This window comes from Oenanthe melanoleuca, chromosome 11, assembly GCF_029582105.1.
Source record: "Oenanthe melanoleuca isolate GR-GAL-2019-014 chromosome 11, OMel1.0, whole genome shotgun sequence".
NCBI lineage: Eukaryota > Metazoa > Chordata > Aves > Passeriformes > Muscicapidae > Oenanthe > Oenanthe melanoleuca.
The window spans coordinates 16,863,153-17,151,510 of record NC_079345.1 but is presented as its reverse complement, the minus strand read 5'-3'; the positions used below and the strand labels follow the sequence as shown (position 1 = coordinate 17,151,510).

At 40.3% G+C, this 288,358-nt stretch overlaps 1 protein-coding gene across 1 annotated transcript; it reads left to right on the top strand.

Moving 5' to 3' along the window:
* The first annotated feature begins 104,095 nt into the window (after window positions 1-104,095).
* On the top strand, window positions 104,096-253,885 carry CDH8 (cadherin 8). Its single transcript, XM_056500593.1, has 12 exons — window positions 104,096-104,627; window positions 118,761-119,202; window positions 158,117-158,411; window positions 175,898-176,017; window positions 188,622-188,789; window positions 192,702-192,889; window positions 195,517-195,770; window positions 201,866-202,002; window positions 219,720-219,841; window positions 226,241-226,358; window positions 248,860-249,111; window positions 251,836-253,885. Exons 2-12 carry the CDS (start codon window positions 118,951-118,953, stop codon window positions 252,327-252,329), a joined length of 2,400 nt encoding a protein of 799 aa, XP_056356568.1. The 5' UTR covers window positions 104,096-104,627; window positions 118,761-118,950; the 3' UTR covers window positions 252,330-253,885.
* Window positions 253,886-288,358: the final 34,473 nt, after the last annotated feature.

Here is a 288,358-nt window from a genome sequence, read left to right as displayed (position 1 = left end):
TTTCTAATTTTCTAATTTCACTAATTTTCCATGCTGGGGTATGGCCTCACTCTTAAGTACATTCTTTATAAATTCCAGCACCTGAGGGGCTGCAGGAAAGATGGAGAGAGACAATTGGCAAGGGCTGGAGGGACAGGAGCCAGGGAATGGCTCCAGTGGCAGAGGGCAGGGCTGGGTGGGATATTGGGAATTAGGAATTGTTCCCTGGCAGGGTGGGCAGGGCTGGCACAGGGTGCCCATACAGCTGTGGCTGCCCCTGGATCCCTGGCAGTGCCCAAGGCCAGGCACATCCATCCCAGGGGTGGGATTGAATGAGTTTAGGGTCCCTTCCCAGCCCAAACCATTCCATGATTCTACAATGTAGAAAGGCTTGGAAACACAAGAACCCTTTTCCAAGCCCTGGGAATAAGTGTTCTACTGCAATTGGGAAGTGTGGAGAAAAAAAAAAGGCACTCAAGTACTCTGTGCCATTTTTTCATATCACCTGTCTTGGCTGCAGCCTGTATTCCTAAACCTTTCAAGACAGCAAAATTTAAAGCAAGTCCTGTCTTTCTGAAATGATATAGACATCCCCCAAATAATTGTTTTTATGGATCCCCTGCACTCTTTTGTCAGCCTTTAAGGCTCTGCATTGTTGTGGATGCTGTGAGGACATATTTTCTTGTGCATTCAGTAGCCAGTGTGAAGTCTTGCAGAATTTCCTTGGTGAGCTCTGCCATCTGCTGTGGATCAAAGGTCAGCAAATCTCTGAATAGTAAATACCATACAGCAAAATTTCATAGGAAGAAGCTTCAAATTAAATTAGTTTGAAGATTTAATTTAAATACATTAATGAAATAAGCAAAAATACGTCTGTCACAGTAGTTCTGAATGCCAACTCTGCTGCCTACAAAGAGTTCTTTATTATCCAGCTTGAAAGAAAATGTTATCTCTTAGTTATTCCATTGTTGAAAAGTTAAAAGTTCACACAGTTAGAATGCTCAGGTCAGATTTGTATCATCTTCCTTCCACATTCATGAGTTCAGCAGTAATTCGATAAACAGCTTAATTTTTTGCTCATAAGATGGGATTTAATTACAAAGCCTATTTTGGGCTTTTTTTTTTTTTTTTTTTTTTTTTTTTTATTTTATTTTATTTTATTTTTTTTTTTAACTGTAGTGTGGCAGCACACAAATGTGATGTTTTGTGATTGAACATGTGCAAAATAAAGTGTGCCTAGTATGAAGGAGTAGGATACTAATCACAAGAAATGAGGAAAAAAAATACATAATTCTTTTATACATTGTTTCAATGAAAAATTGTGCTGTATTGCAAGAAGACAGAAAGGTAGGATGCAGACTTGTTTAATGCAGTTTGCACATGTATACTCTTTTTACCTTTCTAAACAGGAAATTAAAATTTTCAGGAATGTGATTTCTCTGTTTTGAAATGTATTCTCTCTAAAGGAAAGCAGACTGTCAGTGCATGCAGCTGTATATTAGTTTTTAGGTTTTGGTTGAGAAGTCAGACTAAGAGCATAAAAGGTATAACTTGATATTATGATAAAGAAAAGTGAATTCTGCATCCTGTGCAGAACAGACCAGGAGTGTCTGTCAGTTCTGTGCCTCCTGTGCTGAAATCTCATAACTAAGCAAAGATTTCAGTTGGAGAGACATTTTCAAAGTGTGTTCAAATTTAGCAGGCTTTACTTCAACTGATGTTATTGAGCATCCTGATATAACTAGGAAAATTGGAGACACTTGGTTCCAACTCTTGCCATGGTCAGCTGGAAGATGGAAAAACATTTCTTGGTCTGATTGACAAAACAGATGCAGTTTGATTGGAGATGTCTGTAAATTTAGTCTTACAAAACTGGTTTTCCTGATGTAGGAGAAGATTGAGGTAAGATAAATTTGTTTCCTTGTAGAGTTTGCCTGGGTTCCTAGTGAATTCCTGATGAACACAACATGTGCAGGTTAAATCCACCCATGGCAAGAGTGTGTCAGACCCAGGGGTTGAATTTAAGAAATGGAGTACCAATTAAGCAAGTTACTATGTTTAATCTCTATTATGTAAGTGTGGTTTGGTGGTTTGCCATTCTAAAATCTTTGTTTTGTGTATTAAAGGATCCTTTTTCCTCCTCTGTCAAAATATTATTGTAAGGATTATAGGGCATTGACTATTCTGACCATAAGAACTTCCTTCTGTATTTTCCTGCTTCAGAAATCAGTAAAATAACAGTACTCTGACAATTGTCAGAGACAGCTTTCCTTTCAAAATTATGATGAGTCCTATTATAATCATCAAGGCTACCCTGTATTTTCTGCCCCCTGAATACCCTTTCTAACTTTTTACTTTGGGCTGGGAAGATGTCAGAGAAATGAGTCAATGAATCTGAAAGACCATGTCCTGGGTTACAATGTAAAGATGTGCCCAAAAGTCTGTATTTTATCACCATGTGCTGAAACCAGGTGGGGCAGTGATTCTTATCTCTGTGGAGATGTCCTCTGCTAATGGGCCAACTGTTAAAGGCCAGTTTTTATCTAGGTAGGAAAGGCTTGGCTCCTCCCCTGGGTGGAGCATCTCCCAATGGATGATGTAATTTTATCAGTCATGCAGTGGGATTCAATGGCCCATTAACAGGAGATATCTCCTGGAGGAAGGTTGGATTGTGGGAAAGATAAAGAACATTGCCCCATCTGGTTTTTAACAGCTGGCCCATTAGCAGAGGATATCTCCCACAGAGATAAGAATCACTGCCCCACCTGGTTTCAGCAGATGGTGATAGAATACATCTCTTTGGCCACATCTTTACATTGTAACCCAGGACAGACCACCAGAGTAGATGGAATAATATTGTATTTATTTATTGTATTTACTTGTATTTGCCTTTCACCCACCTTTCCATAATTTAATGCAGAAAAACAAACCCCCACCCTCCCCAGTGAGGATCTGAATTTAGTGTCACCTGCTGGGGTGTGGGGGTGGGACCAGATGATGCACTGCTGTCCCTTCCAGCCTGACCCATTCTGGGATTCTCTGATTCCTCTGTGTTCCCATTGATTCAATTCTTTGTTCTGCTTTTGAGTTCTGCTGCTGTGATTCTCGTCCTACTCAAGCTATTGAATTTATTTAAGAAAGTTGTGAACAGAGTTTTTCTCATTGGACAAATTTGGGTCAATAGTTGCTGTGGTGCAGGAAACACTCAATTAGAGAATGCTGCAAAATGTTCATTTCTATTTAAAAATAGTTTCAAAGATGCTGTACTTCTTTTCACATTAAAATAAGGATTTTCCTTAATTTAAGTGAATATATTTGTCCTCTCATATTTGATCTCTTCAATAACTACACTTGGATTTTTCTGTTCCACCTTTTTGAACTCTTTCTTTTTTACTAAATGAGCTCTTTTAGTTCATTTTTCCACATAGTCTTGCTGTCTTTGGGAATTTATGTCCAGGCAGCAAGAAACTTCCAGATGTCAATCTCTTTTTTACCCTTTCCTCTGTCCTTCTTCTTTAAGAAAGTGCATCACTCAACTGTATTAGTGATTTCTGTTGGTTTTTTAATTTTTTAAATTTATCAGAGTAAATCTGTCTTTATCTACACGATTCTTCTCATTGAGGTAGTAGTTCCATTTACAAAATAAATGTAATTTGAAAGCAAACCGCCCCCCCCCAGTTTTAAAATAAATTGTTTCAAAATTTTATCTCAATGGATTTTCAGGAAAAGCAGTTTAGGGAGTTTCTGTTTCTCCTTTCAGAATTTATCTCTGTTTCATCTCTCCAACGTTGTATAGTCCACTTCTGACTAAGCAGGTAAAGGCAGAGGATATTTTTGCAATTCCTAAAACAATTGGCCTGGTGCTGAAACTTAAATTTAAAATGTTGTTTGTTTCAATATTTGATCTCAGATTTTCATGAATACTTGTTAAAAAAACCCAAACAAGCAAAGTAAATATTTTCACAGCTACAGATCATTGGATATTCACTGCAAAATGTGCAGCAATTATTTATGGAAGCAAAAGTTTTCATTATTTATGTTCATTTGTTGTGTGAACTAAAGAGTTCACAGAAGAACACAGAGCTGGAAAAGCTATTTCCACAGTCTGTTTCAGGAAAATACAATTTTAGTGCTCTTAATTTGTGTCATTTAGCTTGGACACTGCATTCTGATACCTGGAGGGGAAGGAAATGTAAGAGCCACGTTCAAAATGAATGTTGGGATATTTTCACAGAGATTCACCACTGCTGGCTTTTGTGATTCTTCTTAAATTACTGTACATGCATTTCAAGCACAGATTGTTTTCTCTGATCCTGGAAATCTTTGCTTATAATTAAAATCAGTTCAACAATGGATGTAAAACTAATGTTGCACCAACAATGCAATGTTGTCTCCTAGATTCTTTTACTGCTTCATTTGTATACATTTCATTTTCCCACTAAAATGATTTTGTTCAGTGCTTCCTATACCCTTTTAAACTGAAATTATCAGCTATTATTCTCAACTAGAAAATAATTAATAAAAAAAAAGTAAAAATGGGGAGATCAGAGGAAAATAAGTGAAGCAGAGCAGCTAGAGATGTCAGTAGAAGCAATGCAGGAATAGCTGGAATGATTAACTCTTCTCTGAGCAGCAGCAGAAGCACTGAGAAGATTAAGAGCCACTTCTAGAAAAGGGATGAGTTTGGATTCAGGGGAGAGAATGTGGGATAACTCCCACCTCTCTCTTGGATTTGAATCAGTAGAAATTACATTAAATTCTTTGCAGAGTGGCTGTGCTTGCTTTACCCACACTGCAGAGGTGAGTGCAAAAAGTAATATCTAACTTTTTGAGCAGAATTAGGAGCAGGCAGAAACAACAGAGCTCCTGAAAAATACCAGATGCCATGAACATGAGTTATTTGTCATTCAACTATTTCTAGATTTTGTCTAATATGTGTATGTATACACACATATATTTAATTGTTTTTTTTTCAGAAATTAATACAAGATTTAAGCAAAATCCTTGCTTTTTTTCCTCAGTGCTACCTGTAAGAATGTTTAGCCTTCAAAAACATTTGCAATATCACAGCAATTATGGGAAAATTAAAGTTCAGTGGTCAACATGGTGGAAGAGGATGATTTGATTTTGATACCTGAAGATGTGCAAAATAAACATAGAACTTAGGAACAAGAATCCAAACTAATAAAAGTTTGAAAAGACATGAGGAAAAGAATGGAAATTAATGTTAAAGGAAAGAATTAGTAGCTGGGTTTTTACTGTCTCTTTCTGTCTTCTTTCCATTCTTTTAATACCATTAATTTAACTCATTTTAGTATATGTATATTTTTATAGAATTTTAAGTCAAGGTCAACGAGCAGATCTGCATGGAGAAGTGTCTCTGAATGCTGACTTGGATTTTAAGGCTTTGCTAAGCTTGAGAAAGGACTATAAAAGTTTTTGAAGTTTCCATTAGGATAGGATAATTCAGTTCCCCCAGCAGTGCTTTCTGAGCCTTGATTACAAGGAAGCCAAGTTGAATTTGGTGGCAAAATAAAGAAACACTTCTTGAATAAAACACTTCATGGTTTCTGCAGCTCTTCAGGGCTCTCCTCCTGTTTCCCTTGTCTATCTTTTTAGAGTTGGTTTTGGAGCAGGGTTAAACCATTGGAATTCCAGGCTCCAACCCCAGACATTTCACATTTCTGTTATCACAGGAGGCTGTGTATCATCGTGAGAGAAATTACTGTTTCATGGACAATTGCACGGGTGAGAACAACTCAGGCACTGCAGGCTGGGAACTGAGGAGCAAAGAAAGTCTCAGGAGCTGTGGTGCCCAGAGCAGGACAGCAGGTTACACAAACAGCAGCTCTGCAGCCCTGGATTGCTCCTTAAAGAAAACTTGACGTTCCTTTTGGCTTTGAAGGACTTGCAGTGACTGGAAAGAGGTAATGAAGGACAGGAGGTGAAGAATGATTCACACAACAGCTCCAGCTGAGTGCAAAGGACAAAGCAGAGGGAAAGAGGAGACAGATCAAAGCTTAACAAGTGAAGCACTTCTTAATTAAATTAAAAAAAAACCCAAAACATTGGGCATCTGAACTGTTTGTAAAAGTGCCAGGACAAAAGTGGCTGTTACAGCCACAAAATGGATTGTATTTTAACATTTTTGTTTGTCTTCAGAATATTACACAGGAGCATCATAAGTTAAGGGAATGGAGATTGTGTAGTGCTGCTGACATCTGCTCCAAACCAGCAATGAATCTCCCTGTGAGAGAGATGAATGAAAGAAAAGGAGAGGGAATATGAGACAGGGCATTAGCATCAGGATCAGGTCACTCACATTGATTTTTACTTACAATTTACTTTGTTATGAAGGGAAGTTCAAAAATTTCTTCCACATGAGAAATTATTTCATTCACTGTGACATCACTAAAACAAACCATTGATTTTATTATGACAAATATTAAAATAATCTCTAGGAGTGTATTTAGTGTGAAGATATTCCAACCAATATTACCTAAAGTGCTTTACTTTAGCAGATTCAAGAGCTGCTTCCTAGAAGAAAAGATATGCTGATATTCCTTTAGTTTTCATTATGAGAATTATTAACATTCTTAAAAAATCACTTATATTCCAGTGCTTGGTATTTACACAATGCTCTCCTATATATATATGTTTAAAAAGCATTTACTAATAGATATTTAAACTCGAGGCCTATACAGCTGCAGGGATTCCCTTAAATTAGAGATTCCAAAATATTTGCTGCAATTTGACAGCTTTATGTCCTTGGCTGGTAGCTGCTTGGGCTGGAACTGCAGTGAGTTAATCAGTCTCCCTCTCTGGTGCACATTTGCTTTAATTCCAGTGCCAGCCCTGGTTAGATGATGCACAGATTATACAGATGTGCAGGACCCAGCCAGGTGCTACAGAGCAAACCCTGCACTTTGCAGTCCTGGAAACTCATGAAAGTGGGAGGAAATGCATCCCTGTTTTCAGCCAGGATTCCCAGCTCCTCCAGCTTCTCTGCTACACAGCAGAGGGATTAAAAAATATGAACAGTGGTGATTTTTCTGACCAGAAAGATCCTCTCAGCATTTTGCCTCTCCCTGCTGGCAGAGATTGCCTGCTGGGTTTGTCTCAGCCCAGTCTGCTGGGAGCCACAGAGACAAACATCACCTCTTGCCTTGAAAGCATTCCAGCAATTCCTCACAGCCCCGTGCATTTATTTCTGCAGGAAAATCCCCTGTCCCAGAAGCACCATGAGTGCTGTGGTTTGCAGAGATAGCCACATGAAATACTGAGTTTTCAGAGAACAAATGAATCAGCAGCTGCTTCTAGCAAAGGATTGTTATATTTTTGCTATTTTTGTTATACTTATTTTGTTATGTTTTTAGCTATTTTGCTATTTTTGTTATATTTTGCCACACTTCTGCCTTAGGGTTTCTATTTACATATATATTAATACAAATATATATATATATACAAACTATATAACTATATATTCATATACACACGCATATAAAATATCTTTTAATAAACATATTCAAACATAAAATATGTATAAATATGTATGCACTTATATTTATATGCATATTATCTAGTGAGGTTAAACCCGCTGTAGAAAATACAAAATAACTGCTCTTTTTTTTTTTTTTTTTTTTAAATGTCTTCAGGCCTGCATGTTCCATCTATGAAAGTCTGAGTTCCCTATTTGTGAACATAAAACATGAAATATTGGAAATATTGGCTGTCCTGAATCACATGAAGTCTTGTTTGAAGTTAAAATTCATTCTCATAGGTGAGCCTGAGGAGGGTTTGCTTGAGTTTGGTAAAACTGTGGGAAGGGTGAGTGCTGGTGGAGCATTGCAGTAACTACAGCTGGGGGGAAAATCACTGTACAGCTGGAGGGGATGGTTAGCCTGGTGTGTACCTCAGGGAGAGTTATTCATGCAGGAACAACGAGAATTTCAACCCACTCATGTCTTACTCCTGGTAGGGAGATTATGAATATTCGAGCTCAACGTTCATAGCCACAATAAAATTAATAGAACAGTAATTACAGCAACCACAGAAGGAATTCAAAGGGATGGTGCATTTCCAACACCCCCAAAGACTCTGCACTCTAAGCCACAGCTTCTTTTTCTTTAGGAATGTGAGGAATTGGATTGCAGCTGGCTTGGCAGAGCTTTAGATGTTTCTACCAGCCATAAACATACCCACCACTGCTATCCTACAGAAATGAGCCCTTCCTTCTGCTCCTTCTGCCATTAAAGGAGCACTTAAACACAATTTTCTGTCACAATCACACTGCTCAGTCAAGCTCGTGCTGGCAAAATGTCAGTATTTGCAATAATTCTCATTTTGCTAATTAATCTTAACCTGGTGAGGAAATTAAGACAGATTCAAGTTAAATTATGTGACATTTTTATTTGCAGTCTTGTTATGCCACTTCAGTATTTTTCTGCAGTTTAATATGACACTCAGACTGGTTTCTTTTCCCAAAAACCTCAGAATCCAATTTCATCAATGTTACAAGAAGTTTTACTCATGAAAAGAAATACTCAGCAGCAAGACATCTACCTGTTCCTAAAAAATTCTATGCAAAAGCATCAGATATTTTACAAACCTTTGGGCTTTGGATGTATTTATAACCCTGGATTAAATTTTTTTTGCTTTATTTTTTCCCTATTACTTTGTTACCTGATTAACAAGACATTATGTTATGTTTTTTCTGGTGTGATTGAATAGGTCAGTCTATTTTTCCACCAAATCTTATTTAGAATGGATTTAGCTGTGATAAAACTAAAGCATTCTCTCACCCTGTTTAAAACTTGATTTTTGAGGGAAGGTAGAAACAAAAAAATTGAATTTTGGCTGATTCCAATTTAGCTGATCTTAATTTCAGGAAGGTTTCACACAGGAAAAAAGTGACTGATGGCTGTTTATGCTGTCACTTTATACTCAGGGCTGCATAATGATGAGTCTAACTGTGAATATTCATGCTCAGGTATAACAGGTACTGGGTATAATATTGCACTGTTCAGTAGAACTCATGATACAAGAAAAACATGATACTTAAGGAATTATGGTTTTCATAAGACTATCATCTGTTTTCCTTTTACTGTCATAGAATTAGAACAAAAAGCTCTAAATTGCAATAGCAGCTTTTAACTAGCTTTTTAATATGAGAAGTTGAAGAAAATATTTAATAAGAAGAAAAAGTAGAATTAATTTTCACTTCTGCTCTTATCTCTTCTGTACTTTCAGCACTTTACACTTTTACTTTTACACATGTTCATTGAGAAAGAAGCAAGCAGAGGGGAGACCTGGGGAAACAAAGAAAGAAATGATGTTTGGAGCATATTATGCTACAGAAGAGAAAACAGACAGAGGTTTAATGTCTGACAATTGAACATTTTGTTACTCATAGTCTGTTGAACAATTATCTCCACTACTCTCAGCTCTGCAATACTCTTAGATCTTATTTATTCAGAGGAGTAACTTTAACAACAGGTTTCCTTCTTCATTTCTTCTCTGGGGAGTATCTCTGCTTTGGAACAATTTCTGAAGGCATTAGACAAAGATTATTTGAGCAGGACAAGTACAGAGGTTGCTGGTTTCCTTGCAGTCAGGAGCTGCTGTAGGTTGTTAAATACCTGGTGTAAACCAAAGTGTTTATGACCAAGATGTTCCTTGATATGTTTATAGAAATTGTGTCAGCTGTACTGCAGCTGCCCTGGCACTAATAAATTGGCCTGGAGTGGAGATGTATCTGTAACAGCATCTTCAATGAAAAGGACCAAAGAGTTTTTTCACTTGCTAGTAGAGCAGGTGAAGCCTGGGGAGGGTGAACTATTTAATCCCCAAGAAATGGAGTTTTAGGGTCTCCTCACATTTTTGTAAAAGTGTCACACCAAGGTTCTTAGGAGTTTTCTGCTCACCTGCCAATTTACAGGTGTAAGAAATTCCAGTTGTGTCCTTTGAATTTCCCTTTCCTCTTGGCAACATGTCCTCACCCTCTGCTAATTTTGCTGTCACAGGCCTTTGGGTGAATCATTTCTGCTCATTCCAGTGCCAGAGTGAGACATGGGCTCCATCCCCTGGTGGTTGGGACAAACTCCCTTAGAACTGGGACCAAGGTGGAAGGGTTTGGCTCCCAATCTGCTTTTTTCTTGACACAAAACAAAATTGTTAGATGGGTGGTTTATGCAAACATGACTTCTGTTAGAGTAAATATTCTTTACAGGTGATAAGGTAGAAAAAAAATTATTGCAGAATTTTATCTAAAAGTTTTTGGCCCAAAACAAAGCACACCCTTACGAGCCCGTGTTTTTTAGACATGAAACAAATGTGCTGATGGAAAAAAACCCAAGATTTATTGGCCTAACTTGGTCCAACTAATTTCATTTTTGTTCCCTTTGTTCAGCTATCAAACTAAAGAGCAGTCTTCATTCAGCTCTGGAAACTACTGTGTTTTGACAAAGTCCAAAATTTCCTTTTATTCTTCAGATTGACTACAGTTTCTTCTTTTTGCAACAGCTGGAAGTAATTATGTTTCATCATTTAGCTGGATAAATGGTTATTGTTCAAGCAGTCTCTAAAGGAAGTAAAGTTTTAATGGAACAAACCTAAAAAACCCAACAATATATGAATATATATTAGGTTTAACTTGTTCCCAGTGTTTGCATAGTCAGGGAAGGAAGCAGGTAAAATTGAGGGTATCTCATTTCCATGATACAATGCAGTTTGATGCTTCCTTTCCTTTGAGCTTGGAGAAGGCTCATCCTTAATTGCTTCAAATTAAAGTCAGTGTTTGAGGATTTAGGAACATACCAAGAAAGGGAACACAAAGTTCATCCCATTCCAACACAAACCATGGGCAGAGACACCATCCAATGTCCCAGGGATCCAGGGGCAGCCTGCCCACCCTCCCAGGGAACAATTCCTGCCCAATATTTCACCTAAATTTAGTTTGAGGCCATCACTCCTTGTCCTGGCACTCCAGTTCCTAAGAAATTGTCTCTCTCTGGTTTCCCTGTAGCCCCCTCAGAACCTGGAAGATGCTGTGAGCTTTCTACAGAAAAAGCTTCTCCTTCTCTTCTCTTCTCTTCTCTTCTCTTCTCTTCTCTTCTCTTCTCTTCTCTTCTCTTCTCTTCTCTTCTCTTCTCTTCTCTTCTCTTCTCTTCTCTTCTCTTCTCTTCTCTTCTCTTCTCTTCTCTTCTCTTCTCTTCTCTTCTCTTCTCTTCTCTTCTCTTCTCTTCTCTTCTCTTCTCTTCTCTTCTCTTCTCTTCTCTTCTCTTCTCTTCTCTTCTCTTCTCTTCTCTTCCTCTTTCCTGTCCCAACTCTCTCACCAACTCCAGCAGAAGGCCATTATATAAAGCAGTATAAAAAAGTGAGTCATTTACCTTTTTCTCCTAATGAGATGAATCATGAGGAAAAAGCCAGGTTAATGTTCCAAGGAGCTTAATTAGAATCAGGTGAGAGCTTGAAAAGGCAGCTAAGGTGCTTTCAGGCAGTGCTTATAGGAAAAGCCTTAATTAAGAAGACTGATGGCCTTTTACTTAAGTCTCTTCAAGAGTGTAGAGAGTCTTGCTTAACTCCTCTAGATCCAGCAGCAAACCAGATTTGAAATTCCAGCGTTTTTCTTAGCAAGTAAAACAAAGCTGGATCTTTGTGGGCTGTGCAGCAGTCTCCTTTCTCTGGGGTGCAACAGGAGTGCAATGTCATGAGGGGCACAGGGGAAAGTAAATTAAATAGGAATTAAATAAAAAGTTTACTGGTAATTGAAAGATTCATAAAATTGCAAATATTGCAGTACAACTGCAGTGCAAACAATTGAATGGTAGATTGCAAAAGCGTTTTATGGCTGAGACTGCTGTGCTTTTTTTTATTTGCTCACAATACACAAATCTCACACTGAATTCATTTAGTCATCTTAAAATCCACACAAGCTTTACGTTTATCACTTTAGTCAAGGGGTTTTTGCCTTCTTTTTTTTTTTTTCACCCTGCAAGAACAATAAGGTATATGAGGTATTTTAGCTGCAGGGTGCATATTTGGAGAAAGTGCTTCCTGCAGAGTTCCTCTGCCTTTCTTGTAAATTAACTGCAGAAACCCCGGTCATGTTACAGTATGACATTTAGTTTTCTAATCTGTTTAATGCCATGCTTTGCACATGATGTGTTCTGATGTGCTTTTATGTTTTTGATACTAAAAAACCACATTAGAGTTGCAGTAGGGATTCTTTCCACAGACAGTATAAATTGTAACAAATTGCATATTTCAGAAGAAATATAACAAAAGGCCTAACCTTTTATCATGTTCATTATTCTAGAAATACAGCCCATTTCTTATCTCTCTGCTTCTTGCTATAATTTATGAGCACCAGGTTGGACACATATCAATGCTGCATCTATATCAGTTACATTCATGCATATTTCAGTGACTTGAGACTGAAAAAAAGCCAAACTTAGCATTTGGCTGGGCTCAAGTAGTCACTTGAGATATTTTGTACTCAATAATTACATGTATTTGTGTACCTGTGAGTTAATACACAAACACACACACACTGCAACTCTTCTTTTCCAGGGTGGGAAAACTGCCTTGTATTTCAGCTATACTGAGATACAAGTTAATCATCATCTTTTTCCAGTTATTCTTACAAAAGAGTTTGTGAAAGAAAAAGAATGACTTGTACTCATTCAAACCTTCACCCTGCTCTTACTCCTGTTTGATGGAAGCTGCACCAGCTTTGTGTAACCAGTGTTTCAGAACTAGTGTTAAAGATTATTTTCCCAAAGGTAATAGGCATTTTTCCTGCAAAGATTGTTATCTTCTTTCCCTTTACTTAGCAGAATTTCAGAATATAAATATATGTAATAAGAGTCTGGGGTTAAGAGGGGAGCAAGATGGGAGAACTGAAAGATTTGAAATAATTCAAAACAAAATCTAAAAGCTTTTTTTTTAATGTGACCTTCACCTTCTCTCTTCCCTCTGTCCCTTCCCTCCCACTTTTGGTTTCAATCTATTTCTGGTATCACAGTGTTGGAAATTCTCATCTCTACAACTTTAGTGAGTCTTGTAAGTAGATGAAAAAAAAAAAAAAAAATCCAGATGAATGTGCAGGAGGATCCAATCCCAGCAATTTGTAGGGAAAATGGGTTACAACAGTACTGTCATCATCAAATGAATTATTCACTGAAGAGTCTCAGCTGGCAGTTCTGCTTTTGTGCTCCTATCCAGAATAAAAGATTCCAGATAGTGACCCCAGTTCCCAAAATCTCCATGCACAGCAAGCCACCACCATCTGACACCTACTAATTACTGCACAACACCTGCACCTAATTGTGTGTCCACCAGTAGATGATGAAGAGCTGAACCTGAATTCCAAGGTTTGTTTGTCTGCTTGAGGCTCTGCAAATTGAAGTGTTCTGCCTGGGGTGGATGGGGTTTGTCAAAAAGCTGCAGGAAGCTGCAGATGTGGGCTGTTCATTTTTATATCCTGTGTGGAAGGAGACTCCTACTGATCAGTGTTAGAAAAACTCTGATTTCTAAGGAAAAAATGTGTTTTTTTCCCTTAGCTTGCCATTTCTTAATACTTTGTCTACTGCACAATCTTCCCATCCCTGCCAGCTGCTTTTCATGTGCCTGGAGTATCCAAGGTAAATTCTCTGTTGTTTTTGCAATCTACCTGCTCAAGATAAAAATAGTATCTCCTTAATATATAACTTCCACAACTGCAATTTGAGTCAGTGTGGGACAATTCCAAGAGAGAAGCTTAAATTAGAAGCAGTGAACTAAATTGAGAGGTGTTAGCCAGCAGAAATCCTGGTTTAAGGAAGAGTAAAGCCCTGGGTGTGTACCTGAGATGCACCTTCACAACATTTCCTCTTCATTTCTCTACATTCATTTATCCAATGGTGTTTCAAAGAAATTTAAAAAAAAAAAAAATAGTAGAACTTGGAGAACATTGTTTAGGGAAAGAAAATATCCATTCTGATGCTTTTTTTTCCTGTTAAGATAAAAAATTGTGGAAGCAGAATAGACAATAGAAATAGAGTAAACAAAATCTGAACTGTTGGGGGAAAGCACTGAGTGTGCAAGCTAACCCAAAATTCCTGATAGGGAAAACAATTTAAATCCAGCAGTTCCAGTAGACCCATTCCAATAAGCAGAACTGTAACATTAAAAGCAAAAAGCATATTGAGGCAATGTTTAACTTAATTATTATTTATTAAGTATGACTGATTATGTAAGAAAATGTGAAATAAAGCAAATATTATATAAAACACTTTGCAGATATATTTTTTCTATATGTAAAGAATTTTCCATAACTTTTCAGCTCCTAAATCACTACTCAGCAAAACTCTTTCTCCAACAGTCCCCCCTAAATCAAGATAAATATTAGTCAGCTCTCACTTAACATAAAACCCTCTTGTGTTTGTGGCTTTTGAAATTTGTCATGGCTGTGTCTTGCCTTGGCACTGCCCTTTTCCAAGGGGTTGGCCAGAGTGCTGTTTGTGCCAGAGGCACAGCCTTACCCAGGCTGATTCTGGATAGCTGAAAGGTCACAGGCACAAAGAAACAGCAGGTGCAATTGCTGCTGTGGTAGAAGGGTGCAGCAAATACAACAGGGCTCACTATTGTCTCTTGAGCTGGTGTACACAGAGTCCTGATCTTGGGAGCAGAATGGAAAGCAATAATTAAGGCCTTTAATTTATCCCTGAAATGGTAAAAGAAATCTGACAGAGTAAACATCAGTTGTGAGAAAAAGAGCAGGAGTCCTGTGTTTATGGAAAAGATGGAGGTTTACAGGGAATTATTCTTTCACTGCTGGGCACAAGTCCTGTTGACACCTCCAAGGGATATTATTATTTCCTCCCTTTTTGTCTCAGACTTGTGGGAGAAATAAACACACTTTCTTTGGGTGACTGATTCTGGTAATTAGCAGAGAACCTGAGCCTGCTAATAAAGCATTAGCAGAATGTGATATTTTTTCCAGCAGTTTCATTTTTAATTCTCTATGAAGAGACATAACTGGCTGTACTAATTTAATTCAGATAGCTTTTTTATTTTCTTTTCCTGACCTGCCATGTCACATAGGGTGTAAAAATGTGCCCAAAGAAAATGTAATACTGGGTTGCAGAACAAGGTTTTTCTTCAAACATAAAATTTCAAAACCTCAGAAGTGGAAAAAATTATGCTTGTACCATTAGTGTAATTTTTTTTTTCCAAATACATCATCACCATCTTGTTAGAATAAAAATAACATCCTCTCCTTTATCAGCAGAGTTCAGAGAATATTTCAGTTTAGGAGAAGCTTTTGAAATTTTGCCATTGTTTCTTCTTCCATGTAATACAAAGCCATTGGATTGTTTTTGCAAAAACAAAACTGCTGAAGTGTCAGTGTTCTGCTTAAAGCTTGATTTTGGATTTGAGATTTGTCACATTTGAAAATGAGGACAGTGGGACACAGTTTCTAAACCTTGGGTTGTGAGTAATTGCTCATCTGTGGAATACTGAGGAATTGAATCCAGGTTTTTCCATCCATGCCAGTGGGATATTCCCACCTTTGGCACAGAAATTCCCCTGGGATGTTCATTCAGCATTCTGTTGACTCGATTCACCTTACTAAAGGGTAAATCAGATTCCTAATTTCTTTACACATTCAGCACAATGACATTGAGAAAGTCAATTATCTCTGTTACCTGTTTCCTTAACAAGGGTTTGCTCGTCTCCTTGATCAGGACAGGCTGCAGCTTTGCCCTGAGCCTGGGGGTTTTTGGTTAATTTGGGCTGATCTCCAGCTCAGAGTGGCACAGACCAGCACAGGGGGCACTCCCTGCTCTGGGCAGTGTCTCAGGAGGGTCAGGATGGGATTTGTGTCACCTTCCCACTCCTGGGAAGGCTTTTCCAACTTTACTGATTCTGGGATTTTGTGATATTAATTTTGTCAGTGCCTGAGTCATCATAAAGTCTTCCTCAGAAAATAGAACATTCTCATGAGTGCTGTAAGGAACCAAACCAAAATCCAAGGAAAGATAGGAAAGATAAACTTCTAAAACAAAAATTCGCTGCTTTCCTTGCTGTTCATTCCAAGTGTGCACTGTTTCCTTAATATATAAAAATATGAGGAAAGCAATTTAAAAGTTTTAGGAGTGTTGTTTTTTTTGTTTTTTTTTCCCCAGCTGCATGGCTAGAAAAGTGCTATAACAATTTATGATTTTTCTTTCCTTTACCTCAGTGTAAGTGAGCAGAAGGAGCCAAATGAAAGATTAAACTTTGAAGATTAAGTTTTTGTTGTTTAAAATTTAAAGAGCAAACAAAAAATGAACTGCTCCTTGACAAATCCTGTTAAATTAAATGGTAGTTTGGATCTTCTTAATGTTGTTTTTTTCTTCTAATTGGCTTACAAAAAAAAAAAAAAGGACCACCAACACAAAAACACCTTTGTATTGTAAACTTCAGAAAAATAAAAACTGTTACCTCTATTTATCTACAGCAACTTGGTTGAAATGACAGAATAATTAGAATTAATTAGTTAAGACTGATGTAGCAAACAATATATAATCCCTAATTGTGAGATAAAAGTGGCTACTTGTGATATTTAATGTATTCCAGGCACCTAAAGTGGAGCTATAATGGTTCTTTTTAATGTTGCTGTGTTTTCACTATGCTGGATATGCCACTTTATGGCTTCCTTGTAGCTTTTAGACAATAAAATTCTCAGTGTTAATGCAGCCAGCAGCCCTTGCAGACTAGTTAAGCTCCATATGCAATTGTTGGTCTGAATGTGGCCTGAGAGAAGGTGCCTGTTGAGACCTGCCCCAGCTGCAGTGCCAGACAAGGGAGAATTCACAATTTACAGATTTTGCATTCCTACCCCTTCCAAACTTGGTACAGTGGCTTTCCTAGGTGAAAAATAACAGAATGCTACAAGTGAAAGCATTGCTTAGAAATTAGGTCACTAAAAATGAGGTTGGTGCTTTCCCTGAACTCCTGCCCTGTGGGATGGATTTGACTGCCAGCAATGTATTTGGTAATTGCTGCTGTTGTGATCCAAGAAGCTTCTCAGAGCTTGACACCAATATTGAACATCCAAATTAAATTCCCTCTTGATGATGCAAGGGTACCTCAGAACAGATTTCTGCATTGCCTCATGAAAATTTTCTGTTCCAAAGGTCTGCAGCAAGTTTTCTCCTCCTGCCATTAATCTCTCTTCAATCCAGCTAGTAATAACATTTTACCAACTATCAAACTGCTTTCCAAGTTAGTTTCTGTTATTATTAGAACATGGTGATTTATAAATTTTGTCTGTTAGTATAGAGTAAGTCAATTTTTATTCACTTAAAAAATAACAAGTCGAACGTCAAGATACATTTTGGACATCAATAAGTTAACTTACATCCAGGGTTTTATTTCAGCTGAAGGAGATAATCTTTTCCTTTAATATTTAATTGTGTTAGCTATGTGAAAACTCACTAGATCTCTCTGGACATTGCTTAATAAATCACACAAGTCTGAGAGTAGTGAACTACAAACATGACCCAGCTGAGGTTGCTTGGAGTCACAGCACCTACTTCTTCCCCATTGTATTAATGTGTGTTTATCACTGTGCTTAAGGCCACGAGGTGAAGGTGAAACATACCTAGAGAAGGGTCCAGACTGAATTTTCTGCCAGATAGATGAGCTTTGCAACAGCCAGAACTCTGCCTTGTCTATTCCACATCTGCCTGCAGGGCGTGGAGAGGGTCAGCTGCAGCTCACAGCAGTCAAGGTCGATGTCACTCTGTGCCTGGAGAGAAAATACCTGCAGCTGGTGCCATCCCGACTTTGTAGGAACATCCTGAACTCGAGTTGCAATGTTGTACCCCTCAGGTACAAATGAGATGTGCTGGCAGAGTTTATAAGAAATATCTCAGACATTTCTGGGAGCTGTCAGTCTCTAGACATCAGGATGACATGGGCATGTGGCAATGGCTCACATGTGCTTACACAAATCCAAGCTTTCACCCTGGCATGGCTGGATTGGCTTAAAACCATTCACCAGTGTGGTTTTATATTTTAGGAAGAAAATCTTTATTTGGGAAGGAATTTAATTTAGGAGGTTGATGAGGCCCTGTGTCTTGGTTTGAAGGACAGGTGTCTGCCAAGAAAGGCAGGAACCTCTTTTTGAAATAGAGAATGTAAACCCCCTCCCTGCAAATTATTACAATTTTGAAACTATTATAATTTTGAAATTAAGAGGCTCTCAGGCAAAGATATGAGAATTAGCAATAACAGTTCTTTACTAGGAAAATTAAAATAGAAATACAGTATTACAAAGAACAATCCTAACCCTGACAGTCAGAATTCAAGCTGACACCCCATCAGTCAGTCAGGGTGTTGGCACAGTCCCATTCAATGGTGGCTGCATCCTCCTGCAGGGGCAGATGTGGTTCAGCTGCAGCAGTGCTCCTGGAGAAGGTGCAGTTTCCTCTGAAGGTCCAGGGATGATGTGGAAAGGTCTGGCTTTCCTCTGGAATCCAGTGCAAAGAAGGTTCCTTGGTGTCCAAAATCTCAGTTTTTATCTGGGTAGGAAAGGCTTGGCTGCTCCCCTGGCTGGAGCATCTCCCAGTGGGATGATGTAGTTTTATCAGTCATGCACTGGGACTGAATGGGCCAGCAGCAGATGATATCTTCCTGGAGGGAGGATGGGCTGTGGAAAGATAAAGATGATTGCCCAGCTGGTTTAAAGATGGCCCATTAGCAGAGGATATCTGCCATGTTTAGGGTCACTGCCCCACCTGGTTCCAGCAGATGGTGACAGACCTGCCTTGCAGCCTAAGACACCCTGGCACAGAGCAGCTGTGGCTGCCCCCAGCTCCGAGCAGTGAGCACAGCCCCTGCAGCAGTTTTACAGCTTTTCCTCACACAGCCTCCCTTTTCCAGAGCTGCAGTCAAAGATTAGGAGCAGAGACAGGCAGTGAAAATTCTCCTGGGGGAGAAGGTGCTGCAGGATGCCCACACCTCCTTCAAAGCCCTGACAGCAATGGCTGTGGACACTAATGAGGATTCTGTTGTAATTAGTGTAATCTGATCAGAAAATCTTTTATGTAATTGAGACTATTGGCTTCAGGTGTAGTAATTTTCAGGCTTTTATGAGAAAGGCTGTCACCTTGTCTGGCAAAAAGTAGTTTTAGTTTTGCATTTTTCAGAGATAAAAAAATTCTTTCCTTAGAAGTTATTTTAACCTTTTAATTTCAAACTACTGCTTTTGAAGTAAAGAATACTAGGACTCAAAATTAGTGTCTATTGCTCAATAATAAATGCAATTACTTAAGATTTTTTAATTGCTATATAAAATGTGATTTTTCTAGAAAAATGAAGCTTGCTGATATAAAAGGCTTTCACCCCCCCAAAAAAAAAACATCTGATGGGCTGCTGTACCCATCAAACAGAAGGAGTTTCTCCAACATGGCTTAGAGGGGGAGAAAGCACATTTTTTAAATTCTGTTCTTTCCTTATTTATATACCTGTTTCTTATCTTTATATCAGGTTTTCCATTCAGATCAGAGTAGTAGAACAGTATTTAACTACATCTTACTTGCTGTGTTACTATTCTTGACTTTTACCATACCAAGTAAATTTATTACTCATGTAAATTATTTAAATGTGCCAATGGACTTTGCCATCATGAACCAGTTCTTTCATTTGAGAACTGAAATTTTTGTTTTCTGAGCATTATGATATTTAAAATTTTCTTCCATCACTGGTTTAGTTCCACTTCTGAACCTTCATGTGTTTTAACCATGCTGTTCCTGTTCTGTTCTGGCTATAAACTGGCAGAGGACACAGAGAGAGGCTGCCAGTGGCAGAGGGCAGGGCTGGGTGGGATATTGGGAATTAGGAATTGTTCCCTGGCAGGGTGGGCAGGGCTGGCACAGGGTGCCCATACAGCTGTGGCTGCCCCTGGATCCCTGGCAGTGCCCAAGGCCAGGCTGGACACTGGGGCTGGAGCAGCTGGGACAGTGGGAGGGGTCCCTGCCAGGGCTGGGGTGGGGCTGGGTGGGTTTTAAGGTCCCTTCCCAGCCCAAACCATTTTTGGATTCCATTATGAACTTTGAATGATACTTAATCCTGTACCTTTTGCCTCCTAAACACACTTTTTTTCCATAAAATAATCCTTCCTTCCTCTCCTTCCCTTTATATTTTCCCAGTTTCACACCACCTAACAAAACCAGGAAATTTGGTTAATTCAAGGAGATTTTCACACTCCCCCACTGTTATTGCCAGGTACCCAGGTTTCCCAGAGACTGAACTCTTGGCCGGAACATTTCAGGAATTCTCCCTTTCCAGGTCCTGGTGGTGTTTGTAGAGCTGTGGAGTTGTTTAGGTTGGAAAAGTCCTTTCAGATGATTGAGCAGAACCATTAACTCAGCACTCTCCAAGGTCCCCAGTGCCACATCTACATGTCTTTAAATCCCTCCAGGAATGGTGGCTCCACCACATCCCTGTGCCAGGGCTGGACAGTGATGGTTGTAACCTCCCAACACATTATTGGAAAGCTTGGAGATTACTTGAGCTGGAATCCCAATCCTCCTGTGTCTTGAGGATTCATTTAAGAGAGCTCTGAAACAAGACTTAGGAATGTCTTCAGATAACTTGGAGTAGTAATGAGAAAAATAATTATCTTATCCATCAAAATTACGTGGGAAAAGTTTTGTTGCTTTCCATTATTTTCACTGTCATTCCAAATGCCAAATTTTCTGTGAAATTTGGAAATTACTTTCTTGAACAAGTCACAGAGATCTCTAACATCACAAGTCAAATAAATAGGAAAATCAATTCTCTTAACTGAGGCAAATGCTATGAACAAGTAATTGTAATAGCATTTTTTCTTGCAGCCTCACATCACCATATTGTACACTGACATAAAAATAGATTACAGTATCTCTGAAATTAAAAATGGATCTGTATATCTATATTTCCCAAGACATTCTCATATTGTACAGCATTTGATCAATTCTCACTCTCTTCTGTAACTATTGATGGAACAACAAATTATTCAGAAATAACTGATCCATGTTGGAATCTGTTCCCAGACTTCTTATTGTATCCATATATTATTTTCTAATTTATGATTGTGATTTCTTATTTATTGTTTCAAAGCACAGGCATATTTATATCTCAAACTCATCAAGAACTTCTGCAGACACAATTATTCTCTAAAACCCTGCATTGAATGTAACTCAACACTTTTACTTAAATGCAACTGAATGGTTTGGTATAGAACTTGTAGAGCAAGGCTCTGTTGGAAAACTTTCTGTGTCATCTGTAAAAATATGCCCTGGTGGAGGTTTGTGTTTATCAAAAAGTTTGTTTTCCTCTTTTTGAGTAAATAAAAATTCTCTTTCTCATTACAACCGATTTTTTTGCAGGCTTAATAAACTTTACCATAGAATGTCAGTAATTGCTGGATGGACCTAAAGCAGCAAGTTTAAACTTTTGCTATCTGGTCTGGAGAGCAAACTAGAGAAGATATTGGCCATTATTCCAATCACTGAGTTGTGTTCAGAACTGCAGATGTTTTTTGACAAATCTGCACTACCATGAGTTTCTGCAGTACAGAAAATATTTGCAGCTTTGAGTTCTTCAGGCTGTGCTGCATCAATTCTTCCTCTAAATTTCTGGTTACTACCCCCAAGCAGTTTCCAGGCTAATGAATTTACATGCATTAAATCCTAGTGTTCATCTTTATGCCTGATTTTTGACAGTCCTGCAACAGTTTAAATCCAGAATTTTTATGAAAGTAATAATGACCAGTTGAACAGAAAATCTATCTTAGGAAAAGTTATAGTTTATTATGTCAGTTTATGAGGCCAAGTGGCAAGGCCATAATGAAATTGGTCCAAAAGAAATAAAATAGAAAAAGAAAAGAAATAGGTGATGAAAGAAGCACAAAGCACAGCAGAAAAATTACCAAAAGCATGAAACAAAGTCTATTTGATAAGAAAATATCACTACAAGTGGTACATTATCAGTCAGAGATTGGGATAGAATTTACTTAGACATTCAGGACCTCCTGCCTTGAAAATGTCAATCAGAGTAACTAATTCTGTGCTTTACAGGAAGTTTCCTGAAGAACTGACAAGGGTGTCTCTGAACAGTACAGCAGAAAGAATGGGAGCAGATGAAAAACTGGAATACAGATGGCTCTTTTTAGCAAGAGCAGAAAAATCAGAGTAATCCATATTAAGATAGCATAATACGTGTGCTACAGAGGGCTGGAAAGCACTGGGGAAATTTAATTCAACTCCTTTTTGCTTCAGGAGAGAAATAATAGTGATTCATTATATTAATTCCAATGACATATTAGGTTTAGGAAGTGGGACTCAGTATCTGCCAGTTCAGCTCTGGGATGGTGGATCCCACCAAGGTGGTGCCAGGCATTTCTTCTGAGCCAGAGGCTTCAGGGGCTCTTGGAGCACAGGAACAAACAATATTTAACCACAGGAATACAGTCAAACACAACTTGCATGGGAATTGCAAGTATTACAGACAGACATGCTGAAACCATTAAGTGATCAAGAAGCAAAGCATGTTAAATTACCATGGCTTATTACCAGGTATTTACAGGCAGATACATTCATTCATACACATTTGAAACAGGACAAGACATTTAAATTACACAACAATTTCAGAAATAGCAGCCAATTGTTTACACAAGCACTTTGGAAGACAAGGTTGAGCTTTTTAATTACCTTCAGAGACATTTTCTATTATGCTTATTAAACTTTCAATCTATACCTTGCTAACTCATCATATTAATTGACTTAATTAATTGAGTAAATTATATTTATTTAGAGTCCACAAAAATGTTACAGTTATGATTATTTTTTATCCATGATGTTTTAAAAGAGGGCACTGAAGATTACTTACTAGAAGCTTACTTTTGCCACACTGTCATGCTCAGACCCATAAAAGGTTTTCTAGCAAAAAAAATAATTGTTGATCTTGAGCCACCATTCACAGTTGAGGCTTGTCTTGGGTAGAATCCATCTCTTTGTTCTTTTAAATATTTCTCATCAATTGTTTATGATCCTCTGGTTTTAGTTCTGTACCAGACAGAACTTTTCTGTCACTGGGAGGAAAGTTAAACCTTTCCAAGACTTTTCACTGTGATCTGCATCAACAAAGAGATTCTGTGGCTTGAACTGTACTCAGATTGTTTTCCTAACTCAGCAGTAGAGCTCTGCCTAATTTTGCCTACCTTGTCTTAGAGTTTTTGGAAATGTAGCAATGAGTGAAGCATCATAAATATTAAAAAGTGTTTTTCATAAACATTTATCCATTTCCAAGTGGGGTTTAACTCAAACCAGATTGTTAATGTCATTAATGTTTTCCTTGGATTTATACCAAAGAAAATCCATTAATTTGATTATTGACCAAAACAGGCTTTTGCTGTAATTACAGCAGGGTCATGGTAAAAAAAAAAATGCTTTGGGCATCACAAAAGTGATTTGGGTTAAATTTCTAAAACTATTAAGTAATTTATTAAATCCCAAGATAAAAGAATGCAGTATGACTCAGCTGCTTATACAGCTCAATTTGAATTGTGAACTGTGGCTATTCTCAGTGAAGAAATTTGAGTCAGCTGGGATGGAAGTTATGTCTACAAAAGATTCCTCACATGATAAACAAAATCCTTCAGTAAAGACCTGGAATATGTCTGCAGACAGAACTCTAAAGGGTGTCCTCTGCTAAAAACACTTTTCCCATCAGTATTTAGTCCTATCTACCCCATGAGCAGCTTGAGCTGATATATTCCAATTAAGTCATTAGTCTATAGGGGTAGAAGTTATGTTTGACCAGCCAAATCTGGATATTCTGCACTGAAATCAATTTGACCCAGCCTTGTAAAGTGCCTCATATTTTGTATTATTTTCTGCTGTCTTAGTTACATGGTGAGAGAGAAGAGCAAAAGGACAGATAAACATGCCAATAAAAGGAGACAAGTAAGCTGTTATCCATCCTTTGACTGTTTACTCTGAATAAAATGGGAATTAGTATTCCAGGCTTGTGGCTCTACCTCTTGGCTCTTAGACTTTTAAATGCAGTTGCTAATAATCTCCATGCATTCCTGCTGCTGACAGATATGCCACAATACTTTAATCAGCACGGGCTACAAGGCTAATAAAGGTTACTAATAAAATAAAATTCTGTAGGGGCTCCCTCTTTACAGGCAATATCAAGCCCTGTGAACTTTTAATGCCTCTTCTCTCCATTTAGATAGTCATGGCTCGAAGCCTGTATTAAAAATAGCAAGGAATGCTTATTCTGAAGTGTTTGAAAATATTGCAAATTACACTGTAGGATTGGCTTACTCCAAACTAATCTTATCCCTTACTGACCTTTGCAGAAACACTTCTCTTTCATTTGGCAGCTTCATTTCCCTCCTTTCTTTCTGTCTTATTCCCCTGTCCTTTTACCTGTGGTTTATTTAGTCATCAGGAATTGGGGAGATGGGGCTGCTGATTTTAACTCTGTGGCTGATAGGTTTGCTGTGCTCACCCAGAAGCAAATACCTATTTCTCATTCCATTTCCATTGCAGCTTCATTTTCATCTCAATATTGTATTCCACAGCAGCTGCACAATACATTTCTTCTGAGGAAAGCAATGAATGTATTTACTCTTTTCTTTGCCTCTGAATGGGCTACTGTGGATTTTTCCATCCTTTAAATTCCTGTTCATTTTATTAAAAAAGAGAAAAATTATAAATTCATCAGGAAGCTAAAAATAAATGCAACAGAAATGAACATTTGGAAGAAAGGTCTTGTTTTTAGCATTATTTATTAAAAAAATGGGTAGAATACAATACAAAAAGTGCAAAAATTAATAAGCCCTGTGGAAAGCTAAACTCTTCTTACAATAAAAAATGGATATATCTTGTACTTTTTAAGATCACCAAGCTTCTATCAGGTTTAATTCTACCCTGATAGTTGATATAATTTTCCAGACTTCATAGTGGAAATTGGATCTTTTTACAGTCGAGAAGGAAAAATTGAAGCTGGAGTGTTCTTGACAGAATGAGTGCATTTAACTATGAATCCCCTATTTAATTTCAAACCACATGAAGTAAAACACCCAGACACTGATCTGCAGCGTGGAGTTGTTTCAGTTCACGTTGGATTTGTGTTTCCAGGCTCCATCCTGCTCCAGGATGGGCTTCCCAGGCTGCCACACATCCGTGGCAAAAGCAGAGTGGCACTGACACAGCCACTGCCTGAGAGTTTATAATCACAGTGGAGGCATTATCATTGTGCTCTGAGCCTGAGACACCCCAGCTGTGCCAGAGCATGGCCAGCACACACAGCTTTGCCCAGTGCCCTTCAAAAGGAACCTCACTCCTGTGGCACATCATTCCTTGGTGCTCCAGGCAGCTCCAGGGGTGAGCTCTCCATCCTGGCTGCACTGACCCCAGGGTGTTTTGTGCTTGCACAGTGTGGTTCAGGGAGCTGAGGCTCACTTGATCTCTTATCCATGTCCACAGCTTGCCTGGGTCACCCTCCATCCTCCAGTGTTGCTGTCAGACTAGGAATGGGGAATGATACAGCGACACACGGCTGCCTTGGGGGCAGAAAAAGGGATTTATTACAGAGCATCCACACTTTTATAGACTAGATCGTGGAACAAGGATGGAAAAGGCTCACTGAAGATCCAAGAAGATCCAGGAAAGGCAACACCTCTTGAAAACATGCTTTTACCAAAACATCATATAGCTCACACACTGTTCTGTGATCAGCACCAGGTGCCTATGTCTGTTACTGATTCCTTCTCTTCTGTTTTCTTTCAGCAGCTTGGGAAAATGCAAGCTGCATCTTTCCCTGGATCACCAGTATGCAGACTCAAGGATAACATTCAAGATGGGAATGGAATGCTCCTGAGTGACTCCTCAGGAGTCAGAGTGGGGGATCTATAAAGGGATGACTGATCTGTTCCTGCCCATCAGCTGGGGATGGATGGTGAGAGCCACCCCAGGAGCACAGAACCAGGCATGGGCACTGCTGCTTCCTTTCCTGGAGCCCTGCTCCTGGGCTCAGGTAAGGATCTAGACCTTGCTAGGAGATTTCACCCAGGCTCAGGGGCAGGGAGGGCTCTGTACCCACTGAAATGTCTGACAAAGCCTCTTCTCTCTCTGATGAGCTCTCTCTTCCCACACAAAACACAGCACAGGGCAGTGCTGCTCTACTGAAGCCTTCTTCAGATTTTCTATCAGATCCTGAGCTTTACCCTTGGAATTTCAGCCAGGGTTTTCTCTGGGGGGTCAGGGAGCCCAGAGCACCCTGCACTGCCCATCCTGCAGGGATGAGCATCCTGCCCTGGTAGCCAGAGAGGCCTGTGCCTTTGCCATGCTGACAAGGATCAAACAGAATATCAGCACTATAACCTAAAAGAGTATACTCAAAACAACCCAAAAAACCCACAAAAAACCCACCTAAACAAAAACAGCAGTAAACAATACAAATCAGGTCTTAATTTGTTGTAAATTTGGGATCTACTTCTCGCTATAACTGCATCCAGCCTAATTTTCACTGCTTCAGCCACTGAGCTTTCCTACAGGCCAGAGGTAATGGATAATCACATCTAAGCAATACATCTCAAAATTCTAAAGCCAAAACAAGACTAACAAGCCACAAACAAAATACCTACGTTAAGTATGTCATCAAGATGCTTTAAAGGAGTTTAAATCTATGTTCTATTCAAAGATTTTTGAGAGAAAAACAAGACCAAATTTCTTGATTACAGTATTTGTTCAGACTTTGTGTAAGTTAAGACCTAATTCTCTTCCTTTCTTGTAAGATTAAGAAAAAAAAATGGATTAAATGATTTTTTGTGAGGAGGACCAGAAAAGTGACTATTTTCTGTATGTCCTATTTTCAAGGCTAAAGAAGGAATAAAATGATGTTTAAGTTTTTGTGAAACTTGTTAGCAAAGGTATGAGTTTTTTGGCAGAATAGCACAATTGAAAAAAAAAGTTTTTTCCATAGCCATGTATTACAGATGCTTAAAGATGTTTCTAGAAGGACTATTTGCAAAAACAAGGTCATATCCTTTTTGTCCCCTTTCTGGCTGTTTTAAAAATGCTTCATTTTTTTTTCTAATAGCTTTTATACTCTGCTCATAAAAGAAAGTCACACACAATCAGTTAGCTGTACAGAGAAAGCCTTATGTTTTGTAATAATATGCCCAATTTGCTGTACTATTTTTGTAATCCTGCCAGTGTTTAAGACTTCACTATTCATCACAAAGTCAAACCCAATTTTTTCACTGCTTGATTTCTTCACTAGTGCTACAATTAGCACGTCCTCAGTCCTGTTCTTCCTTTTTATCAACAGCTGGCAAGCCTACAGTGCTTGTGGTACTCCAGTGCTGCAAACATCTACAGCAAAGGATTTTAGGCACATCCAGGCAAAAATTCTGGATGCAGAAATAGAGCAATTCTTCCTTACTGCAGCACTGTCCTTTTGTTCTTACTTGCCTTCAACACAAGTCATTCCACTGAGGAATCTTGTTTGGAATTCCTGTGTTCCCATCTGCTGGTGCAAATCTGGTGAGCAGTGCAAGAATTCTCCTTGGGCATCTTTTGAAGGGACCTGTGAGGTTTGCAGAGTAAAAAAATTAAAAAAAAAAAGAAAAAAAAAAAAAAACAAAAACAAAACTAGATTATATCATTCCTGGAATGCAGTATTTGTTGAATAACAAAGATATAATTTTTTCCTTGCTTGTATTATAAAAAGAAGCATTTTCACCATTTAGTTACCAATGATTTTCTATTGTGGGTCCAATGGCACCATTCTCAAAAAGCTTTATGATTAAAATTTGGTCACAGCTAAACCACAACTGCACCTTCTCTCTAAAGAACAAGGTTGAAGTGTGGACTGACTTATATATCCTACTTTTCCATTTAGGACAAATTCAGTCCCAGAGCCCCATGTGAATTCAGATTTGGGACCTCTCTGCCACTGAATACCCTGTGGCATGGGGGTTGTTTCTAAAATAGTCTTGTATCTCCTTGTTTATGGTCTCCAGGTTCTAGTGAACTACAACTAAACAACAAGAACAAAGCAGTTACAGTTCTAGGACTGCCAAGTCTTTGTCATTTTTTAGCTGTCAGGAAGTTCATGGGCAGTTTCTGTGCAGCAGCTGTGTGGTTGCTCAAACACATATTTCTAAAAGTTAATATAGTTTCATAGTCATAGATTATCCTGCTCATGTAAGTTATTCATCAACAAAAGTGTGAAAGTTCTTGACTGTTATGTTAAAAAAAATTAGTATTTTATTTCTCGTCTTTTTTTCTCTCAGTGTTCATTGCTTGACAATTATTTTGATGTAACATAACAGTATATCTTTTATTACAACCCTTTTATTTTTTTCTATACTTTTGCTACTGCTTTCAGATTTTCTTTCCCTTTTTCATGCACAGCAGTAGCCACACCTTTTTTATACCTACAATATCAAGTGGTGTGACACAAGACCACATCTGCAAAATCAAATGGTTGGTGCTAAGAGCTTACCCACTTTAGGGGAATTTCAAGGCTTATTTCAGACCATGGACTGAATACTCATTAGTGGTAGGGCAGGGGTACATCTGCAAGGAGCCCAGAGTGTCTCCTTGGCTGCTCCTGTGGTGGGTGGCAGAGGCAGAGCCAGGGATGGGCTTTGGCAGTGGCCAAAATTGTGATTGAAAGCAAAGCAGTTGCACACAGCACACGGGGTCACACTTGGGCAGGTTTGGGATGCAGTGAAGTTGGAGCTTTGTGTGCCTCTATAAAGTTAACCCTTTGCAGGGCTCTGGGGTAGCAGAGCACCACCCAAGAGTGTTGGAAGAGAAGGAACAGGCTTTTTCTTTTCCCCTACACGTTTTTTTCTTCCATTACCTGAGCAGGTGCTGCCCTCAGCCTGGCAGGGAGGGTGATGAGGATGTGCCAGGCTGTGGTACCCGGGCAGGGGCTCCAAGCTCTGTCTCCTGCAGATAAACCCAAAAGAGGCAGAAGAAAAGGCAGCAGCAGCAGCAATGATGTCAGCCTGTCAGAGCCCAGCCTTCACACAAAACAACAAGATCCAAGATGGTCAAAGCTGAGTGACCCAAAAAACTCTGCCTGAAATTGTTGTGCAGTGCCTGACAGTTATGGACAAGGCCTGCTTTAATGGAATAAAGCCACTGCAGAGGGGAGAAGGAAATGAAGAGAAAATTACCATGTGAAGAATTTATATCTGGTTCTGACACTTTCTTCTTCCATGTAATTATTAGGATGTTTTTTAAAAGTCCATTAAAATTCCATTCAGATTAAGATGAACTATAAGAACAGGAATAAGGGTAAGGCATTGAAAGATCCTGTGTTGACAATCAGTTTTATGCAGAAACCTTAATCAAGGTTAATGCCATTTCAGTGCCTCATCTTGGGTCCTCATGTCATGTCTTAGGCATTTTTACCCTTGTTTATGTTTTTTTTTTTCCCCAAGTAATCTATTTATTCGTGATATGTGCTGCAGACTAATTATTCAGGTTTATCAAGTTTAAACTTACTCATGTTTAAATAACTTCTCTGATGAAACTTCATAAAATATTTGATAAATATAAAGTACCCAAGATCTAAACATATTTTTGCATAGTTTTATTTCAAAGCAGCAACTCTTTATGTGGGCCTTCATACCAAGTTCTCAGTAATTTAAGTATTTTATTGTTTTCTTCTTGCTCTAGAAAAGTCTATGGGAAGTTAATTCCATTTCTAGGAATCACAACAATTGTTCTCTTTTTTTTTTTGTTATTTTTTTTAAATCTCTGCAAGATCCCATTATGCTGTGCATGTGTACATTACCTTGTATTAATTCTGGCTCAATAAATGGGGTTTATTACAGCATGGTTTCCACCATAAGCCCCCTGATTCAGCTGCATAATACATCCTACTTAGATGATCTATTTGCCTGTACCATTTATTATTAAATGTTATTATTAAAGCTCCTGACATTATTTAGCCTCATATCTTTCATGCTTTTAGCTAGCCATTGATACTCCCTCAAATTCAGACATAACCCAAATATTTGTGGTTTAATCTTGGGGAGGAGAAAGGAGAGGGGGAATGGGAGAGTTCTCAAAGTTTTGAGTTGTTGAAGATCAGAGTGTGAAATCTGCAAAGTTCTTCCTTTTCTGGCAAAAATTCAAATCCTGCCTTCAAAATGCTGATCTGACAAACTTTGTTAGATGAGTCACCTTAATTAGGCAGTGACCTCACTGGCTCTGTCACATTGCTGTGCAATTTAAGGAAAGATTAAAAGATTTGGTCATTAGGAGGGGGGATAAAAATTCCTGTACTTAATTGAAAATGCAGGGAACACCAGAATGACAGAAAGGTGGAGCTTTTGTATCCAGAGCAGACTTTGAGAAAATGGATATGTTTTCCACAATATTTTCTAGGAGTGGAGTTGTGGATTTCATATATTCATATTCACAATGTCACTTGTATTTTGGGAACAGCACCACCAAGTGGGTGGAAAGACAGAGTTAGGTCACTTTAAACTCCATTTTCAGAGCCAGAGAAAATAAAATAAAATAAAATAAAATAAAATAAAATAAAATAAAATAAAATAAAATAAAATAAAATAAAATAAAATAAAATAAAATAAAATAAAATAATCAGCTGTCTCTGGTTTAATATGGGCAAAAATTTATTCTCAGCCAGAAGGAAAACCAATGAATCTTCTGTAGCAATGCATCCATCTCTAAATTGCACATTTATCAGGTGCTGTGCTGGATGGGAAGGTCTGAGGATGGGCCAGGTTTTATCAGCCAGAGCAGTGAGTTACAGGTGGGTTGTCAGGGAGCTGCAGGAAAACTTCCCCTTGGGCAAAAGGGGATTTTCCAAGGTGGTGTGCTGTGGGTGAAAGGCACCTTCATCTCCCTCCAGTAATTCCTTTTTTGACTGGCTATGGATATTGCTCAGCCTCCTTGGAGCTGTTTTGTGGAATGTGTTCTAGGCAAAGATGTTGGGAATGAGATTTTTTGGGGGCCTCAAGCCAGTGTGGGAGTGATGTGTGAGGCAAAAATATACAGATGGTCATAATCTCCTATATCCATCTGATTTATTCTTTTTTTAATCACAGTACATTCTGATTATAGCTCTGACTTTGCTCTGCCTTTGCTACTGTTTTCCACTGCATATCAAAAAAACTTTTGTCTGTTCTAAAAAATATTAAGCAATGGTCTAAGCTGCTCATCTGCTAAAAGCTACCCATATTTATCCACCTCTGTTGTTTACTGTCATTAATAGCAATTGCATTTCACAATCTGACCTTGAAATGACAGTTTATGTGCATAAATTCTCTCTCCCTCTAACACAAACACATAGTATTCATGAACACAAACACTACATCAAAAATCTCTTATTTAATACTAGAAAGATGCAAGTGTGAAGAAAGAATGCCTAACAGTATTTGAAGCATTAATATAAAAATATTTTTCATTAAATATATATTTTTTGGTTTTATTTTTTTTTCACAATAATATCTGCATCCTTTCACTTCTCCCCAGCATAAAAAAAAAAAAAATAAAAAAAAATAAAAAGCAACTGCACAGTTAGAACAGAGGCATTGTGTGGTTGTGGTGCTGTTCCAGAAAAGAATAATAGCATTAACACCAGGAATTCTGTTTTCTAATAAAAGTGAATATGCAGTTGGCTCACTGTAAAGAATTATTTGATGTACCTATAGGAAGTATCTGGAGACCATTTGATGCAAAACTGTTGTGCCTCCCACTTGGTAGTTAATTTTAGGAATGTGTTCTCTGTGTTCAGCTGAGAACCTTTCTGTTTGCCTCTCCCCTGTGAGCACAGAGACACAGCACTGAGGATGGAAAAGGATGCTTTGTCCATCCTACAGGTAGCAGAGATTTTGGGATGAGTGAGTGCTGCCCAGGGACATTAAAACATTAAAACACCCAGGAATCCTTCAAGGGAAAAGGCACCATAGATTAACTTCTGTTGGAATTCTGTCCCACACCTAAGTGTTCATTTTCTGAGGAGGATTGATAGTGCTTCTCATTGCAGCAATCACATTAGATCCAGCCTCACACTGGGGCACTGATGGAAAGGAAATGCAGCTTAGGAGTGCTTAGAACCTCTTTTGGCAGCTCTCTCTAGGGAGACATGTATTTTCCTTACCATAATGAGGACCATAAAGAAGAGAAATGGTGTGGCCTGGTATAGATAGGGAGTCACATTAGAGTAACTTTTCACCAGAATTACAGTAGTTAGAGACTACTATATTACAGCAGTGCTTGGTAACTCTTCTACCCTTTGGAGCCAACTGTCAACATTTCTGTTATAAACCCCATTTTTCAGGAGTTTATAACTCCTCTGGAAATTCCACTCATGGTGAAGCTTACTTTAGTAAGACTAAGTAAGGGAGTGATCCTTTGAAAATGAAAGAGAAGGAAAATGAAAAGAAATCTGAAATCCATGCATTTCCCATTTTGTTCCTTTTACCTTAGTACAGCTGCTTTGGATTTAGTATAAGGGACCTACAAATAGAGTTTTCAAAAGCAGTTCAGTGCTGATAGAGAAGTTATTGCTGTAGAGCCAGAATCCAGCTCAGCTCCAATGAACAGCTTCCAAAGAGCCTCTAAATGTGTGCAGAATGGATTGGCTCCTCTGGGACACTCTGGTAACAAGAGAAAAAGAAAAAAATATAAACCAACAAAATATAACCAAAGCAAAATGAGATGATGGATTCTCCCCTGTAGCTTCTCAGGGGAGCTGCCCCTGGATTCCTGGCAGTGCCCAAGGCCAGGCTGGACACTGGGGCTGGAGCAGCTGGGACAGTGGGAGGGGTCCCTGCCATGGCTGGGGTGGAATAAGGAGATTTTCAGCTCCCTTCACACCCAAACCAGTCTGAGATTCAGTGATTTTTAAGTCTGAAGAGAGTCTCACCCTGGCATTAGAGGGCAATGAAGATGCTGCTTTTCCAACAGGATGTTAAACTAATGAATTCCTTTAGGCACTGGAGTTTTTGTTGAACTCCTCCAAGGTCCCTGACAGCAGCCTCAGTGCCACAGCCAAATTTCCCAAATTGTTAGTACTTAGAGAGAGTGAGCAGTGCAAAAGTAAAGCTGTGAGTTTTCATCCAAATTTCCAAGCAAATTTATGGCTGTTCTTCATGACCTTTTTGAACAAATCTCTAAAGTCATCCTTGTATTCAAACTGTATTAGAATGCCCCTTCAATGCCATTAATGTTTTGCAAGATCTCATTTCTATGTGCAGTGTATCTTCTGGTGTAATTTGCAGAATCTCAGGATGGTTTGGGTTGGAAAGGACCTTAAAGATCATCAAGTTCCAACCCTCTGCCATGGGCAGTGAAAATGATCCATTAGTGATGGTAACTCCATGATCTTAGAGGTTTTTTCCAGCCTTAATGATCCTATGGTTCTGTGATTCCAGTAGTGCAGTATGACATGCTTAAGTAATCAGCAGGATAATTACAGGAGAAATATAGAAATAAAGAAATGGCTGCATATTTAATTCCTGTGCAAAATTAAAACGATGGGAAAGGTATAACAAGTGATAGGACAAGAGGAAATGGTCTCAGGCTGGCCAGGAGGTTTAGTTTGGATATCTGGAAAAATGTCTTCCCCAAAAGGGTGTCAAGGACTGGCACAGGCTGCCCAGGGAAGTGTTGGAGTCTGGAAGGATCCAGGGATGTGTAGGTGTGGCACTTGGGGACATGGGGCAGTGATGGGGGCACAGCTGGACTGACAACCTCAGAGGGCTTCTCCAACAGAAAGGATGCTGTGATTCTGTAATAATTCTGGAATATAATTATTATGTAATAATAAATAAATAAAAATAAAAATAAAAATAAAAATAAAAATAAAAATATAAAAATATAAAAATATATAAATATAGATAGATAGATAAATAGATAAATAAATAAATAAATATATAAATATATAAATATATAAATATATAAATATAAATAAATATAATTATTCTGTAATAATCTTCCATCTTCTGGAACAGATGATGTTCCTGCAGCCTGGTTTCCCACAAGCTCTGCCCCATGTGAGATATTTGCTTGTGTGTAAAACCCATGCCTACAACACCTTCCTTTTGCAGCCACTTCTCTGCCATTCCTGCAGCTGAACTTCCCTCACTCCACTGGATCAAGCAGAAAAATTTTTCTGCATTTTATATTTAATTAAATTACAGGGAAAATTAATGCAAGGCAAAAAAGAACATGCACCAACAAGAGGAACAATAATTCTCATTGTGCAGTTTTACTCATATTTTATATTGTTGCCTGGCATTCATTGATTGCTCCTTGAGTCAAGAAACAGATGAATCCTCATCTCACATTTTTCCTCTCCTTATTTTTTATGATTCTCTGTTCTTTCCAGGACAGTAAGTAGGAATAATTAATTGCTCAGTTTCTTTGCTGGATATTCAAATAATTACTCACTGTATATGTGGCAGAACAAATACCTCATCATCAATATATTTTTTAAACTTTTCTTTTAGGGGTGTGTGTGCTCATTGTCAAGATAGACATGAAAGGTCAAAGAGTTTTTTATTTTCATTTTATTTTATTATTTTATTTTATTTTATTTTATTTTATTTTATTTTATTTTATTTTATTTTATTTTATTTTATTTTATTTTATTTTATTTTATTTTATTTTATTTTTTACCCCCATCTTGCCTTACCCACAAAAAAATTAAGACTGTGAAACACAGAGGCAGATTATATTCTTGGAGAGTTAGGGAGCTGATGATATTTTACAATTTTCAAAATCAAGTTTTCTTGCTTCCATGGTGTTATGACAACACAAGATAATTGTTACTTGTTATTCAAGGGCCAGAATGTACTTACATAAACTAAAACTCTTATTTTCTGAAACAGCCACTTAAGAATTTTGATTATTGCTGATATCCTACCAACTGAACCAGAATAAAAATCAAAACTGCCATTAGTACAGTAATTTCAGCCTCTTTTTTTGATAAGCATTATTAATGCTCCAGTTCTGATGAATAAAAACAGCAGTACAGGTGGATAAAAGCTTTTGATACAACCCTTCTCACAAAGGGAGATGTTTTTGAACACACTTTTAATCAAATCAGAATCAACAATAATTTTTTAATGACTTTGTGGTTTGAGTGATATATCAAAGTATGTAAAACAATACTAAACTCTGACATGAGTAATAACAGGCACTTAAGGGAGGATAATTTACATTCTTTTGGGGAATGTGTAAATCCAGGTGGAAAAATCTACAGAAAAATTAACCAAACAGGTTGTTCTGGCATGTCAGATAATCTGTATGAATGAAGTGCCTGCTTTCAAAGATAATTGCATCTATAAAGAAAAAAAAAAATCCTTTTTTTAATTCATAATAGAATTATACTCCTTGTTGAATGCTAAGAGCAGACTTATGTCTGTGAGGATATGTTTCAATACATACCACAATTCTAGGCTGAAAGTTTATATTTCTGTGTTGGGAGCCTGAGAAAATAGCAAACAAAAGGATTGAAATAAGTTTTATTTTCCTATTTCTGCTGCTCCTGAATGGGGTAACGTTATCAGCACAGATAATAACACCTTTAAGTGAGTAGGAATTTATTGGGTTCCCAAAATCACATGGGAAGATTGACAGCATCTCAAACAGCAGCAGGCAGGGAGGATGTGGCTGCAGTATTGACAGAAGTGATTTTTCAAGTAATGAAGAATACTCTGTGATGAAGCTCCCTGGAGCACACCCAGCCTGCCCTGGGCACTTACTGGATATTGTCACCCTTCTGTGGCACACAAGAGATTCCCTTTTTCCAGAAGCAGGATCAATAGGATTAGGGGATTTGTGCTCAGAGCTTGCCTGTGGCTCCTTGCTAAGCAGGTCGTGTGCTTTAGAGCTGCTTTGACTGCACTGTGCCTTGGTATTAATCACCTAAATAATATTCCTCCAGCCTGCTTGGGCAGGGCTCTTAGTAGTCTAAAAAATATTGTATTTAAAAAAGAGTCAGAAGTCAGACTCTGAAACTCCTGTTTAGAATTTTAAACAGCCTGCTCCTCAGCATTTCTGAGTCCCCTTCAACTTTCCTACAAGCTGGAGATGCTCACAATTTTTTATTTTCTTCTTAGAAATGAACTGACTGTCAGAGCTGTGCTGTCCCTGTGTGTCAGTCAGGGTGGGTTTGCAGACCCAGCTGAGCAGAGCCCTCCAGCTCAGGGATGGCTCCTGGCAGCTCCCCCAGCACCCATCCCACCCAAAATCCTTGGGCATGCTTTGCTAGACATGATTTGCACGGACTGCTAAAGCCTGGCTTGTGTGCTCCAGTTTAATGGGCTTCCACTCAAGTGTGGAGCTCGGAGTTCTCATCCCTGCTCGTTGTGGTTGCTGGAACAGCCACAGCAAAAGGGGTGATGGTGGAGGGAGCTGGGGGGTCAGTTCCTCTGCAGAGCCCTACAGGAGGCACACGAAATGCCCTTTGAATGATGGCACATAACACTGCACTGCCCCATTCACCAGCAAGCCAAGAATGCTGCTGCTTATCCTCCCCACTTTAATCTGATTTATAACTCACGTGTGCCCTCTTTTTGTAGAGAGAGGCTGTAGGGACACACAGCTCCATCATCCTGCCCATGGAGGGGCTTGTGGAAGAGCAGGGGGGCAGCTAACCCTGGATCTGCACATCTGCACACACTGGGACACCCCATCCCTAGAGAAAGGGAAAGAGGGGGAAAATAATTTTGCTACTTGTGAGGTGAATTTTTCCAAGGTTTCCTGCTGAGGAGTTAAAAAAAAAAAAAAAAAAAAAAAAAAGAAAAAGCAGCAGCTTACCTGTAGCTCTGCAATTGAGTAGTTCATTACAGAGCTAATTAGATGAAGTGCTTGATCAGTGATGGGTAAAATATGTCAGAACTTATCTGAGCACTGGTTTAAGAATAGGCTTATCCTTCTCCTCCAATGGAACAGAAATAGACTCCAAAGCAGAACGAGCTGTTTCTCAGGAGAATTTGGCTTAAGAAGTTCACTATTAAGGAAAGAAATTTAACTCAAGTTTATTGTTTTGGAGCTGCATTAGTGGACATGAATTAAGCCTCGTCATGCTGTCCATGGAAAGGAAAAAGCACATAAAGGAGCCCAGGAGGACAAGGACTGCATAGGACAGTTTTGTTGAAACTCAGTGTGTGCAGATTTGAATATTTGGGACTTGAGCAGAGACAGGTAATAGTGGCTGAAATTGCAATAGGAATGGACATTGGTGCTAGCTCAGTGAAAATAAATGTACTGGAAAAACTGGGCATGAGAAAAATCCTGGTTATATATACATCCTCAGCTATTTTATAGAGGACAAAAGGACAGAGGAGCCATTGAGAGGAGTGAGTTATCTGTCTGCTAAAGGATTAAACTTTCCCTGATGTTCCTTGTCTAGCAAACTGCAATGACTTTTGCAATGATAGTGTTCAACTGCAAAAATGGTCAGCTGAAGAGAGGAAAAAACATTTTCCCTAGAATTATCATGGAGATATTTAATGGGAATCTTTAAGGTTATTTTTTAAAGGACACAATCAACCACTTTGGAAATGAGAGACCATTTTGGAACAAAAATTAAAGAATTTTATATTCACAATCAAGTAGAGATATTCATCCAGGGAATTACACAGAACAGATTAAAGACTGCAAATACTTTTCTAACTAATTCTCTGTTAATTGCCCAAGTTGAATGGATGACTTCAGTTGTTCTACAACACCAGCAGTGATGACCAAATTAAAATTTACCACCATGAGAAAAGTAGTATTGATTGGAAGGTGTAAACAGGCAGTAACACTGATTATAATCAGGTATTTTAAAAGTTATTATTATCTTTGATTGCAAAAAATAAAAAAAAATTGGTATAAAAATTGAAGGAAAAGCAGAATTGGTGGAATGTGTGTGTGGCTTCATCATACCTGATTCAAAATCTGTTCCTAGGTCCAGATGTGAATAAATGGAGATATAAAGTTTCATTGTATAAATTAGGAGGAAAAATAAGGAGAATATTCATATTTTGTATGTAAGAGTACAGCTAAGAAAGTTTAAGCTTAGATGCAGCAAAGAAAGTTTGAGTTTGGATTCAAAAGGTCATGGCCACATTTATCAGCTATTATAACAAGAAAATAATAATCATAATCATAATCAGAAAATAACTCTTCTTTTTGAAATGCAGTATGCATCTAAAATAGAAAAATGTTTGAAGGGTGTGAATCAAAAACAGGGATTTTTATTCTTTAAACTTGAAATACTATTCTCTGAGTTATGGTTGTTGCATTGCAGTATAAGTAACAAAACTAATTCAGAAAAGAAAAATAGATCTCATCTGAGTATAGATTTTTGCCTATCATTAATCTTTATTTAGTTTATTAATATATTTTTACAGAAATAAACATCATTACACTTCTGAGAAATACTATTTATGTTATGGTAGAAAGGGAGGTAAAAGACAGAAGATAAGCTAAAGTAAAAAATGAAAAATTCTTCTTGAAATGAAGGCAAAATGTAGTAGCACCAACCTTTACTCTTAGCTATTTTCTGAGCTGAAGTCACTAATCATTACACACAGGTAACAAAAGGGAGAGAGGTGGCTCAAACACCTTTTTGAAGCCAATATTTTCCAGGTGTGTTCAGTGCCCCTCTCTTGGCAAATCCAAACACAAAGAGCAGGAGGGAAGGTTTCTATTGTTCCCAGATTAACTTCCTCTGTCTTTCTATGGACAGCCCATTCCTGTGAAGTTTGCTTTTTTTTTTTTTTTTTTTTAAACTGGAATTAGTGTCCTGACAGATGTGTAAGAGAGCAAAAAAGAAATTTAATCTGAGACACTTCTGTCCCCTGTGTTGGGGAACAGAAATACAGCCCTGGATGGGTTTTTCCCCATTGTTGGACCATTTATTGAAAAACTTGATACATAAACAGAGAGATAAACAAAAAAAAAACCCTCTTGTGATTAATCTTAGTGTAATAATCTGCTGATTTTCCAGGTCTTTTCTATTTAACATTTGAGCAGGGACACTCCAAACTGCTTTTTTGTCACTTCTTTACATTTTGGTATTTATTTTCCATAGCTGTCACCATTTTTCCCACTAATTCCACTGCTTTCTTCCATTTGTTAATGCTTGTGCCCATGGAAATGACTGTAAAATATTAGATAAAAGGTGGTTTTCTCCTAAAAAAATAAAATTATATTTTTTCTTAAAAGAATAGTCTGTCAATTTAATTTACTTATCTTAATGACTCCAGAAAGTTCTAAAATCTCAGGCACCATTTCACATTCTAAAAAAAAAAAAAGTGCTCCTAAGAGATCATCCTGAAGGAACATGAGGAATGGAAAACAACCAACTTAAACATTAATTCAGTTCCTTCAAAATCCAGCCTTGAAATTCCAGATATTTTTCTCCATCCCTTCATTAGCAAACACAGCAGTTGAGTAGGCAGCTTTTGCCTATGGACATTTTACAGCTTTAAATGTTCATGTTACTAAAAGCTCCTTAAATAAATTAATATATTAATTAATTATTACTAGGATATTCAAGCTAGATTTCAGTACCCAAGTAATTTAAGAACTTTTTGATCCATTTAAAATGTTTTAAAATCTAGGACTTGTCAGCTTTTTCCCCAGTCATTTTACTGAAGCTCCTTATCTAAATCTTATTATTAATACTTCTGCAGAGTTGTTTTCTGTCATCCCAAATACATTTTCTCTCCACAGTCATCACTTTTTTCAGTATTCCTGGGACAGATCTTAAGCACTGAAGATGTACCACTGTGAAAGTTTTGTCGACATTTTTAGAGAAAATTATGCTCAGCATCAAACAGGAAAAAAAAAAATCTCTAATTACCAGGAAAGTTTTTGCTTATGAATCACAATTCCATGCTTTTAAGGACTTCTGGTTCTAGGTGAGGATGGGAGCCTTAGAACTTTTAAAATCATAATTATACTAGAATAACTCAGAGAAATTCTGAGAGTAGCTAAGTTTGATAAGACACTTTTATATTGGATTTGAAGTGCTTTTTGTGAAGATTAGTCCCAAAAATATGCAAACAAACAAGCAATACCTCCTACCTTTTAAATTTATTTTGTAATTATTTTTGGAGCAACAACAAATAAGAGGTTTTTTTTTTTTTTCTCCCTCACAAAAAAAAATCATTGCATTAATCATGGTGTAGAAATTCCTACAAGGTGTGACACCTGTGAGGAAGATGGGAAATGCAGCAGCAGCTGTGCACAAACCCCCAAAGCCTGTAAAAATTATACTGTGTTATAAAATACATAAATCTATGAGCACACAAACTCCATTTTTCTCAGAAAAAAAAAAAGGATTTCTGTGATGCTGCATTTGCCATACACCTGAGTTTCAGAGTAGCAGTGGGAGAGAAGAAATAAATCACCACAACAACCTTTTGCTGAGACAATTAGCAGGCTGGGCATGACTCATTGAATGGTGTGAGATAATTAACTTTTATTAGAAGCAGGGGATTTCATACAAAATAAGAATAACATTGCAGCTAAATGGATGGACTCAGGGTGTTTCTATGACTTGCCAAAAGTTCTAGGGTATGCAGTGATTTTTAAATACTATTTTTTTTAATGTGTATAAGGAAAAAGAGTCATAAAATAATAGAATAGTCTGGGTTGGAAGGAAATTTTTTGATCATATCCCTGTTGTGGCCAGGGACAATTTTCCCTGGATCAGGCTGCCCAGAGCTCCATCCAACCTGGCCCTGAAACTTTCCAGGAATCCATGGTACTCCTTCCTTTTATACACATCCAAATGAATATATATGTATATGTATATATATATATGTATATATATATAAATATATATGTATATATATATACACATATATATACACTTATATATATATATATACATGTATACAAATATATATATACACAGATATATATAGGTGTGTGTATTTCTATAAATATGTATGTATATATATATATATATATAAAAATACACATATATATACATATATATATGCACACAGAAAAGCATTAACAGATACACATGGAATTAAAAATCAGGCTCATGGTCTCACTGATGCCCAGGCAGAAATCCCCTGAGTTTTTTGGAGCTATAGGATTTCACTCCAGCAATGTAATTCTTCCAAATTGTGTTTGATTTTCACTCCTGGGCTTTGCCTCGTTGCTGAACGCTTTAAAACTGCAACAGCAGAGATGAAACACCAAAAATCACCTTTTGCCCCAGCATCAGAGAGTCAGGGATTTTGTTCAGATGTGTCAGAAATAACAACTCAAACTCCATCCCCTCCCAGAAGAAGTGTGGAAGAGCACACAAAATGTCTTGGAGCCTTCCCACATTTTCCAAGCTGGGCTGGCCCTGGTAAAATACACAGAATTTTAGTGGAGCTTAAAAGGGTTTTAGTTTGGAGCAGCCATTAATGTTACCTACTTGTTCAAAAGATGTTTTTTAGTCTTACCATCAAGTGCTGTACCCAACTGTTTTTCTATTTCTACCAGGGAAAATGTGATTATCTTAGTAGTTATGGCATAAAACCTTTAAAATTTATGTACTTTTAAAACTTTTATAATCATCTAAAAGGACATTTTCTTCAAGCCAAAGCAGAGTCAAATCTTACCATATAAATATTCTAGGATAGACCTTTATGTTCCAGGGATTTTGGGTTTTTTTTCATAGTTAATTTAATATTAAAATAAAAAAAATTTAAATAATGCTCTTTGGGATATGTCCACCTCAATCCCACCCACACACCCAGCAGAAGCTCCAAACAAATTAGATTCATATTTTAAAAAAATACTTTAAAAGCCCTACTGGAATCAAACACAGTTATAGAATAATTTATGGGAAAGGGAGTAGTTACCAGGCTTTTATGCATTTGAGTAGCTAATTATTAGTTATCTGTAAAATAGGGAAACACCTTTTAAATTTGAAATTGTTTAACTTTATGAAGTTATGTTCTTGAATAACATCAAAAGTAGATCTTGTCCATTTTTTCTTGTCAGTATTTAATATCTGCATGTGGTCAGAGCTACAGGTAAGACTTTGCTGTAGGGAATTAATGCAGTTCCACTAACAGACATTTATCTATACCATATGGTAGACAAATAGTAAAATGCTGCTATTTCTTTCCCAAGGGTAGCCATTTTAAAGATTTATTCTCCACCACCTACTTCTTTTATTGTGTTCATGCTACAAAAAACTTACTTCTTCTTCCTCCAACTGTGTTCAACCCAATCAGTGTCAGTACACCCACACCATAAGATCTCAAAAACTGTGCAGGATGGACAGAATATCTATTATAGAAAACCTTAAATATTCAAACATTAATATCAAGCCTTAATTATTTAGAGGGAGAAGTTAGAAAAAGTACCTCTTTACTTCCATCTAAATATTCCCCCCTGAAGAAGGCAAAGGATTCTGAAAGCTTTATAAATAATAACAAGGGAAATGGAACACAGAGAGGCTGTGCATGGTTCCCACACAGTAATTGCTACAGCTAATTAATCAAATCACATTAGTAGGACAGTTGCTTATTTGCTCCTAGAGCTGCAGTGAGTGCTCCCCTGGCTCCAGAAGTGCATTTGGCTGGCACTCAGCATTGCTGTGTCACAGTCCATCCTCGTTTGATGCTTGCTGGTGACCTGGGGAAGCTGCTCTGGATTCCCTGTGAGCCAGAGGGACACATCTTTAGCCCAGAAAGCTAAAGCCAGAGAGACCCCTGACAAGCACAGGCAACACAGCCTCACAGACAGTTCATTTATTACTAATTAAAGAGGATTTAGGTGGTGAGAAACAGAGGCAAACCCAAAAATTCCTCCTGTCCGCCCCCTTTTTCAGGCTCAGTTTCAGTCCTTCGCTCCCAGCTGCTCTCAGAGGGGCTGTGGTCACTCCAGGGGAGCTGCTGCTCCCTCCTGTGCCTCCCCAGCTGCAGCACAGCCCCTCCTGAGTGCTGCAGTGCCCCAGGACAAACTGCTCTGGCGTGGGCTCTCCAGATCCTCAGGGCACATCCCTTCCCTGGGAGCAGGGTGCTGTCCTCCAGTGACTCTTCCCACAGGCAGCAGGTGCCAGGAGAACCCCCAGCCCAGGCTGCAGGAATCCAGCACTGGGAGCATCCCCTCCTCACCTCACTCCCACCTCAGTGCCTGTTGGAGCCAGTGAGTCAGGGGTCTCTGAATTCTTCAGAGAAAAATCAGAGTGCAGGGATTGAATTAGAGCCTGTGGATGAAGTATATTAAACCACTCACACATAAGGTAGAGCTGTAAGTTTAAGTTTTAGGATAAGTGAGTCAGTAAGTTTAGTAAGTAAAAAGTTTAGATATCAAAGTAGAATTGTGAGTTCTAGTGAAGGTTAAAAAACATATTAATGTTTTCAGTGGGGGCTCCAGGACCATGGTTGTAGACAGTGCTCAGACATAATAGAGCTCTAGTAAGAATATTGCTGACATTTTTCAGATAGAACAAGACAGATTGTATGCACAGTCTATACATAACCTGGTGTGCTATGAAACCAAAATTCTAATGGGTGAAGGAGTGGTGGTGTGAGTTTGTGTCTTAGCTTGTTGGGAAGATTCTGTATGAGAGTTTGTACTGGGGAGAGTTGGTGCTTTTTGCCATTGCTTTTCCTGCTTTCCCTGCCATTGTTTTCTTTTTGCTTTTGCTCACCATCAACTTCAACACCCAAGAAGAAGAGAGGAGCTGCTGCAGCACCATCAGCTTCCCAGGACCTCAGGGAGCAACTTCTGCTTCCCTCTGGGACTCTAAACCAAAACTTAGCCTGGACTTTGATGTCTGTGACTGTGCCTTTTGAGACTGATGTGCTTCTGCAATAAACAACCTTTTAGCAGCTGTCAGCTGCTTTGCTCATTTTAGAAGATAACCCGAGGAAGTTGGTGCCCAGAGCACCGGGGGTGTAACCTCACAAGTGCCCCTTTCCTTGTGCTTATTTCCTTGCTTTACAAGTGCTTTTCCACTTTTCTTAGATGTATTTTCCCAGACACATCACTGCCTTTGTTTACTGTCCCAGCTGGGATACCTTCATGCTGTCATCAGATGGATGTCATGGACTGTGGGTTAAATATTTCAGAGAATCTTAAAATTCTTCTGGTACATCAGATCAAATCATCTGGAGCTTAGAGGTTTTTGAGGGCTATAACTTGTGGTTTAAAAAGGAAAAAAAAATACCTTTCATTCTTTTGCTATTGTCTGTCTTGGTGCTGGTCTTTCCTACTGTAGATCTGATTAACAGGAATAAGTAGAGTTTATTTTATAAAGTGGTGCTTCATGATTTTATCAATTCACATCTTTTCAATTTCAAAAGGGCTTGAAAGCAACATTGTATTGTAGTGTTTTATTAAATTGTAGTCCCTTAGCAATGCTTTTACATGAATGCTGATTTCACCTAACAGCTAAAAGCAGGACTTGGAGCCAGGAATCAGCAGTGAGTAGATTCAGGTGTGGGAAAGCTCTGTTAGACAATTCCTCAGCTGAGGGGGGGCCTGGGCTGCCAGTTAACATCACAGTTGAAGCATTTGCTTATCTGCTTTTAGAAGAGAATATATTTTGTTGGGACCAAAATGGTATTTTTATTTATTTTTTTATTTTTTTTTTTTTTTTATTTTTACCATTGGTTGTTTAATGTAATGTTTGCCTTGTTATTCTCCTCCACCTCTCAAAATTTCTCAGCAGTGTCCTTAATTGCCTCCTGACTTTGCTGGTGTGGCCATTCACACACTCCCATAGACAGCATGGCTCATGGAGCTTAATGAGACTAAGTTCATTAAATTAATCCTAGCAATTAACAAACTTGCTGCTTACTTCTCAGTTGTCTGATTTGTGACACTCTTGGCAATTGGTTTCCACTTGAAGCAGAATTGCATCCAAAAAACCCATAAAAGTGAAAAATAAATTCACCTTCATTAGAATCATAATATTGAATTTAAAGCCTTTTGCTGATGCCTATTAGAAATGTAGGGTTTTCTTCCCAAGGAAAAGAAACCAGTAAGGAGAGTTCACTGCAGGGGCTTTTCTTCCTCTACACCTCTGCCTGGAATAGGTTTTGGATATACTGAATTCCCTGAGTCCTTCTGATCCACTGGAATACACCTTTGGGCTCTATGGGAAGACCAAGTGGAGAGGGTGGGAGGCAATCCATGACTCCAAATAATCCCATACATAACATTAACAACATTAAGCTGGAAAAACACCTTGTTATAGATGAGTGATGTGATAGTTTGCCCTCACAATTAAGGGATGAATATTATGCATATTTTAAGAGAAGTTTTGTGTATTGTTTTGGGCTGCAATACAGGATGTACCAGAAATGTGAATTCTGTCACCATCTGTTGAAGCTGGGTGGGGCAGTGACCCTGATCTCCTGGCACATATTATCTGCTAATGGGCCATCTATAAAGCAGCTGGGCAATCATCTTTATCTTTTCCACAGCCCATCCTCCCTCCAGGAAGATATCATCTGCTGCTGGCCCATTCAGTCCCAGTGCATGACTGATAAAATTCCATCATCCCATTGGGAGATGCTCCAGCCAGGGCAGCAGCCAAGCCTTTCCTACCCAGATAAAAACTGAGATTTTGGACACCAAGGAACCTTCTTTCCACTGGATTCCAGAGACAAACCAGACCTTTCCACATCATTCCTGGACCTTCAGAGGAAACTGCACCTTCTCCAGGAGCACTGCTCCAGCTGAACCACATCTGCCCCTGCAGGAGGATGCAGCCACCATTGAATGGGACTGTGCCAACACCCTGACTGACTGACGGGTGTCAGCTTGGATTCTGACTCTGGCAGGGTTTGGGATTGTTCTTTGTAATACTGTATTTCTATTTTAATTTTCCTAGTAAAGAACTGTTATTCCTAATTCTCATATCTTTGCCCTAGAGCCTCTTAATTTCAAAACTATAATAATTTGGAGGGAGAGGGTTTACATTCTCCATTTCAAAGAGAAGCTCCTGCCTTTATTGGCAGACACCTGTCCTTCCAACCAGGACAGATTTGTATAGTTATGTTATTATAATATCTCCTCCCATAATCCCCTTTTGGTTTTTGGGGAGGGCTGGCTTGTTACTAGGAGGTGTGGCATAATGACTCCTGACCTCCAATCAAGATATAAGAAAGTAATATCCACCAAGCAGATAAAGAATTGACTGGCAAGACTTTGGGAGGGCCCAGGGCTATAAAAGAGCATCCATTCTGTAGGTGAGCACATGCTAGTTTAGTCCTGTGCTCCCAGAGCTGTTTTTTCTCCTTATCCAGTCTCTTGTTGTATTTTTGTTAAGGTTTAATAAACCTTTGAAATTCTAAAATGGGCGTTGTTTCTCACAGCCTGAAAAAATCACATTTTATCTCTCTTCTCACACCATGTAACACTGCAGTGGTGGGGCTGGCTGTTGCCAAAGCCAAGTTCTTGCTGCTAAACTGCATCTCCTGACCCTGAAGTATCCAAATGTCTGTTCTGTAAGCTGTGGGCTCCACCTGCAATCACCTGGGGTGCCCTGGCCAGCTGCTTCTGAAAACCTGGGACTGTCCAGCAGTGATAAATTCATGGAATGGGAAAGCAGTGGGGACCAGGAGTGCACTGCTGAAGGAGTTGAGGGTGCAGGGACAGGATGCCTTGTCCAGGGCACCAGGCAGGATGAGCAGTTGTGATGATTGCACTTTGTATGGACGTGTGGCACTTAGAAAAAAAACAAACAACAAAGCACCAAACCAACCCACTGTGTTGTTAAATGAAATTCAGCTTAAAATAACTTCTCCAAAAGTTGAAGTTGTTAAGTGTGTTTTTGTCCCATGTCCTGCTCTCAAAATAAAATATTGCTTTAACTGCAGAATAAGCAAGGCTTAGGAGATTTGTCTGATGATACAATGGCAGAGAAATTAGGGTGATATCTGCTCTTGCAGATGTGAATTTAGTTTTAGTTTTCCTGCTGGGTGAATGATTAACCATTTTGACAGTCCTAGCATTATTACAATTAGTATTTGTCCATGGAAGAGATTCATGGTGCTTTTAGGCAGGTGGTCTAAATCACCTGATCTAAGATCTTTAGAAGTGGCCATATCTGCCTGGAGATTCAGCTTTATGGGTTTGCAAATCAGCAGTCTGCATGTGAAGGGAGAGACTGGTTTTCTTTTTTGAGCCTGATTTAATTCAGCTTTCCCAAGAGGATTCTGCTAATGATGATCTAATTCAAACCAGGATGCCTGGCTCTAAGGCAGGCTGTTTTTCTGTTTAAAAACCAACAGGGGGGAATGCTCTAAGGCAGAGAGAGGTTGAAAGCAGAATAGATCAAACTAAAAGGAGAAAACTTCTAGAGGGAAACCTTTCTTCCTGAGATCACTGAAAAATGATATTTAATCACAGGATCATTTGGGTTGAAGAGACCTCCCAGCCCATGGAGTCCCAGTCCCTGCCCCACGCCCAGCCTGTCCCAGCCCAGAGCTCTGAGTGCCACCTCCAGGTGCCACCTGCAGGGATGGGTACTGCAACCCTCCCTGGGCAGCCCCTGCCCAGCCCTGAGCCCCTTTCCAAAAGAAAAAGAAAAAAAAAAAAAATCTGAAACATGTAACCAACTGTCTCTTTTTTTTTTTTTTTCTTTTTTTTTTTTTTTTTCCAATAAAGTTTGTAAAGCCCCACAGCCTGACTTGTTCGTGCTGCCTGCTCTGTGATAACTCAAAATGTTGCATTATGAGATCTGCTCCCATCTGTTTTTTATGGCTTTTGATTTCACTAGTTGAGAGGCAACACACCTTTCCAATTTCCTTGATTAGCTGCAGTTAGAAGGTTCTGAATGTGTCTATTTGTAATCGTCTATGATTGACTTCAGGCAAAATGTTTATTTTTAGTGTGTGAGTAACTCAGATCAAAATTATTCTTCCATTGTTTGCACTTATCCAGGTGCTTTCTTTCATTTAAAATAATGAAGTGGTTAAAAAAAGAGCTCACACCCTTTGTGTGTGAGCATTTGCTGCTTTTCTGATTTCCTACTTTAGAAAAATCCAGAAGCAATCCTCACATTTAAAGGCTTTGAAACCCGTGTTGAAATTTTGCAGCTAAGATTTATCTCAGTGGTTTTGTGCATGTTCCCAGGCATTAAACTTTGCAAATTTGCTATTTCTAAAATTCACAAAGTTGTTTTAAATTTTTCTTTTTATATTTATACATGCTGAAGAAAAGCAGTAAGTACAGTGGTAGATGTAAAGGGAATTGAGAAAGCAGCAGTCATGAAAGCATTTCAGACCCAGCTTCAGTTATTTCAGTAGTAGAAATTTAATAAAAGTTTGTGTAAGTTTCCTAGGCAACTTTGCAATGAAGAGTTGTAATTTAAATGGTCTGGATTTGCTTGGTATAAACTCTGTCTATGAATCAAAACTCAGAACTTTATATGCAAAGTAAAGAAATCACTGAGGGGCAATAGAAAACTTAAGTCCTTGATGTTACTCGGTGAAAAGTGGCATCAGTTTTGAGTGGTATTGGGAAGCAAATAAAAAAATGTTTGGGGAGAAAATAAAATTACAAATAAAGGAAATTGTAGTGTCCTTGGAAAACCGTGGAGTACCTGCTCCAGGTGGATAAATGCCTTTTGGAAGGGGTGGCTGGATGGGAGTGGGAAGTGCAGTCCCTGTGATCTCATCCCTGGGCTCTCCTGCAGAACCTGGTTTGCAGTCCAAGGAGTGAAATCAGCTCTGCACAATGGGAATGAATGCTGACAACAGCACATCCAGGGAAAAGTATCACCTTTAAATGCTTTTAATTAAAGTGCAGGAATTAATTTGCCAGTAGAGGGGCCTGTGGAATTTTGCTGTGGTCACTGTGCAAGAAATAACTGCTGGGGGAGTCTCCTATTTAGGAAAGCAGAGCAGTGTTGTATCTGCTCTGAAAAATGAAGTGTCTGTGCTTCCTTTTACCCTATTTTTGTGGATAATATGTTTTGATAGAACTTATATCTTAATAACTGATGAATAAACCGTGATAACTGTTAAATAGAAAAGTGAAATTAGCATCAGCCTTTAAATCTGGATGATCTGGTTTAAGACTAAGTCATTAAAATCATAGTTGGTAAAAGTCCTGTATTCTGTAATGAATTCTGTAATCAATAACAATAAGGGATTTTGTCGTTATTTTCCTGAGTAACACATGTTTAAATCCAATTTAAATATTATTATTTAAGATCTATTTATTGCTATTCATGTTCTTTATCCTTGCAAAAGTCCCTACTTCGTGCAAGTTCACAAACAAGAATCCAGCCCTCAGTTAAGTGGCAGAATTAGTAGTCAGGGAAATAAAACTTGTGGCTCCAGAATCCTTTCCTGTAATAATTTACTCATAATTCTGAACAATTTATTAAAAACTAAACAACAACAAAAAACCCCAAACCACACTACCTCTTTTATTGTAATTCATTTTCCTGCTAAGAAGCAAAACTGTATGAATTGTATTTTCAGGATGAAATGATTACTTACTGAAATAATTGGGCATATTACTCTCAATTTAAAATAAGTATGTGCTCAATAAGCCTGAAATGCAACAGGCTCTTGTTCTAGAGAATATGGAACAGAGCCAGGAATTTCCTGAAGGCTGTGCTGGAATATGATTGGGTGATGATGATCAGTATTGATCTAAAAGCCCAAAACCTCTTTATATATTTTTTTCATTGGCATGAAGATGATTTTGATATTGAGGAGATGGAAGAATTGAAGCTGTACATGGTGTTTTCTCAGTAAATTAGCAGATAGCTTTGAGTTCTCTATTAGCAGAGTTGTACAGATCCTGAAAGCTCTTTCAGATGTGAAGAAGAAAATTCAGCCAAGTCTCTTTTCTGTTACTGTTTGTCCCTCAAGGGCTTTGGCTTCATGTGAAATGAGAGCTGCAGGTGATGCTCAGAGCTGCAGGTGATGCTCAGAGCTGCAGGTGATGCTCAGACCTGCATGCTCACCCAAGATAATTGTCCCTGCCATGCTTGATACTTGTCTGCCAGCATCAAATGCAAAAAATATTTGGTGTAGATGAAGCAGTTCACTTCAGACTAAACTGAGATTTTGTGTTTGCTTGGTATAGGTCAGGAGCAGAGACACAGCTGGGGTGGTGAGAAGCAGCTGATCCAAGTTCCTGGAGCACTTTTCAGAGCAGTCTTATCTGGCACTTTCTGAACTGCATGTTCCACAGGTCTTGGCATTTTCAAATCATTGTTTGATGGCCTAACAAAAAGAAATAGTGAAAAATGGGTTGGTTTTTTTTTTGGGTTTTTTGTGGTAAACTTCTGATAGCAGCTTGTGTGCTGCAGTGGTGAAAGAGGTGATGAGAGACAGAGAACCAAAAGGAAACCTTTGCTGACCCATTCATTTTGTGTAGAATTCAAAGCCCCACAGAATGATTTGAGTTTGGGGGACCTTTTAACCCATCCAGCCCCACCCCAGCCCTGGCAGGGACCCCTCCCAGTGTCCCAGCTGCTCCAGCCCCAGTGTCCAGCCTGGCCTTGGGCACTGCCAGGGATCCAGGGGCAGCCACAGCTGTATGGGCACCCTGTGCCAGCCCTGCCCACCCTGCCAGGGAACAATTCCTAATTCCAATATCCCACCCAGCCCTGCCCTCTGCCACTGGCAGCCATTCCCTGGCTCCTGTCCCTCCAGCCCTTGTCCCCAGTCCCTCTCCAGCTCTCCTGGAGCCCCTTCAGGCACTGGAAACAACTCTGAGGTCTTCTCTTGTCCACACTGTCTTCTCCAGTTGTAAATTTGGAGTAATGCATGAAGTTCTCATAAACTTTCTTAGTGGTTGAGAAGCAGGAATTTTTTTCTTATCTCTCATATGTTTAACCACTTTCCAAGATACTCCCTTATACAATGTGTGTTTTTTCAGTGCCATAATTCCTAAATCCTGATATTTTCTTGCACAGTGGCCAAGTCACAGGATCTACTGGGAGTTCAGCTTCTCTCAGGTTAGTACTACAAAGCAGAGTCTGTTTTATACTTTAAAACAACAGAACCTGGAAATTGATTCTTTCTGTTGTTTGAAATTTTCCTTGCTCCTTTAAAGAAAAGAAATATTTGTCACAATACTGTAATGTCTTGGTAGCCTTTGTATTTTCTCTTGTCTCTTGAAATCTCACATGCTCAGCTCTTCCTAGGAAAATGTAATAATACTACAATGTTCCCCAGCTGTCAAACCCAGACATTTTTTTATGATTCAGATTGTGTGCTTGTGTGGATATTGAAAATGTGATCTATTCATTCAGCACTATTTTTTTTATGCTGATCCTGTCTTGAAACATATGTTAAGTCTTGTTGGTTTAATCCTGCATTCCCCTTTCCCTATGGATTTAGGTAAAACATGAAAGACAAAGTGGTGATGAGGAGAAGTGACAAAAAGCCTGAATTTCTCCTGATTTCTATATTTGTGCCTTTTTTCTGTGGCAAATTTCAGGCTAAGGCATGTTGTACCAGCATTTCATCCCTCTGAGTGTTAAAAGGAAGATCACCATTATGTGCTGTCATAAAACCTTTTCTTAAAGGCAAATCTTTCAACATATGTGAGAGAGGGGAAGAGGATAAAACAGTACAAAAAACTCTCCAAGTTGTAAATGAACCTACCTGCCAAAACAAAGCTGATGACAAAATTGAAGCATTAAAAAAGACAAGGAGCACTGAAAACAACATATAGTTCCTCAGAAGCTGGAGATATTTTTAGTTTGTGGTGGTGGGCTAGAGACAGCCTTTGGTTTCTGATATGATTGATCTGAAAAGTTTCCAATCAGTGGAAAATATTCTACTGAGTTTTGTGCATAATAAACAGCTGCTTACAGAAAGTGGACAACATGAGCATGTGCTTTTCTTTCCTGCTTGTGGATATTTTCAAGCTTTGTTGGGATTTTTAGGTTTTATGATCACTTGGGAGTGATTGAGTTCATGGTTTGATTTCCACCCTCTGCCAGCAGACTAGTTTGTACAGGTTTTGAATCTCCAAACAACTTTCTGCAGCTACTCCATGGGGCTCAGAGTAATTTACCTCGTGGCTCAGCCTTGACATGAAAATGCTCATGTGATTTGCTGACCTTTCTCTCATGCCTCAATGCCAGACCCTTTTTTCCCCTTATCTTGCTTCATGTCTCTGTGGAGTGAATATTTTTTGGCAAGGTGTATAAGGCTCTGCAGTGCTAAAACACACCAAGATTGCAGTGTGGTGTCTTTTCCCAATAATGATTTCTCTTTGCATCTATTTGTATTTTCATATGAAAAAGGCATATAGAGAAAGTATCTTTTGTTTCTTGCATTAAAGGCTGAACAAAGTAAACAAGTGGAAAAGAAACTGAGATATAGCCAGGTATTATGTTACTCCTTTCTCTTGTTAACTGAATTGATGTTTGCTCTGAGAGAAGATGTTTCCCTGCAGAGTCCATTGCCTTTCTTCAAGTTTGAATTGTTTGAGGAAAACGAGTGGGGTTTTTTTTTTCTGCTTTTTCTTCTTACACAAAGGCAACAACCAATTCAGTTAATCAATGTGTGCTGTCCTTTGAGAAGGGATTGGAGATGAAATTCTTAGATGCATTTTTGATGTAAAGACTTGCACAATTCTTTGGTTTTTAAAATTTTAATAGTAAAATAAGTGTAGGTGAGGTTAAGCAGACTTCAGGAGTGCATGGTGAGGCCAGAGGTGTTCCATGTAGAGGTCAGTTTTTGGAGATGCTCTTTCCAAAATCAGCATTTACATACTTGAAACCTTTGATCATGGGCATTTAGTAGTGATCCCATTATTTTAGAATGATGTTCACAAGGTGCTTATATATAAACTCCAGTTTGAGGGGTTACCTGGCAATGTGATATAAACATAGAACACCTCAGTTTTGTGCTCTGAAACACAGAAGATATTTTAAGTGATTTTTGCATAATGATAGCTGTTGACTTACAGGAACAATAGAACTACAGTCAGCTGTAGAATTAAATACAAATTCCTGCATCTTGTAATGCTGTGACTTGTATACTGAGGAGTTTTTGCTCATTTGTTTGAATGGTCTCTCGCTGGTCTGTAACCAATTTCTTCATCTCTTAATGCAGAATGGAAGCAGTAACAGCAATGTTCATGTGATACTTGGGGATAAATTGAAAGAGTAGTGCCAGCAGGAGCTACTCTCTAATCCACTGGTACTCTTTCAGGCCCAGAATGTGACAATTTCTTTGTCCTAGATTGCATTTCCAGCAGGAGAGAATGAATACTCCAGCTCTGGCAGTTTCCTCTCTCTGAAGAATGCGTGTCCTACCCTGTTTGTGTCTGAGAGGGGATGTGATTTATGCAACCAGCAGCTGGTTCCAGCACCACAGAACGACTCTTTTAGGGTGAGTTAGATTATTTACGTGTTGTGGTAGCATTGCTTATATCTCTGCCTGGTGACTTCTGCTTCGATTTATGTCACTGCAGAAAGCATCTGGTTGTTCTTTCTGTTCCCTGACAGTTCAGGTTTGGCTTTCACACTCTGCTTGCACTGTTTTCACATTTCTGCCTTCTCTGGCTGACTGTTGTTATAAATCAACGTTTGGTCAATTTGTCTCCCACTCTGTCTCAAGGCTCTCCTAGATGCATGTTGACAATCTGAAATAGTTTCTTCAGGCTGACCCAAATGGCTGCTGCCTGCATGTAAAACAAATTATCTTCTGCCTCCCCAGCATGAGAAAGGATTGAATGGACAAATTAAACCCAGGCTATATGTATCAAATAAGAGTTACAGGAATTTCCTGCATTCCTTGCAGTGCTTTAGTACCTCCCTGCACTTCACTGAACCCCAAAGTCCCTGGTGGTTGTCACAGAGGAAAGTGTCACCACAATCTTCACTTAGAAGTTTTGTGTCAGGAAACAGAGTCAGCTCACTGCAGAAGAATGGATAAGGTGCAAATGTCAGGATGACCATTTCTTGGAGAATAACAGGTTGTGCAACTCCAGTACTACATGGGAATTTGAGACCTCCCCTGTGGAGCCAGGCTGGGAGAGCTGGGGCTGCTCAGCTGGAGAGGAGAAGGTTGTGTGGAGACCCCACAGCTCCTTCCAGGTCTGCAGGGAACCAGAGAGGGACAATTCATCACCAACTGGAGGGACAGGAGCCAGGGAATGGCTCCAGTGGCAGAGGGCAGGGCTGGGTGGGATATTGGGAATTAGGAATTGTTCCCTGGCAGGGTGGGCAGGGCTGGCACAGGGTGCCCATACAGCTGTGGCTGCCCCTGGATCCCTGGCAGTGCCCAAGGCCAGGCTGGACACTGGGGCTGGAGCAGCTGGGACACTGGGAGGGGTGGAAGTTGATGGGCTCTAAGCAAAGCACTGTGTATTTACTCTCAAGCAAAACCAATGCTTTCACCTGGAATGTTGAGCCTCTTTTAGTTGCTCTGGCTGTACAAACTCTGTAAGCTGCTTTTAAGTCTGCATAGGGAAAAGATAGGAAAAATTCACCACAGTTTTGATGAAATCAAATTAAAAATCCATGGAAGTAAAGCACTGTTCTGCCTGATCCAGTAAGAAACAAGTTTGGGAAATAAAAAACATTAGGAGATGCAGAAGCCTCTGGTGCGTTATTTTATTTAATTTTAAATGTAACTTGTCTATTTTGTGATGATATTATCACTTGCCTCTTGAATACAGTAATTCTCAGAGGAATAATCTTCCCTCCTACGCTGCTGATGTAGGAATGTGCTGTATTTGATGATCAACAAGAGCATATTCCATAAAGGGCTTTAAGCCAGTAGTGCTGGGAGGAAAGAGCTTGTATCAGGAGCAAATCAATACTTTCTTTTTATATTTGTGGAACATACACATTTGTGCTAGATAAATACATCACTGCCTGGCTCTGTTTAGTTTGCTTACCTGCACAAATTCCAGAGGCCACATCTGCATTTTTGTCCTTATCATCTCACAAGTCTATTCACAACAGACAGCTACAATACTAGGGTAGAGGTTTTTAACATTCACTTTTGTATGTTGGAAGAAGGCATGGCCTGGAAAAGAATTGAGAACTAATTGTAAACCTTTGTTAAATTAGCTGTTGCAGTTAGAATTAGCAAGGAGAGTTAAATATCCCTCACAGGAAGAATTTAGCTTTTTCAGTGGGATACCTCATGGATGTCTGCTTTAAGCCAGAACCAGGCAGGAGCACTATGAGACTAATTTGCAGCATAGGAACTCAATTAAAATGAGAAAAAATACAACAGTATGAAATTGGAATGGTATGATGAACAAGTGCAAATTGTATCTCCAGTTTCATGCATTTTGATAATTACAGTTTCTTGACAAAGTCTCTGTACTTCCAGCAGTGCATCAGGCAATTTACAGCAGGAGAGAAGGTCAAGTTCACTGAAAGTCCAAGCGTGCTCTCACATCATTCCAGCAGAAATAAATCAAGTTCCCAAGAAGTTTGGGGCTGCCCAAACACATACTGAAGTTTGCAAAGGAGAATGTGCACTAGATGGGAATATTTTGGGAGCTGGGCACCGTGGTATGGGATTGGCAAGCAGCAGATCCCTGAGCAGGAGCTGGAGGGGCAGGAAGGTGAGCAGGAGTGCTGGGCAGGGAGGTGTGCAGGGCATGGCTCAATCCCTGGGCTGCAGGGAGGAGAGGAGAGGCTTTGGTCACCCTCACAGGGGCTCTGGGCTGGCTCTTTGCTCTGTCCATCTCAGCAGTGCCAACATTTTCATAAAGCACACCTAGGATCGGGGACTCCTCTTTGGAGTGGCTGTCTAAGCAACAGGACACTTCCAAACTCTTAATTAAAATAGTAACCACCACTCCAAAGAGCCATCAGTGGGGAGAGGGGCTGCATTACTGCCACTGCAGAAGGGCACAGAAGGAGGGTGCTGTGGCCTCCTGTGAGTGCAGATTTTTTTCAGCTGCCTGAGTTCTATGTCCCACTTTAAATATTAATGATCTCCATGCAAATGCTTGATGTGGTTGTAACTCCTAGAATGTAAATGGTAGCCTAAAGGAGTAGATTTTATAAAGCACTGGGAAATTGCTCTGCATTATGTTCAGAGGAGCATTATGTAATGGAAGCAGTACTTTAAAAATTGTGCTTTCCTCTCAAGATGGAGAAATGTTGGGAAATCTTTATTGTCTAAAGTGTTTAGTGCCTGAGAATTCCATAGAAGATCCATTCTGGCTCTTGTAATAAATATTGTCCTAGTCTGCCAGAGGAATGTGGCAACTTCAGCTGTAGAAAATGAAGAGCATTGTCTGAGTGCTGTAAGTGGATTGGATTTAAAATGGTTAGATTGTGGCTTTGTCAGGGAGAGAAAAAGGACAGCTTCTCACTGAGATAGCTGTCGAACTGAATAGTCCTCTGGAGATAAGGCATCAATAACTTTCTCCTAATCTTAGCTGAGCTTAATCAAACACCTCACTTATCAGACTTAGCTGCTCTCAGGTAAAAGCCTCCTTATCTGGCATTCACAGGGTTTTATAGGAAGTTAGTTAACATCAAAAAGCGCAGATTTTGAGCATGACAAAGTCACCCCTACTCCCCAGAATACAAGCAATCACACTGCTCCCAAGCAGGAAAAGCAGCTCAATCTGAAATCTTAAAAGGTTCCAGTCACAATTGGGAAATTTTTCTTTATTAATAATGATAATGGCTGGGAGTTTTGTTCTTTGGAGCTGTTGTGCTCCTGAACAGAATAGCACCAGGCTATATGAGCAGAGGCAGGAGCCTTCTTGCTTGGGAAAAATAAAAAATCTACAGACAGGGGAAAAGACATCAATTTACATTGTTGAAGGATTATTTTTATAATAATTTAGCACACCAGTTGGTGATATTAGAGGGCCTCCATTGTCAATTTAGGTTCTATATAGCAAACCAACTGTTCATTTTGTTTGTTTGATGTGTTTCTATCTCTGAGTTTTCACTTATGCACATGCCAGCCCATGAAGCACAGGAGGGCTGCCATTGTTCTGATTCTGCTAATTTTGGTTAGAAGTGTCCTTTTTTGTGAGTAAATACCCTGAGAAGATCCAGAGACAGGATGTTGTTTGCTAAATGGCAAAAGAGATATGAGAGGAAAGATGAAATCCAGAAAGGGAATTGACTTGGCACTGATGTAAAGTAATAGGGGTGATATGAAAGTCTAAGGGAAATGTTTCATTTCAAAAGATAAAAAGCATTATGGAGATTTCAAAGACCTAGGCTGCTACTGAACTGTGTCTGGTGAAAGAAGAGTGTGAAATATTAAGCATTTGAAATGTTTTGTTCATATGGGAATTCATTTGAAATTGTTGTTGATTTTATTATGCAGTTCATGTTAATGGATATTTGACTGTAAGGTTGATTATTAATGAAGGACAAATGAAATCTATGCTTAATGTTATGCCATAGTATGTCACCTTGAAACTTTAATTGTAAAAATTCAGTAGGGCCAGACTTGATCAGTATTTCAATTGAGAGCCACGAGACAGATGAAGTAGTGCTGTGACAGGGCCCTGAACAGCTTCATTGCAATTCCTGCCACCTTTAGAGACAGGGCAGGATGGCTGCAGCCTTTCATGAGGGTATGTTCTTTTTAGATGGAGAAAAAGTAACCAGACTGACCTAAACCCACTTTGGAGGGCTTTGGCTGGCCACCAATCAACAAAACTTGTGTAACACTTTCTATAGTAAGCAAGTCTTTTGCAGTCTTGCTGGCTGCAATATTTATTTCTAACTATTCTGACAATGCTGAATGGTAGTTTTGTTTCATTCCATGATCTACAAATACAAATTCTTCAGAATTCTAAGGCTCCTTCAGAAAATATTTTGCAGTGGTACAGGAATGCCCATTGGAGGGGGCCAGAACTTTGTGAATGCCCATGGGGCTGTTGAGGGTGGAGCTCTTTGATAATTTGGGGTTCCTTTTCTAATAGAAAATATTGGATTGTCAGAAGCATTTCACTGAATGTAAAATGTTGTCTCTAGGATGGGGTTATTTTAAGAACTATTCCTTGTTCCCTTGCCACAATCCCAAAGCACTGGGATTGTCCCTTTTCTCCCACAGGCATTCCTGCAGAATTCCTGCTCCTCCAGGGGTTGGAGGTGATGGGGACTGAGGGAGCAGGGATGCTGTGGGGCTCTGTGACACAGCACTGTGTCTGAGCCTGGCTCCAGGGACATCAGCCCAGGTTTGCAGCTGGAATGTCACAGTGCCACGCTGTGGTGGCTTGCAAGATCCATCACAGGCAGGAACTCCTCTGAGGACCCCCAAAAACCTCACCTAAAACCACAGGGCAGGGTCTGTGTCGTGCTGATTGCTGGTGAGGCAGCTCTGATGAGTTTGGGGAGTTTTCCACTATGCCTGTTTGCCTCCTGCTTTTCTTCTGCATTTCACAAAAAACAAAACTTGTCTTTGGGAGGTTTCTATTTCCTTGTGAGTAACTTGCTCTGAAGTCAGCAGAGGGGAATATCAGGAGAAACAACACAAATTCAGTAGTCTTCAGTTTGCTCTTGTTTTCATTTTTTGCTAAAGAAAAATAAATTTCAGTATCCAGTTGCTTTAGTCAGACTTCAGATGTAACCTGTATATTTAATAGAATCTAATATTAATTAAACAATTCTTCAGGTTGATTGTATCTGTCATTAGGGCATCAGATGGATTCTCCTAGGTGATCCCTGTGGAACTGTTCATCCTCACAAATCCCTTTCTGATCTCATCTGTCTCTCCACTCAATGTGCTTATGAAATTTAAACCCTGCACAAAATCAAAGAAATGAGCAGGGAGGGAAGGACAAACCACTCCCTTGAGTCTTCTGCTTTCCTTGTCTATGGCCCAGGCCAGGGAGGATCAGCCTGTGCCCTGAAACAGCACAGGGGTCACCCTGGAAAATGCAGGAAAAGTCACACTAAAGCAATTATCAATCTATTTAAACTCCTGTATCTCCAGTCTGATTTCTTCAGCTGCAAGCAGAGAGCAGTGGGAAGCATTTGCATTGTTATGTTGTTTGTGCAACAGGTCCTTGGATGCTGGGCACACAAATTTCAGATCTTTTGGATTATGGCAGTTTGCAGAGTTCTGAAATACAGAAAGTCAAAGAAACATAGTCAGGAGCATACAGTGGCTAAAACAGAGCTATAAAGAGAATTAAGAGTTCACTCTTCCACTTCTACTTGTGAGATTTCTTTAATGTGTCAAGCCTCAATATTTTCCTAGGAGTTGAGGAGAGCAATTTAAATTCATGGAAATTTTAGATAAGATTTTTAATGAACAAATTGATGTTCCTTTGTGACATGGGATACTCCTGCAACCTTTAAAATAGAGATATATGGCCTTACAGGTTAGGCAACCTGCTTATAATTAAGATTATAGAAGCCTTCTCAAGTTATAATTACAGTGCAGTGTTTCAGCCACTGTTGTTTTTTTGCATTCCCTGCTACCAGCAGCACTTGGTTGGGTTGCAGCTGTGAGGGCTCATTTCTCACTCTTCTTTTATTTTTTTCTCCCTCCTTTGGTATATCTTTAATTCTGGAGAGTTTGTTAAATCTGAGTGCAGCAGGTATAATTTTCTCATTAAATCAAAGGACAAGGTCATTATATGTTAAAAGGAGGAAATAACTAGTTCACACATGTTATCTTCACAAAAATATGAGCTGAGCAATTCTGTACTGACCTTTCAGTATCATTCAAAATTAAATTCCATATGCACTCTGCTACTGTCTTCTGTTCTAGAATGGCTGGAATGGTTTTAAAAAAAATATAAATGGCTACTGTTTCTTTATAACTATTCCATTGGAGTCACTTGGCCCTGATTTTTATTTGTTTGTCCATGTTTAACATTTTAATGTAACACACACATGGTCTCACTTAGTGATCATGGCAACATCAGGTAGTTTCTGGCTGCAATAAAAACCACTGTGATCTTTTTGCATGCACTACTGTCTCCAGAAATACAGGCTTGATATGCTTAAGAGTAACAGTGGAAGGACTTGCATCATTAAATACTGCAGAAAAGTCATTAATATAGATTTGTAGTCATAAAATGAATTGGTCTGTCTCGGTGGCAGGAAGCAATTTCTGCAGGGTGTAATTCCAAACACAAAAGAACATTGCTACAAAGGTGCTGTGAAGACACAGAGCAGTAACAGATAAGCCCCCAGAGCACACATTTACTAGAGGAATATTAGAGTGATTTGAGAATGAAGAAATGGAGTAGCAACACTCAGGGCTGCAGTGCTCACTTCTGTGAATATGCTTAATTGTTTTATTGCAGTGCTTTAAATGTGGTGCCTGACAAATAGGACTCTGTGAGATACCTCCTTATCCTGAGGCCTTAGGATGGAGATGTTCCTGTTTGCTAGCAGGAGTGTCCTGTGTGAGCCAAAAATTTATGAAAAGGCTTGGAAACTGTGCTGAGGGAGGCAGGTACTTTGTGAGGAAAGCTTTGTCTGGCTCTGCTTTCAGATCCCAGCAGAGCTGAACTGTAATAGTTCCTGTGGTCCTGGAAAACAGCAGAACACTGATAAATATTTGGGGTTTGGGTAGGGATAATGATGACTATAAACTTTCTGTGCCTAAAAAATGAAGCCAGAGTGTGTTGGATAAGTGGGAAATATTTTATTGAAGCCTCTTGACCAAGACTTGCTCTGGGGGTGATGAAATTAGAGATGGGTAAGAAAGTGTTTCATAGGTTGGCTTTGGAAACTCCAAACAAAAGGTTTGTACAGGAGGAGAACAAACTTTGCCAAGGTTGAGGGCAAAATATTAAAGAGCAGCAGGAGTGCCATGTTCAGATGGCTCTGCTCTGTTCCAGATTAATGTCCTGACCTTTGTATTTTATTAGTCTGGGATATCTCCATATCTTTCTTGGTTTGCCCAGAGACCTTTTCCAGCACTGTGCTGTGGCTGGTCTATTCTCAGCCTTTTGCCTATTGTGGCTAAAAATAGTTGAGTTGAGCTAGTCAGGAATTTGACTGCTTCAAACACAGGCAGAGAGGGTGACTTGCCAAATTGGAGGGAGCACAATGAAATGGCTTCAGTTTGAAGTTGAGTTCATCCCTTTGCTTTAAGATAAGAAATTCCTGAACTGAGAAGGCAGATACAACTTCCACTTTAAGAAAGGACACAAGGGAAGGTCAAAACAATTTAGAAAAGATTTGTCTCTTCAAACAAGGCAAGTAGTTATATTGTTTTAAAAAAGGAAATGAAATCTTCATTGTGGAGGACTTATTCATGTAAAACAGATTAAAATATGCATTCATAATATGTAAATATAGAGTCAATTAATATGAAGCTTTTTTACAGTGTAAGTGATTGCAACCTGCCGGTGTCCTCTGGGACGACTTTGAAACTGAAATGCTTCTTCTCTATAGTCCCAGTTAACAAAAATCAATAAACAGTAAACATAAAGCAGTCTGTTGCCAAGTGAGCAGTGTCTGAATAGGACAGTTTAAATTTCAGCAGATGAGCAGAATCCACCAGGAGCAGATAGGCTCAGGAGCCCAGTATGCATTCCAGGACTGACTCCAGTAGGCAACAGAAAGTAAATTTCAGAAAGAGGATTAAAATCTGTGGGTTTGGGTTGACTCCTGTCTGGTTCAGCACAGATTTCATCACTTACACCCCTGTGAAGTCAAGATGAAGAGGGCATAAAAACACTGAAGCAATTATTTCCCCACTTCCAATATGATCTTTTCTTTGATCCTTGAAAGATTCTGTCAAAGCAGGACAGCTGGAGTCTGTCAGGAGGTTGGTGAAGGAGGTCGTGGTGTGTCTATTTAGCAAAGGTGACATCTCTCCCCTGCAAAAGGTGGTTCTCTCACAGCCTGGGGAAGAGGTGACAAGGGAAGAGGCCAAACTCATTGCAGCTCTCACTGATGCCACAGCCTGGTGCTGTCAGGAGTGCCCAGTCATAGTTGTTGTTAGGACACTACTGGGAACCAAGCAAGCAGCCCTTTCTCGGGCTGCACAAGGACAAGAAATTATAATTATATAATATAATAATATTATAATTATAAATATATAATATAATAGTGATTATGCACCTGCAGAGCTGTGTGTGTGTCTCATGATATTTTGCATAAAGCATGTTTTCAGAGAGGTGTTGCCTTCTTGGACCAATGAGCCTTTTCTATTCTGTTTTTCATGTACTACCCCACATATGTGTAGTGTTTCTTTGGATAAAACTCTCTCTCTGCTTCTCCATTACAAAGAACTATGTTGCATTACCCTTTCCACCACTCCTATAGCCAAAATGCAACACATAGTCAAGAGATAACATTATTTATACTTCAAATTATACAAGGGGATGTTGGAACATTTTCCCCTTGAAGGGATGGAGTAGTTACTTGATAATTAAGTGATGCCAGGTGACACAGTGTTTTAAGTGGAGCTCTGGCAGCCTCAGGGCAGTGCCATTCCTGGGGATCCTGGGCAGTGCCAGCATCTCTGGGGAGCAGAATCTTTCCCCAAAATCCAACACAACCCTGCCCTGGCCCAGCTCCAGCTGTTGCCTCTGGTCCTGTTTCCAGTGACAGCACCCAAGGGAGCAGCACAAAGCTGTGTCTCCTCTATGAAGTCTCCTTATGAGAAGGTATTTGGCCATTTTTACCTGTGATTTTCTTGTGTACAATTCTGTTCATTTCTCTGGTTTTCACTTGGCACGTGGTCCTTGGGGTATTCATCACTGCATCTTTAATTGCATTAATCCAAGTTGCAAATAGCTGCATGTTTCTGGTGGTGCAGAGTTTGGCTCAACTAAGTAAAAAACTCTTAATTTTAAGTAGATTGTGGAGGGTTTTGCATATTTGGTGTGTTTAGCTTTTGAAAGCAGTTTCTGCTGAAAGTCTGTCTACTTAAAATTCAAGTACTCTGCAACTAAGGAACTCCAAAAAGAGGTAATGAACCATAAATTATTGCTGTTAGATATTTAATACTCAATCAGTGTGTGCTCTCTCATGCATATCCCACTGGCATTGCATTTATTCTGACAGTGTGGTACTGGTTCAATTACTTTGCTCATTTACAATAAAAGATTAATGAAAAGAGGTATATTTTAGTTCACAGAGATTAATTGCATCCCTTACTTTCCCTAGTCTAGAAATATTCAGCCCATAATCCTGATAGCTTTTTCGTCAACAAGTACATGGAAAATTAATAGACTTCCTTCTGCTGGAATCCTCAGTAGGCTTGCAGATACAAACATCCAGGGAAAAGCTGACTGAAAGTTGGCTTTCTGGTATGGAGGAATTAATTTACCTCCTCTCCCTCATTCTTTCTCCTTTCTTTGCTCTTCAATCCATTCTGATGACACTTTGAATTAGCCAGAAGAAAAACAGGTTTGTGCAGTGAGTGTTGCAGCCAGCATGTTCTTTGTCTTATGTCATCCCACCAAAACTCTGGTGTCTTCCACTTCTGATGTGTGGCCAGAGACCATTGTGAGGGTGGATGGACCTTCCAAGAGTTTACTAAGGTGTTAATGCCTTATAAAATTTAACAGCCTTTATATTTGCAGAATACCTGCCAAGGCTGCTAGTAAAACTTATTTTTAACCTTGCTATGAGTGTAGTTGGTACTTGTTTTAAAAAAAAGGTGTGCTGTTGACATGAAGGAAGAGAAAAATATTTTACTTGATTTTAGAGGACTTCTGTTAACATTAAGAAGTGAATCTAAGAAAAGGCAATAAAACAATATCACAAGAAAACACACCACTGGCTATCATTTATAACAATACAAGTTGAGGTTTACATGCAAACCTTAAGGTAGATCTTCAGCACTAAAATTATAGCATGGCAGATTTTAGAAGGGATTGCTTTGAGTTCACCTTAGATAAATATCCAGAAGTTCAGAGCTTGTCACAGATTTCTAAACATGCTTACCTTACAAAGTTAAAAGGGAAATCTGATTGAAGGAATCAGTCTATGGCAGTTGTGGATCTGCCCATTACTGGAAACTATTATTGGGGGAAGAAGGGATAAAATATTAAAATATTTTAAACCTTAGACATTGGTAAAAAAATAGATGTACACTTTGAATATGTATCTAGCACATGCACACGTTTGTCTCTCCATGGTCATATAGAAAAGGCTCTTGGAAATACTTTTGAAAATGCTTTCTGGAAATCCTTCTCTAAAGCTACAGTAAAATATGTAACAGCCAGCTAAAAGTCTACATCCAGCTCAACCTCAAAATGCAGTTTTATGCATGATGATCCTTTTTAATCTGTGCTATTTTCCCTCTTATTAAAGCTCAGCATTAATTGAGAGTGAGCCCTGCAGAGAGCAGAATGGGAGCTGAGCTGGTTTTTGGTGGGCTGGCACAAATTATGGGGCAGTTTGGGCTGAGGTGAATGAAGAACCACAACTTCAGGGAGCCCAAGTCCTCTGTGGTCACTGCACAGCCAGATTTGCCTCTTCCAAGGGCTGATCATGGGTAAAATATTCAGCTTTGGATTGTTCATGCCTTACTAATGAGCACTTCAGAGGTCTGTGGAATCCATCTGGAGCAATGCCTGTGCCTCCCTCCTGTCTCACTAGCACTGGTCAGGATAAGGAATTCTGAGTCCTGAGCTTGAACAGGAGGGTTAAATCACACACCTGTGCAAGTTCTGAAGAACTGAGCAGAGACAATACACTGTGCTCTCATTTTAGGATGCTGTTGTTCATTTTCCTCCTCTTGCTAGGCATGGGGGTCTTTCTGGAAAGGCTTCACTGGGGGATAAATGTTCTTTGGCTGCTCTTCAGGATAGGCTGGATTTATTTCTTCGTTTGCTTTAATGAGAGCTGAATAGTTTGCTGGTAGCTACATCTGATTTAGAAAACTGCAGCAAAACACTGCTACTGCAAATAATTCTTCCTGTGTGAAAACTGTGTTTTAAATCTGAATAATTTAGCTTATTTCATGTCTCTCTATGCCTACTTTTTCTTTGAATGCTGGATGATTCTATATTTAATTTCTGATCTTTCTACTAGCAGATTTTTTAATTTAATAATACAATAATATGCTTTAGAGCTGCCTGTAATTACTTGGAAGATATGAGTTCTCTTTGTGTAAGTTATATGTCTGTAATTAAAAGAAGATCTGGCACATATATCTCCAGTTAATAATACTCATGATAATAGAAAACTTGTGTCAATTTTAATAGGAAACAACTTTTTAATTTGCTTTTATTGAATCCTCTGTAAATTGACACAAAACTATTTCCCTCCCATTGCACAGTATGTGTTAAGGAGAAAATTTGATAAAAAAAAAGACAGTTTCAAGTTCTGTATAGTCCTGTTTTAAGCACCTTTGCAGAATGTCCCAGCCATTAGGTTTCTCTGCAGGAAGATAATGCAGCATCCGAAATCAGGAGCTGGCTGAGTGTTTTTTGCTCAAGTCAAAACTTGTAATGCTGAAGAATCACTTGTTGCTTAACCTTGTAGACACCAGAGCTGCACACACCACTCAAATTTTGACCTTCAACCTTTTGCACAGAGGTGGAATTTTAGATGTTTGTTATCAGTGTGTCACTCCACAGCCTGAGCAATGAGCCAGGGTGAGGCCAGAGCTGGGGGATTTAAATCCCTGTGGCAGGGACCAGACCTGACAGAGTTCTGAGTCCAGTGTGACAGCACAAACTGCAAGGGGCAAAGGAGATTGTAGAGGCTTTTCTTACAGCATCCCTCATTTTCCTGACAAATATCATAAAATCATAGAATGGCCTGGCTTGGAAAGGACTGTATAAATCAACTTCCACCCCTCCCAGTGTCCCAGCTGCTCCAGCCCCAGTGTCCAGCCTGGCCTTGGGCACTGCCAGGGATCCAGGGGCAGCCACAGCTGTATGGGCACCCTGTGCCAGCCCTGCCCACCCTGCCAGGGAACAATTCCTAATTCCCAATATCCCACCCAGCCCTGCCCTCTGCCACTGGAGCCATTCCCTGGCTCCTGTCCCTCCAGCCCTTGCCAATTGTCTCTCTCCATCTTTCCTGCAGCTCCTTCAGGCCCTGCAAGGCCCCCTGAGCTCAGCCAAAGCTTCTCCTCTCCAGGTGAGCAATGCCAGCTGTGCCAGCCTTTCCTGCCAGCAGAGCTGCTCCATCCTCTGTCACCCTGTGCCTCCTCTGGGCTCTCTGCAGCAGCTCCAGCTCCTGGCTGGGCTGGCCCAGGGCTGGGGCAGCTCTGCAGGTGCTCAGGGTCTCACCTGAGGGCACAGGGGCAGAATCCCCCTGCCCTCTGCCCACGCTGGCCCAGCCCAGGGCAGGGGGTTTGGGGTCCCAGCTCTGCCCCACAGATCCCCAGAGCCTCTCCCAGGGCTGCTCCAGCTGCTCAGCCCAGCAGGGAGGGATCCCAGGGAATGGAGGGATCCAGGGAATGGAGGGATCCCAGGGAATGGAGGGATCCCAGGGAATGGAGGGATCCCAGGGAATGGAGGGATCCCAGGGGATGGATGGATCCCAGGGGATGGAGAGATCCCAGGGGAATGGAGGGATCTCAGGGGAATGGAGGGATCCCAGGGCATGGAGGGATCCAGGGGATGGAGGGATCCCAGGGGAATGGAGGGATCCCAGGGAATGGATGGATCCCAGGGGATGGAGAGATCCCAGGGGAATGGATGGATCCCAGGGGATGGAGGGATCCCAGGGGAATTGATGGATCCCAGGGCAGGGAGGGATCCCAGGGGATGGATGGATCCCAGGGAATGGAGGGATCCAGGGGAATGGAGGGATCCCAGGGAATGGAGGGATCCCAGGGGATGGATGGATCTCAGGGAATTGATGGATCCCAGGGCAGGGAGGGATCCCAGGGAATTGATGGATCCCAGGGGATGGATGGATCTCAGGGAATTGATGGATCCCAGGGCATGGAGGGATCTCTGCCCTGACCCAGGTGCAGCCCCAGCCTTGTTAAACCTCAGGAGGTTCCCAGGGGCCACTTCTGGAGCTTGTCCAGGTCCCTCAGGAGTGTCCCTGTCCCTCAGCTCTGTGTCCCTGCCAACCTGCTGAGGGTGCCCTTGATCCCCTCATCCTTTCCTGCCTTCGAGCCTGCAGGACCATGTGAGGAGAATATTCTGATGAGAATCCTGTCTGTGGCTTGTGCAGTGCCAGCTTGTGCAGTGTGTCCCAGTGGAACTCCAGTTCCTTGGGCTGTAGCTGCCCTTTGCTGGGAAGGGAAATGACAGCCCCTTGGGTGAGTCTCACACTGCACTTCTGCTCTGCTGCCTCAGTCTGCTAACCAGCTGGTTGTTAACATTCTGTGTCAATATTTAAATCTCTCTGCCTCTGTTTCATACCAGAGAAGGACCTGGTGGTCTCTAATTTGAAAATGTAATTATTCTTCAAACAGTGCTCTGGCAGAGACACCCCTAAAAAAAAAAATCACAATTTTAGTCTTACAACCTTGTACAGTTGCACCCCAAGTCCTGAATCAATTAATTCAGTTAGTATTAAAAGATAAGAGCAAAGGATATATGAGGAGGCAAGACATATTTTTAACTGGATTTGGTGATCTTGTCTCACTTTTTCTCTACTCTGTCTTCTGCCTTCTGTCAGACACCACATCTTAAATTGTAATATTTTAAATCTCCTTGAAACTCTTGCCAAAAATCTGCTGCAAAACTGTGTATTTTTCTTCATCTGAAATCTTAACTAAGTCTTTATCTAAAATTTTGGACATATAATTTTCCACAGTCCTCATTGAATAAATCAAAGCATCTGTTTCTTCAGCATTTGATTTTCTTTCTGTTGCAGTCAGGGATGGACCAACCAAGGGAGAATAGAAGAGCATTGATCCCTTTTCTTCCAGTTGGCTGAGTAAGATCTCTGGTGATGTTTGTTTCTAGGACATAATTCAAAAGTTCAGGAAAATCAAAAGTCTTCCCATTTGCTTCAGAAAGCTTATAGAGGATAATTACACACTTATGTTTTGTGCATGTATATAAATATTAAAGACAGGAAAATATCTGTATAGAACCAAACTGCTTAATTAAAAATTGGCTTATGCAGATATTGATTCTTTAGCTCAGCAAAAGCAAAAACAAGGCAAAGAGTGAAATGATGACATGTCTTGGGGGGGAAATATTCTAACAGAGCACTTATATCAAACAAGTAAAAAGTAATATGGAATAAGAAACAGGGACTGATATGCTGAGTTTTCTAATGAACTAAAATTCTGACTCAGATTCTACATAATCTTAATTATTTTTAGAGGGGGAGGAAGATGAGCTTAGTACTAAAAGTGTAATCATATGTAGTCCTGCTCTACTTTTAAGAAAGCAAGATAAGATAAATTTTAGTCATTTTACTTATATTCTGTTGAAACTTAGTGTCTTACCTTTATTAGTGCAATATTTTGTCACAGCAACTCTCTGAATGACTTTGTGAGGCAGAATAAGCAGAAATCAATCACTGAATTAATAGTTTTATATAAGAGTGGTTCTTGGTGTCTTCTCAGAACTGCTCTCCTTTAACAATGTCTTTTTTCCCCTGTAGTGAATAGGGAAGGAGTTGCTTGAATGCATCTGCATCAAATATATTTTAACATTTTCCTAAATCTGTCAGATCCTCATCCTGCTCCCTCCATACCCTGGTGCTGCCCAGCAATAAATGAGCTGGGGAAGGCTACAGAAGGGCTTTAGGATGGAGGCTGTTGGATCCTCAGGAAACTGTCTGATTCTGCATTTGCATTATAAATCATAGAGGGGTGAGGAAAAGGTCTAGAAGCTTAGGAGGTAATGTAGGCCAAGCTTAGGTGTCTTGTTCCAAAATCAGGCTGCAGTGCTTCCATGATCAGCCTTTCCATAGATGAGATCCTGGAGTGCTCAAAATCGGCCTTATTTGGGTTTTATTCAATTTCTGAACTCTTTACTGTTGTTCTTTATCCTCCAAAAGTAACAGCTAAGGATGGTAAAATTGGTTACCCTTGGGGAAATTCACAGATGTTTCATGAAATGGATTCTCTTTTACACATGAACAATGCATCTGAATCTCCATGTCTTCAGAGAGTTTCTTGTGTTCAGCTTCAACTCCTTGTGAGGAAAAGATGGAGTTTCATTGCCTGAATCTTCTGTATAAAAATGTTACTGGAAAAGCAGCATATGCTGATCCTGGCTATTCCACTACATGTTTTGTATTGCTTTTTATAACCAAAACTGTTGGAAACCATGATTTTAAAAAGCCTACATGAGACAAAACCCCCAAAATATCCCCAAAACAAACAAAAAAACTTTTGGTAGTGTTTATTAACTGAAGAGTAGGCACTGTTACCAAAATACCAAGAAAGTTGTTATTAGTCACTGTCTTTACAAAAATATAATCAAGTGAGAAAGATGAACAGGGACCAATATCTTTTGCCTTTTATCACAAATTATTTACTATTTAATTCTATTTGGTTATGTGAAAAAAAAGCTTAACACCTTTTCTTAGCTGAACATTCTGGAAAGAATGTCAAACCAAACAATACTGTTTGGATAACTTGTTCTACATAGCAGCAATTCTTTGTGCATAAATTTAATTATATCTAAAGAGCTGTCATTAACTAGGTGATGATTTCAAGGAAAAGTACATAACCATCCTCACAAGGGGGAATTCTATCTGTTGGTTTTTCTTGCAGCAGTAAGAAGCACCAAAATATATTAAATTAAACTCCAAAAGCAGTTCTTTGTGGTGTGCTTTGCCCAGCTATTGTTCCTAAGCTCTGGCATGTCTGAGAGCCCAAACATTGACTCAACTGCTCACTCTGGGAGCATTTTCCTCATGGATGTGATCAGCAGTTCAGCTGGACTCCCTAGTTTGTTCAAATTAAGAAAAGGACAAAGCAGTGTATATTTTAAAAAAGTGTCTTGTGTGTATCCCATTGCAGCTAATGGTGCTGCTACAAAGCTGACTTGAATGGAGCTTAGTTTGAAAGCAGTGACTAAAACCAATTTACTGTAAACCCAGGACATTTGGTAAAAGTGCTGGTTCTGCTGGGTGAAAAGCAAAGTCCTTGGAGCTCCTTTTTTTTGTTTGGTCTTTGTCAGAATATAATTTTACTCAGTATCTGTTAAATGGCTATTAAATAAGCTGTTAAATAGCCACCAGGTTTTGCACTTAGCTGCTCAGGTGTTCTACTCAGTCTCTGTCCCCACTGACTCTCTTCTTGATCTTCTCACACCCAAATGTGGAAGACTTTAGAAGGTTTATTGTGTCTTCCTCTGAAGGAGCTCTGCACTGTAATTTATAATCATTAGGATTACACTTAAAAGGTAAAACCCCCTAAAGTTCCTGAAGTGACACTCACATTAATTTGTGGCTCTGAGAAGGACTTAAAGACTCAAGAAGATAGTCCTGCATTGAAGGACAAGGATAAAAGCAGCCAGGAGGTGTAGAGGCTTTTTCTTCTAAGAAATAAAGAAAAAAAGGTCTGGGGAGTTAAGCAAGAGAGTGGAGGGGTCTGGAGAGGGGAGAGTCAGGTCATTGCAAATGGGGATGTGCAGAGTGGTCATGGAGACCTGGAGAGAGGCAAAACAATTCTGTGAGAGCTAATGACACTATTGACAGTTTCCAAATGTATTTCAGCATAAGGCTTGATGTGAATACAGCTGAAATGACCAGCTGGTGCATTTATAATCCCTGAACCTTTTGGGTTTATCCCCTTCCAAACTCTAGTGATTTCCCTGCTCTGAATTGTTTTTTTCTTTGCAATCTCTCTCTCACTCTAGGGTTCTCTATTCAAAGCTAAAAATGAAAGAGTGGAAAAAAATGAAACTGAACCATTTCACAAGAAATTTATTGCAGATAGCAATTTAGTAGACTCATTATCCCAGTGTGAGGAAAATACAGTAGAATCCTAAGAAAACCAACACAATAGAAATGCAGTGAATATACCCAGGGACTGAATAGACAATTTCATAATTTCTCAGTTCAGGTTAATAAAGATCGTAATTCATTTTGCTCTAACAGAATGTATTAAGTAAATGTTAAGTGCTAATTAGTATCCTGCTATTGAAAAAGCAAGAACTATATCACAAGAGATAAGTTAAAAACTGGTAGAAATCGTTTAGTTTCTGGGTAATTGGGAATGGTGTAATGAAGGTCTTGGCAGAAGCCTCAGCATCAAAAAGGTTAAAAATGCTTGCAAGAATTTTCCAAGCAAGACTAGTTACAAAAATAAAATATATCCAGTGCTGAGAGAAAGATGGAGAAAGAATGGTTTTAAGTTTTCAATATATATTTTAAGACTGCAGCAAACAAACATGAGAAGCAGTTTCAGCACTGCCAGTGCTATTAACAGAGCTTTCTTGACTGCAGCAGTTTAATGTATGCTGTTTCCTGATGGGTCCCTCCCTACAGCCCCACTAAACACTTGTTTTGAAATGCAAGGACACTCTTGTAAGTGAGGCCAACAGAGCTGGTCAAAACCAGTGAAAGGAGAGTCATTGTGTTGGATGTGTTCTGAGGCTGTGAAAATCAATACCACTTCAGCCAGGGCATTTAGATATATGCTCATCTCTGTGGTATATCTCAGCTCTTGGCTCAATGGGAGGTATTCCTGCCATGGATGTGCAGGTCATGCAGGAAACTCTGGTGTCCTGAAGGGAATTGTGTTTGTCAGGCAGCTTTGACAGCCTAACCTGTGCTCTCCCAAATCTGTGCTCTCCTCCCATTGCAGAAACTGTAATTGTAATTTAGCAGGTGAAGTGATCAGGAGTGCATCAATTTATTCTTAAAGGACACATTTCATAGAATCACAGAATGGTTTGGGTTGAAAGAGATTTTAAAATAAGCTCATTCCCAGCCATGGCAGGGACCCCTCCCACTGTCCCATCTCTCTGATCCCTATTTCAAGTTCTCCATTCTATAGCAATTATGAGCTGATGTGTGTTTTTAAATTTACCTTTTACTTTGGGAACTTCTATTCAGCAAAGTAAAATATCTTCATTTCTAACTCCCCAGCTCCTCTGCCACTGTTCCATGTTCATGTGATCACTGCCCTAAACCCCTTCCTGTCACATTTTCTGATATATAGCCCAAAAACAAGAGACTGCTCCTTTTCCTTCATGGATTTCACTTTAGTGCTCAGCAGGCTACATCCATGCAAATTGCTGAAACTCTGGGTTTGAGTGTCCTTTTTCATCTGTGGATGGTCTGGAGGGTGTTGAAGAGATAACTTAGTGACACTGAAACAAACTGTAGGAGAGCAGTCTGACATCTCATAAAACTGACAAAGTAGGCAAAAAGTGGATGCTCTTCCTCAGCTCATTATAAAAAAAAAAGAGAAAAAGATGACCTTAAACCTTCCTCTGTCTAGAAGAAAAATGTGTTCTTATAATTAGTTATGTTAACTACTTGCCAGAGTCACTTTGTACCATCCAAAGACCTTGTAAACCTTTCCTAAGCTGAGCTATTGAAATGCACTTTTAGATAGACTTCCTGTAATGGATTTGTATTTGCAGTGCTGATGCATTCAAGAGAAGTTATTGAGTCCTTCTGTGCCTCTTTCCCCATTCATTCCAACGATGCCATAGAAAGGGTTTTCCAGGGCTAATGCTGTATGTTCTGTGAATATATTTTTATAAACTCATTAAAATTACTTTTTATGTGAGTGCTCCTCTTTGGGGATGAGATTTTTTTAAAAGTCTTCTGCTTGAGAAGAGCAGGGAGAAAAATAAAGAGCATTTAACAGTGCACCAGATTTGGCTCTTTTCTGTACAATAAAGCACTACAGAAATGGGGAGAACTTGTACCAAACCAGGTGCTTCAGCATGTGAGATGAGGTTCTGCATGTGACACAAATGTGGGGAAACTTACTGTTGTTGCTGTGCTGCTGCAGAATTAGGGATCTAATTTTAATTGAGTTTCCATGTAATGATGACTTCAACAGTAATTTACTAACTTTAATTAAAATACTTTCCAGCTAATCTTTGGACATTATCCCTTTAATTATAAAAGGCATCTGTTATATTAATAGCCTTGGAGAGTGCCTTATTTGCTTTAAAATGTAGGTGCATGTACAATTAAACTTTTGCCATGTTTCACTGTGTTCTGGGCAGTATCAGTGACCATTATGCATTACAAGGTTTACAGAGCTGTGATAATGAAGCAAATTTGTGCTGAAAACCTGTACTTCAAGGGAGTATTAAAGCTCATTAATTTCATTAGCTGAATGTATCTTTTTCAACATAATTTTAAAGAAATCTTGCAACCCATGTGAGACTACTTTGGCACAGCAGAATGGACCAATTTGTTTAATAGCTGTGACTTCATGGCAAATAAACATTTTCACATGATTAGTCTAATAGTGTGCTAAGACAGGATTTTCTTTCAAAGTTTGGTATTTTCTCTTTTGCATATTTCTTAACTGCATTCAGCAGTGACATGTTATATTCCACATCATTAGGAACCAGTAGAATCTCAAGAAATGATATTGCTTGGTACAGAACAAATGGAGCTCAGAGTTGCACAGAGCAAAACTGTAATCTAGGAGGGGAGGACAAATCAAATTGATGTCTGAGTAGCCTGGAGTTGGCTGCTCTCAGCTCAGCTCCTGTGCTACTCCTGCAGCTCTTTCAAGCTTCAGTTGCTGTGTTTGCCATGGATAGTCTTGGTTTGAAAGACAGATGTCTGCTAAGGAAGACAGGAGCCTCCCTTGAAATGTCAGATGTGAACCTCTCTCTGAATTATTATAATTTTGAAATTAAGGGGCTCTCAGGCAAAGATATGAGAATTAGGAATAACAGCTCTTTACTAGTATGTGTAAATAGGAAAAATACCAAACAAACAAACGAACAAACTACAACTTAATAGAAAAAATTAAAATAAAATGAAGTAGTACAAAAAAAACACTGCCAGAGTCAGAATCCAAGCTGACACCTGTCAGTCAGTCAGGGTGTTGGCACAGTCCCATTCAATGGTGGCTGCATCCTCCTGCAGGGGCAGATGTGGTTCAGCTGGAGCAGTGCTCCTGGAGAAGGTGCAGTTTCCTCTGAAGCTCCAGGGATGATGTGGGAAGGTCTGGCTTTCCTCTGGAATCCAGTGGAAAAGGCTGCTCTGATGTTCCCAATCTCAGATTATATCCAGGTAGGAATGCTTGGCTCCTCCCCACTGCCCCACCTGCTTTTAACAGAATACATAGAATAGATAAACACACATACATACATATAGAATACATACTTTTGGTTACATTGCAAGCCAAGACACTCATGAATTGGAAAACTCCAGTCTTGTGGAACTGCTGTTCTAGTTGAATGTCTTTCTTCTGAGTTCTCGTGTTTCCTGAAATAAGAGAAGACCACAGCTCTTCACAAGTTTGGTTTTGTTTGTGTTTGCTTGTTTGTTTGTATTTTTTTTTTTTCTTTTTTTTTTTCTAGTAGCTGAGAAGGATACCCAGCATGGAGAAAGGAAAGCAGAGCTGCCTCTTTTGCAGAGAGAGTTGGTTGAAGAGAGCTTGAAGGTGCACAGTTGTAGGTCAGGGGACATTGAGGGTGTCAGAGGAGTTTGTGATCAGGGAAGGGAATTTCAGGAGTGGACTGAGCAAGGATGGCCTTGAGCTGTCTGCCTCAGCTCAGTGTGAGGTGATGCATGGAGGGAATAGGATCCTCCCCTGCACTGCTGGGGTGGGCAGGGTCACTCACACCTCTTTGGGTCAGCCCTAAGTGCCTTCCTGAGCATTATTTTGGGTGGCCACCTACTAGGCACCCACTCAAAAGACAAATTTCCCTTTTTCTAATGAACCCATTTCCACACTGGTTCAATGTAAATCCCAGAATGTTAGGTTAGAAGGGACTTCAAGGATCATCTGGTCCAACCTTTCCTGGCAGAAGCAAAGGTTGATTTGTGTTTCTGAAGGTGTCTTCTGTGCTATGGGATGGCTCTGGGGGGTACCAGAGCTGACCCCTCTTGCAGCCTGTCTCCAGGTTTAGGTGGGTGTCTGTTAGGCTTTGGTTTATCTTCTCAAGAGTTTTGTGTCAACAATGGAATATGGTTCTCTAAAGGATGAGGTTGTGGCACCTGCTCTGGAAGGAGCAGCCCAGGCTCCAACACTGGGCTCAGCACCCCACTGAAGGAGCTGTTATTGTCAGGAAGCTGATAAAAGATATCAGAATTTAACCTGAGTCAGTCTCCCAGGGGTTGTACAGCCTCAGCCACTTAAGCAGTTCTGTTGCTCTGCTGTTATTCTAAGAAATACGTGTTTTACTAAAATAGCATTCTATTGGTGATATTAAGTGCTGCAATTAAGGAATTAAAGTGTCTAAATATCCTTTCTTTGACAATGCATTATTACATAAATATTTCCCCCACTTTTTCTCTTTAATGCAAGTGAGATCTAAGTGTCTTGTACTCTAAATTTAAAAAATCTCCTTAATCCAGCTGTGTAGCTGAAAGTACTTATTAGAAATTGTTGCCTTCATATCTTCCACATCTTAATTGCTTATTTACATTAAGAGGCAAAAACAAAGAAACCCCACCTGTTAAAGTCATGATGGATTAGTCTGAAAGAGATGAATCTTGCAGTGATAACATAGTCCAAATAAGCAGTGCATTGCTGTGAGCTGAAGAACTCTATCCACTCAGTTACTAAAAATGTACTCCCCACAAATATACACAACTCTTTACTTTTAGAGAAGTCCCATATTTCTTTCTGTATTTAAGGAAGTAATTTAAATAATGACTTGATCATTATAATGATCCTAATTCATCCTAAGATTGGTTTAGCTAATATTAACTCCAACCCTCCTTCTATATTTATTGTTCATCTGGAGTAAGACCCTTCTGTACTGTCTGAATTCTGGTTTAGTTTCTGACAGATCATTCTCCCTGCTGGCTCTGGATTGCCAGAGATGTCCCTTTCTTTTTTGCATAGTCACAATTCTTTCTCAATAGACAGAAGATACAATAAAGAATTCAGGAGAGCCCAAAAATTTCAACTGTTTCTAAAACAAAGTAAAAGTTTGGTTTGCAGTTATGAAAATTAATTTTAAACATGATCCCATATTTAATCCTATTGAGTAATGGCAGTACATTTTCTTATAAAAATTATAGAACTGTTATTATTTTATCTCAAGAGGACAGCTGAAGGAGTTAAGACAGGGAAATTGCAGCCCATATTCTTTCTCTGAGTGATGATTATTTCCAAGCTGTCTGCTTCATTCATTCCACTCACAGCAGAGCACCAGTTACAGAAAGGACAAACATCTTGGCACTGAGGAAAGCCTTCATCCAGAGCTACACTGGCAACTCCTGGTGCTCACCCAGAACACTACTCTGAATTTTTGCTTATTTCTTAATCAGTATCGTGTGACCCCAAGGGTTTTGTGTAAATCTTGTATCCTGGCTGAGAAGGGTTTGCATTCCAATACCTTTTCCTGAACTGCATTGTTTACCAGTTTTTGTTGGATTGCAGGTGTGATTGGGTTTTCCCCCCTTCTTTTCCAGATTTGACTGCTGTAAACTACAACACAGCATTTCCTGATTTACACAGCCAGGAGTCTTTCCTCAACCAGAAAGCAATTGTTGTTAATTAGTATCACACTGCCTTAAAGAAGAGTTGTTGAGTCTTTTAATTTTGCATAGTTGATTTTATTTTAATGTCCCCACAGACTGCTTTCTCCATGAAGTTTAATGATGTTAATGATAGCAAAGTCATTTGCAATTACTGTGATACAACTTTGGTTAAGACAAGCTAAAAGGAGAATTGAGCTAGAAACTGGTGATCCTCTCCTTATTCAGTAGTTGCTTTTATTAACTAATTTAGTTGCAGGGTATTAATGAATGACTTGGAGTAGTTAGTTTGGGTGTTTACCTAAAATTAAGCAATCACCAGAACTTTCTGACACAGATAATATTTCATGGTGGTAAAACTGTAGGCCAGGCTCTCTGCTTCACTTAACTTGATTTGACCTCTCTGGAGTCTATTAGTTCTGCTGCTTCAAAGTGACTTCAGATCCCATTATCTCCCATGGAAATATTCATCCACATCCTCATCTGTTTTGAATAGAAACCCACTTGGCAGAAGAGAGATCATGTGCCACCCTCTCCCTCATGTTTTCTTAATTCTGAAGATTGTAACACTGCTTCTATTGCAGTATTCCAAAATTTTTGTTATGAATAGTCTACACTTTGAGGGGAGGCAAAAAGGTGAAAATACAAGGCAGCATATGTTATATTTGCATTTTTTAATGTTCAAACACTTTCTGGCAAAAAATGAAATATCAGGATTTCAGCACACTGGGGATATTTGTAGAAGTTATGCTGTCTACACTTACTGTGATAGAAAAACAGAGAGAAACATCTTTCTGGAGTTGTTGAAGACAAAAAATAGAAGAGTTTTTTTTTCAATCTAACTGCAAGGTCTTGCTAATGTCCCTACCCAGATTATACCATTTCTTCAACAATGCTGATATTAAACTTGGAGTTGTGTGGTACCTCACTAACTTCTAATTGCTCTGTCTCTAATGGAGTGTTACTTATCAGGTCTTGCTCTTGATCTTTTCAAATTTATCTGTTTAAACCATCTCAAATGCAGTTCTTTTCATCACTGAAATAGAAGAGGACAGATTTATCCTATTAAAGCTTAACTCTTGCACACAACCTCCAGTAGGTGACACGGCTGATTAAACATCATGCATTATCTAGTGGGAATGACTGCTCACTCTCTCTGAATGTCTTGTTCTCTCTGTCACCACCTCCAACTTGCTGATACTCAGCATTGTGAGGCTGCATTTTTTTTTCAATTTTTTTTCTTGCTTTTTTATTTTATTTTATTTTATTTTTTTTTTTTTTTTTGTTGAAGCCATGGTCGAACCTGAGGTAACAGATGAAACATTGTTATTTGTATAAAAGGGCTCTTGCCCTTAAGAATTAAGAAATTCTGACTGTTTCTGATATATGACTCTGTTCTGTGGTAGTCATCTTGCCTTTAGGAATTCCAGAGGTTCTGGTTTTATACAAATCAATCATGTAGTAGACATTTTTACATCAGACTTAGTTGAATAGTCATTAGCTGCTTCAGAAATCATAGGATCATGGAATCGTAGGAGGATTTGGGTTGGAAGGATCCTTGGAATCATCAAGTTTCATTCTCCTGCCATAGGCAGGGACACCTTCCACTTTCCCAGGCTGCTCCCAGCCCATCCAACTTGTCCTGGAACACTTCCAGGGATGGAGCAACCACAGAGCCTTTCCTGTGAATTTGGTGTGATCTGGCCTGGAGCAAGGGCTTTATAAAAAGGCCTGTTCATTCAACAGCTGTCTGAATAAAGTATGGAATTTATATTTACTTTTTTTTTTTAGCCTGCATATATCTTCATTTGAAAATCTTTCTGCTTCTTGCAGCCTTGGCAAGGTTAAAGGCACTGCTTTGTGTCTCTTTAAAAACAAAAATGGGACATTTGCTTTTGATTTCCAGTGTTACAGAGTTTTGAACAAGCTAATTCAGAAATATTTTATACCACATATTTTTTAATTACTCTGGGTTTTGATAAACAATCCTGCAGTGGCTTTTAATAAAAAAAAAAAAAGATAGCAAAGCTGTTCTTTTGTCACTGGGGGCCACTTTGACAATCCACATCCATCAGATGGAATCAGCTGGACAGCACAGAGTTATGTGCTGTGTTCTGCTGCAGGTATATGTGAGATGGAGCACTAAAGCACAAAAAACAAATGCTGGATACTCAAGGAACAGGTCATGGCAAGTGAGAAGGGGACACTGGACACTTAAATTAGGTGGGCTTTTAGGAGAAATAAACCCAGAAGCTGAAGGCCCTTGATTAAAAACCAGCAGTGTGAAGAGATTTCCAGATTATCCCAAGACAAATATCTCTTGAATATCCTGTGACAATCCTTTATTAGCTACCTGATCCAATCACTTTTTCCTTCCAAATGTCCAGCAAGGCATCTAAAACCATTTCCACTCAACTATTCTGAGTTGTATAAATATTTGATGACATGAACTCCTGTGGGCACTGCAACAATTATACAAATTGTAATGCTAATCCGTGGTATCAATAATGCCTTTGGAGAAAATAGCATTATATACTTCAGTCCCAGAGAATAATAACAATATTAAGGCAGCACTGACACTTGGCAGAGCTGCCTCCCCAGCCTGTGTTCACTTGGCAATTGGAATTGCAAAGGAGCAGGGAAAGCAGACATTTCTGGCTGCAGTTCTGCTTCCAGAGTGGCAGGAAGAATTTGGCATTTAATGATATGCAAAGTGCTGTTCCTGTTTTATTGTAGTATACTATACATGCCTTGGAGCATGACTTGGAGTAATTTAACAACTGGAATAATAGGCTTTTGGGAAGAAACTAATTTCATAGGAAGGCAGATCACAGGCACTAGGCTTGTTCATAAAAATGTTGCCTTGTCATGCTTTGTGAGGTTGCACCTCGAGCTAGCAAGAGGATGTGGGGGGCAGCATCCCTCAGCTCAGACTGGATGATCCACTTGAGGAAACACCATCATCACTAAATGTAAACATTTACACCAAAGATCAAAAGGTTGCATTTTTTTTCTTAGTTTTTTCTCTGGCTGCCCCATCCCTGGAGTGTCTGAGGCCAGGCTGGATGGGCTCTGGGTAACCTGGGACAGTGGGAGCTGTCCCTGCACATGGTAGGGGTGGAATGGGGTGGCTTTAAGGAGGCTCCTTCCAACCCAAACCCATCTGTGAGATCCCAGATGGGTGAGGCTGGAGGGGCCCCAGGGGCTGCTCTGGTGCCCCCTCCCTGCTCCAGCAGGGCCATCCCAGAGCACAGGGCACAGCACAGTGTCCATGAGGCTCTGGAATATCCCCAGCAGAGACTGCACAGCCTCTCTGCACACTCTGCCCAGGGCACAGGCTGTGCCCCTCCCTGCAGGATGGATCTGTCAGGTGAATCCCACCCACAGCTGTGGGTGTCTGGCTGGCAGAGCAGGTCACTAACCATTGCCTCCTGCTTATGGGGGTGCAACAAGGTCATTTTTAAGGTCCCTTCCAACCCAGGGTGTTCTATGGTTCTATGGGGGCTTCACTCAGCCATCAGCTTCCAGCTCTGGGATCTGGGTATTCTGAGCTTTGGATTACAGAGTGAGGCAAAAAAGGCATGAAGATGCTCAGCCTTTCTCTCATCCCGTGGCACTGTCCTGCCCAAAGGATGGAGACTCTCCTGAGCCTTCTTTTGTTGCCAATGCCTTTATACAAACCTTTGCTCATTGTCTTTACTTGCAGTGGGCAAATATTCCAGTTTGGCTTTGGCCCTTTCAGTTCTCTCCCTCCATAGCCTCTCAACATTCTTTTAATCCCTCCAATGTACTTGCCTTTCCTCCAAAGATTATAGACTGCCCCCTTATTTTTTTTTATTTTTTATTTTTTTTCTCCCTGAGTTCCAGCCTGTGTTATCTATCTAAGGAATTTCCAGGCCTGCAATTACAGACAGTCTTTTTCCTTGAAAAAAAAATATTATGGAGCTCTAAATGACTATATAAAATACCTTTCTGTGAGATGCTTATGTATCCTTACTTAATGGATAGAAAATCATATAAAATAGTGGGGGGCATAATTTAGAAAAAAATCAATATAACCAGCCTTCAATCATTTGACTTTTTAATGTCTTGATATGAATATCTTGCTTTAAAAATCCCCCCAAATTTCCTAAATCAAGTAAGAAATCAAGACTGAAAGTGGTATATTCTTGCCATTTCTGTGTTACTATGAAGACTTCAGGATTTCTGACCATGTAGTAGAAAAGATGCAGTAGGAGATGGGTGTTATCTTCTATCCTGAATTTTGTTACAGTTGCCATATTTGGTGAATATTAATTCAGTTTTATGTGACACCTCTCCTGAAACATTAGAATTCAATGATATTCAGAGTAGAACATGCCAATGCTCATTTGAGGCCTGTTTATCATATTCCTGTCAGCTGAATAAAAAAGATCACTCAGGAAATGTTTTAGGTGAAATCACAGACTAGTTTTCTATGTGTTCATTTCTGTCACCTGCTTCCCAGGGGGTCCCTGCCCTGCTTTCCCCTACTGTGAGTCCCACCCTGCACATCCAAACATCCAATATCCTGTAAGCCCCAAGGGACCAAGCATGGATCTGTGTGCTCCTTGCCTGCAGCTGGTGTTTGCACATCTGGATTATGGACAAATAATCTGGCCAAAGCAATTATGAGGATGGTGCTCACCTTCCCCCTCCTCTTTCTCATTTTTCAGTCCTCTGCTGTCCTGGGGGTTGAGCTGCTGGACCAATGGTCCCAGGAGGAATCCACTGAGCTGCTGAAATCACAGCAGGGCACGTCCCAAAATCTCCTTGAACCATGGGAGTGAGGTGCAAATCCTGGGCTCCTCCCCATTTGTGAGAAACGACCCTCACATTTAGAATTTCAAAGGTTTATTAAACCTTAAATACAACAAAAGTTTGAATAAGGAGAAAGAGCAGTGCTGGGAGCACAGGAGTAAACTAGCATGTGCTCTCCTACAGAATGGATGCTCTGACTTTCATACCCCTGGGCCCTCCCAGAGTCATGTTGATTAACCCCTTCTCTGCCATGCATTGCTGGAGACTGCTTCTTTACACCTTGGCTGGGGGCCAGGTGCAGTACCAAGCCAGCCCTCCCCAAATGCCCTGACTACCCCAGCTATGTCAGGGCCAGGGGAAGAGGACTGGGGGGATAAATTACAGTGACATATACACCCACAAAACTTAAAATGCACACACTGTTCATCCTTTAATTGTGAGAGCCAGCCATCACAGTACTCATCTATAACAATGGGGAAGGCTCTGGGATCCTCAGGAGTGGTGGTGTCCTATCAATGAGGAAGTTAAGTGTTTGTCAGGACAAAGCCTGGATAAATCATAGAATCATGGAATCTCAGAATGGTGTGGGTTGGAAGGGACCTTAAAAATCATTCACTCCACCCCAGCCCTGGCAGGGACCCCTCCCAGTGTCCCAGCTGCTCCAGCCCCAGTGTCCAGCCTGGCCTTGGGCACTGCCAGGGATCCAGGGGCAGCCACAGCTGTATGGGCACCCTGTGCCAGCCCTGCCCACCCTGCCAGGGAACAATTCCTAATTCCCAATATCCCACCCAGCCCTGCCCTCTGCCACTGGAGCCATTCCCTGGCTCCTGTCCCTCCAGCCCTTGCCAAGTGTCTCTCTCCATCTTTCCTGTCACTTCAGGTAAATTCTAGGGTCAGTTGTTTGTTGTGTATGTGCTGCCTTCACTGCTAGAATCTCCAACAGATTTCAAGAGTTTTCAGTCAGATCTGCTTTCTGAGGTTTTCAGTGAAAATCCCCTAAAATCCTGTGTTTGCTGCCAAACTTGTATTGTGATGGTTCCTCGTGCCATGACACTGCATCTCTGAAAGCACACCTAATCAACAAGCTGCCTTGCATGGAAAAGTGCATTATTTTAAAGGCCAGGTGGGATCTCAAGGTCTGTAGAACCCTCTGATCTCCTCTCCCTTTTGACAAAGTTCAGGTGTGGTCTCTGCACTGATTCCTTTGACTTTTCTGCTCTTTTTTAACTCTTTCTTTGCTTGCTTCCCACTGAAAATAATCTAGCATGTCCTCTGCTCCTGTTATTAACCACTGCTGGTCCCTTCAAATTGTCATAAAACCACAGAATATCCTGAGTTGGAAGGGACCCACAAGGATCATTGAGTACAACTCCTGGCCCTGCACAGGACATCTCATTATTCTTTCTTTCTCACTTAATCCCCAGGATTTCTCCTTTTCCCCCCCATTTCCCCCTTCCTGCTAGAGATTCATCCTGTCTTGTGGTTATTGGGATTTTAATTCACTCTGTATTTGCCAATTTTAACTTTTGGATGCTTTTTTTTTTCCCTCTCCCTGCTCTCCTGCCATAGTGACACAAGAAGAGGGAAGAGTGAGCTGCACCCCTGGGGGTTTGCAGAGTTTTGGTGTTTCCTGTGTGTAGCTGGTGGGACAGCTGTGTTATCTCCACTTTTGGTAATATTCCATTCAGCTTCAAACCAAATTATGACAGGCCATCACTTCACACTCATGGAAAAATAAAGAATGAAGGAGATGGCAACAATGCCTGGGTAGAGGATGTGCTGCCAAACCCTTCTGAGAAGGTTCTGTGACCACCTGCCCTCAGCTCCTGTGAAGCACAGGGGTCCCACACTGTGCACCAGCCCCAGAGTTTTAGGAGGTCTATGGTTTCCCCATAATTATCCAAGGTCATGGCATGGAATCCTGCATAGAGCAACTACTTGGCTTTTCCCTTCCTGTTGCTACATCCTGGGAAGTGATGCTCAACTCCTCATTGATCTGTGTGGGAGCTCAGCTGCACTAGCTCCAAAATGCTTCTGAAAGTCCTACTGGCTCTCCCCACACTTTGATTTATCCAGCCTATTCTGGCAATTTCTAAAGGGCAATTTCAATCCCTAATGGAAGCCATTGGTATTTTCAAATGAGGCACCTTTTAAAATGTGGAAATAGCTTGGAGAATAATTCTGGTAAAGTAAACGTTGAGTGTTAGCTTTTTGTTGTTGCTGTGCAGAAAAATACAGTTTTGCTTGGGGTCGATAAGAGATTGAAAAGTGTGGGTAATAATAAAAGCTGAAGTGGGAGTTACTTTAATAATGGGATGTCATGTGTAAGCCTATAAAATAAACAGTAATTATCACATTTGAGAAACGACTCTGTTAGAATTCACATTGCTCTTGACAGCTTCATCTGTACATCAAGCCTTTCTGAAATATGCACTTCCTTGTTCCTAATGAACAAACAAATGAAACAGGAATTCTTACCCTGATAGAAGGTGTTGATTTCAACAAAACCTAAACAAAAAAAAAAACTAGATAAAAGAGAGCCAGAGCAGCAGGCTGCAGGATTAGTTCCTGCTAACACATTTTTGCATTTACAGAGCAAGATAAAGAACAGAGCTGTAGTTTTATTATTTATGGTTTTCCTCCATCTTTTATATGGCACATGTTGAAGGAAGTGGGCTTTGTGTATTGCAGCAGAAAATGAGAAGTTTAAGGAGCAGCAATGGATTCAGAATAAACTCTGTAGGTTTTGCAAAGACACAGTAACATCTCATGGTTGTGAATCATAAACTTGGGTGGGGTACACAGGTAAAAGAATTATAAAATAATTCTCTCTGCTGAATTGCCAAAGCTGGCCTTCTTCTAAGTGCAGTACAAGTTCCCATGTGAAGTTGTTTTGAGAGTTCATTAACACAACAGTCTATTTTGAGGGTGAAAATCAAATGCACCTGCAATAACAAGGGGTTTGTCCCACCAGAACCAGTAGAAAAAATATATGTAAACTAATTAAAAATACAGGAGTTTGACAGATATGCAAAATAGCGTGTGCACACCAATAAACTAGGTGGAAATGTATTGTCAGCCAATCAAATATCACTCAGTGCCTCCTGATAAGCCTATAAAATATCACCTATACTGTAAAGATTTGGCTTTCTGCATGTAGAAAATGGAGTATTGGCTGATTTTTTCCAATACTTGGGTATAACAGATTTGGAGGAAATAGTGGGAATTTTGTTATGTTTTTATTCTTTTATTCTCTACATCCTCACATACTCAACATTTAATGTAAATGCCAGCAATACTTGTCCTTTGAAGAACACCTTTGGGTTTTTTTTTTTTTTTTGTAATTTAATAAAATGTTAAATTACAGATTTTTTCCCAAATATAAATATATCCAAGAAAATAATCTACAGCTGTTTGCTGTGTCTCTTTTATAACTTTTATTAAATAAGTTTTACTTATTGTTCACCATTTCCAGTGGAATTTAGATGGGTTTTGCATTATTGAGAGAGGTTGAAAGTGTAACACTAATTCCAATAATGCAAAAAGCTCTTTGTCTTATCAAAATGAGCTTCATCAATACCTGAGAGTGTATTTAATTTGGCAGTCAATAGCATATACTGGTTCTAAGAAAATTAACTTTAATAGATACTAAAAGATGTTTCAAAGTGCACAACATATAATAATAGACATTATAGACATTTGAATTTAGACACCTGAGGCTTAGAGAGTGTCAGTTGAGGTGTGTCAAGAAATAGGAAGAGTTAAACCAAGGGAAGTATGGAGCAGCAAAGAAGTTGATGGAATCTCATTACACAGTGCCTTGGAAAGAGTTTGGTCATGTTATTAATTTTCTTCTTTTATGTGGAGCAAGTCTGTGGACTTGAGGTGCTGTGTGAGAAGAGCAAGTAGGGCACACACCACATGGGTGGATTCACAACATCAGGTGGTTTTTCTTAATTTTTTTTTATTTGTTGAGGAAAGATATCTTCATTAAAAGTGAATTCAGTGCAATGACTTGACTCACAGGGATGTTAATGGCAAAGCCATAGATCTGGACATCAGCAGGGCTACAGGTTCCTCTACAGTTTGTCTGAATTCAGCCTCGTGTCCGTGGGCATGCCCTGGTGACAGGGAAAACGAGGAGATGTGCTGTCCAACAGGACAAAAAGGGGCTCAGTGTTCACAGAGCAGCAAAGGGCAGGGGCAGCCCTGGCTGGGCCCTGGGCAGGGCAGTCCCTGGGCACACCCCAAGTGCACCCATGGCAGGGCTGATTCCATGTCCTGCCTGCCCACAGTGCCTGGGGAAGTGGCAGCAGCACACCTGGGTCCCCAAACCTGTTTGTCACCCTGCTCAGCACAAACAGATGTTAAATGAGTCACAGTGACAGCCTGGCAATGCAGGCTGGGCTGGCACTGATGTCACCTCAGGGCAGGGGTCTCAGAGCCTCCAGCCAGCCCAGGGAACAGCACTACTGCAAAGACTCCACAGTTCCCTGGCAATTGCACTGCAGAGCAAAGCCCTGCTGCAGCAGAGATCCTTTTTGGATAAGGAGTGTTGAGCTGAACGTCTGATCTGGAGCTGCAGCACGAGAGGTTTGCACTGGAGCAGCAGGACACAGGTGACAGCAGGGCACAGGTACCAGCAGGACACAGGTGACAGCAGGGCACAGGTACCACCAGCAGGGCACAGGTAGCAGGGCACAGGGACCAGCAGGGCACAGGGACCACCAGCAGGGCACAGGTGCCACCAGCAGGGCACAGGTGCCACCAGCAGGGCACAGGTGACAGCAGAGCTCAGGTGCCAGCAGCAGGGCACAAGTGACACCAGCAGGGCACAGGTACCAGCAGGGCACAGGTGCCAGCAGGGCACAGGGACCAGCAGGGCACAGGGACCAGCAGGGCAGAGGTGCCAGCAGGGCAGAGGTGCCACCAGCAGGGCAGAGGTGCCAGCAGGGCAGAGGTGCCAGCAGGGCACAGGGACCAGCAGGGCACAGGTGCCACCAGCAAGGCACAGGTGACAGCAGGGCACAGGTGCCAGCAGCAGGACACAGCCACCAGCAGGGCACAGGGACCACTAGCAGGACAGAGGTACCAGCAGGGCACAGGTGCCAGCAGGGCACAGGGACCAGCAGGGCACATATACCAGCAGCAGGGCACAGGTGCCACCATCAAGGCACAGGTGCCACCAGCAGGGCAGAGGTGCCAGCAGCAGGGCAGAGGTGCCAGCAGGGCCAGGCTGCAGCTGCACAGCTGCAATCAGAGTGCAGCTCCTCTGCCATCCATCTCCCCCATGGCTGCGGGCCCCAGTTCCAGAGGGAGGTGCAGCCAGACGTTCCCACTCCTGGAACACGGCACTGTGTGCTGAGTGCAGATGGCACAAGGGGCTGTAAACCCCTGAGGCGTCTCCCTGGGCAGGGTTGAGCAATAGGCCCATGGAGGGAAGAGCCATATCAGAAATCTGAGGAATCAGGGGAGTTTGTCTTCAGCTGTGCTGGGCCATTCAGCGAGCAGTCAGGGAATGTGCAGCTGGAGCTGCACATTTTGGTTTGGGTTTGGGTTTCCTTCTGGTCCTGACACAGCTCCCAGGCACTGGAACATGGTCTGCACCTCCCTGGCTGTGTTTCTCCCAGTGAACTCTTTTAACATATTTGATGGTGCCTTCACACAGCATTATTTTTGTTATGGAGGTTTCCTTTGCATCCTTTGTGATGATGATGCAAAAGAAAAACACCTTAAAGCCAGGGCAGGTTGCACACAGGGAATACATGGCTGTAGGAGATTCATGTGCTGTGGAACAATCACACAGGGCTAAAGCACTCTCCTGAATATACTGAGCTCATGGATTGATATATTTTTTGTGGTTTGTGTCAACCCCCATCCCTACTCCAAGCTTTTTAATGTTCCAAAGAGCCAAATATGAAGGCAGAAAGAAGAAGAAAATCAAGGGGATAAATTAGCTGTGTTTTTTGGATGATGACATGAGGAAACAGAATGAATGCTAGGCCACTATTCCTAGTATATACCAGGAATCTTGTGTCCAAGTTCAACTCTCTTAGCTTAAAAAAAATCATAAATTCAGAAATCTCATCTGACTGTGGGCTGGGAGGAACTGTAATTTGAGTTCAGTTTGTGCTGGTTCATTGTTGCACATAGCTATTTGCATTTTAGCCATGGAATGAAATCTCTTCAAAAACAGTTGTGATTAATCAGTGGCAGAAGCAGGACAGCACTAAACCCTAAGGATTGAGAATATCTTGGCTATTCCACACTGAGTCAGGCAGTCAAGCCTGGGCTCTGGTTGTGCATTTTTTTCACAGTGAAAGACCTAGATCCAGTCTAGAGCCACCTGGATCACAAAATTGGGAAACTGATGTTTTCTACAGCAAATATCAAGGGTACATCTACAGTTGGGGTGGAGGAGTGGTTGAGAGCAGCCTGGTGGAGAAGAGAAAGGGCTGGATGGGATATTGGGAATTAGGAATTGTTCCCTGGCAGGGTGGGCAGGGCTGGGTGGGATATTGGGAATTAGGAATTGTTCCCTGGCAGGGTGGGCAGGGCTGGCACAGGGTGCCCATACAGCTGTGGCTGCCCCTGGATCCCTGGCAGTGCCCAAGGCCAGGCTGGACACTGGGGCTGGAGCAGCTGGGACACTGGGAGGGGTCCCTGCCAGGGCTGGGGTGGGGTGGGATGAGCTTTGAGGTCTCTTCCAAACCATTCTGAGATTCTTTGATTCTAATTCCAGTGAAAGACATTTCTTTTCCAAATTTCTTCTTTTCAGCTGCCCACAGACAATGAAAGCAACTGTCTCTGGTGTTTGCATTTCTTTTCAGTCAATGTAATACCTATTCTCTGCTTCCCCCTTTTTAAGAGCAAGGATCATCCCATATGCAGAGATGCTACAGCTCTGCAGTAAATCTTACCTGAATTCACAAACCCATGGGAGTTAGTTTGCATTTGAAGGAGAGGTGCTAGTTTTTCCTGTTAAAAATTAACATTCAGAGATGTAAGTCTTATTTACCAGTGTCCTGCTGTGTTGAGAATAACATTAATATATGACATAGCTTCAACTAAGCTAAGATTTCTATCTGGTAATTATTTTTTTTCCACCTGAGTTTTTCTGTCCCTCACAGAGAAAATGCTTTGTATTATACAATGGAGTTTAAAAAGCCACAAACTGATCTGGATTTGTGGTGCATAATTTCTAGTCATTTTTATGTATATTAATGTTAAATCATGTTCTTGATTTCCATAAATGACCCACATAACATGCCAAATTTCTTCCATGCTTTAAACAGCCCTGGGTTTTGATGAACAAAAATTGATAGGTATGAGATGAACAAAAGAATACTGATGACACATAATATAAGCCTTGATCTAAAGTTGTGAACTTGTCAGATGATCTGCCAAAAATGGATTATTTTCTAAAAGTTTGAAATATGGCTGAGAAGCCTGCTGACCATTATTCAAAGCCTTTAATTTATTACATTGATGCTGTTAGACAAGTGATAATCATAGGCTTTAATTTCCTGCAGAATTGGGTATAGGTGTGGAATGTTTTATAGAACTTAATATGCAAAAAGCCCCTCAGATCAGAGAATGGAGTTTCTATCTGTTTCACTACAGGTTGTATAATCTGACACATATTGGTATTAATACACTGCATAAAACTGGAATTTTCCTAGACCTCTGGTATTTCTTTGCATTCTCAATGTTCACACTTTCAAAAAATGTCTCTGTGCAAGTTCATATCCATCTTCAGAATTTTACAAACTGCAGCATTTTGCTTTATTAAATTTACTGTGCATTCAAAATATTCTTGTTCTTGACTTGAGCTGGATTGTTGAGATCTGTGGTGGGTTGCACCAATCATAAACTTGTTGATTCTCTTGTATTTTTCTACAGTTATTAGTAACCCACAGCACTGTTCCCAACGTGACAGTCACCCAGCACAGATAATTGTTTTTTGCTACGGGTTTTTAGATTCTGTTTGTGTAGTTTTGTCTCCTTTTGCAAGAGATAAAAAGACATTTGTTCCCCAGGGCGTGGCTCCCCTGGCCCTGCCGAGTGCCTGAGCAGCTGAATGGAGCTGATAATCCTTGGCATTTACCAACAGGTTAATTTTACTCAGCTACATATGGGGTTCCAAGAACAATAAGTTTCCAAAGATTTTTATTTTTATTGAAGGCTTATGTGAAAAATATTTCATGCAAAATGTTTTAAGCTTAGCACCTTACTTCAGATTTCCCTCTGCAGATTTACAGAAAACTTTCCTTTTCCTTCCTGTGTGGTTTTCTTTTTTACATTTTTTTTTTTTTTAATTAAATGTTCTTCACAACATGGAGAGCATGCTAAAAATATTTAAGGAAAGGTTTCAATTCAGCCTGGAGAAGAGGTTGTTTCTTAATTGTGGTCCCTGAAGAAACTACAAGAAAGATGGGGAGGGACCACTGACAAGGGATGGAGTGATAGGACAAAGGGAATGCCTTCCCACTGCCAGAGGGCAGGGTTAGGTTGGATATTGGGGAGGAATTCCTCCCTGTGAGGGTGGGGAGGGGTCTCAAGATTGCAATAATTTCATGGTCTTTAATTTATATTACTCAAGAATCTAACACAGTATCCTAGCAAGCGAAGCACTTTTTTATTTAATGTGTTTTTTGGTGGACTAAGAGTATAAAAGGATCTGACTTCACACTGTAGAATAGAACAGGCTATGTCTGTTTGTGAGTAAAAGCTAATGTTTTGCATTTTAACAGGGAAGGAAATGAACAGTGGCACTAAAACCACATCTGCCAGAGCAGAGCCTAGTGGCAAAAGTTACCTCTTGTTACAGGGATGACAGTATCCAGCTGTCACACAGTTAGGGGCATTTGCTAAAATCTTTTTGAAGTAGGAACACCTGTGACCGTCAAAAGTGATAAATATTAGATAATAAAATGCATTCCTGGTAGGGGCACAGTGTAACCAGCACAGTCAGGGACAGAGCAACCACATTCCCTCCACTTCCCTTCAAAACACTTACTTGCCTCTGTTTTTCCTGTTTATGTAGTGCTGGATCTTTGAGGGCTTCCTACTTTGCTTTTCTGCAACTATTTTCTATCACATGGTTTAATAGCTATTACTATTACATGGTTTCCCATGTGCTTTCCTGGGGTGTTTTGGGGAGCTTTTTGGGGGGAGTTTTGCATGTGGGGTATTGTTGTTTGGCTGTTACTGTTTTTAGAGTGATGTTCTGCAGGAACAAAGTTCAAATATCCGGAGTCTCAGACTTGGGTAACCACTGGGAGCTGAGGATACGTTTTTCTGTGCAGATGCACATTTGCTTGGGGCCTGATGGGTGTTGCCCCATTAAAATAATGAAATTGGATGCACCCATTGCCATGAGCTACATTTAAGCACAAACACTTGGAATGCCATTCTGTGGGCTTTGCTCTCCTCACTTTCAGTGAATCTGAAGCAGAGTTTTAGGCTATTGTGGAAACAGAGCCTACAGCATGCCTGAGTTCTTTATTCATTTGAAAATGAATCTAAAGCAAAAAAAAATCCCAAAACAGCTGCACAAATCCCTTTGTTTTGCAGTGGACCATAAAAGCTTGCCCACTTGCAATCCCTCCTCCTGGAGACTTAACTGGAGCCATTCCTAGCTCAGATATGCTTTGCTCCCTCCTTACAGCTGCTGGTAACTTCCTGTGTTCTCCAAAACAACAAAGAGGGCAGTAAAACACCATCCTCTTGCCAAGGAGGAGAATGTTGTCGTCTGTAACTGCACTGCTTTCAAATCTGTATGTTCAATCCCAAGAGAGTATTTAAGGTATCCTCTGAGTAGCTGTGTTTAAATGGAAATGGATGCAATTCTGCATTTCTGAAAAAAAAAAAAAAAAAAAAAAAAGTGATTACACTTTTAGTTTTTGAATAAAAATGGAATTACTGAAGTCCTTGCAGTATCAAAATCCACTGTTTCTGTTTGATGCATCAATAGTGACCTCTGGGGTTGCTGTTCTGCTTCTCAAGGGGATTTTGTCTCTGCTCTTTTGGCTGGCCTCCAGGTTTGGACGACTATTTCAAGGTTGCAGTTTGTTTATTTTTTTATCCAGAGGCGGGGGAGATCAATCCTAATCCATAGAGGGACTGAATCTCAAATGCCAGGTGCCAGAGGCTTGACCCTCACACCTGCCCTGCCACCCTCTGCTGTGCCCTGGCAACTGGATTCATCTCTCACTTTGCTTTCAGAGAGAGGATTTGCTTCCAGTGGGCTCAGCTGAATTCTGCCTTTCCAGGTAAAATGGATAGTAGCATTCACGAGTTTCTCTTCATTCTCAAAGGTAATGTTTGAGCCTCACCCCTTGTTTTCCTTTTATTCTTAGACTGCTTTCCACTAGTCAGTTCTGCTTTAGCATGCTGTGAGCCTTTGTTTTCTATGTTAGCTCTGAATTATAGGAAAACCAGGCTACTGGTTCAGGCAGCAGCTCCTTTTTTAGGAACTTACCTTTGGTCTTTGGTGGACTTGAGGCAGTGCTGAAGAACAGAGGGCACCAGTGTTCTGGGTGTTGTCAGCACCAGTAAAGAGAAACACAGGCAAACTGATTCATTTCTTTCTACCTCAGATTAATCCTGAAAACATCTTCCTGTGGTCACCAAGTGGAGATCTCCCTCCACCTCCCTGGTGCTCTGTGACCTTTAGCAGTCCCAAAAGGAGGCTCAGTGCTGGTGACAGCTGGGAGATGTCAGCAGAACCTGAGTGAAAATATCCAGCACAGCACTTCTCCAGGATGACTGAAATCCTATTTCGGGAGACGATAACATCATAACCTTTTAATTTTCCTTTCTATTTTTTTTCTGGGTGACAGACTGACAAGCCTAGAGGATGTCTATTCCTAGAGCAGGTTTGGTGTGGGCAGCAGCCCCCACTGCTCCCCTGCCCTGCCCTGGTGACTGGTGCTCAGTGCCAGAGCAGAAGTGGCTCTGCAGAGCAAACTGCACCTCCCAGACATTGCATTGATCACTCACCAGCAGAGCTGCTCCAAGCTTGCACTTCCAAACCACCATCTGATTTCCTGCCCCAGCCAATCTTTCCCCTTCTGCTTCCAGTCTTTCATGCTCTTAACCAGTGCTCACTTCAGGTGGTGTAATTAAAATCCAGGAGCAGAATGTGGGTCTTCTCTCACGCAGAATTATTTTAAGTATAACTAGTATAGTCAAAGAAATAAGAAAATGTCATTAACAAGTTGCTCTTTATTTAATGTTTCTTTAATATAGACAGCAGGTTGTAACACAGGTTAAGAAAAAGATGTGCCATAAATTAACCTTTGCAGTTTATTTTTCTCTTTGATGAGTAGCTCCCCTTCTCTAATCCTTATTTTCAGTGCACCATCTCCATTTGTTGTATGTGAAAGATAACGCTTCCTGATAATGAAGATATTAGTCAGACAATTACCAGAATTGCTGCTTCTGAGTGTTTTATTGCAGAAGAAGTGTGGGGGGGAGGGCTTGCAGCAAGAGGCTGTGCACAAGGAGAGTGATTCTGCTGTCCCTGCTCTTGCTGGTGGGGATTCTCATCCACTGCCTCTGAGGATGAGCAGCAATAAAGAATATCCAGAACCAAGATAGGATAATATCTAATAATTTCCTGAATGGACAAAGAAAGTTTTAGGATGAATTTAGAAGGGTATTACTATCTCAGCTTTAATGATACGATACTTTATATTAATTTAAAATTCCTCAGCTTCAAAATATTCTTGTGGCCTCCACTCTCAGCCCACACAAAGCTGCTAAGACAAGGCACCCTTCCAGGCTAGAAAGAGCCATCAGTCAGCAGCACACAATAGATATCAAAGACATCCCACTTCTAAAGGTATCATTAGTACCAGTGCAGAACAAAGTGCACTGCAGCTTTTCATACCTCATCTGAAAGAAAACCACAGTCAATCCCACCTTGCCTGGCTGAGGAGGAAGGGATGCATGCACTCCAAGGTTTCTCAAGCCTGAGCACAAATTATGTCTGTTTAGGCAGTGTTACTTGGCATTCTGTTTGCTTATGGATCACTCCAGCTATTCCTTTAGGAGATAAAGCATTATGCTGTCAGTCTTCAAAAATGTGTGTTGTTAACATGAGCTTTACTTTACATTAACCATTTAAATTATATATGAGACAGCTCGGGGTAGGGGTGTGCAGTGAGCTGTGTGTGGAGACTGGAAGTCTGTGTCAAGCCCCTACACCTGGCCAAGCATGTCTGGGCTCAACTAAAGGAAATGATAAACCCTGTGTTAGTCCCAGTGACAGCAGCCACCGACTTTCCAGAAGGAAGGTTTGCAAACCTCCCTCAGGTTTGGGAGGACAGAGCCTGGGAATGGTGCTGGGAGCCACCAGGCACCCTGAAGTGAAAAGGAAAGGCAGAATTGCCCTGGGAAAGCCTCCTCAGCTGGGTGGTTCCAGTCTCTGCTGGCAGCAGCCTCACATTTCCCTGTCAGCCCAAACACAAGGATGAGGCAGGACCCCTCCAGACCGTGCTCAGGTAGATCCCTGAAGCACACCCAGGTGAATCTTGGTGGGGCACAGCTGGAAGTGGTTCCCACGGGATTTTCCACACTCCCTTCCCCTTGCTGGGCTGCTCCTGTGCCTGGCAGACTGCTTCACTCCACATTGCAGTGGTGAGCCAGTTGGACCCAGGGTGTGTTTCATTCCTCATTTGTTCTGCAGATTAAGCTTTTTATTTGTGAGCATAGTGTCACTCTTCACTATTCTGTACCTTGCCAGGCAGAAACAGGTGCCTTATTTGTGGGAACTTTAAAGCACAGTAGAACATAACACTAGTGGAAGCTCTCATGTTATTTCTACAGCCTCTTGAGCCTTAGTTAAGTGAAGTGATAGGATATGACACTGCTTTTTGTTGTTTTTGGGAACTTTTCCAAATAAACAGTCTCCTGGAAATAAGGTATGACATTATTAGGCAGGTACTGAAGTGAAAGCTCAGTGCTTGTTTGCTTTGTAGCATTGTTTTACTTGTGCAGTGAAAAGAAAAGAATATTGTGGCAATGTGAGTGGCAGCTAGGCATAATGGAATATGTGTTTATCCCTGTTTATGTTTGCAGCATCAGGACTGTTAATTAGAGGACTCTGTCTCCTGTGCAGCCCTAGCTGCCATATGTAAATAAATGTTACCTAGTTTGAGGTGAGTTATCCCAGGTGTAAACAAGCAAACCAGACTTAGTTCAAACTTTTTGATAATTCACAAGATTATTCTTTCACTAAGATTTTATTCATATGGTTCTTTAATATTCTGCACAGAATTTGGGCTGCATAATGGCAGTACTCCTGCCAGCAACCCTATGCATCTGTCTATCAAAAAATAACATTTCTGTAATTACAGGATGGGTGATGATGGATACAGGGGAGGGAAATGCTGAGGGACAGCAGGAAGACAATCACAGCAACAAAACACACAATCTACAGAAGTCAGAAGAATATTACAAAGATAAACAGAAACTTGTGGGGATTAGATCAGAGTAAGTATTACTGTGGTAAACAGAAAGAATGCTTTAACTGCAAAAAGCACAGGAACTGAACAGAGAGGGCCTCCCAGTTTTGTGTGCTTGCAAATGAAGAGAATTTCCACTAAAGCATCATTAAACTGTAGCCTCTGCTAAATCTGAAATGCTGATGAGTGAGATTTGATTTGCCACTGTTTGCCATTTGATTTTAATCAGTGTTTCTGCGAGTGCATGCAGAACCTGGGTTTTCAGGGGAAAGCTGAGACAGGCAGAGACTCTCTGGCTGTGGGGTTTGTGAGCACAGCCAAGGCAGAAAGGGTGACTGGAGCACAAACAAATGCTGCTTTGGAGTGCCATAACCAGAGGGGAACATTAAAAGTTTTGGAGGTTTTCTATTTTTTTACAGAAAAATAAACTTTCTTGTAGGAGTACCTCTATTAGGAGGCTGAATTTGGCTTGATTCAAAAGCTTTAACTCTTCTGCTGTTTGTAGAATAATTAGAAAAATCCAGAGAGATGAGGTGGGCTGAATTAATCTTGAGAAAAGAATCTGTGACATCTCCAGAGGGATGATGGGGGGATTGAACTCCTAATCCTCTGCTGTCAAATCGACCCTTTCTGTTTGCAGGGTGTGGATTTCCTGAGGATTTCCCAAGTGCTGCTTTCACCCCTGTGTCCTGTCAGGGGTGGGTTAGATGCTCAATGGAACATGGACAAAGTTTATTTGTGCTGGATTAACTCAAGTTCATCAGCACAGACAGAGTCAAGCTAGACTTAAAATGAAGAGAGTAATTGAAGAAGAATGCTTAGCAAAGACACAGCTCAGCAGCCCATCCTAGCAGGGAGCTGAGGCTTGTGGAAGTACAGACTGTTCTCTCCTGAGAGCTGACCTTGAGTTGAAGAGGTAACATGGCTCCTTTCTCAATTTATTTTTTTTTTTAAATAAAAAAAAAGCCCTTCTTTTTTTTTTTTTTCTTCTCTCTTAAAGGCATTTTACTAATGTAATAGATAAAAAAGAAATATGTTAAATAAAAACATTTATTAGAGGACATAACTTTAAATATTTAATGATATAATTAAGTCTTATTAATGTAATGGTCTTTATTCTTCAGTTTAAAAATTCACAAGGTTAATTTCCCTTTCATCTTTATTATGCAATGTTTGCCACAATTATTTGTTATATATTCTTATAAATATTTGATGAATATTAGAGATTTTAATTTAAATAAAAATATAGGTCATGTTTTACCATGGTGTTACTCTGGTGTTAAGCTGGAATTAGTGAAATTAGCAGAGCAGTGACTCAGGCCCTGCCATTCCTCCAAGTTATTCCAGAATTGGATTCTTTGACTTGAGTCAAAAGAAAAACACAACTTTTTTTGTGTTTTTGGAAAACACAACTTTCACTACTCTCTCTCCACTTTTAAGGGCTTGCAAAGGAGCTGAGGGTCACCAAGCTGTGGATCAGTCACATCATTTCCAAGTTTTCTCCTCTGGGGGACATCATTTGCATCATCTCAGTCTCAGATATTTATTCACTTGATTTTACTGCATTTGACAACAAAAACCACCTATCAGCATTGGTAAATGAATTTAGAATATATTTCAGGAGGTGTTTACTTGATTCATTAAATTCCTGGCATTAAAACCAGTTACCAGAGTAACATGATCTTCCCTCTCTATGCTCTGCCTGGTCAGCTCCTTATGAAGAAAGAAAGTCCTTCACATGGAATCCTGTGCATTTAAATCAGTATTTCTTACAAATGTATCAGAAACATTTTTGGGGGAAATGGATGCTTTATTTTACCACTGCATTATGATTTTTTTTTTTTTTAAGATCAGTCTGCCAAACTACAATGTCAGCAGCTGCTGAAAAAAATCACTTTATGGGCAATATGTTGACTTACCTTCTTAATTAAATAAAGAAATAAAGCAGAACTCTCTGGAGAAAAGTACTCTGAAATAAGCATATACTCCTAATCTGTCACTGCAGAGTGGAAAAACAAATACCATTTGAGCTAGCAGCCAAATTTCAGCTCGTGCTGCCATTAGATGGGGTTATGAGGAGTGCAGAAGTGCCTTTGGTGGATTTCTTTAGGTGGCCCATGCTGAAACCTGGGCTTGTGGTACTTTCCCTCCTGTTGGCACCCACAGCTCCCTTTGGATTGCTTGCCTGCTGTAATTGTCACCTCACACAGACCTAAGATCTGCCACTCCTCCCCCAGACAAGGCACTTCATGAAGAGCTGGGCTGAACTTCAGGGGTTTATTATCTGCAGGACAGAGGTGGCAGAATGCCATTTTTAAGGTGTCCACTTTGCCCCAAGGAGCTGCCCTTGCCCCTGGCTGGCTCTTCCCTTCCCTGCTGCTCTCAGCTGTATCTGCTGCTGGGAGAGCTGCTCACTGTCCCTGCAGGGCTGAGCACACCTGGGGCAGTTCACTCAAACCTGGTGGAAATGAAGGCGCTTTATTGGCCCAGATCACTGCCAAGACCTGTCCAACCTTTGTTGCATTTTAGCTCTAAATTATGAGAGCATCTCTTCCAGCAGTGTTTCTGGAATAACTCTTGTTGTGTTACTGGCAGCACAGTGCCTGGGTGCAGTTAAAAAGGGCATTAAGTGTTAGAAAACCATGTCTTGGCAAAGGGTGGTGCTTTGCTCTGTCCTTTTGCCTCCCATGGATGCTGAACTGCTCCAGAACTGTGTGTTCTCTGCAGCATGCACACAGAACAGCCAAGGTACAAACATCAAACCTTCAGCCAAGCCAAGAAACAATCCTGTGGGCTTCTCTCAGCACCTCACTTGGAAACCACAGCTCTGCCACCACAGCCCAGCTCAGAGGCAGTGATGATGGCTCTTTCCACTTATAGGAAGTCCTACTGATCTCACAACTCATAAAAGATTCAATTCTCTCACCTTGTGTAGCATATCCCTGTTATAGACAACCATTTCATCCCTCCTGGGATCCACCCATTCCTCTTACCTCAGCTTTCAGAAGTCCATTAAAAACCTGGTTTGAGTATGCTTAGGCTTGCTATTATCTTGGAATCTTATGGTAAATCCTGCCTGAAAGTGAATACTTGGCTTTGAGGTCAGGCCACAGTGAAATGAGGAATGGAGAAAAATTCTTCAATGGTTCTCCCCAAAATGAACTCATTTGTGCAGTGGAGAAAGTTATAAGGGGAACTAAAGTGTTAAGGCTGCTTTTTAAATGCAAGGGTGCCCTTAGAAATAAGATTAAATAAATTAAACTCCTTTAAAGTTATTTTTTTAAACTCATAAATAAGTTAAACCCTCCCTTGCAGATACACCTCCCCATAGTTTTTCATTCTTTGTCCTTGGAGCTGCAGCTGGTCATTTCACCTCTCCACACTTTTATCCCCCAGCATCTTCTCACTTCTCTTCCCCTTGCTGTTCTTTGGTGTCAGGCAGCTGCTGCACAGAGCCTGCTCTCACTGACAGACACCAGGATTTGTCCAGGCAGGTGATGTCAGAATTTTGAGGGAGAACATCAGCAGTACAGGACAGATGAGAACACACAGAACTCGTTACATGTGTGCCCCAGCCATTATTTTATTTACATTCATTTTTCATACTGCCTGTTTTCTACACTGTAGACAAAGAGCACTTTTAAAGCTTGTTGTTAATCTTGCTCTAGAGTCATGTTTTGTTGATGAATATGGTACTTTCCTTTTGCAGAGAGAAAACTGTTGTTTTGGTTCTGATAACACCAAAAACTGTTTGTACTTTGACATTTGCACAATGCCCAAAATAATAATTGGGCTTTATTTAACTTATATCTCTCAGAATAAAGATCTGACAGCAGCAGGGGTGATTTGATTTTGCATGGAGGAGATAATTCATTAATAGCCACAATTAATGCAGTGAACATTGAATTTCTCTTTCCTCTCGAAAAAAAGCAGTGTTACATATTACTTTGGGATTTAGGAGAGTAGCTGTTAGGAAAAAAAAAAAAGGAGAAAAAAATTATTTTAACCTGCTTAATTACTGCACACTAGAGGGCACTTGAGGTAGAGCAAACAATATTTGCACAGCTCCTGTGACTGATCCAGCTCCTGACGCTCACAAGGCAGAGTGAAAACCCACAGAGAAAGATAACTTCCCAAATTGCATCCTGTACAACTTGTATCCTCCTGTACATTAATGTCCCCAAAAAACCCCAAAAAACCACTTTGAATGCCTTGCTGGCTGTAATTTTCTTTTGTCTTTCTCCTAGTGTTTGATGTACAAAAGGAATAATTATTTTTCTAATAGCCAACCTGACAGCAACTAGTCAAAATTGCAAACAGTGCCTGAGGAATAATAAAACCTGGCAATGCATTGTTGTTTTTATGCACTCCCTAATATCATTGGTGCAAAAAGTACACAAATTAGTAGTTGGGGGTTTATATTTTATAACCTCTGGAGAGTGGAAGTGGCTCAGGGCTGGTTGTGCTTTATAGTGCTAAATGAAGTGTTTGGGGATGGCAAAGGATGTGCTAAGGGCCCACAAGCCCAGGGCTGCTGCTGGGTTAAACTTTTGGTTCTGTCTGACAGAACAGACTTGTCCTTGGGCTGGAGGAGGAATTTGAATGGTTATGGGAATATGTTGGTCCAGTCAAAGCAAAAGTAACTTCAAAATCAATGCATCTGTTTCTCCTCCCATCTCGAGTAACAAGGGGATGGAGTTGCTTTAGGTGCTGCTCTCAGAAGGCCCAGACTCAAAAGCAAGGATTTTTGGGTGGTTGGGAATCACTTCTGTCACTTATGGCTGCTCTTTCTTCAGTGGGGCTTTCCAAGCTTTCTGTTGGATATTGAATTTTAACCATGTGTGATCTCTGAAGGAATCTGGCATTCCTTTGCAAATCCCTCACTCAAGTCTCTCAGGGTTTCTAGCCTTGCCTGTTAAAATGTAAACATGAATTTTTTTCAGAGGGAAAAAAAAAAATTGAAACTAAACCTACCCCAACCCTGTACCTTTATCTCACAGGCTGCTTGTATCATTGCCCTTGTTTTAATCTATAGGATCACTTGTAAGCATTATATAATGGACTTTTTTTTTCAAGTTACAGATGTCTTCAGTGACTTCCCAAACACAGGAGATCATTATTTTTCCTGATAACCAACTTGTGATAACTGTATGCAAGCAGGTTTTAAAGGTTGCAAGACAGTGATAAGAACCTATGTTCTAAAGGTAATTATGTCTGTGTGCTGGCACAGGGAGCTGATAAAAGAGCATATTTTATTCAGAAATGTCCTGGACTTAGGATAAACCTTCTTGTTTCTTCTTATTTTATGGAATGTCAATTCTAGCATACAAGACAAATTAAATTAAATTAAGGAGTAATCCCTCATAAAATTTGAACAAAATGTGCCAATGATGGGTATTGCCTAAGAAAACAGATTTAATATGTTTAAAGCTTTAATGCAACAATGGCAGGTGATGCCACTAGTCCATAAACTTGCTTTAATAACTTTCAAATCAGTTATTAATTTCTTATTACTTTGAAGTGGCATTTTAGTGGCAATCCCTGTAAGCAAAAGTAGCTTGCAGTAAAGTCATTTATCTTGATCAAGCAATTCACTCTGGACTCATTAATTGCATGCAATTTTGGATCAGGCCCCCATTTTAGGTATTAAAACCAGAAATCTGATGCTTTGAGGGAAATACCTCGCTGGTGGGTGATCTGATGGAATAAAATGTGAATATGAGGACTTAGCACAGTAGTTCATTTTCCCCTCTCAAGCCCTGGCTTTGGCATTGTTATTTAAATGATCCCAAACACTGACTCCAGCAGGAACCCTGGCAAGGCTGTGCTGCCCCTGAAGAGCTCATTTCAAGCCACTGCTACTGAATATTTTTAAGCAATAAGGTCTAAGCTCTCTGTCTTCAGTAAATAATTGATTGCACTGCTGAGGAGCAAAGAATTAAATGATCATCAACAACTGTTTTCACAAAAACATGAAAGTGGGAAAAGATGGTGGAATTCCATTATATTTTAGGTGACAGATACTTCCTGTCTGTGTATGCATGGGAAGTCACATTGGGGTTTTAATCCTTCTTACTCATAAAAGCAAAGCAATATAGAAGAAAATCTCCTGGTTGTCTTCAAAGCTGAGGTTAATTTTTCCCCAATTCTCCACCACAATCAGTCAAAAAAACCCAAACAGAAACAACTCCAAAAACCCAAAACCCACCTAAAAGAAAAAACAAATGCACCAATCCTCCAAAAACACCAACCAAACAAAAAAGTAACCAAAAAGTACCACACACAAAAAAGTGAAAAATTACCCCAAAATAACAATACCACCATTCCATAAGCCAATACATTTTGTAATTATTCTGCTTTGTTTTTTTTTTCCCTGATCCCAAGATTTAATATGAAAAATTGCATTCCAGATTGATCCAGGATGGGATTCAATCCTATGCATTTTGCAGATGACTTCCTTCTTCAGTACTGTCATTAAATTAAAAATCTTGTCCCATTGCAACTGAAGTAAGAGCTGCTTTTTGCTTAAAAAATGAAATGGCCATTTAGAAGATAGAGGAATAATCTTCCTTATAATATTTATTTAAGAGGAAACAATTTTTAGCCAGCATATTCATCAGTGTTATGCAGTAGTGTGTATATATATATAGCTCAGTATGATAAATATCATTAAATCATTTCATCTGGATAGGATGCAGAAAGTTGCAAATGTTCCTTTGCTATTCCAAGCTTATTTTGACATTAATTTTAATCTATACACTTCTTCCTGTCAAGATTTACTCCATCATCTGAAAGGCTTTCCAGCAGGGGAATCCATGGATGGCATAATCCATTTTAACAAGACACTTACCATCCTCTCCTACAACCTGAAGATGAAAGAGCACAGACTTTTGCCCTGGTAATTTCCAATTGCAAGGAAGGTCACGTAGAACAAATGGCACAAGTCAAAGGTTGAAATCAAAACAAAAAACTAAACTTTTAAGCTGCACTTGGAGGTACAACCTCTACCATTAGCTTTCTTCCCACACACGACTGTGCTGCCTATTTAAAGCAAGGACATGAGGGTTCTTATTAAGAAGAACTTTTATTCTTGGTTGCTTCCATCAGGTGTTTTTAATAGAAATTAAAGCCAGGTGTGCAACCACTCTTACTGAAACATTAAAAGAGTTTGAAAACTGGCATTAATTCCCAAGAGTAAAGCCAGGCTGAGCATCCTCATGCTTGCCTTGTGACAAGATCTGTATTTTCACTGTATGGTTCAGTTGGTGGAATGATGGGGGAGAAAAATACTCTTTGCCTCAGCAGACCCCCAGGTAAAAGGAAACCACATTTCTGATCTTATCTATTGCACTGCCAAGTGTTTTGTATTTCCCTCAAGGCTCTGCCTGCTTCAAGTATTGTGTGTTTTTATATCCATCCTCCTCCAAGGAATCCTCCCAGGCTCACAGCACAGAAAGTAAGCGCTTGGGCTGGGGGAAACAAAGCCATAGTTAGATGTTTCTTCATTGACCTTGAAAAATGGCACATTCTGGGTGCATTTTGCTACATTCCCGTGAGGCTGAGACTTTTCAGAAGGATGATTTGTGCAAGCAGAAATGCACTGTTATCTGCAATAGCTTGCATTTAGTTGAGATAAAGTCGAGCAGAGCTACTCATGGAGGGTCTCATGCACTGTGTTACACGTGTGTGTATTCACTCAAAGGAACAGCATGGAAAATAAGATTAATAATCATGAAACTAAATTATATACTATATAGAAGAATATTGGGGTCCACTTCCTGCAATCCTAGGTAGATCTTCAACAGAGTAGTCATCTTATCTTTTGCTTAAGGTGGAGAGGTTTTCAGGCACTCTGAAGGAGGTTCAGATGACCAGCCCTTTAAAAATAAAGTTGAGCAAGGAACCTGCTTCATTCATATAGAACCACACAGCATGTTCATTTCAACAACATCCTCCTGGTCCAGGAGTGTTGGAGAAGGATGGAATTGAGTGAATTAAACGTCCCCAACAGCACTAGCTCAGTGTGGAACCAGCTCTCCATTTTAGAGTACCTGACCACGTCTACATCTGTGCTCTTACCCCTTCCCTTTCAGCAAGCAGCAAACTTGGGGAGGGTTCAGAGATGATTAAAATAATACATTTAATCTGCTAACAGATTAACGTGCCCCATGAAAAGGAGAAAAGCCCGGTGGATGAGGGAGGTGGGCAGGGGATGGATGGCAGTGGCCTGTCCCTGCCGTGCTGTGTGTCTGCCTCGGATGGGACGAGCCCCCTCCAGCTCTGGGAAGCCAAGGGCAGGTGACAATGGCCAGCGCTGCGCTCCCGGAGCCGGGTCCAGAGCTCCGGCAGCGGCGGCTGTGCGGGAGCCCGGGATGTGCAGGATCCCGGGATTGTGCGGGATCCTGGCTGTGCGGGATCCCAGGATTGTGCGGGATCCTGGGGCTGTGCAGGAACCTGGGGTAGTGCGGGATCCCAGGATTGTGCAGGATCCCGGGGCCGTGTAGGATCCTGGGGTTGTGCGGGATCCCGGGGCTGTGCAGGATCCCGGGGCCGTATAGGATCCTGGGGTTGTGCCGGATCCCCGGGCTGTGCGGGATCCCGGGATTGTGCAGGATCCCTGGGCCGTGCGGGATCCCTGCGCTGTGCAGGATCCCCGGGATGTGCGGGATTCCAGGATTGTGCGGGATCCCGGGATGTGCGGGATCCTGGGGCTGTGCGGGATCCCCGGGTCGTGCGGGATCATGGGGTTGTGCGGGATCTCGGGGCTGTTCGGGATCCAAGGATTGTGCAGGATCCTGGAGCTGTGCGGGATCCCGGGATTGTGCAGGATCCCCGGGGCAGTGCGGGATCCCGGGGCTGTGCGGGATCCTGGGGCTGTGCAGCATCCCGGGATTGTGTGGGATCTCCAGGTTGTGCAGGATCCTGGGGACGGGCAGGATCCTCGGGCCGTGCGGGATCCTGGGGCTGTGCGGGATCCCTGGGATGTGAAGGACCCCCGGGCCGTGCGGGATCCCGTCTCTGTCGGTCACAAAGAGGGTTCGGGGCCGGGGCGGGGGTCAGACTTACTGCGAGGCGCTGCCTCCATCCCGCTGCCGCTGCCCCGGGGCCGCCGAGAGCCGAGAGCCGCCCGCAGCTCCCGGCGCGTTGGCAAAAGCGTTTCTAAAGGATGCCCTCCGTGTCCCCGGGGCGCTGTCGCTGGCACACCAGCGGCTGCCCGCGGCCCCTCGGGGTGCTGCCGCATCCCTCTCCCGGCGGGCATCACCCCAAAGGATGGGGATGGGGACGGGGGGGCTCCTCCTCGCCGACGCTCCGGGCACGTCCCAGCCCCGGCGGGCTCGGCCCCCCCGCCCTCCATCCCTCCCTCCATCCCTCCATCCCTCCCTCCATCCATCCCTCCCTCCAGGCTCCCGGGCGGCCGCAGGCGATGCCCCGGCCCGGGCTCCCGGCAGCACGGCGGGGAGCGAGCGGCGCCGCCGCCCCTGGAAAAGTTGTGTGCCTGCCGGGGGGAAGGCGGGCAGGGGAGGGAGGGGGAAAACCACCACCCCAAAGTGCTCACACGAATTTCCCAGCGCTAGACCTGCCTCCGAGATCAGCCCAATAAGAGCTGTCAGGGGAGGCTCCCGGCTCACTTTTCCACATCGCTTCACAGTTCCGTTTGGCAGGCAGGCAGGCACGGTGGCGCGCTCAGCCCCGGAATTAGCGGATTTATTTGGAATATCCCTGCTTTCCTGGAGACGTGCGGCTGCCGCTGGCTTGTGCGAAGGGAGAATTGAATAACTGCGCTCCAGCATGCAGGCACAGAGAGCCGGGAAGCCCAGCAAGCAGCGGCTCCGCCAGCATCCGCAGCCTCGGGAAGCATGAGGAGAAAATCTGGAGCGCCCTGCCCGTTCCCAGGGACCGGCTGATGGTTTTTTACCTCACCCTTCCAATCCGTGCGTGAAGTGGCTGTGGGCAAGCGGCTCCCTGCTCCTTGAAAGAGTGAGTATTCATTTTACACAGACAATTTGTGCTGGCTGGCAGAGGGCTCTCGCTCTGTGGGTTTCTGGCTGACTTGGGCTCCGTGTGCGTGCGAGGTGCGCTGGGCGAGCGCCTTCCTCGTCCGTAGGTGCGGTATTAGACTGAACTGGGGTGCCTCATTAAGTCCGATGTTTTCAAATTGCCTACAGTGAAAATGCCATGGGCTGCTTGCTAGTTTTTATTATTATTATTATTATTATTATTATTATTATTATTATTATTATTCTCTCGGGAGAAGAAGTGGTGGTAATTGTATTTGTCTTCCCGCTTGTTGGTGGGTTTTTTGGGGAGGTTTATTTTTTCCTTCCGTTCTACAACCCTCCTTTAAAGAATCAGGAGGACTTTGGATCACAGATGGTTGCTTCTAAGGCTGGCAAACCCGTTTTTTCTCTTTATTTTCTTATTTAGTACAATAAGTCTCTGGGCTATTTCACTGTGTTGAATAGATGCAGGGCTGCATTCATGCATTGAAATAGATTGCAGTTTTCGTGCCGAGAATAAAAATCACCCACCAGCCAGATATGTAAATGAGGGAGGAGGAGGCTGGAAGAACCTGGGGGGGGGGGGGGTTGAAGTCCCCCCCGATTTATTATCACCTTCCCTCCCCCCAAAGCTTTGCACCCCCTAAGTAAATAAATAGGAATGGCTTCATAGCTTCCTTTCCTACTTTGAGAGGGGACAGCATCCCAGAAACACTGCTCTTGAAAGCTGCGATGGGAATGAATCTGTAGCCATAACTAGCCAGGAGTCATCCCTGTCCCACAAGTTGTTTTCCTTCCCATCCTTTGGCTGACTAAACAGAGGATGCACCCAGCTGAAACTTGGGAGAGGCAGAAAGCCCCTCAGCCCCAGCCGCTCAGACTGGCCCCCTGAAGCTGCTGTGCCACGGAACGCTTCATCTTCTCTTTGAGGAAGGCAGGGAGGAGCACATCCTCCTCTCTGCTGGGCAGCAGCATCCCAGCCGGAGCCCCGAGCCGCCAGACAGCATCCCCGCTCGGCAGGGCTCGGCTGGCAGCGCCGCAAGGCTCCAGCCTGTGGCGGCTTCTGGCTGGCTGATAGAAAAGAGATTAATTCCAGCCCTTCTTTAGGCTGCCTACCGCCATGAAGGTGACACTGCTTAGCACAGGCAGGAATTCCTTTGGCTGCGGTGCCGTTCGGCCGTGTCTCGGATCCGAGCTGGCATCTCCCGGCGCGACGCTAACCCGCCCTGCCAACAGGTACCGAGCCCTCGCTCTGCTCCCGCACACAGCACAAACACGCTCTGTTCCGTGCCAGCCAGCCTGTCTCTCGTCTCACACAACTTTTATAAAGGCTGGCACCTCTGACCGGCCAGCCTGGGGCTCGCCCGCCGTGGCTCTCGCCGACAGGTGTTTTTTGGGAGGTGCCGATGGCAGGGGCTCGAATAGCGACAACTGTTTATTGTCTCAAATATAACGTGTTAGCGCTTAATGGGAGGGAAGTTAACAGCTGCTCACTTCAGTTTCAATTAAAGAATGGAGCTGATAACTACCAAAGCTATAGATAAAAAATCCTCTGAACTTCACTCATCCCCTTTTGGAAATTCTTCGAGAGTTTCTTTGCAACAAGGATAAGGAGAAATATACAGTTCTCTTGCATGAGTGATATTCCCCCCTCTATGTTCAATACTAGACTGCTGCGAACAAGTGGAGACTTCACAATAGGCTTCTCACTATATATAAGTAAATAATAAATAAATTCGAAAGAGTGGGAGATTACTCTCATGTACATTTTACCCGTGAATCTTCTGGAAGAAGTTAGTATTTGGCATTCCTGGTAAATTAGCAAATTTCACACCCATAAAATCTGATAACACCAGAACCCAAAAGCTGTCTGTGGTGTTACCTCCCAACCTAATACTGTGGATGGTTGTGGCAGAAGAACCCTGGGAAGGGAAGTGATTATTATATTATATTTTCATCCTTTAAGCCTTATCATTCCACCTCCTGCTTTCAGAATGAACACAGCTTTCTGGTAGCTTCCTCCTAAGCTATTTATTAACTCCCTTCTTTTTCCAAACTTGCATCCTGGCTGTGGAGGACTTTGATTTCCATGCTGAGTTGTAAACTGAGGGCTTTCAGTGTCCTTGGAGATTCAAGCATTTCATGTCAGTTGGCTCTTAAATTATCCAGGTGAACAATTTGTTAACTGGGCAGGCTGCTAGCCAAGAAACTAACTTTGGACATTTTCTTCAATATTAAAAAATCAATAACTCTCCGTGAGCCTGCTTAACAAATGCACCTGGTTTTAATAAGAAGTATGGCTGTAAATGACAGCTACTCCTTTTATGCCTCTTTAAAAAATAAAACAGGAGTTTTACTCTCTGTGAAGTGAGGTAGAATCCTCCTTGGATGGAGCTTCTCAGTAGTTTTTAAAATGTTATTTAGTAATTCCCATCAGCTCCTGCTACTGAGGTCCAAAAAAGAGTTGTAAAGGAGGAAGTAGTCCCACAATCAGATTTAAATTCCCTTCTTTTGTGAAATGTATCTTTTAAATTTTTATCATTTGTGATCTTCAGGATTTTTCCAGTAACATTGCACCTTTACCAAATCAATTTAATCGATCCCTGAGCACTTTATTTGCACCACTGTTAGCATATGATGCATTGTCTTCTCTTAAAAAAATATCCTTCTCCCTTCTTCAGGATGTAGAACCATTTCAAGTGAGAACTCACAGTCAGCCATGGACATAAATTTAGCTCTCTTAGCCCCTGAAGCTCTTCTTGAATTTTGTTTCTATTTCCTCTCATATAGTTGCAGATTTCATCTTTTTAAATCTTTGCTTAGGAAGACCATTCCCACAGATTTTAGCTGGGAATTTTTCAGACATTTATTGAAAATAGGGGCCTGGAACCCACCCACTTGACTCTTGGTATGTACAGATCATTTGATTTCCAAAACCTGAGGGATATTAAAGAGAAAGGAACACTGATCTCTGAGATCATGGACAAGAAGGGATGTGAACCTTTACTATAATTTCTCAGAGCTGTGTATTTCTAAGTGATGATTGTGCATGTTTTGTGACAGAAAGCGACTGCTCATGCAGGTATTTTTATAAATCCCCCATATCTATCAGATACCCCATATCTCATCAATATTCCTTTTCCATTTTAATATTTTTAAAGCCTGACCTACTATTAATACAATTGTATGCTTGTAGTATACAGTAAAGTGGCATCACAAGGGTCTTTCATCTATGAGTATAAAATAATAAAACCTAGATTCTTTCAGTGGAAGGCAAATGCTATGGCAATTTGAGCTTGGAACATTTTAAGCATCATTGCTACCATAAGATCACATCAATAGAATTAAATTAGATCATGGAAACTCAACATTTTTCTTAGTGTTGTTGCCATAGAAAAGGTGGCTCACTTCAGAGCTTTTTGAACATAACTATTTGAGCAGTAGACAGACAGAGAACAAAATAAAGTCCAATTTGAGATTACAAACGTGTGTCTATATATATAGACACATTTATTTTCCTCTCCTTTGTTCTAAAATCTGTTCAGCATGTTTCTCATTTTATCAACCACGTAAATAAACATCAACTCAGTGGCATTTCAACTGCATTAATAAAATTTTGTTCCCAAAATACATTGGGTACTGATGGCACCTGGAGTAGTAAGTGCAAGCTGAAAAGAAAAAAAATATCTGTGAACCAGTTCAGTTACCTACAGATAGTCTTTTACCTGGAATCAGATGCTATAAAATCTCATTTCCACCTGCCTTAGCCATGAGAGCAGCCTTTATCCATGGGCTGGTTGCAGTGATAGCACTCACAGAATTGATTTGTCAAGCTGTTGATCATGATGTGTCTTGTGGAAATCATTTGAAATTGAGAATGATGAGCACCCTGGCTCAGATTTGAGATTAGCAATGTCTCCCAGCCCCAGATCTGAGATGGGAAAGCTCCCAGGGGAAGTGTCTCCTCTACACTGTGATGCCCAAGCCCTAGGCAAGCTCACAGAGGTGTTTTCAGTGTGCCTTGGTCAGGTCTTTGCAACAGATATGGAAGTTCAGAACATTAGGGAAACAGTTTTGGCAGTCCCTTGGTCACAGTTTCAGCTTTTCACCCAAAGTGGCTTTTCCCAGGGAAGCAATGCTCAGCCTCATTTGAGAGCTCCCATTTACACCCATTTCCTTTGCAGCCACTGATGGTCAGAATCATATGCACATATTTTATATATTTATGTTTTATCCAAATATAATTCTAAATCTTATATATTTTTATACATCTATATTATTTCAAAGCCCTAAACACTACAGCAAATGGAGTGCATGCACTCAAGAGGGAGTTCAGTTCTCTAATTGAATATCACAACACTTCAGATGTGAATCTCTCTTATGGATTAAATGTAACAGCCATGATTGCCCTTTAAGTAACAGAGCATCAAAACTTAATGTCACTGAAGTTTAGATTGAGTCCTGTGTTCTGGTCTCTGACCTTTATTTTTTGTGTGCTTCCAAAAGTTAGATGAAAACCAATGAATAGGGGGAAAAAACCCTGCAGAATCTCAGCTTGGCAACCCCAGAAGAAATGAGTTTACATTGGAGAGTCCTAATTCTTTCCAAACAACTCATCTAAATTGGTGGTAAAACTGCCATCAAATTCAATGATGCAAAATTAGAAACCTTCATTTCTAATTTCACATATCTCAGCAGAGGTTTGAGGTTTCCTGCAGTCATGCTGTATGCAGTTAGAAAAGTCCAGGTATGTTCAGAATTTTCCTCTTTAAAGATTTTTTAATTCATATGGCTGGAGAGTTTATGTAGCTTTCACTAAGTAATGATGTCTAGTCATAATTTCATAATCTTAGTTTAATTGGAATATATGTAGGAAAACATGGGTTTTTTTCCTTAAGTATTGTATTTTGTTTAATTCTGTAGAGAATACCCAATATTCATTAAACAAGAATATGAAAGTTCTGTTGTACATATTTATATATTTTAAAAAGAAGGCTGAAAAAGAATCCCAGAAAGCAAGATATTTATGTTCTCCATTAATATTTAAAGAATTTTTTTCCAGGAAGTACAGGATAAGCTCATCCCAGCTGCTGAAAGTCTCCTGATAAACAATGCCCCAGGCAGAGCATGGCTAACACCTCATTCTCAGTCGCAGGCCAATCTGTTTGCCTTTCTCTGAGCTCACTAAGAGCACAGGTTGCCTGTTCTCCCCTCTCAGGTGGTGTACTGCACCTCCTGGGGAGGGAGCAGGGTGTGCAATGCGTCCTGTTTGTCAGAGGAAAATCGCTGTGATCAGTGGACTGGAGAGAGTAAAAACTACCTCAGGTCACTTCTTCCTCTTGCTATAGGATGAAAACAGTGCTGATGCAACTTTTTTTCTCCTGTTTGAGTTTTTGGACCACTCTGGAAGTCTTGTCTGTCTCTCCTCTGTGTTTTGAACTGGCATCATGAGATGATGTTCTGACACATCAGTGGAGTGTCTGACTCCCAGAAATCCAAACCTTTCTTTTTGCCTAAGTATATGAAATTGAAAGGGAAGGTTGCAATTTCCTTTTGTTCCTCTGTAGAGCTGAAATAGCTGTATTGTCACTTTAATACCTATGGCTTTAGTATCAGCTGTCATGAAAAAAAAAAAAAAAAAATCGACACTAAAAAAAAGCCCAATCCAATCAAAGAAAAAACCCACCCAACCAACCAAAACCAAAATGACCTTAAAATATTCTCAATACTGATTTCATTAGTGAGGAAATTTCACCTCCAGCTGCAAACTTTGTAGCACATGCTGTCTCTTTGTCCTGTACCTGAGCAGGTGTAGCAACTGGAAGTCTAGAGCACTGCACAAAGCAAGGAATAATAAAGAATAAAAATAGTTTGAAGGTTCTGACGACACCCTTGGTGGGTTTCTTTAAAAGCATTCTGGTTCCATAAAGTAGTGGCTGCTCCTGGAAATACTGACAGCTTTATATACAAAAAGTCTGAGCCTTGACAGCTTTAAAGTTGTCCCATATTGGTTTTACTATCAAAGAGTAACAAAAATAAGAAATTCTATTGATACCAAGAGAAGTTGTAGAATAAGCATGATATCACTGGGTCAAGATACTCTTCTGTGGTTTGGTTCTTTTTAAGAAAGGATTGCCTGACAGTAAAAATTATAAAAAAAATATATATTTATCTAGTCACATAAAACAGATTTTGTAGATACAATAAAGTGTCATGTAAAGCAGTAACATAATAACAATTTATTATAATAGTAATGGAGATAGATATATTTTAGTGTGATGGATGTTGTCATTTTCTCTCTATCCCAAAGCCTCAGTGAAGTTGTGACAGATAAGGACCTATATCCTAAAACAGTCTCATCTCCAGAACAGCAGGTTCTCTGATGTTTCTCTGTTAAAGCACCAAAGTAAGGGAAAGAAGGAAGAGGAATGTATCCTAGAAAGGCTTTTCTAAACCTTCCTTCCATCTGCCTCTGAAACAGACACCAAAAACTGAAGTAACCTGCTCTTGGTAATGATAATCTTCTAGACAGATTGATAAATCCTTCAGTAATTATTGGAGCTCTAGAAGCTGAAGGAACTGTTGCATTTCTGTAGCTGTGTGTATCCCTACACGTCCATATTTTTCCAGTGCATGGATTCCCTCAGCTACATCTGATGCAGAGGCTAAACCAGTCCTTTAGCATTTGACACAAGCTCAGGAGCTCACTTAATAACCTAAAGAACTGTGCAGAAGTCTTTAAAGAGTAGCAGAGCATGACTAAGCTTAAAAAGATAAAGTGACATATCTTTGCTCTCTGAATTACTCTGTGTGTGGGTAGGGCAGAACACCTGAGACAAAAGCAGGAGGAAGGTGCTGCCTGTTGCCATTGCTGCTGAAATAAATAATGCTGCAGGAACGTGCTTTTTTTGATTTCCCAGGCAGCCATAAGCAAATTGCCACGAGTAGCACATCAGAATAAACTCGGGCAGTTGATTTGCACTTGGGCTGGCAGGAGCTCAGCCAGCACAAAGGATTGCTCACCCTGCAGAGCTCCTGTGACATCTCCCATCCCATTTCCCAGCCCGTGCAGTTTCAGCATGGCTGAGGGAAAGGATGTGTGGCTAATGCTTTAATGCTTTTCTGTGTTACAGCTAACTCCAGGTGATGTAGCAGTCCCTTAAAATCACTGTGAGTGAAATCCACTGCAGCTCCACTGGGGAATGAAGGTTTGCAGTGGTCTGTGCTGGGACACAGGAATTCCCTCCTGATGGAGCTGGTCTCAGAGCAGCACATCTGGGGGAGAGGCTTCTGTCCCTAAAACCTGCCAGCATCAAACCACGGCAGGGTTACCATGACTGGACAACATGAGTCCATCACACGTTTAAATAAATGGTTTGCTGTCTGTAATTGCTTGTTTCTCCTCTTCTCCAGAAGTTTTCCTCCACTCAGTTTTGTTGATTCAACTATTTCTCTGCTCTCTGAAGTGTATAGTGAAACTTCATATGCTTTTTGTCAGCACAGCCATTCCCAAAACATCCTGTTGCTGTCCTGTAGTTGATGGGTTCTTTAGTTCTGCAATGATTTGGTTAGAACCTTGAAGGAAAAGACTTTTTGGAATGGGATTTTGTTGCAAATTGTGTTTGTTAACCCACATTTCACTGGCCTGTCTTACAATGCTGACTGCAAATAGCACAACTGCAGGGCCAGTAAACTGCAGTGGAGAAGGAATGGGAATGGAGACCAATTATTTGGATTGTGTAGCTTGCATTTTGTGGGGACTGAGGGGGGGTAAGAGCCTCTTAAATGAAAATTGCTCTTGGTGGAATTACAGCATGAGCAATGGCCTAACCCAGCTCTGTCAAAATGATTTGGTTTTAAAAACACCTTACTATTAAAGGCGTTTAAGTTAACAAGATCATTTTGACAGAACTGGGTTAGGGAGTGACTGCACAGAGCTCTGCTGGCAGACAAGAGGCAGGAGAGGCTGGCCAGGACATGCAAGTGGCACCTTGCAGTGGGCACTGTGAGCCACTGCCATGGCAGAGTGGCTGGTTACAGCCTCACCCCTCTTCAGCTTGCTCTCAGTGGAGAACTGCCTCTTAATTTGGCTGTTTTGTAAGTGAGTAATCTTTACACAAAAGAATAATCCACTGAGGAATAAGTGTTATTATTTATGGCAAGAAGTACTCATTCCTTTGCAGAGGAAAACATGAGCATGCTGCCTTATCCAAGGTGATTTAAATCAAGTTCAGGTACAATTTAATAGATAAGTACTGGAAACAGGAGTAGTCTGGAACTGAGTTATGCAGGTGAGGTTGATGTGTTTATTTGTTGAGTATGTTCTTTTGTTGAGTATAGTTCTTTTCTGGTGGAATTTATGTTTGTTCTGCTTCAATGGCAAATTAAAAACTTTTTTTTAGGAGGGGACTGGAGGAGCTTTGAGGTCCCTTCCAGCCCAAAACACTCTGGGATTCTATGAAGAATTCCTACAAGTGGGACTGGAGCATTAAGACTTTTATTTCTCGTACTGAAGATGTGAGACTCTGTTGTGCTGCCAAACAGGGATGAGTGGAGCAGAGATAATCACTCTTCCCACGGTGGGAAGGCTTTTTGCATCATTTTGCTGCTTTTGGTGGGAAAGGACCTTCTCTGAATCCCTGAGATAGGGGATGAGGAAGCAAAAGTTGTAGTGGAGCCAATACCTAGAGAGGTAAGAACAAACCTAAAAAGTTTAAGAAACAAGAACAGTGCGAAGAAAAAAAAAAAATAAAATCAACAGATATTCCACACCTGTGAGGCCAAAAAAAAAACCAAAAAAACTAAACAACAAAAAAAACAATAAACCACAGTAAGAAATGGCTGGCACTCTTTAGGTGGTCATTAAATTAAGACCTCTAATCAATTATTTGAGCTTGCTTGTATTGTAATGAGGATTTGCTTATATTAAATTAACATCTAAGATAGAAATTACATGTTTCATGTACAAAATGTAGTAGATCCTGAAAATTCTACCAAAAAACCCCTTTTGGGCAAAAATCATCAGGTTCTTTTTTTTTTTTTTTTGTCTCTCTGGTGTAACTCATTTAAAGAAAGCAGTACCCAAGGGGTTTTTTTTACCTTAATAACAGTTGTTTAGTAACTCATAAAATCTATCACAATGAAATAGAGAGGTTAGAAGGCTGAGATGCTGCATATCATCATTGCAAATGAAATAAAGAAAAAACTTTGCTGCAGTTCTTAAGAGAGCCCTCCATGTCTCTTGTGTGGAGAAACACTAGAGTGGTTCTAAAATCTTTTAAACTGAGGTCATGGTGTAAATCAATGCACTGGCATTGAAATAAGGTGGTTTATTTGACCAGATGAATATTCTGTGCTTTGAAAATGAAAAAAAAAAAAATTTGTTAAAGCTTTTAAATATCTTACTTCTTTTTCAATGAGAAGTTTATACTTTCAGCTGCTTTTATTAACTTTATTAATATTTTTAAACAAATAACTGCATTAAAGTGGTTACCTTTTAAAGCTGCAAGATGATTTTAAAATGACTGCAGTGAAATGAGCTCTATCACAAGTGCTTTCCTCCACCCATACACAAAATGAACTTTATATCTCTGTAAGTGTCCACTGCCATGCCTGGCTCTAACTCTGTGCAAGGGGTGAACTCCCAGCTGAAACCTGCACAGATGTGAGCTCCAGAAGAGGTCCCAGTGTGTATGACATTGTTTTCTGGAGCTGGGAATGCCCTCCTGCTAGGTTATAAACCTCTTGGGAATCACTTTGTGTTGTACCTCTACAAGACTTACACACTCCATGGCTGAGTTTTATGAGCAGTGCTCCAAGATGCAAGTTCCTGTGAACAGAATCATATTTTTTTTAAACTCTATCAGCACACAGAGTTGAAAACAAACCATTCAGCTTTATCTGTACTCTATAGGCTGTGCATGCTGAACAAAATTTATGAATACAGTCTCAAGTTTTTGAAAATATAAGGCAGTTGTTTGAATCTCTGCTCCATGACATAGTGGAACATTTTCTTTCATCTATTTGCTACATTAAAGACATCCTTTATATTTTAAATATCACTTTCCCCTCTCAGGCATGCATGGAGAACTAAAGCAGTTTTGTAAACAGCTTTGCTGGATTAGAGTTGATCTGGAGTTGTATATATCAGTGTACAGGGAAACCACTCAGAAGATCACTGAAGTTTTGTTTAAAACAGCCCAAGGCCATTCAAACACGTGGAGATTAAAACCAAAAATTATACTTTTATCAACACCAGCAAAATCTTGATGAGGGTGGAGCACTGCCCCAGCCCTGGGCCAGCCCAGCCAGGAGCTGGAGCTGCTGCAGAGAGCCCAGAGGAGGCACAGGGGGAGCAGAGGATGGAGCAGCTCTGCTGGCAGGAAAGGCTGGCACAGCTGGCATTGCTCACCTGGAGAGGAGAAGCTTTGGCTGAGCTCAGGGGGCCTTGCAGGGCCTGAAGGAGCTGCAGGAAAGATGGAGAGAGACAATTGGCAAGGGCTGGAGGGACAGGAGCCAGGGAATGGCTCCAGTGGCAGAGGGCAGGGCTGGGTGGGATATTGGGAATTAGGAATTGTTCCCTGGCAGGGTGGGCAGGGCTGGCACAGGGTGCCCAGAGCAGCTGTGGCTGCCCCTGGATCCCTGGCAGTGCCCAAGGCCAGGCTGGACACTGGGGCTGGAGCAGCTGGGACAGGGGGAGGGGTCCCTGCCAGGGCTGGGGTGGGATGGGTGAGCTTTAGGATCCCTCCCAACCCAATCCATGCTGTGATTCTATGAAATACACTCTTGAAGGGCCATGTGCTTCTCTTTCTGTTGCTTAGAAAAGGTCATTCTGGATTCACTGGAATAATTTTTTGCCATTCCATACTCACCACTGCTTTAGACCATGGCATAACATAAGAAGGAAAAGTGTTACTGTGCCTCACCTTCTGGTCTTTCCTTGATTTTCAAGTCTGCCTTTACATATGGCTTTTAATGTGTTACCATAGCCTGGTTCAGTAGCCCTGTCATCCCTCCTACACATCTAACCCAGAGGATTACAATTTAACTGCTGGGCACTTCTCAATTTCCTGTTAGCCCATGTGTAAATTGCTGGGCCACACATTTAAAATGCCTTCCACCAGCTCCCAGCCACATACATGGTGTTCTGCTTGCAGGAATGGGGCAGAAAAGTAATGTCCAAATTAGGTAAGGAAATCTGGAGGAGTCCCACCTCCCTGCATTGCATGAAGTGATTCACTGATAGAGCCTGAGTGAGAACCTGTTTCCCAAATAATTCTTCAAGGCTGCTGCAGTCCAGGTTGAGCTGTAGAGAACTTTGTCCAGCTGGAGAGTCCCACACCCAGGGATGTGCCACAGTCCCACTGAGTTTTTCCCTTTGCCCTGCACTGCCCAGCTTTGCTGCCAGGGCTCAGGATGTGCCAGCTCTGTGTGCCCTGGGCTTGTGTAACTGTGCTCCTTCACTGGGGGGGTTCATGGCTTGGGGATGCATTGCTGATATTTCTGATGTGCTTTGGACTTGTTTGCCTTGAGGTATTGCTGAACACACAGCTACTGTGAGCACAGTCCAGTCACAGTGAATCTTCTGTATTAGTACATGTGCATGGGACCTAAATTTGATTGGAGTAAATGAAGAGTAACAAGCACAAAGTCTGGGGGAGGAACTGAGGAGGGATGCACTGAAATGAACTTAATGCTTTCTAAGGATTGAGAGTGGCAGTGTGAAAACCAAATATCCTGTTCTTTCTCCAACCAAAAATGTTTCTGGGGCTTTTGTATTGTTTTATCTCATTTATTTCATTTCTTTTAGAAGGCAGGCTGTGGAGATTAATTAGGAATTGTTTTCAAAAAGCTTCTTGAATGTGAAAGGAAGTATTTTATTATTATTTGGTCCTGTTGATAAAAAAACTGTACCAACTTGTGCTGTGAGTGTAAGGAAGTAATTGATGTCCACTTGGGTCCTTTTCTCTGAGGGGTTTTTAGGGATTATATACAAAGTGATTTTTCACCCAGAAACAGAGTCACACTAGAAAGAGAAGAGTACCTTACATCTAGCTCTATTCAAGCCCTAAAAAGGACTCTTAAACTGTGTTTTCAGTTTCTGCCCCCCATTTTGAATATAATCCTGGGTGTTGTTGAAGATGCTGTCTCTTGCTCTGTTTTACAGTGGCTCTATTTCTCCTCTGTTTTGATTCTAGCTCCATTAAAGAAATCCAAAAAAGCCATGTCCTGGCAGGCACAGGCACTCACTCACCCAGTCAGATATAAAGAGGATCCCATCTGAGCAAAACCAATTGCTTTGACTGAAACTTTGACTGTTCCTCTCTTTTGATACCTTCTACCCCCAGACATGCCCCTGGAAATCTCTGCCAGAAAGCAGCAGCAGTAAACTCCATTTAATTCCCTGGGCTGAAGAGGCTTTCCAGAGGGTGACTGATGCATCCCATTATTAGACTGCTCCTCTTCCTTTTCTGGGATTGAGAGAATGTCAAGACATTTAAATCCTCTGCTGCTTCTCTCACATTTTCCCCAAAACTTCCTCACCAGGGCTTGCTGTATTCTCTGATTCCTTTATTTCCAGCCCAGTTGGCAATGAGGCCTGTAAAGCTGCAGGTTTTCCTGTAATGGATATTCCCCTCATTCTGGATGCATTGTCAGAGCACTGCACTATTAGCTCACCATTCTTCCATGCTGCTTGAGAGATTGAGTTTCACTCTGCTAACAGCTCCCCTTCCCTTCTAACAAGACAAGTTTCTCACAGTTTCAGGTTTTCACGCTACAGATTTCACAGTTGCTTTGGCAATTACTGAAGTTTTAAGAAAAATACTTTCTACATTGTTTGCTTTTAGAAGAACAGCTGGTTTCTACTGGTCATGAAAAAGGTGTTCTGCATGCTTATGCCACAAGTGTGTAAAAACCACACCTATCCCCTCCAAAAAAAAACCCCAACTAAGCTCTCAGGATTTTCATAAACGTGCAACACTAGGAATAAATCTTAAAGTAGAAGAAAACCAGCCTAAAACACAGTGTGAGCTTAAAAATAGGCATTCCTACTCTCTTGTATATAGTGGTTTCTCCTGAGATTGTTTGGATATGAATCAAAGAAAATGTATCAGGCTCTTTCCACCCAAGTCCATAACCCTGTAATGAACCTCTCCTCTCTGACCACATCCCATCCAGTTTCCATGTGATCCATGGCTGCATTTCTGGGTTTGCCCATCCCTCTGGCATCAGCCCTGCTATGTTAACTTGCCTTTCCATTTCAAGGAATATTTACTCTGAGATGAAACATGCTGTGACCTTTTAGTACATCAAAGGGTAGGCAAGGAAAGAAAGACAAAATGCTCCCAAGTGTCCATCTAGGAAAATGTCTTTGAAATGAAACACAGCTGTGTGTTTTCTCTGAAAGTGAAGGAGAGACAGTGGGACCTGTGGTGCAGATGTGCATAAATGAGTTTCCTTAGGTCCTGCTAGTGGCCTGCTTTGGGAATCAAGGGTTTCACAGAGGATTTAGCAGTGCTGTTCCTCTGCTGGGCTGTGAAGGTTTGCTGGGCAGTGGTGCTGCTGCAGAGCTGATGGCTGAACAGACAGTGGGCTGCTGGACCTTTGTACACTCAAGAGAAATTTGTTTTTTTTTCTTGTGGAGGAAAGGAGCATGAGAATGCAAGAACACTATTTTGATTTGCTTATTTGACAGAATATGTGTTTGTAATTGGCCACATGAACAGTGCAGGGTAGAGAGAAGGTTGGGAGCTTCTTCAGACCCTAAGATGAACTGCAAAATCCCAGAATGGTCTGGGTTGGGAGGGACCTTCAGGATCCTCCATTCCCACCTCCCTGCCACAAGTAGGGAAACCTTCCTCTAGACCAGGTGGCTGCAAGCCCCTGAATATTTTGCTAAGCGTGTGTAATCATTCATCTGGGGCTTTTCTCAGTATTTCAGGCAATGAAAGAATACACAGAATCAATTTAACTATGCAATAATATTATAAAGTACAAATTTCAAACCTAACATGGCTTACTTATTATGTAAAAGTAAATAAGATGTTTCAGAAGGCTTTTCTAAGCTCTTTAGTCACTGATTTGAACTTTCTTTTTTTCTTTCCCCCACCAGGAATCTTTAATGACTGGAAAACTCAATGGATCATGTTTTTATCATCTAAGCTATTTTTACATTGACTGTGCTGTAAACACATGGAGGAGCTGTAAGTAAATGTACTGCGTGATGAATTGGATTGCTGCAGTCTGGAGGAAAGCAAAATAATAATTTCATTTCTGTGGTGATTTGCTTAGCCTGTGGTACAATGCCAGAAAGACTGACGGAAATGCTTATGGATACATGGACTCCACTAATAATATTATGGATTACTGTCCTTCCTTCCATTTATATGGCTCCAATGAATCCATCTCAAGTACTACCAAGTGGATCCAGTACGGGACTAAAAAGGCTGAATGAAGAACAAAGAGTTTTGCACCGTTCCAAGAGAGGCTGGGTTTGGAACCAAATGTTTGTGTTGGAAGAATTTTCTGGACCTGAACCAATCCTGGTTGGCCGGGTAAGGCAAGATTTGGGTTTCTTTCTCTGAATGTATAAATGTAGGGCATGAGAAGGTCCTCAGTCATTGGCACCCTTTAAGGAATTTCAGATTGAGGTGCTTTGTGATTCCAAAATAGCTCTCTAATACCCATAGCTTTGTGCTTTGAATGTTCCTGACTGTATGGTTTCCTAGTTAGCTAACCTGCTGTTTCCAACAAAAATATGCACATTCCATTTGTCAAAAAACCCCACAAGCCTGTTCACATCCTTTCTTTTGTACCATTAGTCACCACTCCTCACCTCTGTCAGCTGAAGATTTTTACCAAAGCAGCTCTTTGCAATATGTTCCTGTGCATTCCTAAAGGTTGTTACACCTAAAGGTCATGTTCTATCTCCAGTCTGATGAATCAAGTTGTTTATGCTCTGAGCATTTTTAAAAAACAAGAACAAAAAAGGAAAGTGTGGACCATACAGCAGATTATGGGGTCCTAGTTTATATGAAGGTCTATGCACACATATGGAATAACATTATTGCCACGGATTTTATAATTTATTTCAAAGTTAGTAAGATAACACAGGGCAAATTATAATATTTTTCAGTGTCCCAGCTTTTCTGCTGCCCTGAAGCTTTGCTTGTTGCCATGCATTAGTTTATTCTGCAGCTCAGTGTGTTACCTCCAGTCAGTGAATCAGCCTTGCACTCCTATGAGCCATCTGTATCCATCAGGGATGAATTATCCTTAGAATTATTCTTAGAAAAGAATGATCTGTTCATAAATGCATGTGTGGCAGTGAGCAGGTATAAATACCTTAATTGTTTATCACTAAAGTTCAGTTCCCTCTGAACAACCAAGTGCATTATTGTCTTATTACTACTGAGGTTGAGCTACTGAGGTTGAGTAAAAAGAAATCTAGGCAAAATTATAGATAACAGTTAATTTCATGGTAATCTTGGAATTCCTATGGAAAAAGGAATAGCATATAATATAACATAGGGACTGTCAATAGCTATCTGTTATTGAAGAGAACACAGATCAAGTGCATTCCCAAATCTTCCCCAGTGCCACTTTCCAGGCGAGACTCAGGGTCAGGAGGTGTAATGAGCTTTCTATCCAGTGACTTCTGGTGCTGTGTCAATTTACATTTATATCAGGTATTTGGTATCTGTTCTCATTTGTTTCTCTGGGGTTAGTAACGTTCTCAATTTCACAGAGACAGCAATGTGCATATTTCACATCTTCAAATGTTTTATTCAACCCATTCTTTCTGGAGTATTTTAGTTGAGCCTTTAAAATTATTTTGAGAAGCTGGGGAGAATCCTGGGTTCGTGCTTTGTGGTATTTTGATTTTCTGGGTATATCCAGGTCTAAATATTTCTTCTATTGTAAGGTCTTTTTGGGTGATTATAATATCCTGAATTGTTTGAGTCATTGGTGAATAGAAGTGGGTGGGTTAAACTAAGCCAAACCAAGGAAGACATAATCCACTCTTCTGCTGGCATTTTAAATAGAATTAGCTAAAATGCTGTGACAGTCTATTTGTTGAGACTGCTGCATAATTAAAACACTGCACGTTATAGACGGAAATGAGCAAGAAGCCAAGTTCGTTCCCATAGGGAGGAATTTTTGGTTTATTCATTAAAATGACTTAGAATATTTTTGGAATTCTTCTCTCTATTTTTTCCTCCCTCTCCAGAAACATCATCCATATTTCTGACTTATTTTTCTTTCCTAAGGCTTGTGAGTGCTGAGTGCTTTAGGCTGGTGTGCAGTCAGTGGGAGCAGAGACACTCCACAGCTTCCAGAGCTGCTCTTCATCCTTCCTGCCTGGAAAGCAGAGACTCCCTCAATTACACTTCTTGGCAATCCTTCCCAAAACTTTAGGGTGTGCAGAATGTCACAAACAAAATGCTTTCCTTTTCAGTGAAGCTGTGGTTTGTCCCCTGTCACGCTCGTTGGTTTCTTTTCCACTGCAATTTAAAAATCTCCTTTTCAGAACTCGTAGTAGATTTGCACTCACCTGGTTCCTCCTCCTGGACACACTTGCTCCAGCCTTTTGAGATTTTCCCCTGCCAAAGGATTTGCACACCTTGGGTATCTCCTTTGTTCTGGAACTTTATTGACTATTTCTTCTGCACTATGACTTACCTCGATTTTCTTTTTTCTTTTTTTTTGCCAGACTTTGAATGAGGGACACTCAGTAAAACAGGATATAGTGAATTAGTGCAGAGAGTTTAACACTGTGGAGAGACTGATATAAAATGTCTGCCCCATTTTTTGCTGTATCTTCTGCATGTAAATGTTCTTTTGTCCTGTTACAAAATCAGTCTTGCTTGCCATGTGCATTTTACATTGTATAATCTTCAAACAAATATTTTCTTTGGTAGTTAATTGCTTCAAAGAAAACATTCTAGAAGCAAATCTAATTATGTAGATCTTTGTTACAGTTTTGGTCCCTACACTGTTGTAGAGGGTACCCGGCACTTTTCATAGCCATGCATGTTTTGTGCAAACATTTAATTAGATGCTTTGGAGAATAAATACAAAAATAAGTCTTGCACAAACAAAAACAATACACACACAAGCAGAATTTGTTGCATATTCTCAAATGTACCTTTGAAACCCACTGAAAATTCAGCTCTTAAGAACTGTTCAGAAAAGAACTGATACTTAAATGATGGTTTTCATGTTAGTGGGTGGAAAGGCAGTGAGTAGAAGCATTTGGTCCCAATGGAATTGGTGGAATATATCAGTAAATAGAACTGAAAACTGAGATTAATTTTATAGGATACAAACAGAACATAAATCACTTTGCAAATAAAAGCCTGAATGCAGAGTCTGCAAGGTCCCCATTGGTTAAAATGGTCTCAACCAAAGTTTGGGAAGTGCAGAGAAATTTAGCAAGGCAGGATTACACAGGTCTGTAGCATCTTTTATTAAACTGCTCAGTTTTTCCAGGGGAAACAGCTTCCAGACACGAAGGCTCTTCTCCAGAGTTTTAAGTTTTGCAATGCAACTGCTCACACTTCAAAGGTGCTTGTTCATTGCTGCTCTGCATGGATAAGGAGAAATAAATGCATTCCTAGTGTATTTGCTCTAATAAATGAAGTAATCTGGGGTGAGACTAATAGGAGGAATTAATGTGAACACCTTTTAAAGTGCTGTCTTTCTTCAATGACTCGAGTAAAGAACCGGAGCAAATCTTTTGCTTTCATTCTTCAACCTCTTAGAATGAATTTGAGCAATATGCTCTTTTAATGCCAAATTTTGTCATTATGTTTGGTAAGATCAAGCTCAAAATGAGCAAGTCTACTTGAGTTCACATGTCTGTAAAGAAGCACTTTCTGAATTTATGAGATTTCCCTATAAAACGCCACAAGTATTCTAGTTTCCTTTTACTTTTTTGGGCTATGTTCATATTGCATTTATTTTGCCACATGATATTTTTATAGAATCATGGAATAGAATATTCTGTGTTGGAAGGGATCCCCAAGGATGATCCAGTCCAGCCCCTGTCCCTGCAGCCCCCCAGCAATCCCCCTGTGCATCCCTGGCAGTGCTGTCCAAGCTCTCCTGGAGCTCTCAGGGCTGGGACCATTCCTGGGGAGCCTGGGCAGTGCCAGCACCTCTGGGGAGCAGAACCTTTCCCTAAAACCCAACATAACCCTGCCCTGGCCCAGCTTCATGCTCTGTGTCCCTCCTTTGGACATTCCCTAGTAGCTTTATATTTTAATAAATTCCATATTATTTCGATCTGTACAGGTAAGAATTTGCATTTTGAGAATCCTGCAAAATAACCTTTTATGTGTTCGTGCAGCACACATCACATGAGTTTGGGCTTATTCCCAGCACCAGAACACTGAGCCACAGATTTGCAAACACCCTTTTGCACTTCATTCTTCCCCCCCTTCACCCACAGAAGCAGGTACGTACCTTACAAAGCTTCTGTGCCTCCTTCAGGAGCCTCCCCATCCTGCACAGTGCTGTCAGCAGTTTGCAGCCTCCCCGTGGCTGACAACCTCGTTCAAGTGTAGAGTGATATGTCTTGTGACACTGCATGCTGTCCCTGTGGACTTGATTAGTTGGGTACAACTTCTCCTCGCTGTACACTGCTGCATTTCCTCCCTCTCCTCTGCATGCACTCACAGCACCACGGCAGATGTGCTGTGAAATCTGGGCTGTAGCAAATGCCACTGTTCTTTCACAGGAGACAGCCTCTGAATTCACAATGACAGAGGTAATAAAGTGAAAAAAGCATTAGGAAGCTGCATTTGGGGTCTTGCAGCTCCTGTTTTATGGACCATGTGTTGTTCGGGATGCTTTACGTGGGTTTGGACCTGGTTTAATAGATTTTTTAAGCAAAAATCTGGGGTAGTTAATGTAATAACAGTTGTTGGAATAATAGAATATCCTCAGGTGGAAGGGATCCACAAGGATCATCCATCCAAGTGCATCTTCTGACCCTGGGCTGGGACCATTCCTGGGGAGCCTGGGCAGTGCCAGCACCCTTCCTGTGTCCTCACTCCAGCTTCTTGTTCCAGCCTGTCTGTACATCCAGGGTGCTCCATCCATGTGCAGAACCCAGCCCTTGTCCGTCTTTGCTAAACCTCAGAAAGCATGGAGAGAATGAAAAAGGGAATGGAGGACACAAAAGTTGTTTGTTTGTGTTTGTGTTCCCTGGCTTACCGATGAATGAATCCAAATTTAGGTCCACGAGAAGTCACTCAGGTTGGTGCTGTGTCACACCACTGCACTGGCAATACTTCCCAGGCTGTCCCAGAACCCCAAGACTTTTTGGATTTCCCTGTTTCCAGTCCCAAAATAACAGATTGCCTGTTTTGTCTGTGGGGAGAGGTTTGGGAAGTGAGTGTGGCAGGGAAGAGCAGTTGCTGTGGCACATTTGTGCCTGGTCCAGGGCTCTGGAGAAAAAATCCTGGAAGAGAGGAAACCAGTGAGGCTCAGAACCAGCATGGCCAGGTCAGCTCGTTTTGTGGTGAGCTCAGGGAGGTGTTTTCCTCCTGTGACTCCTTCTGAATTAAGTGGTTTGTGACTCTTTCACTCTGTTAAGTGCAGATTTTCTTCAATGAGAAAATTTATGGGATGAGGGAGCTGGGCAACTTTTGCTGTTTGGATCAACAGAGATTTTTCCTCAATGTTTGGGGCTTGGGTTCAGGTCTGTGGAGGAGAAACAATTTTCCTGCAGGAGGAGCAGTGGAGAAGAATCTTGTTCTCAAAGTGCTTCAGGCTGAGCTACTGTAAAACCTGAACCTGGAAATGCAGAGAGCACTTATAAATAGCTTGGAGCTGTATGTTCTACATTATCCATGCTCTGTGCAATCCTTGATTTCTCCACCAACATGCATTTTCTGTTTTCCCCAGGAAATGGGAAAATGTTACTTGTTTAAAATCATGACTAGTTCTGCTGAAGTGCAAGCGATGCAAACAGGCAAAATAAATAATTGTTTTAGTTAAACAATTCCTTCCTCACGTTTTGCTTTTCATTCCTGCCCTGAGCTTGTGATTACAATGGCTGCCTGAAAATCATGTTGTACTCAAGTGATGCAAACCAGAAATGTATGTAAATAAGGCTAGCAGTATTTTGAGGGATGAATTTTTCCCTGAGTGAAAAAAAACTTTGTGACATATAGGAGTAGCAAAGTTCTAGCATAAATTTCATAGAATACAGCATAGTCCTACATTAATGCTTTGTTAAAGTTTTCACAGCACAGCAATCACAACACCATATAAACAGATTCTACCCTTTTTTTTCCTAATACACACTTGTATTCTTTTCTATGATTTAAATGCATGCCATAAAATATTCAATATCTGAAATGCTGCAAAGTCAACATTGCCTTCTGAGCCTTAGATTTTTGTTGCTATTATATACTAATTTTCCTGCTTAATTTTAATAAATTCCCAGAAGCTGAAACGTATCAATTATTTTGCTACTATATTCTTTATGAAAAATACTAATTCCTCCCACCTTTTGTGTGCTTGAAAGGGAAGAGGTGACTGTGTGCTGCACAAAATGTTTCCATACTCTCAATCAGCTTAGTAAGCAGGAGTATAACTAGCTAAGAAAAACTCTTTGTAATTAAATGCTACTGCAAAGACAATAACTATAGCAGACAACATTTTACAGAAGTCAGATAAAAGTATTGGGTTTTAAAATGATATTCCTGAGCCTGCACAACTTTCATTTGTTTCTTTTTTAACTGAGAACAAGTTCAGAGAAGAATTTTAAATATAAAACATAAATTTAAACAAGAACAATTTGACTGACCCGACAGCGTCTACATTTTCTACTACAGTGTAAAACACATTTTACTGATTTTTCTAAGATTTAAGAAACAAGGCATATCTCCAGACACTGAAAATCTCATTTCTGTGTATTTCTGGGAGTATTACTGAATAAAGTTGAACACTTTCATGCTCCTTCATCTGCAGCCTGGGGCATGATATAACCACAATTTAAGCAGAGACACAACTTAAACCCCTTGAACATCAGCTATAGAACAGGACAGCTAATAACTTCAAAGAGGCATTTTATCAGGAACTTATGAATCCAGCATCTTAAAGGGTCAAACTGCAAAACACCAGGCACCTCCTCAGCTGCCTGTATTTTCTTTCATGGAATAGGAAAATGTTTATGATGTGAAGAATAACTTAAAAGTTGGGCAGGGGTTTTGCTAGTGTTTTTTTTTTTTGTTTTATTTTGTTGTTGTTTTGTTTGGGATTTTGTTTGGGATTGGTGCCTTTTTTATTTCCTTTTTTTTTATTTTAATGAATGGTTTAAGTTACTTTAGCATTATTCACTTAAATTTCTTTGTCGTGTTTTTCTGGAGTCGCAAACATTTCTGATATTCTGAAAAAAAGAGCAGCTAATATTGAGCATTTTGTTTGCAAAGAATCAAAAGCTTGTGTGCTTTTCAATATATTGATCTGAAAACTTTATCTTTCTCTCAGTGAAATGCTGTCCAAGTATGCATGCAAGATGTGCAAGATGCTGAAGTGACACTATCAAAGATTGAGTTGAGCCTTCCCCATGATATTCTGGGATGCCCTATGATTGTTTAGTCCTTCCAAAATTGCTTCAGTAAATGGTTTTCAATTTCTACCTGGAGGGGCCACCCCTCGTGCTGTCAGGATGCTTCAGTTCCAGTTGTCAATTTAACTCCCAATTAGTGCCAATTGTGAGGGGAGTTTTTTTGCTAAAAGTTTGTCCTTGCTGAACTTGACAAGCATATTTCCCATTCATCCATCAGCTCTCAGGTAGATGTGATTTCCCAGAAGTGCCAGGATGTGTTTTTCAACCAGTGAAGAGAAAGGGAAGTTTTATTGTTCTCAGGTCCAGATAGGATATTCCTCAATTTGCCATGGATTTGTGTAACAAAGCCCTTAATTTTGTATTGAAGTGAGAATTTGGGACCAATTCCTTTGGAGGCTGTAGGCTTCCAGTAAGAGCTGTGGAGCTGAAATGGTGATACCTCATCAACTGGGCCACACTGAGAAAGGCTTTAGAGCTGCTGGGCAGGACTGTATTTTTAGGATGTAATAAATATTCAATCACAGGAACCACAAGAAAAATAAGTTTTCAAGTGAAAATAATGATAATGAGTTTGTATAAATTCTGTAATAAAAGTTGGGTTTTCTTCCTGTTCTGGTAAAGTCAAAGAAGGAAAAGAGAGCTATAGTGTGTGTGGTGCAACAGACCAAGGAATTCTCAGCTGAGGGTCTTTTGTTTGGGGTTTGGCTTTTGATTTGGGGATTTTGACAAAGCCAGGGATGTTGATGTTGGGCAATTTATGGTGTCAGTTCCATTACAGAAATAATTTGCTGCAATAAATATTTTAGGTGGTGTTTAAAGGTAGCTATTATTTGCAAGCAATGTTAAGTTTTAACATAATGATATAATGCTAATGTGTGAGGCATGTAGAATTGTAAAATAAATGCAGATAATTTCCCTGAAGATATTTAGGCAAATATTAATATGTTTGAATAGCCTCTCAGTGATCCCCGAGGAACACCTGTAGTGACACAGAGCACTTTATAACTTTCCTTTTTCCTGAGGAAGTGTAAAAATTCCCCTGCAAGGATTTCTTTTCAAGCCTTTATTTTACAGCAGTCATGCCAGCAGCTAAGCAAAAGTAAGTGTAGCTCTCCCAGGAGGCTGTCAGTGGCATTCCTGAATTAACCACAGGAATCATTAGGAGCCACAGAAGACATCCCTGTGCTTGCTGCGGGCTCTGGGCTCAGGAGCTGCTTCCCACCCAGCCCCTGGTGAGCAGAGGCACAGCTGAGCTGGGTTCCAGCCTGGGAATGAGCTGGAATAAAAGGCTGGCTGGCAGGGCATCGCTGGAGGTGAGCAGCAGTGCTGCCAGCACAGCCAGCAGGAGGGACTCAGAGCAGTGCAGAGCCTTTGGCTGGTTTCAGTCCAGGAGCCACATTAGCTAATTCTGCTTCTCCTGGCTGGGGAAGGGAGGGTGAGCCATAGGGGTGCTGCTGCCAGGGAGGGAAGGGGCATTTTCCAAAGGGTGCTGCACCCAGCCTTGCAGCACAGGGAGCACACAGCAGCTGAACCAAAGCACTCCTCTCCCATCTGTTATTTCCCATGGCCATCGTGCCACAGGCACCATCAGCATCTATGACATCTGCACACCCAACTGAAGAAGTCAGGATTTTCAAGCAAATGGGCAAAACCACTGTGTTTTTCAATTAGCTTGGGATACTTGGCAGCAGAACTGGTGCAGCATGAACCTGTGTATAAAAGCATGATGCACAAGGCTCAGAATCTCATAGTGCTCACCACAGAGAGCTTATTAAAAATCTGCTGTATTTTTACAGAATAAGGTTCCTAAATGGAATTACTGATAGACTTGCTATCTTGCTATTCCCTTTTCACTCTTATTTATCTTTTTTTTTTTTTTTTTAATTTTAAATTGCCTGTTTTTCAGGCTTTAATCATTATTCAGTCTAAAGCATTTCACGTAGACCACTTTGCAATTCCTGGTGTTGTCCTGCCATCCTGACAAGAAAATACAATGTCCAGAGGCAAAGGGAAAACGCTTGTGCTTCTCTCTTCACATAAAATCATCTGAAACAAGAATTAATGCCAACACAATATTTCCAACTTGTTCATTTATTTCTGCTAATTAATGGGTCTTGATTATGCTGTTGGCTATCTCACATGAACTGAGAGCAGGTGCTCTAAATGTTCAAGGGCTTTTTATTGAGTTTTTGTATGAGCAAATGGAAGTTATTTTACTTGGGTCTGTAAGACCGAACTGACATTTAAACTGTGGGGGTTTTTTTTAAAGAAATCTCAATGTAAAATTGTTTCTTGGAAAAATTTTTAAAATGTTGTACATATCCTCAAAGCACCCTCAGCTACAGCAAATGAGTACTGGTGTACCAAGTAGCAATAAATGTGAAAGCTGTTAACACTCCCATTTATATCAAGAAGCCTTGACTAAAATTTTGATCCATTTTGTTTGGTAGGAGACAATTCCTGCCTCGAAGCTGTTGCTGTCTAATTGAGATATGCAATTTATTAATAGGTGAAATGAGATATAGTAGGAAATAAGTGTATACTTCAGTATGTTGAATGCCCAGTGGAGTTATCATAGCTCAAAAATAAAGAAAGAAAATGGACAACACTGAATTGTCAGGCAATGTTAGGCTTCTCTTTCTGTGTAGAAGGCAATGGCACTGGTCATTCCATTACAGTATAATTTTGTAATTGATCTAAATTCTACCCTTCCAAAAGACCACCTGCTCATTCCTGCCTATCACTGGTAAGCCAAGGACTGCATGGAGCTGAGCAGTCTGAATGCAAAAACAAATATTTGGATTTTTTAAGGGAATTTTTCAGTAAATGTTTCTATCTAAATGAAATGCATCAAATCCTGAAGCAGACAATTCTCTATGAGGGACAGACTGATGGATAATAAAGTAAACTTTGCTCTGTCAGGCTGGAGGTTGCCTCTGAGACAGTAGGTTCATTGCAGTGCTTTGAATGGGGATGAAATGCATTGTTTTATACTCACAGAGTGAGAAAAACCATAGCATGGCTGAGGCAGTATTTATCCCACATTCAACATATTCAGAATCTGGAATACATCTGTAAGTTTTTGTTGAATAACTGGATAAGACAGGAGATACTTTTCCTGCTCTAAACCAGGCAGATGTGGCTCTGTTTTCCAGTTTCACTAGGCATCCAGTCCCTCCTAATGTATTTAATGTAAAGTCTAAAATACAGTTTATGCAGGGTCTGGTGGAGCCAGGGAGATGAAACCAAGAGCACTGACTACACTGAGATGAAAACTGGTGTTTGTGTGTGTGTGTGTGATGTGTGATCAGGTTGGTGGTGTTAGGGAATATTAATGGGATTTCTGTTAAGGGGAACCACAGTAACCACAGGGCAGGAGTTTCTTTAGGGAAATTGTTGCTCTTTCTGCCATGAAGTAAGTGTAGGAGCACAAGAAAACCACAGCACTTGGGTGGTTTGCTTAGAATGTTAGAATGGCCTCCCTGAGCTCAGCCAAAGCTTCTCCTCTCCAGGTGAGCAATGCCAGCTGTGCCAGCCTTTCCTGCCAGCAGAGCTGCTCCATCCTCTGCTCCCCCTGTGCCTCCTCTGGGCTCTCTGCAGCAGCTCCAGCTCCTGGCTGGGCTGGCCCAGGGCTGGGGCAGCTCTGCAGGTGCTCAGGGTCTCACCTGGGGGCACAGGGGCAGAATCCCCCTGCCCACGCTGGGAGATCAGCCCAGGGTGAAGTTTCACAGAATAGTTGGGTTGAAAGGGACCTTAAATCCCATCCCATCCCATCCCATCCCACCCCAGCCCTGGCAGGGACCCCTCCCAGTGTCCCAGCTGCTCCAGCCCCAGTGTCCAGCCTGGCCTTGGGCACTGCCAGGGATCCAGGGGCAGCCACAGCTGTATGGGCACCCTGTGCCAGCCCTGCCCACCCTGCCAGGGAATAAATTTTTTCCTAATATGCAATCCAAACCTACATCCATCACTTTGAAGCCATTCCCCCTTGTCCTGTCTCTCCAGGCTCTCTAGTCCATGTAGATTGACCCCTGTAATGTTCTTGACCTGTCCCAATCTTTTAGAAATGCTGTTGAACTTTTCTCTAGTGTCTGTGCCCTTCATCCTCAATGCAGCAGCATTGGGAGCTGAAAGGGAAAGAAGAAAAAAAAAAAGAGAATGCACTAAAGGTAATTTTGCACGTGGTACCATGTTCTGCTTTGCAATAAGAGAAGATTTTCAGCCACTCAGAAATCCTTTATTTTATAATCTCCCCTATTGATCACACCTGTATTGAAATCCTGAACGTGGGAGCTCAGACATTCTTTGCTGGGCATCTCAGAAATAATTGGGTTATCATTTATTTCATCAGGGTATCAAAAAGGGGTAATGAGACATCCTTTAATCTTTAAAAGTGTTTTGTCATTCTGTGCCTTACCAACAGAACACTGGTCTGGATTCTTTTGGAAATGCAGATTGCTCATTAGGAACGCATGCAATGAAATAATTTAAAAGGGGGAATGTTCATCCTGTGTATTCCTAAATCTCCACTATTTGCAATTGACTCTTCATATGAAACATTTCTTGTTAAGGCTATTTGGAGAGGCATAAAGTGTTCTGTGTGCTAAATCAAAGCTGCAATGGTTTCACTTACAGGAATTAATGATGGCCCATGAAAGTAGAAAAGATATTGTTGTGTATAACCTGTCACAGCCAAACTGGGGAAAGGTTTGTCCTTGCTACTTTTCTGGCCTTTTATTACAGAGAGCAGGAAGAACAGTCAATGACCACTTATTAATGATTTTCTCTGTCCTTTATTGTAGCTTTAGGTACATTAGGCTCTCAGTAATTATCTCATTCATAATCCTCCATAACAAGTAATACTTTCTGCATCTTGTGAAGCATAATTGGAAAATATTTTCTTTGGATGTACACTATTTCTGTTCTCTCAAGAGTATCTTGCCAAGGAAAAATGAGCAAGCATAATTTTATACAGGTAATCAAATCTCTCAAATGTTGGCACATTTTCCTTTATCTCCATGGGACCAAAAGCTGACCTTCAAATAGACCTAGGCATTAAAGGGGAGAATTTCAGCACAAAATTAGAACTCAAATAAGCTTGTATAAGGCAGCTTGAAAACAGAAGTGCTATTTTGAGTTATTTGTACTGTATTTGTACTACAGAATATTCAGTTTAATTAATGCAGAACTGCAAGGGAACATACATACACACACACTATATATTAGTCTAAGTGCATGTGTTGTGTCTTTGTGTATATATAGATATGTCTAATACATTATTTAAACCCTGGCTTATAGCAGGAGTTTACAGCCTTTCTAAATAGTTCTATTTTTGCCCACTTAGAACTCCAAACCACATCTTGATGTAGGTTTTATTTTACTGTGTTGAGCAAAATAAATGTGAGGGGGAGGGAAATAAAGAAAGAAATCAGCAAGTCTTTAGATTCCTCTTGGGTTGCAATACCCAGCAGAACAGTTAATTTATTCCAAACTTTCTGACATAAATCATGCTGAAGGGGAGACAAGGAAGCCCTAAGGGACTGCAGATACAAAGCTGAGGACTGGTTTCAGGCTGAGCAGACACTTTAATCTGTGCTGGACCTACAAAGAAACCTTTCAGCCTCCATTTTTTTGTTGTGGAATTGAACATTCTCATTTCTATTCTCACTCATTTCAGTATCAAGGGCTCTGGTGAGTGCAGAACCCAGGGAAAGATGATACTGAGAGAGCATGTGAGTCCCCAGCTGTAAATAATTCACCAGGACTCTGTGGTGTAGTGTATAACCCAGCAAGATAGCTGCCATGTTCACTGTGCCCAAGCTAAAGGAGATTCTAGATGGCTCAGGCAAGTTTTTTTTTTTTTTTTTTTTTTTTTCCTATTCTAGCTTAGAAGTTTGGCTTGACTTTACTTGCATATTTAAATGCAGCAGTTGGTAATTCAGAATTTTATGGTGTGAATATGCTCATTCTTCAATACCAGCTCTTGGATGATTTTAAATTCCATTTTCAGTTAGCTAATTTATTTCATGGCTGTCCTATGTAAAGTCTGATAATTGAGGTCAGAATTTGGTTTTTTATCTGCTTGGGTCAAGATTTTTCTATTTTGCATTGCCATGAAAATATCCACTGAGTTCTTCCAACTATAACACTTGAATTCTAAGATAATGTGCTTAGTGAGTTTTTTGTTAATTATTGCCTTAATTCACTGTGAAAACACTGGTAGAAATGGGATATTCAGTAATTGGCTTTTTAAATCTGGTGCAAGTATGATTAAAAAAAAAAAAAAAAACAAACAAAACAAAAAACTAGAAGGAACAAAAACAATACAGAAGTTATATTTTGAGCCTGAATTAAAACAGCAATGGAGACGAGGTGACTTGGTAATAGTTTTGATGATCTGTTTCTGGTTTATTTGCTGATGGAACAAGCTCAGATCACCTGTCTGTCTGGGATGTGAGTGAAGGTAGGAAGCAAACCTGAGGCAGGCTCATAGCTCAGGCCAGTGTTCCCTCTCCAGAGGAACAAGGACCTTTTTCCAAGGGGTCCTGGCAGTCTGAGGGGGCTCTGTTCTGGAAGTTCTTACCTTTGCACACAAAAATTGAACATCATGAGCAGAGCAAAGAGATAAAGAGAAAGGGTGTGACTGGGGAAGGGAATTGAGAAGGGTGGGAGCTGCTGTTCAGCTTTCTGTCCTGGGGAGAGGAATTTCAACCACCTGCCTGATTACATGGGTGAAATGCTGGGGGAGGACACTGCCAGCACTTTTCCTGTTTCTCTGAAGTTTGGCTGTGGAGCTCTGTCCATCAGGCTCTCTGTCAGAGGCTGTGGCTGGTTTTACACCCTGGTGCAGTGGAATGCTCACATTGTGCAAAGTGATGGCTGGCAGCTCCTTCCCAGCCTGGAAAATGGCATTCCATGGTCTCAGAGCTAGGGAGAGTTCAGGTGGAGGTGCTGAGGCTGCTGGTGGGTTTTGAAGCCATCAGCCAATGCCCAGATTAGTGCTGAGAGCTGACCTCACCCAGCTGAATGGCCTGGGCGTCGCTGAGGAAATCAGATTTTGTCACCCTCTGATGGCACTTCTCCTTTGGAGGTGAGGTGACCTCCAACACCCCTTATTTCCTCTCAGTGTTCTTTGAACTATACCTCAGACTATTTTATATATAGCTGGGTTTAACATGAGTCAGTGTTTCTTGTGAAGCTTGCACATGCTTGGAGCCTGTCTGGAAATCAGGCCTTGATGAAAGGATGTGCATTTGCACATTTGGTCAAGTCTTAGGGCTGGATAACGTGTTCAGTTTTTAAAATACAAACTTAAAATGATGAAAAGCCCCTGTTAGAGTGCAGGCAATGCAAAGGCCACAGCAGGGAAGTGAGAGGGGTGGCACATTCCCTGGCAGGACATGCATGGTGACACCTCTCTGAAGAGCTGGTGAGCCTGTACAAGTTCTGCATTATTTGCTGAACTGGAAATGGTACCATGCACCTTTTCCAGCTGCATTGTGCCTCCCTGTACTGAAATGAGCTTCCACAAACTTCACTTCAGAGTGTTTGACATTTTTATTGAGGTTTGTATCCTTTTGTCCTGTAAAACAGTGTCCTTTGCACATTCAATTCCTTGCTCACAGGGTCAGCTTCAAAAGGTTCAAGAACTTAGTGGAGCACTTCTGTTGTAAGATGATGAAACCTTTGCTCCCCATACTTATTTTTCTCCCTCTCTGCATTGCTTTATGCTGATAAGAAAGCTGAAGTTTGAGAGAGAGAATTTTTTTTAAACCCTTTGCCATTTACTTTCAATTTGTCCAAGTACAGCCTATCTGTGCTGACTCCATGTTCAGTATTATCATTAGGGCAACTTAGGGAGTGGGAACAAAGGATTGTGGGAATAGCAGAAAGGAAGATTTCAAAGGAATTAATCTTTATTTTTACTTTTTTTTTAAATTTTATTTTTTATATATTGTCCAGCTGTTCATTGTCATTTAAGATACTGGTCAGCTTCACAAATGGATGAAACTTTCTCTGCTGGAAATAGGAATTTCAGAAAATTAGTTTCTTTCTAAATGCAGGAGATTAATATTTGAGCTGAATAGAGACTCTGTGCTGTTGTAGCTGTTTGTTTGAGACATCTTTTGTTCTTGGAATTCTCTTGGAGCTGAGTGAACATTTGCATCACAACAAACATTTTTTATTCCCAAGACTTTGACACAGTCAGGCAGGTCTGGAGAGGGAGCTTGCTGCTTCTGTGTTCCTCTTAGTATTCATCTTAATTCATCACACTGGGTTCGTGTGGCATAAAAACGGGATGCACTTCACTGAAAATATGTGAATATATCCTCAGAAATATGCAGTTGTGTGTACCCTGAGATGAGAGAGTCACTTTTAGTATCTATATTGGCTTTTGAAGCAGCAATAAAGGAAACTCTGCAATAATAACTGAGCACTTGTGACTGGCAAACACACTCCTGCAGTTCAGAACTGGAATATGAATGGGCACCACAGGAGGTTTGCCCATTTCTGATGGAAACAGTTTTAACAGCATGAAATTATGAATCTACTCAGTGCAAATGAGACTTTATTATGCTGAGAGTCCAAAAATGATGCTTCATTTATTAAATTAATACAAAAATTGTATTCAGATGGTGTTGGAGAGTTTTGCAGACCTTCCTGAATATCAGAGCTGAGGCTGAAATCATTGACTTGGGTTATGGGAGGTAATGGTGAAAACAGGACAAGCTGCCAAAAACTTCCTATTCTTTGCTTGATTGAAATGAATGTGTATTTGGAACAGCACCTGTCACAGTTTCCCAATCTGTGCACTAGAGAAAATGGTGCTTGAAAATTCTGGGTTTGTTTAATGAAAGCTTTTTGTAATTTTTTTTCTCTCTATAAAAAAGCTTTTGCTCTTTTCAGATTATTCCTCCAGCACAAGGGTCAGCTGCAGTTATTGCTGCAAGATTTGAGCATTGACATCTAGCCTAGCACAGCCTGAAGAGGCTTCAAATTTCCATGGAAATGGCAGAATTCATGCCATAAAATTCAGGCAAATTTGATACCCAGTGCCACATAACTGTGAGGTTTGTTGCCAGATTTGGGTATCCAGCCTGCCAGCTGCACTGTGCACTGCCCAGCTCATTCCAACCATATGCCTTGAGCAAACAATCAGCAAAGTGTGTTAAAAGCTGAGAGAAGTACACATTAGCCACACGTCAGCCAGCTGCATGTCCTGCCCTATTAATTTCTATAAGAGCTTACCCCTTCAAAACTGATTTTTTGACTCCTTTGTCCTAAAAATACAGCTTAAATAAAATCTGTGCATCTGCAGTTAGGTTACAGCAACAAAATCATTTTATCTGCAAAATAATATTGAAATTTTGGTTCGGTTTTAAAAGTTTCCCTAGAGACAGAAGAATCCATTTCAAGCTTTTCTGTAGCTGGGAAGGAAACAGTCACTCATGAGCACCCTAAAGCCATTTGTAGCACATATTCTTCATACTCTTGAGGGACTCTTGCCCAGAGTAGAGTGCTCAGTCTGGTGCCATAAGAAAAATGAAAAATGTATGTATGTTTTTCTTCCTTTTGTTGGATTTAGCCAATGCTCACCCCGCTGGAGTCGCTACCCTGAGGCTGTTTGCAAGAGTGAGTCAAGAATACACTGGCAGTAATAAACATGTAAACTGTGCATTTGTATGGCTCCCTACATCTCTGAGGCTCTGCTTTGTCTCTACACTTCTGTATATTTGTTTTATGTGTCCTGCTTAAAATGGACTCTCTGGTGTTTATGTTTATATAGCCATGGATTGTTATTATCTGCATATCAGAAGAAGGGGTGAATATGAAAAAAAAAAGAGATAGAAGTGCCATTGTGACAGGTACAAAATACTTTCTCAGGGTCCAGGGTAGTATTATTTTAGATTCCATTTTGTGGGGTTTAAAAACCACAAGAACATTAATGCATATTAATACAACTGTTACAGCATCTCTGAGAGGGAATGGAATATTTTGTTCCAAGCTGTCTTAGCTTAATAAAAAAGGGCAGCAAGTATATTGTCAATGAAACATTTTCATTGCTAATTCTTACCTACATAGTGTTCTTCTTTGATCCTCTGAAATATTTTATCAAGAGAAACCAGTATTGCAAGTACTAAGGCAGAACAGCAGAGCAGCCTACTGGGGTTAGTTGTCTGTTCTCCACAGTGCTCACAGTTAAGCCAAAGTGAGGCATAATTAGGCAGGTAAATTCAATCTACTTTCTATCAGTCAAACTGATTAATATCACCCTGCAACATTAGGGGAAAAAAAAAATCTTTAAATATTAGGGGTAGTAGAAAATCTGACAGATTTTTATTGTTTATTTTGACTGGAGCATCTCGGTGCCCAGGGAAGGCTGAGGGAGCTGGGGCTGCTCAGCCTGGAGAGGAGACAGAGAGAGGGGTCAGCCCTGGGTATTCCTGGGTGACTCTGTCTGTCTGTCTGTCTGTCCCTGGGTGTCTGTCTGTCCCTATGTGTCCCTGTGTGTCCCTGTGTGTCTGTCTGTCTGTCCCTGTGTGTCTGTCTGTCTGTCCCTGTGTGTCCCTGTCTGTCCCCCTGTCTGTCCCTGTCTGTCTGTCTGTCCCTGTGTGTCTGTCTGTCCCTGTCTGTCCCTGTCTGTCTGTCTGTCTGTCCCTGTGTGTCCCTGTGTGTCTGTCTGTCTGTGTGCCCCTGTCTGCCCCTGTCTGTCTGTCTGTCCCTGTGTGTCTGTCTGTCTGTCCCTGTGTGTCCCTGTCCCTGTGTGTCTGTCTGTCTGTCTGTCCCTGTGTCTGTCTGTCTGTCTGTCCCTGTCTGTCTGTCTGTCCCTGTCTGTCTGTCCCTGTGTGTCTGTCTGTCCCTGTCTGTCTGTCTGTCCCTGTGTGTCTGTCTGTCTGTCTGTCCCTGTGTGCAGGAGGGCAGAGCAGTCCCAGGCTCTGCTCCAGGCCCAGCAATGGCACCAGAGCCACGGGCAGGGGCTGAGCCCAGGAGCTGCCCCTGCACAGGAGGCACAGCCTGTGCCCTGGGCAGTGCCAGCCCTGAGCAGAGTGTGCAGAGAGGCTGTGCAGTCTCTGCTGGGGATATTCCAGAGCCTCATGGACACTGTGCTGTGCCCTGTGCTCTGGGATGGCCCTGCTGGAGCAGGGAGGGGGCACCAGAGCAGCCCCTGTGACCTCCAGCCTGACAGTCCTGGGACTGTGTTTTATTTCTCTGTTGATCTGTGAAAGTTCTCACAGTAAATACCAATGGCAAGGACACAGTTCCACTCTGCAGGCCTTGCACTGTGCAATAGGTGTAACACACCATTGTTCATCCTTTGTTGCTGCTCATCTCATCTTGTCACAGACCCTTAATGACTTTATTGGGTATTTTATTGACTCAGCTTCCATTTCCCTTTTTCCTTCCATTCAAGGTCATTGCAGACAGAATACATCTTGAATTGGCACAAGAGATCTTGCTGTTCTACATAGGTTAAAATTACTAAAGCTCCCCTGTGCAGTAGTTCTGGATAGCTGCTCTCCTCCAAATTCTGGTCCCCAGTATTAACAATGTCAAACATAGTTTAATACAATGGCAAATTCCTGGAGCTTTACTCTACTTGTGGTGGAAGTGGCTGAAAATCCAACAGCCTTTTACCAGGTCTTGGCTGTGGCTAAGAAGTCTTAAGACAGGTCTGCAGAGAAATAATAGCTGATAAAAATACATGTTTGTAAAGGTTGCTTCAAGGTTGGGGATGTGGCTCCCTGCAGAAGGATTCCTCCAGTGTTAAACTGATACCACACTGGATGAGAGCCAACAAGCTCTACACTTGCCCTTAAAAACCTGGGGCTGGAGATTTTTTCAGAGAATACATCTGTATTGCTAATTTGCACCTTGAAGGGGGAAATTGGCTGGAGAGTTGGTGAGAATGAATAAATTGATTCACAGTGGGTTGACAACTCCCTGTGTCTGACTTTCTGTGAAACATCTGTGGGTGATGCCACCACAAAACCTGACTGCTGGCTCGCAAGCTGGTCCACTGTCAATATGTGATTAAAAACCTGTTGGTCAGATGTATGAACTGCTTCAGTGGCACTGCTCTCCAGATTAGTTTTTTCTAGCTTTGAATGGGTCATAAAGGGGCTGGAGCAGAGCAAGGAAAAACCTGCTTCTTCAAAAAATGTCATCTCTGCTGACTTTCACAGATGTGCGAGTGGAATAATGCAGCAGAAAATCAAGCCCAGATCTGAAAGTCATGATTTATCCAGAAAATATTTTTCTGTATAAAAAATTTTCTTTATACAGTTTTACAGAGAAAAATAATGAAGATGAGTAAGTTTTAGCAAGTATTATAAGGTGACATTTCTAGCAGCTAAATCATTAAATGCACTCATTTGTAAACACCAGTGATGGAGATGACAAGTTGTATAGATCACAATTCTTCTCTTCTTGTCATGAGGAGTAGTGATTTATTATTTGAGTAATCATGCAGCACAACACAGGATTTAGATTCCCCAAGAAAAAGATTTGCAATGTTTATGAATGTATGGATGTATTAGTATTTCATCATTAGAAAATTATGAACTAGAAAAAAAACCCCATTACTTTCTAAACTGTGATGCTTTTACACTGAGTAAAGCTGTAATGTAAACCAGACAGGCAGACCTGTGAATCAAAGGTTCCTGCACATCATATATTTAAGATTTTCCTGTTTTCCTGCTGTAGACAAAGAATACTCATGTTTGTGCCACTTTAATCCTTGATGAAGGTGCAGCATGTACTCAGAAAAATGTCCTTATGTTGAGCACTCTTAATAAGTATAATTGCACTATTTGTTTTATTTATTTATTTATTTATTTTTTTCATCCTGAGAATTGTCTAGTTTCATACAAAAATTAAATGAAACAAGTGCTCAGATGTCCTGGCAGTCCACACTCAGTGCTGAAGAATGGATGGATTAAATATATGAAATTCTTAGCTAGTATCCTTCTGCAGAGGAAAACAGAACATGATGCAATTACACAATATGGGCATTTAAATTTATTCAGCCCTTGCAGAATCGGCCTGTGGCTCCTTTCTCCCCCCCAAACAGACATTATTGTAGCTTTACTGTGAGAAGCAATTTGCCATATCACAGCTGGCCATCAGTGGGGCATTGTAGGGCTAATTCTGTGGCTGGCCCCCAGTGAGGCTGTGATTCCCTCGTGCTGCTCTGTGCCAGGACACACACTCAGCTCTTAAAGCACTGCATGAGCATTTGTTGGGAGCACAAGCTGCAAGTTTGTTTTTTCAGGCTAAAGGGAAGCACTATTAACCACAAACTCTAGAGCCTCTGATTTTATAATTGGAAATCAATTGGGCAAAGCCTAGTTTTGCATATGTGACCTCTTCCTGTGACTGTATCCCAAAATAGTTTTCTCCTGAAATGATTTGCTTAACAATTTTACATTAACAGCTAATCTCTTTGCAAAATCAGTTTGAAATACTAAATTACCTGTGTGTTTTTGGCAACCACATAGAAAAAAACAAGTTTAACCAACACAGAATTATCTGAATGGTGTTTTTTTTTGTAATTTACATTTTAATCTCATTGTTCATTTGCTTTAATTAAAAGCCATCACAAAAGTTATTGGCACTGTGGAGTTGCAGTGACTTTGGTAAGGGCACAGTGGGGCTGAAGTTTATATTGTTTATATTGTTTATATTGTTCTCTTGTTTATATTGTTTATATTGTATATGTTCTGGAGTTTATATTGTTCTCTTGTGTCCAAGGAGGGTAAAATGCAGAACCAGACATTGCTAAAAGAGTTTTACTCTTTTGATTTGGCCACCATGGGCCTGTGTGGTGGTGTGGACTCATTTCTGTCCTGATTGCCCTGTGTGTGGGAATGCTCAGGTGGCAGGCATATGGCATTTCCTGTTATTCCATTTCCTATTATTCTATTTCCCATTATTATTTCTCTGGCATCGTGCACAGAGAGCTGTTTAGCTCTCTGAAAAGAAGGTGCCTGGCCAGTGTATTTAATACCAATGACCTTCAGATTCAGGGCTGGGGGAACAGGACCCAAAATCTGGTTTGTTTCCTGGAAATTAAACTCCACAAACTGCTATAAGTGACAAGATCCTCAGGGGCCAGACTGGGGCCAGTGCCAGTTTGGATGGGGCTTGGAGCAGTGGGACAGTGAAAGGTGTCCCTGCCACTATTGCTTTTTCTTGAATTTACAGTGCTTGATCTTATACAAACATATCAACATGGCAATGTGTAAAATATGTTGCTGTTCTGGTTAATTTTATGTTGGAAATGAAAAGCTCTTACAATGTTAAAGGGGCAAATTCCTAATTACTAACTCAGTAAAATTTTTTTTTTGGGGGAATTTTAATTTGCAATAATTAATTTTTTGTGTTGGTAGCAATTTATATTGCTGGGAAGCAGGAATGAAGAAATAATCTGTTGGGTTTTCTCTTTTTGCCTGGGCTCTCATTATCTGTGCAAGCTTATTATTTACTACCCCAGAGTAGTGCTGTTGCAAAATGTGCAAGAATATCTGAGATTTGCAGTATGATAGGGCTGAATTGAATTGAATTGGATCTAAGTAACTGCAGATGTGGCTGGTTTCATCTTTATCAGCTTATCTAAGCTTTTGCACTTAAAGGCTTCTGTCAGTTCAAAGCACGGGCACTGCTTGGTTGAACAGAGCTAAACTATGGTAGCACTTCTTAGCCTTTCAAAAATAATTCTAATTTTAATTCAAACATATGTACTACAGAACTTGGAGGAGTTTAGATATGCATCAATTAAAAATTCCTTTCCGCTTTTATAATATAAGGAGGCACAAAAAAAGGAAACATATCAAAGCTCTTGAAGTTTAATTTTAGTTTTCTCAAAAAAATGTGTCTTCTTTCTATGTGAACAAATATAATTGAGTTCTTTTCCCATTCCCTTGCTTAAAATAAAAAAAAAAAATCACTAAAATATAAATCAAGATTTAGCATCAAAGAGCAATTTTGTCAATACAGGCATTTGGGGAGATTCTTAGAATGTTGGAATAATTATAACATTGAATTTCAGCATAGGGATAGACCAAAATTCAAAACAGAAATGCATTTCTGCTTTTGGGATGATGGCAGAACCTGCAAGTGCAGCAGGGTTAATTTGTTTTTTTGGTGGGAGGGAGTTTTTTTGTTTGTTTGTTTGTTTTTTGTTTGTTTTTTTGTTTGTTTGGTTTTTTGTTTTGTTTTGTTTTGGGTTTTTTCTTGGGGGTTTTTTAGGTTTGTTTTGTTTTGTTTTTTGCCTTTTTTTTTTTTTTTTCCTGCCTTTTTGCTTTTTGCTTGTGTTTTTTTCAAAGGGCAGAAACATGGGCCAGATATGGATCACAAACAGATTGCTTCAAAAGGAACATCAAATTTATGGCTGGAGATTCCCACAGCAAGAGCAAATTCAGCCTAATTCATTTGCTAGTGAAATATATTCAAAGCAATCCCAGAAGAGGCTTTGCACAGGAGTGTCTGGGTTTGTGCATCAAAACTTGTAATCCAAAATCCTTTGGCCAAGGTAGGGTCTGTAAAAGATAAGCAGGAATAAGTTATTGGGTAGATATTGTTAAAGAACTAAGGAGATGTCTGGTCTGATAATTTCTTTTCCCTTCCCAAAACTCAGTCCATCAGCTTTCACACTCCTGTGAAATTTGCCATTTGTGAAAACTTGACTCTTAATGATATCCTATGTAAGGTGAGAGTATGCTTTGAAAATGTAATATTCCAATCTCTGGACAAAAATTAGCAGCTGGATCCCCTGTAATGTTTGTGCACTCAGCCTGGGGTGATGAGAGCCAAGGGATGATGCCCAGGAAAGTGTGACCCTGAGGAAGGGATCTTCATCCACAGAGCCCTGTCCCCTTGTCACAAATCTCAGCTGGGTCTCAGAGAAAGCAGCAAATGCCCAGATGATGGGGTGAAAAAAACCCAAAAGGGAGAAAAGAAAACTTGAGAGATTGGTTTGAACTTGTGGAGTCAATTGTGCCCATCCTTCCCTGAGCCTCCTGCTCTGTGCTCTGTGCTCCTGGGACCTGACAATGTGTTCATTGATCTCCAGATACATTTTCTGGGGGAAAATTATTGCCTTCACAGGTGAGATTTCTCTGTGCTCATCGTGGACTGCTGAGGAACTCCTGTCACTGGGAATGATGTAATGTAATTTAGGTGGAGATTATATGGGGATGTTTGTCATCCTGTGATACAGCTCAAAGATTTTCCTTACAAACTAAAAAAAAAAAAAAAAAAAAAAGAAAAAAAAAAAGGTCTTACACAAGAAGAGGTGCCTGTAGTTATTCTAAATGTGGAATTTACTTCAGTCTTAACCCTTCCTGCTATGATTATTTATTCAAATTGTGCAGACAGATGCAGAGTCATAGTTGTGACATCCTTTACCACGGACACACAGCACACAATTTTGTTTGTTAAGAAATACTAATAGCAGATATCTTGATCTGTAGGACCCAGGAGCACAATCTAAGATGTTATTTTAGAGATAAATTAGTATGTACTAGGTGAGTGGTTAGGGTGTGGTTGCTTGGCTTCTGTTAATTTGAAGCCAGGTGCCAACAGGCTCAGTGTGAGTGACCAGTGGGTGCTGCAGCAAATGGGTAGAAGTTCCTTGTGGGGATAATTTTCACAATGTGAACAAGCAGCCATTGGAATAATCTCCCCAGGGAAGTGGTGGATTCCCCACCACTGGATATTTCTCAGATTCAGCTGCACATCTTAGCTAGACCATGCTTTTACCACACTCTGACCAATAAAGTTTGAACCAGATGATCTTTGATGTCCCTTCCATCCTGGTGTTCTATGATTCCATGAAGTCTTTAAAACAATCTATAAAATGAGTATTTGCTGTCCAGCCCTGAGTCGAATGCCAATTCTTGTTTATAACATTATAAAGTTAAAAAGAAAGTCCAGTAATTGTCTCCAGCAGCCTCATTTGCATTATTTCCTCCTAGTAATTACATGAACAATAGGGATTCTCTACCTAAGAGCAAAATACATGTTGATCTGTATGTGCTGAAATATAATCACAGCAAATGTGTTTTAATTATGTGCAGAAGTAAAGGCACGACAGAAAGCTGCTCTAATGTCTACAGAATGAGTCATCACCTAAAAGGAATAAAACATTAAAATAAAGCTGGTTCTAATATGGAAAATAATTAAATTATGATAAACAAATGAAATGAAATGGCTTTGTTTTTGTTGGAGGGAAAGGTTTTAATTGGAGGATTTGTGTAGGCAGTAGGCATGGCTTTGCTTTTAAAGGAAATAAGAATTTAATTCTCCTAGAGCTTGAGTGCTGTTTCTGAGATGAATGACAGATTTTCATTTCATGTGCAGTTGAAAAGTTGAGGAGAAAAGATACTTTTGTGTCACTCAAAATACAAACTCTTGAAATACCAAAAAATGTTTTGTGGTAAGCATTAGTGTTTTAATTGGACGAAAATGAAACCCCTTACATGATAACAAATTAAATTCATTTAAAAGGAAACATTTTGTTTACATTTTAATCATACTAAAAAAGAGAAATACTTGAGGAGAATAAAATTAATTCATATACAGGTATTAGAAGCTTTTGAATGAAAAATTACATTGAAGTAAACAACTTGTTCATAAAAAATACTGCCTTGGTCCTTCTCTAAACTCTTTTTTTCCTAAATCAACTTTTTAGTAATATGAACAGTTGGTGTCACCGAACCATTATTCTTGTCCAGAAAAAAAAAAAAAAAATACAGGTGAAAAAATTCTGTTCAGCTCCAAGGGTAAGGGGATGTCTTCCTGGTGGTCTGAGCAGGCATCTTCAGAATCTTTAACTACTCTGTTCTGAGTGTTGGGCCTTATTTCTGTGTTTCCCCAGCAGTGCAATGGGCAGATGATGTGATCTTTCCTTAGCAGTGGTGTGGAGATGCTCTCTTGGTTACTGTGGTGACACATTTGGCAAGTGGAGTGATGTCCTGAGGTCCCTGTATTCAGATGTGGATGCTGATAGGGTCCCCTTGATAGCAGGAAGGCAAATAAAAATGTTATTCTGGTTTGTGGGCAGCTGGGAGTGAATTGCTGGTGCTCAGGATGTGTGATCACTCTGCCCTGCACCCCAGGGATGGATGACATGGCCACTTTGATGATGACTCTCTCTGCTTGGGCCATCAATATAAAGTGTCACTTGTAGGAAAGAATCGAGCCAGAAGAGAGCTTTAGCCACAGGGAGGGAGAAGAGACTAGCTTGGCAGTAAGATTCAAGGCAGAATAAATAAAGTCTGAGAGTATTCTTAGCAAAAAAATAACAGTCACTATTGAATAGAATGTTATCCAAGTCAGGTATTATTTCTGGGGGAAAAAAAAAACAACAACTCAAAGGCTCCATAACCATCTCTTCTGCAGTGAATTAGCTATTGTTATCTCAAAGAAGCATGTTATCTCTGCAGACTTGTGGCCTGCCTTACAGAATGTAATTCTTTGTGTTCTTGGTTTTAACCAGCTGCTCTCCTGATTTCCTCTCAGGCAGATTTCCTGGAAAAGCTCCTTGCCATCAAGCAGCTCCTCCATCCCTCTGTTGGTGAGGAGTTGCTTCTCCAGTGCTTCCTCACAGGCCCAAAAATTCAGTGACTGCCAATTTCTTGTAGACAAGAGCAGGAAATGGAAAGAAATCAATGTACTTATCAAATGTAAAACTCTCCAGGTTTTATAATGAATATTTTCACAAGTATTCCTGGATTGTTGGGGCATTTTCTTCTTTGCTGAAGACTGTGGCTTGTTTGGTTTTATTTAAGAAAAAAAAAAAAAAAAAAGGAAAAAGGAGAAAGAAAAGCTCCAACCATCTTGTAATCAATAAACTGGCATCTGGAAGTTAAATATTCTCAGCTTCATTTTCTGTGGCAAGATTTAAATTGCCTAACATTCCTGTAACTTTTTTCTCCATGTGTTTTAGGAGCCATATGCTTGGTATTTATTTTCTTTTGTTTCTTCCTTTTTTCCCATGTATTTACTCTAGATATTTCTATTTCTTAGTTGTTTTCAGCATCCAAACTGGCTGATATTTGGCCTTTGAGTTTCACTACCAGTGTCCCTTTGGAACTATATTTCAGCAGATAGAAGAAAGCTGAGATATGAGGATTATTTTTTTCTTGTGACAACATAGCATAATTTAGCTGGAGGCATTTTACATTTTTCTCTATTATCCATCACCTAATCTGCATAACCTCATTCCTTTTTATTAGTAGGGGACAGATGTCAGACTTGTAACTATTTAACTCTTATATAAAAGTTATTTTTTTGAGGGATGAAGAGTAAGTACACTGCATGGAATACAACTTCACTACAATTTTTCATTTTGCCTTAAAAATATGGGGGTTTTTTTAGGTCTAGAGAATATTAGAATTAATGTGATGTTCTTCTAAACTGTTAGAACTGGACTGAATAGAGCAAGCAAGGTTTCAAGTTCCAGGTCAGCTGTAAGAAATCCCAGGTGTTCATGGATCTGGTGGCACTGGATGTTTAAATGGGGATTTCCATCCATCCTTATGGATACTGCAGTCTCCACAAATGGGATCCATCTGTAAGGGGCTGCTCCTGTAACAACTGAAACCCATGAATTTTCCAGTCTTTCTGGATTCTGGACCTGTTTGTTAAACCTGAATATCAATAATATATGAAACCAAAGCAGAACATATAAGTGGCCCAGGAACTCTGCTTTTCTTATGGATTTCTCTCCTATTATTGGGAATGTCAGTGCTGCAGTCCCACAGAATTGCTGTGTGTTTTCTCTTGGGTTTTGTGCTGCTTAGAAGTGCAGGGTTTCATTCAGCCTAATTATTTTGTCTTGAAAATACTGCTGGAGCTTGTTGTAGCAGTGCATTCACACTTCCTCATCACAGAGCCAGGAAAGAGAAGGAGACTGGAGAACCCAGGGGGTTTCCCTGCTCAGCCCCCCTGCCAGCCCTGCTGCTGTATAATCAGCAGCAGTTATGCACCAGACTGGAGAAAATGATGGCTCCAAGCATTCCTGTCCTTCTGCCTTTTCCTGAGAGCAGCTACCAGTGAGTGGAGCTGGCACAGCTGAGACAGGGAGCTCTGGGCCAGCTGATAAACACACACCAGCACACAGACCACTGGGGAGGTATTCAAATAGCCTGGCATTTCTAGTGTGGGTGGAAAAAGAATTTGGTTTAATGCTGGTGGGATTGTGATTTCTGACTGGTCATGGTTCCAGCATGTCTCAAAAGAGAGTTAACCTTTGATGAGCCAAGACATGTTTCTTAACTCAGTTTTTGTGTGAGAATATTCCTAACAAGACTGACCAAGAGTGCATTGACACTGCTGATATTTTGTTGAAGAATTCCATGCAGCAGATTAACTTTGCCATCAATGTCCATTTACATACCCAATAATCCCATCTCCATAGGCAAACAAAACATCCCATCTCCTATATCCTGAGTAAATGTGAAAAGGCAGCTTCACTGACTTGATAAATAATCTCAAACATTTTACTTTACTTCAGGGTCTTGCTATTTTCAACAGTTTATTATCTCTCAGTCAGATAATTGTTAATCTCATTATTTATCTCATTAGTATGGAAGTCAGTTTTACCTCCATTAGTTATCAGAAAAAGTATAAAAAAACTTGTAGGCCAGTGGTAAACTCTGACTTTAATTGGGCTAAAAATTGTGGAGTCATAATATGAATTAATAACTACATGTTAGTTGTGAAGGTTTTTTTTTTGAGAGGGTGTCTTGGCTTCTGTATCATTCTTATAAGTCTTAATGCTTCTCAAACAGTTTTGTCCCTTCAAATTTGAGACAGAGATTCCTACTGAGGTGTTCATATCAAGCCCTAAAACCATTAAAATTAAAAAAAAAAAATCACCTCAGGACTAGAAATTTGTGAAGACTCTATTTTTCCAGTGAGTTTGAGTCATACTGCATCCATACGTGGCAATTGCAGAAATTAGTAAATGTCTTAGAAAGTTGTTTTTTTTGTTGGTTTTTTTTTAATATAAGTATTTTTGGGTTTCATTCTTCTTTGACTCTGGTTTAGAAAAAGGTAGGGGAGAAAACCCCATTTGTTATTCCCATCAACAGAGTGAGGCAAGCTGGGGGAGGCTGCAGCACACAATGTAAGAGTCCTTGTGACAGCAAGGACCTCTATGTGTTCTTGCTGTACAAGTAATTAATAACCATTATTTACAGCTCTGCACTGATTGCAGTTGTCCCCTGCCTGGCTGCCATTTGGTGCTCTCAGTACATTTCCCTCAGGAACTCCAGCAGGAATAGCAAGAACCTTCATAAGATATTTGGATTTTGTTTCATTCTTGTAGCCAAGGTATGATTTGGATCATTTAGGAACTCAGTATTGTAGCCCTTCCTCATCTTTTTAAAGGTGGCTTTTTAATCTTGAGCACACATTTTATGAGAGAAACCTCAGCAGAGTCCTTGGAGATCTTCGAAACTCTCCCTCATGCTGCTGTTTCCCTCCTTTGTTGTTCATTTTATGGAATTTAAGTTCTCCACTGGGCAGCCTGATGATCAGTTCTTTGTAGGAGGGGGAATACATGTTCTGTGTATTTGGAAGGTCCTCAGAAATCATTATTTAGCCCTATACAGCTGCAGAGCTGCCCCAGCCCTGGGCCAGCCCAGCCAGGAGCTGGAGCTGCTGCAGAGAGCCCAGAGGAGGCACAGGGGGAGCAGAGGATGGAGCAGCTCTGCTGGCAGGAAAGGCTGGCACAGCTGGCATTGCTCACCTGGAGAGGAGAAGCTTTGGCTGAGCTCAGGGGGCCTTGCAGGGCCTGAAGGAGCTGCAGGAAAGATGGAGAGAGACAATTGGCAAGGGCTGGAGGGACAGGAGCCAGGGAATGGCTGCCAGTGGCAGAGGGCAGGGCTGGGTGGGATATTGGGAATTAGGAATTGTTCCCTGGCAGGGTGGGCAGGGCTGGCACAGGGTGCCCATACAGCTGTGGCTGCCCCTGGATCCCTGGCAGTGCCCAAGGCCAGGCTGGACACTGGGGCTGGAGCAGCTGGGACACTGGGAGGGGTCCCTGCCAGGGCTGGGGTGGGATGGGATGGGTTTAGGGTCCCTCCCAACCCAAGCCATGCTGTGAGTCTGTGATTCTTTGCCTCCTGTGCTCCCCACAGTGAGCATCCTCTCCTGCACCCAGCAGAGGGGAATGCAGGACAGCTGCTCTCCCTTCCTCTGAGAGGAGTGGCAGGAGCAGCTGAAGGGGGCTGGGGCCATTTGTGGTTCTGGGGCCATTTGGAGTTCTGGGGCCATTTGGGGTTCTGGGGCCATTTGGGGTTCTGGCTGCTCTGTGCTCACAGTGCTACGAGCTCTCCCCAGCTCGTGTGGGCAGAGCAAACCAACAGTGATTCAGCCATCATTAAATTAGTGCAGATGTCTCTGCAGCCTCCCACAGGAGCCTTTCCATGAGCTCAGACAATTTGGATAAAGGTCTAGACTAAATCATTGCTAAGTCTATATGGATTCTGGCTGGTTTGAGATTGACATATGTTACACACTTGCAGCTCCTGGGATCCTGATTTGTGTACAAGTTAGCTGTATCCATGCTGAGCCAGAGCTTCTTTTGTGATGGGATGCTGACCCCAAATTTTGGATGTTTGGAATCACAGGTAGCTCAGGTGCTTATAGCAAATGGCATAAATACTCTGAACAGTGCTCACACTTATAATCATAGCACTGCTAATTTTGCTTCCTTTGAAATAAATTAGGTTATCTGATGTGCCAAGAAAAGGTGATAATTGTCCCTGAGACTTGAGTCTCCAGATGTGCTGGGCAGGGGACTGCAGGGCTCCATACAATTTGCTAGAGAATCAGAGGTAATACATCACTAGGAATTAAACCCTGCTGGAGCAGGCACAGTGGTTTATTTCTGCATATTTAATACTATTTCCCATTTAATACTGCCTATGTGTAATGGTTTATGCATCCTCTTCCCGTTCAATTCTTCCAGAAAAGCATTAACAAAGGCAGAAGCTGTGATCTTTCTCTAGTGGTTTAAGGAATATTTCAAATTTAATGGTGTTGCAAATTGATGGCATTATGAGAGACACAACCTCTGCAAGGGAGTTTGTAAGAAATTCACAGGAATGCATGACTTGGTAGAAAAGCATGGGAAGTTACATTAGGAAGCTTTGAAATCCACAGAAGTGATGAGGCAAATAACTCCTTGTGAAACTGCATGAAATGATAATAACTAGTTTCAACCAGGTTCCTCCAAATAACTTACAATTCTGCATGAGTTATCCCTAATAAACATCTAACTGCAAGAAAAGAGGGAGAAATAATCAAATTATCCTCATGTTACATCTATTTATTCTGATGTATGACACTCTGATTTTGCTATGTAATTGCAAACAGAGCAGCTCTGAAGAACTGGTTCTGGTTTGTTTGACATCTCATAAGGAGTTTGTTTTTTAGCATTTCCTAGTTGTGTTTATTTTCCCATTCTAAGTAATTTAAAAGATATTTCAAGTAAGAAAACACTGCTACTGCACCCCTGTGAACATTTCACAGGTTAGTGTAAGTGCACTAGAAATCAGTCATGTTGTCACCTGTAAGCAGATAGTTTATAAGAGAAGCAATATGTAAGTACCCACAATTTAATTTTTCAGCTCTCTTTCCCTCACTGTTACCTTCTCAACAGCTTTCAATTTTAGCTCGAGCTGGCTGCAGAGCTGATGTTTATATTTCTGCACTGTAGCTGTGTTTGACAGCCAATTGCTAGAGAAGAGCTTTCTATTTGCACTGCCAGCTTTACACATTATGTGGTTTTAGACAGTACTTACTTCCTTGTTCAGACACTGAAGGATGTTAAGCAGTAATCTTAAATTTGAAAAATTACCTTCCAAAAAAAAAAAGGTACTTTACTGCTTTCAGGCTGGTTTTATTAAATACTAATAGCAGAAGGCATCCTGCATGGATTTGAAATTCTTCTATTAGAAAGGATGACAGATTAAATATATTATCTCTGGAACCCTCCCAATCACTTTGAGCAAAGCATGAGGAGAAGCCAGGCTGGTGAAAGCAGCTGAAAGCAGGGCCTTGAAGGATTTTAAAATCATGACAACTAAATATGCTCAAATAAATAGAAATATCTTCTCCCCTTTGACCGTTCTGGCCTGTTGTACTTTTCTGTGCCTTGTCTGATCTAGGCTCTAGCTTAGTTTGGCAGGTTTTGTAAGCAGCCTTCAAATTACTGCTGTGCCTACGTAGAGATTAACTTTTTTATTCCTCTTCTGCCATGCAAAGACTATGTATTCTGAGACATGGCTTTGACATTCACTTGAGGAAATCATTTCAACAACACAAAGAGGTTTTGGTGCTCAACTGCAGTGAACTCTGGGGCTGAGAGTGAAGCCTGGCAAGGTCTAATAAGCTTTTAAGGAGGAAAGGAAAAATACAGCTCAAACAACATGGCAGAAAGGCTCAGAACATAGTGAAGAAGATGATGATGATGATTAAATGAACAACAGAGTGGGGTTTGGGATGTGGGCTCTGCTGAGCTTCTGGCTAGCATGTGGAATGGGAATTCCTATAGCTTATGGTTTTGTACAGCCAGCTCCATGTTTTGTCTGTATTGAGGATGGATCACCAGTTAGCCTCTGCTGGCAATAAAATTGACAGCCCAAAGGGAAGAGTGCTCTGAAGTCATTCCTGGAGGCTTCACAAGCCCTACATGAAGCAAGAACTGCAGCATGGTTTGTGTCCAAGGCTGACAGGCTGGAGGAGGGAATAAATGGCTCTGCTGCTCTTTCACTGAGTTGGGAAGAGTGACAAGTGCAGGAGGAGCACTGCTAATTATGATGCCTGAAGCACTGGAATTGTTAATGTAAGAGCTTGACCCCAAGCAGTGGGAGATGACAGATACTTTTTTCCCCCCACAAAGACACAAAAGAGGGAATATGTTTTACAAGACTAAAGCCGCATGCAATTTTTGAGGCTCTCTATGCCCAGCTCTCAGATCTCCTGTGGTGAGCCATGTTTGCTGCAGATGAAATAATAGGGAAGTAAATGAGATGGGAAAGGATTCCTCTTTGGCAGCGTGGCACAACTTCATCACATGCTTCCAAGTGTCAGGAACAGCTGGGTTCAAAAAATCCAGAGCTGCTTGCAGGAGCGCTGTGTGCTGGAGCAGGGGAAAGGAGCAGCAGTCTGGGCTCAGAAATAGTTGCATGAACTCCCAGCTGGGCAGAGAGCCAGCTACAAAAAGGTGCCAGCCATCTGAGGCCACTTGACAAGGGCCACTTGGGTGCTAAAGAGCTGTGGAAAGCAGGGACTGGAGGCGCCAGGCCAAGGTGGGACGCGGGTCAGGTGCGGCGGCGGCGCGCTCAGGACAGAAGGGAGGACAGATGGTATTCCCAAATGGAAAGGGCCAGGCCAGGGCTAGGAAAGCAGAAAGCTTCAGCTGTCATCTGGCTCAACATAAGGACTCAGGAACAGCAAGGTGTGTAAGCAACACAGGAACAATCAGCCTGAGAACGGGGTTTGGGTGGGAGCAGAGCACCCTGTCCTTGGTACCAGCACAGCCTGGGGAGCTGGGGAAGGCTTTGCATCTGGGGATCTGGTTTCCTCCTTCCTAGGACATTCCCCTGGCAGGGGAACACAAAAGTGAAATAACACCAGAAATACGTAAAAATTCTAATTACAAATTCATGTTGAGACGAACTGGAGATAAATGTGTGAATCTGCCTAAGTGGTCCCACGGTCTGGATGTTTTATCCTAATGTGAAGCTTTGTGGGTTTCTCCTTCCTCTGTTCCTCTCACCTGTAAAAACAAGTAGAGCTATTTTTTTTCTCAAAGCATTGTTTTTATACTTTTTTTTCCCCCCAAAATTTAGATAAAATTAGATATTAAATCTTGTTAATTCAGCCTGGTGAGGAAGACAATACATGATACAGAAAGGACCAATGGCACTGCGACCAGGAAGGACTTAGACCAAGATTCAGGCAGGTTCCTGAGCTCTTTCCTTACATCAGCTGGTCATAATCAATGGATTAAAATAACCTGACTGTTAGAACCCAACAGACTGTTCTCAAGCAGCAGTTCATGCCAGTGTACTCTGGGATGATACCAAAAGGTAAGCAATGAAAAGTCATTTGTGCACAGTTGCTGCATGAATATAAACAGAGACAAAATTAGCAAATCAAATAGAATAAAAAAGCAGTAGCAAAGAATAAACAGAAACATAAAAGAAGCCATCTGGAATCAAAGATACTCATATGACATGGTAGGAAACTGAGGCAGACAAAAGCAGAGATTACACTCTTAAATGAAATTGTTAGGGATATTATTGCTTTAATTCCCTGTGAATCTGGTTCTGAAACTGCAGCTGAGAAGTGTGAGCAGTAATGTTTTATGACAGTTACTCCAGAGGCTTCAACTTACATGATTCTTGGATCTTAAATGGAACCTTTGTCATCCATGGACATGTCTGTTTCCCTTCTGAAAGTGTTCCAAGGACTGACACTGTGTCAAGAGCATCAACTCTGTGCCCCAATTTGTCATTACCCTGAATAATAATGCAGAATATTTGATTCTCCTCTTCCCCATTATGCACTTATAGTTCCCCTTACTAAAGATGGGATCAGCCTATCCATGGAGAAAATGAAAGATTCTATTAAATTGAAATTAAATTATCTTTATTAATTCTGTGTTGTGTGCAAGCAAATCAAATCTGTTTATAATAGTTTAATTAGGAATGACTCTTTTAACCTGGTTCAATAATGAACATGTTCCTTGTCCATGATGTGTCAAGGCACATCAACAATGCACTAAAAAGCTTTCTGTATCTCCTAAAGAGTTTTTTTAGGAAAGAAACACCCCTGCAAAGCCACGTACAGAAAGAAACACACTAAGAGTAAGGTGCATTACAGTTCTTGAAAGCATTTCAGGCCCAGCATACAGTTTTTGATATATATATAAAATGGTTGTAAAAGTCACTAAAGCTCTTCCATACTTTCACAGAATGAGTGAGAGCTTCTTAGAGCCCAGCAGTTTCAGAAAAGAGTCATAAAAATCTGAAAATTCCATCTCAAAGTCCATTAAATGGGGTCTGCCTCATAAATGAGGAGTTTTATTGCAAGGCAAAGGTAAAAAATAGAAGAAAACCTGAAGTATTAGGATAGTGCTGGTGTGTTGTGCTTGTGTCTGTGAAACATCTAGTGAAAACCAGTGAGGCATCCTTAAAAGAAAATATTCCAGAGCTAGGACAGGGAAGGATGATGCAAATTTTAAAATGAAGTTTTAAGGGCAGATGATTCCTTTTCCCTTGAAACAAGTACGGGGTAATTCCCTTGTAATTACACGAGGATGAATTAATTACTTTCTAACAAACTCAAATAAAAACTTGACTACATAATACCGCATTCTCTCGCCTTAATTAAAAATGTCCAGGAGCATTTTCATAATGTGTAGATTTCCCCCCACGTGAATTATCTCTTTATTTATGTGGGTTTTTTTTACTGATACAAGGAAATTGGCGTTCCTCCCACTGATGAGGGATCTATTATGGGCTGTTGTGTATCAAGTTGTGCATCAGCACCATGCCAGAGAGGGCTGGAAGTGCCCAATCCTCCTGCAGAGGAAAATCAGCAGCTTTCTGCTCATCTGGCCATGGCCCAGCCCCAAGTGCATTATGCACTTTCCTGATGGTGAGCACATGGAATTCTTCGTGCTGAGCAACCTGTTGTTTTGGGTTTGCCAGGTAGCTGAGAGAGAGCAGGTGAGACAGTTCCCATCTGCAGGGGAGACTCGTAAATCTGCTCAGAATTGCAAAGGAGCTTCACCAACCTCGCTCCCAGCCTTTGTCCAGGCATTAAATCCCTGGCTGCAAATGCAGTTTGGAGCCAAGTACTTGCTAAGAAAACCTTGTTTAAAATATGCTGAACAAAGAGTTATGGAATAGGAAAATTGAATAACAGTCCCACGCTCCTGGAGTTGTGTTTTACTGCAGAATAGCACTTTTGCATCTGCAGAATGTAGAGGCTTTTAGAATAAGTTTGTAGTTTCCCTGGCATGGATTTTAATTATACATGTTTTCAATACATATACATGAAAGACTGTAAATGTATTTTATACCCTTGGGTAGTGTGTTGGCAATACTTTTAGATGTGCATTGGTCATTAGTGAAAATAATTTTGTGGCAGCACCCTGTGTGTGCTGTTTCTGCCAGTCCTGGCTTCATTGATTGCCATCTGTATCATCAGATAGAGCAGCAAAGGAATTAATAAAGACTAGAAATTGCTCTTCTCTGAGCCTTCATTTGGAGTGAAGTTAATTTTTTAGGAAAAAAAATGATCTGTGCTGAGGCTACAAGGGAGTTATTAGCAAGGTATTAATACCAGGCATCTGCATCACCATTAAAACTCAGAGACGGTCCAAAGTCACTCCTGTCTCCACAAATCCAGGCATGAATTGGGTGATGGACTTGCATCTGCTGCTTTAAGAGAGACAGGTATTTGGATTTATAGTCCCACGGGCAGGGCAGTGATGGAGGAAGAAGATTTCATTTCCTTTGAAGTCTAATGAAGTGAATCTCACATAATGGAAGTGATTTTGCCTCTCTCTGAACATGATGAAGTTCTCCAGTAAATGTGTTTGTTTGTTTTGGGGTGCTCTCTAGCAGTGGGACTTTGGGGCAGATACAGACATTTTCTGTTTCAAACAGAAATTGTTGTTGCAACTGGACATTGCTCTGGAAAAGGTCAGCTCAGAAAAAGCTGTAGCAAATAAAGCTGCAGATGTGGAAAGCAGTTTCATATTTACATTTGTGAGGCTTTCTGAGCATTTCTATTAATTTCTCATATTCATTATGCCCTTCTATCATTCACCTAGATCCTATAAAATTATGTGTTTAATGATCTTCACCCTTCACACAAACACAGCTCGCTGAAGCTTGACTCTTGCACTAAATTATCATTCAAGTCTGGTAGAACAGAGGAAATATTACTTGGGAAAAGTGCTGTGCTATCTGACTCAAGATTTCAGCCTGTGCTATAACTTTGTAGTAGGTGATGATGACTTAATCTTAAATCTAAACAATAAAATGGTTTTGAAGAAGTGGCTCTTCCATAGGTCATTTGTTATAATATTTTGATGTTAGAGTGTAAGGATTTCAGAACCTACAAAAATTATTTTAATTATTTAAGTCAGTTTGGGTGCTCCCCATAAATTGTAGTAAATGCCACATTTATGTCTTGTTTATTAAAGAACTATAAAGAAAAAAAAAAAAAATAGCCGCTATAAATCTTTGTGTAAAAAACTGATCTTCCACTCATCAGACTTTGTTTTATCTTTAATACTATAAAATGTTATAAATTATAAAAAATATTGTTATTTTTATAAAATTATAAAAAGTACAAATCTCTTGTACTTTTTTTAGTGTTTGAACCTTCATTTTATAGTGTTTCAAATATCAATGTTTGAACAGCAAATTGCAATTCTTGCATTTGATTCAATTGAATTTAACTTCTTAGAGGAAATGATTAATGGTAATCATAGACATTTTGATCATTTTAACTATTGGTGTCTCACTAGAATTGCAAAGGTTTTATAGCTCTGCATTAATATCTACCAGAATTGATTTATGAACCATAACTGCTGGTGGATATTATGGGTACAACCTGAGATTACACAGACAAATATTAACAAATAGCAAGTTTGAGAGTGTTTGAGCCTTCTCAAATGTCTGTGTGGGATATCTGGTTTATTCTTAAACCATTCTTATACCTTTCTGTGTGTGGCTGGGTGAGCTGGGATGTTCCCAGTTCCTCTGCTGAGCTGTGGGTGCCCAGACAATGCTGTGATATCACATCACTAACTCTGCAATGCTAATGTTCATGCAGTGTTAATGCCATATAGGTTTTATTCAGGGAGCAAAAAAATGTTAAATTATAAACACAGATTCTGGGTTGATCTTTACAGGCTCTGGGGCCCTGAAAATAAGGGTCATGAGGACAATAATCTGAAAGGCAAAAGGAGTTGTGTTAACTTTCTGAGCAGACCAAACTGTGACACCAAGCAGGAGGAGAGGGCAGTGGCTCAGTAAATGAGGCTGATTGCTCTCAAGCAGGAGCTGGTGGCAGGTGCAATAAAAAAACCAGATTGAACCTTTGGAGAAGGGACTCAGCTGTCACATCTCAGTGTACATTCCTGTGGGCTGGGTAGGCAGAGTGAACTGGACTGAGTCCTACACATTCACAGGAAAAGTTGTTAGAACAAAGGTGGTGCAATAAATGCTGCCCAGTGGAGCAGAGAGGAGGAGCTCACACCTCGTGTGCCTGGTGGGAGCTGTGCAATATTGCAGGGCAGGGAATGCACTGGTGGCCAGGGCTTTGTGTGTGTGACAAAGCAGATCAGCTGGGAAATCAGCCCTGGCTGTGTGCTCACTGCAGCAAACAGAGCTTTGAGCTTCCTGAGCTCTGAACAGCTGAATTCCTGAACAGATGGGTCGTAAACACAACTGTTTGTGACCATTCTGGACACAGGACCTGCAGAGCCACTTGTGACATGGAATCCCCTCTGGTTTGGCCACAGCTGGTGACACAAGGCTTTTCTCCACACCTGTTTTAATATCCTAATGCAAGCTCTTATATTAAACAATGCTGCTGCCTGGCCCTTGCAAGCCCTGCTGTCAACTGAGAGAAAATGCATAAGCAGCAACAACCTCTGTTGAGCTGTCTGCACAGAATGAGCAACCAGGAAAAAGTCTTTAGTACTGGTTGTAACTCATGTTGCAACCTAAGCAAGTGGCACATATTTCCTTCAGACTGTCTTTTGTGAGGCAGAGATAAATAATAATAGATGCAAGTTACATTTTTAATGACGTTATTCACTTCTTATTGATCATGTTGAGTGTGTAGGACCTACCAGTACACAGAATTTAAACCCCTATAACTGTGCATTCAGGTTATTAGTTTATATATTTGAATTTGTTGACAGTGATACATATAATCCAACCAATTCACACTCTCCCTCTCACAACTTAAAAATTATTGATGATAACCTGATATTCAGTACTTGGCTCTGAGCCTACCAAAAAATCTTTAGAACTCCTTTGGCCCCAGGTTTTTAATTAATATACTTTTTTAAAAAATAATATATTTCTCATACTGCTTTGGTTTATTATAATCCTCTCTTGTTTTTTGAAAAGCCAAATACAGATTTAATACCATTTTTTGTCTGATGGGGCTTTAAGAAGAATGGGATGATATATGCAAGGGTTCTTCTATCAGGGCACATACTTTTAGAATAAAGACCTTAGAACCTTTTAAATTCTGCAAAGATCTGAGTTGTGATAGGGTTCTTAATTTCTGTGACTGCTGTCTGTGACAAGATTCCATAGATGCCAGTGTTCAACTATTTCCAGACACCTGGAAATAAGATGAAAGTAATAACTAAAAATAAGAAGTGAGATTAAAACATGTGTTATGGTTAACCCTTCCCTCACCCTTTGATCTAATAGTTGTGGTTAACCCTTCCCTCACCCTTTGATCTAGTAGCTAAGGACATTTTGTACTTGTTCATTGGGGCTGATAATGGTTCTGAAGGCATTTACATTTTAGAATGGGGATTTAAAATATATATAACAGCTGCTTTTTAAATAGAAAGTCTAATTATGCCTATGATTGCATTCATTTTTGATTAGTATGCATACAAATCCCTGTTCTCCATGTGTATTCAAGCTGAGCTATGGATCACTGGTGCTGGGATTGAAGCACAAAGGAGCAGCTGACAAAATGTATAGTTAGACCAAAGCAAAAAAACAAAAACCCAACAAAATTCTGTGTGTATTTTTTTTTTTTGTCTCTAAAATGCCTTTTAATTTTTTTATTTTTTTTATTTTTTCCCCTTTTAGCTGCACACAGACCTGGACCCTGGCAGCAGCAAAATCAAGTATATTCTGTCGGGAGATGGAGCTGGGACCATCTTTGTCATCAACGACAAGACTGGGGACATCCACGCCATGAAGAGGCTGGACAGGGAGGAGAAGGCTGAGTACACTCTCACAGCCCAGGCAGTGGACAGGGACACGAACCAGCCCCTGGAGCCCCCCTCAGAATTCATCATTAAGGTGCAGGACATCAATGACAACGCCCCTGAGTTTGTGGAGGGCCCCTACCACGCCACGGTGCCAGAAATGTCTCTTGTGGGTACGTATGTGTGAGCAGCCCAGGCTCTCCTTGCTCTCAGCTTTGCCCCTGCCAGGAGCCTGTTGAGTTGCTGATGAATAAAAAGGTATTTATTATGTTGTTAGCACTCATTTGCATATTTTCAAATCTTTTCTTGGCCGAAGCTTTAATCTGCAGCACAATAGCCGTGTCCCTCAGCAGTGAGGAAATGACTAACAGCTCTATTAATGTGTCTTTGTCCAACAACACTTTAATGGGCTAAATTTATATTTCCCTTCTGACACTGCAGTTAGAGTATTGTTATTGAGAAGGATTTATCAAGATTTGCTCCAGCATGACGCTCTCGTCCTATTGATATTTTGTTGATGTTTAATTATCTGTTTGTTGTTTTCCTACTCTTGCAGGGCATTGATACATACTTATTTGTTTTCCTCTAAGTGCAACTGTAATCAGGGAAAAACATTGAAATGAAGGATGCTGTGTCTGGGAATTGATGGTTAGGCTGCAGAGTGGACTTAACCAATTAGCCACAGGATTTGCATGGATGATGGAAGGGAGAAGCAGAGAAAGCTGTGGAAAAAGATGGTGAAAAGGGAAATTAACTGTGTGAAAGCAGAAAAGAGAAAGGAGAAGAACATAATCTTCTTAATATATTTTACTTATATTTATTCATTTTGTCAGATTAGTGTGAATCTATTTCCTCATGGATTAATATACTGGAATCTTTTCTGCATAGTTTGTCCTGTGTTTGCAGTGAATGTCCTGGCACAGGCAGATACTGACACTCCCCATGACACACATTTTGTGCAGCTCATCTCCAGCTGTCACTGAAGCCAAAGGAAAGCAAACCCCCAAACCAAGAGAATCCATTTTAGGGCAATATAAGAATTCAGCATGAGCAATGGCATCAAGATCTGGCCATGAAAGGCAGAGGAAATCCTAATGCATTTTAGTGTTAGGCTGAGGATAATGTGCTTTTCAGTGATTTGTCTACATCTGTCAAAGCAAGGTAATTGAAGGAGTGCCAAGGCTCTTTGTGAAATAAAGCATCATCCTATCACAAAGTTTCAAAAACACCACTCACTGTCCCTTGTTAGCTGGAAAGAGGAGGAATGTGAGGAGCCAGAGCCATCCTCTCACTCACAGCACAGAGTTACACCCAGCCATTGTCACACACAAGGCTTCATCTTCTAAATCAGCTCCTCTCCAGCAGAATTCTCTATCTTCATTGTGCTGAATTATTTGTACCAAAAATTTTCAGTTTCCTGCATTTCAGTTCTTTTGCTAAACCATACCTTGAGTTACTTTTAATTATACAGCAGCACAAATGTAATATATGGACCTGCTTTCAAAAGATATTTCAGCCAAGCTCTAGGTGAGCAAGTGACTTAATTAAATAAAATGAGAATTAAAAAAACAAACCAAACCAAAACAGTGTGGGAGGAGGAGGAAGGAAAATTGAATGCTGTCATTCCTCATGTAAATGGGATTTATGTAGCATTCTGGGAGAAAAAAGAGAAAGATATATGTAAGAAAAGATGGTTTCCAATCACAAAGCCTACTATAAAAATAATTTATATCTGCATATATTTATAATCTGTGATAAAGACCCTCATCCAGGCAGTATTCAGTATAAAGAAGAGGAGAAAAAAACCAAAAAAAACATCAAAACCGAAAACTTTGAGAGGAAACTAATCAGGAGATGAATAAAAATCTAGTAAATTGTTAATGTGAGGTTTAAAAGATGGTAAATGCAATGAGAGGAAGGGAATAAAAGAGAATAAAAGATGAAATATTAGTGAAAGAGAGGTAAAGTAAAAATGGAGAAAGAGTGAAAGATGAGGGAAAACTGTGAAGAAAGGTAATGAGAGGTGAATTATAAGTTAAAACTTCATTAGGAAAACTTTGTTATAGAGGATTGTGGCAGAAATGACCAATGGCTGGATGTAGTATAGCAAATAGCAAAAGGGGCTGGATCCATGGGAAGATGTTTCATCTATTCCCCAGTCATGTTGGGGAAAAGAGAGACACCAAACTGCCTCTGAAATGGCAAAGTTCCTCATTCTTATGGTTTGTTAGGCTGCATGGGAGAGGTTTGTTCAAAAGCAAGTGTGTTCTAACAACAAAAATCCTTGTTACCATTATTAAAACAACCTCTGTGGTAGAGATTTGCAATATGTTGTCTGACAGGTCTGAGGTTTATTAACTGTAACTCAGAGTTCTGCACATTTATCCCTTTGGCCTTTCCATGGGTTTTACAGGACATTCCTGGGGGTGCAGGTTTCCAGGCTGCTGCTCTACAGAAGCACCAACATGCACTCCTGCTCTGTTGTCAAAAAACAAAATCTATTTCTCTGCTTCAAAACTCAGAGAATGTTCCTGGCTGCATTACATGAGACCTGAATGAGTGTGAAATCTCTGAAGCAGAGGCAGTGGAGTCTGTGTCTTACTCTCTGATGGAACCAAATGTCAAGGCTGGAAAGTGGAAGAAGAGAGTGTTACCCTTCATAAATGTTGTTGTTACCATTTCCTTCAGCTTTCTGCTCTTGACCCACAGGTAGCAACATCAAGAGATGAAGGAAGTGATTCTCTGTAAATTATTTCAAGTTTTTTGAAGTTTTTTTTTAGTCCTCTTAAAATTACATTAACTCTTTTGTAATGTTTATAAGAAAATTGTCTCCTTTCAGAGTTCAAGGAACTTTTATTATTTTCCCCCCACTAAGGGTATTTCACTTCCATTATCCACTTACTTAATTCCCTTGAAGAGATCTCCACCCACAGCCAATTTCAGCCTTGACTTTTGTACAACACAGGCATCACTAGGCAGTGTTCTTACTCAGGATAAAACAAAGTTCCACTGAACCTTTTCTTCCCTCAAAATGCTTATATCAATTTTCTGCTCTGAAACAGAAGAGGAACTCATATGCTTTCTATATATAGTACTTATGTAATAAGGATGCAGTACAAGGCATTTTATTTTTGGGCCTCAGGGGAAGGCAATGCATGAAATATAGATGAAGGCTTTAACCTTTCATTGTTCTAAGGTTCTGACACGATGCAGTTTTTCTAGTAGGTGCCTTAGACCTGGTTTTATGTTCCTGGCTAGAAGAGAAGTATTACAGGAAAGTCAGGTGTTATTTTGACTATCTAGAACTGGAATGAAACACTATGGGGATGTGAAAACTGGCTTCAGACTGACTGAGAGCAGGTTTAGATTAGAGATGAGGAAGGAATTGTTTCCTGGGAGAGTGGGGGAGGCACAGGGTGCCCATACAGCTGTGGCTGCCCCTGGATGCCTGGCAGTGCCCAAGGCCAGGCTGGACACTGGGACAGTGGGAGGGGTCCCTGCCATGGCTGGGGTGGCACTGGATGATATTTAGGGTCCCTTCCAGGCCAGTTCTGGGATTCTGTGCCCAGCTGCAGTGTGTGCCAGCCCCTGTGGGGCTCTGTGTGTGTGCCAGCCCGGGAGCCGCGCACGCCAGGCATCCCCTGATGGTTTTCATTGTGGTGCTCTCTGGAAAATGCTGCGTCCTGCTGGAGCAAAGGCGTGTGCAGGCTCCCCTCCCGCTGCCTGGTGCAGGAGGATCAGCATTTCCCCAGCTCTCTCTGGGAGCAGTGCTGCTGTTCCCAGCTGTCTCCACGGCCGCCTCATTCCCAAATCACTAATTCCTCCCTGAGCAAAGAGCCCAGCGCGCTCCAGAACAAAGAGAAAACTTTGAGAGCTACACTGAATTATATTTACTGTAATTCCAACATAATCTACCATAATAAACCCTGCTCCCCACCTCCAAAAAAGTGATGAATTTGCTTGTGAAAGCTAATAGTGTGTATGGAGAATATGTTCTTTGCTGAAACTCTGCACTTTAATCTTTTAATTATGATATTAATTTTCTTAAAGAATTAAAGATCAAAAAGTGAAATCTATGGAATTACTTCACTACAGCAAGTATTACAAATAGGAAATAATTTAATTTTTCTGTAAGTCTTGTTTAATCACTTTTAAGCATAAAAGGGCACACTGGTGTAGTTAAAACCTTTAAAAAAAATAAAGAAAAATTATTTATCCATGCTTCTGGGAGCAAGAACCCCAAGACTCAATTTTTTTTCCTCTCCCCATTTGTCTATGAGCTCTGCATCTATGCCCACAGTGAAGACAGAATATTACATAAATGAATGAGCAGGCTTAGAAGATCTATAAGGGTAATTGGAACCAGTTCTGTAGCTTATTTAAAGAAAAAAGAAACGAGGGAAAAAAACCCCACACCCTCCCTTGAGTAGGTTCTGTCTCTGTGTTACCTTCTCAGCTACACACATATTCACAAATTCCCCAAAACACATGCAGAGGTGGTAGTGGGAGCCAAAGTGGATATTTGTCTCCTGACAGCAGAGCTTTAGGATCCCTTTTTTCAGGAGAGGAATGAGGATTGAGATCTCTTGATTTCGCTCTCAGCGGAGCCAGGAGTGTTTAGACAGCAAGTGTCATGTTGAAAGACAGGAGATGACTGAAGCAGAGTGAAAAAGGTGCTGGTGAAATAAAAAAGGACACAGATGGAAAAGAACAAAAGCCATAAGGGAAGAGAATTCTCTCACAGTTTGCCTGAATTAAGGTAAACAGACAAACTTTAATAATCTACAAATATTCTTCTCCTGACAGTCATAAAAATAATAAAGTACATGCAGTGGAATTCAGTCTGACACTGCTCTAGAAGTGCTTTTGCCTTTGCCACTTGGAAATAGTAACCATATGAAAAAGCTTAGAATAACAATATTTTTTGTCCTCAAATGCTTCCATGAAAGGTCTTTACTGGAAAGGATTTAGGCTTTCAGTTGAGTCAGAATATCAATTTTCAGTTTTGGCACAAGCACATCTACTTAGGAATGTTTTCCCTTGAATCAAGGTTTGCCCTTGATTACACCACTACAGATAAGAAATTCTATTATTTTCTTTTTTTTTTAAGCAGAGTTCTCTACTCCAGCCAGATGCATTAGGACCACACTGTACATAGTGCAGCTCTGTTTTCCCATTCTCCCAAAGATATTCATCCTCTTCCACTTACAAATTGTTTGCAAAAGGACAAAATCTGCTCCATGTGAAATCAGCATGCAACATCTGCCATGAATAGTGATAAAATAACTTGACAAATCAGAAAGTTGTGATGAAAACCTGACCTGAAATGTTATCAAGATCAACCACACTGTCTTGCTGGGGTTTTTATCATTGATTTTTAAGGCACTGAGCGTGACTGTTAAATCAATGATGGTTTGTTACAAAATTGTGGAGTAAAGGGACTGTGCACTGGGGTCAAGTACAAATTAGCCCAGAGGGTAAACGAATGCAGAGGCAGTGCAAAAACTAAGGAAAAAACAGCAGATATTGCAGCAGTGTAATATCTGTTAAAAAAGAAAAAAAAAAGTGTATTTTCATGTTGTCTTGTTCCTCCTCTTGCTCCTCTTGTGCACAATCACATTCAGTAGCTGAGGTGGTGAGGAGTTTTGTGAGATTTCTTTGGTGAGTGTGTGTGTTTGAAATGGTCCCAACCTTCAGGAAGGGCTCAGGACACCCAACACCAGGGCTGTCTGTCTGCTCCTTCCCCTGCCTGGCTGCTGAGCCTTGAGAAAACAGTTCTGAGCACCTGCTGCTATTTTAGTGCTTTTCATTTCTCAGGAGGTCTGATCAAAAATGTCATTATCTGTCTGTACTGTTCTTATGTGGTCATGATGAGCTTGAGGACCATGATGACATTAATATTCTTTAGGGGTTTATAGGCTGATCCTTGGTTTATCCCCCTCTATATTGTCCTATTGAACTAAACCAGTTAATTGACAATGCAGAATTACCACCATCAGTGGCATTGCTCCATGTATTTGTGCCAATGGCAGGAAGTACTTGAGTGCTGAGGTTCTGAAGGCACTGTCTGGTCCTTAGGAGCAGGTCCTGACTTACCTGTGCAAGGTGAGGAGCATTGATGTGTGCTGGTTTCTTAGACAAGCACAAACTGTCCATTTTTTGCACACATGCATCCCCTTGGCACGAAGGAAAGTTGTGCAGACGACACACAGTGAAGGTGAACTCTGCAGGAAAAATCTGCTGGGATCAGAACTGAAGATGTAGTTCCTTATGGAGTTCTTCCAAATGGAGAAATTCCTCTTTCCTTGGTGTTCCTGTTTTGGGATGGGGACAGACAGACTTTTGGCAGCCTTAGGTGAATGTCCTGTGTACCTACAAGAACCTGTCCTACTGTAGGTTTTCCTCTGGCCTCCTATCACAAACACCTTGCTCTTGTTGCAGATATTCTGCCTCTGAAATCCTTTGTGGTCGCTCCCATTTGTACATATCCAATGCATCACCGTGTTTGTGTTCTGTGACTGTGTGAAAATAAGTCTCTGACTCAGGTTTCTGATGCATTCTCTTCTGGTTCTGAGAATTTAAATCTATTCTCAGCACGGATTTCTCACAATTTCTCCAAATGTAAAATTTTGAAGGGGGAAAAAAAAAAAAAAGGTGTTTCAAAGAGTGGTGTGGTTTGGTTTTGCAGGCTTTGAAGTTGTGTTATCTCATTTTTCTAAGCACTTGGCTGGTGACATAAACCTGTTTGCTGGCCAGGGGATGATGCCTAAGTGGAAAACAGAGGGATGAGAGGAAGTAGAGCAGCACAGGTTCCTGCTAGACTGAGGCTTTGTGAAATGACACAGAACTGGTCTGGAGCATAATCTCACCTTTTTCCATCACAGGAAACGTAGGCAAGGTCTTACCACAAGGTAGAAAGCTGTAGGTCAGAAAATTAAGTTCAGTGTGGTAATATTTTCACAGAAACTTTGATTACTGTAGTTTCTATTTCTCTGGCTAGCATGAAGATTTGGTCTTAGAACATCAGGGACCAATACTCCTCAAATTCTTCATTAAGTGCCGTGTGTTAGACATCTCTCTGATGGACACTCTTGATATTTGGCAAAATGAGATGAACTTCTAAATCCTTTTTTTTTATTTTTTCTCTGGCAGTGGTCATTCCCCACCCTGCCCTGAGCTGACCCCTGTGCCTGGTTAAGTGCTGAATCTGCAGCTCTTGTTTTTCCATCAAACAGCTCAGAGCTGCCTGTGGCCCTGCTGTCAGCACAGCTTCCTTGGGAATCAGCCCTGGGAGCTGCTGGAGCTGTGTCCCTTCCCAGGGCCCAGGAGGGCTCTGCTGCCTTTTCCTGGCCCTGCAGTGGCCTGGGGGGACAATATTTCAGACCCTGCTTTTGCAGCCTGTGTCACAGTGCTGGCACTCCAGGCTTCATCTCCCAAACAAAGCCAGCAGAGCATCAAAGCTGCCAGATGATATCAGCCACTTTCTGTTCTCACCACACAAAGCCACAAATGAAAGGATTTCTGCAGTAAACAGCCTAGGCTGCTTTATTATTTATTTCTATTTTTTTACAATACACCTGAGCATAACCTGAAACTTCCTTTGGAATCAACAAGACTTACAGTACCTTTTTTCTGCTTGGTAATACAGTGTACAGTGATCATCCAATTTTACTGCCTTTGCCTGGGGACCTCACAGAATGAATGCTGATGAAATAGTCAATTGATTAGAGACAAGCAGTCTTTCAAAAAGTCCTGAACAGAAGAGGAGCTTTTTCCCACTTCTCTCACAAATATCAATTAATATTCTATAGTGAGGGTGATATCTAAAGGGAGAATAAAAAAAAATAGCATGAAAGGAAAACATAATTCTTTAAGCCAAACATAAAATATGTTTTACCCTTCTGCTGTTGCCTGTGATGTTTCAAGCCGTGTACTAATCCTAACAAACAGCCACCCAGGGGAATTTGCAAAGGAATACCTGCAGGCTCTCTAATGGCACCATCTCATAAGTTGTAGCAAGAAAAAACTACCAGCCTTAAAGCTGAAAAGGCAGAAGGTCCCTTCTTGTTAGATCCACACAGGTAAGCATCAGCCAGGATAATTGCCAGGGAGGAATCCACATCCCTAAATCTGAATATGCATTTCTGTTGTAAAGTATTTCTGATTCCAAAATGCTATGTTAAAGAGGCTGCATCAGAGTTCCAAAACAATTAGTTTATGCAGACAAGAAATGGTGGAATGTGGAGCTGATTAGATTTCCCAGCCAGGCTTCCCAGCCCTCATTATACAGCTGGAGGTGTGGGGCTGCCAGCTCTCTGCCTTCCCTGCATGCTCACACTGCCTTTCCTCATAGCCAGCTCCTCTCAGACTTCTGCATCACACATTTGCATACAATATGTTTTTCCCATTTCCCTCCCATCCTCAGAGCAGCACATGAGCAATCTGCACAGACATTGCTGTGTTAGGTGTGGCAGGTCGTGTGTTTGTGCAGAGATTTTGGCTCCAACATGTGCTGCATGACATTAACATTCTTTAAGGGTTTCATTAACCTCCTAAGGTATCCAGAAACTGCATTGAGAAATAGGTAACATTTGGGACAAACAGTCTGGATACCTCTTCTGCTTATGGAGCTGAACATCACTCAGGGTATCAAAGGTATGATAGGATTCTTTTTCTGTTGGAACCAAGAAACAGCTTCTTGCACTTTCCTGCATGGTACTACATAATTTATTATAGACCAAGCTGTTAGATTCTTGCAGATTCTTTCATTGAGCCAGATTTTTAGGTGCTAAAACTTTTGGTTTAGATTACCAATTCTTTAGGGTAGCATCTGCCATTTCCTATATGTCTGTAAAGTACTGAAAATTCTCTTTTTGGTGCATTTCAATGAAATTATGTTGAACTACTTATATAAAACAAAGTGACAAAACAAGCAAGTAATGTTTTGTAACTCATGTTTAATATTAAAAACAAAATATGAGCTGTATCATTTGCAGTTTATTTCAGAAAGTGTTTACAGGTGTCTATATGAGAATTTAAGTGCACACAGGTGTTTAGACAGGGGATATATATAAGGGAAAATGGCCTTAAAGTGCTGCAGGGCAGGCTCAGGGTGGCACCAGCAGCAATTTCCCCATGGAAAGGGGCTCAGGGCTGGGCAGGGGCTGCCCAGGGAGGGTTGCAGTGCCCATCCCTGCAGGTGGCACCTGGAGGTGGCACTCAGAGCTCTGGGTGGGACAGGCTGGGCATGGGGACAGCTGGGACTCCATGGGCTGGGAGGGCTTTGCCAACATTTTTGGTTCTATGATTCTGGGATTCTGTGATAGAATTTGATGTGAACAAACCTGAAATTCTTGCAAGGTTCTCCTTGTCCTGTTTGTTGGAGTGCCAGGTTTACACACTTGCTGGAATTGGAGACTGGGCTGGCCTGTTTTGGGTACATCCACCAGAGAGAGGAGTCACAGGATTGAAAATTAGGCATCCACATTAGGTGGTCAATTTAATTTCTGTTCCTCTCTGGTCAGCCAGAAAAGGATTCCAGGAGAAGATGATTCTGTGTTCCTCCCTCAGGTGGAGCAGGCAGCTGCTGCAGCCAGGTACCTGATTTAGCCAGCTGAGCCTTAAAGTGAGTTGAATGAATAACCCCCTTTTCCTTCTTCCTTACTTTAATCATCATAAACAAGATCATGACAGCATCACACTATTTCACTACTTAGAGTCAAATTACAGCTGGGAAAGACAAATTACCCTATTAGTTAATCTTCCTGTCTTTCTAGGGTTTTCCCTTAGAATACATTATTCCAGCATCCTGTGCAAGAGAGTGAACTCTTCACTGAGGAGAATTCTGTTATTTCCCTTGGGAAGCTATTCCTCCTTGTACAATTTCTCATTGCAATGAAGCTTTTGTTGTTGTTTTTCCCTCTGCAGAAGATAAAGAGAAGTCTTGTATCTGTGTATTTATATGGTTCTCATCACCAATATACCAGTATTACATCTGTAACATACACAAATTTTCTTTCTCATTTCTGCCTCTAGGAATGATTGCATATTGGATTCTGCCATAGAAACAGCAGAATGCATGCTGGCCTTTCTGTTTCTCCAGCATGGCAAGCACAAGTTGCCCATTTTTCCCTGAGTGGGCTGTTCTGGCCCATATCTCCATCCTTTACCTCTGCTTAGGGTGTCAGCTATTCCATACCTCACTCATTTTTTATTTCTTGAGGGTTCACTGGACACTTAAAAATCACATTTTTTTAAATTTTTGCATGCTTTCCTCTAAGTGTGGGAAGATCTGAAAAGCTCACCAAGCCCTCTGTCATCTGTTCCCAAAGCAGTCCTTGGCATTTTCCACGGTTCTGAGGTCCTGTGGGCTCTGTGGGTCAGGCAGCACTGCTGTAAATCCAGGGGAATTTACATCCTCTCCTCACAGAATCATGAATTGTGGAATTCCTGGGCTGGAAAGGAGCCCCAAGGATCACTGAGTCCAACAACCTCCTTGTCTCCCTCCTGTCTGTGTTTGTTTTGTTTTTTTGGCTCTGGGGGTCTCTGGGGACAGAACCTTCCTGCACTGTGAGATCTGATCCACACATTGACTCCTGGAGCTTTGGCAATGAAGTAGCTGTTAATGATAATAAAATTACATTCAAATGCAGGTGCAGAAGGTAGGGCTGAAATAATAACATATGATCTGCAAAAGAGCCCTTAAACACTCGTGCAACATTCCCACAATTTATGTGTTCATGTATTTATATATCTGCATGAACACCAAGATATGCAGTGATATTTTATGTGGGTAATTTGCATATGTTAACAAGTTCTGTAGTGCTTTAAACAGATTCCTATTTCATAAACATTTTCTTTATTTGGTTAGTGAAACCTCTAATTCATTGATTTTGTGTCTAGAAATCGTCTCGTGCAATAATGCAGGATGATAAGGCTTAAAACTGTTTTTTCATTTAAAAAAAACGGGCAACAATGAAAAACAAATAAGAATAAGTTCCTTCAGCTTTGAGGCAGTAATAATTTACATGTCAAGAAGTTATGCAGGTTTTTATGAGATTATTGCAGTTTTATTCAATAAAAAATTGTTACCATGACAACAACTGTCATGCTACCTGTGAGATTATAGCAAAGAAGGACAGTGAAGAAAAGGCTTCATTTTGGAAAGAATGCTTCTCTGACCTGCTGGCTACAAACAGTGCTCTGTGTGCCCACCCTTGGCTGCAGGGCTGCCTCCAGCCCAGCTCCAAAGCCAGCTGAAGGTTGGGAAGCACAGGATCCTCCTAGGAAAACACAAGAGTTGGTAAATAATGGTGAGGCTTTGCCATGCAAATCCTCTCCTAATGCCCCATCAGGTTGGTAAGGATATCTTCAGAATGAAATGGAGATTCCCTGTCAAGATTTGGGAAGATTAGGAGAGAAAAGAGTGAGTGAGACCAAAAAGGGCACCAGAAAAGGGGAAAAAAAAGAAAAAAAAAAAAAAAACAAAAAAAACCTAAAAAATCCCCAGAAGTCCCTGGGAAGATGACAAAAGATGGTCCCACCAGGTTTCATCATTGTGGTCATGTTATTTATTTTTATCAGCCATTACAATCTTTCAACAAAATGGTTCTTCACTGAATATGGATTCATGTAAATTCTTGGCACCAACTATCCATTACCTCCTCTAGAACATTCAAATTTGATTTTTTGGATTTTTTTTTCCCCCAGCACGCACATTTCACTGCCACACCAAAAGAATTTGCTTTCCTACTCCCTGTGGCAGCATATGCATTTTTCTTCCTGACTAATGTGCAGAATCTGTACCCTGACTTGCACATAAAAACACAGCCAAAACAACAGAAAAGCACTAGCTGAGCACACACATCTTATTTTTTATGGTGGTTTTTAATCTTAGTTTGCCAGCAAACACACCTAGCCATATAAAAATAGCCCTGTTGTTAATTGTGTTGCTGATTGCTGGCCTGTTGTAAAGACAGAGTAAAACAATCTGACACTGACAGAGTAAAACAATCAGCAATGGCTAATGGTTAAAGCACATGAGAGGTGTTCATTAATTAAAATCTGTTGAATCTCTGTGCAGTCTATATTTATAGTAGTTAAATCCATGTTTAAGGGTCATTAGCATTGCAAAAGTGTACCTGAGGAAAAAACACACAAAGTTTTTTAACAGAGCATCTTAAAATTTGACTCATCTCTCAGAAAAAAAATGGGTTTGGCTTACATAAGGCAACTTTAGGTACATAAAGAAAAAAGAAATGGTGATTATGTTGTTGGGCCAGATTACATATAATGGCAATATTATTGTAATTAGGACAACAGTGACTTGGACTACAATAGTGGCTTTCTTATAAAAATGGCACAATTTCAAATTCATAGTCTCTGGCTAAATGAGTTTGTTGTAGCATTGACAAAGAAACAAAACCAAGCCAAATGCAGGCAAAATTAAACAGAAACCCCAGCAGTTTATTGCTGAGCAGAACTCAGAATGTTGTTTTTCCAAGAGCATTTACTTAATAGATGCCCTTCCCTGCATTCTTATGGATTTTTTCAATGCAAAATTTTTAAATTTTAGAACTTCAAGCGCTTTATGTATGGAAAAAATTTTATGTACATGCAGTCTATAACTGTAGTGTCAGCAATGGAGTAAAATTCCCCTTAAATATTGATAATCCAAAGCTTAGCAACATCACCTGCAGCTGCAGAGGGGACAGGGTTTGCTCCTAAATACACTGATTATTGCCAGTCTGAACAACATAATGTAGCATGTTTCACACCTGCAGAAAATTTGACTCAAGGCATAAAGAAAAAAAAAAAAATTCAAATTAAAGGTGATAAAATTTAAACTATGCCAAAGCTTAACTAATTTCAATAGTGGAAGCAATTTCTTTAATTTCTGTTTCATGATCGCTCACATCTTCCCTAAACAATTTTCATCAGTAAGATTGTTGGGAGCAAATTACTGGATCTGACAGGCCTCAGAAGTGATGGCTGGAAATGAAATGCTGCTGGCAGAACCTGGCTGGGGAAGAAGTTGATTTCTAGGAGGCAGGAGAGTATTTCAGCTGTCCACTCCCTTCATTAATTTTTTTAGGTGAGATTATAATCACACCTCAAGTGGCCTGTAAGGGAAAGAAAAAGAAGGTTATGCCTTTCCCCCTGCCTCATGGAAATACTGACACATGTATTACCCATGTATTTTTAATACATTTATAAACTTCAGTTGAACATGGGGTCTCAATAAGTGATTGAATTATTTTATATCACAAGAAAAAATCTTTGTAGCTGAGCATCAAGATTGGATGCAGTGTTAGACACTGATTAACTCTTTTTATGAGGGTGTATTCAGCTTTAGTATCTAATGAACACTTAGCATAAAGAATGTGCTTATCAAAGATTCAGCATATCCATTCAAGGCTGGGAATCTTGAAATAAATATCTATAGAAAGTCTTCAGGAATTCTCAAGTGAAGTAAGATAAGAATAGAAATTATATATCAAATCTTTCTAAACAAGCAGTGTAATTATTTCTGAAGGCCTTTGAAATGAGAGTCAGCTTGGAAAATCAAACACAATCTCCAAGCAGTCAACAGTTCTATTTCTTTATTTTCCTTTGTATATGAAGTATATAATGGAAACAAAATGAAACAGTCTCGATAAAATTTTCACTTTGTGATGAGCCTTATCTTCCTGCAGCCCTGTCCTGTTGTATGATGTCCTGCACATCCCTCTTCTGCCTTGGGAGATTACAAACCACAGGTTTATGATAGCAGGAAGGGGCACAGAGCTGCTGAAGGCAGCTGGGGGAAGTCTGAGCCTGCACTCTGGGCTGGGTCACCCTGGGACAGCAGCCGGGGCTGCAGGGAGCGTGGGGAGTGCTGGGATGGGATAGACTGGGATTGCTGGGAGTGCTGGGATGGGATAGACTGGGATTGCTGGGATGGGATGGACTGGGATAGACTGGGATTGCTGGGATGGACTGGGAATTTTGGGATAGACTGGGATTGCTGGGATTGCTGGGATGGGCTGGGATGGGATGGACTGGGATTGCTGGGATGGACTGGGATGGGCTGGGATAGACTGGGATTGCTGGGATTGCTGGGATGGGCTGGGATGGGCTGGGATGGCTGGGATGGGATGGGATTGCTGGGATGGACTGGGATGGGATGGGATGGGCTGGGATTGCTGGGATGGGATGGGATTGACTGGGATTGCTGGGATGTGCTGGGATGGACTGGTTTGGGCTGGGATTGCTGGTATTGCTGGGGTGTGCTGGGATGGGTGGGATGGACTGGGATGGACTGGGATTGCTGGGATGTGCTAGGATTGCTGGGATGGGCTGGGATGGGATGGGATGGGCTGGGATGGACTGGGATTGCTGGGATGGGTTGGGATGGACTGGGATTGGTGGGATGGGCTGGGATGGTCTGGAATGGGCTGGGATTGCTGGGATAGGCTGGGAGTGCTGGGATGGGCTGGGATGGACTGGGAGTGCTGGGATGGGCTGGGATTGCTGAGATGGGCTGGGATTGCTGGGATGGGCTGGGATTGCTGGGAGTGCTGGGAGTGCTGGGATGGACTGGGATGGGCTGGGATTGCTGGTATTGCTGGGGTGTATTGGGATTGCTGGGCTGTGCTGGGAGTGCTGGGATGTGCTGGGATAGGCTGGGATTGCTGGGTGGGCTGGGAGTGCTGGAATGGACTGGGATGGGCTGGGATTGCTGGGATGTGCTGGGATGGGCTGGGATGGACTGGGATTGCTGGGATGGGCTGGGATTGCTGGGATTGGTGGGATGTGCTGGGATGGGCTGGGGTTGCTGGGATGTGCTGGGATGTGCTGGGATTGGTGGGATGTACTGGGATGGACTGGGATTGCTGGGATAGGCTGGGATTGCCTGGGTGGGGGTGGGATGTGGTGGGATGTGCTGGGATGGGCTAGGGTGTGCTGGGATGTGCTGGGATGTGTTGGGCTGTACTGGGATGTGTTGGGATGTGCTGGGATGGGCTGGTATTCCTGGGAGTGCTGGGATGTGCTGGGCTGTGCTGGGATGGGCTGGGATGTGCTGGGATGGGCTGGGATTGCTGGGATGTACTGGGATTGCTGGGATGTGCTGGGATGGGCTGGGATGTGCTGGGATGTGCTGGGGTGTGCTGGGGTGTGCTGGGGTGTGCTGGGATGTGCTGGGCTGTGCTGGGATGGGCTGGGATGTGCTGGGATGTGCTGGGATGTGTTGGGATGTGCTGGGATGGGCTGGGATGTGCTGGGATGTGCTGGGATGTGTTGGGATGTGCTGGGATGGGCTGGGATGTGCTGGGATGGGCTGGGATGTGCTGGGATGTGCTGGGGTGTGCTGGGATGGGCTGGGATGTGCTGGGGTGTGCTGGGATGGGCTGGGATGTGCTGGGGTGTGCTGGGATGGGCTGGGATGGGCTGGGGTGTGCTGGGATGTGCTGGGATTGACTGGGATTGCTGGGATGGGCTGGGTGGGCTGGGAGTGTGCTGGGATGTGCTGGGATGTGCTGGGATGTGGCTGGGATGTGCTGGGATGTGCTGGGATGTGGGGTTTAGTTCCAGAGAGGGGAGGTACAGCTCAGCTGAGGGATGATTGCCTGTGGGAGCAGCAGAACAGAGCCTGGTAATGGGTGTGAGCACAAAAGTTGAGCCAGCAGGACTTCAACACGTGAGACAATCCTGTCAGCCTCAGCTTCTGGAGCTTGGAGCTCTGTGGGCAAGCACAAGGGGGCCTTTAGTGCCTCTTCCTGCAGCATCCACGCTCCTGCAAACTCCCTGGTTGTTGTTCCCTGTTTTCTGCAGCCCATGCCATGCCCCAGGGCTGCTCTCCTCTTCCTCTTTGTATTGCAGGAGGGCATTGGGGATGAGGCTGCTGAACTTGCCACAGGGCTGGCACCACATGTGTCACCTGTCCCTGTGTCACTTCCACTAGAGCTGTCAGGAACTGTCTGTTACTGTCTGCTCATAGGCACCAGGCAGACAAGAAATTTCTGATGTTAAATCCTTACAAACTAACCACCAAGTTGAGGATAAACTCTATTTCTCAGGCCCCATGGCAGGTTACAAACTATTCTGTTAAAGGTTAGGTATAACATCACCTTTCAGCATCAAATACAGTTAAGCCTCAAAACATGAGCAGCCTGCATATTTATAGAACAGGTTCAGCAAGCACCTGTCAAAAAGAGATGTGACATAATATTCCTTTTGCATGGGATGTGCTCCAGCTGCAGGACTCCTCTGGCCCCTGCTGAGCCCAGGAGAGATGCTGGGGGAACATTTATCCTCTGCCTCCCTTTGCTGATATTCTCCCCTGTAAGGATGGGTAAATTGACCCAAAAAATAAATTACCAATACTGGCCAAAGCCATTTTTTTTTTCCTCCAGTGAACCCACATTCCCTTCACTGGGAGTTATCCCATTAGCAGCAAACCTGCCACAGCTTCACTCCCTGCAGAACTTGTGCTCCCTGAGTGTTCTCCACCCTCCCAAGCCCACATCGTGCCCTGGTGTTTGAAGTGACCAGGTGGGAAAGAGAGAAACGGCAGCTATTGATTCATATGCAAATTACACCCAGACATGCAAACGTTTCTCTAAATAATTCACGTGTGCTGTAACCCACCAGAGCAGGGAGGAGGGAGGGGAGCCCTGTGCCCCTGTGCCAAAGGGATCCTTCCCCTTGCTCTCCTGTCCTGAAGGGATCAGGATTCACAGCAGGCTATTTTTATTGGCATAATCAGAAAGAGGGATTTTTGGTGGGTGCTGCAATAATTTTCCCTTCTGAACATAATTCAGCCCTTAACCTTTCTCCTTCTCTTGCTTTCTCTCCCTCTGTAGATATTGTCTTTATTGTCAGCCTAATTAATGCCATCATACTTTTATGTCAGCCAAAAATACCCCTCTGCAGCAACCTTAATGCAACCAACTGAATTTCATTCCCTTTGGTTTCTCACAGAAATGGCAAGTGCTATGTTGTCTAAGAAATAAAAAGGGTAATTTCCTTTTTTTTTTCTATTTTTTTTTCCCAGAGTATGGAATTTATAACTCTGGCTGAACAATGGCCCCCTGAGTGGCAGAGACTCATTTCAGAGACAATTGTTGTCCCAACTCTGTCACTGTGGCCACAGCAAATCATTGTCATGGTTGCAAGACAAGGGCAAAAAAAAAAAAAAAAAAAAAAAGAGAACCCTTTTTGTTATTTTTTTTTTTCTATCTGGTTTTCTGTCTGGTTTCTGGCCAAGTTCTTTCAAATGTGAATTTTCAAGCCTTAAATTCAGTGTATTATACTGTATTATTAACCTTGTGTTTTGTATCCCTTTGATATGATTCCTTTGCAAATGCTTGAAGTCTACACAGGTCTATTGGGTAGCTTTAAATGCATTCTACAAAAAAAAAACTTTAAATAATGGAGATACTGAAAGGGCTTTTATTTTACCCAGAAATTCAGGCTGCTGGCACATATCAGCTTGAAGGAAAATGTTTTGTTTCTGTTCCACAAGTAATGTTTTAACTTGTTACTGATATTTTTCCTTCTTTTATTATTGTTATACAGCTCACAAGGAAATGAATTTTTGTTTCAAATTAGTTTTTGAATAAGATATGCAAATTTCCAGCGAGTGTAAACATTAATTGTGTGTATTCTCTCTGTTTAGGCACCTTTGTCACTAAAGTAACAGCTACAGATGCAGATGATCCAGTGTATGGAAACAGTGCCAAGCTGGTTTATAGCATTCTGGAAGGACAGCCTTACTTTTCTATTGAGCCCCACACAGGTAGGTGACTCTGCACAGCATCCCCTGGCTTAGGAAATCACCTCAGGTTGCTCCAGGGGAGGTTGGGTTGGGGTTTGGGACAAATTTCTCCATGGGAAGGAAGGAAGAGCAGGGTGGGGAGTCCCCATCGCTGGAGGGATTTAATTTAAAGCCCTGTGGATGTGGCCATGGACAAGGTGGGCTGGCAGTGCTGGGGGTGCCTGGGCTCTTGTCTTAGAGGCTTTTTCCAGCCCGGGGAAGTTCCCTGGTTGTGTTTGCAGAGGTGACCATCCCCTGCCCCCTGTACCTCATCACCCAGATGTAATTCAGGTCTCACTCGTGTTCCTCACAGTCTGATCTTGGGGAAAAACACAGGAAAATGGGAATTAATGTAATGGGGGTGGTGGCAAAGTTACAGAAATTCCTGAGCAGCTGAAGGCAGAGGAGGAATGCAGGGCTTGGCCTGATGAGCATCATGTAATGTTCAATAGGAGGCTGTGGCATTCCCAGCTAAAATACAGCTTAGCCTGGGAATTTCAGTGAATATATTTTGTGTTTTCATTGAAAATTCTTTCTTGATTGGTTGGATCAATTTGGGGAGAGAAAGAGCATCAACTGTGAGTGTTGGTGTGAATTTTGATTAGCATGCATTCAGGGTGACTTCATTTCTCTGTGCTTTATACTCTTGAGTCATCTGAAAGAAGTGCCAATAAATTAATTCCCTCTTGTTTTCTGTACACAGGTTGCCCATACAGCAAATTCATTTAGTTATTAGTCTAAAAAGCAAGTTTTAAGGTGATTTGATAACATTTCTAATATTCTGTCACCTGTTACTAGAAATCCTTTTTAATCACTGGGAGTGAAGCAGCTGTGATCTCCTAAGGAGAAGAAAACTAAAACTCTTTTTACAACATACAAAAATCTACCTGAATTTATACAGCTGTAAAACAGGAGCAAAAATTCTTGTCCTGGTGCACAGTAACAAAACTGTAAAAGAAATGCTCAGAGAAATTATTCAAGGATGATTTTGATAGATTAAGTGAACTAAGTTTTCTCACAAACATTAAACATGGTACTCTTGTAATCTTCAAAAACTGGAATTCCTTGAAATCTTTCTGATGAAATTGCTTGGAAAAATTATTTCCCATTCCTAGAAATGCCCTAGCTTTAAGGCACTTTATATAAATAGTATGCATCGATAAATATTAATGGATTAGTCCAAAGTGGGGTTTTCTGGTTGAAGGACAGCTATCCTAAATGTGAAAAGGATCTCTGGAATGTGATTCAGCCTTTTATTTTTACACTGCATGTAAAATAGAGTTTTACAGAGAAAAAATTTAGCACAGTACAATGGAAAAAGAGCAGCTTGTTCCAAAAATAAGTGTGTTAAGAGAGTGTTTGTTAGTGAAGGCCCTTAGTTCCTGAGGCTCATTTGTCACAATCAAGTGGAAATATAACTCTGAACAGACCTCTGACCACCAAATATCTAAATATTCTGTTTGGTTTCTTTAATATTACAAATTATTGCATGCAGTAATGACTTGTGTGAGCTGTCTTCATTAGAGGGGAATTGACATTGACTGTAGGGTTTTTCTCAGTTTCTACTGGGCAAAGTTAGTGCCTTAGCATGGGAACACATCAGCTTTCCTAAAGGAGCTGAGAAGTGCATTCTCCACCTACACAGATTTTCTTTTCACAGAAAAAATGGCCTGAAAGAAATATTCCAAATGCTAGAAAATATTTAATTTTACTTAATTTTCTTATTTGTATTGCATTAAACTTGAATGCTCAATCCAAAGGAGTAACTATTCCTCATCTAGGAGTGTGATTCCTGTTATCATGAAAGCCAGAGAGCTCCAAAGCTTCTTGGTGAACCTGAAAATCAAGGTTTTTCTCCTGTTCCACTGGCACTAATTCCCCTCTCCTCCCTTCATTTCCACCTACAAATATTCCTTTGCAGAGCAGTTCAGTTACCATGAAAATGACACGTTAGTGTCTAAAAGGGGAATTTATTGACAAAGAATTCAGCTGTGGCCACAGTCCCTAAATGGCTTCATCTTATGGAGCTGCTTCTGAGCAAATAAATGGTTTCAGATCCCCCATTTCTTTAGATCTGTGGAGAACATAAATTATGTTCTTCTCTAACTCACTGCAACTGGCTGAGCTCCTGTACTGAGGCTGCTCCTGTGTCTTTGCCATCTCTGTGTAGAGCCCTTCATCTGCAGTGGAATCACCATCCTGCTCTCACCAAACAGCATTTTGTTTAGAGTATATAAAATTATTTATATTTATATTTATATTTATATTTATATTTATATTCATATTCATATTCATATTCATATAAATATACATATAAATATAAATATACATATACATATACATATACATATACATGTACATATACATATACATATACATATACATATAAATATTATATATATTATATATATTTATATTTTATATTTATAAAGTTTAATCATTAATCAAACCAGATGCAGGTAGTTATGTAGAAACTGCAGTCACACAGGGTGAAAAGGATTGTTCTAAACCAAAATGTCCAAAGCAAAGATGAAGTGTGCAGATGTTTGTTTCTTTATATTTGTCCAATCTTTGTGAACCATCACAGCTCCCAGGAAAACACATTATCTTGTAGTCCTCAGGACCCTCAGGGAGGTTTTCACGTGGGAAGGTGTTTGGACACTGTTGTGACAGTGCCCAAATTACAGCAGAGCAGGTACAGTAGTGTCCCACCCCAAACAAATCAAAGCTGAAGGTGATCCTCCAAGCATGGCACATATTTTAGGGTTTGAGGGTTATTTGGGATTTTTGGGGGGTGTGAGGGGAAATGTGGGTGTGTGCACAGCTGCATTTTCTCTGTGATTACACTTCATTAGTGCCCCTGGTAAGTGAAAAGCCTTTTCAATTAATTTGAAACAGAATTGTTTCTGAACACAGACATTGTGTCTCCCCCTAAATGGAACCAGCATTTTAAGAAATGGGGTGTGTGAGAGTGATCCACTTCAGAATGTAAATATTTTCTGCCATTCATAGGAGTGTACCAAGTGTTATCAGAAGTATAGCTATTGAGAGCTGGCCTATTTGCAATTTTTCTAGATGACTTTTATCATCTTTCATAGAAACCAAGAGTAAATGTAGATCTGTGCAACTACCTACAGCAGGGCAGTACTGTGTGTAAATTTTTAATTTCCTGGCTCAGAGTAAGGATTGTCTGACCTTTCTGCTTGGTCTTAATGGCATGTGGAGAGTGAACCATGAGGAATTATCCTGATTCCTCTCAAACAGAGAGAGAGAGCAGGAGGAGGATGTGCTGAGGAAGGGCTGTCACACCTGAGGGTGATGGAGAGAAGCATTTCTCTCTCTCCTGCATTTTGGTTCCTCCTGGCTTGGCAGGAGCTGGATGTGGCCCTTATCTGAATCTCTCTCAGCTGGAGCTCACAGTACTAAACCTCCTCACTGAAACACTTCTCTAATGCTGGGCACAAAGAAACAAGTGCTGGTGAGTGACCCATGAAACAATAATTTTCCATTACCTGAGATGAAAAATGCATGTATTGCTGCAGTTCTAGTTTGCAAGTTCTTCTGTAAGAGTTATAGACACGTGGAAGGAGGTAATTCAGAAGTTATTTTACACTCAGTGCTCTGAATGTGGCTTAGAGCAAATGCCTTTTTGATGGCTTGTTCTGAATATTTTTCACTTTTTGTAGGTGAATTTTATTATGACCACTGGTTTGCTGGATAGAGGGTGGATGTAATTAATACATGACAAAGACACAGATTTAGATTTTTTTCTGTGAGAGACAAAACTTTCAATGTGATGGCATCAGATTAGTAACAAAACTCATGGTGGGCTGAAATATATTCCTTTATCATTATGGTTCCATCTCAGCAGCTGATGGCAGGCTCCCTGCCTAGTGTGTTTTATTTATAGAGGCACATGAGTTGTATGGATTCTCTCATAATCCAAATGATGACAATTCCAAGTGCTGGGAAAGGGGGTTCCTTAAGGCTGCTAAAAGTAGCTGGAGTACACTTCTCACTTTTAAGCTTTTTCAAGGATATTAAATCATGACTGTCAGCTTTAAAATAAGATTATCATAATGAAAAGTAATATGAAGTGACACTGTGTTCTACAATATAGGGATGGCAGAGGAAATACATTTTCAGCTGTGTCTGACTTATTTACATTTCACATGAACTTAAATAATGTCACTCCTACACATACCTGAAATATAGCTATGGGAAGAAGGCAAATTACAGCAAAGCCCTACTGCACTGGAAAGCACATGGAATTAGTGGAGCACAAGCCCTTAGTCTGGCTGAAAAGCTTTTAAACACTGCTGTCTTGGATATGGGCACTTGGTAGAAAGCCAAGGCTCAAGGAGGTACAGCTGAGATGGATGGAAGAGTCTGAAGGCTCTCCTAACAGAATGTGGATATTTATTTGGAGAGGGAATAATTGTGGGGTTTTTCCCTACACCTGCTTTCACTTTCAGTTGGAAGAGCACATGCTTTAAACAGCAGAGTTTTTGATTTAGTGTGTGGCCCTCTGGTCCTGAAATCGGAACATAAGTGAATAGGCCTAGGAGGAATGAAAGCTTCACTCAACAGAAGCCAGGTTTGAATCTCTAATTTTAATTTGAAGTCTTGGCTCCATTTAGACCTTATAATAGAGTCCAGCAGAATGAAAACAAGTAAGGGAGCAAGAGGGTATAAACCAGCACCTTTCCAGTTACAGGAATGTTTGTGATATGTCTGGTTGTTAATGTCCAATTCATTCCCAATGGTACAAGGTGCCCCCTCAGAATATTGTGTGTAGGGCTGATAAGAGCTGTCATCATAAAAAAAAAACAAAACAACACTGCTGAGATACTGAGAAAGTTCAAAGCAGGGTAGCTAAGGTCAGGAGAATATTAGTTATAATGAAAGATTGATTGAACTAAATTTGTATAAACTGGATCAGAGGTGATTAAAGAAGGATATGAAATCAGTGCACAAATATTTGAGAGGTATTAATAAAAGAGAGATATGGGGACTGTTTTTGTAATTACTCATGATACAATGACAAGGAAGCACTTCAAGCTGGAGAGAAGCAGTTTTGGTATAGGAAGGAATCTAGTGCTGTAAGGGGAAAGTAATGAGCTGCTAGGAACAGAGCTCACTCGTGTTCAACAGAGCCTTCCTAAATAGTTCAGCTCCTAAATACTTTAGATCTAAACCCTCATGGGATTAGTGTAGAGAAAGCACTTGTTCAACATGAGTCAGGGCGTGATGGAGCTGCTGCTTTCCAGCTCGTTTATTGACTGCTGCTGCCGTGGCTGAGCCACTTGTGCAGGTCTGAGGTGAAGCAAACTCCTGGAGCTTGAAAGGAGGCATGACCTGGGATGGGTGGGCACTGCTCTGCTTTAGCAGGAGGGGTGTAGAAACCGCTTTTCACAGCGTTGTAGGATCACAGAATCAGGGTGCTTTGGGTTGGAAGGGACCTTAGAGCTCCTGGCATTGCACCCCTGCCCTGGCAGGGACACCTGCCCTAGAAGAGGGAAGGTGTGTGCAAGAGCACCCAGGTCCATGGAGCCCAGGGAGCAGCATTCCCAGGGCAGCACTGGGGCATTCCCGGGGCAGCACTGTGGCTCCAGCAGCATTCCCAGGGCAGCACTGGGGCATTCCCAGGGCAGCACTGGGGCATTCCCAGGGCAGCACTGTGTTTCCAGTTCCATTCCCAGGGCAGCACTGCTCCATTCCCAGGGCAGCACAGTTCCATTCCCAGGGCAGCCCTGTTCCATTCCCAGGGCAGCCCTGTTCCATTCCCAGGGCAGCACTGTGTTTCCAGTTCCATTCCCAGGGCAGCACAGTTCCATTCCCAGGGCAGCCCAGTTCCATTCCCAGGGCAGCCCTGTGGCTCCAGCAGCATTCCCAGGGCAGCACAGCTCCATTCCCAGGGCAGCCCTGTGTTTCCAGCTCCATTCCCAGGGCAGCCCTGTGGCTCCAGCAGCACTCACGGGTTCCTGGGTGCATCCCTGCTCGCTGTGCTCCAGCACAGAGCTGGCAGCAGTCTGCACTCACACTGCTGGGACTCTTTCATGTCTTTGTGTACTAAACAGCCTGTGCAGCCCGAGGAGACGTGTCAAGGTGTTTGTGCCGAGGTGTTTGATGGCCCGGGGAGTTGTCTTGGTGACAGCCCATTAGAGAGGGCTGGGCTGACAGAGGCAGAGCAGAGCTGAGCCAGTCCCGCAGCTCTCCCTCATTAGCTAGAGGAGAGAGTGCAGCTATTATGGATCAGCTGTTTAGGACTGGCCCTTCACTAGCACCAGGAGCAGTCCTTGCTCATTAATAAAATAACTAAAAAATCGTTGCAGAGATGTTTGAACACAGTTCTGCTGCTCTGCAGCTGTAGAGATGAGTGGCTGAAGATCAAGGCAGATTGGCATTTGGAAAAAGTGATTTCTGCTTCTTGAGTTTATCAAATAATAGCAGTAACAAAAAGCTGATACCACACATATTTCTTGCATTTTGGAGCAATAGCTCTATCATTTTAGAAAGCTTGTGAGGTAGTTTGAACTCGACTGTTCCTCATGCTGAGTAGGAAAACGGGCAACATATCTAAATAATGTGCTTTAAGGGCCTGAATTAGAGAGAGGAGTTTGAACTACACAGCTGGAGCTGGAAAGCACCTGAAAAAGAATCCAAGGCTACTTTCTGTAAAGTGTCTGGTGTAATCACAGCTATTAGATTGCTACAAATAAAATCCTAAGGAAACAAGGCCATAAATGCAGTGCCAAATGTTTATTTACTGAATTTGTTCTCAGCTGGTGGGAGAGTGATCCTTTCACCATGCCAATGGAAGGGTCCCAGGGAAAAGGGAATGGGCAGGTAAGGAGAGCTTTGAACCCATTCTCTAAAACCCTGAGACAAGTTCACCTGAATTAAAAAGGCAACATTATAATAGTGTTGTCCAGTCATGTCCTGTAGGACAGACTTCTAGCAGAATGCACATAGAGAGGTCATTTCACACACAGTAAGAGACTTGCAGGGTCTACTTCAGGATGAAAACAGGAGCAGAAACTGCAAAAATTGTAGTAATATGGGCTGGAAGAGAAAATGCAATAAGTCCTAGGTTAAAATACCCAAATTAACAAAACCATATCCTACCTTGAGCTCTCTGTTTAAAAAAAGTGCCATTTTTCCCCATACACTTTCTAAATATAAGTATTAGAACACAGTATTAGAGTCTCTGTTGAAAATACAAAAATGTCACAGAAATATAAAATGTAATATAGCATTTGATTCTCCAGCTAGTCATTATTTTTACTGTGTTTAATAACCTTGATTTGAAATATATCTAGATCTGAATGTAGTTCATACAACTCCTGTAATTAATAACTTTTATAGAAAATTAGGCAGCCTTCTAGAGATTGCAGATATGTTGCCTGTCTTGATAGAAATGAAACCAGAAATTAGAATATTTGATGATAATTCTTATTAAGGAGATTTTGATAAAGGTGAATAAAATTAAAAACACTAGATCAGTATTCCTGTATCACATCATCAAAGTACTGTATTTTTAAAAAATTTGAGTAAATGTAGTTGTGATCTACTAATTTTTTAAAGAATTATGGCACAAGATTTCCACAGATCTCCAAGTAAACCTTTTTTATGGACTGCTAAAACATCACTGAAGTTGCTGTGCTTCCAGGGAATATAAAGAATGCCACTCATGGCTCTGAAGAAATTGGAAGATTGATTTTTCAGGAGTTTGGGTCCTAAATGGCTGTTATGTTTAATAAGAATCTCCACCAAGGTTCTAGCACGGAAGAAAGATCAAAGCAATTACTTAGCTCCTGCAAAATGAGGTAGGGAAAGTTCCAAAGTATCAGAGTATGCAAGCTGAAATAGCAGGAAGTCTTCAATAAAGCGTGTGAGATGAATGGGATGCTTGAGAGAGGCTTCTCAGGGCCAGGTTCCAATTTTGCATAGCTTGGTTTTGTTCCATGTGCTCAATTATTATTATGTGTAGTTTTATAGCATTATCACAAAGAGATCCATGAAAAAATGGAGACAAAAGTGAAAGCCAGGTCCTTATTTCTGTTGCTTTCTTTTGCTTCTTTCTTTTCATGAGCTGTAGCCTCTGCCACTTTGCTTCCTTCCCCCTGGACTTTTTCAGAGTGAGACAGTGAATATTCTTCCAAATGGGTTTTTGAATGCAGTCCCCAGGGGTGCATTTTAACTGATTCAAGTTGTAAGGCAGATTGTGCAAATCGCTCAGTGTGTGCAGTCAGGACCACTGCAAAAGTAAATCCCCTTCTGCAGCTGCTTTATTTGCTCTTGAGCAGTGGGACACCGGTGGCTGCTCAGGAAAAGCAACTCAGCCAAAAAAAAAAAAAAAAAAAAAAAAAAAAAAAAGTACTCCAATATTTGGAGGTTTCATCCTTAGAGGGAAGAGTTTGCTTCTTGACTTCTGTGCCTTCCAAGCTGTTTGCTGATCTTTCCAGCTTGAGGGAGAGGATCTGTAGGGAGGTTCTGGGGGATGCATGTTCAGTGGTTGTACCACATGTCTGTGAATGTTTTAATAGCAGTAAGCTTTGGGAATTATTTCAGGCTACAAGGAGACAAAGCCTTGACTTAGACATTATGGAGGGAAGGAACCTCGAGTGAGAATGTAGTCAGGGCCACTGGCCCCAAAAAGGATCAGATTTTCCCTTCTCATTCTTGGCAGATGGTTGACTGATAAATTCTTAAAAACTTGCAGGAATGGGAACACTGAAATCCTACAGGCAGCCTTCTGTCAGTACTCCCCTAATGTTTGACTGAAATGTCTCTTGGTGCAGCTGAAACCCATTTGGGGCTTATATTTTAGGCTTGTTATTTCTTCTCTTATCCCCAGTGGAAAAGGAGAATAGTTCTCAGTAATTTTTACTTATTTGCCTGTAAAGGCTTTCCTTATGCTTCCCTGACTGTATAAATCAGTATTTTTCAAAGCTGGACACACTGTTCCAACTGCAGCCTTACCTGAGTGCACTGGAAAGATTATTCCACAGTTCTTCCACATAACACACTCACTAACATACCAGGAAATGCTGGAGTACTTTTATCAGCACGTTGTTGTCTCACATTCAGCTCATTTCGACTCCACATTCTCTTCTGTCTTGTGAGTCATCTTCTCTATTGTAATTGGGAAGTTAATTGTTTCCCTCACACAAAATGCTTTTTACTTGCCAAATTGAGTTGCATCCTGCTATTTTAGACTCTCCAAATTGTGAAAATTGTTTTGAACTCTAATCCTGTTCTTCCTGTACTTGCAATGGCTCCCAACTTTATGTCATCTGAAAGGCTTGATAAGTTTTCCCTGCCTTCTGGCTTTCAGGAAATTTTGAATTATTCTAGAAGCAGAACAATCTCCATGAGCCACGTCATCCATCTCTCCACCTGACAGTAAGCCATTGATAACTGTTCTGAATACAATCTTCCAACAAGCATCTACCTGCCTTACATTAGTTTATGGTAATTCTCTCGCTTTTCAACTACTCCTGTTTGGCACATCTCCTTCTCATCCATCACTGCATGCTGAAAGTGATTATGATTTTATTCTCCATTTGTTTCTGGGCTGAGCTGAAGCAGAGCAGGTTGAATGCTCAGTGAGTTAATGTTCTGTGTGCTGGGTGTGTGTTGGTATTTGGTGAGCTCGGGTTGTGTTCTAAAATTAAACAGATGCTTTCAGTACTTCCTGCAAGCCCAGCCTGAGGACTGGTGAATAAAGCAAAAGAACAAGTAAATAAATATCCTTGAGATTCTCTGTGCAGAACCCTCTTAGCCTGTATTTGTCTTGATCATGATAGATGAGGATGGAGCTTTTTGGTGTTCATAAATTTGCCTCCTAGGAGATATCAACACTTCCCTGTTGCTGACCTCAATTCTGTAGATTCTGAATGCAGTGGTACCAATCAGCCTGTGCAATTTGGATAGATTTGGTTCTTAAAAACCTTCAGCTCCTCTCATAGTAATTTAAACAGTAAACTGCTTTTTAGCCTTTTATTGTGTTTGAAATTGAAACTTGACTTTGACTCAGCTTCTGGCAAGTGGCTTATGATCTGTGACAGCAGATATGTATAAAACTACTGAAATAACGGCTCATGTACCTTTATACAGGAAAAGAAACCCCCAAATTTTTATGTCTTAAAAGCCAAAATTTTAATTTTTATTTGGCACTTCTAAAGGTATTTAATCTGCCTGATATTTTAAATCATAGGCAAGGGCTAAACTGTTCAATACATCAAGAGACGAATTAAAATACCTGCCTAGAAAAAACCATCAATTTAGTGAAATAATTGACTTTTCTCAGTGGAAGCTGCAGAATACAAAATATGGGATCTCACACAACTCATCTGTAGGCTAGAGTTAACTATGTAAATTAGGTTTAAAAAACCCAACAAACATAGAAACTCTGCCTAAAAAAATAATGGAGATAAAGTATAGTATGCTTAATACAAGCCCTATTGAAATAAGGGTTCATTGATATTTGGATCTGCTATATTACTGAAAAAAATGAATGTGGACCAAATTCTGATAGCCTAGGTTTGCATTAGAATGCTCTTTATGAGTCATTTCACTTATAACAAAAGACTTATTTGCAGAATACATCATTATTATTCATCAATAGTAACCCAGTCAGTCCAAGCCAGCCACAACTGTCAGATGCTTTCAGAATTAAGCATCATTTACTTTCCTTACCCAGGCTGCCATGGAGGAAATGACCCTACTCTTTCACTGACTGTATTTTGCACCTATCAAATCTGATAAATGGGGTTTATTGTTCTCCTGCTTTCACTCAGAAAAACTAACACAAGGCATTTTCTTGGTGTGTGGCAGGATAATGTGGGTTCCCTCCTGAGCCACTTTCACCTGCTGTGCCATTGGCCTTGAGGCTCCAAACCCCACTTGCTGTGGGCTTTTTATTCCCTGTGCTGGGATAAAAACTCACTAATTGAGTTTCTCTGTCCCTCTGGATGTGTTCCTGTGTCACCTGCTGCAGGTGCCCCATTTTTGGCAGAGGGCTGGACCTGCTGCAGGTCCCTTCCACCCCCAGCCCTTCTGTGGCTCTGAGCTCCTGGGGAACAAAAGAATGAATTCTCTGCCTTGGCTGCTGCAGACATAGGGCAGAGGTTTCATTTTCCTGCAGAATTAATAAATATGTGAGGCAACCAAGAATATTTTATGGAGAAGGATTACAAGAGTGTGGGTTACAAGCCTGCTCTCATGTTATATTTGGTTTATGGAGGAAGTGTGTTGCTTTATTATAAATATTTTACACCCCCTTGCTCTTAGTGAGGTCCTCAGCCATGAAAAGGTCTGATCAGGTTCTTAGTATTATATTGTTAAAGTTCAATGGATATTTAATAAATATTAGCATTTTCTTTATAATTTGTAAATTTTAGAATTTCATAAAAGGCATCCCTATTAATGCAAAAAGAATATTTGTTTATTCTACATGAATAAGTAATCTCAGCATTTCAGCCAGAGTGTAATTTCTAAAAAGCTTGGTTAGTAGAACCTGTGCCAGACAAAAGAGTAAGAGATGGGTTATATGGAATATCCACAGCCATTCCAATCCCAACAAAGAAAGCAAAACTAAAACAAAGATTTGTTGAGTTGCTGTCAATGTCTGCAAGGAAACATTATTTCTTTTTTAATGGAATTTAAAAAAATGATAATAACAACAACAACAACAAAAATCCATATTTCTATTGAACGTTTTGACTTGTTTTCCCTAGGTTTAGTGGGGCTTCTTTAGTCCCTTATGGTCTTATAATTTTGGTGGACTTTACTGAACTGCAGTGAGCACTATATAAATTTAGTATTACACTTCCAATACATGTTGTGAATATAATAGCACATTACAGGTGGAAAAATTATGGAAAGAAGAAATGATTTGATTATTTCTTCTACTACATGTCCATGAAATCTATAGGAGTTTACAGTGGATCTGGCCCCAGAATTAACTGAACTGTCCATTGTTGATATTTAGATATATCACTGACGTTTGTATTTTGGTATACAGCAGATCATTGAACTTTTGTAGGTTTAAAAGCTTCTAAGCTGATAAAATAGGTGATGGCAACTTCCTGTCTTTCTCCTGTTCAAGTTTAGGCACTCAGTTTAAGACTTAAGAGAACAACTGTAGCCTGCAATATACTCAAGAACGGATCACATAATCAAATAGATCAAATAATGGGTTGAAATTATTTTAATCTGAACAGATGTGGTTAACAGAGTCAGCTTTCTATGTGGTTGTCTTCTGTTTGGGATTTCTGTGGGAGGTAGGGCAGAAACCAAGAGGTTTGTCAGGAATAAAATGTAAAATATGTATCACAGCTATGATTAATTCTTGGGTTTTGAGCCACATTTTCAGTGCACTTCTAATTAAATCAAGATGGGTGACCTCTAATATAATTTTTTCAAGATCTCAAATTCTTCTTCATCCTTTGTATTAAGAGGCAAGCTAACTGGACCTTTGACATTTTTTGTATACCAATATTTGCATATATCCATAAAAACAGCTGCAAACTGAATTTGTGTCTGTACCTGACTGTTTTCCCCCCACACATTATTGTAGCTATAATTAAAACAGCTCTTCCCAACATGGACAGAGAAGCCAAAGAAGAATATTTTGTGGTCATCCAAGCAAAGGACATGGGAGGACATATGGGTGGACTCTCTGGAACCACAACAGTGACAATCACACTCAGTGATGTGAATGACAATCCTCCAAAGTTTGCACAGAGTAAGTGCCATTATATCTGTGTGTGCTCCAATCTAACAAACTGTTATTGTGTTGTTGGTTTTTGTTTTTAAATCAAGTGGGTTTATTTATTTATTTATTTATTTATTTATTTATTTTAATTTTTAAATTTTTTAAAATCTTCATATTGTCTGGATTTTTAATGTAATTTGAAACATGTAGTTGTTACTAGATAAAGTAACTCTGCCTGATTAAGAGCTTAGGAAAGAGGGAATTATGTCCACAAGAGTGTTTGCAGATCTCTGCCTTCCTTGTTACCCTTCTTACATCCACCCAAAAGGGCCTGGAGACTTCTGAAAACAAATTTATTTCCTCTCAGTGCAGTTGCTTCTGTGTGCTTTGTTGCTTCCATCTCATGCAGACAAGTGACACCACCAAAAAAGACACATACAAACAGATAAAAGGAATGAAGCCTTGACTAATTAGGCAATACTGAACAAAACAAAGAAGATAAGTCTGAATCTAGATTATTGTTGATCTTTAATTCAAAATCCATATTTTCTACTGTGGTTCCAATGGGTATCTTGCTGAGTTAGGTTAAAATGATTTGGCATCCTGCTGGGATTCTCTGCAAGCTTTGTAGTCTATTTCCAAGATGAAGACAAAAAGTAAAAAAGAGGAAGAAGAGCACAATGGCTGGATTGATTTTTATTTGGAACAGGTGCAACCCAATACACCTGCTAGAAACTTACATTTTATTCTGCTTGTTCTGGAAAATTAAAGTTAAAAGTTTTTTGAAACTGTATCTAGACTCTGCATCATTTTTTTCTTAGAAGTATGTTTTTCTAACAAGGTACCCAGCATGAAGTTATTTTTTTTCCATGTATGGATGATTTGAACTCTACTTTTCCCCTCTTCTGAGGACACAGAATAAAATGGGTTTGGTCTAGTGCTCAGCATATGATAAAAAATCATATAAAATGTATATAGAGATGGAGAGAGAGAGAAATCTATTCCAAATAAGCAGAGGCAAAGCTTATTTTCAAAATACATATTTTATTACCTCATCTTAGTGGTTTTTAACAGATAAGTGCTCTGCTTAATAAAAGGTTTTCTCTCATAAAGCAGGAAATACATAAATTTTTTACTTTGAGTCCCGTTGCATTGCCTTTCCCTGTGTTAGTGTTTTCCAGCAATTTCCCTAACAATGCAATTCCACAGCTGAACTCTATCACCAGCATGCAGAGGGATGTCTCTTTTCTACCTGCACTGTCCTGTGGCTCCAGCTCAGGGAGCACAGAGCTGCCTTTGCCAGCTTCCCTGGCATTTCTGCTGCACCAGCTCTGGCATTTATTGTCCTTACCTGGCATTTCTGCTCTACCAGCACTGGTATTTATTTTACCTGGCATTTCTGCTTTACCAGCACTGGCATTTATTGTCCTTACCTGGCATTTCTGTTGTACCAGCACTGGCATTTATTTTACCTGGCATTTCTGCTCTACCAGCACTGGCATTTATTGTCCTTACCTGGAATTTCTGTTGTACCAGCACTCAGAAAGCCTCTGGCTGCCAATATGGCAGAAATCTAACCTGAAAATCAGCAGCAGCACTGGTCCAAACTCAGGGCACGAGGAGGTGGAGCTGCCCTTTCCCAGTGCTTTTGGGCACAGTGACACACTGGCTGGGGCCATCAGCAAGGCTGCACTGTTATCCCTGGAATGCCTTTGCCCCTGGATGAGTTTTCCTGCTGTCTCTGAAGCCCCTGCAGGATCCAAGCTTCCCTCTAGGAATAAGCACTGACCATTTTGGGAATTCTTTAGGAAAAAATCCTGGTGCATGTACCCTCACTGGGGGTATTTATTATGTATTTATTGCTTCAATGATGAGCCATAATAACACTAGAGCTGGGTGTTATTACAAATGCTGCCTTTTCAAAATGCTGCCCAGCACCACAGATTAGCCAAGACTCTGCCCTTGGACAAGAGCTGAGAGAGTCTGAATTTATTTTTTTTTTTTTTTTTTTTTTTTTGCACTGTTGAAGCACAGTTTGCATTTGCCTGGAAAGGAAAATAAGAAAGGATCAAACTTACAATAAGCCTAGCCAGAATGAAATCGAAATTCATAAGATGTAATACATGCTGCTTGCACAATAAATGGTAATGAGCTCAGGAAACAGGGTGTTTTATCAGGTTATTGTTTCCAGGCAGGACAGAAATGTATATTTATGGTTTGATTTCAGAGTGTTAGCCTCCTGGGTTTTAGAAATGAAAAAGATGAACTTTCACTACTTCTGTGATCTCTCTGAAATAATTTTAGAGGCATTTTATAAGTCACCAAAGTTTTTAACCCGGCAGTTTACCACAGAATTGTAATGAGAAGAACTGTGCACTCCTGTGGAAACCCAGGGCTTTCAAAGCTGCCCAGTGTGGATATTTTGGTCAGCTCAGCACTAGGACACAAATCATAATTCTGGAGAGGAATGTGCCTGCATCAAAATTTTTAATTTTTTCTTAATGTTTTGTAAACTATTTTAATAAATCTGAGGGCGAATTTTCAACTTAACAATGCAATCAGCTGTGCCTGGAGGTTCAAAGCACAGAGTGTGGACAGCAGTGTAAATGATGAAGACATAATTTATCCTCCCAAGGCTCTCCATTGCTTTGGCTGCTCATTGTTTTTGAGCCATTATAGATATTCTGAGGAACCTTGATGATCTCCAAATTATCCCTAATAATTCAGCCTAGGAGCATCAAAACCAAGTCACTTTGGGACTTCATTGTGTAGCTAATGCAAGTATTTGTGAAATCCTCACAGTTTCCTTCCTATTTTCACCTGTTGCTGCTGCAATCAGCTACAACAGGTAAAGCAACAACTCTGAACATTCTTTTTGGAAAACTATTGCCTGCATTTAACAGATAATTTTTGACACAGGGTTCTGGCCTTGTTGTTCCCTGTCCTCCCTGTTCTTCTAAGACAGTTTTAATGGTCTTTTCTATTATCTTTGAATTCTTTTTGTCTGTTTTAACTCCTGAGCAGCATTTCATTTGATTAGATTGTGTATTATCCTTAACTTCAATAAGTGTCAATTATAAAGCAGTAGAAATATAGGGACTCTAGAAAGAATTTTGGGTATAAAATGTGTGTCTTCTGTTTTTTAGAGTACTGTTAGGAACAAGGAGATACAAAAAGAAATGGATGTTTTGGGTTTTGCCTTAAAATTTCTACCTGAAATAATATGTCTAAGTAGATTTCTGATGTTTTTTAGCTTAAAAGGTTTGAAGCAAGTATAACAAAAAATAAAATGTTGAAAATGTGAATAGCAATTTCTAATGGATTTTAGTCTGACTGTACAACAAATAGTAAGCACAGTAATGATTGCTATGAAAAGTTATTGTTTTCAGTAAAAAAAAAAACAAAAACAAAAAAATTTTGGGAGTTTCCTTGAATGTTTCCTGATTAGTTTCTTACCGCAAAAGAGAGGTGGAAGATTTTAAGCCTACAAAAATCAAATTACATTTTAAAAAGCAGTAAATATTTGAAGTTATGTAGTAAATATTTGAAGCTATGTAAGTGTTTACACAATAGGTTTTTTAAATATTAGACCAATTTTTTTGTGGAGTAAAAGCCAAAGTTTCTTGGTTGCATTGTAACTGCTTGTCAATAAAATATCTGTATAAAAAGGTGAGTTCTGCAGAGTTGAAAGGAGCTCAATATTTGTGTTTGCCAACACAAAACTTCCCTGCAAGGAAGAAGCAGGAGGCTGCTGGAAGGGAAAGGACACTCACCTACAGGAAAGTGAATTTTCTTGTGTGCTCTGCTGCTTTCAGTCAATAACTTGTGTAAGTGGGGGTTGGATCAGTTGCACATCTCAGGAGTTGGGGATGTGAACACTGAAGAGCACACAGGGACACTGGGACCAGCTGTAATCTTTAGTCTTTTCCTCTTGTTTGTAAGGTCTGTATCACTTCTCAGTAATGGAGGATGTTGCTCTTGGTGAACCAATAGGAAGGGTGAAAGCAAACGACCTGGATATTGGAGAAAATGCTAAATCATCCTATGATATTATTGAAGGAGATGGAATGGATATATTTGAGATTACCACAGATGCCCAAACTCAGGACGGCATTATTAGAGTGAGAAAGGTAAATCATATCTCTGTTAAAATATAAATGTTTATTGTACATACAAGTGCCCAGCCAGACTTTGCTCTGTGAGAAGATGCTGGACTATTTCATCTTTGGATGAGGTGTCAAGCCCCTGGAGGGATGAAAAGGGGTGTATTTGCCATATTCCTGAATTTCCATTGAGGTGACATCCATGGGTGCTGGAAATGTGTTAATCTTATCCAGGCTCCCATGCAGGTTTTGTTTCCTTGGTTCCAAAGGAGAAGAACAGATTAGATTCCACTTTCGTGGTGGTTTAAACTTCTGTAAAATCTTGGCTGAGTATTCATCAAATAACTTCTCTCAGTTATTTGATTTCCTGTGTAGCTGTTCAGAGAAAAATAAATCACAGTGCATTAATTAAATTACCTGATATGTGAGAGCTTAGTCTTCTACCTTTTCTCATGTTGAGCTGGCTTCACTCAATGAACAAGGATTTCAGTGAATTTTATTAAAGAGATCAGTGAAAAGTGCCAAATTTGGGCCCTAAAGAAAACTGTGTTACCTTTTCTATGCTTATAGAGCCTTGATATGTGCAAGGTGAGGTATTTCCATGTACACAACAAAAGCACCACCCAGTTATGTACAGAAATGTGGGGAAGTCAGCACAGAACAAAACTCCTCTAGCAGAGCCAGGGAAACGTTAATTGCAGATTTAATTGTCATTGTTTTCCAGGGAAGGAGAAAAAGCTGTTCCTCATGCTGTGTTCTGAAAAAGGATATGAATATAATTTATAGCAGTGGAAGTGGGTTATAACTGCATAGCACAGATCACCCTAAATGAATCTTTGTTTGTAGAAAACAAGAGTAAACAAAACCCAAATCATGATATGCCAGTGAGAAAAGGTGAATACAATGAGAACAGGTAATTAATATTCCACTTGTACCTGTCATTAAAGAGGTCAGGCAGATTGCCTGTCAAAACTTTGTATTTTCTCTTTCTCAGTGAGTAGGTCAGCACTGTAGCTTTATAATAAACTGATGTATATTTATCTAAATTTACATTTGTCTTTCTAAAGAGAAAATTATGATATACATCCCAGCTCTTCCTTGCTGTTATTTATTGTAGGCAGTGGCCTCTCCTGTAAGCTGAGGCAATTAGCCTTTTGCCCCAGTTCCCTTGGCTTTATTTCATAACTGAATCTCAACCATAATGTTGTTTCATATTTTCATTTTGACAGCAATAATAATTTTGGTTCTACTCCACTAGATGATGTATGGAGGGTACTGCTCACCAACAGATTTTCTTCAGCATAAAATCATGGGCTTTAGACAATGCTGAGTAAATTTTCAATATGATATTCTGATTAGGCATGACTAAGTGTATTGGGGTGCTGTCATTTCTGTACAGCATATGAAAAGCAATTGAAAAAGTGCTACAGGAGCCATGATTGGCAAATTGTGAATGTGCTGATTTATAAACCCCCCATTCATAATTTCAAAAGCTTACTAATTCAAGAGCTGCAAAAGAAGCAAGATTTTCTTGTGTTTACTAGAATTTGTGAGAAAGAGCAAATCCCATTAGAGCTTGATTCCTACCTGAAAAAAAATCAACAGAATTTGAAAATATACATACTGAAGGCTTTGACAGACTTCCTGAAGATTCCTGTTTGTGCTCTTGCTGCTATTTGCATTGCAGATTCATAGTGTCTATGTCCTCTTCTTTTCATCCCTGAGACATTATAATGCAAATCTTAATATCTTTCCAATGCTTGGCAATTTGCATCTTTGAAAGTTGAATCGTTGGGAGACACAAGAGAATTATATAGTGAATATACTGATGTGCTTCAAGACACAAACTTGAGTCTCCCATAATGAAAAAGTCTAACACTCAAAAGTGTCACAGATTTGGGGTTTATTTGGTATTTCAGTCCCTTAAATCCACTGAGTTTTCATCTTTTATGAGTTAATATGGAACTGTAAAACAGTAAAAACAGTGATGACATGGCAGGTCTATTGATAGAATAAAGTAATTTATTTTGTGATTCTGTGTGTGGGGAAAAAAAAAAAAAAAAAAGGAGAAAAGGTACAGAAGTAGAAATTGCTACAGTTTTAAGAAATTCCTGAGAGATGTCTACCTAATTTACTCCTATAAACTGAAATACAGAGCTACTTGTAGTGCAAGAATATTGAAGTATTTTCTTATATGATTAGCTCCACATTTTACCTCTCTTGTCCAACAAATAATAATTTCTAGTTCCTTGCATTTCTCACATTGTTCTGGAAGTAATAAAATATTTATTCTTTGTGGAGGCAGTTTAATTTTTTTTCTTATCTCCAGCCAGTAAAGCACTGATGAGGTGCATTATTGGTATGCAACTCATATCATCCCCAACAAATTTGCAGTATTTGTCTGATATGTAATTGTAATGGTATAATACATTATATGAGAGAGTAAATTTCTAGTGAGAAACAAGGAAACAGTGGTGTTTTCTCTGAAGCTGGTAATCAGTATGTGCCTAGAAAATCTGGAGGTTGGGTTTCTGGGAGAGGGAAGTGACTTTATTAAAACTCATTTTGTGTGCTTAAAAATGCACATAACCTCCACCCATCAGCATTAGGATCACCTGTTCTCTGTGGCCATTCATCTTTGTCCTTCTCCACAGCCTCTGGACTTTGAGACCAAGAACTCCTACACCCTGAAGGTGGAGGCAGCCAACATCCACATCGACCCTCGCTTCCTCAGCGGGGGCCCCTTCAAGGACACGGCCACCGTCAAGATCCTGGTGGAGGATGCTGACGAGCCCCCCGTCTTCTCCTCCCCCTCCTACCTCCTGGAAGTGCATGAAAACGCTGCTCTCAACTCAGTGCTGGGCCAGGTGACAGCCCATGACCCCGATGTCTCTTCCAGCCCTATAAGGTAGGGCTGCTTTGACGGGTTCTTTGGGAATTCTGCTGCGTTGCCCCACTCGCTCTGTGGCTGTTTCCATGCTGCTCTGTTTCTGTGAAAATGCCCGGGTAGGATTTGGTTTGTGATGGTAGATTTGTCAGTTCAGATAATTTTCAACGCTCCTTGCCATAGGAGTAGTCTTATGAAACAGAGGAACGCAGTGAAAATAAGAAATGTGAGTGGTTCTTATGAGAAATGAGGCTGGATGGGCTTGAATCATCAGAGTGTATCTCTGCAATGAATTTAAATAATCCAGTAGTGTCTGCACTAACAATACTGAGTTTGTGCCATGCAGTTGTAAGACTGTCAAAACATATTTTGTATTCCTTTGTCTAAACCCATCCCTGGTTTACAGATACAAAGTCAGCAATGATTATGCCCATATGACTTTTGCATCTTCAGTTTATAATATTTTCCCTTCTGTATCTAATTTGAACAAAAATCTTTTATTTCAGTTTGATCAGATCAGTGGGTTTTATCTAATTTGATGAGCACACATGTTCCCCTCCCCCTTGGTGAGTGTTCCAAAGCACATTCTGCTCTGTGTAGTACTGCCTGCTAAAAGCATTAGGAAAACCAACACCAAAATGTGAAATTCATAGCAAAAGTGTATGTGGAGAGAGTCTATTTAATAGTAATCATCACTGTGCATTGCTGCCTCAGGGAATTTAAGCCAGGCAAGAAGTCTGCAGCATCAGGAGGATGATGTTAGCTGTTATAATCCATCATTTTCTATCACTATCATTTTCTAATCATTGTCACTTCCATCAGGTTTGTTGCAGAGCTGGACTTTAAACCCTTAAGTAGAGGCCCTACATGATGCATAAAAAAGTAAAATATTTACCTGATTTCCACTTTTTCATCATTTTATAAATCAAGAGACCTTCAAACTTTTAAGAACATAAAAACTTTGTTTTTAAACTGGATTAGAATGTTATTGCTCATTAGGTCATATAAAACCACTTAGCATACATGAAACAGAACTGGCCAAAATTCAATACATTAAAGCAAAAAGGTAATTTATTAGTATGATTTATATATTTTCTTTAAATAATAGATACAGGATAATATTTAATGTTTTCTAAAATATTGGCTTAATAGCTAATTAAGGAATACACAGAGCTCAATTTTCTATGCAGCTTTTTTGCTGTTGTTTACTTACCTGAATAAGTTGTATTTACCTGGGAGAGCTCTAGAAAGCTCAATTTTTTTTATTTTTTTTTATTTTTTTTTTTAATTTTATTTTTTTTTTCATAAAAAATATTTTAAGGACAGAAAAAAAAATCAAGTTAGTAATTCTACTATTAAAAGAGGAAAATACCAGTTGGAGACAAGTAGGGAATGGAAATACAATTCCTTTCTTTGCAGTTTGGAACAAAATAGGAACCTGACAGGTTCCAACAGAAACATATTCAAACTCTGGTTTTATTGATTGGAATGTACATTTCAGCTGTTTCTTCTGTTACTGCATCATGTATATGATGCAGATTTTAGGCATAGTTTCTATGATACCATTTGAAAAATATTAAACTTTAGTTAAAAATCAGAAAAATTACAACAAACTGTTCTAAAACTAATGGACAGTTTTAATGTTAGTGTTGCCTGGCCTTTTTTAAATGCTGGTTTGTTTTTTTTTTTTCCCCTTCAAAACAGGCAACAATGAATTGTATTTCAAGGAAATTACATTTTTTTCAATAGATATCTGTTCTATCAATATTTTGCTTAGGCAGAGCTTCTGTGTACATTTGTTATAAAACCCCAGGCAGCACAAACAAAATATGAATCACCTTCCATGCTCCCAATATCACGTCTGCTTTGCATTAGTCTGGTACACAAAGGCTCCACACATTCAGAGCATTGCAGTGCCACAAATGGAATAAAACTTGGATATCTCTGAGCAAGGCAAGAGTCTGATAATTGAGTCAAAGGATAAAATGTTAAAGAATTTAGATATAAATTATTATAAAATGCAGCCTGGAAAGAAGCTTGTGGTCTTAGTGGAAGGTGTCCCTGCCCAAGGCAGAGGTTGGGATGAGATCTTTAGGGTCCTTTCCAATCCAGACTATTCTATGATTTTCTTTTTCCTTTTTTTTTTTTTTTTTTTTTTTTTTTATTTTAAGGAAAAAAAATGTTCATCCTCAGTTCTAGCTAGTTCACCAGTAGTTTTTAATGCTTACTTAGAAAAGATGAAGCATTGTCTGAACTTTTTCTCACTTGATCTAAAGGCACAAAGCCTCCTTTAGGTTTACAGGCAGGTGTACAGATGGCTTCTTGGGGCTGTCCTGTGCAGAGCCAGGAGCTGGAATTCCATGATCCTTCTGGGTCAGGATATTCTGTGATTCTATGATATTTTTTTTTCTAATCCATCAGCTTTAAAATAAGCAGCACAAGCTCTTCTTGATCCTTAGCTGCCATTGTGCAGGGCATGCTGCTTAAGGGCTGCCTGTTTTTAAGGCTGAGGGTGAAAAGGCTTTACAGATTTGGGTAATAATTGTAGAAATGGTCTGTGGTTTGTTGTGTTCCAGCCCAGTGTTTCCAGGGTGGTGTGTCAGGGCCACATCTGGCTGCATGCCCCTCCTTTGGGAAGGGGACCCGGCGAGCCCAGCTCAGCTGTGAGGCTTTGGTTGGGCAGGGTGGCACGTCCTGGGAGCAGCTCCAGCCTGGAAATCATCCCCTGCTGGCACAGCACAGCTCTGGGCTCCAGCAGGTCTCCTCCATGCTCTCTTTATCTGCAGTGAATTATCTGGGATAAAGCACGATCCAGGCACGTGGCAAGCAGCACGAGCAATAATGCTTCTTCCTGTTCTGCAACTGCCCCCTGTAAATCCCTGCCCTTCAGTGGCTTTCTCTGGGACAGATAAGATTCACTGGAGTAGGTTTTCCCCACTCCTTTCGGCAGAGATTTCATCTTTGGCAGCAGTTGATCATTTTCTTAATTCACAGCAGGCCATAAAACCCCAGATCCAATATTTTGTGCCTCCCCAATGGTGCAGTTGTTTATCTGTCACTAAGTACCCTGTCCAATCTGCCTGGCATTAGTAAAAATGGAGATTTGCCACTCCTGGGTGTTAGAGCTGGGGCTCAAATCTCAGCAGGAGCAGCAAAAAAAAGGGTTTCTGCTCCTATTTACATTGGTGCAAATAAGGAGTAGATAAAATAAAGTCATAACAGCAACAGTGCAAGAGCAGGACTGAGAATCACTTCCACACTTCTGTTAAGCCACTGTGGGGTTGTTCCTATAATTGCCATAGCAGACTCATAAACTAACCCAAACTTCCCAATAACCTGTGCTGGCTTTATGGCAATTTCAAAAGATATTATTTCCCAAGATATTCTTTTCTCATTTTTAGAGAAATATATGTTTTATGTATGTTTTATCGATCTGACAATGCATCCCCATTAAAAAGAGTTACACCACCATTACCATGAAAAGCAAACTGCAAATGCACTGTTAGTTTTCCCAGGTTTATGACACTGCAGATTTTATTTTTATTTTTTGTAACAAATATTTATCACATTAAAATCAGAGGAGGGTTTTACCTCTTTGTTATCTTGTAAAGACATGCAACATGTTAAAAATGTTTCCTGTTGAATTGCTGGTTTTGTGTTGTGAGTAAATACTGCTGGGATGAGCTGAAATGTGATGTAATAAACTCACAAATGTGTCACTCCCTCTTTTATAACTTCAAAACCTGCATGGCAGGAAGGCCGTGACTGGAAGTTTAAGGAAGGATTGACCCTCAGAGAAAAACTCTGTCTTCCCTCAGTGGAATTTATGTCAAGCTCAGGTCAACTAAACACTGAATAGCATATGAACATTTCACATTTATTTTGTTTGTGGACTGTGAAAGCTTCATATATGTTTGATATCAAGAGAGTTCTTTCAGCTCCATTACATAAAACTCAAGAGTGAAAAAACAGTTTTAAGTGATGACTTCTTAAAAAGAGCTGATTGCTGTCTTTTCTTGAGTGAAATCTTAAACCTGTGAAAGCCTGTAAGGTATTTTTTACTAACTTCACTAGTACCAGAATTTTACTTCTAATACTTTAATTGGAGCTAGGGAGACATCAAAATACAGTTAAGATCCATTTTCAAAAATGATTGCCTGAAATTAAGTACCTACAGCTTTATTCTTCCACACAAGTGACCTGATTTTCAGAAATGCTGAGAACTGAGTATGTGGAGCTCACGAGAAAATCAGTTTACTTAAATGTCCAAATATAGATGCATGTGCCCAACTTTAGGCACAGATATTTGGAATTTGACTTCATATTTTTCTGGTACTCTTCTTACCAAACTAGTAATTTTTCAATGAGTAAAATTAATTCTTCCCAGAGTTTCAAACAAAACAAGTAAATATCTGATAAATCCTATGTCATAGTTAAGCTGGGGTTTTCCCCTCTTAAATTCATTAGTTGTTAAATACCTTACCAGTGTGATCAGCTTAGCCTTGATCTCTGGCAATGCAGAATTTAAATGCTTAAACCTTGAGATTTTGATAAGTTTTCATCATTTAAAGCTCTTTTTGAAAGTGAACTGTATCTTACAGAATGCATTGCACAAATAATCTAATTGCAATGTAACTTTCATTCTAAATATGAAAATATCTGATACTGAAATAATAAAATAATAAAAAAAAATAGATGAACACAATAATCCTAAGCTTTGAAATCAGATGCTAATGCTGTGTCTATTAAAATTGATTGTGTTAGACTGGAATGAGCTTGAGTTCATTGGAGAATATATTTATTGTAGTGTATAAAGGGACCTCCAAATCAGAATATATTTTGGAAATTGCTTCTGATAAAGCACAAACCAGGATGGAATAGCTGATTTTCAGATAACTATGCCATTCTCACTCTAGTAAGATATGTTCTTTTACTTTTATTGGGGAATGTTAACAATGTGCTTGCAAAAGGTAGAAAAGTGTTGAGGAAGTGACAATCTGGAGTCACTTTTCTGGCCACTCCATAAGGAAATTGAGTCTGATACCATATCCTGACTCACCCTATTGTGCCTTGTTGTAATGCAGAACAGATGTAAAAACTGTCAGTGCGTGCTGGTAGCTTCTGTAATACAGACACAAAGGCTTAAAAGGCTTTTATACAAATCCACAATTAGGATTCAGTAAAACCCCTTGAAGTCAATTTCTGTTGAACCATATCAATAGTTTATCACCCAACTCCCTCTTTCCCCACCTTTCCTGTCAAGAAACCGAAGGCTCAATTTTGCGATTTCGTTTCTTTTGGCGAATAATTCATTAATAAAATAACTCTTGTGCAAATGCACAAACATAAAAGCTTTTTGGAGATCTGGACCTGAGCTTTAAATCATCATCCTGCTTAATGCACCGTTGGAGCAATCCACTGCAGCTCTGGCTCCTTGTCAGGCTGGCCCTGCTTGGGCTGCAAAATTTACCTGGACATTCACATTTGCAAACTCTGACTACCTGTCAGATGGAACTTGTTTGTTTAAAAATCAGTGATGTTAACCCAAAGAAGAATTGAGCATCCAGCATTTGCAGTGTTTTATAGGAAAAATTGGTGATTCACCGTGCTGTGCCCATGGAGCTGCTGGAACCATAAGCAAATAACGTGCTTGGTGAATCGTTCATGCTTCGTTAATCTGAAATTTATTGGTAAAATAATATTATTCAGCCTTTTTTTTTTAAATAACCACAAAGCCCACCTCTTCTGTGGCTTAATACATTATTGTTGAAATTATCATCAGTTACTGTGAAATACCATAGAAACTGTCCAATAAATGTGATGGATTATGTAATTAACTCTTGATCAGCACAGTTTTTCAGAGATGTTACCCAGTGAACCTGAGGGCACTTTACGACCTTCACGCTGGGTATACAGCTAATTACTCCTTGGGCAATAATTATTAAGTTTTTTTAGCCTCAGTTTGTCATTTTGTCTTCTAAATTATTGTGCTATTGAGCTTCTCAATCCATTTGGCTATAAAACTGCAGCTCTCAGAGGGCTCCCCGAATTGTCACTGTGACTGTATGGATTACACCAGCTTCATTAAGTAGATTACAGGGATGTCTGTTTTGCAGGTTTTCCATTGATCGCCACACTGACCTTGAGAGACAGTTCAACATCAACGCAGAGGATGGGAAAATAACTCTGGCAACACCCCTGGACAGAGAAACCAGCACATGGCACAACATCACTATTGTAGCCACTGAAACCAGTGAGTGTTTGTGTACTCTGACTGTTCTGTTGGGTTCATAGGTGATTTTAACAGGCTGTGTAGTGGAAACTTTACATAATTCAGCAAAATTTAAATAGTATGTATTAAATGTATTGGGTGTTCAAGCTAGAGAATTTTGGAAAGAAAGCTTAATTTTTGTGCAAACTCAATTTCTTTTAGTTTTCACAACTACATATTTTTTTCCAGTGAATATAGTGATAGAGATTCTGAAGAGATAGATGAGTACACATGTACAGAGTATGCAGGGTAAACATTAAGAAAAGGTTTAAAAAGCCCAAACCAAAGCCTTATAATTAGCTCCATTAAGACAGAAAAATTAAAGCTTTGCTATTGTAGAAGTAAATTGAAGGCTCAACCCAGACGTTCTTAATTCTGAGTGCTATTATGTTTCAGAGCCATAAATGATTAAGCACAGGGGTAATGTTGCATGAAAGTAGTGCTGTTGGATACATATGGATGAGTTTACTCACACCCAGCTCTCAACAAGGACCTGCATTGTTCAGGTCCACAGAGCCCTGGTGGCTGCTCTGCACACCTGAGTCAGGAGAGATGCCCTGCCTGGCAATGCAGGTCAGAGATTTTAATCAAGGAGAATTCTTAATTAATTTGGAGCTGCTGACAGGATCACACACGACAGTGTAATTTATTATTCACATTAGCAGTGTGTTTTAGGCAATGCATGTGACACAAGCATATTGAGGCAGAGGAGCAGTGGGGAAGGTGGGGCTGCCACCCCGTGTAGAGTCCTGAGCTGGAACACAAAACCCTCTCTGCTGGTCCTTGGCTCTGCACTCAGTGTACCAGAACCCATCTGTGCACACCCTTGGGCCAGCACTGCAGGGATATCTGTCTGCAGAGCCTGGTGGTCAGTGCTGCTCAACCCTGCACCCCTGACTGTGTGATGCCATGTTTGCTTTTCCCCCAAATCCCTGCTTTGAAGGATACAGCATTATGGTACAGACCCTTTGAAGCTCAGTTTCATAGTACTATAGCTATGAACATAATACTTGGGGGATAAAATATGCTTGTTTAGCCCATTTTTGTTGCCTAATATCTTTCCTGTGATACTTGTTTTTGAAACCAAATGTGTTAGGAATCCATGGCACACATAAGTGTGGAAAGGTGAGTTTGGGTGTGAACTGAGCTCCCAATTTACAATCCTTGTATCTTGTGTTCCTCTGACCCACTTCTAATCCCCACTAATTTGGGGATTTCATTGCTAGGAGTGCCAACAGTGCCCTGTTGCTGTGCCATCTTGCAGCCAAACAATAATAAATTAACAGAAATACTTTCTGCTTGCAAGGAGGCCAAGCCACAGGGAAGCACATGAGGAAAGAAAGGAAGGTGTGGTTTCATCAGGCATACATTTTCAGCTTAATAATTTTAATGTTTTTAAAGGAAAAAAAATATATATGAAATGTCCATCCTAATTTTCCCAGACCATGAGATTTACTAACAGCATGGAAAGTCGAATTATTGGTTTATGATCCAACACTCTCAGATGTTGGAATCATAAGATGTAAAGTGAAGTAATTTTACAGTTTGTTTCCTCTAAAAAGTCAAAAAGGAACAAGATAAAAGGAATAATTTTGCAAGACACTCCTCCAGTTCATTTTTACATCTCCTTTACATGTGTGTGTCAGAGCAAAGTTGCCAGAGGTGCACTATATTAAGTGCACAAGCACAAAGTCTGCTGGTTGCATTTTCACTTTTTTGAAACATAATTATGCTCAAGAATTTTGTAGGAAATCAGCCTTGCCATTAGACTTCATGGGAGCCTCAGCATCTATTGCTATTGTAAAATTGCCTCTTATCAGACTGGCTATGAAAATAATAATGCCAATCTTGTTCTAAGTGTTTCTGCTCCTGCTGATGGCTTATTTTTGCATTCCTAATATAATTATTTGACATTTACATAAAGCAAGGGCTTCATTTCATAGACTACTGTCTTTGCTTATTTAAGTGAAATTATTTTTAAGCTCCTCAAGCAGAAATTAAATTTGCTTATAGAACTGTCAAAGAGGGGAAAATGGGCATTTTTAGCTTTTTTTCCCAAGACAGTAATAGACAAAATCTCTGTTGTAAAATAACAGAAATCTATTGAAGGCAGACACAAGTAGCAAATGAAAATACAAAGTGTGTCATTACAATGCCTTCACTAACAGTCTTATTAATGGACTGCTGATCTCTTGCAGGGAAATAAATATGTCAGAACTGTTTGTGCAAGAACATTTCCTCTTCCTGGGCTGGCTGCTTCCCAGGGCTTGTGCAAGGCTCTCCTCTCTGATGACCAGACCATTTAATTGCCATTAAATTTGCTTACTACTCATAAGCCATCATACTGGATTTTTATTTTGTGATTCCCCACAGGGAGATCCTAAATCTGCCCTGATTTATCAACACTTTCATAGATAAACACCAACGTTTGACAAACCATAATTCACTATTTCAGAGCTTTGTGCTGGTAAGGTATCTGCATCTAAATCTGTGCTCTAAGCTGAGGTAATTTCTGGCAGTTTCCTGCTTGTCATCATGACAAAGTTATTTGTGTCATCCCTCAGCCACTGTCTCAGGTAGGAATCTTCCAAGGCAGGATTGGTGTGGCTGAATGGAGCATTACTGCTTCTGCATTTTCACTTGAAATGGGCATGAAGATCCTCAGGCTGGCTGATCTTTTTAAAAGGGATCAGATTTAAAATGTGTGTGGATAATATTCAACATTTTTAATCTTTATGCTCCAAAATATGAATTTCACTCTGTCATGTCTAGCAAAACAAGGAGGACAAAAGTGTGAGCCAGTGAGGAATGTGTTTCTTCTACTTGTACTTGACAGGCAAAAGATCAGTTTGAGGGATATTTTTTGCAGGGTTTTTCATTTGGTTGGGTTTTTATTTAGAAGAAAGACATTTTCTGTTCTCATTCATGGGCAAGTGCCTGGCCAGAGCTTGTTCAGAACAAATTCATGCTGTTGGTGACAATTACCAGCATATTCTGAGACCTATGATAAATGAGACATTTTGGATGATGCTGTTCCCTCCTTTACTTTCCCATTGCTGACAGACTCTTTGAAGGAGTTTCTAATTTTATTTGTTTTCAGGAGAGGACCTGGAGCTGCTCCTGGTTCCCAGCAGTGACAGTGTGGGGTGGTGGAGTGTCCCTGACAGAGAGCCCCATGAAAGGTCACACTGTGAGGTTCCCTTAATAGCTGCATGCCCACAACAGGGAATTCTTTAGTTTTTTTGTGGTTGCTAGAGATTAATCCACACAAGGAGCCATCTGTGGAAAAGGATGGACTGAATGAGATTAACATAGTAGATACAGTGATATTTAGGTGCTGGTTTCAGTATTTCAGATTTAGTTATACATTTTCCTTTAAACTCCTTCTGCAGCTTTGGTCCTCTCAAGTGCTACCCTTAAATCTGTCCACTCCTAAATATCTTTTGCCCATTTTTCCTATTGTGTGATTTCTTACATCTCTTCTTTATGGGATCAAATTAATTTTGGCTTCTTTGTTGCTTAACTTTTTTCCTTGCTCGTCTCCTCTGTGCTGATGAATTCTGCCATGTGGAATTCTAAGAAAAGATAGTATTAGAAAGAATCTTGACATCTTTGAAAGATGCCTCTGAAATGCAGGCTTAGGGTGTGCAGAAGAAAGGCACTCTTGGCAAGGGCGAGTCTCAAAGCTATTGAACCTTTGAATTGATTCTTAAAATTTCTTTCTACATTGCCATTCACCAAGTTTATGCTGCTGAATGGAAAGGAGGAGGAATATCCAGGTGATGACAGGCTGGAGGAAGCAGGTCCACTGGCAAAATTATTCCCTGAGAATGAACCTTTGTGCTCTGTGGGTATAAAGGGTGAATGCTGTCACTGACTCTGGACTTTAAACACTGACCTGATGAGATTTCTCATTAGTTTGTGGTGTAGCTGAGACTTACATGAGCTTAAAGTTGTAGCCAAGGTTGGGAGGTTTTCTCTAAATTTAAATGCTTGAGAGAGGGGTGAATGTAGTCAGGGTTGATAGTGCTGCTCATGTGTTTGAGCTGTCTGGAGCTGTATCCTGAACAGGAAAGGAATCTGGGGCCATGTGCAAGGATTTTTTGACAGGCTGAATTGCAGTGCAGTAAGAATGAATGATTAAATTACAGACGTCTCTTCTGGTGCATCTTTTTTGTGTGTACAAAGGCTCATCACATCTTTGGTTCTTTGCTACTCGCCTGAAATGAATTTTCTACCATTCAGTAAAATCTAGTGAAGTCAGGATCCTAATAGTCAGATGCAATCCCATTCTCCTGAACCCACAAATACATTTTAGTTGTGTAGATTACAATTACAGCTGTAACTCCTGCTCCCATTGACATGCTTGCATTGCTGGCATTAACTGGCTGCCAATTTTGCTGGGCAGTGAAGCAGAGCAGGGTTCAGGCTGGGCTTAACCTCCTCAGTATTCTCCCAGTTTTTTTGCACAGGTTTTGCAGCACTTACCATGTTATGTGTTGTCAATGCTAGTCAGAGGAAAAGAAAATCAAATAGCCATGACTTATTTATTAGACCATTTTTTCCTCCAGATTCTGAATGGAGCTCAGAATCACTGATCATTCAAGCGACCAGATTGCCAGACATGGATAAGGCGTGTAATAATTAAACTCTGTCCTCTTTCTGCCTCCAGCTCCATGGATTTCCATTTCCATTTTCTAATGGCTGGAACAGCCACCTTGCAGATACTTTCCCAGCACACTCACAATGTGGGCCATTAATACTAAGGAAATGCCCATCATTGCTGGCTAATTAATATAACTACAGCAGTAATAAATGGAGAACTGGTGTAGTTTGAAATCAAAGCAAGGGCTTATCTCAGAGAAGCTGGTTTAACTTAGCCTAGAAAGAAATTTATTAGCAACAGAATTTGACTGCACAAACATTCCTCTGATTTAAATATGAATATCCTGATATTTGCATACTCATCCCTCTGAAACTGAAGCTGAGATCTGCTTGAGATACAGGATTCTAGTGAATTCTTTGGAAACCAAATATACTGCAATGCCTTCATTATTAGCAATGCTTATCTGAAATTCTCTTTTTTAAAAGTGAGGTAATCTTTTTCCCCAGAATATATGTATTCCTTCCTTGAATGATACCATAGATTTCAACTAGCAAAGACTTCTAAATATATTCCACTCGGCCGGCTCAGATTTGTGACAAACACATCAATAAATAACAGAAAGCCTGGCTCATTATCTCTAAAGACAGCTAAATGATGATCCCTTTAAAGTCCCCAAGCTTGCTTTCACCCAATGCAGCACTGAGTGGACTACATAAAGTTTCTATTTTCCTCTGAGCCGTGTTATGATCATTTGCAGAACTGGATTCTTTTTCCTCTTGGGTTGGATATTAGAAAGAAATTCCTCCCTGGGAGGGTGGGCAGGCCCTGGCACAGAGCTGTGGCTGCCCCTGGATCCCTGGCAGTGCCCAAGGCCAGGCTGGACATTAGGGCTGGGAGCAGCCTGGGAGAGTGGGAGCTGTCCCTGTCCCTGTCCAAGGCAGGGGGTGGAAGATGATTTTTTTTTAGGTCCTTCCAACCCAAACCACCCTGGCATCCTGTGATCCTCCCACTCTGCATATACAGACACACAACAGAGCAGTCTGCTATGGAATTCTAAAGCCAGTGCCTGGGAGAGGATATTGTGGCCTGGAGCCATGCTTTCAGCCAAGGTTTAAATCTCTGAATGAAGGGTTTCAATGGAATTTCTGTTGTCCTTATTCTGCAGGCTCTGCAGTCACAGAGATGTTGTTTTCATTGGGATTAAAGGGTTCTTGGCACTCAGCCCCACCTGCCAAGCAAGCAGCACTCCCATGGCAGCCTGTGCCCCCTACCCAAGGGCTGGGCAAAGCACCTGAACTGCCACAACAAGTAGAAATTCCCCTGAATAATTATTCAAAGCAAGAGGTGAAAATCTAGACAAGATCTTGAAATGTAATTGGTGATTTGACCACAATAAATATTTTCCAGGCCCAGAGCAGAGGCATCTCAAGGACAAAGCTGTGGGCTCTGACACAGGTAATTACCCACACCAACAGCATTCTTTGGAAATGAAGAAGTATGAGGCAATTTTGTCACCTAATGGGAAAGGGCATAAAGCCAGAAAGGCTCTATATGGTTTACCGAGAATATAAATAGAGTAATTGAATCATCACCCAGCACATGCACTGTTAAAGTTATCTATAATGTGTATTCCTTTAAAAAATGCAAGGACACTAATTAAAAAGGAAAAGAGACATAATTCTTCAGAACAAGCCTTCGGCTACAATGTACTTTTTAATGCCATGAATATCTCTGCTTTCATTACGCTTTAATTTATTTAATTTTATTTAGCCTTTTATGGTAAAAATAACTATAGGCATTATTAGCAATAATTCTAACATTTTAGGGAGTTACTTTGGTACACCATATAATTAACTTAGGGCTGAGTAAATTTTGGTAAGTTTGAGAAAGAGAAGGAAAGAAGCCTTTATGGAGGTTTAAACAAGAGAAGCCCAGGAATATTAACCTTTTCTGCTTGACCTTTTTTGCTCTGGTTTAGTGGAACTCAAACTATATAATCCATCATTTTTACACTAAAACACAGAATTTGCTAAGGTGATTTTTTATCCTTTTGCACATAACTAGAGGGTTACACAGAGCTTCTCAGATCCTAACAGGTCACTGAAGGTTTGCCCTTGGGCTGGTGCATCTTCAAGTTCTCAGATGTGAAAGTGTTTTCAAACACAGCACACATTTTCCCACTAGTGTTTCACACAAGAATAGCAGGAGAGGTGATCCATATGGATAATAGCATGGGAGTGGCCATCACATGGGGAAATACAAATGGGAAAGGAGGGGGCTTGTGGAACAATCTCAGTAGTTCAGGAGCAAGCACTGAAATTCAGAGGAGCTGCTGAGCAGAAGCTGGAGACCTCTGATTCCAGAGGGAGGATTGGAAGGCAGCTGTGAATAAAGCATCTGAGTAATTCAGTAAAAAAAAAAAAACAACCAAAAAACGGTCAATGAAAGAGAAAGTAGTAAACATCATTATGACAAGGAAAATGAGAGAGATTTGCAGTAACAGTCTAAATTATACTTCTGCTCTCTGGGCATTTTAAATCCAGGTTACACATCTGAGTTCTAGATTGGCAAATATTAATTTAATAAAGTTATACTGGAGCTGGAACACTGTTCAAAGCTTAAAACACAAAAGGTTGGGCCATTAGGTGGTGTTTTAGAAGGAAATAAGATTTCCTGGGGCATAATGCTGGGAAGGATTCAAGTAAGAAACACAAGCAGATATGTACCTGACTAATTAGCACACAGAATATTTATTAGTTACTTTGAAGAAATTTAGAGGCTGATTAAGCAGGCCATATAGATATATAGATGATATTTAAGTATATAGGTATATATTATATTAGTAAAGTGCATCTTTACCCTGACCAGCTACCAACTGGTGGTCTGCACTTTGAACATTTGAATTAGAAGTTCTAAAGAAAATTAGATTATTTTTAGAAATACTGTGTGGAATTCACCTCATTTAAGAACCTGAGTTCATCAGTTCTGGGCAGATTGGGACTATCTGAAATCTCCACTGGTTTTTCTGCATGAGGGCAGGTCAGAGTAGGGGTTTGCAACTCAGCATAATTTTGGTCAATCTTCTTGAGGCACATTTCTGTCTAGAATAAAGACTCTGAGCTTCTGGCAAAGGTGCAGGGCAGGAAAGAATGGAACTATTTTCTCTCTGAAAAACAAAGGAGATGGTATTTTTAAAGGTGAATCCTGATGTGCTGGAGAGGTCTTTCTTGCTTATTGCTGAAGGTACACAAGTAAGAAGGTTTGATGCTGGACTCCTAGAACTTGATTCATATCCAGAATATCCAGCAATATTTTATCTGTGAAGGAAATGTGAGAGTAGGTAAATTGCACTGTTAAGAAAGTATCTCAGAAGGGAATATGAGCCCTAAAAGTAATGACATTTAAATGCTTCTTTAATAAATTCTGCTTGAATAAAAAGCTTTATTAAAGCATTTTTATGTTTTGTCTATGAGTAAGGGAGGGATTTCATTTGAGCTATAAATTATTTTACTTCAATCATGAAATCATTTCAAATAAAACCCCCCAAATATTCCAGACAACTTGTCCTCAATCAGTCTGCTTATTGTTATTATTATTGCTGCTAGTCATTAGAAAATTTCATAGCTAATTATAATTGACAATAAGACCCTGCATATCTAAGTCAATATTTTTATAAGATTTTAATATGCATGAGGTATTAGCTATTAATAATATAATTGCTCTAAAGTGTGGGGCAGATTCCTGGCTGTTTCATGGCAGCACAACTCCCTTGGTTAAGCTGGAATTGAGAAACAGAGCAGCAAATCATGTTCTGGTACATTTGTTGTGTCTTAAATTTTTTTCAACAGTCAATTTATTTTCCTGCCTGTTCACTGCTTTATTTTTAAGTCAAATTCTTTTCTGTCATTCAAGGATGCCATATTATTTTCTGGATTTTTTTTTTCTCATTGAAAAATGAGATTTATTTTCTATATAGAATTAAAACACGTTACTTCCTCACAATGGTATTGCACTGCCTCAGAAAATCTGGAATCCTAATTAGGCTTGTGGGGCTTTGATCCATAAAAGCACAGATCCAGTGGCATTTCATCACATTTTTATTATTCTAGAGTGTATAATGAAAGTATCAGAAAGATGATTCTGAGGTGCTTTGTTTTCCTAACTTTTTTCCTTCCTAGTGGTTGCCACAAGGAAATGGAAAACCTTTGCTTAAAATCTTTAAGTAGCTTCTGACTTTTGCTGAAATGATGGGCCTGTAGAGCAATGCTTCCTTCCTGGAAATGCTTCCAGAGATTCCAAATGTTGCTCTTCTATTGCTCAGTCTTGAAGTTAGGTATCATATTTCCATTTTTTAGAGTTGCTTTGATTGATTTTCATTGGCCTTTTGCAAAAAAAAAAAAAAATTAATTGTAAAACTTCAAATATTTCTAGGTTGCCATTTAGTCAGTACTAAAACTTTAGCTGTATTTTTAATTTTTGCAGATGTGATGATTCCCCACTCCAGTACATAACACAACTAATTTACAGTGTGACCTAACTGCAAACTTCCTCCTGACTTGTGTCCTCATTAGAGATAAATAAGGCTCAATTACACAGTGCTTTATCAGAAATACAGGTTGTTTTCTGCCAGAAGTTGTTTCAGTTTGGTCTCTGGATAGATGTGTGGGTGAAAGGATATTGGCAGTGTTGGTTTTTTTTTTGTTTTTTTTTTTTTTATCGTTTTCCCTATAAGGATTTACTTAAGATTGGTGAATAAAATGGAATTGTTTCATTGTCGTAAACTCGATATGATACAACCCTCTCAAGCAGCTCTACTAATACTTTATTATGAATTATGTATTTGTTTACTCGTATTGCTGTGTCACATATATCTTCATTATGTGTCACTGTGAATATAAACCTCACTGTGGTCAAAATTAGATATGCAGAGCAGCCTCTATAACCTGCTGTCTGCATCCAGGACTTCTGTCAGGAGACAAGGACCCGTAATTCTCACTCAGATATTACTAAGGCATTACAATTTCTGATTAGGATGCCCATTCCAACTCTTCCCAAGTCTCATCCCATCTATTTGTTCCCATTGCTTTCATATCCCATTTTTCTCTCCTCGTGCATATTCCATGCATTCACAGAATCCCAGGACCCCTGGGGTTGGAGTCCCAGCTGTCCCCATGCCCAGCCTGTCCCACCCAGAGCTCTGAGTGCCACCTCCAGGTGCCACCTGCAGGGATGGGCACTGCAACCCTCCCTGGGCAGCCCCTGCCCAGCCCTGAGCCCCTTTCCATGGGGAAATTGCTGCTGGTGCCACCCTGAGCCTGCCCTGCCCAGCCTGAGGCCGTTCCCTCTCCTCCTGTCCCTGTTCCTGGAGCACAGCCCGACCCCCCTGGCTGTCCCCTCCTGGCAGGAGCTGTGCAGAGCCACAGGGACCCTGAGCCTCCTTTTCTCCAGGCTGAGCCCTGCCCAGCTCCCCCAGCCCTGCTGGGGCTCCATCCCCTGCCTGGACACGCTCCAGGCTCTGGTGGCCACGAGGGGCCCTGGGCTGGCCACAGCCCTGGGGGTGCCTGGCAGGGCCAGCACAGGGCCCGGGCCCTGCCCTGGGGCTGCTGCCAGCCCAGGTGCCATTGTTCTCTGGAGCCCTGGGCTGTGTCCAGCCCTGTCACAGCCCTGGGGCTGCTGCCAGCCCAGGTGCCATTGTTCTCTGGAGCCCTGGGCCTGTCCAGCCCTGTCACAGCCCTGGGGCTGCTGCCAGCCCAGGTGCCATTGTTCTCTGGAGCCCTGGTCTGTGCCCAGCCCTGTCACAGCCCCTGGGGCTGCTGCCAGCCCAGGTGCCATTGTTCTCTGGAGCCCTGGTCTGTGCCCAGCCCTGTCACAGCCCCTGGGGCTGCTGCCAGCCCAGGTGCCATTGTTCTCTGGAGCCCTGGTCTGTGCCCAGCCCTGTCACAGCCCCTGGGGCTGCTGCCAGCCCAGGTGCCATTGTTCTCTGGAGCCCTGGTCTGTGCCCAGCCCTGTCACAGCCCTGGGGCTGCTGCCAGCCCAGGTGCCATTGTTCTCTGGAGCCCTGGGCCTGTCCAGCCCTGTCACAGCCCTGGGGCTGCTGCCAGCCCAGGTGCCATTGTTCTCTGGAGCCCTGGGCTGTGCCCAGCCCTGTCACAGCCCCTGGGGCTGCTGCCAGCCCAGGTGCCATTGTTCTCTGGAGCCCTGGGCTGTGCTCAGCCCTGTCACAGCCCCTGGGGCTGCTGCCAGCCCAGGTGCCATTGTTCTCTGGAGCCCTGGGCCTGTCCAGCCCTGTCACAGCCCCTGGGCCTTTCCCACCTGCAGCTTTCCAGCCCCTCTCCCCAGCCCCGTCCATGGGCTTGGGCTGAGCCCAGGGCAGGGCCTGGCTCTTGTCCCTGCTGTCCCCCAGCCCGTGGCTTCAGCCTGCCCTGACCCCTCTGCAGAGCCTCCATGCCCTTCAGCAGATCCACATGCCCCAGTTCTTAATCCAGATCATCCACAAAGATTCTGAACAGGGCTGGGTCCAACACTGAGCCCTGGGGACATCCCTGGTGCCCAGTACCAGCTGGGTGTGGCATCATTCCCCATTTCTGGGTTGGGCCATCAGCACTTTCTCATCCAAAAAATGTGCACTGTCCCAGCCTTGGGCTACAGCACCTCCAGGAGAAAGACAAAGCACCATTCAGAGTGATTGGGAATAACCAGAAAGCCTCGAGTTTCAGGGCTGTTGAGTTTTTTGGAAGGGTGGCACGAGGGGTGAGGTTGTCTTTGCTTCCCAATCCCATCCAGCCCCAAGGTGAATATGAATTTCTTTCAGCATCTTCTGCTCCCTCCAGGACAAGCAGAGGTCTCTCAGTGTGGCTCATGTTCTCATTCTCATTGCAGCAGAGGATAACTTCTCTCCTATCATGCACAGCTAAATCTAAATAGAACAAGGTCTTTTGATTTTCCCTTATAACCAGGGATGTGGTAGAAGAGGCCCTTTTCACACTTGTGAACTCCATTTGAGGGGATGTTTTGCTTTTCTGATCTAGTTTCTCCTTTCCAAGCCCTTTTGATCTGTCTGTGCACTCAGACAATGCAATATCATACAAATACACCAACCAAAATAAGATACTTCTGCAGAAAATTACAAACCTTTCCCGGTTTTGCAAATGGATCTTGCAATTCACAGAATATCAGAGGTAATTACAGAGCAACTATTTGTGAAGCTGCTAAATAACTGCACGGCTTCATGGCATGAAAAATAGCAGAGGGGTTGCATTTGAATGTCAAATTACAGCCTGACCTTGGATAAGCAAAATGAGGGCTAACTGATTCTATCAGTGTGCATTGTACCTGTAAGAAAGGAATAGACTCCCTTTTTAAATTTGAGTTTATTATCAAGTTTTATAAATCAGTGTTGATCCTTTGAAGTTAACAAAGTACCCAGTCAAAATCCCTGGTTTAATTTAAAGTATATTTATATCAGAAATCTTAAATGCTTTCAAATGTAGGAAATAATTGCTACTTAGAGTGGCAGGCAAAGAGCTAAGTGCAGGGCTAGGTGGAAAATCACTTATAAAAAGGAAGGATTTGGTCTTCTTGCAGGCATGTCTCAGTTTTCTGCAAATTTTAGGTAATTGATTCAGCATCTGATTGGTTCTAGGTTAAATGAAATAGTTTTTAAGTCTTAAGAGAACTTATGTACAAAAAAAAATCGCACAGGAAAAGAAACAGAGTAAAAACAGGACCTGAAGGATTTGGTGTATTTAATTAACATTTTCTGGCAAGGTGTGTGCATGTATCAAAGAAATTTTAACCTTTGTTTTTTGTTTTGGTATTGTCAGCAACCTGAAAGTAAAATCAGTCCTTTAGTCCCAAGTGATCTCATATTTTGAGTAAGGGTAGGTGAGTGTGGCCTTCCTGAGTCACCTCTTTCCAGATGGAATTGCTGAACTTTGGGAGCCTCTTAACTCCAAATTCAGCTTGGAAGAGGTGGATGATATTAAGCAACTTTTTGGTTAAACTTGTGACAGTTTCTCGATGAGGGAACAGGAAAATAGAGTGTGACAAACCTTTGCTCTTGCCTCATTCATCCTTCTGGACCCACAGCAAAATAAACCCAGGGAGCTACTGAGAGGAGATGAAACTTTTCAACTCCGTTATTATTTTTCTCCCAAAGAATGACTGAAGGAACAAACCTGGGAAATATGTTCCACATCCTTTCCTTTCGGCGCCCCTCCCACACACATGTACACACAGACACTCACCACAATCTGTGCTCCTCCGGCTGCTCCATGTGCCAGAGAAACACCAATTGAATAATAATCAGCAGGCCCTGCTTGTTTCTTGTCTTAGCAGCTCGTCCAGGAACCTTCCTGCTAAGTACTGATATGTTCATATTGCTATTTCCATAATCCACGACTTCTCATCCTTTAAAAATGCAATTGTTTCAATGGGGAATCTAAATCTTCCTGGTGAACAGCTCTGTCTGAGTTTTTAGTTTGGCTGGTTGGATTTTGTCCTAGCTCAGAAATGGCTTGTGTATTTAGCTGGTATTTTTAAGAGAAATGCTGGCAATTACTGCTGTCTTCCTGGCAATTTTGGAGTGGGTTTCAGGCACTCAGCCTCTCTTGAATCAGATCATTACCCAACGCTGCAGACAAATGAGCCCAGTATTTGCTGCACTATGTGATTTCTAGAGTTAAGCTTCAACATAAATAAAACCTCCATTTCACAATAGCATCTGTGTATCTAAGGATTCTTTAAGTCAGATTTGTCAGTTTTATATGACAGAAAGATTGTTATAAGCTGTGGCATTCTAGAAATAAAGGATTGCCTAAGGAAAACAACAACATAAACTCTAACAGGAGAAATAAACTTGTCCTGCAGATTATCGTAATAAAATCATCAGATAAAACTTTGATAAAGGCATGAGGACTGGATCTGTTAAAATACAACTTAATAAGTTTGAAATATAAGGGATGTAAAAAAGCACTGTTGTTTTTATTAAGTCAGTGATTCAGATTTTGTTTTGATTTCTTTGTTAGAACTAGGACTTCCTCTACTTCTAATTTAAAATATTATTATCAGAGAAATTCCACTGAATCAGAGAAGCATGAATTAACCATTTCAAAACCATGTGGTGGTGTGGTGATGGTGATGATGATGATGATAATAATAATAATAATAATAATGGTTATTTTTATAGGTATCTACTATCTATTCAGGTAAATTTTAGGTAAAACAGAAGACAGTAATGATTTTTTTAAAGAGAATTTTGAAGTGATTTTGGATGATTTAGTTACCTAAAGGAAAACTGAACTAAACTGGATTTCTTTGGCTTAAATTAATTATAAATTTCATTTTGTGCCACAATAATTCTCTTTATCCCAAAAAACATTTTATCAGGCAAGAGAAGACAGGGGGAAGTGTTTTAAGCAAGTTTATGAAGTCTTTAAGTGTTTATGGGAGATGAAAATCTGCATTATATTTTGTTAGTCATGGCAAAAGACCAAAAGTTATATTTGTAAGCTGTAGTTACTCCTAGGAAGTCTTGGTGTGTGCAGTAACAAAGTTGACAACACTTAGTGCTTTGTAATACAAATTTCTTACAATACAGACACATCTCAGTTATGCAGGATCTTTTTCCAGGAAGGATGGAAAATATTGATCCCAATAACAAATGGTAAAACATGGGCTGTAACCTCCAAAAGTTCAGGTTCTTGATAATGTTTGTTTGTTTGTTTTAATTTGATTTTGGTTATTTGATCTGCCTCATCATTTTGGTCTCAAGCTCTACAGTATTATTAAATCCTGAGTAGGTTTCAGTGGTTACTCACATGAGTACCAGCAAGTTGGGTATTTCAAGTATTTAATGTTCCAGTAGAGCCTTGTGAACTGGGGAGAAAACAGAAGAGCTTTTTAGGTGAACCTTGTAAACCTTTCAATATGCATTTCTAAACCCAGGTGGGTTTTCTATAATTTTTTTACATTTATTTATCCACCCAAACTAAGTTCAACTAGTAATTTTTGCACTGAGTGTTCCTTTCCTTGATCTGTCTAGATGTTCCTTTTTGTGTGTGTTCTGTGCTCATCTGGATCTCACTGCTGGAAATGTTCAGAAATGTTCTCATTCAGAAATGTTCTGTGCTCATCTAGACACAGAGTGGTGTCCTCAGATGACCAACTAAGTCCTTCTGTGCAGCCCTAGCTTGAAAAGACTTTTATTTAACTAGGCTAGTGGAAATTTTCTCAATATTTTTCAATCTTGCATCTCAGAGTGTTAAATTGTCAAACAAAGCTGATGTTTCTCAAGTGACAGCCCTAATGATACTTTTATATTGCAAAATTCAAGGTAGGTCTTTTTAAACTGTGCATCACAATAAATACAGGTGATAAAGCTTTTAAACATCTGGCTAGTTCTTTAGAGAATGTCTAACTTTATCTTTTTTGTTTAATGATTTTGCATAAAATAACAGATTGGAAGTTAAGCAGTCAGTCTTGCTGTCTAGCTGGTGCATGCAAGAAGAGTCAGTCTCCCTTAAATCTACTGACTGAGGGGTTCATTGGGCAAAAAAACCAAACTAAACAAAAACCCACGCAGTAATTAAACTCAGTTTTGTTCCTGGTTTAGAAAGAACTGACTGTCCATTCATACAAATGAGGAGAAGTTCTGAAGATGGAATACTAATGAGTGACACCCCCAAGGGCCTGAAGGGCAGTGACCTTGCAGTTGTGGCAGCTTGTGACCAGCCTGGATCCACTTCAATCCCTTCCTACTCCCAGTTCAAGCCTTTGGGGCGCTGCCAGCAGGTCTGGGTTTGGCCTTGGACATCCTCTGTAGGTGTTTTAGCACCGAGAGCCTGCAGACATCAAACGTGTGGAAATGAGCAGATGTCATCCTGACAGCCATTTCAGCCTGGCTTTGTGCAGCCAGGACTCATTAGTGTGCTTGAATAGGTGTGCTCAGGGGGAGGAAAACACTTAGCACCAAGTGGGGTTTCCCTGGGAACTTTGGGATGACAAAAGAACGCGGTGTGTTCAGGGTGGTGGGCAGTACAAGCTGCAGATGCCCTTCCCTCTCCATCTCTCTCTTTCTCAACAACAAATTTCACCACAGTCACAGGAACCCTAAAAGGCAGTGGATATCCCCTTGTTTGGAGATTTCCAAACAAGCTGAGTCTCTCTTGTGTTTAGTAAATTAATTTTTTAAATGAATTCTCATCAAGTTTCTAATTATAATATCTTTAAATTTAATGTTTGTATTTCTGATGAAAGACAAACATTTTGGGGGCAGTCACAAGGGACATGAATAATTTCTTTAGAAGCTTATCTAATTAATTACATTACTCTGTAATGTCTTTAAAATTTGAACTGCCATCATTTCATTAATTTAGATAAAAGTAAATCTTTAGTGTTTAAATATGACACTAGTGCTGAGAATTCTGATAAGCTTGAGATTCATTGTCTGTATTTTTATTAAGTGAAGATAAAAAAAAGTGTTTAAAATGTTTGGAATTAATGATTTGCATATTAGGTTTTATTTGGTTTCAAATACATTATTATTTCATGGCATAAGTGTTCCCCTCACCTGTTAATAAGTAAGATCATAAGATGCAAAATGTCATAAATATTGCTCATACAGTATTTTGATGGGGGCTTCTTTTTCTTCTGTAATATGTTTCTTTTCATATTAAAACTGCTGGCTCCTTAAGATGGAAAACATTTAAAGTCTGATGTGTGGGGATGTTCCATGTCCTATCCAGGAGGGAATTTTGATATTTCAGATGATCTCAGAAATATAAAGCCTTTTATAGCACCGGTATATTTGAGTTTGCATTTTTAAAATTGTTATGTTTATAACATTTCAATGTCAGTAGAGCAATTGAAATTTGCACATTTTTCATGGGTGGAGTCTCCCATACTATGGATGTCTTTAGCATACAAGGAGGAAACAGGGGTGTAGAATATCAGGTTTGATTAGGTCCCAACAGAATTAGCCCTGATGGAAACCACAAAACTCACAGTGTATATGGTCATTCTTCCTTTATTCATCTCTGTCACTTGTAGGGCTGCCACCAGTTCCCTGAGCACTGGTGGGGCCTCATCTTCTTCTACTTTGTGGTCATTTGAACTGAGAATATTGAGATTTGTCATTGCTGATGATACAAACGAGGAAGAATGCCATGATTGGAAAATAGTATTCACTGAGAGATGGACTTTGAAATAGGGATTGAGTTACTTATGTGCTGTGGAATGGTTTATCAAACTCTCCAAATCAGCTGGTGACCTCATTTTAAACTGAATTCATGGGTTTGCTCCTTGGGGAAAACTAATTTAAAATATTTATAAGTAGTCTCTAAGCAAACTGACAATGCTGGATTGAAGGAAAGACACAGGCAGCTGCCTCTGAAAGCTATTCAAAGTAGATGCAAACTGTTGGTTTAGCTTTTCTTGCCTTACAGCTCATTCTGCTCTTCACAGTGATAAGCAATTTTATGCAAAATAGCTCCATATTATAAATAATGAGTCATTACTTTAGTGAAGAAAGAAGTTCACAGGTCACAGTTTTGGTCAGTGGTAGATGATCAAAGTGCTTTAATAGTCCAAATTACTGTCTAGCTTCAGCCCCTCAGTCTCTCATCCATCTTTCTCCCAATGTGGGTCAGCAATTTAACCGTGTTTGCAATGAAGGAATAATAGATGTGCAGCCAGAACAATTAATGGAGTGAAATGTGCTGTTCTCTGCCAAAGATAAACAAAGAAATAAATCTCTGCTGTTTGCAACCTTCCCTTTTCCATATATAATGGACTTTATCAATAAAACAATACAAACTTCATCAAAGAAAAATCTTACCAGTTTAGACCAAGAAAGGTCTTCATTGAGCTAATCTCCAACAAATGCTGTTTGCAACAGGGATTTATTTATCCTTTTCAGCCACAAAGCCCTGGCCATCCTGCTTAACTCACACTCCAGCTCCACGATCTGCTGCAGAACAGGCTGCCCATTTGAGCAAGGGCAGGAGACAGGAAGAGCACAGTCACAGTGAAGCACTGCTGGATTTAACTCCCAAGTAAATCTGCTCACCTTGGGTACTTTGATTTCTTTCCTCAGGGAACCACAGCCAGGTGTCCCGGGTGCCTGTTGCTATCAAAGTTCTCGATGTGAACGACAATGCCCCCGAGTTTGCATCGGAGCACGAGGCCTTTCTGTGTGAGAATGGGAAGCCTGGACAAGTGAGTATCCCAGCTTTTATGTGAGACTGGCCTGGAGTTTCTCCTTGTCACTTATGTCACCTTTATTCCCAAAATGAGTGCCATGTGTACATGCTAACAGCCCTTAGCATAGAGATAAACCCACAATCACTTTCTGTGGGATGTCTCTCTATAATTAAACATTTGTTTTCCCCTTGAGGTATAGTTTTAGATTAAAGGTGAGTACTTTTGGACAATATCCTGGAAAAATCCTGAATGTTTTTAAGCTCCCAATGTCACACTCTGTGTGATGGAGCACAGCATATCCTAAGATAATGCATGTTAGTAGGTGAAAGTGTAATCCAACCTGAATTCCAGTTCCGTTATCGACCTTCATTGCAGCTGCTCCCAGAATTTTTAGAATAAACAGTTAAAAACAATAAACCCATTTCCCCTTGACCTTATCTCAGATATAATCTCTATTCAGGTCTTTTCTACAACAGTTGGGAAAAAAGTAAGACAGCAAATGAGAACTTGATGGAAAGTGAAGTAAATTGTAATTGTGTTTGAAGACAGTGTTGGAGTAGGGAAGTTCAAGTTTTCATTATATTGAAAAAAATATTAAAAATGTTATTTCCTTCTTCATTTAATGAAGAAAGGCTTGGTGAATAAACTCACACAACACTTGCCAAGGTGAGGTAAACAGCAACATGTCAGAAGCAGGATTTAAACTGTTTAGCCTTTTTCAAAGAAAATGAAGCAGATTTGATTAAAGGTATTCACTTTGAAGGACAAATGTACAGAAATAGAGAAGAATATCTCATATGCCACCTAAATGACAAGGTGAAGACTCAAGAATATGCACAGACATTTAGAAAGTAATGCAGTGTGAATGAGATGTAACTTTTGTCCAGCAAGAGAAACACTGGGTGTTACAACAATTCAATGTTTTTAAACTTTGCAATTTATTTCTAGGTTGTGACATTTTATTTAAATAAACAGCAGCTGACAGCATGACATGGCTTTTTAATCCAACTATTCCTGTGTCTCATGTGGGTGTTAGGCATTAAATAAACTGTTCTCCGAAGAAGGTTACCTGACAATAGAGTTAGAATTTATTTTCTTTTTAGTAGTATTAAATGACAACCGACATAGCAATGTATGACAACCCACCTCTGGCAGGATTGGATTGTTACAGAGGATGATTTGACTTCTGGCACCCCTTTTTGTTTAGTAAAACGGTGTCAAAAATGTGTCATTTAAGGAATGAGAATTCTCTCTATCCTCTGAAGAGATGTGCCCTTGTGGGCAGTAATGTTACTGTTGGCATTTCAGTTCTTCTAGCTCACAGTGGATTTCTTTTGCACTCAGGGTGGATTTCTGATGCTGAGTTTTTTTCCAGGACAGAGTAAATCCTAATGACTATGCCTTTATTCAGGACTCAGTGAGCTTCCCTAAAATCAGAAGGTTCTGTTGTACAGTGTTTTCTGTATTTATCTAGGTATTCCTATTGAATTTCAGGTGGTTTAAGAGATGGTGAAAAATGTTCACATTTCATTTTGGAATAAATAAATGAGATGATTAAGAGTCAGCAGGTAAAAGAGCCTTTTGTTTAAGCACTTACAAAAAACTTCCATTAAAACATGATATTCTTTACATACCATTACCTCTTACACTCTTGATCTGATGGCAGATGTCACTCTTCAGCATGAATCCTCATGTGAACTTTACAGATGGTTATTAAATATTTGGCTGCCAGCATGGATGAGGTGGCACTGATCCTGCAATTTATTCTGTGTTTAAACAAATAACACTACTGGAACAGTAACCAGTCCAGAATAATCACCAAGGTTAGGGTCTGAATTGAAGTTGTCATTCAAAAATTATCAGCTTCTGTAAAGATTTTAGTAACTCCACTGCCTTATTGAATTTTTTCATGCTTATTTTTATATTCAAGTTTTGGAAGAAATCATATTAATAAGTCAGGATGTCAAATTCAAGAAACTACATATATCTCAGTTATGAAACAGCTGATATGAGAAAGATACTACTCCTAATACAGTAGCAAAAGCCTAATTTGGATGATTGCCCATAGCTTAAACTCAAATGTTACATGTGCAGGAAAGGTGCAATTGTCTTAAGGTATTCCTGTCTGTTGACATTTGCAGTTCCATTTAAATTTAAGTTTAAATCAAATTAGATTTACCATAAAGGAGATTAAATTTGAACTATTGGTAAAACCTTATGTGCAGCCACATGTTGCACCATCTATTCCAGTTTACTTTCTAAGTGTTCTGTTCTGGGTTCTGATATAATTGCTGTATTTGCTACTGCAATTGGGAGGGAGAAGGACATTTTTTTGTCTATGCACGTATTTATGTGCTCCTTGCACATTTTTACACACAACAGAAAGTTGCCAGGAATGATTTTTTGTTAGTTTTAGAAAAAAAACAAACCCCAAAAATTTGAATGTACTGTTACAGTACCTCAAAGTTAGCCACAAATCAGCTCCTGCCTTTTCCTGTTATCCCTTTTATTTTGCATAATTCCAATTACTAAAACCAGAACACACATGGTTTGCTGAGTATAGCTGTGCTGTTGGTTGTTCTGCAGCACAGTAACATTATTTTCCTGCACTCCTAGAACAGAACTTCTTTAATGTTGAGTAAGAAAATGCTCACTCACTATTCTCCAGTCCATACTCACACTTTTGCAGGGAAGTGCTGTTTGCTGGAAACAAAGCTACACAGTTTTCACTGGAGTAGTGCAGACAGCAATATATGAGAGCTGAAGCCAGCTTTAAACTGGAGCAATATAAAACTGAGTGCAGTGCTGCTCCAGTCTCCTGCAATTTGTCTCTATTTTATTCACTTCTCCTACTAGAATTGTTTTTCTTTCTAATGGGCAAAATCTTCAGGTAGATCTTTGCCTTTTCAGCTAGAGCCATCCCTTTACTGCCAGAACCTGCATTTGACTCTTCAGAGAGACAAAGTTAAAATTGCTCTGTGGTGAGTCTACTCTTACAGTGTTTAGAGTCTGCAAAGTAACACAGAAATCACCATGAACAGCAATGGCACTGCAGAAACTTTTCCAGAGTTGGAAGAGCAGTTTTATTAAAATTAGAAAAGTGTTTACTAGTATTAAGGAACCAGTCTTAGTGAGGTTAACAGGTTGCATCACAGGAAAAGTCTTTTAAACAGTACCATGTACTAAAATTGCACCTAGACTGTTATGATGTGTTGAAAATAACTTTGTTTTACTATTTATCTTTGTATGTATTATTTCAGGCACATGTGGCTTTGTACAATACAAATATACAAATTAGAAAGTCAAGTTGTCCTAAGGGACCATTTAACTATTCATTACAATCCAGTGCTGTCTGCTAAACAAAATGTGCTGATTTGCTAAGTTTCTGCTAAATGTATGTACAGAATCAAATGCATGCATGAAGTATTAATACAACATCAAAGTTGGAATTTTGCATGTAAGAATTTCAGAAATTTCAATACTGAACAGCCAAAGGGTTATTAACTTTTACTGGATATGTAGGGGAAAAGAATCAATTCTTGTTTTCTTTATGACAAGTATTGACCAATTTCTCTCTAATGGAACACCTTTGGGGTGTATGTTTTTACCAGGAAAGAAAAGACATCTGTAGTGGGCAAGGGGCCAATGGCACCTGGGCTGTGCCAGCCATGGAGTGGCCACAGGACATGGCCTGGGAGGGCTTTTCCAACCTCCAGGATTCTGTGACTCTGTGATTTGGTGATTCTCAACCACGTTGTGAACCACAGATTAAGAGTTGGAGAATTGCTTCAGTAGTATTCCATTGCATGAGCACACAACACAGAGTAGTAAAATGTTCCTATCAGCACACTAGTAAAATCTTGGAAATGAGAATTACTGGAGTAAAAGACACCACAGTTTCATATCACTTCATATATATGATATTTTCTGTTGTGTTTTCTTTTTTTTTGAAGCTTATCTTAATGCAAATGCACAAAGAAATAAGGTTGCTATGGGAACTCTAACTCTTAATTCTGTGATGTGTGCGTGTAACACAACAAATGTAGTATTGCACTAAGCCTGTCTTTTGCATATAATTTTTAATGCATTTTCAGAGAAGGAAAGATTTTGTAAACAATGAAGGGAATGGATGGAATACCAGGACACACAAAATATTGTAACAACCTTATAAGCTGCACCTGCCATGTGCACTTGCCCTTCCAGATTTCACTGTGCCATTATCCTTTTCCCCTCTTGCTTTCCCATTCTATCAGTGTTTGAAAAATTGAACAGCCATAAAGTAGATCTGTCTAAATAGATCTGTCTTGTTCAGATCCCAGCCCAGGCTGCACTTCCCTGTGATGATGAATTACTGGCAGCTGCTCCAGCCCTGGGCACATCACAGTGGGTGCTTTAGTGCCTGACACCTCTCAAAGAGAAAGATGAAAATATTTCCCATCTGCAAAAGGCTCCATCTCTGCACTGGGACAGACAGAAGCAACTCAGATATTTTTCCACTGTTTATATTTTCCCCACTTTAGGATCTGTTATTCAGCTATTAAATTAGAGACCTATTTCTTAAAGTAAAAAAAGCAAAAGCTGAGTTAGGCCTTTTCTTTTGTCCATCTCTTCTAATACATTTGATTGAAATCCTATCAAGGTTTCCATCTTGACAGATGGAGTTATCAAAAGAAAAAACAAACAAAACAAATCAAATAAAACCCTATTTATGCATTATTTAAGCAATCTTATTTTTTCCAGTAAATTTTGATAATAATAATGATAAGTCTGACCTATTAGAATATGATTAGACTCAGAATTAACTGTCTCACATTCCTTCCTAAGTTGGGCTGTCATACAAATATCAGATCAAATATCAAATTCAGCTACTTGCTGAAACATTGTTTTATATACATACTTTCAAATATTTATGTTTTGGTGTTGATCCCTGTAGTTATCTAGTAAGATCTTGTTCTTTCTTTGACTCTTGAAGAACATAAATAGGATTTTGACTTTTGTCATATATATAACACATGCAGATTGATAGTCCTTGTGGTTAAACCAGAATAAAATGTTAGTTATTGGTATTTTCTTAGGGAAAAGTGGAAATTTTAAAATAAAATTCTGTGAATTTGGACAGCATCAAACCCTGCTTCCACTTTTCACTCTGTACTTTAAAACTAAAATTTTTAATGATTCCTAATTTGAATTTAATTGTGCAAGAAATTATTGATGCGTTGCTTTAGGCATTGTAAATAAATACCTAAGACAGTTGTTATTGCATTCAATGGACATGGAAAAGGTCAATAATTCTAATTAAATTTCTTACAAACCTCATCTAGCATGAGCTAACTAGCCCTGAAAGCCAGATCTGAGGGTGGGATCTGGATCCATGGTTGGTTTTGTTTCTGTTTCTCTGGAAAACCTTTGGAATCAAAAGCAAGTGCATCAAATATTTTAAAAATCCCAACAAAGAAGAACAAAAAAAAAATCACAAAGAAACCCAAAAAATCAAACAAAAAGATCCAAACCTCCCAATTATTTTAAAATAGTGTTTCCTCCTTTCATAGTCCTGTACAACTTTGTATGATTTCATCAGCTGCAGTACCTGAGTAATGTAGAAAGTAAAAATTGTAAATGCAAATCCACTTCAGAAACTGCAATTGGCCATGTAAATCATATGAGGTTGTGATTATAAAAAAGAAATAACAAAGTCATTTGATTATTCAAAGTTATCCAAACTATCCAAAACACTCTTCTCACCTAATTATCTTGTATTATTCTAGGGATCATTAGCTAATAATGATGTTATTAAAAAACAAACAAGCATATCTTCCTAGTAGAGAAATAACTGAGGTTTTATTAGAATTAAGGGGAAAAAAACCACAGCCCACGGTATTTTCTTTTCTTTTTTTTTTTTTTTTTTTTTTTCAGTTTTGATTTTTTTATCATCTAAAATTTCCCATTGAAATTTATTTAAAAAAATAATAATTATTCAATGAAGTGAAATGAGGGGTGGGGGAAGGAGAAAGGATTAAAGGTGTATTACATATCCAGGTCCAGTGAGAAGTGTGGTCATATAAATGAAAGATTGCCATAGACAATATGAGTGTTTCTGAAGCCAAATTTTCCTTTTTTTGTTGAATAATAATTTATTACTTGTCTAAATCAGCATCAGTTCTGCTGTCGTCTCTTACCTGTCTCTCCTTATTTGCTGGCTCTTTGTTCTGGAAACATTTTAAAAGGGGCAGATTCAGTTCCTCTTCCCAAGGTTTTCACCCTAAGGTCTATAAAAGCCTTGCAAAGTTATAAATTATCTTTTTTAATCTGGCATGGGGAGAAATAAAATGTGTCCAATAAATAGATATTTTTTTTTTTCCAGCCCTGTCTGTTTATCAGGAGTGTGAAAACTTAATGAGCCCATTTATGTTGCAGGTAATTCAGATTGTCAGTGCTGTCGACAAGGATGATCCTAAAAGTGGGCATTATTTCCTGTACAGCCTTCTTCCTGAAATGGTCAACAACCCAAATTTCACCATCAAGAAAAATGAAGGTAAATAGAACGACTATAAAATGTGTATCTCAGCAATTTACTTTCAAATTGTTTTGCTGATTTCCAATTACTTTACCAGTGTGACCTTTGGGCAATTAAAACATAAATAATCTGCTGAATGGTAGCTTTGTTATATCTCTTAAAGTGCTTCCAATAACTTAAAGTAGAAAAGAAGAAAGTAAAATTAATATGGAATTTAGCTCCAGAAGACAGTTCACTGGCTGTAATCAAATGAAAGGATGGATTTACTACCTGTGTCATTCCTATTAATTTGAATTCCAGTGTAAGATGAAAATCTGAAACTATGGTGATAAATAAATGTTGATTCCTACATTGACTGTTTATGGATGGGAACATAAAATTAAGTATCTACTAAATCTTCCAAATAAAGCACCTTTTCAGCCTGTTTGTTGTGTGTATAAAGGTTCCAAAGTATTTTGGTGAGGAACCTTTGCTAGACAGAGAAATCCCTCAGGTCAGCAAAGCCCAGAAGGGCACTTTGAGTTGCTGTGCTTTGGAGCACTTCTGGAAGGGCAAAATGTCATTTTGCAGAGCTGTAGAAGGGACCATTCACATGTGATGGGGAAAAAAAGACCCATTTAATATTGTTGGGCAGTAAATTTATACTGATCCTTCTCTTTGGCACTCAGATCTGTTTGAAGGTCAGGTGAGAGAGGGAGCTAGGACTGATCCCAAGAACACGATAAAGAGTGCTCGATGTGTTTGTGCTTACTTGAATATTCAGCAAAGTTGTTCTGTCTTGGATCTTTTTAAAAAAGCACACCCTGCCAGGAATCCGAGTCAAAATCAGCCTTTTAGTTGAAATTGTAAGAAAGCAAAACCCTGTTTAGTCCATTACTAATAGGAAGATGTGTGAGCTGTATGTGCAGGAGTGTAAAAGCAACACATGAAATGTCAGTTAAAGAGGAAATGCTGTTTGCATTTTTTTATTCTATCTGTTCCAACCTAGAAGTATGATGACACTGTTTTGCTAAATGACACTGTGCCTGAATTCTTAACTATATCCTATATTTTCCTTTCCTTTAGATGTGTTTTTCTCTTCTAGCATTCACAAAGTGTGCCTCTACTTATATCTCTATTTTCTTGTAGTAAATGAGTCTCTGTGTGTTTTCTGGAGAAGATAAAACAAACCTCTTCAAAATGCATTTCATAATCATCAGCAGTGTAACACAAATTGAATTAAGCATCCTAAATGTGAGGTGGTTTGCTTGGCACAGCATGACAAAGTAAAAAAGATCTTAGCATTTCTCTTCATGTTTAAACACTGAGCTCACGTTGCTAATTACCCTTGTCCTTCCAAGCTGTTACCTATTTAAGACCCACTCCTGCTCCTACTCACATACAATGGCAAAATGAGTCCTGAGCTGAGTGGGAATGAGGAAATTTTCTATGTAACAAGGTTTGGAAAAATAAGTCAAATTTTGTTAAGGTATTGCCACTAAGTTTTATGCAGCTTTTAATATGTTTGAATTAGTTACATGTGAAAATCCTCTTAAAACAACCACCTGAAATCTCTTAAAATTAAAAATCTGCTTGAAGAGACTTTTCTGATTTAATCCTTCAGTATCCAATAATAAGATTCCAACTATGCATGCCAGCCTTGTCTGTCAAGATTGCTTAGCCAGGGGTGCAGTGCATGGTTGATGTTAGAACATGATCTCCCACAGGAAGCAAATACTCCTGTCAGAGCCAAAATCAGACTATAATTTGGCTGAGGTGAGTTTTTATGTCCTTTAGACATAATGGATCTTCAGTAAGTCTTTATTTAGTTATGCCATTTAAACAATGAACTTGACCATGACTTTGTCTTGAATATATCTGCCAGATAAGCATGAGTGATGATTAATGTTGAAAACCACCAATATCCCTGAAAAAAAAAAAGAATTCACGAGTAAAATTTCTCTTTTTTTCTTATATTACTGAGTGTCTGGGCTGTCCATAACCAAGTTGGTGTGGTCTGGAGCTGTAAGGAAATGCCTGTAACAAACCCTTCTCTCCTTTCTGGAGATCAGATCAATGTGAAGCTTGGAACAGAAAAACATTCCCTCACACTGGTGGCCAAAATCCTTGACATCTTCCTGACTGTGTCCTCAGCACCAATTTCCTCTCAGAGTCTTGGCCCTGACAAATTAATTCTTCAAGGCAGCAGAAACTTGATGGCTGCAGAAAAAATGCTGTCCTCTTGCAAATACCATACAGGGACTGCATTTTCTCAGGAAAGAAGAAACCCAATTTTTACTTGCTAGAATTAGCACATTTCTTTATTTAAATCGTTTTTAACGCCTTGCCTTTCTTCAGAAGTCTCTTGAGGGTGGAGACAAACAGAAGAAATGATCATTTCTCTCCTCATGAAATGACATGGCCCTTTTGGGTTCTCTTGTGCTTTAGGTAACTGTGTGGCATTTGGCCACCATGGAAATGTGGTGGTATTGATGTGCCAACAGTGCAGTTTGGTCCCTGCCTGCAGAAAAAGCTGCAGTGTCCTCCTTCTGTCCCTCATGCCAAAGAATGCATAAAATGCCTGTGGTTTGGAATGTTCCTTTCCTGTGTAGAACATAAGCACAACCATTATTCAATTTAATTTGTTGCACACAGGCTGATGCTGTTGTTCAAACCTTCCTGATCACCCTAAGGCAAGTTCCCATGATAGTCAGTAATTAACTGTGCTGCTGACACACACTGCAAATATTGTGATTGGCCACATTGCTATTGAGGAATGTGCTTAACCAAGTGACACAACAGGTATCTTCATCAGGAGCCACACAAAAAACAACCCCAAAACACTTCTCAGAAGATTTTATTGCATATATAGAAGTTATGCTGTGCTCACAGCAGAATCTGTGCCTTGAAATGGTGCACTGGTGTTCTTCATTTGCTTGGTTTGTTGGATTTCCATATTTACAATCCCTTCTGTAGACAAGATACCCAAAACTGTAGAGGCTGTGGTGCCTTTCTGATGTAAACAATGTAAAAAAATGTAAATTTAAATGCCATCATGCATCTCACTGAATGTCTGTAGATCATCTCTTAGCCATCTTTATTTTCCATGTCTGCTGATGCTTTTCTTCTGTTCTTTTCTGAGCTCAGATGTCCATTAGTGGGTGAGGTTTGTAGGTTTAGTGCCTTGGGTTCCTGGGCAGTGAGTGATAATCTGAATTGGGGCAATCATGTCCTCTCAAGCTGTAATCAAGGCACACTGAGCACTTGTATTGCCAGGTGCAAAAACCTTTATCCCCTCTCAAGAGAAATAATATATATACATATATATATATATATATATATATATATATATATATATCTAGTAAAAAAAAGAAGTTAATGCTGCATGAAAATCATGTCATGTTTTCTGTGTTAGACCCGTGACTAAAGCTGTGACTCTCTGATATAACAAGTCCCTGGCTGCACAAACTCCTGACTGAATCTCTGGGCACTTTTCACGTGCCTTTGTGCTGGGTTTTCTGCATAGGAGCAGAAGTGGGGAAAAAAACCTGTTCTGTGTGCTGTGTCTGAGAAACTTCAAAGCAGAAAAACCTCAAATTTCAGATGAAAATATCTGATGTTTAGACAAGTGTTGATACACTCTAGCAATGTGTTGTAGACTGACTGGAATTAACCCTTCCAAAAAAAACTGTAGGCACACAATAAATGACAAAAAACTGACAGGAATTTAGACAACTGAGGAGGATTTTGTACTGTCATGGCATCAGAAAACTGAAATGAGACCCTGGAAATGGAATTAGAATTTGTTGGCAGCCTTTTTTTTTCAGTTGAATGGTCTTTACAGACCATTACCTAAAATCCAATGCCAGTACAAGGATCTTCTGCTGCAACCCTCACAGCAGTACCTGTTTTCAGCATTGAATTCTTCAGGTTCCCTTAGATTGTTCAAGTGAGAAGAGAATTCTGTGATAGGAGCATTTTCACACATGCAAACATTTTGATACACTGCCAATGCAGTTCTTACTGTCAAAAACTACCAAACACATCTTTGCCATAAAGACACCTAAAGATTTTCCTACAAGAAGTTGCCATTGCTATTCCATTTTTCTGATGCCAGAATCTATTTCCTAATTGAATCAACTCCAAACTGAGTGTTCCATGGTGCCTTTGGATGCAGTAATTCTTCTGACAGGAGAAATGGTGCATCTTTTTGGATAAATGGGGTATTCCACACTTCTTATAGGGCTTATGTAGGGATACCTGGCTCATGGGCTTACCTTTGGGTTAAGAACCTTACTGGCATGAGCTCATACTCCTGCAAAAATCCAACAGCCTGATTTGGCTTGTAATAGGCTGATTATCAGTAATCAGCCTCCTCCTTCCCTTAAATATTCAGTGTCCATCTGGCAAGTTGAGGTCTGAATTTGGTCCTGATTCTAGTGAGTGCATAGTAAAATGTTTTATTGTTTTTTTTTTTAATTGAAGCATTATATATTTCCTTAAGTGATGAACTGTTCTGTTAGTTCTCTCTTACAAACTTAATATTTATTCTCAGCCACACTTAGTCTATTGCATCTATGATACACAGAACAGCACCAAGAGTGATCACCTTTAAATGTCCAATTCTTTTGTACTTTCCCTCAAGTTAAATCTTACTTATGTCTTCCTCATGCTGCCTTGAAAGTGCAGGCACTGTGTCAGGGGTTTTAAAGGGAATGGCCTGGGATAATAATTTCAATCACTGCCTTGCATGCCTTTGTATACTATAGTTTATTTTAAATTTTATCACCTCTTTGCCATTAAAAAACAAATATTTCTACACTTTCACAATAGCTGAGGAAAACAATTACATGCAAGCACTCTTAGATATCCCAAACAATTTGACAAATTATTATCACTTTTTTTTTTTTTTTTTTTTTTTTTTTTTTTTTTTAAGTACTTCTCTGTCACTGTGGTTTTAATATAATAAACCCTGGATTTTTCTCCTTCTTTTTTCATGAAAGTATTTTTAGCAGCATCTGTCAAATACATACCTGGAGGGTGAGTCTTTTGTTCCCACCAGAGTAACTCTCATGTGTTAAAATAAGTCTTCCCATGAAAGAGTTTCTTTTGGCATTTCTGGATAAGTCTCTCTGCCATTGTCTCAGCTGCCAGCTGAAGCCTCTTCTGTGTTTTTGATTGACTTTTCTCTCCAAATATATCCCTCAGAGAGCTCTGAGGTGACTCCTCTGTTTCACTGCTCTCCTTCCACTCTGCCCAATTTCAAAGTTAACCCCCTGACCCCAGTTACAAATTGCCAGAGCAAGGACATCATTAATCCCATCATTTCTGGGTGATGTGCAGGATAAAGCACCCAAACCCTCCCTTGGATGTGAGCAGCACATCCTCACACATTGCTGCCGTTTCAGGCAATTTTGGGAAACTTTGTGGCCCAGCTGCCAAGTGCCAGAGGGTGCTCCACAATGGCACTGCTCGAGGGAGAGCACATGCTTGTGTATTTCTAATGTGTTTAATTATCATCCTCATCTCTTTTATATATCACTAATTAGACTTTCAAACTCCAAAACAGACCAAATCACATCCTTGTTAGTGTTTTTTTTTTTTTTTTTCAAATTAAGTGATGTGCTCAGTCTTGCATTTTATAAGTTATTATTTTTCTACCATCTGTCAATATTAGTGGTATGGAATAACATCCAGAAATGTAAAGGAATATGAGGCATAATCCAAGAAAAAAAATCAACATCTCTTTTAATAGATTGTGGTTTTTCCACCAGAAATCACAAGGAATGTTTGCATAACAAGGTGCAAGCAATGTGAAAGGAGCAGTTAAAAATAAAGCACTGCAATGTATTAAAGAATAACAAACACAAAGTACTCTATTATCTGGCACTTGTGTGTCAGGATCTGCCATCCACAGGCACACATCATGTTTCTCCAGGAGTGTTCATAGTGTGAAAAATGTATTATAAATATCATGCTATCAATCTTTTTCTCAGCATGGCATTTAAACTGGAGTTGTTTAAATAGCAAAGTTCAACATTTTTATAACCTGTGCATACCAGAAGAACCTCAGTTTATTGATTTTTTAAATGAATAATAGAGTTAATAATGAAATTACTAATACAAAATTATTGAAATATTTCCTTTGTAGTGTGGTTGAAAGATTTTGTTCAATAAGCTCTTTTTCTGCCTCTGTTAGAAATTGTAAGTTAAAAGCATAAAGGTATTATTTTGCTGAGTAGGAAGGTCTAAATATTATCAAAACCAATCCTGTGATAGTTAAGGTAACTAAGCCCTCTGAAATATTGTCATTATGTGAATTAAGAATAATCTGGCATTAATTTTTTTCCAGAAAATACTTAATTCTATTTTGGATGCATACTGCCTTTCTCAACTAAAAACAAAATGTGATTTACAGGCCTGAAGTGACACATCCTACTGATGGTCTGCAAGTTATCCTAAAGTGCTGAGCCCCTTTTTGAGAACTGTGTGTCTCATGTGCCTTGTTGTGCTGCTGGGAGTGTGTCAGGATCACTCTGGGCTGGGAGGGGACCTGGGGACCCTGGGCTGCCACACCTCCCTCCCTGTGGCAGCAGAGCAGGGACACCATGGAAAGGAAAGGACTGATTCAAGCTTCCACTCCATTAATATGCAAAAAGTGATGTTCAGCCAGTGCAAACAGCTTTGCTGGAGCCAGTGGTTGTGCATTGGGTGGCAAGTCCCTGAAATAATTAATGCAGTTCTCTGTTTGTTGTACTCACGTTCCTTTAGCCTTGGTCCTTAGGCAATTCACCTGCCTGAAACTGCTTTGGATCAGAAAACATGCTAGATCATTCTTTGTGAGAAAAGTAATCAACTTTCTTATTTGCATATCTGACAGTTCTAAGATGTAATGTCATCCTGTGAAGTAACAGACTGTGCCTAAGAACTGAAAGAGAGGAGCCTTTCCTTAGTGACAAAGTGATGAGCTATGTGAGGTGGAAATCAGTGTTATACATCTTTAGATTATTCTCAAATTCTGGAAGGCTTGGTAGAATTCCAAGTGAATGATAATATTCTCAGGGGACCCCAATACATTCCAGTAGTGCTCAGGGGTTCTGTCTTGCCAGGCAATAGATGGATTTCCATTTTCACTGTATGATTTCACATTGCAGTTGAAGTGATATATCTGACTCTCTACTATTCCTAGCAAGGCTACACTTTTCCATGGTGTGCAGTGTTAGTCCCACCAGCTGAGAATGCTGGTGACAATATTCTCAGTATGCATCTTTCTGCTGACAACTTTCTGCTTCCTTTCCCCCTTCTTTCTTTACTGTCATCACTGTCAGCTGTGTTCTGTTATTCCTGAAGTTCTGTTTTTCCTTGATGTTGACTATCAGTTGAGTGAGATTTGGAACAACTTGCCTGGCAGGGATGGCTGGGATGTTGTTTTCTGAAGTGATTGCATTAATGGGAAGCCAGCATTTTCCCACTCCAATCCTTTGTCCTTCACTGACACCTGCTCCTGTCTTTCCCAGCTTTCTTCTTGCATGCAGATCACTGCTCTTTCCAGACTCCTTTCCAATTAGAACCAGAAATCAGGTGAAGACTCAGTGCAGTTCTTCTGGAAACACTTTTTAGCCCCGTCTGGGTGATTTAAGCTTCTTACAATGGTTATGTGCTTTTCACCACTTCAATAGGCTAAAGAGGTGACTCCTTCTTGGTGCACTCAGCTGAAACAGAGAACTAGGATCAACTCTTGAGAGGCTAACTCAGCTGCCAGCTCCTCCACCCTGCGACCCTTCTGTCTGTTCTGTGCATCTGAATCCTTCTTCACTCCTCTCCTGTATTCAGGGTGCAGGACTGCAGACAGATCCCCTCTCTCCTCTGCCCTAAGCCAGAGGTGATCCATCAAGTCTTCAGTGGACTGGACAGGCCAAGCTGATGGATGACCAGCAAGGAGGGGGCCATCTGGTAAGCTGCTTGTCCTCTTCCAGGCATCTCCAGCTCCTCTCCAGCTCTGCTCTGCTCCCCAGCACGTCTGTACTTTTTACAGTTTTGCACTCACAAAGTGTTTTCTGGGAGCTTCTGTTCCAAATGCTGTTTAATCTCTCTGTCCTTTTCAGTTTAGCTCTGTGGTGACAGCTTCTTCCCAAGCCTCCCAAATGCAAACTTTCAGACAGCTACAGAGGAGTTGTATATGCACATTGGGAAATCAGACTAATTCCCACAGCATCCCATCCTTTCAGAGACTGCCTTTTTTTGGTGGTTTGAATCAGCCACAATTACACAGTTATTGCAGAGCATTAGTGCAAACATGACCCAGCCCCAAACAGAATCCAATGGGAGTGATGACACCCAGGCTAATCCCAAATACATGCAGCCTGCCATTATGCATACATGACTAAAGAGACTTTTACTTCACTCGTTCTTAATTTATTATTTGTGCTGCTAGCAACAGAATGTTGCCAAGACGTCAATTATGTTTCATTTTATAAATCAAACTAATTGAGAACCAGATGCAATCTGAGTGAAAAAGATCTGAGGTCGGTGTTGTGCACCATATGCACGACAGTGCTTACCCATCATGAGGGAATGGATTGGACAGCTGTGAAAATTCCTGCTGCAGGAGTTTCATCAAGCTCACTAGTGTAATATCCCTAGCTCTCTTTTCCCAGTTTACTGCATTAATTTCATAATAAATCTAAAGAAGAGTGAGTAAGGGATAAAAGGTTGTGAAAACAAAACAGGAGAGCAAAAGAATGTGGTCAGTAAGTCAGCTTGAAAATCTGTCTGCTTTAATAATACTGTGAAACGTGGATGAAAGAAATAGCAGAGAACAAATTGAATCTTCAGTGTGACTTAATTTCAGACACATAATGGGAAAATAGACATTAAATCAAGGTCTTAAGACTGAAAGGTGAAGTGCAAAACTTCCCCACTAACAGCAGGAAGATCTGCAGCACCAGCTCCTTGGAATTCATCAACAGGCAGGGGCTGAGCCCAGGACCTGCCCCTGCACAGGAGGCACAGCCTGTGCCCTGGGCAGTGCCAGCCCTGAGCAGAGTGTGCAGAGAGGCTGTGCAGTCTCTGCTGGGGATATTCCAGAGCCTCATGGACACTGTGCTGTGCCCTGTGCTCTGGGATGGCCCTGCTGGAGCAGGGAGGGGGCACCAGAGCAGCCCCTGGGGTCCCTTTCATCCTGGGATTCTGTGCCTTTAATCAAAGGTTCCCTAAGTGCTCTAAAAACATAACTCCTTAAAAACTCACAGCACCCATGATTATGATACTCTAGGACTTTAGAAGTATTTCATAGTAGTATTTATAGCTAAGTGAATATGTAATATTTGGAGATAAATTTCCAGATTTTTAATCAGCTACCTTCTGAAAGAGTTAAGAGACTTTTAAGTACCACTTCTGGCTTGATGGATGCACCTGATTCCTCCAGGTTTTCCACAAAAAGCAATTTCTGTGGTGGAAATGTTCATGGACAATGCACTGACTATGTTTGATTTCCTGGAAGTGGGTTTAATTCTGAGCAGGAGGAATGTCGTCCTGAGGCCAAAGGTTCTGGTAGAACCTCTGCCCCATCACCACCTCAATATATTACCCAGCAGAGTTATATTGCATCTAAGCAGTTCTGTGTTCACCTCATGGTTAGCTTCTGTTTTGTTTGGAATATTTGGATTTTACCCCTAAATACCTGATTGTTAAATATGACACGAGAATGTTCTTTTCTTTTCTCTTTTCCTTTCTTTTCTCTTTTCCTTTCCCTTCCCCTTCCCTTTCCTTTTCCCTTTTCCTTTCCCCCTTTCCCTTTCCCTTTTCCCTTTCCCTTTCCCTTTCCCTTTCCCTTTCCCTTTCCCTTTCCCTTTCCCTTTCCCTTTCCCTTTTCCCTTTTCCCTTTTCCTTTTTTTTTCTCCTTATTCATTTTGAGGAGATGGCTGTTTAAGAATGGGTTGTATTTCTCTGTCACAGCAAGCACAGAAGCGAGATACAGAAGGAAACAAAATTTTTAAATGATTTTTTACTACCCCTTCTGACACCAACCTTTAGAGAATAAGGGAGACAAAACTTTTTTTTTAATCAGTTGAATGGTTTTGTACCACTTAGGTTATTTTCCCATCAACTTTTGATTTTGTAATTTTTATGGATGATCTTGTAAAATATGTCACTTTGTTGGTCTACATTTAATTCTGTCTAATTAGGACGTACTTTATTTGGCAAGCAGCCAGTAATTAGAGACATATTTATGTAATTATTAGCATGTAATATTTATGTAATAAATCTGCCTAGAAGGCAATCCATTCAGAGGGCAGAGAAGAGGTAGAATACATGATTTGACTGAAAGCAGAGATCTTACACACTGAGCCAAACACAGCAAAGAAATGAAATGCATCAGTTGACCTGTCTAGTCTGGGGAGAGAGTTTGCATATCCTAAAATGATAGGATGTGCACACTTGGTAATCAGCACTGATTAGAGAGGGAGTGAAGATGGGCCCCTGTTTGAAGTGAGATAATAAGGCAGCTTGTTAGGGAGAGATAAATAGAGCTTGAAGAAAAGGACCAGATGTCTGCTTGATGGCACTGAAGAGCTGGTGGGTCCTCCAAAGGTAACTGGTGGATGTGGGAATCAGGGAAGCAGTGGGAGCTGTGTGCCTGTGTCCAGAGAGCAAAGCTGAGCCCCAGCCTGGCCTGACTAACCCTGGGCTCAGCCTTCACTCTGCCTGTAGCTAAGGACAGTGTACATGCCTGAACTGTAACTCTGTGGGCTTGGGATTTTCCCTACATCTGATGCTAAGAGCTGAGTCAGGAGGGAAGTCCTCTGGGTGGAGTTTGGAGTAGAGTTTGGTGTTGAAGTCATAAACCTTAAAAGGAGCACCAACAGTAATCTTTGAGTGCTGATGAAAGTTCTCTGCTCTGTTCTGAGAATGTTGGGCTGTCTTGAACATGAACGCTGAATTTTTTCTTCTTTTTAATGTCATAGCAATTTCACATGGCTTTTGTAAACGCAGGTAAAACTTTCTGGTTTCTTTGTGCTGTGTTATGAAACTCTCATTCAGTCTAACCTAAAACTGAAATATAGGTTATAGTAAATAATAAAAATTAAAACTAATTCATCTAGCCTTTTTTGTTGCTCTCTAACCTTGCTTAGCTGGGTCCTGTCACTTTCTAGAACATTTTCATCCATTATATGTGACCCTCCTGTAAACCATGCAGTGTTCCCCCAGCAAAGATTAAGACCTTGTGATCTCAGAACACTGTACAGAAGTGATGGATTTTTGATTCTGGACTTTGGAACACTTCTGTTTAGCTTGGCTATGGGTTTGCTGAATGAATTTGGAGACAGCATTTAATCACTGTGCTGTGCTGTGCAAACACTGCAGAGCTGTGAGCAGGTAAAGACTGAGAGTTTCAGGAGTGCTCCAAGAAGGGATATTTTGGATTCTTCTGAAAGTCCCAGATAGGAAAAGTGAGGAATTTGCTTGTCAGGAGAGGAGATGGTGGAGCCCAGTGAGATGGCAGCTGTGGTATCTTTGATATGAGCTGCAATTCTGAATACAGAGGGAGGTAGTTTAGACTCAGTTCTACACCTGACATCTCCTTCTGTATCATCTCTATCTGATCCACATTGTTATAGCTTCTTTCTGCTAATATTTTCTATTTTTAAATGAGAAAAAAAATATAACAAATCAACTTATTGTTTTGTGCCTTTTTTTGTGCTAACAGGCAAGATCAAAAGATGTAGTTGCTAAAAACTTTATAGACTTCTAATACAGTCTGTCTAGCAGAACCACTTGCTTCAAAAATTCATATATAGACCATTGCTTTTTCTAAGCTAAAATTGTTTTTCTTTTTATTTTTTTTTTTCCAGTAAGGAAGCATAACTTTCTCAAAGTACCTACCAGTTTCTTTCTGCTCATCTTTTTGACTTTATATGTTTTTTCTTCATGATCACAGAGGTCTTTTTGGTGTATTGAGATTTATTTTACTCTGCCAGTTGAATCCCTATCTCTTCTAATATTTTTATGTGATCATGCTTTGTATTTTTATTGCAGCTTCTGCTTAAACAATTTTGCTTAAACAATACTTTATCAGGCTCTTCATCACAAATTAGAAGACAACAAGGAACAATTGCAAGGTGTTCTCATGGCTTACAGATTCTTTATATATCTATATCTCTTCATGGGATGAAGAAAAACACTGAATAAGGTGTCATTTGTTTTGTCACAGTTACATTTCAATTGTGAATACGATTTTTTTACTAATTATAGAACTCCCATCCTTGGAGATGTTCAGAAGCCACTCCTGGGCTCTGGGTAGCTGTGGTGAGCAGGGATTGGAGCAGGTGACCTCTAGAGGTCCCTCCCAGCCTCACTCATCCTGTGATTCCATGACAACTCTAAACAACTCCTGAACTGGTGCTGTAGTTTTCATGTATTCACCCATATTGGCATTGACTTTGTAATATCTCTGTAGCAAGGCAGAATTCAAGTGCTGACACCTTTCCCTGGCTCCTTCTCTCCAAGTTCTGTGTTGTGTCACACCATGTACAGAGCAAAGGCAGGGTCTGCAGTGTGTCCTGGGCTGGGAACCTGAATTCAGGTGTGTGTGTGTTCCTGCTTTGACTCTCCATAATCCAGCTGTGTATCCCAGCCTGGAACTCGTGGCTGTTCCAGTTTTTTTCCATGTAATGTTTACATGCTGTCCAGAAACATTCCAAAGAGTAGGGGGATGTTTCATTCAAAAACTTTCAAACTATTCCACTTCATAGATGGGTAATTGTTTTTTTGGCTTTTTTTTTGTTTTTTTTTTTGTTTTGTTTTGTTTTGTTTTGTTTTTTTTTTTTTTTTTTGTTTGTTTTTTTTTGTTTTTTTTTACTCACTGGCATTCCTTCTCTGGATGCCTTTTTCTCTTCCCTGCATTTCAAAAGGCCATGAGTTTTCCCCATGGGATTCACATCCTCAGTGAGAGGTGTGCATGTAATAAGGCATGGAGTGAATCCTTTGGGTGTGAGACAGAGGTCTAAATTACTGCCATTAATGGTCTGATGATAACAAATTGTTATTGTTATATGTAATCTGCATATCAGAATGTCTTCCCAAAGTCATTACCATGCTGCCTGTGTGCCCAGGGGCAATGTTACACCATAACATTTCAGTCTTTCAAATTACAAAAAGCTAATATAACTCTTGATGACATTTACAAAAATGTATAATGGCACTCTTTTCAGGGCTCTCACAGAAATTATTCTCAGGGAGCTTCAAGGGAGTTCTGCGTGTAAGAACTGCAGGATCTGGCGCTTTTTACAATCAAAGCCACATTTTTTTCTTCAGTGGCACCAGCTCAAGAAAATGTTAAGTCAGAATTGTTTTTAATTTATTTTCTGACTTAAAATGCCCCAGCCAACATAAGCTGTATTTAACTTTAAATGCTCTTTGGCAGAGAGTCCACATTCTAAATTTCTTTTCATAGGAAGTTATGTCAGAGTTATAAACCTCTGAAAATTGGCATTTTGTAATGGAAGTGCTGACAAGACCTTTATTACACCAGCACAAATAGGTAGCATTCCAATAAATGCTGGATGCAGTTTTTATAGTCTGCTAGTTGCTTTCTGCTGCTGTATTTCAGAATGGACATTATGTAAAAAGTAAGTGGCATAATAGAAATACACTGGTAGGGCTTCACTGGAAGGAATTTGGCTTTTACTGTTGCAACAAAACTTCAATATGGTTGATAGGTCTGATTACAGGCTTAGTTTTTAAGGGCTGCTGTATAATTTGCTGGTAAATTGTTTTAAATCCTTACCAAGCCCCTGTGTACATTCAGCACAGAATTGGAATGGAAAAGGTGGTTATCATGGCATGGAGAAGTGGGTGTTAAATTACTTAAATGGCAAGAACACGTCACATCTAAGACCTAAAAGGTTCCTACTAAAGTTTTATGTACATTTACATTGTAGAAAGGAAGATTCACTTCAAATATCTGTGATTATCTTCATAGTCATGAGGCCTGTGAACTTTTCCAGACCTAGAAGTCACCGATGTAAGACTTTGAGGATGTGCTGAAGTGAGGAAGAACTTGGGCAGGACTTGTTGGAACTCCTCCATCAGCTACCAAAAGCACTCTGAATTTCACTGAACCTGATGGAGATTCAGTTCTCTTTAGCACAGAAGAGAACACCAGTCAGTGTAATGTCTAAAGCTGTGCCTGTCACTCTGGCCTGAGGGACTCAGACCCTTGTCTGCCATCACCTTCTCCTCCCACACTGCATTTGATAAGTAGGTATTCATAGAAAGATTGAGAATCCATTATCCCTCCAAAGAAAAGAAGATGGCACAGCCTTGGGATATCTTGGCTTTTTTGTTTATCCTTGCAGCACTTTTGTTGGAATTTGGTAATACAGTACTGGAAAGTTCTTGGTTGAAATGCAAAATATAGGCATTATTCTATCAAAGCACTGTAAAACACTGTATCACTTTCTGAAACTTTTTGGTTAAAATAACAAGAGAATAGAATTAACTAGAATATGTAGATTTCAAAAAATGATCCATCAGCCTATGCAAATTGCTGTGTTAATAATGTATTTTTTATGCTGAGCACATTTGACAGCCATTTCATCTCTCTCTCTAAACCAGAGCTTGGCAAGCTGCATTAATTCTTACACTTTACAGATGTACCATTCAGTGCAAGTGCCATGTAGTGATGTGATCCCAATAAAGCAAAGCATGTCACAGCACTGGCATTATCAGTAAACAACTTTGTGACTGGCTGCTGAATGCAGCAGAGAAAAAGGGGAGGCAAAAGCCAGTGCTGTTTTAGCACATCTCACAACCATTATGGGAGTGTCAATCCTAAGTGGCACCAGGGCTTTGGAAGAGATGAGTGGACAAACCAGAGCCACTGAGGTTCACTCAGATGTGTTGGGTGCAGTTCAGACAAGGTGGAGCTTAAACAGACCCAGAACCTAAAACTTCCTGCTTTGACTTGCTCTATGTGTCTGTAAATTAAAAAGAGAGAGAGAGGTACCATGTCATAATTATTTCTCTACCCCATTAACAATAAAACTGGTATTATTTCAGGCTCATTGTGTGCTTCTACATCATTATTTCTTCAACAGGGATTTTCTGTCCTTTCTTCAATGAGTTAAAAAACCAAGGTACAAAATACAAGAGTTGCTGCTAGACTGCAAGGGACCATATAGTTATGTTTGATTATAGCTCTGCTGGCCTAAAGGTCAAAAGAAAGTTTTAGAATACTTAAGAGACAATTATCTAAAGTTCAGACTTTTCCAAAGGAATAGAACTAGAAATTATACAGACTATTATCTAAAGTTCACATTTTCAAAGAAAAAAGGTAGGAGGAAATTGTTATTCATCATCACTTTGCTGTTAATTTGTCTGGCTTTTTTTTTTCCCTTCTGTCAAGAATTTATTTACTACAGGTTCTGTATTACACAGTAGTACTAACATAATTATTCCCCTTTCCAAGAAATTCTAACATATGAGAATGATGTATACATGATTAAATATTACTTTGCTCATGATTCAAAATTCCCAGCAGTACTTTGTATTTCTGCAAAGGACTATATGGAAATGTGTTTAGGTTTTTTTATTCATTAGTTGATTCAGCTGCTCAGTTCTGGCATAAACTATTATTATTTAAGCCAACTGGTAAAGAGGAGAATATAATCAAAGATACAAAGTATGTGACATTTTCCAATTATTCTTCTACCAATACATTTTCTCCCATGAAATACTTTTTCTTTCCCTGTGTTCTTATTGATGTTTTAAGGGGTTGCAGAAACTCCAGGTCTATTAAAAAAGCAAAATCATTCAAGTGTTTGTTAATTTGTCATAGGAATGCTTTGTGAATTGCCATTAAATATTCCAGTATGGAATCCAACTTGCTGTGGGGCAGGAAAGAGAATTTGATCAATCAGCTGGATTTTTATGACAAAAAGTTTTTTTCTTCTGAACCTGATGTCTGCTATCAAATTTGATAGTCATCAATCTGCTTTTTTGAAGACATCATAAATTTTTGATACTTATGAAAACCAGGTCAGTTTGGAATATCTGACGATGCTTCAGTGGCCATATGGTTTGGCCATCATAAATCAGGAAAAATGTACTGTAAAAATGGCCTCTCTTTATTTTCAGATGATTTTGTAAGGCTTGTGTTTGAATAGAACATTTATGGCTTTACCATACAGATTAGGCTAAGGGTCCATTTTCTTGTAAACTGCTGCTCAAGAGGATTTTGAGACAGTCATCAAGGAAGGCCTGGAACAGCTGTAAAAATACACATGACACAGTTGTATATATATATATAAAAATATACATATATATATAAATATATATTAATATACATATATATGTAATCATAAAAATGTATTTTTTATAAATACAGCCATGTTGAAAACACCAAATTTAATTATGAAACAAATTGTTATAGCAGTTCTAATGAACAAACAGGTTATTTTTTTCAGCTACTAACTCTTGCCAAATTTATAACATACTAACTTAAAACTGTACCCTTTTAATCAAATATTCCTTTAAAATGTGTTTCAGCCTAAGGCAGAAAAATAAAAAAAAAAGCAACTATCTTTCATGGATGTTTCTCATAAAGCATTTTGATTTCATTCTTTTGGAAGCAGGAAGCTGATGCTTCCAACTTGTACTAAAGTGGAGCCTGAAAAAAATAAATCAGATTTTCAGCTCAGGGTTCATTTGTGAGCAGAGGCTTTTTACAAGGTGAATATGGATGAGGGTGTTTTTGCAGTTGTCACTTCTGGTTCTTGTGGTGGATCAGAAAGGAGACCAGAACTATTTTTTCCCAGGGATTTTGTAATTGCTGAAAGAAACAAGAGAAATTTTGAGACAAGAGAGCACGTGTGGGAATGTGGCAGTGACTTTTCATCCACTGGGTTTCTTTCTGCACTCCAATTCTACCAGTCTAAAGAGGTGTTTGTAAATCTTTTTGTAGAAAAAAGTATGACTGAGAAAATATCCAAAAAGAGTAATGATCAAGGTGACTTATACAATGACTTTTTTGAGGCACCTCTGTGTGTCTTGGCAGTTTTATTCTCAGGCCCTAAAACAGGGATAGGAATCTTCCTATCATCCACCATTTCTCTGTCATTAGGTGTGAATTCTGAAGAAAAACAAAAATGCCAGTGTTAGAAATGATTTTTTTAAAAATCTGTGTTTGACATTGTAAGGTCTCCACAAGTTAATAGTGAATATTAACTGTTATGAGAGGCATATGCATATTAATTATGGTTATTAATGGTTGTACAAAGCTGAAATGGCATCAGCATTCTCTTCAGCTGGCTGCTAAGTGTTCTAGAGCTCACATTCCTTCAAATGTCATGTGCCCTGGTTCTCTGCCTGCATTTTGCTAGTTTCCATTGAAACCTTGATTATAATAATTCAGTTGCTTGGTTATTTCAAGCTTGGGGTTTTTACTTAAGAATAGATGCTGCTTTTGAACAGAGATTGGAGATGAATGAGCTGTCCCTGTCCTTATCAAAAAAAGTAGGGAGTGTCACAGTAAGGATATTCCTGCTGCTCTTCTGTTTGTGTCAAAGAACTCTGTTTTACAGAGAATCTGAGATTTTAAAATGTGCACAGAAAGATAGCTCTAGTAAACAGGAAGAAACATATATTTCTGTCATTCTGTAGAGCTTCCAATTAAAATTCTTTCTTCACATAAGTAATATATCCAGCATAGATGACAACTTTTACCACAGTCCTTAATACCATTAATTATTTGATCTTTCTGAGGATATTATAAAAGGGATAAAAAAAAGGCAGAGTTCTTTAGGTGTAAGGTCCACAGCAGGGAACTCCACTATCTCAACATATTAGAGACTGCAAGGGAATTTAAAAATTGCAATAATGTGCACAGAGAAAATGACACTTGGATGCAAACTCACTGCTTCTGATTTTTGCTTTTGTTCTGTTATTTTATTGCCTGGCTTAAAAATGCAAGATGCATTCTTGCACAAAGTGGGAGATGAAGGAGTTGACTCCTGCCTGCTAATTTCACATCCTGATTGCTGTTGATGCCATTAAAGTCACTTGTGTCCAGAAAATCCAGAAGTAACTTTGTAATAAAATGATTGCATTTACATTTTCTCAAAATCTTTCATCTGAGAGCCTCAAAAGAGATCTGGGAGATTTGAGAACAGTTGGGGAATCTGCAGAAAGCACTTGGCCCTGTGGTAGTTGCTGTGGTTATGCAAACTACCTTTGTCTAGAAACCACACTGGACATCTTTTAAAGACCTTCTGCAGTGTCATTCTTTGTTCCAGCTGGGAGCTAGAGATCCCAAAACAGTCTCTTTCATGGTTATTTCAAGAATCTGATTGTGAATTTCAGAGACTGAGAGTCAGCCAGGGAGCTGAGCCACCAGGTTTTTTTCTAATTGCAAAAAAGGCAGAAGTGAGCTCCAGCTCTGAGCTGTACTTTTTTTATGTGTAAAAAAGGCAGAAGTGAGCTCCAGCTCTGAGCTGTAGTTTTTTTATGTGTAAAAAAGGCAGAAGTGAGCTCCAGCTCTGAGCTGTAGTTGTGCATGCCCAGAGCTGTGTTTCTGTGACCTGACCCTGATGCTGTGACAGTTCTTAAGATCTTACACCATTCCTGAAGCCTGCAGGAGAGGATGCACTCCTGGTCCATCCAGGTGGCTGGTACCCCCAGGAAGAGGGCATTTCATAGGGCTCAGGCATTTCCATGAACTTCTCCAGCCCCTTCCCCCTGGAGAATTCCAGGAGGCTCATTCTGATGGAGAATGCCAAAGGCCCTCCTGGCACACCTCGCTGACTGGAGGAGCACACTCAGTTCTCTTTGCCTGTGGCAGACAGCTCAGAGCTCTGTGAACAGACTTTGGGGGGTTCTGCACCTGCTTTTGCTTGTTTTGCTAAAAGCACCATGAATAAATAAACAACCCTATAATGAGGGATCAGTGGGTTGATTGGGAAGAGGAGGGAAGGTGATTGTCCCCTCTCCTGCTGAGCACCTGCTGCCAGGTTAATTCATGCAGCAGGGCTGGAGGGTGTTCCTGCAGGAGATTCCTGCTGTTGTCAGCTTTGGGAGAGAGGGATGTCCACAGAAAGGAGAAAATGAATCAGATAAATTGAGTTTATTGCTGATCAGCTGGTAGGATTTATCTTCAAGTTCTAGGAACCAACTAAAATATCAACTAGAGAGTCATTGTTCTTCACTCAAGAGCCACATCTCCAGCAACACCAAGGTGTATTTATTTTAAGACATAGCAATGAAGGGGAAAGAATTTATTGCTAAACAAAATTCCTAAGTCAAATGGGGGACTTGCCACCCATTGGCAGACAATTTGGTCATTTCGTTTTGCTTTTTCTATTTTCTGCTTGTCAGTTGCTTTTCTTTCCAGGCATAACATGTTCACTTATAGTCAAACGTGGGTTCTAACAAAAAGCAGGAAAACACACAAACAAAAACCCCCAACTAACAACAAAATACCCAACCACACAAACCATCTGTAAGAAAAGAAAGTTATTCTCTTCTCCTCGTTTGACATTTCTTATGAATAGCTCTGACTCTCCAGCCATTGCACCCTCTTTTGCACTTAACTAACAGTTAATAACCCAAATATCTTGCATCCCTTTTGCTTTCTCTCATTACTTCTGAACTTGAGAAGTTCATTACATTTAAGTTCATTACCTCTGAACTTGAATTGATAACCAGGACTGGTACCAGGTGGTTTCTTACACTCAGCAAAGCTTCACTGATGGGTACTTTATTTTCTCCATCTCTCCACCCTCTTACTTTTTCTGCCCCCTTCTATTTGCCTCTTTAGAGTACATCCTCCCTTTTTTTGCTCAGTTATACTCTGGTTTTGGCTTATTAGAATTTTCTGCAGCAGACAGGGTGGCAGTCAGTGTCTCAGGAGTATGGAAGGGATCTGAAGCTCTTCCTTCCTAAAGCAGGTGCCTTCCCTCTTTTGCATATCTGTAGAGTGCAGGGCTGTTGGGCTCAGCACATCGATCCTGTGCTCCAGCTTGGGCAGAGAAGGACTGCAGCAGGTTCACAGGAAGGAACAGGCTGTGTCAATACAGATTTCAGGGCACTGTGTAATAGAACTGTAAAAGTCTCTGGAGTTTGGAATAAATGACTACAGATGTGACACCTCTGAGTGGGATTTGTCTCAAAGAGAGAGCTGGAAATAGAGCACCACACAGTTTTCTCTTTTGAAAGGTTAAAGCAAAAGGATTAAGGATGCAGTTTATGCTGGGGTATTTTTAATTTTGCAGGAGAATGACAACGGACAGATGAATTAATTTTCCAGTATTTGAAAACAGAGAGAGATACTGAGAGGGAAAAGAAGGCTATCAGATAAAAAGAGAACTTTTGCACATCACATAGTCACTCTTACTTTGGTAAAGCTATACACACCCATATTCAGGGAAACTGAGCTATAGGATTATTTTCCCAAGATAACTTTTCCCTGCAGAGAACAAGGATGGCTCTGGAAATGGTTTAACTTGCACACGTGTGTTAGCACCTCTGGCACACCCATCCAAGGAGGAGTGCAGGGTTTGTTCACTTCCAAATGTGTGTTAATTATTGACTTCAAACACACGTGGCTTTTCCACACTGGCACGTGTGACACTGGGTGTCATCAGGGACTTTGGTCCTATTTGAGTTGTCAGAACTCTTAAGAGCTTATACCTGAAATTTGTCTTCAGTAAACACATATGCTTCCTTTCATTTTAAAAAGGGCACAAGGAAGAACTAGACTATTTATTTAGCTCCAGGGTGCCATCAGTTTGATGTGACTGTTTCCAAATGGAATAGATATAACCTCAGGATTCCTGTGGGGAAAAAAAAAAAAAATCATTAGAAATACTTCTTGTTCTGCAAAGTGACCATATTTATTCTGCTTTATGAAGGAGTTAATTTTTAGATTGACCTTCATGTGTTGCATAATCTAAATGTATGAAAAATGCTGAAATGGTTATATCATCTGCAATATAATTTATAGTAAGAACCTCTGTAGGCCAAGTAAATGTGATTGATGGTGATTCTACTGTGGAAGGCATAGAAAATTATAGAATCACAGAATGTTTGGGTGGGAAGGGACCTGATCTTCAGGAGAAGCCTATTGTCATATGAGCACTCCCATTCTTTTCTTTCCTGGGATGGGATGACATTTAGCATTGCACGTGCCCATTTTAGAGCATTAAATATCAGGAGGCATTCCTTTGTTCATGATGCATCAGGAAAATGAACTTCAACTCCTTCTTCCAAAGAAAATGTGCAGCTTTATTTTTAAGTTGTCATTGGATCCCACAGCAATACTCACACACATTCCTCTTCTCTCTGCCTCTGAATCTTTTTATTGAACAAAACACAACCAACAAACTAATGCAAGTCAACATGCACTCGATTAGTATAATTCCTAATATTAGATTATTATTTTATTACACTGAATAAAGCAGTTAAAAGTTAGAGAATATTTAAGTATATAAAGAAATCCAAATTTTCTGCATATTTGACATGACACTAATCATGATTTATACCTGAGCACTATGACACATACAAGATTATTGATATCTGGTATGTGTGTGTTTATAACTGTCTGGAATCTGTCATTTTTATAGCTATACAAATTAAAATCTGTATGATCACCCTAAGAAAAATCAACTTGTATTCATTTGATGGTGAACTGAGAACTGACTCTGAGAGATTTCACTGTATAACTCTATGGCTGTGTAGGATGCCATGCAGTCAAATGCCTCTTTATATTTCCAAAATTAACTTTCTGCATATGTATGCAGAGGTAAGATGTCCTAGGCTCATTTCTTGTCTGCCTCCATGGGAGATACAGCCTGGTTTACTCTCTTTTCTTCATTCAGGTCAAATACATGTTTAGATCACTTAAAATTAGACTCACAGCTTTTAAGACATTTAGCTTGTCTTTTGTCATTATATAAAAATCAAGAATCTTTTATAGCAGTGGAAAATGTGCAGATTGCGGACTTAAGTCCCTGGAAAAAATTTATCAACATTGCAGGAAGAAATACAAGTCATAAAAATAAGTAGAGTATAAATTAAACTGTTAGAAGGTAGAAAAAAGTGGATTTCTAGGAATGTTTATATTAGGGGGCTCATGGCTAACATGGAGAATTTTGAGTGTGGTACTTCTTTTCCTCCTTCTTCTTTATGCCATCCATGTTGAGTGCCACCCTGGCATTCTTTGATTGGTTTGAGACAGAGTTGGATGTAATAAAATTGGAAAATAATTGTAAATATTAGGTACGTAATTTAGAGTCTATAAGATAAGCCCTGCTCAGGGCTAAGGCATTCTGCCCTGAATCAACATGCTGAACAGACTGCTGTCAGCTAGGGAAAAATTCCTTAGAAACAACCATGGAAAACCCTGAAAAACAGCCTTCAGCATTTTCTTTGGCGCCCGGGCTGGGAAGAACACGGACTTTAAAAGTCCCCAACATGTCCTGCTGTGGGGACAGGTCAGGAGACCCCACAGACAGCGACAGTGCTGTGCCTTTTGCCTTTGCAGACAACACCCTGAGCATCCTGGCCAAGCACAGCGGCTTCAGCCGGCAGAAGCAGGAGGTGTACCTGCTGCCCATCGTGGTCAGCGACAGCGGCACGCCGCCCATGAGCAGCACGGGCACGCTGACCATCCGCGTCTGTGGCTGCAGCAGCGACGGCACCGTCACCTCCTGCAACGCCGAGGCCTTCGTGCTGCCCATCGGCCTCAGCATGGGCGCCCTCATCGCCATCCTGGCCTGCATCGTCCTGCTGCTCGGTGCGTGCCGGGGCCTCCTCTCCGGGGTAATAGGGGACCTGGGGGGCCACAGGCCAGCCCTACACTGACAGAGCTGGGCCCTCCTCTCCGGGGTAATAGGGGATCTGGGGGGTCACAGGCCAGCCCTACACTGACAGAGCTGGGCCCTCCTCTCCGGGGTAATAGGGGACCTGGGGGGCCACAGGCCAGTCCTACACAGTGCAGAGCACACTGACAGTGCTGGGCCCTCCTTTATGGGGTAATAGGGGATCTGGGGAGGTCACAGGCCAGCCCTACACTGACAGTGCTGGGCCCTCCTCTCTGGGGTACGGGGGGATCTGGGGGGGTCACAGGCCAGTCCTACACTGACAGTGCTGGGCCCTCCATTCTGGGGTAATAGGGGATCTGGGGGGGCCACAGGCCAGCCCTACACTGACAGTGCTGGGCCCTCCTCTCTGGGGTACAGGGGATCTGGGGGCCACAGGCCAGCCCTACACTGACAGTGCTGGGCCCTCCTTTCTGGGGTAAAAGGGGATCTGGGGGGCCACAGGCCAGTCCCACACTGACAGTGCTGGGGCCTCCTCTCCTGGGCTAATAGGGGATCTGGGGGGGTCACAGGCCAGCCCTACACTGACAGTGCTGGGCCCTCCTTTCTGGGGTACAAGGGGATCTGGGGGCCACAGGAGGGGGACAGGCCAGTCCTACACTGACAGTGCTGGGGCCTCCTCTCCTGGGGTAATAGGGGATCTGGGGGGCCACAAGCCAGTCCTACACTGACAGTGCTGGGCCCTCCATTCTGGGGTAAAAGGGGATCTGGGGGGCCACAGGCCAGTCCTACACTGACAGTGCTGGGCCCTCCTCTCTGGGGGATCTGGGGGCCACAGGAGGGGGACAGGCCAGTCCTACACTGACAATGCTGGGCCTCCTTTCTGGTACAGGGGGATCTGAGGGGCCACAGGAGGGGGACAGGCCAGTCCTACACTGACAGTGCTGGGGCCTCCTCTCCTGGGCTAATAGGGGACCTGGGGGTCCACAGGCCAGCCCTACACAGTGTAGAGCACACTGACAGTGCTGGGCCCTCCTTTATGGAGTAATAGGGGACCTGGGGGGCCACAGGCCAGTCCCACACTGACAGTGCTGGGCCCTCCTCTCTGGGGTACAGGGGATCTGGGGGGTCACAGGCCAGCCCTACACAGTGCAGAGCACACTGACAGTGCTGGGCCCTCCTCTCTGGGGTAATAGGGGATCTGGGGGGGTCACAGGCCAGTCCCACACTGACAATGCTGGGCCCTCCTTTCTGGGGTACGGGGGGATCTGGGGGGCCACAGGCCAGTCCCACACAGTGCAGAGCTCTGACAGTGCTGGCAGGGCTGAGCCCCTCTCGTCCTTCAGTCCTGTTCTGAAGTAGGCACACACACAAGTTACAGAATAAACAGTGCAGAATGGGAAATTGGAAATCACACCAGGTGAACACAGTGTGGTCCACAGCTGGTGGAAAATGGATCTGTTATATATCCTAAGGCTTGTATGAATCATGGAATCACAGACTGTCCTGAGTTGGAAAGGAGCCCCAAGGATCACTGACCCAGCCCCTGTCCCTGCAGCCCCCCAGCAATCCCCCTGTGCATCCCTGGCAGTGCTGTCCAAGCTCTCCTGGAGCTCTCAGGGCTGGGACCATTCCTGGGGAGCCTGGGCAGTGCCAGCACCTCTGGGGAGCAGAACCTTCCCCTGATACCCAACCCTGCCCAGCTCCAGCTGTTCCCTGGTGCTGTCCCTGTCACACAGAGCAGAGCTCAGAGCTGTCCCTGCAGCCCTGGGGAACTCTGCTCTCAGCCCCTCTGCTGCAGCTGAACCAGCCCAGAGCCCTCAGCCACTCCTTGGGTCCCCTGCAGGCCCTTCCCCAAACCTGCTCTCTCCTTTGGATGCTTTCTTATAGATTTACCTCTTCCCATTATATGTATTTATATTTGTATATTTCTATTATGAGTTTATTCTGGATTGTAATGGCACAAGAGATACTAAAGCTTTACAAGACAAGCACTGTGGTATATTTTAATAAAACATACATTTGTAAACAACATCAAGCAAGTGAGGGAGAGAACAGTGAAAGGAGAGTCCTATTTCTGCATTTTGGAGCTTCACTTTGTGACTGAGATTTACATCAGTAACTGAGGTTTCAGCTTTAAGCTGCAAAAACAAACATTACCTATCTAGAGTTTTTATGCATCTGTCCATGATTCGGAAATTAAGCTGAGCTCTTTCTTTCTCTCTTATTTTCTCACTCTCTTTTTAGTCATATGATAGGAGTCTCTCGCAACAGGTAGAAAAAACACTGATTTCCTTCTCCCATTAGGGCTATATTTTCAGAAAAACACCCTCTAATTTCTGAAAACACCATCCCTAATGTAGATCATTATAGACTATGTGAATAATGATAGCCTGACTTCACTTGCAAAGGGAAAAGTTGAAGCTCAAAATAACAAGTATGGGAAATCTCATTGCTTCTATAAAATTGAGCTTCAGATGTAAATATGAGCTGATATTTAAAGACTAGGTAACTAATCAGAGTTTCTGATGAAATTTCCTTCACGTGAAGGGGGTTGAAGTCAGAGGTCTTTCAGCTTTCCACCCTTGTTACTCCCAATTCCACAAAAAGCAACCTCTCACCTTCCCCAGCTGCACTCACCATGTGGTGTTGGGATTGGAAATGTTTTGCCTAATCAGCTTGTGGTGCTCTCTTTGCAGTCATCGTGGTGCTGTTTGTGACACTGAGAAGACACAAGAATGAGCCTCTGATCATCAAAGATGATGAAGATGTGAGGGAAAACATCATTCGCTATGACGACGAAGGAGGTGGAGAGGAAGACACAGAAGCGTTTGACATTGCAACTTTGCAAAATCCAGATGGAATTAATGGATTTTTGCCTCGTAAGGATATTAAGCCTGATCTGCAATTTATGCCCAGGCAGGGTCTTGCACCTGTTCCTAATGGTGTTGATGTTGATGAATTTATTAATGTAAGGCTTCATGAAGCTGATAATGATCCCACAGCTCCGCCATATGACTCTATCCAGATTTATGGCTATGAAGGAAAGGGGTCAGCGGCTGGTTCCCTCAGCTCCTTGGAGTCCTCCACATCAGACTCAGACCAGAATTTTGACTACCTCAGTGAATGGGGTCCTCGCTTTAAAAGACTTGGAGAACTTTACTCAGTCGGAGAAAGTGATAAAGAAACTTGACAGTGGATTACAAACTTTTTCCCTGCTGACTTAATGATCATGTAATATTCTAGGGCCACTGCTGTTAGTTAAAACTAATGTGGCTTTTTGTTTTAGAGGCAAGTTTAGCGCCAGTCATCTATAAAATCAACTACATTGTAATGTTGAACCAAAAAAAAAAAGTATATGTTAGGAGGTTAAGTCTTGTGGAGTGTGAAGTAAAGTATGTGGAGTGTCTAGAAGTCTTTGGATATTTGATATTCACTTGACCACTCTGAAGATGGAGATTTGGATCTTTGATTATCTTCAGTGAATTGAAAAGAACAAAAAAGAAATTGGTGCTCTCTTAGGAAATGGACTTGCAGGGATTTGCTGTTGAACAGTAGGTCCTGCCCAGTATATGTAAAGCTAAAGGTTTGTTTCTGCATTGCCAACAAAGATCCTGCCACAGAAAAGTTCAAAGCAATATCTTGGTCTTCTTAGCAATGCTGAGCAGAAATAGCATTGCCAATTCCTACTGGCTCCTACTGTGCAGTGACCATCCATTGTACATACAGTAATTGTTGGCCACGCCACCACAGACTGAATATCATCTTTAAATATTGTGTCAAGCCTTAAAATATTCACATGTTCTTAATCCATTCCAGTGATGGGTAATACATACTACTAATGTGTAGAGATTCAGAGGCAGGGCTGCAAAACCTTGCTTCACAAAAGGATCTTTTTTTCTAGAAGAAGGATCGACCCTGTGCTTCGTCTTCTGAAAGAAAAAGCTGTGAAATGGGATGGACTTACATAAATGAAAGAATTGCTGATTTTATTGCTAAAGATCGAATTTATTTGTTTAATCTTTGAAATAAATATTTTATTGATGTCCATTACTGCTTTTATTTATTAAGACTGATAATCTATAGAGTAAGATTATGAAGAAATCTAAATTATATCAGTTAGATTTTTTTTTCTATATGTAATGAATGTTTCATACATGTACATTTTGAGAAGAAACTAATTGTTGCAGGTTAAAGCAGTTCCCTGTCCATTTGCAGTAGCTGAATTTTAAGAGAATGCTGGCAGGAATTAAACATTGCCAGAGAAAACTTTTGACAGTTTTATATCTTCTTCATAAATCTAGTACCTGGTGTTTTTAATACAAGCACAAACAGCTGGAAGTAAACTGGTTCATGTGAATATTTAAACTATAGACTTTTAGAAATCCACACATAACACAGTACAGTAAAAAAAACATGCTTATAGTTCTCCACTGTATTAGAGCAGGAACCAGTGTGTACATAATTTTACTGCTTCTGTTATTAGCATTTTTTTCTATAATATTCATAGTGATGCACCAGGGCTCTTGCACACAGAGAAAGAACACTAGAAGCTGCAAGCATACTCAATTTGTAATGCAAACTTGCCATTTAGAAGTAGCAATTGTATAAGAAAACTACGTATTACATGCAAATCATTTTAATTTTCTACTTTGTTTTGAGGCTATATTATCGTTTGTTTATTTACTCCATGTATTGTATTCAGAGAAACTCCTGTATTGTTTCCTACTTTGTGAAATATATTTTTATAAATACTTTTCTTGTTATTGCTTTTCTTTCAGGTTTACCTGGGCACTGCAGAAATGAATCTGCTGGAATAACTTCATAGTTTTTTGAGGAATGTAGTTTCTTCAAAATCATTTATTTATTAGTTGAATACAGACAAAATAAAAGAAGAAAAAAGGAAAATATTTGAAACAATTTTTGACAGTGATTGCAGAATTTTGACAGTGATGGGAGCACAGGAGTTATGAGTGTCTGATTCACTGCACCATGCTGAAAAATAACCTCACATGATTTTTGTTAAAGCATTGCTGGTTAAAACAACCCACCAACCTAAAGTTCCTCAATAACACTTCTTCTGCAAACAAAGAATTCCTAAAACTTCACCCCCAACTTACCTGTATTTCAGATGGTAGCTTTGACTTTGCTTTAGCTGCAGCATGACTTGGCTTAATGACTGTAGCCTGTGGGCAACTAATACATTAATAGCACTTTGATATGTATTATAAAGATTTTATTGAAATTTTTAAGTATGCAATACATTTCAGTTACACCGCATTAGAACAAAAGTGCTTTTGAACAACTGAATCTAAAACTTTTGGCCAAACACTGAACTAAACAGTGAAGTCCCCTAAAGGTAGGAAAGAAACCACCCTGGAGATTTCAGTGAAATCAAATGTATTTCTGTAACTCACTAAAGGAAAAACCAGACACTCGTACTCATCACTTGCTCTGGTGTTCTGGGCTGCCATGGCAGATCCAACACCAGTGCAAACAGGAAAGGAATTGGGAAGTGAGCCGGTTTCTGGTGAACATCCCAGTGCTGGGAGCCAGGGAAGGTTCTGTGAGCATGGATCCTGCCATTGTCTAGGGCCACATCAACCTTCAGGGCAAGGCACTCTGAGTTAGAGGCTACACTGGAGAGTTTAGCAAAGCTCTTTTGAAGGAAAACTCACAAATGGAAAACCTTCTGATTGCCTTTCTGATTGAAAGTTCCATCTGAGACCACGACAGTACATTCAGTAATAAGATTTCCAGGGAAAAAAATCCCATCACTGGCCCTGTAGAAGAGGCAAAGCATGACAGAAATCTCATCATTGTCAGTCAAAAAGAGATGGGAGTCACTACTGCTGGGCAGAGCTCTAAATTGGGCATTGCTGCAGCTTTTAAACAGGAATAGCTACAATGCAAAGGGGAGAAAAAGAATTAATGAATTTCTGACCTGCCTATAGAGATGTGCTGTTTCTTGTGTCATTGCCTCTCCACTAAAGGGAAATGATTAATTCTGCAAACTAAGTCCATGTAATTTGAATATAAAATTCATACCAATACATGTTAGAGGGTTAAATGTCAATCATTCAGTTTTCCAGTACTACTCCTTTTTTGACACTTAGCATAGAATGATTTTGGATAACAACAGTATTTAGGGGGATTAGATCATACTGCTGTACATTTCACATCTAGATTTAGACATATTAGCAACACTCTTTTTTAAGCATGTAAAGGTGTAATTCATCTTTTTCAACAATATTTAATTAGCAATTGACTCATTGCAGGTGACAAGGAAAATGCATTAAATTAGAATTATTAATACTGATAAATTTGAGAAGTAAATACTCAAAATCTTTTACAAGTGCCAGGTGCCTTAGAGTCCCATTGATCCTGGCCTGCCTTCACCTGGCTGTGCCTCACATCATTTGTCACAACTACTGAAGTAAATCATCCCACCCACGAGAGCTGGAATTCTGTGCAAGGGCACAAAATTCAGCTCAGGCATTTCAATATGAAAGCACTGTGAAGGGAATGTGTGTACCTGTTTATCAAATATAGCTGGGATGGCTGAAGGTCCTCAGCCTGTCCTGTCCTTTACAGCAGCTGAAAGCAGAGCCTGTTTGTGTGCTCTGACCTTGAAATCAGATCACACAAGCTCATTTAAATACATTTTTTACCTGGTATCATTACACCTTTTTGTCTATGATGACTTTGAAATGACTGTGAAATACAGAGGAGAGAAAATGGCTCAAGACTTTCATTTAAATCAGCAGTAGCTGATCACAGGAGAAACATTTAACACTATGGCAACTCCAAATCCCATCAGCTCTGTGGCAGCACAGCAGTGACAATTCTCAGTCTGGAGAACAGACAGGATGTCTGCAAAATAGTCTGCTTGGAATAACTCTATTTGTACAGCTCTGCTAGAGATGGAGCTGCTGATTTTAATAGAAAGAGAAAAATAAATCAGCTCCACTACATCCGTGCAGTTGCATCTACCTACAAATGTGCGTGGCAATTTTTCTTGACAGCCTGCATGGTCATGGAATTCTAGAACTGAATAAATGGGTTTAGAAAGCTTCTCCAAGGTCTGTCTAGGCAGGGGAATTTTGGCAGGTAGTCTTTTCCTGTATCTGATTTTCTTGGGATATAATTTCAGTCAGATGGAGCTGTTTGGCTATTCCTCCTCCTTTGCCTGCTCCTCCCTTCACCATGTCATCTATCCTGAGCTGGAATATTTGGAGTATGATGGTAGGAAGTTCATTAGGACCATGCAGCTCTTTTTCAGCTGCTCACTGCTCAGGGACTAAAAAATGCAGCTTATCCAGGAGAGTGAGGCTCACCAAGCTCCCTTCCTCCTCTAGGGAAGACTGAACAGTCTGAGCTACTCATATGAAAGGACTGTTCCAGTATTTAAATTGTGCTGAAAAATCTGAAGCTAATGATTTTTAATTAATAGAAAAATATAAATAATAGAAATAAAAAGTTCATTAGCAGCAGACATTCACAAACGTTTTCTGATCAAAAGTTCATCAGAACTGCAGCGCCAGGAGCCAGGGAATGGCTCCAGTGGCAGAGGGCAGGGCTGGGTGGGATATTGGGAATTAGGAATTGTTCCCTGGCAGGGTGGGCAGGGCTGGCACAGGGTGCCCATACAGCTGTGGCTGCCCCTGGATCCCTGGCAGTGCCCAAGGCCAGGCTGGACACTGGGGCTGGAGCAGCTGGGACACTGGGAGGGGTCCCTGCCAGGGCTGGGGTGGGATGGGATGAGCTCTAAGCCCCCTTCCAAACTGGGCCATTCTGTGATTCTGTGTAAAAAGGTTGCTCAAAAAATTATTTTTCTGATTTGGGAAGTTTTTAGCAGTGGCAGGACGTTCTAGTAAATTGAAGCTAAGCAAAAATAAAAATCTAAGAAGTAAAAAGTGTGAACATTCACACTTGTTAGAGTTTGCTTTCAGACCACAGTACGTGCCATTAGGAGAAAATAGAAAGTACTGATGGAGTGAGCAATGAAAGCTTTCTGTGCTCTATCATTCAGATAAGTTGGACTTGTATTATTTCTACATTTGTATACTATTTGTGCAAGATAATATTCTGCCTTTGCAGAAGGTGAAAACCAATTTAACTTGCTGTATAATTCACAGTGATGGGTTTTGTAATCACACTGTAAAATGAGTCTAGCTGCTGTATTATACAATACTGATACTGGCTTATGTGCTGCAGAACCAGACCCTCTCCAACTAATGTCACAGTATTCTAAATGAGAAAATATAAAAGTCCTGACAATGCTTTTTGTGCAATGCAACTAAGACATCTTCCAAAATGGTTAATAAAAGCGAGCTGAAGCTCAGCGTTGCTGGCAGAGCCTTGTAAATGTGCTCATTAGCATTGCAACACAACTATCTCTTCTTTTTTTGTTCTTCCTACCCCCCTACACTGCAAACACTAAACCAGAGAAATAAACAATGTGAAAATCTCAGCCTTCTCTTCAGAGGGGATGTGGAACAACTTGCAAATTTCCCTTTCTTCTGCTTCCACTGTTTCTGGTGCCTGTCTGAAGGAGGTCTGTGAGACCACAGCAGAGTGAGGGCATGAGTAAAGGTTGCCTGTTTTATTCCATGATTGGAGAAAGCATTTCTGGTATGGAGGCACTAGGACCATCCCCTGATATTTTTCTGGGCACTCACAAAATACAAATTAAATCTAATAGTGACAGCTCAAATTCCTGTTCATCAGGAGCTCCCAGGCCAACCATCTTGTGTAGACTCATGGAATGGGTGGGATTGGAAAGGGCCTCAAAAATCATCATTTTCCACCCCCTGCCATGGGCAGGACACTTTCCACTACCCCAGGGTGCTCCAAGCCCCAGTGTCCAACCTTGGACACTGCCAGGGATGTCCATCCACTTGTTCCACGGGGCTGAGGAGCACAGAGATTTCTTCCTTTACTCCTGTGGAAATGCTCTGATTTGTGAAGTCTGGAAGAAGCAGCCAGAAAGGCAGCAGGCAGCAGCACTGATAACTGGTGGTGACAAAATGATGGGTGAATCTGGAGTGGTGAATCTTCTCCTTTTGTATCTTGGGTCTTTGGCTTGGCCAAGCCAAGCCTTGCTTTTTTTTTTTAACCTTCAAAATATTTAACAGCAAAAAAAGTCATTTCCCTGCCTTTCATAACAGCTTGTTTTTGAATTATAAAACAGGTCTTGTGGTTGGGGGGCCTTTTTGTCATTTCTTTCTTTGTTAGTGGAATGTTCCCTGATGGCAACATTGACACAGTTCATTCTGCCAAATTTCACAAGCTGGCAGTTTTACCAGTGAATATGAAAACAAAAGATGTGCATTTTTAAACTGAAATATTATTTATATGATTGGGAACAACAAAGCCAATTGAATCACCTTTAAAATAAACTCCACTTTCACATTTCCTGCCACAGATGGGATTGCTTTGGACTCATTTTCAGATACTGAGACATCAGTGATGGGAGTTTTCTGTGCCAGGCAATACCTCTTCTGACATTGCTGAGGAGTGAGTTTCTCATATTTTATAAAATAAGAATATCATGACTTTAACCCAGGAACACAAAAATAGGGTGTTTCACTTAAAATCACATGAACAAGTAGAATTGAGGGCTGAATTCCAAGGTGGATTCCTGCCAGCTCCTGCAGTCCCACGTGTGAGCTGTGGCCACCCAGAATCACCTGTTAAACCAAATAAAGGCAGGTTGGGGAAAATGTCATTGCAACAAAGTGCAGGAGACACAATTAAACCCTTGCAAAAAAAAAATAAAAAAAAAAAAAGGTCAAGTATGAATCATCAAATGCTGCAGGGTTTTAATGGATATTTCCCAACCCTCTTATATTACATGAAACAGCAGCCATTCATTTTATGCTATATAATGCTTCTTCCATAAATAAAAGTAACAGTGGATGAGAAAGGGGTTTTATTTAGACTGTCATAAATGTCTGCTGCTTCTGTTTTCATAATTTACGAAAAAACACAAAAAATCAGGAATTTTTCAGCCCATGATTATATAGACCCAGTCCAATATTTGACTAAAACAGGAGTCTCCATGGCTCTCTTCTTTGTGCCCCATCCCCATGAATTCTCTGGCTTAATTAATTAATAAAATTTAGCATTGTGTCTGCTCTTGTCCATGTGGCAATTCATTTGAGAGCTTTTTAATTCAGATTCTAGTAAGAACCTGTCCTTTCAAGCAGCCTGCCAATATCAGAGAGGGAGGAAAAGTGTTATCTTACAAACCTGTGATTGCCTTAATAACTATTTTTCAAATTTTCCCACAGCTTCTGTTTCTGAAAATATTTTATCACTTAAAAATGAATGAAAGGATTAAGTGAGTGGGGTTTTTTGCAATCCTAATGTGACACAAACAGAATCTAGTAATTTTGAGAATTTATTTCCCCTTATGGGCATTTCTTCATGATGGGCAAACGAGCACATGTTGAAGAATTTTATTACCAAAACCAACTTAAAGTTACAAAGAGACAGAAAAAAACATTTAAAATAAAAACAGAAAGACATATTTTCCTAAATTTTCAGAATGATTCTGTCTAGTTTTAATTTTCGTTTCCAGTCATATTTCCAGTGTGTTTTGTGGATTTTTTTTTTCTGGTAACAAATGCCAGTCAAATACTGTCAATCATAGGAAAATAATTTGATGAAGAGAATACATTATTGCTGCAAGTGATCCTTTCATCGTGGAATTTGATGGTCTGATAGCAATTTAGTTTCTGGCAAGGAATTTTGGGAGCTGTAGTCCTCAGGGGTAATTTCTCTATTTCTGTTTTATGTTTCTTTTAGGTGGTAGGTGAAGCACAGAGAACTCAGTAAGGCACAAAGTCAGATGTAATTCAATGCATCCTGATCTATCCTGTTTCCTGCTCAGGTAAGTGTGTACTAACAATTTTTATATTTACTAAAAGAATTTCCCTTAAAAGCTGGAATTCAAATTTTGGAAGCACTGATAAAATATTGTTTTCACAGCACTGGGTGTTGCACATAAAACATCCAAACAAGTTTCTAGAGGTGATGAGGAGCTAATGAGGAAAGAGTGGTACAGCTGAAAAAAGAAAAAAATAAAATAAATTATTGCTGTGAGTAGTTCACCTGCCCCAAAGGGCAGAAACTTCCCCTGTGCAGGGAACCAGAGTGAGATCTATCCAGCACTTAATTAACACTTAAACCCACAAAATATGGCCCTGTGCTCTGCAGTGATTTTCTCTGAGGACACCAGCACAGAGAATAAGTTCCAAACTTGCAGCCCTTGCTGTTCCTCTGGCAGTCTCATACATCACTGGAGCTTTCCTGCCTGCACCCAGAGGCTGCACAGCTCTGCTCAGTGCTCAGAGCTGGCCCAGACAGCTGATGGGAATTCAGAAATTGGGCAGCAGCTGAAAGTGAGTGAGCAGCTAAAACACAAGGTGCCACTTGTAATCCAATCTCCCTGCTGCAGTCTGGGGCTCAGTTTAATTGTTTTTAGTGTCTATGCAGTAAGCCTCAAATCAGATTGGGGATGTACTCATTTGTGGGATGAGTAGCAGAGCAGAAAGCAGCATAAACAAGAAGAAAAACCCAGATTTTTTTCTTAAAAATACACTGTAAATGAGACATACTCATAAATATGAGTATGTGAGTGTAGGATGAGAAAGAATGACAAAGAAATTATCAAAATTTTGAAAAAGATTCTCCAAACATGGACACTGAAATCCTTGGCATTCAGCCTTTATAAAAAGGACTGATAGGTCAGTTTCTACAGTGCTGAAGCATTTCTAGTGTTGTGGGATAACTCTTAGAAAATTTGTACACCTACTCAAGTTATTTTCTTCACTGCTCCTATCTGCAACACAAACAACTTTATTTTTTTCTTGATATAAAGGAATCATCATCACAGTCACATGTTCTGAACCATAATATATGGCTGATAATCTGACCATGCCTTAAACAGAATTTTGTGTTTCAGATTGCCTTTCACTCAGGGGTAAAAGACAATGAAACATCTCACAGGAGCTCCTTCTGATGTTGCAGTGTTTTATCCCTCTGATTTGATGGTATTTATATAAATCCTTTGTCTACTGCAAACTGAAGGAATGGTATGTGAGGTGGACTTTTTTTAAAAGAAGGAATCACTCTGACAGGTCCAATTCAGAAGTGAAGAAATCGTTTTCATCCAGTTTGGTAGAATTTCACAGCAATCAAATAACATAAGTTGGTTTTTTTTTCTCATTGACTATTTTATAGAACAAATGGATTTCTGCATCACCACTGATTTGCACATGTATTAGGGACAGAACCACAGTGATCCTGATGATTTTATTATTAATGCTAAAAGAGAGAGGGATAACTCCAAATTTTCCCTGAATTCAGAAGTTTTAGCCTGAATTTGGCTGCAGATGAATCCTTCACAGTATGCACAGCACTGGCTGAGCTGGGAATTCCATCCCCTGCACACTGTCTGCAGGCACTGAGCAGCCCCAGGTCCTGATGCCACAGAACACTCTCATATTTTCCTTAGAATCAGAGGAAAAATGCACTTTGAGGAAAGCTCCTGAGTCCAGCATCCCTGCTGGTACAGGCTCTAAGCAAGCCCACACTTTGCAGTGCTTTCCTTCCCTCCAGGAGGCTGGGATGTCTTTCCAGGAAAAGCAGTGTCAAGGTCTGTGGATGCACTCCTGGAACCCTCCAGTTAGATGTAGCCTAAATGAGTTCAGCTAGACCAGAAAAGGTTGTTTTTCTCTCTCACAGTAACACAGAGCACATCCTGAGTGTAAATAAAGAAGGGCATTAGAACCCAAGCCACAGCAAGTGAAGATTAGAAGTAAAATTTCTACACCCTTGCAAAATTAATCCCTCCTGACAGTTAAGAAAAAAGGACTTTCAGAACTTGTTTTGTAAAAAACATGCATTAAGCTTAAAGTAGATCTATGGGACTATAAATAACTTGAATTTTTGAGTAGGAATTGTCATTGTAATACATGGATCAATAAAGAGGATTTATATAGTCCCCAAGCAGATACTTCAGAACAATGGTCAATTCCTCATTACCCTTTACTCTGAGCCTGTCTCATTTTATGTGCTATCCTCTCAAAAAATATTCCTGACTGATGCCTGTGTGCTTTGCTGATGATGTTCCTGTGAATGTGTTGCATGCCAAACCTTTATGAGGCCAGAAACAAAAAAATCACCCTCCTGCCAATTGTTCTTTCCCATCTCTACTCTAGTTTCTGACAAGAAGGCAGATGTACTTTCCTGAGCTAAATACCATTTAGTCAGTTATCCTTTTCCTTATCACCCCCTTGGTATGATAGAGATGAACTGTATGTACATCACATGTTTTGTGTTTTGTTTGGGTCCTTGATAAATGATTTTTAAACATACACCAATCATTTAAATGAAAATGTTATGTGCCAAAAGTGTCCCCTTCAGGAACTGGGACTGTGTGAACAGATATCTGTGGATGGTTTATCTTGGTTTAAATGATAAAGTCTCTGGAAAAAAAAAAAAATTAAAATGTGACATTCAAGCTGGAAAAATTCTGAAGCCCATCTCAACAGTAAAGAAAGAATAAGGAAAATTTGCTCTTCTATTGCCTGAGATTAGTGAATGGTAGAATGGAAGAGATAAAGGAGCAAATGACACTGGATTGGTGAGACAAAATGATGGAGGATAAAAAGCTGCTGCTGTTCACAAGAGGTTCCTCAAGCATTAACCTGGTTATTTACCTCCCTACTGGAGCAGAGAAAAAGCACATTAATAGTTTAATTAATAGTCAGATTTTAGAGGCTCCAGCATTGCAAGGCTCTGTACCAATTTTTTCCTGGGAGATTGGTTCCATCAAGAGTCAAAGTGAACTGGAGGGGAGCAATGCACTTCTCCCTAATGTACATTATTAAAAGTTCCCATTGTGCATAGGTGGATGCCTCATTTTTTCAGTTACCTGCACAACACCTCAGAGCTGTAACAAAATGTTGTTTGACACCTTGCACAAATTAAACACCTGAAACTGAGACACTGAAGGAGCTGGGCAGGACTACACAAAAAATGCAACAAAGCAGGAACCCAAAACCTGTGCACGTCCTGCAAGACCAGGAGAGAATTCTTCCCTGTTTGTGCTGAAGCAGGCAAGAGCTGGAACAATCTAACAGAACACACTGTAGCTGGAGAAAGTGTAACAGAAAATAGCAGATTTTGTGCTTCTGTTGTTTGATTGCTATTTCTTGTGTTAACAGAGTTGGGATGTTGTTCAGCTGAAGTGAACAAGAACCTTCCACTGAGTCTCATCAGTGTGACCTACCAATAATTAATGATTTCTCAATATTCAGACAAATGAGCTGCCTCACTCCTTAGAAATATTTTAAATGAACCAATCTGGAATTTCTCAGTTCAAAATCTGGATATATTTTGGTCTGCAAATTAGCTCCCATGTCCCTGCAGTCCTGAGAGGAGTGCAAAGGAAGTGCTGTGCGGGAAAGGTATTTCTGAGTAGCCCAAATGGGGATGGCAGTCTTGAGAGATGAAAAAATTACTCTGGTTTGCTTTTTGTACCAAAGGGATGTTCTGGATAATCAGTTAAAAAGCCTTTGAAATGAACCTTCAAAAATTTTAGAATCATCCCTCCCTCATAAAAGGCCTTTTTTTTTCCATCACATCAGTGAGATGAAATGAAGATAAAGGTTGCTCTGTTTAAAATTATTTCCTTCTGACATGAGTTTGAATTTGCCTTTTTTTTTTCACTCTCCAGCAATCTCAGTGGAGATCATGTGGCACAGGCTGCTGTTCCCTGCTCAGAAATTTTACATTTCAATGATATATTTGTATTCCTAGATCTGAGTGATTGGAGCATGCCCTGAATCTGGAATGTGCTGCCCTGGAGTGGCAGGAGAAAGCACAGGGGGAGCCTTGGGAAAGTGGAGGGAGCATCTTGTGGGAGGAAATAACACATCCTGGTGATGCTTGCAGGTTTCCCACTCACATTCTTGATACCCACTATGTGTCACAAGCCTGTTACTCTTCCTTTTCATTCCAATGTGCTGAGAGTCATCAGGTGTATTCCCCCCTGCCTCCCCCTTCAGCACACCCCCTCTCCCTGGGGATTGTTTCTGAATTTCCTGAGAACAGAACTCCATGTGGGACTTGCAGGAGGAGCTCTCTGGCTGCTCAAATGATGAATATATCCCCGAGATGGGGAGCTGTGCTAATTGATGTTGGTGCACAGCAGCCTGCAAAAGGGTATAAAATGTGAGTGGAGACTGGGCCAGCCAAACTGGGGTCCCAAGGCAGGTTGTGGGTGGATCCTCTCCTTAAGACACAGGGAGATAAAACCCCAGAGCAGCTCCACGGGGGCTCTGTGCCTGTGCATTCTGCAAGGCCAAAGGCTGCCAGCCTGTGCCCTCCCACCCAAACCCACTCTGCCACCACCCTCTTCCTCTTTTAGACCTGCACTGGCAATACTTCTCCAGTTTCAGCAATAAATCTGAGCACAATCTGCCACAGAAGCAGTGCTGAATTTCTCGTGCCTGAGTGAGAGCCTTCCCTCCACTGCTCTGCTCTCTGTGCCAGCTCTGACACAAAATAAGCTTTATGGACAATCAGCTTTCTTTGCAACATCATGATCCAGAAGGCTTTAGGTACCAATATTCCATAAGCTATCCATCCCAGCTCCCACCAGTGAGAATCTGCAGTAATTTCACCCAGAGCCAGTGAAAGGAGCTGCCACTGGCTTTGCCTAAATTCCTTCTCCTCAATTTCCCCTGCAGGAATCAGGCTCACCTATGGACCCCAGCCCTCCTAATGTCTGTGCAACAACCCCCATTAGCAATTCTGCTTTCATCTTGTTTGCTGTTTCATTTGTCCTGAATGATAAAAGGTCCTGGGTATTTTTTCCTTCAGTTTTAGGGAAAAGCAGTAGGCCTGAAGAGAATGCAAATGACTCCTGCTCAGCTTTTTGTGTTGATTATGGATAAAAGGATGAGATAATAGTAGTTCCATAAAAGATCAACATTCTTTAAAGGTATGACAAATTACGCATTCTTTGTTATCTAAATATTTCCTTCTCCCCATTCTCTGTGTTTTGAAAATAACAAAAAGTTATCAATCACCTGGAACTGTGCTGATGTTTCCATGGCAGTTTAACAATTAGGTCTGTTCACCAGGGGCCCAGATTAGTCCAATAAAATCCTTTGTACAATTATTTTAGACAGAATATTACCCTGTGTTGCCAGCATAGGAATAAAATAAAATTATTCTGGCCACAGCCACTTATTTTCTCATTGATACTGGTGCCTCAAATGCCTTTGCTGTGTTCCTTTAGGCTTCTCCCATGACCAGGGGATGAGCCCTGTGCAGTTTGCTGCATTTTGCCCACCAACATCTAAAACTGCTCCATCTCCTGAGCTCTTGTAAGCCAAATCTAGGAGTGGAGTGATTGAATAATCTGTTTATTAGATGGGTTCTTTTACCCACTGTCAATGTGCTCACAAATCTGCCATGTGCCCCCATGTTCACCTTGGCTCACATGAGGGAATGTCATCCCCATTATGAGTGAAGATTTTGTCACACTTCTCTTTATGTGCTCCTGTCCATCCAAGTGACATTGCTGAGCTGTGAAGGGGCTGGTACAGTTGTCATGGGAAAAATTTCAGATTCACATTGGACAGCAAAATAAATATAGTAAGAAAAATATTGCAAGTAATATAATTTTTTTCTGGGGCTGGGTGTTTGACACTTTACAATTAACTTCTTCTCTGGGGATATTTACAATCAAAAAAACCCTGATGTTTGCTTTGATTTCTTTGAAAAATTCTCCATTCCATTAAACTGAAAAATAATACTGTCTACAGTGGATTAATTACATTTGCCTCATTATTTCTTGACATCCTCCCCACAGTGCAAATTTGTGAGGTTTAGTTCTGTGTTAAGGTGGCACAAATCTGTGCTGTAGACTAAAAGAGCATGAACCTTATGGAAGGGCACATCCAGGTGATGCTATTGTATAAATTCCCTGATATGCACTGAAAACTATACCCTGGAATATTAGGTTAATGTTTGCAGAGTGGCAGAGCTGGCTTTCATTGAAAAACAGAAAAAAAAGGAGGTAGAGGGGCTTAAGAGTGGGACATGAAGCAAATGACTCATTCTTGTTGATGCTTTTTGTCTGTCAGTGCAGGATTCCAAGGTAAAAAGAAACTTAGAGGTATTTGAATATTTCATGGTTATTTTAGTCAAGGGTATAACACAGAAGGGTACAGCACAGAACTCAATATCCAGCATGAGCAGAACAGACAACTGGGGATGCAAGCATCATAAAGTCACCCTGGGAGTCTGAAAACTCTTGTCATCCTTACTTTCCTTTTTGCTCAAGCAGGCAGGTTTTGGGTTTTCTTCCTGTCAATTACAGTGACCTCTCCACTTCTCTAAAACACAGAAACCTGTGGAGTGTGAAGCTGTCATAAACAACTAGGCTGTGACTATACAAAAGATAATCAATGCCAAGTAGATTCAAAATATGGTCATCCCCTTTTATTCAGAGGGAACAGATGCTCAGCCCACATAATTTCCAGGGAATTCCTGAATTCCCTGTTGCTGAACACTTAGAGATGGAAATGGGACATGTAGAACACATAGCTCTTATTAAAGTTTGCATATGCATAAATCTAAAGATGGGGTATCACCTACCTACATGCAGCCTATAAATTCCTTCAGATTGATTTGTATCAGTGCTAATTTTAGTTTTTATGAGAGTGTATGTTGTGTTTTCTATGAGCTAAACAGCAGAGGCTGCCCTTTGAAAGTACCTTGAATTTTCAAACGTGTTCCCAGGAGCTGGAGCAATGCCCAAAATTATCTGGTGTAAAATCAGTAGATTTTGCCAAGTGGACCATTATTTGGAGCTTTATATGTAACCAATATTTTGATAGGAATAATATATAAATACAAATGTTATGTCTTGTGGAGATGCTTTCCTTAGTAGACATCAGGGGTTTACAAAGGCACTGAGGTATCTGTCAATATATTTGATGTATCTGAAATATTCTCACAGATCTGTCCATGGATGTCTTGATCAGATAGCTGGTTATGTAATCACCACAATTATCCCAAATTAATGTGCTGAAAATGATAATGTATTGCACACTTCATTTACATTATTTAGTTTTACTGGATTAACTCAGATCAGCAATGCCTGTTCTCTCCAGTATTGGTTAAATATTTCTCTTCTGGGTATACTGTTCAACATCAGCCTAGCAATGCATGGGTCAGGATGGACACTGCCACAAAAGCCCCAAATAATTCCTACACAGGGAAAGAATGCTGGACTAATCTGGAGGCTCTTTGTGTGGGTGCAGAAGAAAGAAAGAAATATGAGGGCAAGTGCTGTGGTAGGTACTGGGAAAGCAGAAGGTAGCAGAAAGTATAATGTGATACATACTTAATTTTGTGCTATTTTCAGACTTCTGGGCACATAGATTTTGAAAATTAAATATTTTTACTGTGCTAATCATTTTTAAGTCAGGACTGTTGTCCATACAATTTTTTCCTCTCGGTGCCTGAGATTCTTCTAGCCACTCAATATTAAAAATGCAGGCAGCAGCAAAAAAAAGAATCCTAATATAACACAAGCAAAACCTCTGTAAAACCTCCTTACCCCACTCACCTCACCTTGAGATGAGTTTTGGAATTGAACTTTATTTTAATGAAATGAAAAATTGAATGTTCATGTTCAGACCATGCTCATCTTTGATACTTGCTCACCAGACATTTTTCAGTGTATTCATCTCTCCCCACAGTGCACTGGAGAGTCCCATATCCATCAGCTGGCTGCCTTGCCTAACAATGTTTATCTCAAACATAAAACAATGGCAGAATTCTTCCAGTAATGCAGCATTTTATTTGTTTAATGTCTTGTCATGTTATGCTCGGATGTCAGTTTTCAGTTAGATGAAATGAAAATTATATCCTTAAGCAAACAATGGGGGATTCTGCCAGTGACCTTTAGGGTCAATCATCTCATTAGCAGTCAGCTTTTACAACTGCATGTTATTTATATGAGAGGGATTTACAAGCTGTTTCTAAATAACAAATCAAATTGTCCATGAGCCATCATCATCTGATAGAGAAATTCCCCGTGGGTAACAGGCTGCTGCTTTCTCAATGGGAAGTTTTGGAAAAATTTAATACCATTTATTTTTTGCCAGCATAACCTTTATAGGGAACAGTCCCTTTTTTATGATGATGGAAAACTGTGCCACCAGTGCAAACAGCTCCAGATGCACAGTGAAATTCAACAGCCACAAACCACAAGCCTCATTTTAATGAATGCTCACAGGCATCTCTCTCATCTGCTAATTGTTTTCAATCAAATTTAAAATACCACAAATAGAGAGCAGCTCAGTAGTGCATTTACAGTCTCCATTAACTAACTTTTTTTTTTTATTAAATATATTTAAAAAGCAATAATCTGAGAAGATGGCTCTAGCAAAGGCTTGCATCTCTGCATTTTGAAAGTAGTAGTATTGTTTAAAATAAGCTGTCAGCCAGAGCATGGTGTGATATAATCAAGAAATATGTTGTGACAAATGTTCTTGAAGATCAGGAAGGGCCAGTTTCTGGTGTGTCTAATGGTGGTGCTTTACACTGACATTTTTCTGTACAAGGACTTTGGCAACTCTTGCAGGGACCCTTCCTTTTGTTTCTGCCTTAATCTTTCAGGTATGTCAGTCTTAAATATTAATCTTCTAATATAAAGTGTTCTGTTTGCAATCAAATTGCTCATTACTTTCAGAAGTCTTAAGTCATTGTGCTGTTGTGTGTTTGAGCTTACCTCACTTTTGGGCATTCTTTTCTAATGCTGTCCTTAAAAAATAACAAAAAAACAAAACAAAACAAAACAAAAAAACCTATGGCCTGATTCTAATTTACCACTTTCTCTTGTTTCCAAGACTTCATTTTTGACTGAAGAACACTGGTATCAAGAAAAGTCCAAAGAAAAGCTTCTTCTGTAAGGCAACTGGTTCTGGAAAAGAAACAGAAAGAAACAGAATACAGTCAGGTACTTACTGAAAAACCAAACACCCTCCCCCCCACCTTTCCTACACTTTATTATTTAATTTGTTAGATTTTGGCAGGTGGAGTAGGGGACACTCATCCCCGATGCTGTAAATTCAACAAAACAATGTTCACTTTGCATAAGAGCTGAATGCAATTTGTGAAATCTGCCTTAATCTGTGCCACAGTCAAGTCAGCCAGTCCTTGATAATTTACTTCCTCTATGACCTGAATCAATGCCAGACTAACTTCCCAAATATAATCAAAGCCAATGATTTTTGGGAAATCTGGTGACTCTGTAGCAGATAACACCACCCACAGCAGCCATGCCTGCTGACCTTATGCTTAAATTCATGGTAAACAGACAAAAAATGCCCTGCAGGACATGCAACATGACCTAAAACTATTCTAATTTCTTACACATCAGGAATGTAAACCCAGTTATTTGCAGAGAGAGCTTTTGTCAGGGTAGTGGATCAACAGAGGTTATGACTTTTTTCCAGGTTTCCATGAAAAGATGAATCTGAGTTTAGATTGGTGAGAAGCCTAAGAGAATATGGAATTTTCACCTCATGGACTAGAAAATTGAACAAATTACCATGTTCCAAACTGTGGCTGCCCCTGAATCCCTGGAAATGTCCAAGGTCAACCTCTTGGCTTGCCCATTTGCCTTTGCCATGGTTTGTGCTTTTTGGATAACAAGTGTCCTTCATTCTCTAGCTGGGAAGGGATTTTTTTTTGTCTAATTACCCTGTGAAGAGACCTTACTAACACCTAACATGAAGTTTCAGAGTTATGTACCAAGCAGCAGAGAGTCTGAAAAATATAAAAGCTGAAAGCCAAGGCATCAGCCTGGGACAGGGGGAGGTGTCCCTGCCCATGGCACTGGATGAGCTTTGAGGTTCTTTCCAAGCTGGGCCATTCTGTGATTCAATGGTTCTGTGATCAATTCTGGATAGCTCTCAGATTCAATTAAACAAACTCAGCTAAAACTCACAATTAGGTTTGCACTGGGTTTCTTTCCCCTCACATGTCATAAGAACACAGTCTACACCCCACAGCAGGAGTTCATGTTAAAGAAGGATCTATATTTAAGGACAGCTGAGAGCTTTTGGAAAACAACTCAGCAGAAAAGAGCAAAATAATAATAATCATCACTTTAAACACGTGCAAATGTCTAAGGAGTCAGGCATTCCACATTCTCCAGTGATAGCTGCGTGTCTGCATCTCAGTGAAAGACTTGTGCCACATCCTGGGTACCAGCTAGTGACACCATCCCTCTGTCCCATGTGCTTGATTCAAGTCCCTCCCAGTCCCTGGAGTGGTTCTGGGTTTGATTTCTGCTGGCCCTGCCCACCAGTGGCACAGCGAGCTGGGCTGGCTGGTTACGTGCGTCAGCAGCAGGAGTGCAGCTGCCTCTCACTTGAGAACTTTGATTGGGAAGATGATGCATGAAGCAGAAGGAACACAGCTTGACTTTCAGAGCCCAGGCTGAGGCTGCTGCTGGTGGAGGTTTTGACATGCAAATTTTGCAGGGTTTTGGTACAAAGGCGAGTGATGGATGATAAAAACTGCATCCCAGCATACACACTGTGCAGGGTGATGTGTGCACCCAGGGCAGGGAGCCCAGCAGGGACTGTGACAGGGACATCAGTGCCTACAAACAGAGCTGCAGGAACCCCTGTAATAAGGAGCAATAGTGTGAAATGACCACATAAAAGGAAACACTTAAATCAAATTAGGGAAAAAGAAACCTTAACAACTAGAAAATTACACAAGGAAGGTAGCTATTTTTAGAGATAACTGAAACATCACTCTGCTGCTCCAAAGTGTGATTTCACTTGACAAGGAGTTATAAAAGTTGCAGTTTCTTTACCCATTGTGTCTGTTTAGTCACATTTGCTGATTTTTAGTGACAACAATTTGGTTTTATACCATGCAGTTCTTGTCATGGGCACTGACAAGTAACAGAGGGAGAGAATAAGGTGAAGTTTACTGGGCTTTGGTTAAAATCAGGAAAATTTGTGTTCTTTAGGGTAAACTGAAAGTGTCTTTTGGATTCCTGAAATAATATTCATATTTTAGGCCTAATTTTGTAGTAATAGCAGTAAACACGTCACGTGAAGTAAAGTGCAAAATTCAGCCATATGGCTGCTCTAAGCAGGGTAAGACTTTAAAACTGTGCAGTAGACAGTTACTGAGACTTGGTGTAAGAGGGTGCAAAAAATCAAAGGGTCTTTTTTTTTTTGAGAAAAAAAAATCTTTAATTAAACTGCTGTTAGTGTTACAGAGCCTCCTTTTGTAATCCAGCATGATAGTAGCCTTTATGTCTCAGTCTCATGCTGCCAGTCACAATGAAAAATGGAAAAAGTCCAAAGTTTGGAATAGGATGAATACACTACACAAGAAATAGTGAAAGTTGGCACCAGATCCTTTCTACAAGAAACAATGAAGTTTGTATTCAGAGTTCCTTCTGTGTGATGAACTGTGATAACACTTTTTTTTTTTATTATGAGCAGTCAATGCTTGAAACTGCTGAACTACAAGAAAACAGTTTTTTATATATCTATTTATATACATATATGGTATAGCATTCAAAGTTGTAGTATATTGTACTCAGTTTATTTTAAGATAGATCAATATCACCTGCTAAATCTGAATTTCTTAGTTTCCAAGGCACTTACTAGCATTGTGGCTAAGAAAATGAGTGCCTAATCACAATATATGTTCTTTTTTATCACTTAAGATAATTCCAGTTAAATCAGCTTATGCACACTTTAAGAAGTAGAATGTTAAAAGCATTAAAAAAGATTCGAGGACAGAATTACTGAAATTCTGAAATCATGTTTAAAGGCCAAATTATCTACTATATATTAAACTTTTCAGGGTTTTTTAACTTTCCTCTTAGGTGATCATTTCACATTTGTTCACTAGTCCCAGGGATGAGCTCCCATGTCTTGCCACTTGTAAATCACAAACATGGATCCATGTATGGATCCATGGCTGTTTCACCTTGCAGGGTCTTTCCTGAATGAATTTTTCCCTCAGGAAAGGGGATCTGGCTGCCAGTCTGCAAAACCTGCATTCAGAAGGTCTGGCTGGTGCTGGTTTGGGTGTTTTTTTCTCATTTCAAGCATTATTCCCAATAATAATGAGTCTGCTGGATTCAGCTGCTGCTGGCACCCCTTCTGCAGTCTGGAGCTCTCTGTAAGTGCTTGGAACACACCAAAATATTTCCATCATGTTTTGCTATCAGGCCAGGAGAGCAGTGAAAAGGATGCAGCACCAATTCTTCCTTCATGCAAAAGTGAAGAAAAAAGCCCTTTATTAAAGAATCAAATCACTTTTATAGAGTAGATCGTGGCAGCAAGGACAGAAGGGATTTCATTGGTGAAAGGCAGGTGACACCAAAACATCACACAGCTCACACACCCTGCAGGTGATTAACCATTGTTAGAATTCTTTCTCTCATGTTTTCCTTGAGCAGCCTGAGAAAATCCAAGGCTGCTTTGCCCTGGTGTTCACCAGAATCCCTCAATCATGTGCCTCAGTTAACTCCAGAGCATTTTGGCTCTGCAGGAGCAATAGGAATAAACTTTTGTCACTAATTGGACAGGAGTGGGGACATGCCTGGGCCAGAGCTGTTGAGGAGGAAGGTGCCACTGCAGCTGTCACTTTGCAGAGAGGGCAGTGCAGTAAACAGGAGCTGACAGAGCACTGCTCTCTCTGCTGTCTGGTGTTGATGCATTGCTGTGGAGCAGCACCATTTGTTTGCAGGGCTGCAGCCAGCTCCCAGGCCAGCTGGCTCCTTTCCAAGGCATTCTGAATTACTTTTGGAAGATTGTGTCAGACATTCTGTCTGATGGTTTATTACCACAGAGATCTTGAGCCAGATCGTTCTTTTCAGAAACTTCATTTTTCCCTGTATTTTTCTATATTTCAGTAAGGGGCACCAGCCCTGAAGCCAATTTGCAAAACCTTCAGAGGAGCTTTTCTAGGAGGAAGAGGAAATCCTCCTGTGGCAGTCAGGGACTATGGGATCCCCATCTCTTGTGTTTGTTGTCTTTTCCCTTTCTAGAAATACTTCTTTACTCATTTGATATAGTTTTATCTTATGACACTGTCAAAATGAATAAAATTAATGAGGGCACTGAAATGCATTGTGGTGAACTTGAATTGTTTTTAAACCTGCCCAGCTTCTAGATGGCACTAAGAGCTGTGTGTACTTTGGGGTTCAGACCTCAACTCCATCCCTTTGCCTGAACTCTTTGCCAAGACTTTTCTCCTCTTTCCTCAGTCCTCTCTTCCCCAAAATATGAACAACAAAACTGACCTTTGCTAATCACTTTAATCACTCTGCTAAAAAGCTTACGTTGAAATTACTTTTAGATTTTCTTGGTAGGCTTTAAAAAGGAGAAAATACAATCAGAAATTAGTCCTGAAGCATAAGGAGAGGATGGGAGAACTGTGATTTTCAAAGCATTCTTCCAAGATTGTCCTTTTGGGGTTAGTCTGATCACTGAGGTTCCTTAATATTAATTAAAAGAAAGGAGCATTTTTTTCTCTCCCAGCAATATCTCACCTTTCCTCTTTCCTGCTAAAGTAGCAGGACAGAACCTGGATCTGTTTGGTGTTGAGCAAGTTCTGGTGTTGGAGGGTTTTTTTCAGTGCCTTGGTGGCTCATTGTTCACAAAGATGCCAATGTTTTCTTGAATTGCTGAGAAAAAGAAATAAGAGACTGGATAATTTTTAGCTTTCTGTTTCTTTCCAAAAATGTAATGTCATAACTCTTCCATTTGCATGTTTTCTACTTCCTGTTATGTCTAAAAGAATGAGTCAGAGAAATGGAAACAGAGCTGCTGTGAATAATTTAAAAGTGGTCTGAGAATAGCTAACCATTACTTCTGGTGATGCTGCTTGTGATGGTTACACAATGATAAGATTATCAAAAGGGCTGTGGGAGACAGAAAAATGGAAAGGATGCATTAAGTCATGTAGTCATTTTTGCTACTGTGGAATTATGCCTTACATTAGTTTTACTAATGGCTTGTCTGGCTACCTTTAAAAAGTTTGAGAAAATGGATTTCCAGTATTTCTTTAACATTATTCCTGTACCTTTTGCTTACATGAAAAGATTTTTTCTTATTATTGTTTCATCCTAGAGCTGGTTTGTTCTGAAAGACTCTCCAGGTTAAAAGTGATCACTCCCTTTTCCCTTCATGAAAGTGATGAAAAAAAAAACACACTTCAGATTTGTCGTGTAACAAAAAGAAAATCACGACACATTTTCACGAAAATTATAGCATTTCATAAAATTGAGTGAATTTACTGAATAAATGCCTTTACTTCTTTTCTTTCTCACCTCTTTTACCTTGGCTTCATCCTTCCCACCACTGAGGGTGAAGTGGGATCCATAGCCCAGGGATTGGAATGTTGCTCAGCCAAACAATTCCTGTTTTTCTATGAAAGTAGAATGCCACTGTGCTTGTCCTAAATACTGTCTAAATAGCAAGAAGATGAGATAAATTTCATATTTTTTTGTTGTTTTCAGTAATCCTCAACAGCTTGTATAACCTCAATTTGGTAAAAGTTTGATACCGAGCCTGAGGGTTGGACAGAATTTACTCCTTCATTCTTGTCTTAGAAGGCTAGCATCATAAAAAGCAATTAAAAATGAATTTATTCTGATTTGGTAACTGATTTCACAGTTTCTTTTCAAACTTTGGCTTTTCCATAAACCACCAAATGCTGAGGAACCATAAAGATCACGTTTTATCAGGATGGGAGGATAAGGCTTTCCTGACTGAAATTTCAGAAAATAACTACCACCTCAAAAGTAAGCTTTCCTGTTTGCTTTTCTCCTGTTAACACTGTTTTCATAAGAGATTTTAATCCTTAACTCTGACAGAGAAAAGGTCTGGAATTAGAGATATAAATGGCTTAGGGATACAGACAAGCATTGGGAAATTTTTTCTTCTGCATTGCTTGCCAAAAGAGAACACTGGATATTTCCCATCTGGCTTCCCTTTAATTAGTTGATTTCATTGTAACTACACAATTACCTATCTATTAGTATTGCTTAAGCCCTGCTAATTTTCAGGAAGAGTGTACCTGTGAAACTGAGTCCCATTTTCTGGTTCTGCACTCCCTTTTCTCTGGCTCTGAGCTGCTCCACTGCAGAGAAGGAGGGAGGTGCCTTAGGGAGCAGCCAGGACATTTCCTCACCCTGATCAGCACCAGAACATCTCCTGCACTGGACAGCAATCATTCCTTTCACCTGAGCTTTGAAATTCCTCTGGTTTCATCAGTTCCATGATTCTGTTAGCACAGAAACCCAGAATCACAGGATGATTATCTGCAGGTGCTTTTATTAAAGAGCTCTGGGAATCAGGGCTGCAAACCCCAATCTGACTCTGACATGGATTTGAGATGGACATGTTTTTATACCCTTTCTGTTACATAGCTATATATTAATTATTAAACCCATATTGTTATATTGTATACATTGATCTTATCCAAGCATGTATTCTTGCAATTTTCATAAGAACCCCCAAACATCCTTTCTCATGATTCTTGTCAGGATTACATCATTTCTCATAATTCTTATTACAATTAAACAATAATTCTATTAAATTACCAAACATTATATTTAACAATTATTTATCATATGATGATTACACAGGTGCAGGCAAAGCTGAATATTCGTTCCCAGAGCCCTGTTCCCTTTCCCAGGCCCACCAGACCCAACCTTTCCTTCCACCCCCTGAATCTATTTATACAATTCCCATGTTTTAGAAACATTTTAACCCTACACTATCATTTCCACCAATGCTGTTCTGATCTTTTATCACCACTCAGCCTCCTGTTCAGCCTGTGTCTGATGGGCAAATCTGAAACTGGGATGATGCCTTGGAAATCCCTCCAAGTTTCATTAGAGGTGGGGTAGTTACAATCCCCTAAAGGTTTGTAATTTAATCCAACAGCTGCTGATTTTCAGCTGGCTTCTCTCCTTTATCCTCCTCTGGACTGTTTTTCCTCATGGATTCAAGTAAAAGCTTTAAATCTCAGATGGAATTGGCCATTTGTTGTTGCACCTGGATCTTTCAGCAGGATGAAATCTACTTCAGGGAAACACACAGTCACCTCTCACTAAAGTTTTCTGACATTGTCCTCTACAAGAAACTACTTCTATTTGGGTTTTACTTTAGCAGGTTTCAATTATGGAAGTTAAAATGTTTCCAGCTTGGGTGTTTCTCTGCTTTTGGGGTTGAGAGTGGCAGACAAGACAGGACAAAAGGTTTATAAAGCAGTTACCAAAATGGGCTCTTGGTTTTGCCTGTGTTGAGGGAAAAAAGGCAATTTTTCCTTTGGAATGTTTCTTACGTGTGAACTGGATATTTTCTCATATCTTGGTTAGGAGATACCATTGGAATTTTAATATTTGTGTCACTTTTCTCTAAATTAAAAATTCTGATAAATACCTTAGGGTCTAAACAGGCTTTTACACATTGAGATGTTCTGCCTAGACAATAATTTTGTAATTAAAATGCTGCCCATACCAAAATTTCCATATTTGATTCCACCAAGCACATAGCTTTTCATCCTCTTTTGAGATTTGAGGGGTCAAAGTTTTGCACCTTCCAATGCCTCATTTTCAGTGCTGTGCTGTCAGCTTAATTTGAAGCAAAGTAAACTGATGAAGCCATAGATTGAGGGGTCACAGCAAGAAAAGAGAAATCGATATCTTCAATATTCAAGGAGGTTTTTATAACTCCCTACAGCCTCTGCTCTCTACTCCTTTCTGCTTCCAAAGGATAACAGATTGTTCCTGATTTTAGGCAGTGTTACAGATGGCAATTTAAGGAATGCAGAATTTGGCCAAAACTGACCCCCTGGAGTTCAGGTTTTGTCCAGCAGTGGAGGAAAAAGGTCCTTGACTATACCTGCAAGCAGTCCCTCATCTTTTGGGGGATGTTTAAATAATCACCAAGTGGTGGAAACAAGATATTTGGACTTGTGCCTCTTGTTAGTAAACACTTACAGAGCAATTGCATTGTTCATGCACATTGAGACTGGCTTTTTATTTTGAAACACTTACAAATGTAATTTGAAATATTTGTGTTGTAGCTGGAGGGGGTAGGGAGGAATATATAGTTTTTTTCATATCCATGGCAACTCCTATTCTTTTATTACTCATTAAAAAGAAAATTTGCAATTCTTTAACCTCTTGTAAAAAATTATTGAAACAAAGACTCTTTATTTTGAATCAAAAATATATTCTGCTTATTTAAACATTGAAGTAGTTCTTTTTTTTTTAATAGAGTAAAAAGAAAAAATATTATGGAAGATGAAATACTTAAAAGCAGTATCTTTCTCGTTTCAATTCAACAGCATTAAATATTTCAATGCTGTGTAATTCCCAGTATATTTATTTTTTATGCTGGGGAAGTGAGGCCTATCACTTTTTAGAGAATCAGTTGTGAACTTTGGTTTGCTTCCAACTGCTGATAAAATCCTGCCTTCTCTTATTTTTTAATTTTTTTTCCCCCTCTGAGATACATGTCCCAGATATTAACTGCTCTGTATATACCTTTCTCACATTTAAGGGATGAAACTAATATAGTGCTTCAGCCCTAGCATGTACCTTATAGAAGGAAAGGAATGTTCCATGGTTTGGGTTTGTTTTCTTTTGTTTGGTCAGGTTTTGGTTTAGTTTGGGGTGTTTTTTTGGGGGGGACAAGGGGTTGAAAAGAGAGGAATTATTATATATTAGAAAAATAAATCAAACCCTGTACAGTTTTCTGCCTTTTAACAAGAAAAGTTTTTTATTTGTAAAGTGAACAATTTGTGTTTTGCCTAATTTTCCTTTTGCTCTGTTGGTGTGGAGTGACTGCTGATGGAAACCTCCTGGAGGAAAGGAGAGGCAGCTGCTCAGGAGGCACCCTGAGCTCAGGGAAGGTCCAAGGGCTGCAGGTGTGCTGGGAATGGTGCCCTGAGCTGGCCATGAGAGAGGGAAACCCAGCCAGCCTGGGAAAAACCCAGCCCAGCGAGCTGCAGGGGGATGGAGGGTCAGGAACGAGCTTCAAATGAGCAGCTCCAGGCCAGCAAGGGGGGCTGAGCCTGGAGGTAAGGAAATACTCACATCAATTTAATAGTGACAGTCACAGTTGCTTTAATATTTGGTGAAGCTGTTTTTGAAGCTGTGCTGTCCTTTCTGTTGTGTCAGGGGTTTTGCATCACCCAGGTTGCTGTTTTTAGGCTCATCATTGGAAGGTATCTGAGAGGTATCACTGTGAGGTGTGCATTTTGATAAAAGTCTATCCACTTGTACAACTTTTGGCAGCTGAGAGCTGCAGACTAGAATTTGCAGATGGTTTGGAATAAAAGTTACAGCAGTTCCAGCCTTGTTAGGTTCTGTTTACATGTTCCATAAGGAGAGGTTCTGTGATCTATCTATAATGCATTAGAATCATTGGGGCTCAAAGAGCCAGTTGTGACTGCTCTTCCCAAATACCTGTATTTGGTGCAGGGGGAGGGGAACTCTTTATTTCAGAACTCTGAAGCTCTTCAGTTCCAGGATATTTTCTTTGGGTCAATTGATTATTGACATCAGAAACTCCTGTTTCTCAGATGGGGAAGGGGAACAAGGCCTGCTTGGTGAGAACAAAGGCTGTTCTATTACAGTGGATTATTACACTTGCAAACCTAATTATCCCCTCTGGGACTCAGCACAGCCTAATGCAGCTTGGATTAGGGAGGCAGGTTCTTACTTTCAACTTTGTTCAATAGATTTCTGACAAGTCGGGTCTTACAGATGATTAAATTTCAGTACAATGATTAGAGAGTTTTCTGCAAAGGAATCACTGGAATTTTTGGAGGTTGGAAAACTACTTTTCTCTTTCACTCTGAGCTTTGCTTGGGCTTTTCCTCCCTTTTCTTTTTTATTCAGAGGAAGAAAATAGGATTTTCTTTTCAAGCAGAGCTATCCTTCAGGTCTGACATGAGAGCAGTGATTGATGTCCTGGGTAACTACAAACTGAATAAGGCTTATGCTTGAGGAATTAAATTGTCATAAATAAGTGGTAACTGAGCAATATTATTGCCATATCCAGAATTAGCTTGGTGAGCAGCTGAATGTCACTGAGTGTCCCCAAGGCTGTCAGTGAGGTGTGACAGGGTGTGGATGGGCTCTGGAGCTCCAGTGATAAAGTCACTTCTTGCAGCTTTAGGTGCTTGCATGAGCTGATTGTTACTAAAGCTTCTAAAGGATCAAAGTGTACCTAATTTCCCAGAAGAGGACAATAAACTAGAAAGAAAAAGTGAAATCTAAATCCTAAGCCTCAAAAACTTACTTCTGAAGTATTAACAGTGTAAACATCTGTCCTTTTTCCAGGCTCTACTTCCCACTAAATGCATATTTTATAACCCTAAGTCCAGCTACATATCAAAATTATCATGATTTTTAATACACTTACCTCATTCTTGCAATGAAGGTAGGAGCACTTGCAGTTAAGCCTGAAAACACCAACACTAAAAAATTTGTGAGGGTTTTTCTTGCAGAATTGTGAGACACTTAATCATGAGCACCCTTGTACAGAGGCCTTTCTTGTGGGCTTTCTCAGGTAGATTTCCTTGCATCCTTTTGTCCCTTTTAATAATTTGTCAGCCTATCCTATTTTCTCTGAAATGTAAATTACTGTCATTTATTTGAAACAGACATCTCAAAAAAAAGAAAAATAAAAAAGAAAGTGGCCTGTAGATTAAGGAGTGATTGGGAGGAAGAGGTAAATGAGGTGACTGGGTTTTTTTAAGCCTTATTGCTGTATGAAACTAGGCTAAAATATCTTTCCTTAAATTTGTGATGCTGTCCATGAACTACATGTTTTCTACACTGAAAGATGAAAAAAGCTCCACAGCCTTGCAAACATCTATTCAACAGTCAAAAAAAATTTTTTTTTTTTGCTTGTAAATAAAACATTCAGGTAATAATTTACTGAATTATACAGTTATGTATGCATTATACATAAAGCTGATTAAAAAATTAAACTGAAATATCACATGTTAATAAGATCATTTTTACTGTAGTTTGGTGCTGCTAAGAATCTGATGAACAGTAGACTGTGAATGTTATAAATATCTAGTCTGGACACAAATATTGGCTCTCCTTGTGCTCTCTGTGGGGCTGTTTATTGAAAAATCACTCCTGGTAGGGAAAGAAACACCCAGGAAAATAGCTGAGAGTTCTGACTGCACTGCTCCTGATAGCTTATCATGGCTATGGATTATTGGCAGAACTGAATGATTTCTGCACAACAACATGAAAAGGGAATTTGGATCCTTAGGAACCTTCTGAAGATAAAAACCAAACCAATCCAATCTAAGGACAATGCAAACAAATTCCAACCAAGTTGATTTTTCTTCTTCTTATTCCATGAAAAGTTCTATGTGGCCTTTTATGTGTGTCCTCTATCCCTGTTTGGTGTTCATCCACATCAGAATTCCTATTTCTGTTCTAGATAAAGAAAACTGCCAAATATTTTACCTTCTGCTTACTGGCAGCAATCTGATGAGTGAAACTGAAAACTGATTCTTTCAGAGAAACATTTTCAAATGTTTTTGAAGGCTTGATTAGGATGGAAGGTTTCTCTTGGCATGGAGGTGTAAGGAGGTAGAGGAGACCAAGGTTTGCAATAACTTTCATTGGCCCAGCTGTGAGAGCTGGTAAAGGCAGATGAATTTTAGAGCACATAAGCCCTTCTGAGAGCCTGAAATAGAAACAGGGGGTTTGAAAGCTAAATGCAAGTGAGGAGAGATTGCTGAGTTTGCCTGAGCCTCACAGAAAATATTCCATAGGTAGGATCCCTGCTGGATGGCACAGCAAGAGGTTTGACTCCAGAGCTGGTATCTCTTACATTTGTTCCTCAAAAGAAACCAAAAAAGGTTTAATTTCTGTTTTGATGTGGAGCAAGAAAATATGTGCAAGGATGTTTTTCAGACTCCTCCAGTTGATAGTCATGTTCCTCTATTTTTCCTGGTGAGAGTTTGTATAACTCAGACTAAAAGAGCTTGAACTGAATCTGTTCCTGTAAAACTGCTTAGTGTTTGGACTTCATCTTTTGTTTTTGTGGCTGTTTTGTGTGTTTAAGAATTAATACATTCATTCTGCAGGAAGACTTTTTTGGAAAATATAAATGTACATGTTGAAGTATGTCTCAAACCAGTTCTTAATTATTATTTCATGGTTTTTAATCTATTAAGTTATTGCTTCTTAGGTAATGATGGTACTTAAAATAAATTACTTTGTTTACTCATAAATTAAAATTCTCAGTTGTTCAGTCATAGGCTACTTCCTCTGAAATGCAATGGTAGGGTAATTTGCTATCAAATAAGAAGGACCAAAGGGAAAATAAATTTAAAAAAAAGAACAAAAAAAACGAACAAAACCAAAACCCAGGGATTTTGTAGCTAAGTACTCAACAAACAGGAAGGTCTGGCCCTTCTGTGTGTCATGTTCTCCCTGTGTTGAGCATAATGGGAGATCAGCCCAAAGCCTGGCAGTGTTTAAATCATGCTTTAGGAGAACATTGGAATCCTGCCTTGAGTATTTCATCCAAGCAAGGGCTGGATTGCAGTATTTACCTTTTCTGTGCTGTGGCTTGCCAAGGAATTTTGCACTTTGTCCTTGCATAAAGCCACGGTGATGCCAGTGGTGATGTGTGCTCAGGCAGGCAGAGCTGGGACTGGGTTTGGAGCAGGGATGTGGCTCTGGCCTCAGCCCTGTGTCCCTGCTACTGCTCTCTGATATTTGCCTTTGGAAGCAGCAGCACTGAGTGTGTCTGATGAAAATCTGCTTTCCTCTCAGAAAGGTGAGGAAGTGAAACTTTGGGTGAAATGTTCAGCAGGTACCTTTTGATGGATCTGTTTTTTCCATCACCTGAGGTTTTCTGTACTGTGTCCAGGGAAGAGGAATTGATGGAATTCCCAAAAATCACCAGTGTGGCAGCTGAAGGCTTGATTCATGGATTTTACTGACTTAGGTTGATATCCATTCCTGTATAGGAAATTATTTTGTTCAATTTAGTAGATTTCCATGCAGGTACCTGAGTCTTGCCAGTTTAACCTCTGTGCTTATTTGGTCATTTTGCCTGAGGTGTTCAGCAGCTCAGAATGTTGGAGATGCATTACCCCCAGTTAAAGGATTTTTGTGTCTTTGAGAGCTGCTTGGCTCTCTTCTTCCCTCTTCAGCTGCATGTAAAACATTCCACAGATGATGTAGTGCCTCATTTCAGTGCTTGTGAGCCAGGCTGGAACTCACCTTTTTAAAAGGTGGCCCCCTCTTAGGATGTTAGCAATATTTTCTAAATAATTGTAGTAGTTAAAGTGCAAGTACAATGTAATTAAGTAGAAATGTCACTTTACAGCAGAGAATTTAACACAGAGGCAAAGCCTGCTGTCTGAAAAGAGCAGAGAGCATGAAATGCAGAGCTATTTAATTCAGTAGGAAAGGTTTACAACCCTCCCACTTTGAAATACAGAACAAAACTGTATTATTGGAATGGTAATACACAATACTTCTTAAAGCCAGAGGTGTCTAACCTTCTTTAAATATTCTTCAGAAGCAATCAGATGGCAAACACACATTTTCACAAAAGCAGTTTCTTCCACAAAGCAAGCAAGCTTTATAAAGCTGCTAAGCCTTATAAAATCTGTTATTACTTGTGTCCTTTATAGTCTAGGTGTTTTAGCTTTTAAAGTGATATTATCAGTTTAATTAAAAACTTATCAAAGCCTGCCTCTCACGCAGAAGCAATTCAGAAATTCCAAACACAAACATCTTGCCGTGTAAATTAGATGCTAGAATCATATCAAGCTTCAGGTATGTTAATTATTGAAGAAAAAAATAAATCTCCCAGGCATTTAATGAACTAGATAACCAGAGTACCTTGTTGTTAAAGCTGGAAATGTCTTTGACCTCAGAGGGGATGGAAGCAGGTAATCCCTTTGGTGCAAGTGAGCTTTGATTTTTGTACTTAGCTGTGTCTAGTAGCCTAAATCTTTTTCATAGAAGGTGATATTAATTATGGGCTGACACGACAAAAAGGCCATTGAGGCCTTCAGAAACATTCATCAGCATTTAGAAGACTTTGGATCAGGTTTTCTGCTAAGATCTGAGCTTCTGTAACTCCATTTGTGAAAGAACATGCTTTTTTCATTGTGGTTAAATTGGGCACCAGAAATAGCACACATTTTCCTCTATGAATATAGTGAATGAAAAGTAACATCATCTTATATCTGTACTGCTTATATTCCTTTAATAAGGAATTTGGTTATGACTGAATTTTAAAAAACAGTCCTCGTGGGTTTTTTGGTTTTTTTGTTGTTTGTTTTGTTTTTGATTTTTTAAAATTTTCTTTGAAGAAATTTTGTATTGCTTGGATGAGTGCTGCAGTATGGGCTGATGCATTTGCCTGGGCCATCTTTCCCAGGGTGTACCTGCAGCAGAGCAGAGTCAGGGATTTTACTAACAGGTGATCAGTAACTCTCCTAATTAAAAAAAAAAGTCTGTTTTGGGTAAGACTGTCACTGCTACATGGTGCTGCCAAGTCTCACTGGGTGTAGGGTGAAAAATGCATTTTTTTTCTATGAATTCTAGCATTCCAAACCATGCCAGGCCTTTGACAAGTGTCTGAAAATCTCTTCTAGGATCATTGTGCCCTGGGTAGAACCTTAGTGTGCTGAAAATTTGGAACAAAAGTCCTGTCTGGAACTTCCTAAACTGTAAAATCAGCTTTCAAATTTTGCCCCTTTTAAGTAGATTGTTAACAATGAGTTGATGGACATACATCAATATATATATTTTGGTGAGTTTATTTTAAAAGGACTAAAGTCATCTCAAGCCTTGCTTTAGATTATCCCATACAGGAATCCTGATTATTGCTATTTATTGTGGCAAATTACCCAGACAATGTCACCAAGTACATGTTTAAATCTTTCTCTCTTCCTTACATTGCTTCATAGCTCAGAGATTTTAATAACTAAAATTTACACCTTAGGCTGTACTTTTTTTTTTTAGACTCAACTGGATTATTTATTAAAAACACAGTGTAAATAATGTGCATATTTTAGTGTTTAGAGTTCAGTCAACAACCTCTATGTAGATACAGGAGGAATGCAGATTTTCAGAGAAAAATCTTATATTGGTGTAAATTTCCATAGGTTCAGTCATTCATGGAATAACAGGTGTCCCCTGGCTGAAGACGTCTCTGTGGTTTTGTTTATTTATTTTTTTTGTTCTTGTTTTTTTTTGTGTTTTGTTTTGTTTTTTGTTTTTTTTTTGTTTTGTTTTGTTTTGTTTTGTTTTGTCTTTTGTTTTGCTTTGTTTTTTGGGGTTTACAGGTTTCCTTGGGAAGCTGGTAGGTGAAACTGAAGGCTTGCCTGGCTTCATATAAGAATGGAATGTTTAGAAATCCTAACGAGGAATTTGTGGAATCACCGAGTTATTTTAAATTTTGAGTTATTTTGGAAAATTAAGGGTACTGTAGGTTTTTGGACATTTGAAGATTAATGATTTCTCAGCACCCAATTGTAAATAATTGTATGAGCAGGTGGAATCCATGTAGGAGGCTCCTGTATTATCAAGTGTATGTTACATATTTCTGCTTTCAAGATATTTCAGTTTTTTGTGGCTTAGAGTATATCTAATCCCAGAGAAGATTGAAAGTTTACTGCTTTGTTTTTTGTAGGTTTTATTAATGCCTTTGATGTGTAACAAATTACTAACTCATTTTCAGAATAATCTCCTATTTGCAAATCCTATCTAACTTTCTGATTAAATATTTCTGTTAATACCAACTTTAGATAATGGGATTGGATTTAGCGTGTCCAGACTCCTCTGGGGCCTGTGGTTGCTGTGGTGTGAACCTAAAAAGAAGTTGTTTCACAGCTGAATTATCTGGGTTCCAGCTGTACACCCAGGCAAGCTGAGTGGAGTGAATTTCTTGGGGTTTGGAGCCTTGAGGTAATTGCATGCACAGCTCAGACCTCACAGCGAGCTGGAGGGTGGCAGGAGACTCTTCTCATAGAATGGGCTGTCAGGGCATACAATTCCATGGTATAAAAAAGAAATACTGACTATATGATTGTTAGGATGGAATAATTTTGCCTGGGTCTAAGGCAGAACTGTTTTTCTTCTGCCATTCCTAAGAATGAGAGGAAAACCACTGATAGCAGAGGTGCTGCAATGCCTGATGTTCTTTAACATGTGCATTCTCTGTTTTTTCACCTTGCCAACCTAACTGTACACTTCCACATTATTGTGGGCAATTTAGATCTTGCTGATGAAACCCCAAGCACTCTCAGGTTTGCAGCAAAGGGCAGTTCCTGGCTGATGTGCTCACCCTCAGTCCCACTGTTGTTCTAAAATCTTGCTTTCCTTCGCTGTGTGCTGTCTCAAAACGAGCATGTGCTGTGCTCCCGACTTGAATGGGTGGTGGAGGAAGAAGAAAGGATTTTCCTAATGGTTCAACAAGAGCACTTGGTAAATAATTTATCATCATCAAGTGCCAGCTTTATCTGAGAGCTGACAGGTCTTTCTTTTATGATTCAGTGGTGTCTGTGCTGACCTGCTGTACACGCTGCCCGTCAGTGTTTTAAATCTGCTCGGATGTTATCCCAGCCCCTGTTACACTGATCCACTCCTTTTTATGCTTTATAAAGCATCTGATGATATTTATGAGGTCTGTATTAGCAAATGTAAGAGTAAGTATTTTAAGGCTCATTAATGTTTTAAGTACAGAAATACGACTTCTGTATTCGCGTGTGTGGCAGACGTCTTTTTTATGAGAACTGTGAGAAAGTGATTTTGCTTATTGATTGACATTATCAGGCAGTCAGGCAGACACTCCAGCAGGTGGAATCACCTTTTTGTGTTGATGTCTGCCAGAAGTTAACAGCAAATGTGATGCCCTTTCTGCCAGTGAGAGCTAATGTGCACAGAGGTAATGGGTTCTAAAAATGCTGCAAACCTTAATGGTGTGAGATCAATATTCCTGCTGCTATGGGTAAAATGCTACTGCATATATTATTAAGACCTTCTTCAAAATTGAATTACTTGAAGCACTTTTGGACTGTTGGAGGATTCAGTATTTATCTTCACAATAAAATACTAATGGACCCGTGTTTGGGGAGATAATGTTAATATTTTTCCTCTTGCTTAGAAATATGAAAAGTTATTTTGTGAATTTAGAGATGAACACAGTGATGCCCACAAATCTATCATTTCCTTGCTACTGGGTAATGTTTGAGACTGGGGGAAAGTTAAATTAGCTGGTAGAGGAGCTATACAATTTTCCAAGGATTGCATATCTGCCTGGATGTATTTTTGTCTCCTGGAAAGGGAGTGAGCAGGAGAGCCCTGGTTTGTTGTCCCAGCAGAATGTTCATAACCTCAGCAGCAAGGGGCAGGTCCCCAGTGAGGCCCCAGGAGTGCTGCAGGATGTTGGAGACCTTGGATATTTCCCAAGCCTCGGTGTTTGAATATTAATGTGTGTGTGTGACTCTGAGGTCACATGTGTTAAGTGCAAAGCACACAACAGCTCCTTGCAGGGAATCTTTTTTATAAATTTCTTATCTCAAGAATGCTCTTGTGTGTTCTGCAAATTATCCTGTCAAGATTTAACCTGGCTTGTAGTACCTGCTCTCATTTAACTATTTGTTTGGGACTGGCGCTCAGGGAGAAGAGTTTTGCCTTCCTGATGTTTTCCTGAGGCAGCCAGGAAAAGTTAAAGTTAAAAAGCTGATTTTTAAGTTTAACAGGAAGCCAGTTAAAGTAAAACATGAGATTTTTGACTAGTTAGACAATCATTGGTTAAACAAGGGGGGAAAAAGGAAAAAAAAAAGAGGGAGTGGCTTAAATATTTCAACAAATATATATAAACCTGTATGTGTGTCTGTATATGTTGAAATCTCTTTTTTTCATGTAATAGGAAAAAGTTTTAGTAAAAATTGGAGATGGGAAAAAATACAGACTTGGAGCAACTGAGGCATATCATGCAAAATATGACCATTTTATTATTTTTTACTTTCATGTTTTTTTATCTGCATAGGGTGTGTTGTAAACTATTTGCTAATTTTAAGTATGGTGTTTATAAGAGATAATTCATGGATAAGGTAATTCCTGCAGTGCTTAGGCAGGAGAAGAGAGGAGCCATGTTGGAAAATAATGAGTTTAGTCCAGTATCCCTGTTTTGTCTTCTCTTTAAATATATGTGCTTGTAAATGCATAAAAATGCAGTTAATACTGAACTATGATATGCACCTATGTTTTATTGCTAATAAGCTGAAGTCATTGCAATGCGCTAAGAGCTCATTCTTGTTCGGTATTTCAATGGGACATTTTTATAGTGGTTTTTATTTACTTCAACTTAAAAAAAAAATTATTACTTTTTCTGCCATGGAGCAGTAAGAGTGTCAGAACCCCAAACACTGTCAGCAGTTCTTTAGATGGAGGAACCTCTGTTCTCTGCTGGAGAATCAGAAGTTGTGCAGAACATTCCTGTCTTGCATGAGCTGCCCTCTTGCAGAGTCCCTGTCCCTTTTAAGAGGTGAGGAACTGCAAATAAGGATGGGTTTTCAAAAAGCTCCACTCATCTGATGGGCATGTGAATATATTTGTAATTATAATGAGTCTAAATCTATGGCTTAAGCCTGAGAGGCAAATGACAGAGTTTCTGATAAAGAGGACTTAGCAGTGACTGCAGGATATGTGATGCTGTGATGTGAAAGGCACAGTGTTACAGAATGCTGCTTTTTCTGAACTAAGGAATATTTTGGGGTGTCATTGACAGGAATATCCAACTGGGTTCCTCTGGAGTTGCATCCAAGCAGGTTTAACAGCTGTGTCTGTGTTGATAACAAGCAAACCTGGATTACAGGGTAGAAAAATGTTGAAACTGTATCTTCAGTCAAGGTTTTGTAGGATGGCTTCTTTTCATATTTGGAGTGTAAAATACTTCAAGGTGGTAATTCACTGTCCTCTCTGTGCTTTAGATCAGGTCCTTGTAGCTGAGATGAGTAAGCACAGTAAATCTACTCACCTAAGGACCAGTTTCACTGTCCTTCAAGCTGCATTTACCTCAAGCTGTTGGCAATCTGAAAAGCTCTGTAGGGAGGTTG

Excerpts from the sequence above, each read along its gene's own strand:
- CDH8 (XM_056500593.1), top strand. The coding sequence starts at position 118,951 with ATGCCAGAAAGACTGACGGAAATGCTTATGGATACATGGACTCCACTA. Across the intron at positions 192,890-195,516 it reads GCATTATTAGAGTGAGAAAG|CCTCTGGACTTTGAGACCAA; the intron begins GTAAATCATATC and ends CCTTCTCCACAG. Across the intron at positions 249,112-251,835 it reads CTGCATCGTCCTGCTGCTCG|TCATCGTGGTGCTGTTTGTG; the intron begins GTGCGTGCCGGG and ends CTCTCTTTGCAG.